At 39.1% G+C, this 288358-nt stretch overlaps 4 protein-coding genes, 2 non-coding genes and 4 pseudogenes across 13 annotated transcripts; 6 read left to right on the forward strand and 4 right to left on the reverse strand.

The window, feature by feature from the left end:
- Window positions 1-41283: 41283 nt before the first annotated feature.
- LOC118997111 (uncharacterized) lies at window positions 41284-41436 on the reverse strand (annotated as a pseudogene).
- A 2234-nt stretch (window positions 41437-43670) lies between these two features.
- On the reverse strand, window positions 43671-113304 carry NAA16 (N-alpha-acetyltransferase 16, NatA auxiliary subunit). 2 transcript variants are annotated; one of them, XM_037060320.1, is made up of 21 exons: window positions 113251-113304; window positions 108790-108874; window positions 106896-107000; window positions 104866-105023; window positions 102046-102180; window positions 94653-94806; window positions 89645-89764; window positions 88369-88395; window positions 86674-86769; window positions 77375-77481; window positions 69699-69771; window positions 67400-67569; window positions 66906-67058; window positions 63829-63957; window positions 57790-58003; window positions 56722-56915; window positions 53460-53568; window positions 52724-52822; window positions 52227-52370; window positions 45871-45968; window positions 43671-45023 (listed from the first exon to the last, which is right to left on the reverse strand). In XM_037060320.1, exons 1-21 carry the CDS (start codon window positions 113302-113304, stop codon window positions 44826-44828), a joined length of 2622 nt encoding a protein of 873 aa, XP_036916215.1. In that variant the 3' UTR covers window positions 43671-44825. The 2 variants fall into 2 exon arrangements, with proteins under 2 accessions (XP_036916215.1, XP_036916223.1); XM_037060328.1 differs by lacking the exon at window positions 88369-88395 and having other exon boundaries at window positions 44826-45023.
- Window positions 113305-121772: 8468 nt separating this feature from the next.
- LOC118997045 (60S ribosomal protein L9-like) lies at window positions 121773-122361 on the reverse strand (annotated as a pseudogene).
- A 4446-nt stretch (window positions 122362-126807) lies between these two features.
- MTRF1 (mitochondrial translation release factor 1) lies at window positions 126808-189069 on the forward strand. Of its 7 annotated transcripts, none has more exons than XM_037060350.1 (11): window positions 126808-126842; window positions 131576-131998; window positions 134899-134990; window positions 136355-136436; window positions 136613-136720; window positions 154340-154512; window positions 164428-164545; window positions 176477-176613; window positions 179859-179957; window positions 183292-183402; window positions 188763-189069. In XM_037060350.1, the coding sequence occupies exons 2-11, from the start codon at window positions 131584-131586 to the stop codon at window positions 188877-188879; spliced, it is 1452 nt and encodes a 483-aa protein (XP_036916245.1). In that variant the 5' UTR covers window positions 126808-126842; window positions 131576-131583; the 3' UTR covers window positions 188880-189069. The 7 variants fall into 7 exon arrangements, with proteins under 7 accessions (XP_036916245.1, XP_036916281.1, XP_036916238.1 ...); XM_037060343.1 differs by lacking the exon at window positions 126808-126842 and adding an exon at window positions 126946-127080; XM_037060336.1 differs by lacking the exon at window positions 126808-126842 and adding an exon at window positions 126948-127076.
- LOC118997105 (small nucleolar RNA SNORA31) lies at window positions 137152-137281 on the forward strand. The gene has a single exon (XR_005068611.1). It is a non-coding gene; the product is annotated as a small nucleolar RNA SNORA31 (small nucleolar RNA).
- On the reverse strand, window positions 164949-165744 carry LOC118996823 (60S ribosomal protein L27-like; annotated as a pseudogene).
- A 7056-nt stretch (window positions 189070-196125) lies between the features above and the next one.
- Window positions 196126-200037, forward strand: KBTBD7 (kelch repeat and BTB domain containing 7). Its single transcript, XM_037060399.1, has one exon. It carries the CDS (start codon window positions 196490-196492, stop codon window positions 198527-198529), a length of 2040 nt encoding a protein of 679 aa, XP_036916294.1. The 5' UTR covers window positions 196126-196489; the 3' UTR covers window positions 198530-200037.
- A 14955-nt stretch (window positions 200038-214992) lies between these two features.
- Window positions 214993-215594, forward strand: LOC118997057 (rRNA-processing protein FCF1 homolog; annotated as a pseudogene).
- Window positions 215595-256257: 40663 nt separating this feature from the next.
- On the forward strand, window positions 256258-260820 carry LOC118996842 (kelch repeat and BTB domain-containing protein 6). The gene has a single exon (XM_037060413.1). It carries the CDS (start codon window positions 256548-256550, stop codon window positions 258558-258560), a length of 2013 nt encoding a protein of 670 aa, XP_036916308.1. The 5' UTR covers window positions 256258-256547; the 3' UTR covers window positions 258561-260820.
- Window positions 260821-263491: 2671 nt separating this feature from the next.
- Window positions 263492-263598, forward strand: LOC118997089 (U6 spliceosomal RNA). Its single transcript, XR_005068606.1, has one exon. It is a non-coding gene; the product is annotated as a U6 spliceosomal RNA (small nuclear RNA).
- Window positions 263599-288358: the final 24760 nt, after the last annotated feature.

Here is a 288358-nt window from a genome sequence, read left to right on the forward strand (position 1 = left end):
TATTAATATGAACACCTACAGCTTTGTCTCCAGGGGAAAAACTGAGAATCCAGAGGAAAGCAAAGATGTGAGAATTCTGATGATACTCTAAGCCTGAATCCAGCAGTGCTTGAAACCCACATCCCTGGAGTTCTCAGTGAAAAAAACTAAGAACTTGTTTTTTTTTCACTTTTGATTTAAACTTTGTTGGATTAGGTTTTATCACTTAAAACTGGGGAAGTCCCAACTAATACTGTGTGTGTTTGTGTCTCCTCTATGAGATTGTGGGCTTCTAGAAGCGCCTGTGCTCAAGGGCCTAGTTTGCACTGACACTGAACTGGTGGCAGCTGCTCATGTAGCAGGTATTCGTGTAGATGAAATTGCTCAGCTTTTAGAGCAAGTGTATGAAACCCTAGGTCCACAAACTTGTAGAGGGATTCACAAAAGGATGTGTCTATGCAGATTTTTCAGGTGAGAAAGTTCATTACCATCAGAGGCTCAATGGAATATCAAACTCAGCCCAGTTTTGGTGATAGTCATGTTTCCATCATATCTGGAAACATGGAGCCAGACGGAGTTTTACTTAAATTTTTCTTCAAGTCTAGAGAATGTAAAAGCTTGCTATATTCCAGGTAAAATCAATTCATGTTTGCTTGTCTTGTTTTAGTGAGTGAGGATGCTTTCTGGGTTGTTCTTCTAAGCCCACTTGGGAGCACAGCTGGGAAATGTAAGATAATATGAGAGATCCCCCGCCTTGACCACCATCCCCACGTCAGACCACAGCTGACGGAAGCCCTCCTGTGCGCTCTCCCAATCCATGGGATCCATTGAGCACTGGCTAAACCTCTCTCTCTTCCGTTCTTTTAGTTTATTTCCTTTCCTTTTTTTGTTGTTGTTATTGCTGTGATAAATACCTATAACATAAAATTTACCATCTTAACAATTTTAGGTGTACAGTTCAGTGGCATTAAGTATATTTATATGGCTATGCAACATCACTACCACCCTCTCTAGAAATTGAGTTTCCTGTGGCTGCCACAGCATACATTACCACAAAGTTGGTGGCTTACAACAACAGAAACGTATTTGTTCACCATTCTAGAGGCCAGAAGTCCAAAGTCAACAGGGATGTGCTTCTTCCAAAGGCCCTAGGGGGAAATTTCTTCTTGCCTCTTCCAGCTTCTGGTGACTACAGGTGTTCCCCGGCTTGTGGCTACACTCCAATCTCTGCGTATATCTTCACATGGCCTTACTTATCTCTGTGTCTTCTCCTTTTCTTTCTCTTATAAGGCCAATTATCTTAGGATTTAGGGCCCCTCCTCAGGGGTAATTCAGAATGATCTCATCTTGAGATTTTTATTTGTACATTTACAGAAACTTTTTCCAAATAAGATCGTATTCATAGGTACTCCGGGTTAGGACAATTCAAGGTACTCCGGGTTAGGGAATCACAATTCAAGCCACTACAGCTGACACCCCAGAAGCATTGCCAAGATAAGACTTGAGTGTAAATGCTAAATTAAGGAGGTGTCCCCAGGAAACACAAACAGGAGTGTGAGAAGTGATAGGAAAGAGGAGGAAGCCTATATAGAGTGTTTTCATGAGCAAGTTACCACTCTGTGAGACGTGGCTCACCTCTTAGGGAACCCTGGGGTAGAACACACCTCAGGGGGTATTTGTGTTCAGAATTTTATTCATCACTGACTGAAAGCTGTTTTCAGGAGCATTAATTCCCTGGCACTTGTTTTCCTCATACTCATGCAAAAAAGAAAGCTCTCAGGGGAACAGTCATAGGTCATCATAGCAGAACATCGTCTCTGTGTCCTGAAATGCTTAGTTCCTCAGAGACGTGGGCGGAGCATTGACAGCCTCTGCTCTATGGCCACCAGGAAGTTTTCACTTCACTGCTTAAAGAAGGAGCTACTAAGGAGGTGGAGGAGAGAGACAGAGTAGGTTGATGTTACACTCACCTCCTCCCAGGAGCAAATTAAACTTACAACAAAAATATCAAGCAATTGGCCTGAATAACCAACTGAAGGCTAGCTGAAAAACAGTCTCATAACTAACAATTTACAGAACAAGCCACAGGGAGACAAGTAGGAAGAGTGGAGACCAAAAAGGGCTGGCCCTACTCCCACAGGCGGGCAGTGGCTGAGATTCCAAAGGGATATCTCAGCTGCAAAGTTTCCCCCTGAGGACTGTGGGCTCTCAACTTCACACTGCGCTCCTCATCCCAGAGCACTCCAGCCAAGGTGAAGTGCACTCCCATAACATCTGGCTGTGAAAAGCAGCAGGGATTCTGTCTACCAGAGAGACACAGAAGTTGACTAAAGACACAGGCACCCTCTTAAAGGGTCAACACACAAAATCTCATTCACAGCCACTCAGCCTGGGATCTGGCAGAGGAAGGGTAGAGCAGATTAGAGTCATATGAGAAGAGACTGGGATTTGTGATTCTGGAGTGATAGCTGAAGGGACAGCCATCAGGACCCTTGTGTACAGACTAAACATAAAGAGATAGAAAAAGATGTTTTATGCAAATGGAAATGGACAAAAGACCTGGGATAACAATATTAGACAAAATAGACTTCAAAACAAAGGCCATGACAAGAAGCAATGAAGGACATTATATAATGCCTTATGAGGTCAATGCAACAAGAATATATAACCCTTGTAAATATATACATACCTAACATAGGAGCACCTAAGTATATAAAGCAAATTTTTGTAGACATAAAGGGTGAGATAGATAGCAATACAGTTACAGTGGGGAATTTTAACACCCCATTGACATCAATGAATAAAATTTCCAGACAAAAAATCCATGAGAAAACAGTGGCCTTAAATAACACACTAAATCAGATGGATTTAACTGATACCCTAGAAGAAAACATAAACAGTAAAATCCCTGACATTTCTCATAGGTATATTTTTTCTAATATATCCCCTCAAGCAAGGGAAACAAAAGAAAAAATAAACAAATGGAATTACATCAAACTAAGATCTTTTTGCACAGCAAAGAAAACCATCAACAAAATGGAAAGACAACCTAATGAATGGAAGAATATAATTCACCAATGATAAATCCAATAAGGATCAATATTCTCTTTTAGTATAGTGAACATGCATTTTCTATTTGGTAAAGAATTTTCATAAAGTGCTTTATTTGTTTGTTTGTTTATTAGAGAGAGAAAGTAAGGAAGAGAGAGGAAAAAAACATCCTTTTGTTGTTCCACTCATTTATGCATCCATGGGTTGATTCTTGTAAGCATCCTGACCAGGGATCAAACCCACAACCTTGGTGTGGTGAAGACATTTTAATACATTTAGCTTAATGTTGTTTTTCTGTTGTGGAGTATTATTATTGTGTGACAGAAAGTGCTGAGGAGAGGAACAAAAGTGTCGTGGTTGGCAGCATTATTATAGCAGCTTGGAAAACTGAGATCTATAGGAGAAGGACTCCGGTTCATCCTGATAACTTGATGTCTGTCCCAGAGCTTTCTGTTACCATTGCCCTGTAAACAATATTCACTCAATTTTCCCCCTTTCCATTTTACCAAACTACAGGTAAAGAAGACCCTAATTAATATGAAATAAACAAAAATAATTATTGTTTTTAAAAAGAGCTACTAGAGTTGCCCACTGATAAATAAATATCTGATGATATATTACTAAGTAATTTCTGGCATAAAACTGAGAGAAGTTCAAGGAATTGAGTAACAATATGCAAATTAGCTACAGTCTCCTTTGAACACTTGTTTGGACAAAATAACTCACTATATATACTGACTACAGATATAAACAATATATAGCTGATAAAAATGAGGATTCCTTGAACTGAGAGAAGTTCAATTCCTTGAACTGAGAGAAGTTCAGTTCCTTGAACTGAGAGTTCAAGGAATTGAGTAACAATATGCAAATTAGCTACAGTCTCCTTTGAACACTTGTTTGGAAAAAGTAATTCACTATATATATTGACTACAGATATAAACAATACATAGCTGATAAAAATGAGGATATGTCATATTTGTCAATATTTATCACTGAATACATGAACTAAGAGTTTAAAAGGCCAATAAAAATTTACTGTACATGAATGCTTATGAAAATATGTAGCATATTTAACTTATTTTTAACATACTGAGAACTTTATGCTCACTGCAAATTTTTAAATTTTTAATTTCAATTTACATAGGTATTTTTATTCTGGAAAAGTAAGATAGTGTGATCAGCCCTGGCCAGTGTTGCTCAGTTGTTTGGGGCATTGTTCCGTGAACCAAAAGTTCATGTGTTTGATTTCTGGCTGGGGCACATAGAACCAGGCTGCAGGTTCTGTCCTTATTTGGGGCACGCGTGGGAGGCAACCAATCAATGTTTTCACTCTCTGACATCAATGTTTCTCTCTCTCCCTTCCTCTCTCTCGAAAAGCAATGAAAAAAAGGTGTCCTTAGGTAAAGATAAAAATATATATAATGTGATAGATTAAAAAATGGAGAATTTGGAATTTAAACATAAGTTTGAAGAGAAAAAGAATAATCAAAAATATCCAACTGTTAGTAAAGTACTTTTAAAAAATGAATGTTAGGTGGATGAATTTAGATTCCACTAGATAAGGGGAAAAGGAGAGATATTATTTTATTTTAAAATGTAAGAATTTATGTAACCCAGAAAATAGCATTCTTTGCAATTTGAAAAGATTTTAGAAGTCATTCTAAAAATTTTTTAGGAAGCATATTAACTAATTTCTAAATTCAAATCCCTGATTTCCAAGAAAGAGGGTCTGATTGGCTCAATGTGGATCAGATATCTTCCCGCTAGTGGAATCCGTTGTGGCCGGTGAGGTAGGGTCACAAGGCTTGTTAGCCATTCAACAGAGGCTACAAGGGGTTGGGTAGTACATGACCAATAGTTCTCTGAAGCCCTGGCCAGGTAGTTCAATTGGTTAGAACAGTTTCTCAATATGCCAAGGTTGCAGGTTCAATCCCCTATCAGGGCACATACAAGAATCAACCCATGAATGCATAAATAAATGGAACAACAAATTGATGTTTTTCTCTCTCTCTGTCAAAAAAAAACAAACTATAAATTAAAAAAAAATTTTTCACAGAAGAGGATGGTACCTAAGAAAGCTAGACTACTTAATGAATGTTTTTATTTAACATGCAAGGGGGTTTTTCTTAAATATTTATTTATTTTTATAGAGAGCAGGAAGGAGATAGAAAGACTGGGAGAGAAACATTGATCAGTTGGTTGCCTCTTGCACACCCCTAACTGGGGACCTGGCCCACAACCCAGGCATGTGTCCTGACCAGGGATTAAACCCCTGACCTTTCAGTCTGCAGGACAACATCCAACCCACTGAGATGCACCAGTCAGGGCAACAAGTGTTTCTTACATAAAGAACCCTAGTGAACTTATTTTTACATTTAATCCATTCTTTTTTTTAAATATATTTTATTGATTAAAATAAAATATATTCCTATTCCCCCCTTCATTCGCCTCCAGCCTACACACCCCCTCCTTCACCATTCCCCCACTTTAGTTTATGTCCACTTGTCTCAAGTTCTTTAGATTCTATATTTCCCATATTATTCTTGCCCTCCCCCTGTCTATGTTCTACCTACCATCTATGCTACTTATTCTCTGTACCTTCTCCGCCCTTCTCCTCCTCCAACTCCCCTGTTGTTAACCCTCCTTGTGATCTCCATTTCTATGGTTCCACTCCTGATCTAGCTGTCCTCTTAGTTTGCTTTTGTTTTAGGTGTGGTTGTTAATAACTGTGAGTTTGTTGCCCTTTCACTGTTCATATTTTTTCTCTTCTTTTTCTTAGATAAGTCCCTTTAACATTTCATATAATAAGGGCTTGGTGATGATGAACTCCTTGAATTTGATCTTATCTGAGAAGCACTTTATCTGCCCTTCCATTCTAAATGAAAGCTTTGCTAAATAGAGCAATCTTGGATGCAGGTCTTTGGACTTCCTGACTTGGAATACGTCTTTCCCAGTCCCTTCTTGCCTGTAAGGTCTCTTTTGAGAAATCAGCTGACAGTCTGATGGGAACTCCTTTGTAGGTGACTGTCCCCTTATCTCTTGCTGCTTCTAGAATTCTCTCCTTCATTTTCATCTTGGCTAATGTAATTATGATGTGCCTTGGTGTGTTCCTCCCTGGGTCCAACTTCTTTGAGACTCTCTGAGCTTCCTGAGTTTCCTGGAAGTCTATTGCCTTTGCCAGATTGGGGAAGTTCTCCTTCATTATTTCTTCAAACAATTTTCCACTCATGGTTGTTCCTCTTCCCCTTCTGGTACCCCTATAATTCAGATGTTGGAACGTTTAAAGATGTCCTGGAGGTTCCTAACCCTTTCCTCATTTTTTTGAATTCTTGTTTCTTCATTCTTTTCTGTTTGGTCTTTTTTTTTCCCCCTTCTGGTCCACTCCCTTGATTTGAGTCCCAGTTTTCTTTCCATCACTATTGGTTTCCTGTGCATTTCCCTTCATTTTAATTAGTTTAGCCTTCATATGTTCCTCTAATTTGCGACTAAAATCAACCAGTTCTGTGAGCATCCTGATCACCAGTATTTTGAACTGTTCATCTGATAGGTTGGCTATTACTTGGTCACTTAGAGTTATTGGCTCTGGGGCTTTGAGTTCTTCTTGAACTATAATGTTTTGGTCTGTTCGCACCTGTTACACATGAGGGGCAGAGCCCTAGGTGTTCACCAGGGTGGGGCAACCCAGGTCGCTGGGTTGTGATGCTGTATGTGGGGGCGGGGTCAAAGAGGGGCAATGGTGGTCCCCTCTGCTGCTTCCTGCTGCTGAGGCCTGCAAGGTCTGTCTCACTGCTTGCTCCTTCACCTGGTTTATCTACGCGCGAATGTTCAATCACGGTCAGGCTGCCGCCTTGCTCCCTCACTGGGTCTTCCCATTGCCACCCAACACCTGGGATCTGCCAACAGCTGCCTGCACACCTGGTCGGTCTGGCCGAGTTTTCCTGCGTGACCCCACTCAGCCAGCCACTGGCTCCGCCCCTCTTAACAGTCTGGCTGAATAGTTCATTGTTGTTGGACTTTGTACAGTTCAATTTTTGTGTTTTGGCTACATTTTTGTTACTAAAACTTTGTTGTTTCTAAACTTGGTTGTGCGAGGAGGTACAGTGTTTCCACCTATGCCTCCATCTTGGCCAGAATCCCTTAATCCATTCTTTTAAAAAGTTTTGTCTTTTGAGAAAATGGACTGTGGCCACTCAGAAGTATATTGGCACCCACTTTCTCAACAAATCTGAGGCACACTGACTTTCAAAGACAATTAGAGATGCTGGACATGCAGCCAGCCCCCACGTCTTGGTTTGTCTCCATGTGGGATGAGAAGCAGCTCAGGCTCCTTTTTCAGTGAGGGAAACTCTCAGAATGTGAAGTATCACATAAACCTCCCTCAAGACATAAATTTCCTTCCTCTTTCCAGGCAGTGGTCCACTGTGCATTTTAGATTCCTTCTATAGCATCCATCAGCTTCCCTACCTCTTATTTCATAAGCTAACCTATATTTTGTTTTTATATTTCTAATCAGGTTGAGTAATACAGCTACCAGTCTAGGCCAAAATTGGATTGTTTTTCTTGCTACTATGAATAACACAACAGTGAATAAAAAGGAAATATGTACAGACAGTGTGTCTCCAGCAAGGTACATGAGGTACCCTGAGGAACATCAGTCTCCAAGTCTGTGTTTCCCCGCTTCAGACATTTCTGGACACACACTATGAACTTTGTTATATCCAGTTACAACCTGTATTTTAAAAAATACCTGAATGGATATATAATTCATCATTTAAAGTGTACAATTCAATGTTTTTGGTATATTCACAGAGTTGTGCAATGATAATATAATCTCATTTTAGAACATTTTCATTCCCCACAAAAGAAAGTCCATACCTACCAGCAGTCACGTCCTATTTCCCCACTGCCACTCCCCAGCACTTAGGAACCATTCATCTACTTTACGTCTCTATGGATTACCTACACTGGATATTTCATATAAATAAAATCATAACATTTGCGACTGGGTTTTCATGTATGTAATGTTTTCAACATTCATCCATGTTGCAGCATGAATTAGTACTTCATTTCTTTTTATTACTAAATAATATTCCATTATGTGAAATTACCACTGTACTAGTCAAGGCTCTCCAGAGAAGTAAGACCAATAGGTTATGGGTGTGTATGTAGAGAGAGAGGAGAGAGGAAGGGAGAGGAGGGAAGAGGGTGAAGGAGAGGGAGAGATTATTTATTTTTAAGGAATTGGCTCATGTGATTGTAGGCTTGGTAAGTCCAAAATCAGATGGAAGAGGCTGGCAGGCTGAAGTCCCAGGGAAGAGTTTCAGTTTAAGCCCAAATGTCATCCGCTGGCAAAATTCCTTCTTACCTGAGGGAGGTCAGTCTTTTGTCCTATTCAGGCCTTTAGCTGATTGAATGAAGCCTACTCACATTATAAGGGGTAATCTGCTTTTCTCACAGCTCACCAATTTAAATTGCTCCAAAGAAACATCCAGAATAATGTTTGACCACAGCCCAACCATATTGGCACATCAAATTAACCATCATTTTACTTATCCATGCATCAGGGATGGAAATTTGTATTATTCCTGCTTTTTGCTTATTATGAGCTGCTATGAACATTCATGTACAAATGTCTTTGTTAATCTAGGAGTGAAATGACTGGGTTAAATGGCAACTCTACGTTTAACATCTTGAGGAACTGCCAAAACTGCACCATTGTACATTTCCATCAGCAATGTGTCAGGCTCCCAATTTCTCCAAAACTTTGCTAATACTTGTTATTATTTCTATTAGTCATTCTAGTGGGTTGGAAGTGGTATCTCATTTCCACTTCCCTGATGCTATCAAGCCTTTTCCCACATGCTTATTGATTGGCCTTTTGTATATCTTCTTTTTAAAAACAATATTTTATTTATGTATTTCTAGAGAGGGAGGAAAGGAAAGAGAGAGGGAGAGAAACATTGATGTGTGAGAGAAGTATCTTGATCAATTACCTCTTGCCCACCCTGCACCAGGGACCTGGCCTGCAGCCCAAGCATGTGCCTTGACTGGGAATCAAACCAGTGACCTTTTGGTTCACAGGCTGGCACTCAATCCACTAAGTGACACCAGCCAGGGCTGTGTATCTTCTTTGGAGAAATACCTATTTAGATTTTTTGTCTATTTGTTCATTTCTGTTTTAGTAAGTTGTAAGTTGTTCTTCACATATTTGGAATACAGGTCCTATATCCAATGTATAATTTGCAAATATTTTCTCCCACTCTGTTGGTTGTCTTCTCATTTTCTTGATATTATTTCAGCACAAAAGTTTTTACTTGTGATGAAGTCCAATTTATTCATTTTTTGTTATTGCTTATGTTTTGGGTTTTATATTTAAAAAACATTGCCTAGCCAATGTCTAAAAATCTACTTGTAAGTTTTCTTCTAAGGGTTTTATATTATAGCTCATATATTTGTGTATAATTTTGAATTAGTTTTGTATGAAGAAGGAATCTTACCTCATTCTTTTGCACATGGCTGTCGAGTTTATCAAGCACTTGAGCTTATACTGTTACTTACCAAATTTGTCCTTAATTAAACTAACTGTTTTTATATAAGTTACTTTAAGAGAAAAGGTTATAGCACTACCACAGGTGTATAACAAATGTAATTTGGCATAAAAAGAAGAGAATATAAATACTAAGAAAACAAAACAAGACTGAAGTTTTACAGATATACATGAGTGTTGAAGGCCTTTTTTTGTTTAAAATGGGGATGAGAGAGTGTTAGGAAGGTATTAAGGATATACCAGCGCGAAACTGCGATGTCTCAGGTAGAAAGAATAAAAGAAGGATTAAAAAGAAAGCATTTGTCTCACTGAGTAATTTGAGGGGATTTAGGACTTTTCTATGAAAGAGTAGGTAAATAGGGAATTTCCTATGACCCCTCAGTGTGGATCCTACCCCGTAGGAAACATTTCTCTTTATCACTAGCAGCAAGAGTAATGGAAGGAACCTGGCTGGGGAGAGAGCGCACCATGAGTGATCCCAGGCTCACCACGTATTACTTGGCCTCGAGGAACTTTGTTTACTCATCTGTAGGAAATCTCTTCCTAATGAGTGGGATGAGGATTCAATACTACAATATATGGTAGGCATACAGAAATACGAGTGCTCTCTTGGCATTCTTGCCACTTTCAAAAAAAAAAAAAGAGAATCCAATACCCAAGCAGCATTTCCCAAAATGTGGCTGTGGGCCTACCAACATCAGAATTTTCTGGAAGAGGAGCCACACCAACTCAGTGGCTCTATTGCAAACAATCTGGGAACCACTCCCATAGACCTGCCTTGGATATCTATGGCTTCTTTTACTTCTATTTTGACAGACTGACCTTGATGAATTTTCCCAGCTGAGTGTGAATCCATCCCATTCCTGAAGACACAACCTCTGACAACCACTGCCAAGGTGTTCTCAGGGCTCAGGAATTTGGTTTTATGAATGACAGCAGAAAACAGCTAAGAGCACAGAGAATCTAAACATACCACCAAAAGTCCAGCCTTCCCAGAGGTAGTGGTGGTTTCCATGGTCTGTCCCATCTCTTCTCTTGCCAACACCTAGCCCCAGAAACACAGTGCCAATGTCATGTGTGAGCTGCAGAAAGGAGGGGTTAGGCAATCCCAATTGAGAATAATCAGTTCCTGAAAAATCTCAAGTTCATTCAATGTCGTGAAGAGCCCCTCCTGATGCTGTGCCAGGCATGTGGGGTACAGATGTATGAGGGGTACAGGAACCTGCACCTAGAACCTCACTTCCTTGGACAGGGAGATGGGCCACACGCCATGTTAAATATCCACACAGGAGGGCTCCCAAGGCATGACATGTAGTGTGCATTCAGGGGAAGGATAAAGAGTGGCTGGTACACTAATGGGGGGGGGAGCATATGTCCCAAAAGAGGAATGGGGGAGGCTGGAGAGCTGAGGTACTCAATGGGACAGAGGGTGGGGGTAAGAATGGACACAGAATATTATAAACTTGGTGTTCTTTCTTTAAAACTACCAATCAATTCCTTTTTCATTTGCTATATAGTTCCTGTGTTTCTGATTTCAGTTGACAGATGGAATCCCAAATGTAGCCTTGAACCTACGTACTCTTCTAGTTGGTGGTTGTTCATTAAAACAGCTACTGACAGATGAGAGAAGCCATGGATAAGGGTGCATAAGTAGACAAAATGCTAACTAGAGCTAACTGGTTAGATAAATCTAGTCGTAGAAAATATTCAGAAGAAAGGAATTCCCAGTAAAGGAATTTCTAAGAGTGCTTGCTTGGCTTTCTGTAGTGGTTTGCCTGGAAAATGTGTACCTGTAATCATCCCGTTGTGTAGTTTGCATCCATGAAGTTATCTTGACAAGACTGCCTGTGACAACCCCCCCCCCCCAGGGAGCATGTTTTGGTTGTTTCCTGTTTTAATCTCAAAAGCCTTATGTGTGGGGTGACAGTGATATGGTAGTTAAGAGAGGATAGAAGAGCCCAGTGAAAGTTTAAGTGTCTGGAATTCCATTTATGATGTTCCATGAATGGGCAAAGCCAATCAGCAGCCACTGTGGCCAAGTCAGCAGACATGGGCCTAACTTTTCAACTTCTCCCCAATTCATCTCACTCAGTTGAAGCTGAGTGATGGGAGAAGTGGAGGTTTGTTTTTCTAAAAAGTGGAGCTTTTTCCAAGTGGAAGTTTGTTTTTCTATTCTCTCTACTTTTGAATATACTTGAAATTTTTCATAATATTCTTTTATTTCTTAATTGATTATCATGTAGGTAGATGTACCAAATTCCACTTAAAACGTACTCAAGAGATATTTGTTACTTCTAAATATTTCAAGTCTAAATTATTTTTGTTCAACAGAAGACCCTTAAAACTTTATCTTCATCTCCTCCTTCCATCCAAAGAAAAATTTATAAATTGATTACTCTGGTAAACTCTTTCTTCAAAGCAATGAATTGGGAGATTTCATTTTGACTGTAACATCTTGGAGCAGAGAAGCACAGTGTGGGGAGAGGAAGGGTGACACAGGCTGGGAAGGTTGGTGCAGAATGTGGAAGTTGGATTTTCTGAGTTTGCAAGAATAAATTGATGTTTTCAAATAAAAGGTGATATAACAACCTTAACAGTTTGGGGAAGAAAAAAGTTACCCGTATTATACCATTACTAACATTCTTTTATTTAAAGGTCACACAAAATTTATTCAACTAAAAATGTAAACATAATTAAGTAACCATATTATCACTAACATGGGTTAAATTCTGCCATGAATTCTATACAGTTATGTGAAGACTTCACATAACTAAATGCTAACTAGAACTAACTGGTTAGATAAATCTAGTGGTAGAAAATATTCAGAAGAAAGGAATTCCCAGTAAAGGAATGATTTTTAACAATCTCAGAGCAGTGAGATTTTTTTAAATCATTATCTTCACTTAAAGAAAAGCAATATAAAATATTCTATCACATACTTAAATGTCCCAACTCAATTTTCTTTTTATTTATACTAATAAAGTTGTTAAATACATCCTGTTATTCTATTTTTGTGTTTTTCTGTATTTATTCCGTTACTGTTTGCCCCCGTACAGTGCCCTCCCACCACCACTGACTCTGACACCTTCCAGACCCTGTCCACATGAAGGCAGAATTCACACCTTCTGAACGCGATGCTAAATGTGCTCGGATGACTCTGTGCCGCCCTCACAATTGGAATTTGAAAAAGGAGACAGAATTCTGTCATATGAATGTGCCATTACTTTTGAGTAGAAAAAAATCTTTTCTACTGTCAAATATTTTAGATTGTCTTCAGGTTAGGTTTTGTTTCTGTTGTTGTTTGGCTATTATAGAGAAAATGTCTGAAAACTGTTTAGCACAGTGTCTGGCACACAGTGCACACGGTGGTTAATTTTACTGTCAACTTGACTGGGCCGAGGGATGCCTAGATGGCTGGCAAGCCAGTCTTTCTGGGTATGTCTATGAGTGTGTTTCTGGAAGAGATTAGCATTTGAATTGGTGGACTGATTACTCAGCGGTGTGAGCAGGCATCTCCCTTGAGAGCCTGCACAGACAAAAAGGCACTCTTGTTTCTTGAGCTGGGTGATCTGTGTTTCCCTATCCCAGGACATCAGAGCTCCTGCTTGTCAGGCCTTCAGCCTCAGACTGAATTATTCTGCCAGGTTTCCTGGGTCTCCAGCTCACAGATGGCAAACTGTGTGGCCTCTCAGCCTCCATAACCACATGAGCCAATTCTGATTTAAAATAATATATTCTAGATAGATATGTAGATATATAGATACCTCCTATTGATTCTGTTTCTCTAGAGAACCCTGACTAATACAGAGCTCTATAAATTGTTTTCTATTATAAAGAATGTTATACTAAATATCTTTATGAATGTAATTTTTATAAAATAAATTTATTTTAATAACCCATGTTTGCTGTAAATAAAACAATACAGAAAATACAAAAAAGTAAACATTATCCAATGCTAACACATGTATACATGTGTATATGAAGATAGAGATGTGTAATATGCAATATGCCATGTATATATAATAAAATATACATGAGATGTTATATATGCTATTACATAACTGGCTTATCTCATTCAACAATATGCCATGCAAATCTTTCCTCATCATTATTAATGAATCTGTAATGTTTCATTGCACACAGCACGATTACCTTATCAATTTCTTAGTATAGATATTTAGACTTACTCTTCTTTCAATTGTATAGAAACAAACTTATAGAGCTCTCTTTGCTTCTGATAATTTATATAATAAATTCCCAGGAGTGGGACAAGTTTTTAAGTCACAAGACCATTTTACAATTGTAAACAGAAGAGTACAATAGCTGATGGGAGGATGCTTGTCTAGGGAAAAAGAGTAAACCAGACCAAGTTCTGTCCATCTTGGAGAATGGCAAGCCAGAAACACTCCCCAACACCTGCTACACACTCGCGCACACACACACACACACACACACACACACACACACACACGACGTCCTGCCCTCAGGCTGACATACAGTCTGCAGAGCAGCGCTTGCAATGGGTTCCATTACTAATTAGGGTCCTCAAAAGCTAGTCTTCAGGATTTCAGAACTTGTATTGAAAAGGGTGGATTTTGGCAATGATAATGGTAACTCTAAAGATCAGTAAAAAATTAGAATTATAAAAGACTTATTAGCAAAGATCATTTAACTCTCAAAAGATAGTAGAGACTGTAGATAAGAGAGAACAACAGACCAGAAACTGAGAGCTGTGGGATCTTTTGCTATCTCCACAGAGCTCTGAATTTGGTGTGTGTCTCTCTCCCTCTCTTCATTTTATGAGCACCAGGGTGCTGTGAGAAATACAAAGGTGCAGGTTTAGAACCCCCTGGCTTGAATTTTCTAGGCTGGCTCCAATTTGAAATAATCCCATACTGCATAAAAACCTGAAATCTGTACATCCTTACCTTAAAATAAAATTATAAAATATCACCTAAAGTCATTGAATTTTTATCCTTTGATAACCCTTAAAATAAATATCCATAATTTTAATAGATTGTATGGGGTTTGGTCTGGCTCTTTAGTTCAAGAAACACAGTCACTGTGTCAGGAACAGTCCTCACCCAGAGCACTTCTAGGCTGTAGGCAGAGCAAGCTGGAGGCTCTGATTGCAACTTCCACTTCATGTGGAAAGAGCTTGAAGAAGCAGTTGTCTCTTTGAATACGCATGTTTTCACCAGTGACCTTGCAGAGCAATAAAAAAGACAAGACCCAAACGTTTACTGAACTAAAGCCACAGACTTTGTGCTAGGCAGGCTGCAGTCAGATGAGATCTCACAGCCACCAATAAGGCACAGTGGACAAATGACTTGTATAAAGTCACCCAAACTGAAGGGCATCACCAAGCCTGTCTTACTCCAAAACCTGTGTTTTTTTCTCAGTGCATTAGCCTCAAATCATGTGCTGGGAAGAAATCTGGGAAGAACTAGGAAGATGTTCTCAAGAGGAGCCGTGAATCACCTCCCGTGAGTCTCGGCTACTTCCTGCAACACCAGCAGCACAGGCTCCGCGGCTCTTGGTCTCCTGACGGGCCTTCTCCCAGAGCACAGGACCTCAGTGCAAAAGCTAGGTTCCTTTGTTTCTTTAGAGAGCTTTCAAAAAATGCCAAAGGCCAGGCCTCACTCAGATAAATTGAATTGGAAGTCTCTCAGGTGACTTTAATGTGCAGGTAAGGTGGAGAACCACTGTCCCAAAACCAAACACAATAGTTCTCTGCCTGAGCTGTATAAATTTTTAAGAAAAATATTCTCCAGCCTCCATCCCAGGCCAGTCAAATCTGAATCTCTGAGTGTGCAGTCTTTCAGACTACACCACTCTACAGTGTAGCATAGGGTGTTGTTAGAATTCCTCTACTTTGTGTATCTGTCTTCATGGCTTGACTTGTGGGATATATTTAGACATTGACAATTAAGGAAAAAAGAATCTCTGTGAGGGGTCTGCTATAGCTTTCTTAAGCTCCCCACATGATGGCTGTGGGCATCAGGTAGGGAGTCGTGAATGCAATGCTGTTTCCTTCAGGGGAACAGAGAACAGGGGGCTCAAGGTCCCAACAGAGGTCTTGGCCACAAGGCTCCTATTGTCTCAAAAGAAATTCCTCAAGGCACAGTGGAAAGCCACCTTATTCTGTGGAATCCATCAGGAGCCGACATCCTGGTAGGAAGCCCCAGCAAGGTGCTGATGGAGATAAAAGATATGAATAATGGCAAATACTGATAACGGCACTGACTTGTTCAAGAATTGTTCTAAGTGCTTTGCATGTGCACTCATTTAAAACTTGCTGCAGCCCTATGAAGAAGTTACTATTGCCCCATTTTATATATGAGGAAACTGAGAGCTTGGTGAACTTGCCAAAGATCATGCCACTGGTAAGTGGCAGAGTAGGGATTCAAACCCAGGCAGTGACACTCATGCCTGGGCACAAGGAGATTGCAGTCCAATGGTGGTGATGAGACAGGCATCCCAACAGCGCCCCAGCAAGGTGGAGTGTGATAAATGTGGTGTTTAAAGAAGCGCCATAAGAGGGCTTGATCTATGTTTGGGACAGACTAGCTTCATCGGAGGAACTAGGGAAGCATTCTGGAAGGTGGTGGTACCAGAGTGGAGTCATGAAAGGTTAGCACAGGGGCCCTCGAACTCTGCTCCAAAAGATCTGGATGTGACTTCAGTTAGATGTGAGTGGTTTGCCACTAAAATGGAACACTGGCAAACGTATTCCATCAGGGGGAAAATTAAGCAACTAAAGGCGTCTTCCATTGCAAGTGTTTCTGTCACAAATTTTCCTAAATCTTTGATGCCTGCCAATATGTACATGGTCATAAGTGAGAAGAGAAAAAAAAGAATATGTAACAAATGAATATAAATAAAAGTCACATAAATCCTGCCTAATTCTCTGTTTCTTTTGTTGGTTGTCAGTGGTTGCCACTTCCTATTATCTAGATAAGATAGTTATCATTTCTGCTAATAAAATGATCCCCTTTGTAAGTGTAGAATTAAATAGACCAGAATCTTATGCTCTCAAAGTGTTCTTTGACTCCAGGTTCCTCCCCATGATTCAGTGAGAACCTCTGCTAATGGAGGGCAGCATGCTGCTGATTAAACCTCTCCCCCATCAGCAAAAATGGAGATGACATGAGAGCACCTAAGAATCTAAGTTACTCAGTCACCCTGGCAACAGTGACTAATGAACATCTGGTTTAGAAGAGGCTCACACGACTCTCAGGTTCCCTGGTAACCATGGGAGAAGATGTGCAATTGCACTGGACATGTTGCAGCAAAGTTTAAAGGAAGATTTGTGGGCACAAGGAGAGAACCTGAAGTCCTCACGTGCATAAACACAAGCAGCTAGACTCATGTATAGATAGAGTTCCCATTGTATTCTAATATGTGGAACACGCTGGGTTAGTGCATTAAAAGGCTTAGTTTACTTTTGTTCCACACTTAAAACTCCCATTGTCTATACTTCTGAGCTAGGAAGAGGGCTGATTTGGCCATATGGTGCACAGAGCCATGACTGCTTCTACCCCCTTAGTTAGGAGAAGGCTGCTGAAGCATATCTGCTCCTGTATTCCTGTGTTCCCTGGGGATTTGTCCTGTGCCAGGGAAGGTAACTGTGGAGTAAGCAAAATAGGTCTGACACAGTCCTTGAAGCTGAGGGCCTTCCAGTTTGAGAATACAGGCTCGTGGGACTCTGGTCAACTGGATAACCTTCCTCCCTCTACATATAAGAATCAGACCCAGGGTGATTGTGACCTACCTGAGACCAGTGCCCATTTTTCACTCTTAGATCAGGGCCCTCTCACTTACAAAACTATGCCACTTTGACAAACCACTGAGCAATGGACTTAACACTTAACAAAAGCAACATATGGAATTTTTAATCTCTATGGAGGGCAACTATCAGGACATACTGAATCACGACTTTATATATGACACAACTTTCAACACATAGAAACAATTTCATTTCCCTGAAATAATTAAAACATAGAAACAGCGTAGGCCCACGTAATATAGTGGTTCTTTAAATTCTTAAGGAATTAGAAAAGTAAGTAAAATTAACTTGGAAAGCTTGCCCTCCAGTGGAGAAACAATGAACTAACCACATACTTCAGAGTTTCAGAGTTACTGCCCTGAACTACATGTATTGGGTTGGCCAAAAGTCTGTTTCATTTTTCCATAAAATAAAAGGCACATTTTCTTTTTCATATATATATTTTATTGATTATGCCATTACAGTTGTCCCATTCCCCCCCTTCACCCTGCACCCTCCCCCACCACTCCCTCCCTTTTGTTCATGTCCATGTGTCACAAGTTCTTTAGATTCTGTATTTCCCATAGTATTCCTGCCCTCCCCCCTGTCTATTTTCAACCTACCATCTATGCTACTTATTCTCTGTACCTTCTCCCCCTTCTCCTCCTCCCATTCCCCTGCTGCTAACCCTCCATGTGATCTCCATTTCTCTGGTTCCATTCACGATCTAGTTGTCCTCTTAGTTTGCTTTTGTTTTAGGTGTGGTTGTTAATAACTGTGAGTTTGCTGTCCTTTCACTGTTCATATTTTTTATCTTCTTTTTCTTAGATTTGTCCCTTTAACATTTCACATAATAAGGGCTTGGTGAAGATGAACTCCTTGAACTTGACCTTATCTGAGAAGCACTTTATCTGCCCTTCCATTCTAAATGAAAGCTTTGCTGGATAGAGCAATTTTGGATGTAGGTCTTTGGATTTCATGACTTGGAATACTTCTTTCCAGTCCCTTCTTGCCTATAAGGTGTCTTTTGAGAAATCAGCTGACAGTCTGATGGGTACTCCTTTGTAGGTGACTGTCCCCTTATCTCTTGCTGCTTCTAGAATTCTCTCTTTCATTTTAATCTTGGCTAATGTAATTATGATGTGTCTTGGTGTGTTCCTTCTTGGGTCCAACTTCTTTGGCACTCTCTGAGCTTCCTGGATTTCCTGGAAGTCTATTTCCTTTGCCAGACTGGGGAAGTTCTCCTTTATTATTTGCTCAAATAAGTTTTCCACTCGTGTCTGTTCCTCTTCCCCTTCTGGTACCCCTATAATTCAGATGTTGGAATGTTTAAAGATGTCCTGGATGTTCCTAAGCCTCTCCTCATTTTTTTGAATTCTTGTTTCTTCCTTCTTTTCCGTTTGGTTGTTTCTTTCTTCCTTCTGGTCCACTCCCTTGATTTGAGTCCCAGTTTCCTTTTCATCACTATAGGTTTTGTGTACATTTCCCTTCCTTTCAATCAGTTTAGCCTTCATATGTTCCTCTAATTTGTTACTAAAATCAACCAGTTCTGTCAGCATCCTGATCACCAGTGTTTTTGAACTGTGCATCTGAAAGGTTGGCTATCTCTTGGTCACTTAGAATTATGGGCTCTGGGACTTTGAGCTGTCCTTGAGTCATACTGTTTAGTCTGTTTGCACCTGTTATGTATGAGGGGTGGAGCCTTAGGTGTTCACCAGGGCCAGGTGACCCAGTTGCTGGGTTGAGACGCTGTATGTGGGGGCAGGATCAGAGAGGGAAAAAAATGGTGCTTTGCTCTGCTCCACTCTCTCTCAGATTTCTGTCCCCCCTGCGTCTTCCCACAAGCAAATTTGGCCCCTCTGGTGCTGGTTCCAGGGTGTGTGGGCCCGTGTACTCTCCAGGACCCTGTGAGTCTCTCCAACAAATTCTCTGTGAGCCTGGGAGCCTCTCTGGGCCCCTTGACCTCGAGGAATTCTTTCCAGTTGGTGCTTTTAGGCTCTAATTCCTGCTGCTGGGGCCCTAGCCTGAGTGGTCTGTCTCACTGTTCACTCCTTCACTTGGTTTATCTGGGCTCAAATGTGTGCTCACGGTCAGCCAGCCACCTTACGCCCTCACTGGGTCTGTCCGTTGCCACCCCATGCCTGGGATCCACCAACCACCTCCCCCTCCACTCCTGGGTCGGTGGGACCAAAAACTCTTTCCAGCCCGACCCCACTCCACCACTGACTCCATCCCTCTTACCAGTCTGGCTGAGTGGTTCATTGTTGTTGGACTGAAAACAGTTCAGTTTTCACTGTTTTGGCTGTGTTTTTGTTTCTAAAACTTCACGGTCTTTAAATTTAGTTGTGGGAGGGGGCACAGTGTTTCCACCTATGCCTCCACACATTTTTCATTTTCACCAATAACTTTATTAATTTGGATATTTTGAGTACCAGCTATCTTCCATGTGGTATAACATTGATTGTTCTTAATTAATATCTCAATCTGATTGCCATCAACCTCAATTGGTCTACCTGATTGTGCGGCATCATCAAACTAGAAATCCTCACCATGAAACTTCCAAACCACTTTCGACATATTCAATCAATCACTGCACCTTCACCACACACTGTACAAATCCAGTTTTGTTTTGTTTTGGTTTTGGGGTTTGGTTGTTTTGTTTTTTTTTTGCATTTCAGTTGCATTTTTATCTTTCTTGAAATAATAAAGCAAAATATGCTGTAAATATTGCATATCTTCTTCCATCTTCAATATGGCTGCTCAAAATGGCTGCTCAAAAATTCACCAATTTTGATTTATTAGAACTTCCAGCCAAGATGGAGGCACAGGTAAATCCACTTTGCCTCCTCACACAACCAAAAGAAGGACAACAACAAATTTAAAAACAAAAAAGAACCAGAACTTCCAGAAACTTGAACTGTATGGAAGCCTGAAAGCCAAGGAGTTAAAGAAACATATACCCAGACTGATAGAAAGAGTGGAGACAGGCATCTAGGGAGGAGAGGACTGTCAGCAAGGCAGTGGCTGGAGGACTGGCTGAGGCGATGGCTGGCAGAGTGGGTGGTCCCACATTTGTGTGCAGATAAACCAGGAAGAATAATGGAGTGAGACTATGCAACCCAGGGTTCCAGTTTGGGGAAATTAAGCCTCAAAACCTCTGATTGAAAACACCTGTGGGGGTTGAGGGAGCAGGGGAAACTCCCAGCCTCACAGGAGAGTTTATTGGAGAGACCCACAGGATCCTAGAATATACACAATCTCACCCACGCAGGAATCAACACCAGAAGGGCCCAATTTGCTTGTGGGTGGTGGAAGAAGTGACTGAAAGCTAGCTGAGAGCTGAGCAAGTGGCATCATTCCCTTTCTGACCCTTCCCCCACATACAGTGCCACCGCAGAGAGATGTGGTTTGCCCTACTCTGGCTAATACCTAAGGCTTGCTCCCCTTACTACATAACAGGCACACTGAGACAAAAAAAAATATGGTCCAAATGAAAGAACAGATCAAACTCCAGAAAAAAATACAACTAAGCAATGAAGAGATAGCCAACCTATCAGATGCACAGTTCAAAACACTGGTAATCAGGATGCTCACAGAGTTGGTTGAGTATGATCACAAAATAGAGGAAAAAGTGAAGACTATGAAAAGTGAAATAAAAGAAAATGTACAGGGAACCAAAAGTGACAGGAAGGAAACCAGGACTCAAATCGATGGTTTGGAATAGAAGGACGAAATCAACAGTCGGCCAGAACAGAATGAAGAAATAAGAATTCAAAAAAAATGAGGAGAACCTTAGAAACCTCCAGGACATCTTTAAATGTCCCAACATTTGAATCATAGGGGTGCCAGAAGGAGAAGAGGAAGAGCAAGAGACTGAAAACTTATTTGAACAAATAATGAAGGAGAACTCCCCCAATCTGGCAAAGGCAATAGACTTCCAGGAGGTCCAGGAAGCTCAAAGAGTCTCAAAGAAGTTGGACCCAAGGAGGAACACACCAAGATACATCATAATTACATTAGCTAAGATGAAAGATAAGGAGAAAATCTTAAAATATTTTAAGAACACACACAAGAACACACACAGGAATCAGCACCAGAAAGGCACTTAAAAGCAGCAAGAGAAAAGGAGACAGTTACCTACAAAGGAGTTCCCCTTAGACTGTCAGCTGATTTCTCCAAAGAAACCTTGCAGGCAAGAAGGGGTTGGAAAGAAGTACTCCAAGTCATGAAAGGCAAGGACCCACATCCAAGATTACTTTATCCAACAAAGCTATCCTTTAGAATGGAAGGGAAGATAAAGTGCTTCTCAAATAAGGTTAAGTTAAAGGAGTTCATCACCACCAAGTCCTTATTATATGAAACGTTAAAGGGATTTATGTAAGAAAAAGGAGGTCAAAAACATGAACCAGAAGCCCTCTTATTCATATGAGAGCCCTCCTAAGACAGCCACAAAGCAGTGAAGTGGATTGCCCTGCCTTGACAATTACCTAAAACTCCACCCCACACAACTTACAGGTGCATTTTCTACTTAGGCCATGCTACTAAGACAGGGAGTAAAAGCAGCTCTTCCTAATATACAGAAACAAATACAGTGAGGCTGCCAAATTGCAGAGACAAAGAAATATGGCCCAAATAAAAGAACAGAACAAGACCCCAGAAAAAGAACTAAGCAAAATAGAGATAGCCAACCTACAAGATGCAGAGTTCAAAATAGTGGTGATCAGAATTTTCAGAGAACTTAAGTATGGAGACTGCTGGCCAAGATGGAGGTGTAGGAAGACACACTGTGCCTCCTTGCACAACTGAAATAAGGACAACAAAAATTTAGAAACAAAATAACAACCAGAACTGACAGCAAATTGAACTGTATGGAAATTGGATAGCCAAGGAGATGAAATAGACACATTCATCCAGACCGATAGGCAGGGTGGAGTCAGGCAGCTGAGTGGAGAGAGGTCATGGCACAGGAAGTGGTGACACCAAGTGCGCAAGGCAGTGGCAGGCAGACCCCAAGCACAGGTTGACAACTGACGGACTCAGCAAGGTGGCAATTGAGAAGCGGGGCACCACATGCAAAACGGCTGGCTGACTGGGCAGTCCCACATTCGCATGCAGTTAACTGAGGAACAAGACAGACCATGCAACCCAGGTTCCTAGCGACAGGAAATAAAGCTCAAAACACTGATTGAAAATGCCTGTGGGTGTTGAGGCACAGGGAGAGACTCCCAGACTCACAGGAGAGTTTGTTGGAGAGACCCAGAGGGTCCTGGAACACACACAAGCCCACCCATACAAGAATCAGCACCAGAAAGGCACAGTTTGCTTGGGGGGAGTGGTGGAAGGGAGTGAGGTCCAACAGAGCAGAGCAAGTGACATTGTTCCCTCTTGCACCCCGCCCCCACATACAGCGTCACAACTCAGCAACTGGGTTGCCCTGCCCTGGTGAACACCTAAGGCTCTGCCCCTTAACATAACAGGCACGACAAGACCAAAAAATAGCTGAAAAGGAAGAACAGATCAAAGCTCCAGAAATAATACAATTAAGTGACCAAGAGATAGCCAACATATCAGATGCACAGTTCAAAGCACTGGTGATCAGGATGCTCACAGAAATGGTTAAATTTTGTCACAAATTACATCAACAAATGAAGGCTACACTAAGTGATATGAAGGGAAATGCCCAGGGAACCAATAGTGATGGAAAGAAAACTGGGACTCAAATCAATGAAGTGGACCAGAAGGAAGAAAGAAACAACCAAACAGAAAAGAATAAAGAAACAAGAATCAAAAAAAAAAAATGAGGAGAGGCTTAGGTACCTCCAGGACATCTTTAAATGTTCCAACAACCAAATTATAGGGGTACTAGAAGGGGAAGAGGAAGAGCAACAAGTGGGAAACTTATTTGAAGAAATAATGAAGGAGAACTTCCCTAATCTGGCAAAGGCAATAGACTTCCAGGAAGTCCAGGAAGCTCAGAGAGTCCCAAAAAAGGTGGACCCAAAGAGAAATACACCAAGGCACATCATAATTACATTAGCCAAGACTAAAATGAAGGAGAGAATCCTAGAAGCAGCAAGAGATAAGGAGACAGTTACCTACAAAGGAGTACCCATCAGACTGTCAGCTGATTTCTCAAAAGAGACCTTACAGGCAAGAAGGGGCTGGAAAAAAGTAAGTATACCAAGTCATGAAAGACAAGGACCTACATCCAAGATTGCTCTATCCAGCAAAGTTTTCATTTAGATAAAGAGCTTCTCAGATAAGGTGAAGTTCAAGGAGTTCATCATCGCCAAGCCCTTATTTTATGAAATGTTAAAGGGACTGATCTAAGAAAAAGAAGATAAAAACATGTATAGTAAAATGTCAGCAAACACAATTATTAACAACCACACCTAAAACAAAAACAAACTAAGGAAACAACTAGAACAGGAACAGAACCACAGAAGTGAAGTTCACATGGAGGGTTAGCAACATGGGAGTGGGAGGAAAAGAGAGGGGAAAGGTATAGAGGATAAGTAGCATAGATAGTAGGTAGAAAATAGACAGGGGGAGGTCAAGAATAGTATGGGAACTGTAAAAGCTAAAGAACTTAAGACACATGGACATGAACTAAAGTGGGAGGACGTGGGTGGGAGAGGGTATGCAGGGTAGAGGGGAATAAAGGGGGGAATGGGACAACTGTAACAGCATAATCAATAAAATATATTTTAAAAATAGAACTTAAGTATGGCAAAATAAATAAAAAAGGAAATGAAGGTTATACTAAGTGAAATAAAGAAAAATTCACAGGGAGCCAACAGAGAAAGGAAGAAAGCTGGGATTCAAAGCAACGATTTCAAACATAATGAAAAAATAAACATTCAACCAGAACACAAAGAAGAAACAGGAATTTAAAAAAATGAAGATAGGCTTAGGAAACTCTGGACATGTCCAAACATGCCAACATGTGAATCATAGGGATGTCAGAAGGAGAAGAGGAAGAGGAAAACTTATTTGAACAAATAATGAAAAAAATCCCTAATTTGGTGAAGGAAATAGAAATTCAAGTCCCGGAAGCATAGAGACTCCCAAACAAGATGAACACGAAAGGACCACACCAAAACACATCATAATCAAAACACCAAAGGTTAAAGATAAAGAAAGAATCTTAAAAGCAGCAAGAGAAAGGCAGACAGTTACATACAAAGGAGTTCCCATAAGACTATCAGCTGATTTCTCAAAAGAAACTTTGAAGGCAAGGAGGACTGGCAAGAAGTATTCAAGGTGTTGAAAAGCAAGGACCTACAACCTAGATTACTCTATTCAGCAAAGCTATCACTTAAAATGGAAGGGCAGATAAAGTATTTCCCAGACAAGGTAAAGCTAAAGGAGTTTATCATCACCAAGCCCTTATTACAAAAAATGTTAAAGGGACTTATTCCAGAAAAAGAAGAAGATCAAAACCACGAACACTAAAATGCAACAAATTCACTACTATCAACAACTGAGTCTAAGAAAAAATAAAACAAAACCCAGAAGAAACCCTAAGCAAACCATCAGAACAAGAACAAATCATAGAAATGGAGATCATTTGGAGGATGATTAGCTGGGAGGGGAAAATGGAAGAATGGGAGAAAAGGTACAAGGATTAAGAAGCATAATTGGTAGGAACAAAATAGGAGGATGTTAAGAATAATATAGGAAATGGAGAAGCCAAAGAATTTACACGCACAACCCATGGACATGAACTAAGGAGGGGAATTGCTGAAGGGAAGGGGGTACCAGTCTGAGGGGGGCAAAGGAGGAAAAATTATGACTTCTGTAATAGCATAATCAATAAAATATGCTTTAAAAGGGAAGAAATTAATAAAACCAAAAGCACATTTTTTAAACTATCAATAAAATTAATAAAACTGTAGCCAGGCTAGCCAAGAAAGAGAAAGATACAGATTACTAATACCAGAAATGAAAAGGAGGAGCCATCCCTACTGATCCCATGGACATTAAAAGGCAAATAAAGAAATATTATGAGAAACTTTGCCTGCAAATTAGTAACTTAGATAAAATGAAAGTTTCTTGAGAGATGTAAACCATAGAAATATAGATGGCACCTGTGATTACATTTGGAGTCCAGTTTGACAATCAAGGATAATCTTCCCCTCTCAGGATCCTTACTCACATCTACAAAGTCCCTCTGCTGCATACGGTAATACATTCAGAGTTTCCAAATATCAGGGCATGGATATCTTTGGGGGGAATGGCTACTCCTAAAGATATTATTTAGCCTACAACACATACCTGCTGTGAGGCAAGAAGGTGAGGCCAAATAGTGAGTGGGGAATTTTTTAAATAAACATTGAATGAGCCCTGCCCAAGTGACTCAGTTAGTTGGAGCACCCTCCCAATGTGCCAGGGTTGTGGGTTCAATCTCTAGCACGTTGAACCACCACCCTGGCACACTGGTTGTGGGTTCACAACCAGTGTGCCAGGGCACATACAGGAATCAACCAGTGAATGCATGGATGGGTGGAGCAGCAAATCAATGTCTCTCCCTCTCTCTGTCTCTCACTCTCAAATAAATAAATTTTTAAAAGTTGGGAAACAAAGAGTGGACTCACTGAGGTTGGAGACCAGTGATGTATATACTTCAGTGGCTAAAGAACAAGTTGAACTCAACCAATGTTGGGATTTTTTCCCTTGGCATATGGGATGAAAGAACAATGGAACAAGAAAGTTGTTGACAAGAGTTTTTGATCTGATGGAACTTTAAAATCAGGAAAAGGAGATGGGAACAATTGAAGACTGGTGGTAATGCTAATTGGAAGAAAGTTGTGGGAAGTTGTTATGAGATTAAACAGCTACAAAAGGAATGACCAAGTAAGCAAGTTGAAAGAAACATACTGTCAGAGTGGCTTTAGTTCATTATCTCAGAAGTAAAAATTTCTCCTGATGAAAAGAAGTGGATGTGGCCAGGGAGTTGAATAATAGATTATGATGAAGATGAAATTATTGAAGCAAGGACAATCAAGGAACTGAGAACCCAGTATTGATTGGGTGTATGAAATAGATGCTAAACCCAGCTGAATTTCAGCATGGTTGGAGAAAAGAGAAAGTTTGTGAGTCAGAACAGTATATAAATGATAGCAAGAGAGAAGGGTCTGGGGTAGTTCATCCCAGTGGCATTAATCTCAAAGAAGCACATATTTTTAGACAGTGGGGGAAGAGTAATGGGCTAGAAGCAATGGTTGGTAGTGAAGATACTATGAACCTTCTTTCCCTACACATAGTGAGAAAATAAACAGCCTTCAACTGAAAGGGCTGCATAATGAGTGGAGATCTCAGTTAAGTTTTAAGTTAAGGTCAAAAGATAAAGGGAAATGTTGAGGAAAGAGACTGAAGATATATAGAACTGTGATAACAATGGAGTAAAATAGTTTCAGAGAATATGTCGCAAAGAATATAAAAAAGAGGCATAGGGTAGGGTATGGCTAAGGAAGAAAAAAACAAAGAAGGTTAGGATGAGAATATGGGACAGGAGAAGAAGCCAGAGAGGAGTATGCCTGAAGCAGTTACTGAGAGACTGACCATATAGGTCTGCCGAGAGTATGTTTCCAGTAGATCCTTGGTGGATTAGAGGATAGAATATCTTGAGCACTTTCAGAATTCAGCAATCACCAAGGTAGAATACCTTTCAAAGGCAGTCCTAGCATCTCATGATCAGAAAAACTCTAATCAGTCCTAAATCAACTAGAAGGTGGGCCAAAAATATATGGCTGTAGGATCAGAGGCTCCCAAGAGCCAAAGGCAACATACAGTCCAATTGAGGTGCTATGAAGACACTGTACCTAGAGGAAATAAAGAATATTCACTTATCACAATAGTTACCTAAAATGCAAACTCACAAAGTACAGCTAAAATATTAACAGAAATTTGTGTTCTAGAATTAACATCTACACATATGAGGGAAAGAAGATTGGGTCATTAGGCATATTGACCTATGGGATTGACCATTGACCAATAATGGTGATTAAAACCATTTCCTTTAACAAACTGTTAAGAACCAAATCTATTAATGAGCCTACCCTACATCTAAGCAATTTCACAAATAAAACTTTTCACACCTCATTAACTCTCTTCTCAGAGGGCAGGAGTCATTAGGCACTGAAGTTGTTATAATTATTTTTAACATTTCATTATTTATTTTTAGAGAGAGGGGCTGTAGGGGGAGAAAGAGAGGGAGAGAAACATTGATGTGAGAGAGAAACATTCATTGGTTGCCTGTCGCACACCCCCAGCAGGGAACCTGGCCCACCGCTCAGGCATGTGCCCGACCAAGAATCAAATCGGTTTGATTTCTTCAAGTTTGCCAGATGACACCCAACCCACTGAGCCACACCAGTCAGGGCAAAACTGTTATAATTCTTATATTATTGTATTTTGCCATGTATATAATGTGTACTTTTTTGTCCAAAGTTTTGAGAGAAAAATAAGGATGTACGTTATACATGGGTAGTACCTGAAATACCTTGTGTTTTGTAATTATTTGTTACAAAAAGTTTCGTGTACCATAATGTTTTTTTAAAAGCTAAAATTCCTTTATAATACAAAAAGCAAGTATCTGAATATAAATAAATAATTTAATTTAAAAATTTATACAAAATATTATTTTCCTGAAAGTTTGGGCCAAAAACGTGAGTGTGCATTATACATGACCAAATATGGAAAGCTTCACAGTTACTTAAATCTACACCACCCTGTTTTTATTCTACAACATATTAAAGAACTTAAAGAAACACACTGTCACCTAGTCATCTATTAATCATTCTCACCTCGAGACCTTGAGCCTTTAATTCTTTTAGAATGCTCTTTCCCCAAATATTTGACCTGCAAAGTTTTTCAAATGTCATCTCATTAGAAATGCCTTCTTGGCCCATCCTACTTAAAAAAAACTAAACCCTTCCCAATCATTTTATTTGCCACAGGGTTCTATATGCCAACTAGCTAAAGCTAATGGTAACTTTGTCTTGAGTAACTGCTCTCTGCTTGAATTTCAGTCAAGTTGGTGGAGTAGGTAAATACCGTACTTGCCTCCTCCCATGACCACATATTTTCCCATATGGTTTGTTCCCTTATCATTTTACTGCTCTTTTCTTTAGTGCAGAAGCTTTTTATTTTGATGAAGTCCCATTTGTTTATTTTTTCCTTTATGTTCCTTGGTCTAGGGGACATATCGGTGAAAATATTGCTGTGCAGAATAGCTGATATTTTCCTGTCAATGTTCTTTTCTAGGACTTTTATGATGTTGTGACTTATATTTAAGTCTTTTGTCCATCTTGAATTTATTTCTGTGTATGGTGTAAGTTGGTGGTTGAGGCCATTTGTTGAAGAGGCTATTTTTATTCTATTTTATGCTTATGCCACCTTTGCCAAATATTAATTGACCACCAGTATTACAAGAAATTTTAAAGGAGCTTCTTTAAGAAGAAGAAAAAAAGATTAAGTTATAAAAGTAAAATGGCAATAACTACATACCTATCAATAATTACTTTAAATGTAAATAGATTATATACTCTAATTAAAAGGCATAGGTGACTGAATAGATAAGAAAACAACACCCATACATATGCTGCTGACAAGAGATCCACTTCAGATAGAAACACAGACTGAAACTAAAGGGATGTAAAAGATCTTTCATGAAAATGGAAATTTTAAAAAAGCTGGGGTAGCAATACTTATATCAGACAAAATGGACTTTAAAACAAATGCTACAACAAGAGGCAAAGAAAGATCCAGCAATCCCACTCCCAGCTGTTTATCCAAAAAAATGCAAGACAGGCATCCCTATGTTCATTGCAGTATTATTTACAATGGCTAAAATATGCAAGCCATTTAAGTAAGAGCCCATCAATAGATGAATGGATAAAGAAATGGTACATATATACAATGGAGTATTACTCAGCCACAAAAAGCATGAAATTTTGCCATTTGTGACAACACGTATGGACCTAAAGGGTGTTATACTAAGTAAAATAAGCTAGAAAAAGAGAAATACCATATGATTTAACTTATATGTGGAATCTAAAAAGAAAATTAAACAAATAAGACAGAAACAAACTCATAGATACCAAGAACTTTTTGACTGTTGCCAGATGGGAGATGGATTGGAGAGATGGGTTAAAAAGGGGAAGAAATTAAGATGTACAAATTGATTGCCAGTTATAAAAAACAGTCACAGGGATGTAAAGCACAGCAATATAGTCAATAATATTGTAAAAACTACATATGGTGTCAAATGGGTGCTAGATTTATCCATCTGATATGGATAAATCATCTTGTAAGTTATATAAATGTGTAATGACTATATAATATTGTATATCAACTGTAACTGAAAAATAATAAAAATTTAAAATTTTTTCCTGCTTAATTTTTCACCTTTTTTAAGAGGGAGAGAGGTGTTTTAAAATCTCCAAGTATAGTTGTTGATATTTCCATTTCTTTAGTTGACTGTTTTTGCTTGATATAATTTAAAGCTATGTTAAGCGCACATAAGTGGAAATAGATGTTATTTTTTGTACTTTTTTGATATACTTGACATATAACATAAGGTTCAAGTGTATACCAGGATTTGACATATTATATATTGCAAAATATCACCACAATAATGCTAATTAACACCCATCACCACATAATTACAAACTTTTACTGGTAATTTACCATATAATTTTTACTGTTAACATTTGTGTTCTTTAACCAATGTGCAATAATATCTCTGTGATATTTTGTATTAAATTCTATTCTATTTCAACTGCTTCTTCATCTTTTTTTAAAAATATATTTCATTGATTATACCATTACAGTTGTTCTATTCCCCCCTTCATTCCCCTGCACCTGCATACTCCCTCCCCCACTATTCTCCCCCCCTTAGGTTATAACCACGAGTCTGAAGTTCTTTAGATTCTATAATTCCCCCACTATTCTCGCCCTCCCCCCAATTTTCTACCTACTTTCTATGCTATTTTCTGTGCCTTCTCCCCCTTCTCCTCCTCCCACTCCCCCTATTTCTAACCCTCCATGTGTTCTTCATTTCTATGGTTCCACTCCTGATCTAGCTGTCCTCTTGGTTTACTTTTGTTTTAGATGTGGTTGTTAATACCTGTGTGTTTGCTGTCCTTTCACTGTTAATATTTTTCATCATCTTTTTCTTATATAAGTCCCTTTAACATTTCATATAATAAGGGCTTGGTGATGATGAACTCCTTGAACTTGACCTTATCTGAGAAGCACTTTATCTGCCCTTCCATTCTAAATGAAANCCCTTCTGGTACCCCTATAATCTGGATGTTGGAATGTTTAAAGATGTCCTGGAGGTTCCTAAGCCTCTCCTCATTTTTTTGAATTCTCATTTCTTCATTCCTTTCTGGTGGGATGTTTCGTTCTTCCTTCTGGTCCACTCCCTTGATTTGAGTCCCAGTTTCCTTTCCATCGCTATTGGTTTCCTGGACATCTCCCTTCATTTCAATTAGTTTAGCCTTCATATGTTCCTCTAATTTGTGACTATAATCTACCAGTTCTGTGAGCATCCTGATAAATAGTGTCTTGAATTGTGCTTCTGAGAGGCTGGCAATTTCTCGGTCGCTGAGAGTTATGGGCTCTGGGACTTTGAGTTCTTCTTGCCCCATCTTTTGGGCTGTTCGTGCCTGTTCTGTAGCAGGATCGGAGCCCTAAGGTGTTCACTAGAGCAGGGCAACTCAGTGGCTGGGTTGTGACGTTGTATGTGGGGGCGGGGTCTAAAAGAAACAATTGTGTCCCATCTGCCGCCTGCCACTGCGGCCCCCACCGGCGCCGCAGCCACCACAGTCACCACAGTCACCAAGCCCACGTGTTTCGTTCCACTGCACTTGAGTGTGCCACCGCCGTCAGCCCTCCACCACTGGGTTCGCCCCCTGGGGCCTGTGTAGTCCGTCTCACTGTGCGCAAATGTGTGACCGAGTTCAGTCTGCCCCACACCCTGACTGGTTCCGGGCTGCCTGCGCGTCTAGGTCGGGGGATCTGTCCTGCCCGACCCAGCTCCGCTGCTGGCTCCGCCCCTCTTAACATCCCCGTTGAACAGTTCGTAGTTGTCGGACTTCCATATAATTCAATTTTCTGGTCTTTGGGTGTGTCCTTGTTCTCCAAACCTTTGCTGTATTCAAACTTGGCTGTCGGAGAAGGCACAGTGTTTCCACCTATGCCTCCATCTTGGCGGAAGTCTGCTTCTTCATCTTTATTCTCATTCATATTAGCCTGTTGTATCTATTTACATTTTTTTATTTCAAGTTTCCTGTTCTTAAGTGAGCTTCTTGTACAATTTTTAACACAATCCAAAAATCTGAGTTTTTTGTTAACTTAATTCATTTACATTTTTTGGTAATCAGTGTTATATCAGAATTTCTGCCATCTTATTTTCCATTTACCGTAATCTTTTTCCCTCCTTTCTGCTTTGTCTTAGATAGACTGAGTTCATGTTTCATTTGTCTTACATTTTCTTTCTTATGGTAGTTTTTATAATCATAGTAATATTTATTCAATTTAGCTGGGTAGGTTATGATGGGTAGTCATGCCTCAGGCCTATAACTTCAATGAAAAGTTTTAAGCCAGTTCTGTCCATTGTTCTTGTGTAACTAGGTTAGCACACCTTTGAAATACCAGAATACCTGTCAAAGGAAGGTATTAATCCTCAAGAAAGGACTTACTTTTGTTATTCTTTAGGAGCAAGCAGCAATTTTTTAACCAGTGTGCCACAAAAAATTTAAAACATGCAGGAACACTGACTTCTTTCCCCCTAGATTGTCAAATTAAAAAATGACAACAGCCAACACAATAGCCATCTGGTATAAATGAATCAAACTTATACCTAGGGTCAGAGTCAGTGGAAGATTTGAAAATGCTACACTGTTGCCTTTAAGGATGGCAGAAGGGAGACCAGAAGCCAGAGAATTTGGGACCTCTACATGCTGCAAAAGGATACATTTTTGTCTTATGCAAGGACATGATGTGAGGAGTGACATCAGAGGAATGGCAGCATGAGAAATACCCCAGGTCTCTCCTGTTGAAGTTTCAACAATTTCAACAGCTACAACTCAACAAAGTATTCCCTGCTCAACATGCAAATACACCTCAGAGATCTGCACATTAAAACATCTAAGGGTGTCATCTAAGGGTGACATCTAAGGGTGTCATCTAAGACATCTAAGGGTGGGCAAGCAGAGCAAAAGGGGGAGGTGAAAAGGAAGAGGGGAGGAATCTGGTTGTGTCTGACACACCCTTCAGTCAGGAGGAGCAGAGAGACTCAGCAGGCAGGAGTGAGCAGTACAAGCTGCAGCTGATCTTAGAGACCTGGGGAAGAACACACAGCTCGGGAGTCAGGTGGTCAGCATTTCAGAGAAACAAAGCCATGTAGCCTGGCCACCTCCCCTTAGCTACCCCTTAACCTCCCAGGGCATACTTCCCCTTGCCCATGGTGTTGGGTTGCAGAGCACATCATCTGCTAATCTGAGAACTATTATTACTGAATTATATTTCTCCTTGAGCAAAGTGGGTAAGGATATAGAGGGGACTCCAGAGAAGACTGAGGTCACCAATACTAGAGGGAACAAGGGAACAATAAAGAAGCTGGCAGGTTTCCCCAACCCTCCCAGTACCTACACATCACAGCTACACTGATGGCAGCCAGAGACAGTGGGTCAACACTGGGATTTCACAGAGCAAAAACCAAAACGAAACAAACCAAAAAACCCTTGTGATTCAGCATCACCTATTGGAAAAGAATGGAAAGACCTCTTTGTATTAATCAGCTAGAAACGTGCCACTCGCATATTGATGCCTAGACAGAGAAGGAAACCATCAAATACCCGAATAACGAAGGTAGCAAGGCAGATCAAAAAAATTTCTAAATCACCAGACATGGAAATATGGGACATGAATAGCCAAGAATTCAAGATTGCAGTTCTGAAGATACTCTGTGAAATGTGAGAAAATACAGACAGGAAATTTAGCGAGTTCAGAAAACAATGAACAAAACAAGTACTTCACCAAGGAGATTTAAACTTTAAAATAAAACAAATAGAAATTCTGAAGATGAAGAATTTAATAAAAAGAGATCAAGAATGAACTAGCTAGCATAGAAAATAGAGCAAACCAAATGGAGAAATGGATCAGTGATGTTGAAGATAGAGATATAGAAATGATGAAGAGGTAAAAAGAGACCTGAACATTGAAAAAAATAAAAGAGTTCTATGAGAATTATCTGAGTCCATAAGAGCAATATACAAATAATAGGCAAAGAAGAAGAGAGGGAGAAGGAAATAGAGAGTCTGTTCAAATAAATAATTGATGAAAACTTCTCAAACCTAGAAAAAGAACTAGATCATTGAATCCAAGAAGCAAACATAACACCTAGTTCCCTCAATCCAAAGAGGCCTTCTCCAAGGCACACTGTATTAAAACTGTAAAAAACTAATGACAAAAAAACTCTCAAGGCAACTGGGGTAAAAAAAAACACAGTAGCCTATAAAGAAAAGCCCATTAAGTTATCACCAGACTACGCAGCAGAAACTCTACAAGCCAGAAGAGAATGGAACCAAATATTCCAACTACTGAAAGAGAGAAATTACCAGAGAAGAATAATACCCAGCAAAGTAATCCTATAAATATGAACCAGAAATAAAGACTTCTTCAGGCATACAGAAGCTGGGGAACTCATCACCGGAAGACTTCTTTCTATTGCAGAAAATATTCAAGCAGTTTATTCTCCCTGAAACAAAGAACAAACGGCCACAAATCTATGAATAAGATGACCAGCAAACTTACAGTGAAAAACTGAATAATTTGTGACAACAAAAACATAATAGGGAAAGAAGAAAAGATCTAGGGAGGGAGGGAGGATGGAAATCAGATGCATTCAAAAGAAAAAGCACTATTGTACATATGATGCTTCCTTTTTCATAAATTTAATAGCAACCACACACACCAAAAAACAAACCGAGACACAAAGCATAGGAAAAGAGGAAATGGAGGAACAATGTATGGAAAGCCACCAAATGAAAACAACAGACAGAAACACGAAGGAAAAGAATTAACAGAGACACAGATCTATCAGAAAACAAAAGCTAATATGGCTGTATAAAATCCTCATACATCAATAATTACCCTAAATATAAATGGACTGAATTCACCAATAAACAGGCAGAGAGTAGCAGACTGGATCAAAGAATAAAACCTAACCATGTGCTGCCTTCAGGAAACACATCTAAGCTTCAAAGAAAAAGGTAGAATCAAAATGAAGGGGTGGAAAATGATTCTCCCAGAAAATAAAATACACAGAAAAGCATGATATTTTGTCAGATGTAAATAGCCATACTTATATCTGACAAAATAGATTTCAAGATAACAAAGGTAACTGGAGACAAAAATTGACATTTTAGGATGATAAAGGGGAAACTGGATCAAGAAGGTATAACACTTCTTTACATATATATATATATATACACACACGCACACACACAATCAGGAAGCACTGAAACATATAAAGCAACAACAAACCGTAGTAAAAGGAGAAACAGACAAGAACACAATCATAGCTGGGAACCTTAATACTCCATTGACAAATCTAGACAGGTCATCAAAACAGAAATCAAGAAATAGCAGTCGTAAATGAAACTTTGACCAAATGGACATAATTGACATTTACAGAGCCTTTCACCCCAGAACATCAGATTATACATTCTTCTCCAAGTATGCAAGAAACACTCTCAAGAATAGACACAGTTTGAGTCACTAAACTAGCCTCAACAAATTCAAAAAGACTGAAATAATACCAAGCATATTCTCAGACCACAATGCTTTGAAATTAGAAATCAAATGCAAAAAAACAAAGACAAAAAATAAAACACACACAGAGACTTCCAGCTAAGATGGAGGCATCGGTGGAAATACTCCTTGCACAACCAAGTTTAAAGACAACAAAGTTTTAGTAACAAAAATGCAACCAAAACACAGAAAATTGAACTGTGCGGAAGTCCAACAACAACAAACCATTCAGCCAGACCAGTAAGAGGGGCAGAGTCAGTGGCTGGCAGGGAGGGGTCATGCAGAAAAAAGTGGCCAGACTGACCTGGGAGCACAGGCAGCAGTTGGCAAATCCCATGTGTGGGGTGGCAACGGGCAGACCCAATGAGGGCGCAAGGCGGCTGGCTGACCACGGTCACACATTCACACTCAGATAAACTAGGTGAAGGAGTGAGCAGTGAGACAGACCATGCAGGCTAGGGCCCCAGCGACAGAAAGCACCCCATCTACCTAAAAGCACCAATTGGAAAAACTTTCAGGGCCCAGGTGCACAGGCCCACACACCCGGGAGCCAGCACCAGGGGGGCCCAGTTTGCTTGTGGGAAGCCACAGAGGGAACCGAAATCCGAGAGAGAGCAGAACAAATGCCATTGCCCCTCTCTGACCCCGCCCCCACAAACAGGGTCACAACCCAATGACTAGGTCACCCTGCTCTGGTGAACACCTAAGGCTCTGCCCCTCATATGCAACAGGCATGGACAGACCAAAACATTATGGCTCAAGAAGAACAGCTCAAAGCCCCAGAGCCAATACTTCTAAGCAACCGAGAGATAGCCAACCTATCAGATGTATAGTTCAAAATACTGGTGATCAGGATGTTCATAGAACTGGTTGATTTTAGTCACAAATTAGAGGAACAAATGAAGGCTAAACTAAGTGAAATGAAGGGAAATGCACACGAAACCAATAGTGATGGAAAGGAAACTGGGACTCAAATCAAGGGAGTAGACCAGAAGGAAGAAAAAAATGACCAAACAGAAAAGAATGAAGAAACAAGAATTCAAAAAATGAGGAGAGGCTTAGGAACTTCCAGGCCATCTTTAAATGTTCCAACATCCAAATTATAGGGGTACCAGAAGGGGAAGAGGAACAGCAACAAGTGGAAAACTTATTTGAACAAATAATGGAGAACTTCCCCAATCTGGAAAAAAAAACCACAATAGACTTCCAGGAAATCCAGGAAGCATGAAGAGTCCCAAAGAAGGTGGACCCAAGAAGAAACACACCAAGGCACATCATAATTACATTAGCCAATATTAAAAATGAGAAGAGAATCCTAGAAGCAGCAAGAGATAAGGGGACAGTCACCTACAAAGGAGTACCCATCAGACTGTCAGGTGATTTCTCAAAAGAGACCTTGCAGGCAAGAAGGGGCTGGAAAGAAGTATTCCAACTCATGAAATCCAAAGACCTGCATCCAAGAATACTCTATCCAGCAAAGCTTTCATTTAAAATGGAAGGGCAGATAAAGTGCTTCTCAGATAAAGTCAAATTCAAGGAGTTCATCATCACCAAGCTCTTATTATATGAAATGTTAGAGGGACTTATCTAAGAAAAAGAAGATAAAAAATATGAACAGTGAAAGGACAGCAAACACACAGTTATTAACAACCACACCTAAAACAAAAGCAAACTAAGAGGACAGCTAGATCAGGAGTGGAACCATAGAAATGGAGATCACATGGAGGGTTAGCAATGGGAGTGGGAGGAGGAGAAGGGGGGAGAAGGTACAGAAACTAAGTAGCATAGATGGTAGGTAGAAAATAGACAAGGGGAAGGGCAAGAATAGTATGGAAAATATAGAATTTAAAGAACCTGTGACACACGGACATAAACTAAAGGGGCAGAATGGTGGGGGAGTGGGTATGCAGGGTGGAGGGGAATGAAGGAGGGGAAATGGGACAACTATAATGGCATAATCAATAAAATAAATTAAAAAAACAAAATTTGATGAGAGAAAAAAACACACAAATATGTGGAGATCAAACAACACACTACTGAAAAATGACTTGGTCAAGGAAGAAATAAAAGGTGAGGTCAAAAGATATACACAGACAAATGAGAATGACAATATGACATATGAAAACTTCTAGCATGCAGCAAAAGCAGTAATAAGAGGGAAGTTTATATCATTGCAGACCTATCTCAGTAAACAACCTAAGACGACATCTTAAAGAATTAGATAAAAAAGAACGAAAGCAACCCAAAGTTAGCAGATGAAAGGAAATAATAAAAATTAGAGTAGAATTGAACAAAATAGAGAAAAAGACTATATAAAAAGATTACTACAACAAAAAACTAGTTATTTGGGAAGAAAATTAATAAAATTGACAAACCTCTGGCTATACTAAGGGAAAAAAAGACTAGTGTAAAGAAAATCAGGAATGAAAGAGAAGTTACCACAGATATCACAGATACAAAGGATCACACTAGAATATTATGAATGCCTATATGCCATTAATTCAATAACCTGGGGAGAATGAATAAGTTCCTAGAAATATATAACCTTCCTAGACGGAATCATGAAGAAGTGGGAAACCCAAATAGATTGATAAACAGTGAGGAAATTGAAAGCATCAAAACCTCCCCAAAAGTAAAAGTCCAGGACCAAATGGCTTCACTGGGGAATTTTACCAAACATTCAAAGAAAATTTGATACCTGTCCTTCTCAAACTTTTCCAAAAAATTGAAGAAGAGGCAATACTTTCTAACACATGTTATGAGGCCAACATAACCCTGGTACCAAAACCCAGCTAGGATGACACTAAAAAAGAAAACTATGGACCAATATCTGATGAATACAGATGTAAAATTCCCAAAAAAAATACTAGCAAATCAAATCCAACAATACATTTTTTAAAAAACACGTCAAAACCAGTGGAGCTTATTCCAAGGGTATAAGGATAGTTCAACATACACAAATCGATCAATGTAATATCCCACATTAGTAAAAGAAAGATAAATATCATATGATCTTATCAATAGATGCAAAAAAGTATTTGTAAGATACGACATCCCTTTTCGATTAAAACACTCAATAAAATAGGAATAGAAGGAAAGTACTTTAACATAATAAAGGCCATATACGACAAATCCTCACTCTGATCACACTCAATGGTGAAAAACTGAAAGCTTTTCCTCTAAAATCAGGAACAAGACAAGGAGGCCCTTTCTTACCACTCTTATTTACCATAGACCTGGAAGTTCTAGCCAGAGAAATCAGGCAAGAGAAAGAAATAAAAAGCACTCGAATTGGGAAGGAAGAAGTAAAAGTGTCACTTTTTGCAGATGACATGATTCTGTATATAGAATACCCTACAGGCTCCACCCAAAAACAATTAGAAAAAATAAATACTGTAAAGTTGCAGGATACAAAATCAGTGTACAAAAATCCACTGTTTTTCTATTGGGTTGGCCCAAAAGTTCTTTTATTTTTTTTCTGTATGATGGCTCTAGTAGTGTGTAGTTGTCTTTAACTTCATTTGAAACAATTTTGCTAGACCGTACTGTGACAGCTGCCATGTCCACATGCATTTAAAAAAAAAAAACTTATCAAAATTGGTGAACTTTTGTGCAGCCACTTTAATATTGAAGATGGAAGAAAATATGCAACATTTTTGGCATACTATGCTTTATTAGTTCAAGAAAGGTAAAGATGCCACTAAACCGCAAAAAAAAAAAGACTTACCATAAACAGAGAAGTTGCAGTGACTGATCAAACATGTCAAAAGTGGTTTGCAAAGTTTCTTGGTACTATTGACACTTTGGCCAAATAATTTTTGCTGTGGGGCTGTCTTATGCATTGGAAGATGTTAAGCAGTACCCTTGACCTCTACCCACTAGAAGCCAATAGCAGGAGATAGCTGACATACTCAAAATATCTAAATTAATAAAGTTATTAATGAAAGTGAATAATGTTTCTTTTATTTTAAGGAGAAAAACTAAATGGACTTTTTGGCCAACCCAATATGTACTAAATTCATTTTTCAATTGCATCCAAGAGAATAAAATACTTAGGAATAAACTTAAGGAACGATGTGAAGGATCTATATAGTGAAAACTTACAAACCATTATTAAAGAGCTTGAAAAAGACAAAATGAAATGTAAAGATATGCCATGTTTTTGGATTGGAAGAATCAACATAGTTAAAATGGCCATTATTACTCAAAACCATATAGAGGTATAATGCAATCCCCATCAAAATCCCAATGTCATTCTTTAAAGAAATTGAACCAAAAAATTGTCAAATGTGTATGGAACCACAAAAGACCCCAAAAAGCCAAAGCAATCCTGAGAAAAAAAAGAATGAAGGCATAGGTATCATACTACCTGACTTCAAATTATACTACAAAGCTATGATATCAAAACAGCATGGTATTGGCAGAAGATCAGACATACAGACCAATGGAACAGAACTGAGAATCCAGAAATAAAAGCACATGTATATGGGCAAATGATTTTTGACAAAGGAGCCAAAAACACACAATGGAGAAAAGAAAGTCTCTTCAATAAATGGTGCTGGGAGAATTGAAAGGCTGTACGCAAAGAAATGAAAACTAGATTAGTTTGTTACCATGTATAAAATCAATTCAAAATGGATCAAAGACCTAAATATAAGATCTGAAACAATAAAGTACATGGAAGGGAACATGGGTACTAAACTTACAGACTTCAGTTGTAGAGGACATTTTTTGAATTTGACCCCAAAGGCAAGGGAAGTAAAGGCAAAAATAAATGACTGGGACTATATCAAACCCAAAAGCCTCTGCACTGCAAAAGAAACTGCTAACAACAAAACAAAAAGGCAAGCAACCAAATGGGAGATGATATGTAAATGACAGCTCTAACAAGGGGTTAATAACAAAAATATATAAAGAACTTATATAACCCAACACCAAACAATCTAATTTTAAAAAATGGGTCATGGGCCTGAACAGACACCTCTCCAAAGAAGACAAGCAGCCAACAGATATATGAAAAGATGTTCAACTCCACTAGCTATCAGGGAAAACAAACCAAAAGTATATCATCTCACACCTGTTAAAATAGCTATTATCAAGAAGACAAATAATAAGAAGTGTTGGAAAAGTTGTGGAGAAAAAGGAACCCTCATTCACTGCTGGTGAGAATGTAAACTGATATAGCTACTATGAAAAGCAGTATGGCAGTTTCTTAAAAAACTAAAAATAGAGTTACATATGACCCAGCAATCCCCCTTTTGGGTATATACCAGAAAAACTCAGAAACATTTATTTGCAGATTTACACACTCCTACCTGGAGACAACCCAAGTGTCCTTCAATAGAAATTGGATAAAGATGATATGGTACATATATACTCTGGAATACTACTTAGCCATAAGAAAAGATGAAATACTGCTATTTGCAACAGCATGAATGGACCTTGAGAATATTATGCTACCCTGGCAGGTATGGCCCAATTGGATGGAGCATCATCTCATGCAGAAAGAAATGTTGCAAGTTATATTCCCAGTCAGGGCATGTACGTAGGTTGCAAGTTCAGACCCTGATTGGGGTATGTACAGGAGGCAACTCATTGGTTTCTCTCACACATCAGTGTCTCTCTTTCTCTCTAAAGTGAAAGAATGTATTATCCTCAGGTAAGGATTAAAAAAAGGGAGATTATGCTAAATCAGTCATAAAAAGCTAAGAATCATATAACTTTACTCATATGTGAGATATAAAACTGAAACTCATAGGCACAGAAAACAGTATGGAGGTTACCAGAGGGAAAGGGGTGGGGGAATATCCTTAATATCCTTAAAGAATAAAAGGTAAAGGGGGCCAAATATATGGTGAGGAAAGACTATTTGACTTTAAGGGGTGGGCACACAATGTGATATACAGACTATGGATTGCAGAAATGTACACTTGAAACCTCTATGTCCCTATTAAGCAATGTCACACCAATAAATTGTTTTAAAAATTAAACTTTTTTGTCAGATTGGCAAAAAATTCATTTTTTGGTGTGCCACAGAATTTTAGTACTTTATGTGCTTCATGAGATGGAAAAAGTTGGAAGTTGCTGTCCCAAAGCATATTCTTTCTTAACACAGGAGTCCCCCACTACCACCCATTATGCATTCCAGTCCCTCCCTTCGATTTGGAGAAATCGGAGGGGTCAGCACATTCACAGAACAATGGGTAAGTCTCGCCCTGGGAAAACCGCCTTTGTGATCATGGTACCTCCCCTGCCAGGTAAGTATCTTAAGTATCGTCCTGAAGACCCTTGTAAGGCCAATCTTCTGAGGTTTGTATACTTAAAAATATTTTTTAATGTTGTCACCTTCTAATGCTAATTTGGCTAAGAATTTTCATCTTTTTTCTTTGATACTTACATTCAATAATGCTTTTGAGAAATCTGATGACCAATTCATTCCTTTGAGAAAAGTCTTTTTACCGGTAATGTTTTAAACTATTCTTATTCTTTGAAATTTTAAAATTTCACTATAACCAACACTACTCTCTATATTCATACTGTGCTTGGGTTTCCTATACAGTAATTAACATCCATGATATTTTCTCTCTCCCCCACTAGAACAGAATAAGGTCTTGGTTTTGTTCACTATTGTATACGTCATACCTCAAAGTCTGAAACAAAATAGGGATCAATAAATACAGATTGAATTATGGTTTTCTATTCTGTAGGCTTTGCCCATTAAATTCATTCTCAAGAAAAATCACAAAAACCTGAAGCCAAATTCTTCAATTTTCACACTATACCTTGATCTTGGTGTTTTGTTTCCTATCTGATAAATTTGGCAGGACAAAGACATTTTTGCTCTTGAGACTTCTTTTAAGTACTTAATTTCTTAAAAAATATTTCATTGATTATGCTCTTACAGTTGTCTCTATTTTTCTCTTTGTACCCCTTTACCCAGCACCCTCCACTCCCTCAGACAGTCCCCACATGATATTGGGTCATGGGTGTAAGTTCTTTGGCTACTCCATTTCCTATACTGTACATTACATCCCACAGCTGTTCTGGAACTACCTACAAGTACTTAACACCCTCACCTCTTCACCAATTCCCCCACACCCACCTCCCATCTGGCAACCATCAAAATGCTCTCCATATCCATGATCCTGTCTCTGTTCTTTTTAAGTACTTGATTTTAAGATATCTCCTTTCGGTTGTTTACTCTTTAGCTTTACAAAACTAAAAGGGCCCTCCTCCCTTATCTAAAAAGAGATCCCTGACCATATCCCAGGTTTATTCTAGATGTAGGGAGAATAAACACCTCTACACACCGACACTACTGGATTTCACTAACCCATGCCACCAACTATTCTGCCTTCTTCCTTACCTTGAACCAAACTCCTCACATCTCAATTGTATCTGCCTATAACTCTCAGAAACTTAATGATCCCAATGGAATACTTTTTAAAACACTATACCTGATTCCATATCCTGGTGATTGCAAATAACACTGCAATGAACAAAGGGGTGCTTATGTTCTTTTAAATCATGTTTCGGGTTTCTTAGGATAAATTCTCACAAGTGCCTTATTTCTGTAGCGGCTGCACTAATCTGCACTGCCACCAACAGTGCAAAAGTGTTCTCCTTCCTCATAGATGAGTGTATAAAACAACTATGGGATGTTTACACAATGGAATTCTACTCAGCCATAAAAAAGAAGAAAGGTCTACCCTTTGCAACAGCATGGATGGAACTGGAGAACATTACGCTGAGTGAAAAATGCCTGTCAGAGAAAGACAAATACCATATGATTTCACTCATATGTGAAATCTAATGAACAAACTGAACTAATACGCAACACAGAGACAGACTAATAAAGAGCAGGCTGACAGCTCTGGGGGTGGGGCAGGGTAAGGGAGTAGAGGGACCAAACAAGGAAAATGATTCATGAACATGGACAACAATGTGGTGATTGTGGGGGTGGGGGCAGGTAAGGGAATATAAGGGAGACAAATGGTCATGGAAAAAATATAAGAAAAAATAAAAGACTACAGTTGAAAACACAATTTCACATTAACTATGAACTATCTTTTATGCAAATGGCATCTTGCTGAAAGCAATATGACAAATTACATACATAGTGACAAAGATTGTCTACTCCTAAAATTATTAAAACAGTAAAACGATAATAAGCTGCTGTAGCACCAGAATACACTGGTAGGTGATTTTTTAAATAAACTGGTAAGAATTAAGATGATTATCCAGTTTTGCCCTGGCTGGTGTAGCTCAGTGGATTGAGCACGGGCCTATAAACCAAAGGATCGCAGTTTGATTCCCAGTCAGGGCACATGCCTGGGTTGCAGGCCAGTTCCCAGCAGGAGACACATGAGAAGCAACCATACATTGATATTTCCCTCCCTCTCTCCTTCCCTTTCCCTCTAAAGATAAAAAAAATCTTTAAAAAAAACATTTTGCACAATATTTGGATAGTGTGCAGCAATAACAGAAACACAAATAAAGTGTGTACAAAATAATTTATTATAGCATTATATGGGTTGACATTGTTTTACAGTGAGTGTTTTTCTCAACAATTATGAATCTAAAATACTTTAGAGTGAAAGAAAATCATTTCAATTAGAACTGTTTTTCTAAATAAAATCTTCCTTTTTGAATTTATATTTGCCTTAAAGCCTTATTACACATATTTACACAGTTCTGAAAGAAGCATATCAAATGATATCATTACTGCTTTCTATACAAGATAGAAAACACTAAAATTGCCCAACAACATTATGTTTTAATAATTAAACTAGTAAGAGTTTAAATTGCCATTCTGTTGATATTAAATCATATTTAATAGTCAATGTATGGCTTTTAAGAGTAAGAATGCTTCATTATAATTTGTATTCTGCCTAGTTACACTCCCTTGATATACCACTCAAATATAAACTATTTATTAACACACAAGGCAATTTAGCCAAGAAAGCATAATTCTTGTGCCTATGGGTCTTTAAAACTAATCTAGGGGAAAAAAAGGCTAATCTGGAGATACAAATTTACCAGTGAATTTCAGTGATTAAAAAGCAAACCAATACCCACATTCTAAAATCAACAGAAATTATCATTTTCATGGATATTAAAAAGAAAATGAGAAATCAGGAAAAATTAAGGTAGACAAAAACAGCAAACTAAATTTTAAAATAAACTTCAATATCTGCCAAAAGGAGTTCCATATTGTTTTTTACATATATTTAACACTTTAAAACTGATGTACTTTAATTAAAAAGAAAGTAAATAAACAATAATAAAACAAACCAATAAGGCATTGAAACATGGATTCTAAAACCAGAGTAATAAAAAAATATTTTAAAAAACCAACCCTGGAGTCTTTATATAATTTACCAAAACAAGAAATTGTCCCATTTATGATATAGAAGTGACAGCACCCATCACAATGCTGATAATTCTGAAGTTTAAGAAACCTGTACAAGTATAAACAGGAAATTTTAACCGATGTTTATATATACCGGCAGAGTCAGATAAAGAATAAAATAAGCTTACAGAATGCTCTGTTGAAAAATTCTATCCATTTATTTCATTTCATATCTATATACATTCTGGAGAAGAAACTCTGAAGTCAGCTTTGAATCTACAAAAGTCAATTTCCTATGGATTTCAAATTTCATTTGCCAAGACATCATAGTTAGCTGTGTTGTTTAGGGCCACGCGGTGACTGCTGACTTCATTCACAGCAGGCAGGAAAGCAGATGCGAAAGGAATCAGGTTATGACAGGCCATCCTGTATTCTTCATATTGGGAATTACAGCTCCCAAAGCTGCCATCAAGCAGTGCCTCAGAAACCTTTATTAAAGTCTGTTGAAACAAAGAGACACAAAAATTATTTTTTTAAAGTTTGGTTAATAATCACTTTAACTAAGATGCAATCTGTTAACTAACTAAGAGAAGGCCAACAAGCCCTAGTCCAAAAAAAGTTCTTCCTATTTATAGTAAGTAATTACCTCAAATAAGGAACATTTTAAAAATCAGTTCTGCAAAGCCTTAAAAAAGCAGTAAAATTTTGATACTTGTAAAGGTGACTCCCTGAAACTGTGACCACTAGAATCAAAGTGTCCTTTATTAATAAACTAGCTCCTATATACTAAGTGCTTTCATGTGCTAGGCAGGTAGTAATCACTTCAGTTTATTATTTCCGTTAACCCTTATACCAACTCCTTGACAAGGAAGCTAACGACATGGGTACTTGTCTAAAGCGACACAGCCCATAATTAGTAGAACTGAGATTCAAATCAAAGTACAACTCAGAAAGTCCACTCAAGAATTGTTATAAACACGTTTTGTTAGGTCATTCAATATTCATGTTTGTAGAAATCAGTCTTTTGAAGAATCTTTTTTAAAATTTTTAATTTTTACCTTAATTGTTGTTCAAGTACAGTTTTCTGCCTTTTACTCCTATCTCAGCCCACACCCACCCAGCCCTCCCCTCCTCCCATTTCCACCACCCCCTTGTTTTCATCCATGTGTCCTTATACTTGTTCCTGCACACCCTCCCCCTTCCCCTCTGAACTTCCCTCCCTCTCCCTCTGGTCACTGTCAGCCTGTTCTCAATTTCAGTGTCTTTAGTTATATTTTGCTTGCTTGTTTGTTTTGTTGATTAGAGTCCTGTTAAAGGTGAGATCATAAGGTATTTGAAAAATCCTACCTTTACACTTTTATCTTTTATAGTTTCATCCAGTCTAGTGGCAATGGCAATTGCTTTCTCTTGCCTTGACTTGTCCAGAAAATACATCATTTTAGCACCTGAAATAGCATGACATGTCAAAATAAGTGAACTATGGCTACATTTGATCTGATCTACACTAACCAGTGACTTACAATATGATTTCAAGTGGTTAATCAGCAGTGGCCTGGAGTTGGCTCCCACCTGCTCTCAGGAGGCAATTGTCATATCTCTTCCCACTCCCTCTTCAGTGACATCCCACAGATAGCTTGGGGGCACAATGTAAGTATTTATATTATATCAAAACACTACAAACCAGGCTTTTCCTGTTACAAAGAGATGGTTGTTAAACATTTAATAGGAGACCAGATTTAATACTCTCCCCTCCAGGAAATGATATAACTCAAAATATAAACACATGTCACCCTGTGGCATTAATTTTTTAAATGATACCCTAAAATAAAACATCTAAGAAACAAATAATTACCAAAGTGTGGTAGAGGGAAAAAGCAAAATGTTTGCATATTCACAAAAAAATTTTTTTAAACTTAAAAAAAAAATAAAATCCAGTTTATATTTCTCTAATAAATTACATGGTCCATATTCTGTGCTCATTTTACTGTTGGGCTTTATTAATTTATACTAATTGTTAATTTATAAAAAAACATATATTATTAGCTTTTTATCAGTTGCATACAGTTGTCCCTCGCTATATTACAGTTCACTTATCGCAGCTTCACTGTATCACAGGTTTTTAAATATATATATATATCTAATTCTCTATCACGGAGTTTTCACTATATGGTGGGATTTTGCAGTATATAGGTATTTATATAATATTTATGATTTTAATTATTTTTGCCTAAAAAATTTAAAACAATATAAAAAATGTTAACTCAAACATATTAAAATATTAAATAGAAATAAAATACAGTGTGTATTTCATCAGATGAATACCATACTGTAAACAATGGAAATGCAGTATGCCACTACCACTTGCGCAAGTTTGCCAAAGTGAGATTGTACACGGCACACTACTGGCTGATGCAATGAAAGCTGACCAACCACAGCACTGTGTTCTGTATCTTGGGCGCTGATTAGCTCAGTGACCACAGCATTGGTCTGTTTGCTCTCCCGCATAGTGCCCATACCTTCAGCATCTCTCCTGGTCCACTTCACATTGACATCTGATCGCTGTGCATAGTATTGCTCTGCAGTGTTGTGTTTTTGTGGAATTTTTGTAAAAGTTCGAATTTATTTCAAGCCCTACGATGCCACCCACATGTTCTGCGCCTTCTAAGGCTTCTGGCAGTGAACCCAAGCGCCAGAGGAATATGCTTACCATCAGAGAAAAGGTGGAACTTCTCGACATGTTTAAAGGAAAGCAAAAGCTACGCGGCTGTAGGCCGCCATTATGGGATCAACAAATCTACTGTTTGCTACATAAAGAAAGACAAGAAGAATATTAGGCCTATGGCAACAATGACTTTTAACAAGACTGCAAAGAGGGTGGTCACTTCCTGCAGTAAGGCCACTGTGAGGATGGAGTCTGCACTGGCCCTGTGGATAAATGACTTCAGGAAGAAGATCTCGCTGGATACCAACACCATCCAGACGAAGGCCAAGAAACTTTATGATAGTTTTTCAGAAAGCATGGACATTCATGATGGTGACTAGGATGAAGATGAGGGCAACGATGCAGAAGTAGGACCTTCCAGTGCTTCTCCCACCAGACCAACCCCATTCAGTGTCAGCAAGGGCTGGTCTGACAAATTTCAGAGACACTTTGGACTCAAAGGCGTTTCTCTGCATGGAGAAGCTGCCTCTGTGGATTAAAAAAGCAGTGCCGGCAACTCCCAATAACTATGTTCTTCACTCGAATGAAGAGATCAGTTACGCCTATGCCTTTAGCAGAAATAGAATTTAAGGCCCAGGGTGAAGATACTGCACCGCCTGATGAAGTACCTGATGCAGTGGTGCCTTCAGAAGAGCTGTAATGCTCTTCTTGGCTGTGCAGTACATTCATCTCATTGCCATCACTTTCATCGCCATCAGTACTGCACAGCTACATAATTTGTGATCTTCATCATGCAAGTTGTAGTATACTTCACTGGTGAGTACCCACATAGAATATTATGTTGTTAAAATTACCTAGGTTTAAGAGTGTAGAAAGTGTTTAAGAGCATATGAAGTGTTTATAAGAGTGTGGGAAAGGTTAATAAGAGAGTGGAAAAGGTTTATAGGAGGGTGGGGTTTATAAAGCCTTAAAATAGATATAATAGAATAAATATAATGCCACTTCTTTTCAGATTTTCACCTATCTTGAGGGTCTCTGGAACGTAACCCCCATGATAGGTGAGGGACTGCTGTATCTGTATTTTTTTCCAATTAGTCTTTTGACTTTACGCTGATTATATTTTTAAAATTAATTTTTAAAGTATATTTTATTAAGCTATTAGTTTTCCCAATTTTCCCTCCTATCCCCCTTCCACCCCCCAGCCCTCCAGCATCCCCTCCCAGTTTATGTCCACGGGTTGTACAAATAAAGTCTTTGAGTTGTTTCCTATATCGTTTTTTACCTTTCCCCGTCTATTTAATGCCTACCAATTATGCTTCTTCTTCCCTGTACCTTTCCCCACCCATTCCTCCCTTCCTCCTTCCCACTAAAAACCCTCCATGTGATATCTATTTCTCTGATTCTATTCCTGATCTGTTTGCTTAGTTTTTACTTTTGTTGTTTTTCTTTCTTTTTTGGTTCATTTGTTGATAGTTGTGAGTTTGTTGTCATTATACTGTTCATATTTTTGATCTTCCTTTTCTTAGATAAGTCCCTTTAACATTTCATATAATAATGTCTTGGTAATGATGAACTCCTTGAACTTGACCTTACCTGGGAAAAGCACTTTATCTGCCCTTCTGTTCTAAATGATGGCTTTGCTGCATAGAGTAATCTTGGATGTAGGTCCTTGCCTTTCATGACTCACATACTTCTTTTCAGCCCCTCTTTCCTGTATGGTTTCTTTTGAGAAACCAGCTGATTGCCTTATGGACATTCCTTTGTAGGTAACTCTTTCCTTTCCTCTTGCTGCTTAGATTCTCTCCTCTTTAAGCTTGGGTAACTTAATGATGATGCGCCTTGATGTGTTCCTCTTTGGGTCCAACTTCTTTGGGACTCTCTGAGCTTCCCGGACTTCCTGGAAGTCTATTTCCTTTGCCAGATTGGGGAAGTTCTTCATTATTTGTTGAAGTAAGTTTTCAATTTCTTGCTGTTGGTCTCCTTCTGGTACCCCTATAATTCGGATATTGGAACATTTCAAGCTGTCAAAGAGATTCAAAAGTGTCTATTTATTTTTTTGAAATCTTGTTTCTTCATTCTGTTCCAGTTGGGTGTTTGTTTCTTCCTTTTGTTCCAAATCATTGCTTTGAATCCTGGTTTCCTTCCTGTCACTGTTGGTTCCCTGAATAGTTTGCTTCATTTCATTTTGGGTATCTTTCATTTGTTCTTTCATTTTTTGCTCAAGCTCAATCAGTTTGTGAGTCTTTTGACTACCAGGACTTTATGTTCTGCATTATATCTCTCCATTGATTAGCTGTCTTTCTGAAGTTTTGCTCTATTCTTTCATTTTGGGCCTACTTCTTTGTTCAGGGCCCCTGTTAAGTTGTAAGCGATAAGGGGGCGGGGCCTCATGTATTCATCAGGACAGGGCAACCCTCCTTGCTGTGCTGCAGAGCTGCTAGTGGGAGGGGGGCCAGAGAGGGAACAATTGCAGCTTGCCTGCTAGGCTCTAGCCCACTTTTCACTGAGCTCTCATGTGAGACTGGGAGTTTCTCCTGCCTCGGCAACTGCCATAGTCCACAGCCTGCTCTAAGTCTCAGTTTACTCTTAAGTGGGCCCCACCCAAACAAGTCCACCACCTCACTGTGATTTCTGTCCACCACTTTTCCTGTCTAGTTGCTCTGTTTGACTGTTTCTTTAATTCTGTGGTTGTTGAAGTTCTATGCAGTTTGATTTTCTGGCACTTCTGGTTGTTTATTGATTTTTTTGTTTCTGTTTTTTGGGGGGTTTTTTGGTTATTAATTTTAAATTGGTTGTTATCCTCCTTTTGGTTGTGCAAGGAAGCAAAGGGTTTTTATATACACCTCCATCTCTGACTTCATGGTGATTGTATTTTTATGTGGCAAAAATGATCTTTTCTTTAGAATTTCAAACATATATAATGTTTGAAAAAGCATTTCCCATCCTTCTAACAAGGAAACGTCGTCCTCCACTATTCTATGTTCTTAAAGAGAAATTATTACCTGCCTTTACCACCAAGAAGTATAATTTCTCACATGAATTAACTCTTTTCCATAAATACCAAAACCAAAAAGTTTCCCTTTACAATAAAAAAGCCCAGGTTAAAGTATTTAAATACAATATATGTCTTAAAGTGGGAGCAGTTAATTATATACTTTTATGTCTCCAATTCCTTTCTATAATCTTTTGTTCAGTTTGCACTTATGCCATGTTGTCATTTTCTTAAGATTTTATTTATTTATTTTTAGAGCAAAAGGAAGGGAGGGAGAAACAGAGAGAGAGAAACATCAATTGGCTCCCTCTCATATGCCCCCATTCAGGGGCCCAGCCTGCAACCCAGGCATGGCCCTGACCAGGAATCGAACCAGCAACATTCTGGTTTGCCAGACAATGTCCAGCCCAGCTAGGGCATCATCTTGTCATTTTATAAATTTGTATAAATGGCCTAAATTCCTTCCTGTAACACGGCAGGATATAAATAAATTCTCAAAATACAAAATATATAAAGTAATAAAAGTACAAGAAAAATAAATCACTCATAACCATAACACCTAAAGGCAAAAACTAAAGCTTTGGTGTAACTTCTTTTTAGCCTTTATCCTATGTATATTTTTACATAGTTGATATTATTTTTTACGTTAATTCTGCATACATATTAAAAAGTATTTGCCCTCTTCAAAATAAACATTACTTTATAAAATTACCTGGTATTTCATCCTACAAATCTACTACTTCTTATTATTGGACATACATTAAATTTGTTTCCATTCTTTTCCCCACACTTACACACATTTCAGTTAACATTGTTGCACTTAAATTTTTTTTGGTTTGGAATAATTCTTTAAAAATATTCACAAAGACACTACAAAATGACTACAGCAAGACACAGGTAATATGAAATCCTTGCTAAGAATGACAAATTGCTTTCTTAAATGGTCAGGCCCATTTACACTGTAGCAGCAAAATACAAGAGTGGTTGTTAACTACAACTTGACTACATTTTTATTTTTTTAAAATATATTTTGTTGATTATGCCATCACAGTTGTCCCATTCCCTCCCTCACTCCCCTCCCCCCTGCACACCCCTCCCCCTTTCGTTCATGTCCATGTGTCACAACTTCTTTAGATTCCGTATGTCCCATAGTATTCCTGCCCTCCCCCCCTATTTTCTACCTACCGTCTATGCTACTTATTCTCTGTGCCTTCTCCCTGCTTCTTCTCCTCCCACTCCCCTATTGCTAACCCTCCATGTGATCTCCATTTCTATGTTTCCGCTCCCAATCTAGGTGCCCTCTTAGTTTGCTTTTGTTTTAGGTGTGGTTGTTAATAACCGTGAGTTTGCTGTCCTTTCACTGTTCATATTTTTTATTTTCTTTTTCTTAGATAAGTCCCTTTAACATTTCATATAGTAAGGGCTTGGTGATGATGAACTCCTTGAATTTGATTTATTTATCTTTAGAGGGGAAGGGAATGAGAGAAGGAGAGAAATATCAATGTATGGTTGCCTCTCGTGAGTCCCCTGCTGGGAACTGGCCTGCAACCCAGGCATGTGCCCTGACTGGGAATCGAACCGCGATTGTGTGGGTCCAGGCGGGTGCTCAATCCACTGAGCTACACCAGCCAGGGCTTGACTAAACTTTTTAATCTTTTTAAAATAAACAAATAAAAACTTTCCCAATTTGAAAGATCAAAAATGGCATTGTGCCCTGGCTGGTGTGGCTCAATGGACTGAGGGCCAGCCTGTGAACCAAACGGTTGCCAGCTTGATTCCCAGTCAGAGCACATGCCTGGGTTGCAGGCCAAGCTCCCAGTCAGGAATGCATGAGAGGGCAACCACATTTGGGTATTTCTCTCCCTCTCTTTTTCCCTCCCTTCACCTCTCTCTAAAAATCAATACATCTTTTTTAAAAATGGTATTGTGTTTAGTTACTCTTCTTTGATAATTAGTGAGGTTAAACATTTTTTCAAACTGTTTTAAAAAAAAAAATCACAATCTAACTTTTTCCCATAAACATTTTAACCCTGGGAGCTATATACCAACCTGAAAGTAGGTGCTGAAGAGAGGCAGCATTACGTTTGAGAAAATCCTCATTAAAACTTTCCAAATCCTTATTCAAAAATATTTTCTGCATTTCTTGAGACAGAACTTTACTCACAATGTATGGAAGATTACTATGATTAGACACTATAAAAACAAAATATTTGGAATTTTAAAAAATTCAGGTCTGTTCTTTGAAACAAAGTCACTCAAAATACATTTATTTAAGTTCTATATATTTTACATAGTAAAAAATTATTGCTTCTTTCAAGTATAAGTACATTCTAGCTTAAAAATGTACTAGTTTCAAAAAAAAAGTGTACTAGTTTCCAGCATATCTTTGCTAGCATGTTTAATTTATAGTCATGCCTTCATTTAAATACTGCATACAAACATTTTTTTGCTTTACATTTTTCAAATATTTTTTAATGTGCAGCTTAATGGAAAAAAGCTAAGTTGTTACATTTGCTTTTATAAAATATTACCTTACTTATACTTACCAGATTTAGAAAATTTAATTAAACATTCATGCAACCATGGGTTATTACTGTTGATAGCAAAAGCCCGTTTGACAGATTGCAGCATTAACAGAAACTTTCCTGTGTGTCAGAAAAAAAATAATAAAACAAGATCAATATTTATGTATGACATTTTATTCACTTTATTTTAGCCTCACTTAAAATCCAGTAACAAAGTGTTACCTTTCCTAAAACATTTGTAAGCAAAATTCAAAAATAATTTTGGTTATCAAAGGTAATTTTTATTTTCTTAAGAACACCTTGAACAACCACGAAGAACTGCTTCAGATACATGATTTGTGTGATTGTTCAAATTATTCTTAAAACAGATTTGATCATAATATTCTAATTTATTACCCAGTATAGTTTTATGTAGCAAAAGAAAAAAAGGATTAAGAGCCTTTGAGGAATGCTGAGACGGAACGCTAAACCAAAATAGGTTTAACTAGCCCTGGCTGATGTGGCTCAGTGGACTGACGCCAGCCTGCAAACCAAAGGGTCACAGGCTTGATTCCCAGTCAGGGCACAGACCTGAGATGCAGGCCAGGTCCCCAGTAGGGGTCACTCAAGAGGCAACCACACACTGATGTTTCTCTCCTCTTTCCCTCTCTCTAAAAATAAATAAAATCTTAAAAGGAAATAAAAAGGTCTAACTAATAAAATTATACTGAATATGGTCACCAAAATAATTAATTAAAAACTGAATTCAAATCATTACCTTTTCTAAAATATATTTCAAATGCTAATAGATGAGTGTCAATATCATCAGCAACAAGGTTCTTAAGAGGTATAAGGAACTTGATAGCTTCTTCCAGTGGATTTTCTATCTATTTTGAAACAGAAAGGAAAATTATTACATTTAAAAAACAGCTACACAAGTCAAATTCCTCCCCAAATTTTATACTAATACACATCTGAAGTAATTTAAACAGTGTGGAGAAGGAAAAAAACTTTCCTCTACCCTCAAGGTATTTCAGTTGGTCTAATAATCAAGAAAACATGAGACAGATTAACAATAGAAAATGACCAAATTTAATTACATACACAGACACATATGGGAAGGAATCACATACATAAGATAGTGAGAGACCCCACATACATAAGAGGTTCAGAAAGGACGAAAGAGGTACACATTTATACATGACACTCTAAGTTAAGGATCACCTTGGGGCTTCAGAAAAGAGAAGGTAAGAAGATCAGATGTTCAATAATTAGTAGTTTGTCCTGCCCTATAGAAAGGTCAAAAAAGGTTATTTCTGATAATGTCCTATTGTGGGAAAGGCCCCTAATTCAAATTCTTTTAGGTAGTTAAGGAAGGAGTAAAGAGTTTCTCTTAAGCCCACAAGGTCCTGGTTGCATCTAGGCACATCTTGGAGTGACTTGTTCTGAACTACAACAATTTTTTTAATAGAACCAACTGAAGGAGATAGTACACAAAGTACTGACAGTGCCTTATACTACAAACATCTAAAGTGTGGAGACAAATATAATTTTATCAAGTAACTAAGAAAAATAACAACACATTTAAAATACTTATACTAGATTCATGGTGAGTAAACCAGAGAAAAGTATTTCCTTACATCTGGTCCCTAAATAACTAAATTCTGGAGATGAGGTGCTAATTCTTTGTAGCTAAAACATACCTACTAAGATACATAAAATGCTTCCATATCTAACAGACAACTGTACTGCTGCTGTACAAATAACCAAAAGTTTAATGTCTTAATGAAACGAAGTACAAAGCAAGCATCCCCCAAAATATTCCTCACAGCGCATGGTTGGATGATGGGGGAAGGAGATGATACAGCAGTTAAGATAGTTTCCATAACAAAGGCTAGTTGATAGCTGTGCTGCCACTCCAGGTAAAAGGTCTACATGACTTTGAGCCAGTATAGTAACTGCTGACTTGGTGTTGGGGAGTACAAGCCCAGCAGGGAAGCTCATACGGGCCTGCTCAAGAGGCAGGAGCTAGAGGCTCTTGTGTCTTGGAATACTCTTGCTCTGACTAAAGATGGCAGCCAAAAGAGAGTAAAAGATACAGGGGAACTGGCAAAAGTAGCACATTGTAGAAGAAGCTGGATATGAGTCATGTAGAAAGCCTGGGTCAGGATTTAAAAACAAGGGTGGACCGACAGAGGAAGATAGCAGTCATGCAGTTTGAAAGGGTGTAGAAGAGCCACCCCATGGGCCATGGGGTCAGTAAGGAGTAGCAGCCCTGAGGGCTAACAGAGGAGGCAGCCATGAGGCAGGACCCATAAAGTAGGGGGATTGGCCATGAGGTCTGGTGTGTAAGGAGGTGCCATGTGGTCTGGAGTAAGGAGATGCTACACAGTTTAGGGTTAAGAGCTGGAGTAAAAAACCCACTGGGGTTTTATTATCTGGGAGACCCACCGGGAAACCTGCCTGGAGAACACAGAGGCAGAGTGAATGGAGCTGTGTGGAGACCTGACTGGAATGCTGAACTGTGACTAGGAATGCTGGGCCACAGATTTCTGCTTTACTGAAAGACAGTACCTCTGACTGGTGTATTCTGGCGTGGGTGGGCAAAGAGGGGCAGGATTATGTATTCTGGGGTGTTTTAAAGGCAGTGGGACTTAACAGCAGAAATCCACCATTATTCTGAATCTGTATAACCGGTAAGTAAACAATCCCTTTCCTTTTTCACCGGAACTCTTGCATTGGGAGTCACACTTCCTGGGGGTGGGTGAACCCCATAGCTGTTCCAGAACAGCATAGGTGGGGTTCTGTAACATGAAGAGAACACAAATTTATTATCTTGCAGTTCTGAAGGTAAAAAGTTCAACAATGGTCTCGCTGAACTTAAAATCATCAAGTGTCAGCGAGACTGCATTCCCTTCTGGAGGCTGTAAGGGAGACTATGTTTCAGTGTCTTTTTCAGCGTCTTTTTCAGCTTCTCAAGGCTGCCTGATTTCTTTGGCTTATAGCTGCCTCCTTCCCTCACCTCCCTTCATCTTCAAAGGCCATCAACCAGGGGTGGAGTCCTCACACCACTACTACCCACTTTCCTCTTCTACTTTCAAGGCCTCTTGTGATTACATTAGACCCACCTGGACAATCCAGGCTACTCTCCCTGTCTTTAGGCAAGCTAATTATTGGGTTGGCCAAAAAGTCCACTTAGTTTTTTTCCGTAAAGACACATTTTTCATTTTCACTAATAACTTTATTAATTTGGATATTTTGAATATGTCAGTATGTCAGCTATCTCCTCCAATTTGATACTGGCTTCTAGTGAGTACTAGGGGTGCTGCTGAACATCTTCCAGTGCATTAAGGCAGCCCCACCACAAAGAATTATCTGGCAAAAATGTCAACAGTACCAAGAAACTTCACAAACCTCACTTAACTTGTTTAGTCAGTCACAGCACCTTCTCCATACACTGCACAAATCTTTTATTGTATGTTTCGGTTGCATCTTTACCTTTCTTGAAGTAATAAAGCATAATATACCAAAAATGTTGCATATTTTCTTCCATCCTCAATATTAAAATGGCTGCACAAAATTTCACCAATCTTAATTTTTTTAAATGCGCACTGATATGACAGCTGTCACTATTCAACATAAGAAAATTATTTCAAATGAAGTTAAAGACAACTAAGCGCTACTGGAGCCATCATCATACAGAAAAATTAAATGACCTTTCTGGCCAACCCAACACCACCTTGAATTCTATTTACCACCTTCATTCCCCCTTGTTATGTAATGTAACATAGTCACTGGTTCCAGGGTGTAGAACACAGACACCTTTAGAGGCTCATGATTCTGCCTACCACAACTACAATTCTATGTATATTATGCATTAGCAAAAGTTACGTGCTATCATTCAAAAATAATTGATGACTATCATAACCTTAAAAAATCATAAATGGCTTATTATTTATAAATTTAAATAAAACATTTATGGCTAGCACAAAACTAAATAACTTAAATTTTACCAAATTAACATAGTAAATTTATCTCACCCTTTCTAATTGTTCTGGTATAAGTTCTTCTTTGAGACCACTGGCTTCTTCTTCATCATCATCTCTTTTTTTCTTTTGATTTTTTTGTTGACGTTCCCTTTCTGTGTGCTTTCTCTCTTCTTCTAATTTTGCCTTTTTCTGAGCTCTTCTCTGCTTGCTAAGCATTTTCTTCAATTCTTTGGCTGACAGGTTTTCTACAAATATCCAAATGCATAAGCATTCTGAGTAAATGTTTCCATTCTTCCTCATATTCTCGTGCAATACATAGGATTAGTATAGCTCTTTGGGGGAAAGGGGGGAAAGGCAACTATTTAAAAAGTTTTAGAAAGTATATTCCTAATGATTAGCACTAAACATGGCACACAAAAGACAACCGGCAAATGCTGCATTGACTAAAATTAACCAATTCTAGCCCAGTTCTATCTCCTATACAATACATGACTTTGGGCAAATCATCTCAGTATCAAGTTTCAAACTGTATAAAGTGGGGCTGATAATACCAACTATTCTCTCAAGAGTATATCGATGATACAAGATCCACTTATGCTCTCTAAACATTGCATAAATATTACAAATGAAAAATAAGAAATTTTTCTCTGTGGATTATTTTCTCTATAGGAATATTTTCTTAAATATTCCTAGATATTAACATTTTAGTGAATAAAAGCTGTATTATTCTCATTAGCATTATTATTATTTTCAATAAAGTAGGTACTACAGATTATAAGAAAAATTATTGTTCCCTACAAGGCTTAATACTATTTTCAGTTACAATTTTTTAAAAAAAGAACCTAGTCCACAGACATTTCTATTTTTCCTGAATTGGTATTAGTGAAGAAAAAATTTAAAAAGATCGCAAGTCATTCCATCAGTACGATTTAGAAGCATCAGCTACAGAACACCACCTCGCCAGCCTTTTCTAATTCTACCCTGCATTTTTTTTCACATAAAGGTATAGTGTCTTTGCATCCATTTGACAACATACTTTTCTATGTATTGTTTATGTTAATGACATTCTAAAATTTAGTATTCTTTTCAAATTTTTAAAAATAGTTCCTTGTCAGTTACCTGAATTTATTTCTTGTTGTTTGCCCTCACTGGTTAAGGGATTATCATACAATTTCAAGTATATTTCAATCGCTGATCTAGCAGCCTTGAAATAGAAGGCATGTCTTCTGAGCATATCTTCTAATCTTAGAAGGTCAACATAGGCACGAAGGGTCATCTTTCTCATGCAGTATGTATGGAAGTCAAATTGATCATCGGTTATCTCCAAAAAATGCTTAAAAAACAAAACCACAAAATTATCTCTTATATTTTGTCAGTAATATCTTCTGAAAACCATAAAAGGCCCCCCAAAATATTTTTAACAGTCATAATTCCACTTAGTTGCCTCCTCTCCAGTGTTTAACACTGTGAAGGACATCAAGTTGTTCTTTGCATATAACAAGTTTCTCTTTTTACAACTGATGATCATTCAATATAAATCATGTTTTGTGATGAAACTCAATTTCTATGTAATAAGTCAGATTTTTAAGCCTGGAAATTAGTACATTTTGATATCTTAATTTTAATTAAACATTTCTCTTCAGTGTTCCCCCAAAATGAGCATGGCAGAGTTAAACAGAACTCCGACTGAAGACTAAAATATATACTACTAAAGGTTCACACAAAATGTTTCTAAATCAAGACTGCTCTGCTCAACTGTGAGCCAGCTCTTCAAGGGCAAGCCTTGTAACAATGTCTAACCCCACTGACTGGCAGAGGGCCTAACATAGCAGACAGTCAATAAGCACAATATTTGCCAATTTAAGAGATGAGATACTTATCAGACATATGATCTCAATTATCTTGAGCCTCCATTATTTTACTTAAGTTAGAAATAAAGAAATCTGTACTGTCAATTTCATAAGGTTATTAAAGATCATATAAGAACATATTTCAAAGTTCATTTTAAACTATAAACTGCTACACAAACACTGAGCATTATGGTTTTCTCTCACTTATTAAGCTAACATTAATCTACCTACATTCCATTTTAGCAAAGGTTCTTAGTCTGGAGTCTAGGTATAAACAGCATTTTGAGGCTTTTATCCAATTCTCAAAGGGTCCATGGTACCCCAAAAGTTTAAGAACTAATCTCTTACACAGAAAGGAGAAGATTAACTCCCTACAAAACAATTTATACTTTTATTTTCTTCTCTACATGCATCTCTACCAGTTCTTTATTTTCTCCCACTTTACCTTCTCCAAATACATATATTTAGAAAAATAAACTCAATATAGCAATACAGAACAAGCTCTTCTATCACTTCGTTTTCCTCTGTCCTGGGACCTAGTAACTCACTATGCAGAGGACACATTAGTAAGTGTCCATATCATTCGATAATTGTTGTTGTCTTGGTAATGAGAAATACACCATACACAAAATTACATTAAGTACCTGAGACTTTAAAAAAAAAAAGAATTTTAAGGTAAAAGTACAGTGTAGAGGGAAGGAAGTAGAAAAAAATGAACATATTAGTTTGTATTTACTACTTCAAGAATGAATCATGCTTTAATAATTATATTTGAAAATTACATTCTTCCCATTATAAGACAAATCAATTCATAAATAGTAACAAACTCATTTTTTAAAAGAGGATTACATATTCATAAAGTTGTTCATGGTCCTCCTCATGCCAATCGAGTTATATCTAGCACCATAAGAATATCTTAAAATTCAATACAGCTGACTAAGAAAAACAACAGTGTCAAAAATCATGGAGATGAAAACTTTTGAGATTACAGGACCTTTCTGAGGTTGAGAAACATTTATGTATAAAAAGGCAGACATAGTTTTAAGAAATATTTCTAGCAGCATTAGTAAATAGATTTTAAGTCAAATCTTAGAGGGAGCCTTTGGAACCACAAACATTTAAGCCTCCTCTTTATCAGTAGTAGCCCACAGGCTGCCTCTCTCCAGTAAGTGTCTTCCATAAATAGGGTAACAACTTATCCCACTTTGCCCAAGGCTTTCAGTTTTTCCATCAAAAGCCTTTTCTCAGGAACCTGCTGAGCCCTACAACCTCAGATGTCGATCACTCTACAATAAGATAATGATGGTGGACCAGATATGACTAAATTAGAAAACTTAAGGTATGACAATATAATTTTGCTTTTGGAAGAAATGATGTTTACAGAGTCCTACTTTAAAACAACTAATCCTGGCTGATTTTCTTTTTTAACTTTTTATTTGGAATAATTATAAATATGGAGAAAGTTGAAAGGTAATATAAAGATGTTCTGTACACACTTCCCTTAGCTTCCCCAAAACATAGCCTACATAACTGTAACATGACACTGGTACAACCTGTGTGTACAGTTCTATGTGATTTTATCTTGTGTGTATTTGAGGAACTAATACCACACAATCAAGATACAGACTGTCACATTACCATAAATATCTCCCTTGTACCACCCTGGGGTGATTTTTAGGTCTCCAAATTTATAAAACATAAAAATGTTAGATAATATAAACATATAAAGTTAGTTTCCCTGAACTTTGGCCAAACAGGAACATGGTAAGACCACTTAGCTTGCTGTAGACTATAGGTACTCAAATTTTAACAGACTGTTCATGCCTTAACTCAGTGTTCCCCTCATCACAAACATGAGTTTTCTTTTTCTTAGGGGTAGGAGAGTCGAAATGCAGGAATTGCTCAAATTGTCAAAATTAGGCTTCAATCAAAGTAAGAGAAGTCAGCAAAGAATTAAAAAATGCTATTCACAGCTTAGAGTGCAGTTTTTGCCCTAGCTGGTGTGGCTCAGTTGGCTGGAGCGTCATCCCATAACTGAAGGGCTGTGACTTTGATTCCAGGTGAGGGCACACTATCTAGGTTACAGGTTCAACCCTCGGTCCACATAGTCCAGGCGCATACAATCCCCAGTCCGAGCATATACAGGGGACAACCAGTTGATGGTTTTCTCACATCCATGTTTCTCCCTCTCCTTTCCTTTCTCTTTAAAGCAGTGAAAAAACGTCCTTTGGTGAGGATTAAAAAAAAAAAAGAATGTGGAACTCCCTATTAGGCCCTCTCTTCTGATCCAGATTCACCTACCCATTCCTTCTCAGAGTTCCTGGAGCAGACTAATAAGAAGTATGACGAAAACCTCTGGACTTAAAAAAATCAATAACTAGACCAAAGAGGGTAATTAACAACCCTATGTCCTCCATAGAGAATCTGCCATTATAAAGCATGTGCCAATTGGATAAAAATTAAGATGCACTAGAAGATAGAGTTATGAACTTCCTATGGTTTTCAGCTATCAGAAATCCTACATCAAAAAGTTTTAGGGAATATGTATTGTTGTTCTGTTTCAGATACAAATTAGCACACTAAAATAAAAAGAAACCAATCATCTGAAAAGGGGGAAAAGAAAATTAGGTTCTTGAAAGATAAAATAGTTTTAAAAATTTATTCTGAACACAAGTTTATAGCCAAAATTTTTTTAAAGACAGTTGTTTTGCTTTGCTTTGAATAAAACTCAGTTTCTAAACATTAGATTGGAATATATGTACATCTCCTGTACATACAATCCTATGGTGGAGGGCAAGACAAAGACAGAAGAGTACTATACTAGGCCATTCCAGAATTCTAACATTTCAAATCCAGTCACTAAGAGCTGACAGCAATATGTATACTAGCTGAAACTGCTTTCAGTGAAAGAATTCTGGAAGGAGTTCTTGATGGCACAAGACTTGGCCTTTATCTGAATTTATCTCTCTATTCACTGACCACCTATTTAGAAAGAAAACTGGAAAGTTTTTTAAAGTGCTCATTTCTTTACTAAAGTATCTTAAACTTAGGTACAAAGTAACTCATGCAGATACCTATCATAATAAACCTTTAAATTCAGTACTTATTCCTAAGTCCTTACAATTATTAAAAATTTTCTTTTAGATTACATTTTACTGGAAGTTAATTTTAGAAGCATTAATCAGTCAGAAAATATTTAATCATCCTATTTGAACTAAGCACTCACATTTCAACATATAACCATTAGACAAGTCTTACTTTTGGTATGAATTTACTAAATTTTTTTACTAATTTATAGGTAATATGCTCTTGCATTATGTTTCTAGTTTTTCCTATTCTCAAGCACCAACAGCAAACCCTATAAAGATAGTAAAGAATCTAACAATAACTATGTAAAATAACCAGAGGGTGGCATGTACTAGTCAAATCATGTTTTCTGAACTAAAAGTACAGTTGACTCTTGAACAACACAGGTTTTTATAATTTTTTAAGATTTTATTTATTTATTTTTAGAGACTGGAAGAGAAGGAGAAAAAGAGGGAGAGAAACACAGATGTGAGAAAGAAATACCCACTGATTGCCTCTTGCATGCACCCCTGACTAGGAACAGAACCTGCAACCCAGGCATGCTCCCAGACCCAGAATTGGACTGGCAACCTTTTGCTTTGTGGTATAACACCCAAGAGCCATAAAGATTAGGGTGGTTTTTACAATTTTCAAAAATCTGCGTATAAAAGTGGACCTGTGCAGTTCAAACCTGCGTTGTTCAAAGGTCAATTCTGTTTTTCTATTTTGATCACTGATTGGAAATCCACAAATGCAAAGGACAGATTATAGTTACGCAGGGATTTTAGACTACACAGTAGTTAGAGCCTCAATGCCCTCATTGTTCAGAGGTCAACTGTATTTTATCTAACATTACAGAATTTTACTTCATGTTACTGAGCCAAAATCACTAAAAATTTAAGGGAAAGAATAATCTAAATAAAATTTAGTAACTGAATAGCTATTAATCATGGTCTAACAACTGTCAAAAATGTTAAAAAATCAGTAATACAGTTATTAACATTAGGAGGAATGGAATTGAAGCTGGAGACATTCACAATTACAATGATCCTAAGGATACACAGAAAATCTGGTAATTTCCAGTTATGATCCTGCCGGAATTACTGATCCATAAGTAAACAGTCTGTCAATTCACAAAGAATGTCCTGGTTAATAAAAATGTATCTGTCCTAATAACAAATAGAATGTTTTAAGTGACAGTCATCAAGTTAATGATCTCTGGTTTTATCACAGAAGAGCCTGACTTATACTACAATGCCTGAATACTTCACTTATTATCCAAGGGCTTTTTATATTTTCAAGATGAGAATTTTTCCCGGAGATAGCCATGAAGCCCAAGCTAAGAATAAAATCAAAACAAAACAAAACAAAGCAAAAACTACGTTATTTGTAAAAGGGCTCATATGTAATCCTAGTTCCAGTTCCCATCAAAAGCCTCCCACTAAGGTTTAGCCTTTCTTTTGGGTAATCTTAGAAGTTTCACATGGGAAAAAGGCCAAAGTGACTGCCAGAGAGCAGACATCAGGCTCACCTGACTATGATGCCTGTGGTTTTATACTGCGTCAGCATGGGAACAGTGGTGCCGATTGACCCCAACTGAGGGCTGCTGAGGACTGCCTCAGGGGTGCATTTGTGGCTCTTTTCCTCCTGTTGTCCATTGGAAGGAGAGTGCTTCAGAGATGACAAAGAACAGGAAAACAAAAATTCACACAAAGGAAAAGAAAAGGCCCCTCACTAAGGCAAATCACACACATCATCCTAAAAGCAAGTGATAAAATAAGGCTGCAAACCAGACCCAGACTGCTGTCCAAACTACTGAAGTGAGAACAAATATCCTGGGAAGACAAACTGGAGAGAGGCTGACTACTGAGCAGATCCTGATATAAAGGGGAAAGAGGTGGCCATCTGCTTGTGTATCCTTCTTGGCTAGTGATGAAAATCAAATAATGGCCCAAACAGGGAACAGATATTTTGAATATATGTTACTAACAGCAATGATGGCTTACTAAATTCATCTCTTACTTGTTCCTTCAGACAAAGACATGAAGACATGTTGAAATTACAACCATCTGAGGATCGAACAAAAGCAACCATTTATTCACAACCTTTGAATGTGTGAAAGAATTTTTCACAATGAAGTTTCCAAAGTAAATAAAAGAGGTAGATGTTACCATGTAGAAAAATATCTGCTTTTTTCATCTACTTACCAGAGAAAAATAAAGTCAAAATTCTATCAACTTACTCTTTCTACTTCATGGCACTTTTTTAAGGCATCCCCGTATCTCCCCAGACGCTGATAAGCAGAAATGCACTCTGTCTGAAACCACATGCACTGCATTTCATTTAAATTTTCCATGGCAGATGTTCCTTCCTGAAATAGAAGCATTCATTAATATAAGAAGCAAATAATAAAAGGGATCCTAAAAAATCTCATTTTCTTTTTTACAACTATAGCTACAAATATTTTGACAACAGTAATTAACAAATATACCAAATACTACCAAAAAGCTCCTATTGATTTAAAATTGTATGTCTTATTTATGCAGCTTTGTTGGGGTATTCAACATTCTATATTAAAAAATCCAGATTACTAAAGCTAGTTTTTAAGCAACAAAGCTTCTATTTAAACCACAGGTAGCAAAGCCAAGGCCCAAGGGCCAAATCCAGCTTGTTTTACCTTGCCTGGCACCTTGTTTCTACCCAGAGGCAGTGCCAAGTTCCTTGCCCCTAGTTAAGGAAGAGTTACATTTATATGGTCCTAAAATTATATTTGGCCCTTTGAAGGCAGCTGTGAGGCTGATGTGAGCCCCAGTGAGAATGAGTTTGACACCTCTGATTTAAACTATTTTAGATAGCAACCCTATGAAGTACTGCCTATCTTCTGCTTATTAAGTAAAAGCTAGTTAACCTTTCTTTGCTGACACAGGGCTATGTACGTCCATTACTGTCAACTCCATCAGTACTAGGGCCCAAGCCTGCTTTTCAGTTTCCCAGTCCCCTCGCTGCACATTAGGCTTAGGCTATCAGTTGTCACTTTTTTGTGCCAATGTGTCTGCTTCTAACAGCATTTCCTATTCTGTGCCAACCCTTCCCCTTGAAGCTGATAGAACCAAATAACTGAATTTGTTTAATTCAGGCTCAGTGTGAATCCTGAGAACAATGTAAGTCATAAAGCACCTAGTTTCAGAGCAGGGGCACTGGAGTGTCGCCACCACATTTTTGAGGATATTTCAAATACATTTTATATGACCCCAGGAAAGATGGCAATGGTCTATTTAGATATGTAATTTTAATCTTCAGTTCTTTGTCACACCCATTTTGTGTTATCAGTTCAATTTTCAGAATTCTCATTAAAAGGATAAAAACTGGTTAGGTGAAAGTATGAGTGTATTTCATTGTTCTTTATGGTTACATATATTTTACATTTGTTGATGACTACCTATGTTTATAAGAAAACTACATTATATTTCATTTCAAAACCATTACAAACTAGAACTATACAACTTGCATCAACAACCTCATACAAGAATTTCAAACTGTGAAAAATCTTCAAGAAGGAATCTTCAAACTGTGAAATATGAGCACTTCATTCAATGAACAAGCAGATACAAACTGGTTCCTCAGGGTCAGTAGCAGTTTTCCTGCTCTGGTTCACTATGCTTATCTATCACATGTCACAGACATATCTGGCCAAGGAACCACTCTGGATAAACTGAATACAAGCTCTCCATAGAGCATGGCAACTTGTCAAGAATGGATGACTGAGGGCAATTATGATGAGCAAACTAGATTGTGGTGATTACTCTCAAACAGCCCAACTTTCCCCTTCTTTCATTTCCCTGTGCTTTTTCAGAGAGTTGTCTCTGGTGTAGGGTATGTATGTGTGTGATTGGACTTATTACCTAATTTTAAAAGTTTGTGTATTCATTTGTAATTGTACTTTATTTCTAATCTCCATAGTGGCTTTCCAGGTGGTAGATACTTTTCTCTACAAACATCACTGTTTTTATATCTATACTTGTACTTTCTTCTAACCTTCAAAATCATGACTCAGTGGGAAGGGCACTAAAAAGTCTGAGCCCCAGCAATATTCACGATGTGACCAATGATGATTCGAGTAACCTCTTCAGAAGCCCAATCATACTGCTGTAAAATTTTTGACAAACACATAAAAAAGTGCCACATGAACATAAGCTGTATTACTATCTTCCTAGTTTTTTTTTCCTCCTAATACTCATCATTCTTGCTAACATTTCAACTGCCCCTTTGCATCACTGTTGATCCAATGGCTTCTGAGCTTTAGCAACAGTAGTCACTGCAGTTTCTGTTCCTGCAACACAATCCTCAAACCTAGGTTTTAGAGTCAGAGACACCTAGTCTAGAATCCTGGCTCCAAATAAATGACTAAGTGGGTGATCTCCAGATGCCACAGCATTTGACCTCTCTAAACATTTCCTTAACTGTAATATGAGAGTAACGATACCATAAGATTGTTAAGATTAAGTGACATCATATACATATATAAGACATATATAAATATGTAAAATATATTATTTGTCAATACCTAGTAATGTTCAGACTCAAACTTCTTAAATTTAATGTGTACAAAATGATATAATTTCCCTGATTACTGCTGAGAACATCTTTTTAGGCCATTCTATTTACCACTTATGTGAACTATTCATATCCTTTGCCCATACTTGTTTTGTCTTATTTTTATTGAGTTTTGTATATTTATGTTTCTATGACATGATCCTTACAAGTAGTTAAATTTTCTGTTCCATAGCCTACTTATATTTTTAATCATACACATGTAAAATATTATTTTTATAAAACAGGAAGTCTATGTTGAAAGGATATAAAAGGACTGTAAAGGACAGAAAGGAAAGGAACAACATTTAGTCCAACCATTTCAGTGAATTTGAATTCTCAACTGGCACAGAGACCAGTAGTCCATGAACCTTAATGTTACATAGAAAGAACTTTATGAACAGTTCTGAAGTAACAACGTAAAAGAGAAATTAAACAGCAGTCACAAATTCCTAGCAAGAGATAAGAACTGTAAACTGAATATTCCACACATTCACTTAAGTATGGCATATTGCTTACTTTTGTACATAGGCATTTGCTCCAGCTGTTGCTTTTTAACCAACGCCCCGCCCCCCACCCCACATGTACACACACTGAAACCTCAGTAAGAATCCATGCTTAGGATATGGACTAAATGGGATTAAAAAAATAACAAAAATGAATTCTTAAAAACTTCAGTGGCAAACTTCACAAATCATCACAGAATGGAAGTTTAATGCTATTTCCTACCCTTGTGAATTTGGAGCACATTTCCTCTGCTTCTTTTACCATATTTGCTCGAAGCATGTATTTTGCACATTTGGAATTGATGAACCTATCAGCTGTGTCTAAAGACTGTGCTTCATCCATCCACTTTGCAGCTTCTTTGAGATTACCTATATGCTTTAAGAGATGAAAGTGTTTAAAAAGAAATTATAGTTTATGGTTAAGATAATATGGAAGCACTACAAATAGCAACAGTTTATAGAGACAAATTAGAAATTTGGTACCAGTTCTATACAGTTTATCCAGAAATCTTTAAATGAAAATTCACTTTTACTAAGAGTTGAATCAAATGATTAACACTGAGTTCAAAACTATGCAATCTGTAACTCTTTAAGATTTTTAGAATATTAGAAATAGATTACCGAAGTACCATAAAAGTTATTTCCACACAGAAATAATTCCAAGGGTTCTTAAATAGCTAAACTCTTTAATTATTAAAAAAACATCTAGGATTTTACCTTGTAAATTTTTGCTTTCATATAGAATAATTCTATTAGAGTTGGAGTACTAGCAATAGCAGCATTAATATAATCCAAAGCCAAAGAATACTGTCCAAGTTTATCAAAGTGCTGTGCCAGGAAATACCGAACCCAGAGCAGTGTTGTTGGGGGTTCTTTCTCCCCATTCTCTGCAATCAAACAAATACAAAATTATTATAAGGAAGAAGGCAAAGTAAAGGATATCACATACACTCTCTCCCCAAAGCATAACAAAATTAATCATTATAATAATAAACAGTAAAAACCCAGCAAAAATGACGAATTTCAACAGAAAGAGGTATAACTGCATGCCATCAAGTTCAAAAAGTGGCAGCCAAACAGAGAAAGAAGATGCTACTTTCTAAGGCCTCTAACCCGCCACCTCACTCCAAAGAAACAGTGCTGAGGATAGAAGATAATCTATGAATCCTCAGGCCGGGGGCATAAGGCAGTAGACCCAGAAAACATCTTGGAAAAAAGATGCCCCTCACTACCACCACTAGATTTCCACAAGGGCAAGAACTGCCAAAGCTTTGTCTAGGCCTGATGAAGAAAGAAAGATGAAGGATATGAATAAGATACATTCCTGATAAGGTAGAAGGAAGTAACCCTACGTGTCAAAAGCAGTCACATACTGTCAGCTAAGCTCCACGCTGTTCCCCATCCTGTACCCTCAAGCTACAAAGAGGAGAGAAATAGCAAGCTCTCCAGTTAGATTTCAGAAGGGAAAACATACAGGTACAAAATGAGTTAGAAAGAGTGAAAATAGAGAATTTACCCACACTATATAAGAAAAGCACAGACTAGGTGTTTTTTTTCTCCTAGACTAGGTGACCAAATAAAATGGCAACATGCAGACAAGTAAAGGCAAAGAGTTTATCTTGCTCCTCTTCCATGAAATATAGTTCAGGGAAACCAAATTGTTGACAAAGGCAAATTTTTTACTAATAAATGCATGAAATGACTGTATTTGACGAAATGATGTCTAACTAACAAATACAGATTAAATGATGACTTGAATGAAATAAGAAACTAGAGTGATGATTTGCATTGACTGCTAAAATCATTAGGTGAGAGGCCACTGAGGAATCCTTTAATGGGCAGATGGCGAACTACAGCTGAACCCTGACCAACCTAAACAACATAAAAAGAGAGCCAAATAGGATGTCTCCTGCCTCCAGTTGTGATACAGTGCGAAGTACCGTACATCATGTATCAAGTATTCACATGAAACCTGAATCTAATCAAGCCTGTAAATCTTACGGAGTTTAGAAGAAATGTATTAAATGATACCATGAGAAAGCAAATCAGCCAAATGCAGAATATGGGACATTCCACAAGACAAATAATCTTTCAACAAATAACATTTTTTAAAGGGAAGGGGAGGACACACCTCAAGAGTAAAAGAATACCAGGGACGTAAAAATCAAGTTGGATCCAAATTCAAATAAACAAATTATACAAAGACAATTTGTTAAGATAATCAGGGAAATCTGCATGTACACTGGGTGTTAGATATTATGGTATGAGAATTAATTTTGTATAAGATAGCACTGTGGTTACATCATCTGCTTAAGTGTTTTAAATAGTGATGTATACTAAGGTACTGACAGGTAAAAGAGTATGTCTACTTTTAAAACACTCCAGAGAAACTAGACAGAAGGTATTTCAAATAAGTCTAGGAAAATGGTGTAACAGAATCTGGTTGATGGAGACACAGTGTTCATTATTCTACTTACTTCTATGTCTGTTCTCTTACATGGAATTTGTTTCAAACTAACAAAGACAAAGGAGCAATGACAGGTAAAAAACACATTAAAAAAACAGACTAAAGTCAGCATCTGCATGAATGAAAGCAACCTACAGTGTTTTCTACACTTGCCTTGATTTACATATGCCCCTACAAAAAGAGAAACAAACAAATTTTACAGGATTTAAAGTTAAAAAAAAAAGTAGAAAGAAAAGTAGGGATTCAGTAAAAATACATTTCAATATAAACCAACTGTGTCATCTTTGGCAAGCAACCCAATCTCTCTAGTCAATTTACTTGTGTTAAAATAGGGTTAACTCCCACCTCACAATATTATGGATAATTTAAATTAAATAAAATTGAAATGCACTCTTCGCATTTCAAAAATTAATCTTCACAAATTCAAAAACTATTCAGTAAATACCTATCATGTAGTATTTACATAATAAACATTAAGATAGTCTTACTATAAGTGATTAAAAATGGACAGAAATGAGTAAATTCCAACAGAAACTAATTTAAACTTACCATAAAGACTAAAAAAGTCACATGTTTTAAGAGAGGCTTCATAATTAGTAACAAGTTCCTGGATTATAGAAATCTGTTAAAAAAACATAACATAGATTTAAAATTTAAAAACATTTTATTAAAGGTATTTATATTTATTGTGGATTAAATTAGACTTGGAAATAATATACATCTTATTTCAAAATTATAAATTAACTTAACTATCAGGGTGTCCACTCTTCCTGCCTATAAGTTAATTATATTGTTAAATAAACTTGATTTCCTTTTTCAACTTTTTCCTTTTTGTAATGTAAACATTACAAAAATCTAAAAATAAGCAAATATAAAATTAACAAAGACATTTGTTTTTGAAACTGTCTATGAAACATGAAAAAGTTTTGAATAGTGTAAGTAAAATTTTAAATGATTCTAGTTGGCTTGTTATTGTCAGCAGCCCTGCAAAAAGGCAGAAAGTGAGAATGTGTATTATACAATAAGTTTCCCTACCAAATTCACTTATCTACCTACTAAATAATAAGGTCTGACACATTACTTACTATTTTTTGAAAATGAAATTTAAACACCTTTATTTTCAGGAACATAATTGTTTCTTTTCTTCCCTAGGCCTGTTTAAAAACTAAAATTCACTACAGTTCCATTGCCATTGAAGAGCAGACCATTTATCACAAAGTCCTGAACAGATTTTTATATGCATGTATCATAGTCATATATATGTATATGTGAATGTATTTGTATGTATAGCACATATACTATATATGACTACAAAAGAAACCTCTTCACACTCTCCATAAGTGGTGATGTGAATAATTAGTTTAATTCTGAATGCAAATTAGAGCCCCACCCACAAAGTCACATAGTACACAGTATTCAGGAAGCCACTGACCATCCCACTGGCACCAGTCAATAAACAAAACAAACAAAACACTGCTCAGCCCTACACAGTGTCTTTCTGAGATAATGTTGCATGATATGGCATAATTCTCCAGGATACAGAGGCAACAGGGAAATGGGTAGCACCATACATTAATAGTGGAGAGAACATGTTAAGTAACAAATAAAGAAAACAACATGAAAAGAATTTACACACAATATGACTTGATTAAAACATATATGTATAGATACATTCTCAACAAAAATATAACCAAATGGATTAGGGCAGTAGAATATGGATATTCTTTTGAAACACAGTAATAATGCTGTGCTGTTTTAATACTAAGACTTTTTAAATCAAGACTATTTTAAAACAATGATTCTTAAAATCTGAATAGACCCATAATTAGTAAGGAAATTGATTCAATAATAAAAAATCTATGAACAAAGAAAAGCCCGAGAACCAATGACTTCACTAGTGAATTCTACCAAACATTTAAAAACACCAAACTTTTCCAAAAAAGAAAAGAAGATACAGAAGGGAACACTTTTAAACTTATTCTATGAAGCAAGCATTACTGTGACACCAAAGCCAGATAAAGACATCACAAGAAAAACACTGAACAATATTCCTCATGAATATGGGTGCAAAAATTCTCAACAAAATATTAGCAAATCTAATTCAGCAGCATATTAAAAGGATTAGGTACATGACCATGTGGGATTTATTCCTGGAATGTAAGCATAGTTTAAAATGTGAAAAATTAAGCAATGTAACATGCCACATTAATAAAAGGACAGGGAAAAAAATACAAGATCATCTCAACCGATGCAGAAAAAGCATGACAAAATTCATCACCCTTTCATTACAAAAACACTCAACAAACTAGAAATACAACTACCTCAACATAATGAATGCCATATATGAAAAACCCACAGTGAACATCATACTCAATGGTGAAAGACTGAAAACATTTCCCCTAAGAACAGGAAAAGAATGTCGCCTTTCATCACTTCTATTCGACACAGCATGGTAAGTTCTAGCCAAAGAAGTTAGGCAGAAAAAGAAGTAACTGTAAAATGCATTCAAATTAGAAAGAAGTAAAAACATCTGCTAGCAGATGATATGATCTTATTTATAGAAAATCCTAATGATTCCATTAAAAAGTAAAACCTGTTAGAATTAACAATTTCAGCAAAGTTATCTGCCAATTTTCTGGCATTTCTGGGTATTTTTGTTTTGAGGTTAGCTATGATCTTTCTTACAGTTGTGCAAGGTAGCAGGGCATGTTTACTAATGCCTCCATCTTGACCGGAAGTCTGGCATTCCTATAAACAGTATTTTTTCTTATATATCCTCTGGCAGAGGAAACAAAAGAAAAAAATAGTAAGTTGGACTATATCAAATTTAAAAGGCTTTGAACAGCAAAGGGAACCATAAACAAAACAAAAATATAACCTACTGAAAGAGAAAAGATATTTACCAATGATACATCTGATAAGGGGTTAATACCAAAAATTTGTAATACAACCAATCCAAAAATAATTAAACCAATACAGCCAATTAAAAAATAAGCAGGGAACCTGAACAGACATTTCTCCAAAAAGGACATGCAGATAGCCAACAGACACCTGAAAAGATTCTCAACATCACTAATCATCAGAGAAATGTGAATTAAAACCACAATGAGGTATGACCTCATTGTGTCAGAACGGCTATTATCAATAAATCCACAAACAAGTGTTGTCGAGGATATGAAGAAAAGGGAACTTGCCTTCACTGCTGGTGGGAATACAGACTGGTGCAGCTACTGTGGAAAGCAGTAGAGAGGGTCCTCAAAAATTTTAAATTACTGCTACTTTATGACCCAGTAATTCTACTTCTCAGGACTTATCCAAAGAAACCCAAAACACTACATCAAAAGAATATATGCACCCCTAGGTTCATCGAAGCATTATTTACAGTAGCTGAGCTGTGGAAACAACCAAAGTGCTCATCAATAGATGAGTGATAAAAAGACAGTGGTACATATATAGAGTGGAGTATTATTCGACCATAATAGAGAATGAAGTCTTACTATTTGCAAAAGCATGGATGGACCTAGAGGGTAGTATGCTAAGTAAACTAAGTTAGAGAAAAACAACTATCATATTATTTCACTTACATGTGAGCTCTAATGAAGATATAAACAAAGAAACGGATTCATGGTTGACTGAGTTGGGGTTAACGGAACTGGGTGAAAAAGTTGAAGGGACTGAGAAGTACAAACTAGTGGATATGAGACAGTCATAGGGACACAAAGTCCAGCAAAGGAAATATAGTCAATAACATTGTGGTAACTGCCCAGTGTCTGTTGGATAATGGAAATATCAGGGGGAACACTTTGTAAATATATGCTTGTCTAACCACTGTGCTCTACCCCTGAAAGCAATACAAAATAATATTGAATGTAAACTATAATTGAAAAAATATTTTAAAAATAAAAAATAAAAATAAACATTAAAAACTTAAAAAAATCTACAAGCAACAAGAGTTGGCAAGCGTGCAGAGAAAAGAGAACCTCATCTGTTGGTAGGAATGAAGATTTGTATAGGTACGATGAAAGACAGTATGGAGGGTCCTCAAAAAATTAAAACTGGAACTCCCTTATAATCCAAAACTTCCACTTCTGGGTATTTATCCAAAAAAACTCAAAACACTAATCCTGAAGAATATGTGCACCACTATGTTCATTATAGTGTTATTTACAAGAGCAAAGCTTTGGAAACAATCCAAGTGCCCATCAATAAATAGATAATGGAATCTATACAATAGAATATGACTCAAGCATAAAAAAAAGAAATCTTACCATTTGAGAGAGCACGGATGGACCTAGAGAGTGTTATGCTGACTGAAATAAGTCAGACAGAAAAAGACAAATACCATATGATTTCACTTACATGTAGAGTCAAAAAAAGAAAACAAACAAAAATATAGTAACAGATTCATAGATACACAGAACAGATGGTTACAAGAGGGGAGAATGTAAGGGGGTGAGAAAGGTGAAGGGAAGAAGTACAAACTGATAGTCACAAAATAGTTCCAAGGATATAAAGTACAGCATAAGGAATATGGTCAATAGTATTGCTAAAAACCATGTAGGAGCCAAGTGGGTAACTGAATATTGGCAGTGGTGGTGATGGTGAAGGGAGGACAATGGGGTAGCTTTGTTAGGTATATGACTATCAAACCATTATGCTTATACGTGAAACTAATACAAAATAATATTAAATATAACCTGTAATTTAAAAAAATAAAAATATTAAAAAATAAATTAAGATCTAAATAAATGGAAAGACATCAAATGTTCACAGGCTAAAATACTTAATGTTGTTAAGATGGGAATACTTCTCAAAGTGATCTATGGATTCATGCAATCCCTATAAAATCCCAGCTGGCTTCTTTTATAAATTGAAAAACTGTTCCTAAAATTTAAGCGAAAATTTAAAAATCTTAAATAGCCAAAAAGAATTTTTAAAAAACCAAACTAGGCACATTCATACTTCTTAATTTCAAAACTTACCCTAGAGTTACAGTAATCAAGATGAATGTACAGATGATGTGTGGCAGAAATGTATACCAGAAAACCACATATTTTTATTAATAAATGTCACTCCAATAAATTCAATTAAAAAGAGAAAAATAGAAAAGATGAGTGTTACTAGCATAAGGATAAGCATACAAATCAGTAGAACAGAACTGAGAGACCAGAAATGAACCCTTAAATTTTTGGTCCATTTACTTCAACAAGGCTGCCAAGATCTTTTAATGGAGAAAGAATATGATCTCTTCAACAAACAGTGCTGGAAAAAATGAATAGTCACACGTAAAGGAAGCTCGACTCCTACTTCATACCATACACAATGATGCATTCAAAGTGCATCAATGACCTCAATGTAAAAACTATAAGTTAAAACTGTGAGAAGTAACTATTAGAAGTAACTTCATGAAATTGGATTTGGAAATGATTTCTTAGAAACAACACAAAAGCATAAGCAACAATGGGGCAAAAGGTAAGTTAGACTTCATAAAAATTTAAATTTTGCAAGATGGCGGCATACGTAAACATGGCTTGCTCCCTCACACAACCACATCAAAATTACAACTACATTATAGAACAATTATCACTAAGAACTGTCAGTAATTGAGTTCAGTGGGAATCTGACAACTACTGAATGAAAGAAATCACATCCATCCAAACTGGCAGGAAGGGAAGAGACGTGGAACAGACTGGTCCTATATCAACATGTGGACCACAAGTAAATTCAGAGGATAAAAATCTTAAAAGAAATTTACATGAAGAATGATTTTTTAAATATATATATATGTTTTAATTTTTATTTATTTTAAGAAGGGAAGGAAAGGAGAAAGAGAGACAAAGAAACATCAATGTATGAGAGAAACACCCATGGGTTGCCTTTCACATGTCCCCAGCTGGGAACCTGGCCCACAACCCTTACATGTGCCCTGACTGGGAATCGAACAGGTGACCTTTCAGTTCGCACACTGGTACTCAATTGACTCAGCCACACCAGCCAGGGTAAAGTATGCTCTTAATAGTCTTAAATTGTATATTCATGATTTAAAATGCTGGAGACATTTTTTAAAATACTTTACAATCATACTATATCCTGAACTAACTTCAAAAGATTATTTTATTTTCATGCTACCTGATGTGGCTTACTCTTTAGACTCAGAAGGTTATAAAGACCATAATTGTTTATCAAACTTAATGTCTTTGAAATCCTTCCTCAAGCGTTAAAATTCTGCCCTTAGCTTAAAACAGGACTCGTTGCTGATTACAAATATGCACATTTTGAAATGCATTTATAAGTAATCACAAATATATGTGGCCATAATTATTTGAGAAGTATTCTCCATACTTGTGAATTTTTTCTCACTGTACTAAGTCCTGGTAACTATAACTCAATTTTCAGAGCTTAATTCTTTTTTTAAAAATTTTATTTATTTACCTTTAGAGAGGAAGGGAAGGGGAGAAGGAGAGAAATATCAATGTATGGTTGCCTCTCGTGAGTCCCCTTCTGGGAACTGGCCTGCAACCCAGGCATGTGCCCTGTCTGGGAATCGAACCGCGATCATGTGGTCCGCAGGCCCGCATTCAATCCACTGAGCTACAACAGCCGGGGCTTTTTTTTTTTTTTAAATTCAATTCTTAAAAGCACTTGGTAAAATGTTTGTTGTGTGCTTTAAAATTAAAGTATTGTCAGCCCTGGCCAAGTAGCTCAGTTGGTTAGGGAGGGCATGGACCCGATACGCAAATATTGCATGTTCAATTCCCAATCAAAGCAAATACAGGAATCAACCAATGAATGAATAAATAAGTGGAACAACAAATCAATGTTTGTTTCTCTTTCTCTCCCTTGCACCCTCTAAAAGACTCAATAAATTAAAAAATAAAAAAGAGCTCTGTCGCCTTTAAAAAAAAAAGGTCAATGGTTCCTATATAAATACATTATCAGTGCCTCCTTTAAAAATGCAAATCCCATACTTTATAAAATACCAACAAATACTTAACACCTTTATGATGGTAATTTTGGATCAATACTGGAGGGATCTGAAAAAAATAAAAAGCATATAGCCCTTGTGATAACTGAGAAAGCCAGTGAAAGTCTAAGGGAAACATATTCTTTAATGACCATTGTATTCAGTAGTTGCTGCAAGAGTATGTTTGTTATAAAAGCAGTATTCTAATTCACATACATAAGTTCTTTATTATTTCTAACTTTCCATCTCACCTTTCTTCCCTGCCACCTTTGCCAAAGCAAAAAAAGTTTGGCAAAAGTAATTTTAAATAACCCACAGAAATTTTTGGTAGTGACTACTACATGTTTTCCTAAGAATCAATCTCTATTTATTAAAATCAACAGTACCATTACAGTTAAATAAAGCATACTATGGATATTAAAGAAATGTAATTTCTTAAAAGTAAATGACAATTTCTACTAATGAGTACTAGGTACAAACAATTCTCACTTTTAGTTCATGAAGCCTGCTGCCATGAGGAAGAAAGTGCCAATCAGTTATAACTACTATTGACCTTGTTTTCAATAGTTTATTATTCACAAATATTATGGGTTGAAGCTAAATAAAATGAGACAGGGTTAACTAAAAGCATCATGAAATATTTTTCTCATGCACCAGTAATTTTCAAAAACTCTTACCTACAGAAAACAGAATTTTAGAACTTAACTTGTAATTTTCTAATCATCTTTCTAATTTAAGACCAAGTGCCTCTTTTCTCATTGAAAAAAGCAGAAAAGTATTATCCTCTTTATTCCAGAACTACCTAAGCTGTATTTATTAAAATGTAGCCTTATGAGTTAAAACCAATAGTAACCAAATGTCATTTTACTGTTGCACTAACTCAATTATTCATGCTCTCTAATTTTAAAAGCATGCATAACAAATTAGAAAGTCCACAATCATACTATAAAACAATAAATGATTAATCACAATATAGTTAAATATAGAACTCTGGTGACAATATGTCAAATTCACATAAAAGTATAGCCATTAAAAATAACAATGATCTTTAATCTTTACAGTTCTTTTATAAAGCCTTTACTCTGTAAATTTCACATTGACATTCCTTTTGATAGAACTTATACCACATGCACATAATTTCAAGTGAATAACATTATTACAACAGAAAATTATTAAGTCATAGCATATTATTTACTTGGAAATCTTTCTAAACTATTTAGTAAAAAGACTATAGCAAAACTGAATGAAGACCAAATTTTACCTTTTCTGTATTGTAATATAAAGATTTCAAAGTAGTAAACAAGGGTGGGCAGCCTTTACTGAAGTTAACCCTCAGGAACTTATCCATTAGTTCTCTAAATTTTTCACCTAGAAACAAAAGTGTACTTTGTTATACTTTGATTAATGCAAATAGTTCTCAAAATCATTTTATAAATAAAAATCAATTCAGCAACAATTTTTAAACCCAATCAGTCAGCATGATTTCCTGCTTGTTACTACCAAAAAGCCCAATACCAAATATCTCAGACAGCAGCTATAGTTTTCCCTAGATCTAGGTTCCAAACAACTTCAAGGAACACTTCCAGAGATAAATAAAACTGTACAGCCTTGAGTAAAAGCAAAAAGCAACTCTATCCATTCTAAATATAGTCCCCATAGCAAATATCTTTCCTAATCTCAATGACCAGCACAGACTCAGTTCTACTATCAGCAATCAACTCATAAAGCCCTCTGAAGTCTATAAACTGGTTCTACTATAATGTGTACTGTATTCAAGCAGCAGCAAAAATACATTTAAAAAAACTAAAGCAGTATTTACAAATGTTTTCCAAAGTAACTAGTGATTACTTCAATATTCATTCATTCCACAAACATCTAAAAAGCACCTACTTCCCTAGTTGGTGTGGCTCAGAGGACTGACTGCCCATCTGCAAACCAAAGGTCGCCAGTTCAATTCTCAGGGTCAAGGCACACGCCTGGGTTGCAGACCAGGTACCCAGTTAGGGGTGTGTGAGAGGCAACCAATCAATGTGTCTCTCACATATCGATGTTTTCCCTCTTTCTCCCTCCCTTCCACTCCCTGTATAAATAAATAAATGAATGAATAAAATCTTTTTATTTTTTTAAAGCACCACCTATGTGGCAGGCACTGTTCCCAGTATTGGGGACATAGCAGTGATTAAAATTTAAAAATCATGAAATCAGTATTTCAGGGGTAAGAAAGGCAGTAAGTAAAAAAATAACAACATAGGCATTAGATTGAGCCCCTGGGCATTCTAACACTAGAATTAAAATACCCTATTTGCAACACTGGGTAAATAATTCTATAATTGTTAAAACCTTACCAAAAAGTTTTGAAAATGGAAATTCCTTTTTGATAGTGGAAAAAATTTTTTTTAATTTAATATTAAATACAAAGGCTCTAACTCAGATATATGAACTTTTTGACAGTAATATATATATATAAAGACATGGATTTGTCTTCTCATTTTTTAAAAAAGATACATATATGTCAGAAATGGTTTTAACCTAAAGATTAAGGAAATGCACTCTTAAGGTTTCTTTATGAATCACAACATTTTATTAAAAAATACTCAAAGTGATTATTTCTATTTGTTTTGACTAATCATACTGAACAAAATATACATATATTCAATATGAGATGTCATAAAATTTAAGAGAAATTTAAACTTTGAGTGGAAAGTTTATCAAATATAAAAAATATATTTGTTAACTCAATTTACTATATAGACTTTTCAGATTCTCACCAATCTTTTATTAGAGCATATACAAAGAATAGGTCTTCTGAAAATCACAAATTACCAAGACAATCCAAAATTTCTCTTTGGTAGCTCTGGCTAGATCTCAGTTGATTAGAGCATCATCCCGATATTCCAAGGCTGTGGGTTTAATCCCCAGTTGGGGCACATAAAGTAATCAACCAACATAAATAAGTAGAACAGGAAATTGATGTTTCTCTCCCCCCTCCCTAAAATCAATCAATAAAAATAATTTAAAACAAATCTGTTTGGGTTAATATATATCATTACTTCCTTTAAAATCCAAAAGTAACTTCACAGATCCAATCTTTCCAGCACTTCCTCTGCTATAAAGCAAATTAATACTGTGGTAGACAGTAAAAAATGATGTTGCTTACAGAAATGCATAAATCTCCAATTATTTTGTATGGCCTTGTGCAAATAACTGTCCACCAAAAACCTCACTTTCTCCAGTGTGAAAGGTAAGGATTACAACCCCCCTAGTCTCAAGATATTGTATCGCTCACACAAGCTCAGTACACAGAGATAGGCAGTGTGTGTGGCACACAGTAATCACTCGACACATGTTGTCTATCACTATATGCCTTGATATCTGACAGCTATTCTATTTCTGTGGTTAAGAATCTCTTCCATATTTGCTATCATCCACTCTAAAAACAAGCATTTTATCTTCATGTCAGAGGCTACTCTAAACTCTACTTCTTAGTCAAATTTCTCAGTCTATGAAGATCACACTGGCAAATTTGATTTAAAATACTATAATATACTCAACTCCCAATTATCCACAACACTAAAAGCCTCTTTTCCCATTAAACTGTTATTTACCTATGCAGCTATGAGGAAAAAAGGTGAAGAAGCTCTTCTGTGCTCAAATACAACTAAACTCCAGATAGTGAGTTAAGTGGGGGGAGGGGAGAAACAGAGCAATCTATGTACTACTATTGTACAAAAGGGAAGGGAAAAATGTACAAATAATTGTCATACATACTTTTGTTTATATGAGCACAATGTACTTCTTTCTGGAACTGCACACCATCCACTGGTAACAATGGCTATCTCTAGGGAAGTAAACTTAGTGGCCAGGGGACAGAGGCAGAAAAAAAACCTTTCACTTAAAAAAATCCTTTTGTACCCTTTTATTTAAACTGCATGAATGTATTATCTAAATAAGAAGCCAACACAACTACGAAACTGTAGGAGACCTTTCTGCATTGGCGTGGGCCCAGCCGCCAATCGGAGATGCACAGGACCCACGCCCACAGATAGGTTCTCCTGTGGGGAATCAGGCCTGCAATGTGCCTGGGCCACTCTGAGTCTTGCTTTTTGCTAAAAACTCCCTCACCCGGATTTGTGGCAAACATTTACTGCATATTAACTTCCTAAAATCCATGCTAAACCTTCCAAGGACAAGTGTAACCAGGTTCAACCACTTTTGCCCTTTTCATTTGCAAATATCCCTCTTCTGTGATGTGATTAACGGCATTGGCTCCTTTGTTTTCTGTAAAAGGTAACCACCTAAAGTGAACTTGAACCTGTGCATAGTAAATGAGAACCACCTCGTAATGTGCCCAGAGACCCACTAAAGGCTGGTCAGGGCAAGGGCCAAGGCTTCTGCTCCCCTTGAGAGAAAAGCCATGCTGTCCCTTTTTCTCCACCGAACTCGGTAGTCCATGTGAATGTCTCATTTCATCCATGACGGGAACACTGGGGGCCGGTGTCAGCATCACTCAACTACTCAACCACGCACTGTGTCCAAAAATTACTATCTACCCATCTTACAATTTTTTACCATAGGTATAAGAAAAACCCTTTCAAAAACCAAATAATCTCCTCACTTTCTAATTATTTTAAAATAACTTTTTAGTAACTCCATAGTCTTTCCTTGGGAGGGGAAAAATGCCCACCAATCATTATATGCCTCCTTAGCATTACAGTTTACAAACCAGTTATGTGACTACATAGACACTATACTAATTCTAAGATGTGTAGCATAGATTCACATAAAAATTGATGTCCCCAAAATGACTATTAAAATAATTTAACATAAACATTAATATGAGACTGTATCTGATTCACTGAAAATTTACTGTATATTATGGAGCATGTTCTCACCTTAAAACAAAAATGATAATTATGTAACTAGATGGAGGTGTTAGCTAACATTACACTGGTAATATTGCAACATATAAAAATACCAAATCCATGATCCTTAAAACTTCCCCAATGTTATATATAAATTACATCTCAAAATAAATAAATGAAACAAAAATCAACAGAGCAAATTTTGACTAGCATTCTGTGTTTAATACTCTCCACTATCACCTTCCCTCTCTCTTCACTTTGGCCAGTGAAGAATAATAGAACATGATGACTAATTATTTTTTAAAGATTTCATTTATTTTTAGAGAGGGGAAGGGAAGGAGAAAGAGAGGGAGAGAAACATCAATGCGTGGTTGCCTCTGGCAAGCCCCCTATTGGGAACCTGGCCTGCAACCCAGGCATGTGCCCTGACTGGGAATCAAACCAGTGACCCTTTGTTTCACAGGCTGACACTCAATCCACTGAAACACCTCAGCCAGGATTAATTGTTTAAAAAAGTGGCTATTATCTCCGCATTCTTTTCTCGGCACCTAAAATTTTAGGTTATTAGAGGATTGCCTCAGGAATTCTCCTATATTCACTATACTGTACGTATTACAACTTTATAGTTAAAAACTGGAAAGCCTTTTTCAAAAGTTACATCTTATGTTCTTGAATCTTATCATGCTTTTAAGAAAAGCTCTTAGTTTGTTTTTGATAATGGTGAGATGCCTTTCTTATTACACATATATTTTTTTTAGGGAGGCTAAAAACCTTTATGAAGTATTTATTCAGCTTTTCCACAGGTATAGTTAAGTATTTGAACAATTGTATATACGTTCACTAGAACTTTGTAAATACATGTATGTTATAACCTCACAGTGATCACCTTTGAAGCCATGACATCAGATCCCTCTACTGAGACCTATCTTGTAAAATAAGATTCCAGAGGATACAGGATGATTCCACCTTAACCTATGCACTTCGCAATCAATAGTCGGTTCCAGGCTATCTTTCAATAAAAACATATTTCCTTTCATGTACTGAGAGCTTTTAGCGAACATCACTGACTGAAAATAAATCTAGACAGTATAAACTTGAAGCCCCATATTCTATAAAGGAATAACAGAACTCATTTTGTAATCTTAACATTATAGGTTTTCTTTCATTTCCTAAGAAGCACAGAAATGCATCTGAAAGTTCCAAACTAAGAGAATATTCCCAACTCCCATTGTAAAATATAAAACACCCCCTAAAACTCATTTAAAAGAAGGAAAAAAAAGGCCACACGAAACAGCCAATTATCGCAGGGATGAAATGTCCGAAAGAGGCAAATACATTAAGAAAGTAGATTAGTGCATTGCCTGGTTGTGAGGGAGCATGGTGGGGAGGTTTGAAGGTTAGGGATTGGGGTGGGTGGGTAGGTTTGACTGTTATTAGGTACAAGTTTCTTTCAGGTATGAATAAAACATTTTTACATTATATTTTATTGATTGTGATATTACAGTTGTCCCAATTTTTTGCCCTTTCTCTCTCTCCACCCAGTACTGCCCACTCCCTCAGGCAATCTCCACACCATTGCTTATGGCCATGGGTCATGTGAATAAGTTTTTGGCTACTCCATTTCCCATATTGTACTTTACATTCTTGTGGCTACTCTATAACTACATATTTGTATTTCTTAATCCCCTCACCTCTTCACCCATTCTTCCCCTCACCCCTTCCATCTGGCACCTATCAAAATGCTCTCCAGATCCATGATTCTGTCTCTGTTCTTGTTTGCTTAGTATGTTTTTTAAGATTCAACTGTTGATAGATATGTATTTATTGCCATTTTATTGTTCCTAGTTGTGATTTTCACTTTTTTAAATAAGTCTCTTATTTAACATTTCATATAATAATGGTTTGGAAATGATGAACTCCTTTCGTTTTTTCTTGTCTGGGAAACTCTTTATCTGCCCTTTGATTCTAAATGGTATCTTTGTTGAGTACAGCAATCTTGGCTATAGGACCCTGCGGTTCATGACTTTGAATATTTCTTGACAATCCCTTCTAGCCTGAAAATTTCTTTTCAGAAATCAACTGACAGTCTTATGGGACCTCACCTATGGATAACTAACTGCTTTTCTCTTGCTGCTTTTAAGATTCTCTTTTTATCTTTAACCTTTGGATTATGATGTGTTTTAGAGTGGGCCTCTCTGCATCCATTTTGTTTGGGACTGTCTGTGTTTCCAAAAATTGCAAGTCTATTTCCTTCACCACATTGGGAACTTTTTCTTTCATTATTTTTTCAAACAGATTTCCAATTTATTTCCCTTTCTCTTCTCCTTCTCAAACCCCTACGATGCAGATGTTGGATCTCTTTAAGTTGTCCCAGAGGCTGTTCATACTGTCCTCATTTTTTGGATCCCTTTTTCTTCTTGTTCTGATTGGTTGATTTTTCTTCCTTATGTTCCAAATCATTGATGTGACCTCGGCTTTTTCCCCTCTACTGTTGTCTTCCTGTAAATTGTTCTTTATTTCAATAGTATATCTTCCATTTCTGACTGGACCTTTTTTATGCTGTTGGGGTCCTAAGTTCCTTGAGAATCCTTCTGACCAATGTTTTGAACTCCGCATCTGATAGGTTGCTTATCTCCAATTTGTTTAGCTCTTTTTCTGGAGTTTTGACCTATTATTTCATTTGGATGTTTCTTTGTCTATTTGGGAAGTATCCCTGTGTTTGTTTGTACATATTAGGTAAAGGTGCTTTGACTCCATGACTTTGAAGTGTGGCCTAATGTAGTAGGTGTCTTGTAGGGTCCAGTGGCACAGGATGCCCTACCACCCAAGCTGGGTACTACAGGTTTGCCCTTCATGTGGGCTGAGTACACACTTCTCTTGCAGTTGAGCCTTGGTTGCCATAGGCAGATCAATGGGAGGGATTTACCCAGACCAATCAGACCACTGACCATCAACCTTCACCCTCTTTGCAGGGTCAGCAGTGCAGGAGCAGAGTGGTGGCGTTCTGACAGGGTCTTTAGGTGTTCACTGGGTGATCAGGCTTGAGGTTCCCCAGGGGGTTCAGGCCAAGGCCAGCACCCACCTTTATTTTACCTGGAGCCACACTGCCTGGGCTATAAAGCAATCTCAGATGGCTGCTACTAATGCTGGGCCTGAGGCCACTGAGCAAGAGGTACAAGGGCTGAGGGCTTACTGAGGCTAGCTGTTGTTTAAGAAGATTTAGGAAGTTATGAAGCATGAGCCAAGACCAGCCACTCATATGGAAAAGTCACAGTTAATAATTTGGGTGGGCCCACAACTTGGGCGGGACTGAGTCTCAGGGAATCTCCAGAGCTAGGCAAAATGTGTTAATCAGGTTGATAAAGTCTGAGATATGGCACCTGTCTGCTGGCTCTGTGGATCTGTGTGAGGAGGGTTCAGAAAAGGGACCATGGCCTCTGTCCACATTTCTGTCTGGGAGAAAGCTATGCCCCTGCTCCCATCTTGATGCCAGACACGTCAGCTCCTCCCTGTATGCCACTGGGGCCTTTCAAGCTATCCCAATGCTGGAGCTCAGAGGAAGGGTGTCTGAGTAAGTCCATGTGGTGGCTCTTTAATGGGAACTGCTTGTGACTCCAGAAGTTTCTTCCACCAACTTAGTCCCCACTGGTTTCTGCAGTCAGAAGTTGTAGGGACTTATCCACCCGACACTGGAACCCTGTGCTGGGGGCCTGGTGTGGAGCTGGGACTCCTTGCTCTCTGAATAGCTTTCCTGAGTTTTTATCTACCACACATGGATGTGAGACCAGCATATTCCATGTCTCCTCACCTCCAACCAGTCTGGATGGATGTGTTTTCTTTAATTCCATAGTTGTCAGACTTCCACCCAGCTTGATTTCTGTTGGTTCTGAGTGATTTTTTTTTTACATTTTCATTGTAATTTTGATGTGGTTGTGTGAGGTGGCAAGCCATGTTTACTTATGCCACCATCTTGACTGGAAGTCCTGGAAATTTTTCTTCAACTAGACAGTGACCATGGTGGCACAGCTTCATGAATATACTAAATCACTGAGTAACACACTTTCAGAAGTGCATTTTATTTTATGGAAATTATATTTCTATTGTTGTAATGTTTTTAAAAAAGGAGATACAGAAATGAGAGCCCAAGCATCTTCCATGAAACACTTTTATTAGGAAAATGCTCCTCTCTGCACAGTGCATCCCATCTTGGAAATTCACAATGCATATAGGGTAGGGCAAAATATAGGTTTACAAGTGGAAAATAATACAATAGTTAATAAATAACAAGAACAAACTTTTTTCCTGTACTCACAACTGTAAACCTACTTTTGCCCCAACCTTTACATGAAAGTTTCTAAGAAGTCCTTAAGAAACCTGATTCTGCATTTAATCCAGTTTCCCAAATGTACTTAACTAAAGAACATCTCAATATACCAGTACCCTCCCCACCAAGCCTATTAATATACATTTGGACCTAATGTTCCCTAGAAAACATTAGGAATATCTGCTCAGTATTTCAGAAATACAAAACAAAACAAAAAAGATCAGAAGACTATTATTTATCATCTGTGGAACCAATATGTACCAGTGGAAATGTTTTTAATAAATCTGTATTAAAAATCTGTATTTACTGTCTAAACCAATACATTTCTAAGAAGCACTTCATATATTTTGTAAGCCAGTTAATAACTAAAGTGCTTTCAATTTCCATGAATCTTTTGATAAAAAGAAATTACAGACCAATTATTTAAACAAATATATCTTCTGTAAAGGAGAAATCATTAGAAAATATACTCTTTCACGACCCCATACCTAGAATAGAGATTTTTTTTAAAGTTTTATTAGCTTTTTAGGGTCTGACTTGTATCAAAAGACATATCAGAAGTCCCAATAAATAATTCAATATCATAACACTTCCAACTAAAAATAAAAATGATTTTTTAAAAGGTAAAATTTTGTATGAAATCATCAACAGAGATATCAACTATGTGAAGAGCTCTCTTCTCCTATACAATACAAAAGTGAAGGAGTTTAGCTTCATGAAACAACTTGTATCAAGATCATTAACATACTATTGTTCAATAAAAGCAAATCATAGAATACAAACAACAGTACTCCAATTTACAAAAAGTTCAAAAGCAAGGGGTTTTTTAGTTTTTGTTTCTAGGAATATAATATATATGGAGCTCTATAAAAAGAATGTCATGATAAAAAGCAAATTTCAGGAAAATGGTTAACTCTAGGGAGAAAGGACCTTCCATTGGAATGGTGGTGATATTCTTATATTGAATACTGTGGCACAAAGAACTCGCAGCTCTTTGAATTTATACTATAAAAAGATCCAAAACTTCACATTTTCTACCACTCAAATCATAATACCACATGTGAAAATTGTCATCAACCTCAGCAAATTTACCTTCTAAATATTGCATTTAGTTTTGAAAGTCACATAAGAAAATTCTTTATATAATTTGATAAAAATATTTTATTCTTATATAATTTTATACATAAAACCAGCATAGCTATACACTGAACTCATTAATATATGCATAATATATTCATAACTAACCATTCCCATCCCCAAGAATAGTATAAATGTAAAGTAAACCCTATACAAAAACAAGTTTTTAAAATGTAAATGGTGTTGAGTAATTCTGACAAATAATTATTAGTATTACAAAAGATATCCTAATATTACCTGGGACAAGATTCAGAGGTAATCTTCTAGGCGAAATCGCTCTGGGGTGCTGCTTACTAATTTCCTCATAAACCTGAAGCCTCTCCTCTGACGTGCCTGTTGTCAGTAAATATGGGTGAGATTCAAAGCATCAGAACCTGTCTATGATGGAACACTAATACACTTTAAAAATTATGTTATAGAACCTGCATTAACAATATTAAAGCTTCTCTCAATTTTTATAAGAATAACATTAAAAATTCTGTGGTGGTAAAATAATATAATCAGTATATTACCATTTTAAACCCAATCTGGAGAAATTTGAAATTTCTTTTATTACAACAGATTCTATATCCAATTCAATTCATATATACAAGATGCAAGATTCAAGATACCTCACACTGTATCTTATATTCCTTACTGCAGAACTCATGAAAAAGAAAATGTTTCTTTACAAGAGCGATTTTCAACTGATATGCTGTGAGAATTTATAAAACATGCGATACCTGACTATGTAGTCAGGAGCACTGACATCTTTTCCCTTAGATGAGCAAATTAAAACATGACAACAGCTGTCCAGTGTGAATGAATCAAAATTATACCTCCTTTTTTCTGTCAGATTGGAAAAAAATATATTTTTTGGTGTGCAGAATTTTAGTCATTAGTTTATGTGTGTCATATAACAAAAAATATATTTTTTCATTTATAAAGCAGTGAAAGTACCTGCTTTATAATCTATCTTACATAAACCCTCTAGCCCAATGAAGACTACACATATCCCCACAGAAGTCTATAACCCATTGATTAGGCTTAGAGAAGCAATACTTTTAAGATCTTGAATGCAAATGTTTCATATGTAGGATGATAAATTAAAATCTAAGGTAGCTTTGACACTTAATATCTTCAATGAAACTCTGTTATAGAGAACCCCATTACTACAGACCACGTTTAAAGTATCAATCATTCCTCCCAATTACAATGATACAGAGTATACTTCTAACACAAAGTTTTATCTCCCCTTCCCAAGACCAACCTAATTTCATAGAACTAAACAGACGCTCTACATACAAACTATATAATACTCTGCAACAGCAATTTCCAGATTATAATCTTGACCTGGTTTGCTATTCTAAAACAACATCCTACATAATTTACGAAGATACTACATGCATTATTTTACATAAACAATAAGCCAACTTACAGCAGAATTTTCAGAAAAAGCAAAAACCTTGTTTTTAAACTACAAGGTTTAAAGAGGATTTTAATTTAGAGCATAGAAATACAATTATTTTAAGAATAACCTTTGGTGTTAGCAATCAAAGTATCTCCATAATAAACTATGTAGTGTTCAGTATCATGATTATAAACACTGCACTTGTCTCATTTTAAGACTCTTTCCTTCCCCCAATAATATGTTTTGGAGCTCCAATGTGGTTGGATTTTTAGAACTTGGATATGTGAAAAATAATTTTCACAATTGCAGACTGCATGAAATATTAAGGACCCTTCCACTAAAATTCAGATGAAGGTTTTTTTTAAAAAGCAATCCTCATAGTCAAGCCTAATGTTAAAAAATGACAAGCTGTAATATTAACATTATTTTTTTCACTACATCAGATATAACAAGTCTTATAAATGTATTTAAATTAACATTAAGCAAAACCAAACCATTTCAATGCCCTATTTCAAGTCACAAGTTGGAGCTCCAGAACTTACCATTGGGGAGAAAAGGTCCTAAGGAACCTAAAAAGATAAAGTAATGTAATTAGTTTTACAAACAATACATTTTAGATTAAGTATGGATCCTGACATAGGATTATAATATATTCATTTCACTAAAGCATGTAAATAATCTACACTATTAACCACATGTACAGTAACTAGTGGTTTAAAGAAAAATCATAGTTTTCTTACATTCCCAACTTTCAGACATTATGATTTTAGTCCTTTTAAAAAAAATTTGATGTAACCAAAAATTAAATTTTTATCACTTCCTTAAAAAATTTAAGAAAAGTACTCTAAAAATTGTAATATTAAATCCTAAATACAAACAGAAAACTTGAATTAATTTATAACAGTGACTGGATACAACAAACTCTTCTTATGGTTCATACTACCATAAATGAATATGGGTAGCTACCTATTTAGCACACTTTTTAAATTTAAAAAGTTCTGCTGTTTGAACACCCCTGAGCCATATATTTATCCATAAGTAATATGATTTTAGAAATAATAACTCCTAACAACATCTAATTATGAAAATATTAGGAAAAATACTGCTACTACATATTTCTGAAAAGGGTCAGGGTTATAAAATTTTAAAAGATGTAAAATATTTTCCACTACACAAATTAACTTAATTTGACATTAAGAGAATAACTTTCATGCCAGTGCTGTATATCATATACTCTCAGTAAAACTTCTTTGGCCCAATTCTTATATTAAGAGGTTGAGCCCTAGCTGGTGTGGCTCAGTGGACTGAGTGCCGGCCTGTATACCAAAAGGTCGCTAGTTCCATTCCCAGTCAGGGCACATGCCTGAGTTGCGGGCCAGGTGACCAGTGGGGGGCGTGCAAGAGACAACCAATCAATGTTTCTCTCACACACTGGTGTTTCTCTCCCTCTTTCTCCTTTTCTTCCCCAATAAAATCTTAAAAAAAAAAAAAAGGTTGAGGATAACAAACCTTCTCTAATTCTTTAAAAATATTAATTATGGCATTTCCCAGAAAGAGCATACTCATTTTCTTTCCCAACTCTTAAGTCTAAATAGGTAATATTATAATCAGTCAAGGAACCTAAAATTATCTGTACATATGTATCACCTAAGTATAAATATTTTAATTAATTTTCACTTTGGTGTTTAATCAGTAATTTTCCTACACTAAAAACTGAATCTTAGGGCCAAAAATATGTGTTCTCAAATATTATTACAACTTAAATTTTATTATACTTCAAACACTAAATGTAGGTAGAGGAGAAAAATCATTACATACTAAGCTGTAGAGCTTTTTCCAAGCCTTCATAGTAACACCAATTTTCTGCATTCCGATCAATCAAGTTTTTGAATACTTCACTGGCTTCTTTTAATCTTCCCAATTTCAACAGCATTTCCCCTAAAATTAAATTTAAAGGCACACTCATTTAACTTAAGCATTAAATATCTTTCTGATCCCAGAGAATGCACTAAACATTAGGACAACAGATGCTTATGAAAGACAAACCTGGATGTGCCTTCCTCTGGGGCATACTGCAGTTTATATACTTAAACACAGATCAATTTACAGCTTGCCTTCAGAAATAGACTTTCATTTACACATTCTGCTATACTACAATTCATTTTTGGTTCCCTCCAACATTCCAAATATACATACAGAATATTAATTTATTAGAAAACTCCCTAGCCTGGTGTGGCTCCATAGACTGAGCACTGGCCTAAAGACCAAAAGGTCACTGGTTCAATTCCTAGTCAGTGCACATGCCTGAGTTACAGGCCAGGTCCCTGGTTGGGGGAGTGTGGGAGGTAACCACACATTGATGTTTCTCTCCCTCTCTTTCTCCCTCCCTTCCCCTCTCTAAAAATAAATAAATAAAATCTTTAAAAAAAAAAGAACTAAATCAGTCAGTGGCTACGCATTAACAAGTAAGATTTCGGTCAAGATGGCTGCATAGGCAGACATGGCTCACCTCTTTGCACAACCACATCAAAATTACAATGAAAATACTGAACAAACCATCACTCAAAACCATCAGAAATCTAGATGAATGGAAGTCTGACAAGTATAGAACTAAAGAAACCGCATCCACCCAGACTTGTATAGGAGGGGAAGAGATGTGTAACAGGTTGGTCCCTCATCCATGTGCAGTGGATGAAAATTCAGAAGGTATATCACAGGAGCAAGGAGTACCAGCCCCAAATCAGGCCCGCAGCCCCGGGTTCTAGTGCCAGAAAGATAAGTGCCCACAACTTCTGGTGACAAAAACCAGCTGGATTGAGTCGGTAGAAGAAACATCTACAGCCCCAAACAGTTCCTCTTAAAAAAGCCACATGAAGACTCCCTCAGACTCAGTCCCTCTGGGCTCCCACACTGGGGTAGCAGCTTGGAAAGCACCAGTGGCATACTAGGAGAAACCAAAGTGTCCAGCATCAAAGTGAAAGCAGAGTACTTTGTCCCTTTTCTAAACCTTCCCTGCACAGACCCAGCAAGATAGTGCCGTACCTGAGACCCCCATCGACCTGGCCAGCACTCAGCCCTGTTTGACCTGCCTTGGAGATCCCCACAGACTCTGCCTCACCCAACTTATGGGCCCACCCAAACTGCTTTTCCTTACGAATGGCTGGTCTTGGCTAAAGCTTCACAACTTCCTAAATTCTCACAATCAAGCAACAGCTAGCTTCAGTGAGCCACAGGCCTGACATTAGCAACATCCAGCCTAGATTCACACCTTGGCTTTACATGGGAATTTTCAAGCCCAGCAAAATTAATTAGCAGCCATCTCAGATTGCTTTATAGCTCAGGCAGGATTGCCCCAGGCAAAACATAGGCGAAAGCTGACCTTTGCGGAAACCACAGGGCCAGTGCACCGAGTAGACAGCTACAGACCATGTAAGAGCACCACCACCCTGACCCTAAATAGCTGATCCTCCACAGAGGGCGGAGACTGGTGGTCAGTGGTCATAGCCAGACCTTGCAGGTGACTGGTCTGGGTAAATCCCTCTCATTGATCTGCCAACAGCAATCAAGAGGAGGGTGTACTCAGACCACACGAAGGGCAAGCCTCAAGTACCCAGCTTGGGTGATAGGGGAAGCTGTGCCACTGGACCCTACAGGACACCTAGCACATTAGGCCACATTACCAAGACATGGAGTCAAAGCAGCTCTACCTAACACACAGAAACAAACACAGGGAGGCTGCCAAAACGGTAAGACAAAGAAACATGGCCCAAATGAAAGAACAGATCAAAACTCCAGAAAAAAAGCTAAATGAAGTGGAAATAAGCAATCTTATCAGATGCAGAGTTCAAAAAACTTGTTATAAGGGTGCTCAAGGAACTTAGTGAGGACCTCAACAGCATAAAAAAGATATAGTCAGAAACAGAGAATACACTAAATGAAATAAAGAATGATTTACAAGAAAACAATAGAGTGGATAAAGCCAAGAATCAAATCAATGACTTTTTTGTATGTTTTTGGAACATACAAAAAAACAACAAGAAGGAAAAAATCCATAAAAATGAGGACAGTATAAGCAGCCTGTGGGACAACTTTAAGTGGTCCAACACTCACATCATAGTGGTGTCAGAAGGAGAAGGGAAAGAGCAAAAAATTAGAAATCTGTTTGGAAAAATAATGAAAGAAAACTCATAATTTGATGAAGAAAATAGACATGCAAGTCCAGGAAGCACAGAGAGTCCCAAACTAGATGGACACAAAGAGGCCCACTCTAAGACACAACATAAGTAAAATGCTGAAGATTAAAGACAGAGAACCTTAGAAGCAGCAAGACAAAAGCAGTTAGTTACCTACAGAGCAGTTCCCATAAGATTGTCAGCTGATTTCTCAAAAGAAACTTTGCAGGCTAGAAGAAAATGGCAGTACATATTCAAAGTCATAAAGAACAGAGACCTACAACCAAGATTGCTCTACCCAGGAAAGCTATCATTTAGAACCAAAGGGCAGATAAAGTGCTTCCCAGACAAGAAAAAACTAAAGTTCATCATTACCAAACCATTATTATTTTAAATGTTAAAGGGACTTATTTAACAAAAAGATCAAAACTATGAATATTATAATGCCAAAAATACATATTTATCAACAACTGAATCTAAAAAACAAATTAAACAAATATGAAGAACAGAGACAGAATCATGGAATCAGAGAGCCTTTTAATGCTTGACAGATGGGCGGGGGTTGTGGGTAATGAATGAAGAAGTGAGGGGATTAAGAAGTATAAATATGTAGTTACAGAATAGCCATGGGGACACACAAAGTACAGTATAGCAAATGGAATAGCCCAAGAACTTATATGCACAATCCATGGATATGAACAATGGTGGCAGGACTGCCTGAAAGAGTGAGGAGTGGTGGGTGGAGGGCAGAAAAGGGAGAAAAAATCAAGACAACCCTAATAGCATAATCAATAAAATTAAAGAAAACAAGTAAGAGTAAAGTATAGTAGTTAAAAAGGGCTCATGAAAAAACATGAAGAAAACTTAAATGCATATTACTATGTGTAAGAAGTCAATCTCAAAAGGCTGCATGTTGACATTCTGAAAAAGGCACAACGATGGAGACAGTAAAAAGATCAGTGGCTGCCAGGGGCTGGGGGCAGGGCAAAATAAATAGGCAGAGCACACAGGATTTTTAGAGCAGTGAAAGCTAATACTCAGTATGATACTCTAATGGTAGATGCATGTCATTATATATCTGTCAAAACTGAGAAGATGTACAACATCAAGAGCTAACAGCAATGTAAACTATAGGCTTCAGGTGGTAAAGATGTGTTCAGTGACTGCAGTAAATGTACCACTCTGGTGGGAGATGCTGATAGTGGAGGACATGATGGATAAGTAGGAACATACAGTATATGAGAAATTTCTGAACCTTCAATTCGATTTTGCTGTAAAATTAAATCTACTATAAAAAAGTCTATTAAAAATTTTTTTTAACTAAGGGCTCTGCCCTGGCTGGTGTAGCTCAGTGGATTGAGCGTGGGCTACGAACCAAAGGGTCGTGGTTTGGTTCCCAGTCAGGGCACATGCCTAGGTTGCGGGCCTGGTCCCCAGTGGGGGCCATATGAGAGGCAACCACACACTGATGTTTCTCTCCCTCTTTTTCTCTTTCCCTTCCCCCCTCTCTAAAAAAAAAATTTTTTTTAAAGTGCTCTGAACTCAGAAAGATGGGCAAGTCCTTAATATCTCTGAGCCTTAGTTTCCTCAGCTATTAAATGGAGATAGTTAATAGTACCCACAACAGAAGTGCTAAACTTTAAATTAAATAAAACAATTCAAGAAGTTACCATACTCTGAAGCACAGGAAGATAATAGCTAAACAAATGTTAGCTATTATTTTTAAAAAGCTTTAGAAGTCCTACAACTATACTAAATTTAGTTCTAAACTAATTATTTCAGCTGGACATTCTATAATAGAGTATTGCCTATGGAACAGGTAATTGATGAACAAAGCTTTAAGAAAAAAATGTGCTTGACCCTTTGTTGATGAACATTATTTAACAAAATATTATAACCCTGCTTTCATAATTAGCCCATAATGAATCTTGCTTTCTTCATGATCCCAGTCATTTACTAGTCTCACGGAGATACACGAGTATATATAGATGGAGGATGGACAGACAGGCAAGCAGAAAGACAGACAGATAGATAAACAGAAAGACTGACAGACAGACAGACAAATAGAAAGACTGACTAGCTCTAAAAGCAGTAAAACATTTTGCTTAAGAAAATTAAATCTGGCCCTGGCTGGTGTGGCACAGTGGACTGAGTGCTGGCCTGCAAAGCAAGGGGTCGCTGGTTCAATTCCTAGTCAGGACACACACCTGGGTTCTGGGCCAGGTCCCCAGTAGAGGACATGTGAGAGGCAACCAAAGACTAATGTTTCTCTCCCTCTCTTTCTCCCTCCCTTCCTCTCTAAAAATAAATAAATAAAACCTTTTTTTTTTTAAAGAAGAAAAAAAAAAGGTAACGGAGTCTAGAGTCAAAATTCCTGGCGTCAAACCAGCACTATCCAGCTTACTTAGCTGTGTGACTACGGACAAATCACTTAACCTTTCTGTTCCTCAGTCCCCCAACTCTAAAGTGAATAAAAGAACACCATCATAAGGCTGTTATGAAAATTAAATTAATTAATAATGGCTTAATGATTAATGATTTAGAGCGGTGCCTGATACACAGTAAGTCTTATTTAATTGTTAGGACAAAATAAAGTACATGATTTTTGTTTTCTTCAACTGAGGCCATGAAAAAGAAAAAGCAGGCCAACTAACCTTTAATTTCTTCCACCAAAAGTTTATCACATATTTGTTTCTCATATGTTTCTATATGTTCCAAAGATTCCTGAAACAGATCTGCTTCTCGCATCACTTGATTCTGGTATAATATCAATTCACTGTACTCATAGTCTATTTTGTTGAGAGGAACCTAAAAAAAGAAAAGACCTAATTATCTTCTTTATATAATGACATAAAGCAGCTTCAGACCTTTAATTTCACTGCTTTCACAGGAAAGTAATTCACACAAACTTAAAAAAGCAATGCATGCATAAACAATTACAAATAGAACAGTGACTAACAGCAAAGATTAATACACTTTTTTAAATTTCATTTATTTAGTTTTAGAGAAAGGGGAAGGGAGGAAGAAAGAGATGGAGAGAAACAACATTGAGTGGATGCCTCTCACACACCCCCAACTGGGAACCTCACCCACAACCAAGACATGTGCCCTGACTGGGAATTGAACTAGTGACCTGTGGTTTCACAGGTCAGTGCTCAATCCACTAAGCCACACCTGCCAGGGCTAATACATTCTTTAAAATGAATGAAGGGGTAGGACTTTGGTATATAGCAAAGCAAATAGGTCCTATACCCCTAAAAAGTATAAAAATGATTAAAATAAAAAAAAATAATAAAATAAAAATGATTAAAATCCTATGGAATCTATATTTAAAAAACCTATTAGAACTCATTGAGGAATTAGGCAAGGTGATAGAAAACAAACCAATATGTAATACAAAACCAATACTGTTTCTATACACTAGCAAAAAACAACCCAAAATTAAAATAATTTCTTTCACAATAGCATTAAAAAGAATAAAATATTTAGGAATAAATTTAAGAAACAAGATCTATATACTGAAAACTACAAAATATGCTGAAATTATAGACCTAAATAAAAATGGTGAGATAGTGCATCTATGTTTTTGGATCAGAATACTCAATAATATTTTGGTAGCAATTCTCGCCAACTTGTTCTATAAATTCAATGCAATTCCCACCAAACTCTCAGCAAGCCTTTTTTTTTAAAGAAATTTATAAGCTAATCCTAAAATTCAGATGGAAATAAAAGAACCCTACATGGCCAAAAGAATTTGAAAAAGAACAACAACATAGGAGGATGTGTTTCAAATTTCCAAGTTAACCACAGTTACAGTAATCAATACAATGTGGCACTGGCATAAAGATATACATATGGAACAGAATACAAGGTCCAAAATTAAGCTTTTATATTCTGGTCAATTGATTTTCTAAAAACATGCCAAGCCACTTCAATGGGGAAAGGATAGTCTTCTCAACAAATAATGGTGGGACAATTAAATATCCATATGCAAAAAATGACCTTAGACACACAATTCATACCATATACAAAAATTAATTCACAGTGGATCACATACCTAAACATGAACACTGAAACTATGAAAAAAATCTTAGAAGACAGAATAAATTCTTTGTGACCTTATGCATAAAAAAAAATTAGTAAACCGCACTTCATCAAAATTATAAAAGTTTTCTTCTTCAGAAGACACCACTAACATGAGAACACAAGTTACAGACTGGGAGAAAATATACGTAAATAATATATCTAATAAGAAACTTATATTAAGAATATAAGGAACTCTTACAACTCTGTTGTAAGACTAATAACCCAATTAAAAATGGCACAAGATTTGAATAGACATTTCATCAAAGAAGAAATATAAATGGCTAATAACAACATAAATGGTCAATATCATTATTTGTCAGGAAAATGCAGAGAAAACATCATTAAAATAGATAGTATTAGGCACACACTAAGATGGCTATCATCAAAAAATTAGACAATAAATAGCTCTAGCTGGTGTGGCTCAGTGAACTGAGTGCAGCCTATGAACTGAAAGGTCATCAGTTCAATTACCAGTCAGGGCACATGCCTGGGTTGCAAGCCATGTCCCCATCTGGGGGCATATGAGAGGCAACTGATTGATGTATCTCTTGAACATTGATGTTTCTCTCCCTCTTTCTCCCTTCCTTTCCTTCTCTCTAAAAATAAATAAATAATGTTTTTTTTAAAATCAGATAATAACTGGTGTTAGGGATGGGTAGAACTGGGACTCTCACACATTGCTGGAGCCACTTAGGAAAACTAAGCAGCTTATTAAAAGGTAAATACAATAAATAAATAAATAAATAAAAAGGTAAATACATAGTCACCAAAAAAAAAACAAGAAATTTCATTCTTAGATATATACCAGAGAGAAATTAAAACCTAAATACACATAAAAATTTGTGTACGAATGCTCATAGCAGCATCATTCGTTAACAAACTAAAAATGATCCTTATGTCCACCAATTAAATAGATAAGCAAAGTGTGGTATACCCATAATGAAACAGTATTCAGCATTAAAAATGAATGAACTACTAATATATTCTCTAATATGGATGGATCTCAAAAAGATGCTAGAAAATAACAGAATCTAGAGACAAAACACTACCTTATGACTGCCTTTATATTACTGCATATGCATTATTTTATTTATTTATCTTTAGAGGGGAAGGGTAGGAGAGAGGGAGAGAAATATCAATGTATGGTTGCCTCTCATGTGTCCCCTGATGGGAACTGGCCTGCAACCCAGGCATGTGCCCTGACTGGGAATCGAACCATGATCCTTTGATTCACAGGCCTGCGCTCAATCCACTGAGCTACACCAGCCACAGCTGCATATGCATTATTTATACATATGGAGAACTATGTTATTCTGTAAGTCTTCTCTGAACTAGGCTCTGGGAGAGAGATAGAACAAAGGACCAACTATACAAACTCTTTTTATGAATTAATGATAAATGAAAAGAGAAAGTCTATGTCTCTAGCAGGTAAAATTACTTTCACTATCATTTCAAAAAAAATGCCTTGCTTTCAGAGTAAATGCCAAAGAAGAGATTTTCATCAAGAAAATATAAAGAGGATGATATTAGCAAAAATACCTCCGAAAACTCACCTCTCCATAAAAGCAACAAAAAGCTGGCAATAAAAAGCTGGCAATAAAAAGCTGGCAAAAAAACCCTTCTCAGAATCACCTTTTCCAGAACTCTGGAAATTAACCAAAGGCCTACAGCAACCTGGGGAGCACTTATTGAAGAAAAATGGCTGGATCTTGGTAAGACCAGTGAGCTCTCTAGTGTTTTAACTTGTCCTAGTTCTATCCCATGCTTTCCAGCTATTGATGTACAGTAGCCTTGAAAAATATGGCCCTGACTGGTGTGGCTCAGTGGATTGAGTGCCAGCCTGTGAACCAAAGGGCTGCTGGTTCAATTCCCAGTCAAGGCACTAAAAAAAATTTTTTTTTAAACTTTGTGTTCCCAAAGCAGCCAACAGAGAGAACAGAATAAAGCTGGAACTCTTTCAAAGCCTCCTTCACAACAAACTAATTAATGGACCCATCAGGTGGGGCCCTGCAAGACCCCACATTCAAGGCAAACTCAGAGGATGCCCACAGTAAAAAGCTTTAGGGGCAGAAGAGGGCCAAGAAGGCCAAGACTCTTGTCAAAAACAATTATACACAAGTGTTTACCTTTACAGTGCCTGAAGTGATGAGTAGCAGTCTGTGCAAACAACAGACTAACCAAAAATCTTACAGGAGAAGCTAGGAAATATGATGTCTATAGAGGCTCTGAAAAGCCACACACACACGCACAGAGGTATGTACATGCTCAGGAAAGACTTCATGAAACTCTAAGTTCTCACCTCTTGCTGACCTCAACACGACAAACAAGAAGCAAAATCTGATTGAGTGCTGAAGGCATATCCCAACATACCCACAGAGAAAATTAACAAAGTTACAAGCTGGTTCTTTGAAAAACTAACACAAATGACAAACAGATAATAACCAAGAAAAAGAAAAAAACTACTAAAATAAAAAATAAAAAAGAGGGACATTACCACAGACCCTACAGAAATAAAAAAGGATTATAAAGAACCATTATGAAAAGTTATAAGCCAACAAATTAGGTAATTTACACAAAATAAACTAATTCCTAGAAAAAAACACAAGCTACTGAAACTGACTCAAGAAGAAATTTAAAAAATTGAATAGACCAATAACAAGTAGAGAATAAATTAGTTAATCAATGAACTTCCAATAAAAAAAAGCCCAGGACCAAATACCATCACAGGTAAATGCTACCAAATGTTTACAGAAGAATTAATACCGTGCTTCGCAAACTTCCCCAAAACAGGAGGGAACACTCCCAACTCATTCCATGAAGCCAGACACAGACAGCAAACAAAAACAAAATGACATGGATCAACATGGACCAATGGGTTGGGCATTGTCCTGCAAACCAAAAGGCCACCAGTTTGATTCCCGGCCAGAGCACATGCAGGGGTTGCAGGCCAGGTTCCCAGCTGGAGGCATGTAAAAGTCAACTGATTGATGTATTTCCCACACATAGATATTTTTCTCCCAGTCATTCTCCCCCCATTCCTCTCTTTCTAATAATAAATAAAATCTTTAAAAAAGAAACTATAGGCAATAGCTATTATTCTAACCCTTAACCTCACTAATAATCAAGGAAACACAAAAGAAAAATAGGATATACTTCTTCATATACAAATTAGAAAAACTAAAAAAGCTGACAAGTGACAGCAAAGACATTGAAGAAATAATTGTAAAATCTTGCTGGCAGGCATATAAGTTAGTGTCAGCTACTTCAGAGTGATGACAATACTAAGGATGAAAACATATAGCCACAGCTCTGTAATTCCAGTTTTAGGTATATACTGAAGAGAAACTCACAAATATAACAGACAAGAATATTCATTACAGCACTGTTTTTTAATATAGAGCCAAGCAGAATGGATAAACTGACATTTATATAACAAAAACCAAGCTGCAATTAAAAATGGATAAACCAGCTAACCCTACATGTACCATCAACATAGACATATCTCAAGAAAAGCTGAATGGAAAACTGTATTTTCATAAACATTCTTAAGTACACAAAACAGTAACTTTCACGAACTTATGAACATAACGTAAATGCAATGTAATGATTTATACCAATTCCAAAATAGTGACTACCTCTAGGGAGGTATATAGGAGGACCTCAGCTATTTCTGTAAACTTATTCCTTTAAAAATAATAAAATTTGGAACAATATGACAAAAATGTTTACACCTATTTAATTTATCATATATGTTTTGTACTTTTCTATTTTATATATATATTAAAATGTACTTTTTACTGTTCATATCAAATATAAAGCAACATATATTAGAGAAACAATTCCCAGTCACAAAACTACATATTTTTCTGCAGTCTTTTATCACTTAAATATTGCTGAAATTATAGTGTACAAAAAATTTTATATACATTTTGAGTTAAGAATTGTTTTCCCCCCAACCACAGTTTACATTTAATGCCATTTCACACCAGTTTCAAACGTACAGCAAAATGGCCAGAAAGCCATGCAGTCTGGAGTGTCCCCCCATCTTACCCCCGCCACTGCCCCAAGCCTCCTCCTGATCCCATACCCAGTTATCTCTCCATTACTGACCTTATTCTCCATGCGGCAATCTATGTCTCTGTGGCTGTTCTGCAACTACCAATACTAGTGCTTAATTCCTTTACCTGTTTCACCCAGCCCCCAATACCGCTCCCACCTTCCTACAGCTGTCAGTCTGTTCTCTGTTATATATGAATCTATTTTGTTTACTTTGTTCATTAGAGTCCACATATAAGTGAAATCATATAGTATTTGTCTTTCTCTGACTGGCTTATTTCACTGAGCCTAATACCCTCAAGGTCCATCCACGTTGTGGCATAACATAAGATTTCCTTATTTTTTACAGCTGAGTAGTATTCTGTTGTGTAAATGTACCACTACTTTTTTATCTACACATTTACTGATGGACACTTGAGTTGCCTCCAAATCCTGGCTATTGTAAATAACATTGCAATGAACATAAGGGTGCATATATTCTTTTGAATTAGTATTTTGAGTTTCTTGAGATACATTCCCAGAAACAGAACCTCTGGGTCATGAGGTAATTCCATTTTTAATTTCCTGAGGAACCTACACACTATTTTCCATAGTGGTTGTACCAAAAAATTGTATTGTTTTAACTTGTCAAATTTTTTTCAAGTTTTTTCCACAGGTCTCAGATTTAATTCACATTTGGGGGTGGAAGTGCAACAGTGCAGCTCAAGAGAGATTTGTAATAGGATCTAGAACTCGGGATGTCCAGTAAATATAAAAATATAGGATATCCTCACCCCGACAAGTCTGAACTGGGGGATGAGACACATGGAGAAGGGCCATTGAGTTATTTTGCATATCAACAGCTGGCCAGCTTCATAGCTGATATGTAAAAATGGTATCTATAACAGCTGGGTAGCTTCACAGATCTGTTAAGTAGCTGTGGCCAGGCTCTGAGCCAGGGGGATAGGAGTGACTCTGACCCATAAAGTAACTGGTAGGCAGTTCCCCCTGGGTTACAGCACTTGTGTGAGAGCCTGGACATGGTTCACTCCATGCCAGGGGGCCATGCCTGCCTGGACTAACTATGGCAGCCCAGAAAGGCTGGAAAAAATACAGGAGTGTTGGCAGGTGTAGCCAATTGTGGGAGGAGTGAGAAATGGGGTTGCAGAGGAAGATTCACACAAGGATTTAAACCCAGGCACAGCAGCCATATGGGTGGGAACCCTGAAGTTTTGTGGGGGCTGATCATACAATTTGGGGGGCAGCGTGGGGGCTACCTTTACCACACAGCTTAGGAAGCAGCAAAGCAAGATGTAGCAGACATGCAGAGCTCTCTCTTAGCTGTCCAGAAGAACGCAGGAGAGACAATGTGGTTAGGAAAGGGGTGAAAGGATTCTTACTGGTGGGCCATGAGAAGGTGCCGCGTGGGTTTGCATTAACAACTGAAAAAAGAAGGGACACAGCTCATGGTCCTGGGAACCTCGGAAGGCCTGCCAGCCGAGCACAGATTACTGGGAAGAACTGTCAGCTAGCCAAGCCATGGACATCTATTTTTTTCTTCTTGAGATAGGCTACCCCCAACTGGCCTGACTGGGCAATAGGTGGGGAGGAAGGACTCCGTGTGTTTGTGGGTGTTCTAAGGGACTTTGGGATTTTAACTAATACATTAAGTCCTTACTAGAAACCTGTATAACTTTTAAATAAATAGTTCCTTTTCTTTTCACCAAACTCTGGCATTGAGAGCCATAATTCCTGAGGACAGCAGGTAAGACGAACCTAGTACACAGGAAACCTGGGGGGAGGGGGATCCATTCAGTAACAATATCTTGTCCCCCGTCACACGTCCATTCTGTGTAACAGGGGCAATACTGAAATCAGCTATTTTATGTGTGAAGGTAGGAAAAAATGCTAAAATTAATTCCTTACTTGCTGAGTTTGTCTGAATTCTTCCAGTAGTTTTAGTGCCATATCATAATCTTTCAGCAAATGGTACGCAATAGCATATCCAATCCAGGAAGCACGCTGTGTTGGGCGCAACTGAAGAAGCTGATACCTTGTTTCCTTAAAAAAATAATAATAATAAATTAAATAATTGTCTTTTTTACATTTTTAACTTTCTTTAAAATATTTATTAAAGCAATATCTTTAAGTCCTTTCTAATAAATCCAATTAACAAATATAAGTTCCACAATAAAATATTCCTTTTGAGTTTCTTATCTAAATTACTTAAGTTGTAAAATACCCCATAATGCTCATTGTAAGGCTGTCACAGAAAAAGCTGTCCTCAGTGCCCATGTTTTTGGGCTGACTTATAAAATTACCTTCACATAATAGAATTTCTTTTGGTAATTACACATCTTAGAAGACAGACGAAGATAGTTTTTTATTGAACTAAATTTTGCTGTTTATAAAATTATTATGTGAAACTACTTGGACTGTTACAGTAGGCCCCAGAGACAGGATGGACACAGTCAGGGGGAACTGTCAGACATCTGACAGGACTCCGCAAGCAGAACCACCACTGCTGCCACTTTAAGACAGGTCGGTATCCATGACATTACGAACACCAGAAGTTCCAGAATGCTGCCTAGAATAATCAAGATATCTTCACTAGCAGAAAATCCAACCTGCCTACACAGGCCTCACTTCTTTGCTGCTCCTATCCACCTCCAAGTTTTAAGTACATACAACTGCTTAGAGGAACAGGATCTCATGAAGAACACCAACAGCAATGGAGTTTTGAAAATGTAGTGTTTAGCTTCCATGACTGTTGTTGGAATGGGCACCATCCATAGTATATGCCAAAGGAGAAACATGATCAGATTTTTTTTTTAAAAGATATCTTTGACAAAACAACTGGGTATCACTCCTCTACCTTCATGTATGTCTAGTTCCTTTTAGGCATATTAATTTCATATGCCTAAAAGCTCTAAGGAATGAGAGCTAGTATCACTCCCATTCCTTATTTTGACTGTTGCTCCTGTCACTCCAATCCTTTCTTAGAGTCTGAATCAGTTTTCCTCACTCTGCCAAATCCTACCATCATCCTAAACAAAAGAAACATTACCAATTACCCATCCAACAACCTATCTTCTTAGATCCAAGATTTCCTCATCTTTAATGAGGAAGAAACCTCATTAGTGGGAGAAACCCACTCCCACAACCACATCCTAGACCAGCAATTTTCAACTAGTGTGCCACAAGAATTGTTAAAACATGCAATACCTGACTATTTAGTCAGGTGTACCAATCTCTTTTCCCTTATACTGTCAAATAAAAAAATGACAACAGCCAAAACAAAAATAGCTATCCAGTATGAATGAATAAAACTTATACCTATTTTTTATCAGATCAGAAAAAAATACATTTTTGGTGTGCCACAGAATGTTAGTGATTAGTTTCTGTGTGCCATGAGATGAAAAATGCTGAAAATCGTTGCCTTAGGTTGTCAAGTAAAAAAGTGACAACAACCAACACAACAACAGCTGAACACTCTGTCTTGAACCATAAATATATAGGTAATAAGATAGAGTTGCATAATCAAGTTGCATCTGACTGGCAATTCTTCGTACCAGAAATTGTTATATATAAGTATAGGCACCTGCCTCTTTAAAAAGTCACTTGGGAGCAAAAAGGATAGATGGTTGATTATCTTTTTTTTTTGGTGCATCAATCAAAATTATACCTATCTTTTTGACAGATCATCAAAAAGTATATGAGTGAGCCACAGAATTTTAGTAATTTATTTACATGTGCCATGAAATGAAAAGGTAGAAAATCACTATCCTAGGCCTTATTTGCCCAGAAATCATGAATTCAACTATCTCACTCTGGCCATAGTGCCTATGCTGTCAACATTCTCACTTAGTGACATTCCTACCTTTGTTCTGAAGAGGACACCACCGGTAACTCTAGTTCCTTGGGCCCTTCACTTCTAACTGCTGGTTCTTTTATCTTCATTTATTTCACCCTCCTTGTTAGGAACCACTCTCTTGCCAGTATTCTTAATTTCTTTGCCTCATACATAAATATAATTAATTTTAACTCTCGCCATACCCAAGTTGCTAAATACTGCTAAAGAAAAACTCCACAACATTGAAGAATGTTTATTATTATTAAGCTCAGCAAAACTCTTGAAACTTCTATAAAAATCTAGGCATAGGGTATAAAGACTTATATGGCAGTAGATGGCAAAAGTAAAAAGTAAATGAAAGAAGATTTATTTAAGGAGAATTGTTAAGAGTTGAGTTGATTGGTGGCCTCCTTCATATAAGAAAGTAAAAGAATTCCATTTTGAACATAATGAATTTAGGATACACAGAGATGCCCTGCAGAGTTCAAGATGCCAGTTTGAAGAGATCTGGACTATAGATAGACTGATGTATGGCAATCCTCACATTATTTTGTATTACTAACCCATAATAAAAAAAAGCTAATTAATCTTTACTTTTAGATTTCAAATATAAAAGTTGTTTACCAAATTTGGTCACATTTAGTCAAACCCACAAAGAATCTGGTACAGTATCTGCACACAGGAGATAGCCTAATGTTGTAAACAGCATTAAATGAATAAAGTTATCCTTTTCTGATGATCAAGTATATGCAGTTCTACAACTGTAACTGGGAAAAGGGCCCAAGTGACTTTCTCCTTCCACAGACTATCATGAACAATCAAATCTTCATGATCACACGCTTTTAAATTATATCTATTGTAAAAATGTGGACACTTAAGACTAGAGTACTTACTCGGTAACCTTCGAGGTCTCTCATTTGGATCTGCAACAGAGAGAGATCCCTCAAAATTTGCAGATTATCTTTATCTAATTTGAGGGCATTTCGGTAACACTTAATAGCTTCATCATATTTCTTATCAGAACGCTGCAAGAGTCCATATACATGCCAACCTATTAAGTTAAGGAAATACAAACATTCACAGGTACTAGAAAATACTATGCTGCATATCTATCTAATATAAAGCTTTAATAGAATACTATTTTGTCTGAAATTTACCTCAGGATGATCTAGGATCAGAGGGAGGGGGACAGTAAGCAAGTGGTAAAAGATAAAATGAGATCAGCCTTGATCGACAACTATTAAAATTATTGACGCTGGGTGCTGGGTACATGAGGGTTCATTATTCTATTCTATTCGTGTATATGTTTGAAATTTTCCATATTCTTAAAGTAACCTTAGAAATTTCTTGGTAAAATTCTTCACATTCCCTACCTTCTACCCCTCACTCTTTTACCTAAGTACTTCAATGTTCACTTCCTACGTATTGAAACAAAATATATACAAAAATTGTAATTTTTTAAAAGATTGTATTCATTTATTTAGAAAAAAAGGCAAGGGAGAGAGAAACACTGATGTGTGAAAGATACATGGATCAGTTGTCTCTTGCAAGCCCTCAACTGGGGGCTTGGGCTACAACCCAGGTATGTGCCCTGACTGGGAGCCTGACAGGAAACCTTTTGCTTCTCAGGCCAGCACTAAATTCACTGAACCGCACCAGCCAAGGTGCAATTATCTTTTAAAACAAGCTTATATTCAGTCAATTCTAAAACACTAGTCATTAGTTAATTCACTAGTAATATTAAAAACCAACAAGATTTAGCTTGTATTTACTGTAATGAAATTCGTAGCATTTCTTGGAGCCAAAAAACCTGTCATACTTACATGCACTCTCTCTTTACTCAGGAGTAAGCAGAGTAAGCATTGGGATAAAGAAGTAAGTATTTAATATTTTGAGAGAACTCTAAGCTAACTATGTAAGAACACTACTAAGACTAGTGATATTCAATACTGTCCTGCAAATAAATAAATTAAGTGTAAAAAATTAAGAAACAGGACAATACATGAAAAACTTACGAATAAACATACAGATGAGCAAAACAGAAATGGAAATCATTTTAAAAAGCATTTTTCCTTTTTTACAAGCTGGGATACTAGACATAGGAAATACAATTATGACTATTGGTAAAAATAGCTGGGCAACGTCCCTGGGCAACTGAAACAAGCTGCAGAACCAATATAATATCATACTCAACACTAAATAAAATGTTTTAAAACAAATTTCTTCTTAAATTTTAAACAGAAGTTTAAAAAATATAAATTTTACTATACAAGTTTACTATACAGATAAGTTATTTAAAATAATGGGAAAGTATCACTTGGTTTATGGAAGTGTAGGAAAAACAATGGGTTTCAAATCACATATAATTACCAAAGTTACTCTTCTCACCCTGGCCGAGTGGCACAGTTGGTTGCAGTGACGTCTTGTACACCAAAAAGGTTGCTGGTTCATTCCCTGGTCAGGGCACATACCTTGGTTGCAGCTTTAATGCTCAATGGGGGAGTGTATGGGAGGCAACCAATTGAGAGAGTGAGAACTCTCTCCCTCTCTCCCATTGATATTTCTCTCTCACTCTCTCCTCCCCTTTATCCCCCCACCAATCAATGAAAACATATCTTCAAGTGAAGATTACTTTTCTCTCACACTAAGCACAACTGAAGTAAATACCATACATACTGTATAAAGATTCTCTTTAAAATATTCCAATAAATAGAAGATGAGGCATAGGGCACAGATTAAACCAATACTACAAAATGTTAATAATTACTGAAACTGAGTAATTAATACACAGAGTTCATTAAATTCTCATCTATATAGGCTTTAATGATTTCATAATAAAGTTTTTAAAATTTGAATTAGAAAAAACTAGTACATGAAAAATACACATGTGAAATTAAACTACTCAACCACTGCAAAAGGATACAGACATGACTCTTGACATCGTTACGAAGTCCTTTACGAACAAATTCATATGCTTCTTCTTTTTTTCCTAAACAGTTCAATGTTAAGCCTTTCATAGCCAAAGTCTCTGAAAAATATTTTTAACTTCTATTTACACATGAATATTTTAAATTATCTTAGCACTCTAACCTTTGAGATCTGCCATGCGTATAACATTAACCTTTTTAATCCCATAGTTAAAGCTTCTTTCCAAAAACTACATTTTAATATTTGCTTAAAGTTTAACCCAAGTCCTCTCCTGAAATCCCTCAGTGTGAGACTAAATTGCGACAGTGCTTTCTGCTCTATAGAAGACTCTTTTAGAGGAGGCTGAGGTTATTCTGCTGAGAAAAGGTAACAGAGCAGGCACCTGAACCCCGCTGAGTTAAATCTACTCCATCAGTCCACGCCTTTCACCTGAGATCATCTCTAATCAAGATTCCAATCTGATTTACACCCCAAAAAACAATCTACCTTAACAAAGAGACATACACAATTTAAAAATAACTACTCAACATTGGAACAGACTGCATTTCTGCCAAGTGTATCCCGACTAATTCTAATTAGGCTAATTAACATTCTTTTGCATTTCAAGGATACAACACTCGGACTACAGGAATGACAACCCCCCAAAATGTTTAAGGTAGTTAATGAAAGATGGTTTAGAATGAAATAACTGCGAATGATCCACAAGAAATAATCCACAAGGGAATTAGTCATGAACAATTGTTTTCAAATTGATCTCTCTGGTTTCCAGAACATGTAATACAGCAATCCAAACCCCTATAACCAAACATTTCTTTTATCTGTTGATACATGAAGAACTTCCCCACATGATTCCATTTAGATAGTGGTACCCAAGTGAAAAAGCTTGAAAACAAGCTTTAAATTTCTAAAATTTATGAAATGAACAGGTCTTTCCATTTCCTTTAAAGAATGTTGTTACAAAGCTGAGCCAGGTCAGCCCATTTTCCCAGTAAGATAGTCTCAAGAATTACCCAAGTCTAAGCCCTGGCTGGCGTAGCTCAGTGGATTGAGTGCGGGCCTGCGAACCAGACAATCGTGGTTCGATTCCCAGTCAGGGCACATGCCTGGGTTGCAGGCTGGTTCCTTGCAGGCTAACTACCAGCAGGGGATGCACAAAAGGCAACCATACATTGATGTTTCTCTCCCTCTCTCCTTCCCCTCTAAAGATAAATAAATAAATAAAATCTTTAAAAAAAAAAAAAAAGAATTACCCAAGTCTAATACTCAGAGATCCCAGTTACCTATGCTTTGCTATAGGATTATAATCTGCATATCTAACCTGATCCATCCTTTTAATAGTGGTCACCAGTGAAAAAGAATGAGACAAGCAAATAGACTTACTGATACCAAACTAAAAAAAACTTCTCAAGATAAACAATCTAATAATAAATCAATAGTGTCATATTTATATATAAGGTCAGCACATATAAAAAAGATGTCTACCAAAGGAAAAAATACATTTGACTGTATCTTTATACTACTTCTGTATTGCAAATATTGCCCTAGTTTTATACATAGGAAATCAAAGAATAAACTTCTAGTCAAAGTTAATAGATGAAATCAGGTCTATGAAAATACTAGTACATATTCCAACTGATCTTCAATTGACCAACTAAACACTTCCCATCTAATAGTAAAGACTATACATATATAAACATAATAGAAGTAAAGTAACCTAGAATAAGACTGATATGAGACATAACTAAGAATGTTAAATATTTATATACTCTAGTAGAGAGCTACAAGGACATGGAATCTGGGAAGTACTCTTCTTTCACTGTTACAAATCCTATCTGTCTGATATTAGAATTAGACCTCCTCAAAGCAGTATCTCACAGGTAAGACAATACCTCCATGTTCAGCAAATTTTGGATTTGAAAGAATCATCTTGCAAAACTTGAGGCCATTTTTGTATTGCTTCTGTTCATAACATTTCTGTAAAGAAATATGAACAAAAATTATTTTATAAAATTAATACACAAGGAGCAACTTTTCATTGCCATCATTTCACTTCAAGATCCAAAATGAGGTCTAGAGCCCTGGCTGGTGTAGCTCAGTGGACTGAGCGCTGGCCTGCGAACCACACGATCGAAGTTCGATTCCCAGTCAGGGCACATTCCTGGGTTGTAGGCTAGTTCCCAGCAGGGGACTCATGAGAGGCAACCAACCATACATTGATACTTCTCTCCTTCTCTCCTTCCCTTCCCCTCTAAAGATAAATAAATAAAATCTTAAAAAAAAATGAGGTCTAGAAACACGTGATGGAAAAGTTTTATGTCAATTCATATCACTTATAACAAGAAACATATTTGTTTTCTAATCTTTGCCAAATTAATCTAGTGTGTAAGTATTTTCCTTTTACAGAAAAGGAAAAAAACACTTAAGAAACAGGGAATTTAATTGTCAATCAACACTGCTACAGCTTTTTAAAATTCAAAGTCCAAAGGCAAAAACATATATGATAATAACAAAGAAAAATACTAGAAACTGCATTAAAAGCCTTTGCTACTTCAAAAATGGAATCAAGAAATACACAAAATACTGCCCTTTATTGAGCAACCCATTACGTGTCTCTACAGAACAGTTGTTATATCTCATATTAATCCCTTATAGTATGTTATTACTGCCATTGTACAGATGTGGAAGATGTTCATAAAATGTGTGAGTGACTCAGCTTAGCTGCAAACTCTGGTGTTACTCCAAAGATCATGGTCTTTCCATCACTTGTCTAAGACAACTCTAAGCAACCTCTTTTTTCCTAAATTCCACCAGCCAGGCTAAGCAATCAGTGACTGTCCTCCACAACCAGTGATTATGAGAACATTTCATCTTCTTTCACTTGCATTCTCACTTATGTTGTTCCGGTTGGTTTTCTCCCAGTTTTAAAGCAGTCACTATTAATGGACCAGATAACAAAAATAACCATGGTAACACCTTCTAATAAGCCTGTTGATCTGGTATTCCCTGTTACCAACACATCTACCTTCTACCTTCTACAAAATGGGTGGTCTGTTTCTTCATTCCATCTCATGGAAAAGACAGTTTGAAGGGCCACAGGAAGTGGTTTGCCTCTTTGAAGCATTTTCCAACAGTATGAATCTCATGAATCTGATCCTCCATGCAGGTGATGCCATATTTACCAAGAGATCTAGCAATTAACTGTGTTATCTTTCAGGGCAATTTGGTTTTTCTTGATTTGTTGTTATGGTTATTCTTTCTACTACTTATATGCCCAGCTTATTCCCACCTTAGGGCCTCTGCATTTGTGTTCCTTTTACCTGAAATATTCTCCCTCAGATTTTCCTGGGGCTAGTTCCTTATGACCTCAGTGTCACAGATCACTTACCTGACCACTCTATCTAATACTGACAGCCTCCTACCTGCCCCCAACAAACATATTCTCTATCATATTACTTTATTTTCTACACAGCACTATCAACTCCTGAAATTTCTATTTAGGTGATTACTTATTTAGTGTTTTATTATTACCATATTGTAAGCTCCTTGAGAACAGGGATCTTGACTATTTTAAACATTTCTGCATCCTCAAGTTCTAGATAAATAAGCACTGCTCAATAAAACAGCCTACTAAGTACAAAGAAAAACAGTACTAGCAAAGGAGGAAGAAGTACTTAATCTTTACAGCAGGAGTGGAATGTGGAGAAGAGAATTAGAAAAGTGTTAATAGAAAAAAATGTTTATATTAAGACTTCTTGATTGCCTCTGGGGAAGGAAACTTAGTGATTAGGACAAAAGAATAGAACAGAAACCTGAATTTTGAACCATGCAAATACATTACTATTCCAAAGACATTTTAAAGTAAAAACTAAAACATATCTGAGTCTGACTATAGGAATTCACTTGACAAATGACAAAAAAGAAGCAGAAGGAACTACTGGGGAAGATGAAAGAAATGAGTTTTTCCTCCCTGATTTACCAAGTGGCCTTCAAAGTAATAATCATCATACTACCAGTAACAGTAAAAATAACAGTTAACATTTACTGGAACCATTTACCATGTGCCAGGCACTGTTCTGATTTAATCTTCATTTAAATCCCAGGAAAGCCTATGAGATGCATATTATCTCCATTTTAGATGGAGCAGCTGAGGCACACTTATTGAGTTTCCATGGCTAGTGTCAAAGCCACAATTCAAACCGAGGTAGTCTATCTCCAGTACTCAAGTTAAAGAAAAGTCTTAAGTTCAGTAAGGAATACATACTTAGCACAAAAGACAGATTCTAGTTTTCAACTTTGTTACTAACCAGAGAACCTTAGCCACTTAGTCATTTACCATTCCTGAATTTGATTTTCTCAACTGCAAAAAAGAATATGAAGTAGAGTTCGAATATTCAACAAAATATAATCCCAATAGCCAGTGTGGGTATTAAGATAGGAAGGCATAAGCCACGCAGATCCTGTAATAAGCTAGCTAAATTTTGTATGAGTGTATTTATATACACTGATAATTAATAAAAATGTACTGATGTTGACAAAACACTTTGGTCCACCAACCAAACTTAACAATAATTTTATTATAGAGACTTCAATTTGCCATGGAATTTGTTGTAGCAAAATTTACCCACATTTATTGCATTTGTGACATGATGAAAGCATTCACTCTTGCAGTACCCTCCTAAAGTCATAACCTTGTAATAAACATTACATACCCAGATAATAAAATGTTTAGCATTTCCCAATTTATTTGAGGATAAAGTTAACTCAGCCTCAGCTTTAACTATTCTGTAACTAGAACATAATAAATCATGAAATTGTTGTTATTCTACTAATAACATGATTTGAACTACACATATAGAGAAAATGTTCTGTCATCTTTTAGGTATGTCAAATGTCCTGAAATCTAACAAATTATAGATGATTTTTTATTAACATATTTCAGATTTCCTAAAAATAAAAAATAAATCCACCTGAAAAGGGAACTTCTCCAATTCCATACTGTGAAAAACATGAATGTGTGAAGAAAAAAATTAATTAAAAAAAAGTATCCTACAACACCAAGCAAACAATCTGCCACAATGCATTAATTACAATTTTTTGCTTTTACGCTTGCCTCATTATTTGCTCAACACTAAGCACCAATTAAAATTAAGACAAAGTTTTTATCCCGTCTATCACGTAATGTATCTTTTTTTAACATTCTGAGTACTAAGTGTGAAGTTTCTATTGACTAGAAACAGAACAGCTCCTATGAATTTTTATTTGTCGTTGATAATACTTATAATAATGTTCTAAACTCGGTGATTTTAGTAAAGGTAAGCAACGGCTAAGTTACATAACACAAGCTCTCAATAATAAATTCACCCTTAAAATCTAAACGCTTATGTTCAGATAAATGGACAAACTAGGAAAAAACAGGTAATTTCGATATTAGTTTAAAAGCCTCGGTCCCCAGTGTTTTATAATATATTGAGAAAAACAAAGTCATGCTGCCTCTCCTCTCGTGAAGAACGGGAACCCCTGGAAAACCTTGAAGGCACTTGAGACACCAGCCCTCAACCTACAGAAAACACACTTCTAGGAGGGCCAGCTGTCATCACTACGGGCCACTATTCAGGTTACTCTCACAAAGTAAACGGGCCACTCAAGTGCAACACCAGCCAGTTCGAAAAGCAGTTAACCCCTTTCTCAAGGCACGGACTGTGTGAGTTAAAAGCAATCAGAATCATGTTCGCCTTCATAATTTAGAAATGCAGTTCAAGTCACCTTTTCACTTCCCAAAGAAAATAGGTACATCAAAAACAGGCTACGTCTCCCCCAACAAAAACCTTGGCCTCCCAACGCTCCCTAATTTTGCCCTGGCCACCGAGCCCTGTTCCACCACAGGATCGCTCCAGCTTTTTAGGGGTATCGGGGTCGTGCTGTTCAACAGATTAAACACAGAGCAGGGAATGTACACCACGCCGAAGAGAGCCTGGCAAAAGAAACCAACTGCGGAGGACAGAAGGAGGTTGCCGGTCTGGCCGCAAGGCTCCGCAAAGGGCACGAGTACCACTACCAGGCCGACGCGCCCTTGCCGGGAGTGACAGCGGAGGGCGACGTGAAGTTTCTGGAAGGAGCGCGGCGGCACCTAGGCGAGCAGCCGCCGAGAGAGAAGGCCCTGGTGGTCGGGGCCGGCAGAGGCGGTCAGATCTCGCGGGCTCCAACGCAAACAAAGAACAGAACTGGGGGTCCCCCACCCCCCCAGCCCGCGCAGCCGCCGCCACTTGACCAGTCGTGCACCGAGCTCCAGGCTCCCAGGGAGAGAAAGAGCAGGCTGCCGGGGAGCGAAAGCGAGGCCTCCCGCCACTTACCAAGATGCGTTTGAAGAGGTTGCTCTCCTTCGGCGGCAGCTGCACATTCGGCATTTCGGCGAGGACTGGGAGGTTGGGTGACTAGGCGCTCCGTTCCGCGGGGGTGGGCACCGGGAGGAACTGCTGCCGAAAGTCGGGTGCGTGCGATGGGTCAGTTCATTGGCCTGGAGTTTGGGGTGGGCAGATTCAGCTGGACAGACTTGGCTGGACTTCTGCGCAGCGCTGGGAATGGAAAAAGGGACGCAGTCTGAGCAAGACACCCTCGGCTCCTGCCCTGGTTTGGGGCAAGCAGCGGCTGTTCGGGCGCGCGGCAAGATGGCAGTCACGGCCCGCCCCCGCTGGAGCAGGGCGATGTGCGCTTGCGCGAGGCGCCCGGCAGCCGGGGCTTTCGGGAGCTGGTGAGGTAGAGGTGACAGTGTTGGGAAAAAGGAGTTGTCAGATGGTCGCTCTTGTCTTCAGGACCTTGACCCCAAGAGGGGTTCATGCACCTGGCCTCTCATAAATCGACTCTATTGTGCGTTCATTATTAGTGTCGTGGCCCAAGACAGTGTTAGTTACATCGGAGTTAGACTGGATCTCTCTCCAGTCGAATTTAAAACAGTGCTCCAACTCAAAGTAAATGCTTGATGTAGGATGAAGTTGTGGAGACCAATGATGTTATTCACCACATATGTGAGGTCGTTGGGCAGACTTTGACATGAGCTGATATAAAAGGACGTTTGAAATGCCTCAGTAAAAGAGTATTCCCAGCAGTTTAGAACACCTAACAGTCAGTGAGAATTGTGGTGGTTTTATGGGCCACTGATTCCCCAAGTCTACCTGCCCTGTCTCACCAGATGGTTCCTCTTTACACAAGACATATAATAAGGAAGATTTAAACCCAGGATGTTCCAACTCTGGGACACTTTCTATTATACATAGAAGGTAGAATATCCCAAAACAAAAACAAAGCAGGAAAAGGTAAAATAGTGACATAACATATGTGAGTCCAGAAAGATATGAATATGCGTAGTTGACAATAATAGTCATACTGTTACAGGACACAGGGCCAAAGGGGGGCATACGATATGCAATTACTGAGAGGACCCCCAGCCACTAAGTTCGCATTGTCTGCCGCCAGAGGAAAGATATCTCTCAATGCCAGAGATTTGTGAAAAGGAAAGGAAATGTTTATTTACAGCTATATAGACTAAAGTAGTGACCTAATGTCTCCATTAAAATATTAAAGTTGTTTAGGATACAGACGCACACAGTCCTCCCTGCTCCCTCTGCCCTAAACTGGAGTACTGAATCTCAGGAAAAGAAGTAGATTCAGGCCCCAACACCATCAGCTGTGTCATCAGCCAGGATCAACCTGCGTGGTTTTCCTTGGCAAAGCTGCAAGAGGATCTCCACTCTGCCGAGACTGCATGGTTCTCCCCTTAATGGCTGCCCCTTCTTGGTTTAAATCCTGGGGCCAATCCTCCTCTGCAGCCCCATTTCTGACCCCCCCCCAATTGGCTACACTTGCCAGTACTCCCATATTCTTCCAGTTTTACTGGGCTGCCACAGTGGATCTGGGCAGGTATGGCCCCATGGCATGGAGCCAATCATCTCCAGGCTCTCATGCAGGCACTGTAACCAGGGGGAGTTGCCTCCCAGTTACATCTTGGGTGGGAGTCACTTTCATCCCCCTAGCTCAAAGCATAGCCACAGCTATTTAACATATCTATGCAACCAGTTAAAGGTTATAGATATGTTCAATGACCATGCCAGAGGTTAGCTGCAAAGCTGTTGCTATGCAAAACAGCCCTACATATTCCTGCTCCATGTGTCCCTTCCCCTAACTCATACCTGTTGGGGCAGAGGGGGGAGAAAGGGTGAGGACATCCTATATATCTTTCTAATATTTCCTGGACACCTTGAGTTCTGGTCCCCATTTCAAATCCCTATTTGGGGCGCTCCCTCTTGGCTGCACCCTGTTACAATACATACAATGCAGGTTTAATTTTAAGGAATATGTAGCTCTGACCAGTTAGGTTTTGGTATTGTCCCACAAAGCAAAACGTTGCTGATTGGATTCTGGCCAGGATACATTGTCTGGATTGCAGGTTGCATTCCTGGTTGGGAGTGTGTGAGAGGCAACAGATTGATGTGAACAGATTGATGGCAACATTCATGTGAATGTTTCTCTCCCTCTCTTTACCTCTCCCTCCCCCTCTCTGTAAAAATGTTTTATAAAGGAATATGTAAATATTGGGTACAGAAACTTATTTTTACATGTTCTGGATATTGTACATGGTTGTGAGACTACAGCATAATTGATGGATAGTTGCATTAAATGGTCTGTAATTAGAGCCAGGTTGCAGCTTATTTAATTTTTTTTCTCCTCTAGCCTTATTTGAGATGGTAGAGGTAAGAGTTCTAGGAACCCATCTCTATCAATGTACTAGCTGTCATTCTTGTGAGAGGCTGGGTTTGGCTATAGTGAAGTTTTTTTGAAGACTCTTTTAGTACATTTGCCCATTTCATGATGGCTGATTTACAAGTGCACCTACCCACACTGCACTTGAGTGTTAAGCAGTTTTTGACCAAAAATAGGCATCACCTTCATGTTCCACCCTCCCTATTCACCTAATCTCTGCCTGAGAGATCATTTTGTTTGTTTGTGTATGTGTGTGTTTCCCCTATGAAAGAAGTCCTCAAAGGGAAATAGTCTGCCAATGTGGAAGGAGTGAAACAAAAAAATGGTAGAATCACTAAAAGGCATCAAGATTGACAAGTTCAAAAACTGTTTTGAGCATTGGAAAAAATGTCTTCATAAGTGTATTGAATCCAGTGGAGCATACTTTGAAGGTGACTAAAGTTTAAACATGTAAGAATAAATACACAATTTTTAATAAATAAATTCTGGGTTTGGGGGAACACCCCTCATATATATACACACACATACACACAGTATAGATTACATTGTATACCTCAGTTTAGACCACTTTGGATGTAAGTTGGAAAACACTTCATAAAGAAAAAAATGTTTTAAACTTTAATGCTCATAATGGTTATTTGAAAACTACTTATGAAGGACATTTGAAGGAGAAAAACATAGGAAATAAGATTATTGAAATAAAGGTTTGAAAATGTACAATTTAAAACCAAGTAAATGATTTGGGACTTCCAGCCAAGATGGAGGCTTAGGTAGACATACTGTGCCTCCTTACACAACCAAAAGGACATCAATTTAAAGCCAAAAAAAACCCCAGAACTGACAGAAAATCGAACTGTATGGAAGTCTGACAGCCAAGGAGTTAAAGAGGAAACATTCATCCAAACCGGTAGGAGGGGTGGAGATGGGCAGCTGGGCGGAGAGGACTCGCAGCAAGGTGGTGGCTGGGGCATGGGAATGGGCAAGGAGGTGGCTGCCAGCGAGGTGGCAGATTGTGGAGTGGGGCAGGCAAGGCTGCAACTGGCCGGCAAGGCAGGAGCTGGTGGACCTGGCAAGGCAGAGACTGGTGGAGCAGGTGGTCCCACATTCGTGCGCAGATAAACTGGGAAGAACAACTGAGAAGCTAAACATACCGCACAACCCAGGGTTCCAGTGGGGAAATAAAGCCTCAAACCTCTCATTGAAAACCCCTGTAGGGGTTGAGGTGGCAGGTGGAGACACTCCCAGCCTCACAAGAGGGTTCATTGGAGAGACCCACAGTATCCTAGAACATTCACAAATCCACACACCCGGGAATCAGTACCAGAAGGCCCCCTTTTGATTGTGGGTAGTGGGGTAACGGACCAGCAGAGAGCAGAGCAAGTGCCATTGTTGCCTCTCAGACCCCTTCCAGACATACAGCAAGCATCACAAGACAATGACGTAGGTTACTCTGCCCTGGGGAACACCTAAGGCTCTGCCCCTTACTATGTAACCAGTGTGTCCAGACAAAAAAAAAAAAGGCCCAAGTGAAAGAACCGATCAAAGCTCCAGAAAAAAACACAACTAAGTGATGAAGAGATAGCCAACTAATCAGATGCACAGTTCAAAACACTGGTAATCAGGATACTCACAGAACTGGTTGAATTTGGTCACAAATTAGATGAAGAAATGAAGGCTATGCTAAGTGAAATAAAGGAAAATGTATAGGGAACCAATAGTGATGGGAAGGAAACAGAGACTCAAATCAATGGAGTGGATTGAAAGGAAGAAAGAAACATCCAACCAGAAAACTATGAAGAAACAAGAATTCGAAAAAATGAGGAGAGGCTTAGGAACCTCCAAGATATCTTTAAATGTTCCAACATCCAAATTATAGGGGTATCAGAAGGAGATGAGGAAGAGCAACAAATTGAAAACTAATCTGAACAAATAATAAAGGAGAACTTCCCCGATCTGGCAAAGGAAATAGACTTCTAGGAAGTCCAGGAAGCTCAGACAGTCCCAAAGAAGTTGGGCCCAAGGAGGAACACACCAAGGCACATCATAATTACATTACCCAAGATTGAAAAATAAGAAGAGAATCTTAAAAGCAGCAAGAGAAGAGTTACCTACAAAGGAGTTCCCATAAGACTATCAACTGATTTCTTAAAAGAGACCTTACAGGCAAGAAGGGGCTAGAAAGAAGTATTCCAAGTCATGAAAGGCAAGGACCTACATCCAAGACTGCTCTACCCAGCAAAGAATGGAAGGGCAGATAAAGTGGTTCTCAGATAAGGTCAAGTTCAAGGAGTTCATCATCACCAAACCATTATTATATGAAATGTTAAAGGGACTTATCTAAGAAAAAGAAGATAAAAAATACGAACATTGAAAGGACAGCAAACTCACAGTTATTAACAACCACACCTAAAACAAAACAAAAGCAAACTAAGCAAACAACTAGAACAGGAACAGAAACACAGAAATGGAGATCACATGGAGGGTTAGTAACAGGGGAGTGGGAGGAGGAGAAAAGGGCAAAAGGTACAGAGAATAAGTAGCATAAATGGTAGGTAGAAAATAGACAAAGGGAGGGTAAGAATGGTATGGGAAATGTAGAAGTCAACTTACATGTATGACCCATGAACATGAACTAAAGGGGGGGGGATGTGGGTTGGAAGGGGTATGCAGAGTGGAAGGGAGTGAAGGGGGAAAAATGGGACAACTGTAATAGCATAATCAATAAAATATATTAAAAACAAATAAGCCCTGGCTGGTGTATCTCAGTGGACTGAGCGCGGGCCTGTGAACCACACGATCGCGGTTCGATTCCCAGTCAGGGCACATGCCTGGGTTGCAGGCCAGTTCCTGGTTCCCAGCAGGGGGCGCACGAGAGGCAACCATACATTGATATTTCTCTCTCTCTCTCTCTCCTTCCCTTCCCCTCTAAGATAAATAAATAAAATCTTAAATAAATAAATAAAATTTAAATAAATACATAAATAAATAAAATGTAACTTAAAAAAATAAAAAATAAAAACAAATAAAAACAAAGTAAATGATTTTTAAAAAATACTTAGGGTGATAATGGAAAAGAAACTTAGGGTGATGGAAGAGATGAAATTGCCAAGAAGTTGTGAGAGACAATACTAAATGATCTTGTTAACAAACCAGACTTTAAACAAGGCTAATACTAGTTTACAGTGAGTTACCAAGATTATTCTTTGAACTCTTTTTTTTTAAAGTAAAGAAGGTAGTAGGTTGACCTTTTAAGCCCTCTTAAACATCTTGACAGAAAATTGTTTCAATAATGCCAGCAGGTGGCGCATTTCATATCTTTTTTTTCAAGCTAAGAAAAATTTTTAGAACGAGTATAAAAATGCTGCCTTTTTATCCTTTGTATTCTGCTTGTCTCAGGAAAAATAAAAATAATATCAAGAAAATAATCTTTGTTTTGCTACTTCCTTTCCACCTTAGTGTTACCTTGAATTTTGTATTACATTACTAAATAATTCCCAATTTCATTTTTTCTATAGTAAAATAAACCTGATTAAAATCCCAAGGTATTGCTAATCTTCACATTGTGGGATTCTAACCAAATAAAAATCTAGTAACCTGCTGCTATGACACTCAATACTCAAGAGGCAGGTGTTGATATAAGAGAAAGTGGTTTATTTGTAGATGCTGGCCATCTGGAAGATGTGGGACTCATGTCACAAAGCCCAGCTCCACTTCTCAGTGGAGGCAGAGGTTTTTATGGAGGGAGAGGGCAAAAGGACAAAAAGATTAAGGGAGGGAGGGTGTGTTGCAAAGTTTTCTACATGCAGGCAAACATAGTCCATTCCAATAAGGCAAGTGATTGTCCAGTGTGCACCATCCTGGTTTAGTCATCCTGGCTCCACAGTGGAAGGTCAGCAAATCTCCCAGAGCTGGAATGCCTGAAGATCTTTTGAACTAGTTCCTAGGATTCTTATACAAATATGTTGTTCATCTATAAGTTACATACTAGTCAGAGTCAGCACTTACAGAAACAATGTCAAAAGAATTGTTGGTTGAGTTACAATTTCCCACTGTTAAAATTTTTCATCATTGCAGGATGCCTCAAGATGTGGTTGAGAGCCTAAACTCCATGGAACCAGAAAGCCAAGTGCATCTTCACAATGTGCTATGAGCTATATCTCCAGAGTGCTATGGCCTGTGTGCAGGACTTTATGTTGCTTTCAGCGCCTCTGAAAATTTCCCAAAGGTTTCACCTTAGCCTAATCTTTACACCCACTCTTATCTGATTCCTCCCCAAAATTGCCTGGAGCTGAGGAAGTCCTAATGCTCAGCTTCTCTCAGGGAAAGCCCTGTGGACCAAAAAAAAAAAAGTGTGACTGAGACATAAACTCTCAGGGTGATATGATCGTAAAGTCCTAACTGGGCAGGTAGTAGTCACACCACAGGCGTATAACTTCTTTAGTAAGAGGGTTTGGGGTTTTTTTGTTTGTTTGGGGGGGTTTTGCCTGTATTAAGTCCTATCCATTGTTTCTGTGCACCTAGGTAAACACACCTTTGAAATATCTCTTCAAGACAACATGTAATTTTGTTAACTAACCAGTAATCTAGTCTCCATCTTCATGCACTTCCCTCCTTAATGTCAAATGCATAAAAGAAACTGCAAAACTGTATTCTTGGGAGCATTTTAGATCTCACTCCCCAGCATATGGCATCAGTTTGGCTCAAATAAACTTTATAAAAATTCTTTACAGCAGCTATTTTTTTTTTAATTTTGAGAGGACATTTATTAAAGTTGGGGACAGTGAAACAAGGAAGGGCTTAGGATAGAAGAAATAACAGGAGAGCCTAGGCAGAGTTGTTTTGGCTCTCCGTAGATGTTATAGGGGAAAAAAAGTGGTCATAGGCAGGGCCGCTTTGGCTCACTGGTAAATCCAAGAAAAGTGGGCCTTAGAGACAGGTTCCAGGGCTTAGCCTGAGATGAGCTACTGCTGCCCATTGCTCTCTGGTTCCAAGTCTTTTGGGGACCCTTAAAGTTTAGGAAATGCTCGCCTTTGAGGGAAGAAAGTCATTGGCGTGCTCCCTGGAGGGAAAGCATGCTATACAACAGCAATTTTCAAATGGTGTGCCATAAAAAATTTTAAAATAAGCAGCACCTGACTTATTAATCAGGGACACTGACCTCTTTCCCCTTAGATTGTCAAATAAGAAAATGACGACAGCCAACACAATAGCTGTCCAGTGTGAATGGTAATTTTGGGGGGTGTATGTGGAATTTTAGTAATTACGTTACGTGTACCATGACATGACAAAGGTTGAAAATTGCTGCTCCACAGCCCAAGGTGGACACTTTATTGATGTGAAATCCTGCAGAAGGATACAAATCAACCTTCCGTTACTACTGCAGACACGAGTGTCCTTGAAATCTTTAAAGTGATCCGGAGGTCTCCAAGAGTGAAAATCTGTTAAAATCCCTATTCTCTACCTTTTTGGTTTTGGGGCTGAGTTTGCTTTAAATGGATCTGAAAACCAGTCCCACCTATTGTTGTTTTAGATTGCCTTCCTTTGGCGGGGGGAGAGGTCATTTAGTTTTTCAAGAGGATACCAAATTGTCAGTGCCCATCACAAATTCATTCAACAACAGCAGAAAAAAAGCCATAGTCAACTTTACTGTGAGAAATATTTCAGACATCATAGCTCTTGTTTGTAACTTAATCAACTGCTATTTTTATTAAATCAAAATTTAAATTATTTGTTCAAATTTTTATCCTGTAGTATAAAAGACTCTTTAGAAGGTTTTTTTTTCCAGTTTAAGAGAAAAGTCCCAAATCAATACGTGGCTTTTTTTGCATCCTTAAAATATCACTAGTAGTTCTGGCCAGTGTGGCTCTGTTGATTGGGCGTTGTCCTGCAAATGAAAGATCAAGAGTTCAATTCCTGGTGAGGGCACATGCCTAGGTTGCATGTTAAGTCTCCAGTGGGAGCATGTGTGAAAGGCAACAAATTAATGTCTCTCATGTCAATGTTTCTTTTCCTCCTTTCTCCCTCCCTTCCCTGCCAAAATCAATAAGCATGTCCTTGAGTGAGGATAAAAACTAAAGATATATATGAGGAATCATTTGTCATCTTAAAGTTTCTATAGCTGGACAACTTAGATCTTATTATCAGCCCGATGCACTGTTTCTTTTTTAGAAACAGATAACATCCAAAAATTTTCTGCTCTCCTGTTTTTAACGGCTGTGGCTCATTCAATCAAAGCAGCTCAATTTGATACAAGTTCATTATCATTTCCTTCAAGAATCAACTGATCTTTCTGGGCTTGAGATACTGAACAAGCAATGCCTGGCCTCATCCAAACCCTGCAGATGTATTTTTTCATTCAGGAAATTTCTGATTTCAACAAGAGAACCATTCTCCTGAAGAACAACATTGATGGGGAAGTGAGAGTTCACAGACCTCATCTTGTAACGGAAGGCCAGTGTAACACCATTGATCATGTTCTATGCATGACTGCAGATAGTTTGAATAGCAACCAGTTCCTTTATATTTCCCCACCACTTGTCATCCGAGAGCCTCTTCTTTTTCTTTCCCAGGAGACTCAATTCTACATTGATGTAATTGAAGTCCTGCAGGGTGCCTCTAGATCCCTTCACTGTAACTGTGCATTCCTTCAGAGTGACATCAACATTTCCTGGAATATTGACAGTCTGATTGCTGAGGGTGGTCTTCATCCTTGCAGTAGATCAGGCAAAAAGAGCTAGAAGAAGTTATTTAACTTCATAAAATGATTCAATAAAATAACTTTCATAAGTCTTTTTCAAACATTAAAGAATACATTTTCTTTTATAGCTTTCTTGTTCACAATAATACTCATTACAAAACTTCAGGAAATCCAGAATACTATAAGTGTTAGCAAACAGGGGCCAAGGGGGTACAATATACTATTACCAAAAGGACTTCCTACTAAGTTCACATTGTCTGCCACCAGAAGAAAAACATCTCTCAGTGCCAGAGATTTGTGAAAAGGAAAGGAAATGTTTATTTAAAGCTATACAGACTTAAGGTAGTGACCTAATGCCTTCATTAAAATGTCAAAGTCCTTTAGGATACCCACAGACAAACACACATAAGTGCTTCCTTCTCCCTCTGCCCTACTTTGGGGTCCCGTAACTCAGGAAAAGAAGTAGATTCAGGCTCCTGACACCATCAGCTATGTCATCAGCCAGGATCAAGCCGCGTGGTTCTCCTCTGCAAAACTGTGGGGGTCTCCACCGTGGCCAAAGCCATGTGGTTCTCCCCTCCACCAAAGCTGTCGGGGCTTGCACTCTGGCAAAATTGCGTGGTATTCTTTCAGCAAAGCTGTGGGAGGTCCCCACCCTGGCCAAAGCCCCATGGTTCTCCCTCACTAAGGCTGCAGGGGGTTGCCACTCTGCCAAAGCCAAGTGGGGGTTCTCTGCTAAAGCCACCTGGTGCTTCTCCCTCACATAGCTGTGGAGGTCCCCACTCTGGCCAGAGCTGCGTGGTTCTCCCCTTAACAGCTGCTGTGCCTGGGTTTAAATCCCCATGCCAATCCTCCTCTGCAGCCCCTTTTCCGACTCCTTCCGCAATCGGCTACACTTGCCAGCACTCCTGTGTCCATCCAGCTTTACTGGGCTGCCATAGTGGGTCTGGGCAGGGGTGGCCCCATGGCATGGAACCAATCATCTCCAAGCTCTCACACAGACACTGTCACCTGGGGGACCTGCCCCCAGTTACATCTCGGGTGGAAGTCACTTCCATCCGCCTGGCTCAAAGCATAGCCACAGCTATTTAACATATCTATGCAACCAGTTAAAGGTTATAGATATGTTCAATGACCATGCCAGAGGTTAGCTGCAAAGCTGTTGCTGTTGAAAACAGCTCTCAATGGCCCTGTTCCATGTGTCCCTTCCCCCAACTCACACCTGTAGGGGAAGGGGTGAGGACATCCTATATATCTTTCTAATATTTCCTGGACACCTTGAGTTCTGGTCCCCATTCCAAATCCCTATTTGGGGCCCCACTCTGGGCTGCACACTGTTTCATAAGGAGAAAAATATTACCTATAATTCAACCAGACTTTTAAATATATATGCATTACATATGGCTTTTAAAATGGAATAGTTTGCTGAATTTTTGAACATCCTCTTTCACTTAATATGTGTGGCTATCTTTGCATATTAATAAATATATCACATTAGTTTCTTTCTTAAAACATGGAGGAGGAAGCAATATTTATAGTACCAAACATAAATGTCTTAAGGGTTTTTTTAAAATTGAGGAATAACACAAAGTTCATAAAGTTTCATTATCTCAATAAATTTTTGTGTATGTGTTTCAGTTTGCTTGGGCTGCCATAACAAATTATCATCTATTGGGTAGCTTAAACAATAAAAATTTATTTCTCAGAGTTTGGGACGCTAGAAAATTCAAGATCAAGGTGCTGGCAATGTGTTTCTCTTTTTTAAAAAATATTTTATTTATTTATTTTCAGAGAGGAGAAAGGAAGGAGAAAGAGAGGGAGAGAAACATTGTTGTGTGACAGAAACATCAATCAGTTGCCTCTTGCATGCCCCCGAATTGGGACTTGCCCACAACCTAGGCATGTGCCCTGACATGGGAATTGAACTGGTGCGACCTTTTGGTTCACAGTGGCACTCAATCCACTGAGCTACACCAGCCAGGGCTGGCAAGGTGTGTTTCATTCTGAAGCCTCTTCTCTTGGTCTGTAGTTAGTTGCCATCTTGCTGTGTGTTTACATGACCTCTTTGTGCTTGGCAGGGGTTGGGGAGAGGACAGAGACTGACCAAAAACACCCTTTCGTGTCTTATAAGGGTATTAATCCTATCAGACCAGGGGTCTACCTTTATGGTATCATTTAACTTTAATCACCTCCTTAAAAGCCCTATATCCAGTACAGTCACAGTGAAGTTAGCTTCAATATATTGAATTTGGAGGTGGGGGTGGGGCACAGTTCAGTCCATAGCAGTCTGAAGATTAAGCATTATATATAAGAGTTTGTATATCTACACACATCAAAATAAAGAAACAAATGATTTTGTTGTGTAATTTAAGAGAATGACTTGTATGGTCTTTTGGAATTTGTTTTCAATTGGAACATGAGTGCCATGTGGACAAAGATTTTTTCTTTTCTGCTCATTGCTAAATTCTTATGTCTAGAACAGTAAGGAGCATATAACTGGTGTTCAATATTTACTGAATGAGTATTTTCTTTCTTTTTGTTAAAAAGGTTTTATTTAACCACCCTGGCTGGTGTGCTCAGTGGATTGAGTGCTAGCCTGTGAACCAAAGGGGTTGCAGGTTCAATTCCCAGTCAGGGCACATGCCTGGGCTCAGGAGAGATCCCCAGCAGGGGCCACAAGAGAGGCAACCACAAGTTGATGTTTCCCTCCCTCTCTTTCTCCCTCCCTTCCCCTCTGTAAAAATAAATAAAATCTTTTTAAAATTATAACAAAAGATTTTACTTATTTATTTTTAGAGAGGAAGGGAAGAAGAGGGTCAGAAACACTGATCAGTTGCCTCTCACGCAATTCTCGTGAGCCTCTCCATTGCGCCACGTAGAGGTTGTGCCTCTACACGGCTCAACCCAGGCATGTGCCCTGACTGGGAATCAAACCTGACCCTTTGGTTCACAAGCTGGCACTCAATCCACTGAGCCACACCAGCCAGGGCTCTTTTTTTCTTTTCTTTTCTTTTCTTTTCTTTTCTTTTCTTTTCTTTTCTTTCTTTCTTTCGGGGCTTAGGAGTCACAGATCATTAAGACAAATCAATTGCCTTGATTAAATGTCTGCTCTATCACTTACTTCTAGTTCTTTTTTTTTTATCTTGGAAAAGTTTTTACTAAAGGTCTCTGTACCTTAGTTTTCACTTATGAAAAATGGGTATTCTAAGTTTGTTGTAAGGATAAAATGAATTCACAGGTTTAAATTGTATAGAATAGTATGTAACATGTTGATAGAAGTAAATCGTTTTTTTTTAAATATTTTATTTATTTATCTTTAGAGGAGAAGGGAAGGAAAGAAGGAGAGAAACATCAATGTATGGTTGCCTCTTGTGTGTGCCCTGCTGGGAACTGGCCTGCAAGCCAGGCATGTGCCCTGACTGGGAATTGAACCATGATCTTGTGGTTCATAGGCCCGCGCTCAATCCACTGAGCTACACTAGCCAGGGCAGAAGTAAATAGTTTTAAGTAGGTAATAAAGATATTCACCTTTATGGCCAATTCTCCTTCTTATATGTACAGTCATTACCTAAGAAAATATTCTAGGAAGTTGGTAACATGAGATTCTTTTTGCCTGTGCTTTTTAGGAAGAAATATTGCGGCACACAGGTCAAATGACTTGTAAATGTGGTTGCTAAAGGCTGTCTCCTATTGGAATATTTAAAGTAAGGTAATGTTTGCATTCCCCTGGAATTATTTGGATTTTTAAATTCTTTACTTAATTGGTCATTTACAATCTATGATCCCAAGTTGAGCTCCTAAATTCTGTATGTGCATGCAACATCTATAAAATCACTAATTTGTATGTAACTGTACAGTCTATACTTTGGATCCCATTATGATTTTAAAAAATATAAATTTATACACTCATTTAGTCATTAGGTATTTTCTCAGGCAATGGAAGCTGAAAGTGAAGCTATTAACATGCAGAATCCCCTACACTTTTGAATCCTGAAAAGGGGAATCCTCATAAAAGAAATTAAGGAATCACTTTACTGATTCCATATATAAGGAAATTCTTGTAACTACATTAATATATAGTAAATCTTGATCTCTTCATCAAAACTGTAGATTATATACCCTTCTGGTCCCAAGATTATGGCCAGAGGGATAACAAGGTCACCAAGAATAACTTGGAAGTTGCCAAGGACTTGTTTTAAAGTGTTTTCAAGTCTGACCGAGAACTCTGACATTTAGGAAGAATTAAGAAATAAACTGTAGAAAACTCTTTCATGGGTTTGCATGAGCTGAAAACCAAACCTCTACCTTTGGCCCAGAGGATGGGAGCACGGCGCCTGTCAGGAGAGAAACTACAACTCCCAGGATTCTTGGGCGGACGCTACTGGGAGTTTCAGTACTTTCTGCCCCGGGCCGCTGCCTCCCACTCCCGCCCTTCCCACGCCCCTTCCCGCGCCCCTCTTATCGCAACCCAGGCCCTGGCTCCCGTTCTGTGTGAGTACGCCGCGTAGTCGCTTCTGGGGAACTTTTCTCCCTTTGTTATTATTATTATTATTTTTTTTTGTTCTCGCAGTCCTTCTCTCGTCGAGACCGAGGTGGACCCGGGACTCCGTGCTAACCCGGAAGAAGTGATCCAGGAAGTGAAAGTGATTTCGTGCCTCTCTGGCTGAACTGTAGCGAGTTAGAGAAGGTTCCGCTTCTATAAGGAAAGCTGACTTCTTTTTCATTGTAGGTACTCGTAAATCGTTTCTCTTTTATGATCTTAAAAAGTCTTTTTTCTTTCTCCAGTTTATTTTCCATGTTCCCTCCTTATGGGATTGTTCCCTGTACCGAATCACACAGTATGGCTTAAACGTGCTGCTCTCGCCCAGGGTTACTGTCACTTTTGTTATACCGACGCTGAGAATTGTTCTAAGAGTTATCAGAGTTATCCTGTTAACTGGTGGTTGGTTGAGAAAACTTGCTGTTCTCAGGTATAGTCCTAGAGAGTAAACGTCTTGGTTTTTTCCCCCCTTAACAGTTGAGGTTCATGACCTTCAGAATTACTTATTCTACTACTGTTCGAAAAATGGAAATTTTATCTAGAAGTGTGCTAACAAAACTGTTTACTATACTTTTATTTTGTCCCTTTGCAAATGGACACACCTCTGATGTGCTTGAGACTCGATGTAAAGACACATAGAAACTTCTGCTGGAGAACTGTAACATTTGTAGTTACTAGGCATAGGTCTTCCACAGTCCTTTTCTGCATGTAATTCAGTGTGTTAAAGTTCATTAGTAAGCCCTGCAAACTTTGAGTATTTTAGAGACAATTCTCAATATTTTATTTCCTAGGTGATAATGTAATGGTTTATAAGTTAGTAGATTTATAATGATCAAATGAGCTAATATATGAATGCATCTCCTTGCGTCGGGGCACCAGAGACTCTAAAGGTTGATTTTGATACATTTTGACCTTTATTTCAACTTTGAACCACAGAATTTTAGGGGCAAAATGTTATTCTTAGAACCTTTCTTAATAAAACTGCACTGTACTTTTGTTAGCTCTTGATTATCTCTGTTAGAGGAGAAGACAAATAATTATTGTACACAGCCAGTTTCACCTAACCTGTAATTTTTAAGTGACTTTTTTCTTGATTGTAAAAGATATATACATGCTGTAAGTATAGAAGACTAGGAAAACACTAAAAAGTAGAAAAAATAGAAAGCAAACAAGTGGTATCCATAATTCCACAACTAAGAATCATCTTAACATTTTGATATATTTACTTTTTAGTTTTTTTTAAAAAATATTTTGTACCTTTTTCACATTTATATCATATAATGTGGAAAAACTTTGAAAACAAGTTGATCCTTGACCAGGGGTTAGGGGCAACAACCCTCCTAGTCAAAAAATTTTCATATAACTTTTAATACTCCAAAAACTTAATTAGTCATCCTGATTACACTTGTTAAATTGATTCTAGGACCCCCACAAATACCAACATCCCAGATGCTCAATCATTTATATAAAGTGCTATAGAACAATGCATGTAGTTGGCCATTTGCCTTCACAGATTCCCAACAATTGATTGAAAATACTGTTTTCAGCTGCAGTTGGTTTAATCTATGGATGTGAAATCAGGGGATACAGAGGACTGATTATATATTTATTTGAAAAATTCAAAGTGTAGGTAGACCTGTGTAGTTCATACCTGTATTATTTAAGGTCCAAGTGTAATTATCACCATTGCCTTTTATTACCATACCTTCTACTTTCTTTTTCTTAAATTATATTTTATTGATTATGCTATTACAGTTGTCCTTATTTTTCCGCCTTCGCTCCCCTCCACCCTGTGCTTGCTACTCCCGCACACAATCCCTCTATCATTGTTCATGTCCATTGATGATTCATATAAGTTCTTTGGCTACTTCATTTTCTTTACTGTACTTTATATCCTCATGGGTATTCTGTAACTACCTATTTGTACTTCTTAATCCCCTCACCCATTCTCTTCCACTCGCCTCCCATCTGGTAACCTTCTGGTAACTAACTTCTTTTCTCTTGATTTTAAGAGTTCTCTGTCTTTAACCTTTGGCCTTTTAATAATGATGTGACTTGAAGTGGGCCTCTTTGCATCCATCAAAATTGGGACTCTCTATACTTTCTGGACTTGCATGTCTATTTCTTTCACCAAATCAGAGACGTTTTCTTTCACTATTTTTTCAGATAGATTTCCAATTTCTTGTTCTTTCTTTTTTCTTTGTGGCACCCCCGTGAGGCGAATGCTGTCCCAGAGACTGTTTATACTACCCTCATTTTGGGGGGTTGTTTTTTGCTTCCTTATGTTCCAAATCATTAGTTTGATTCTTGGCTTCATTCTACTGTTGTTTCCCTATAAATTGTTTTTTATTTCAGTTAGTGTATCCTATGTGTCTGACTGGGTCATTTTTATGCTGTTGAGGTCCTTACTAAGTTCCTTGAACATCCTTATAAACATCATTTTGAACTCTGCATGATAGATTGCTTACCTCCATTTCATTTAGCTTTTTCTCTGGAGTTTTGATCTCTTCTTTCATTTGGACCATGTTTTTTTGTCTTACCGTTTTGGCAGCCTCCCTGTGTTTGTTTCTATTTATTAGGTAGAGTTGCTTTGACTTCATGTCTTGACAATGTGGCCTAATGTAGTAGGCTTCAAGCAGTGACCAGTGGCACAGCCTCCCTATCATCCAAGCTGGGTACTCCAGGTGTGCTGTGTGTGTGGGCTGAGTACACCCTCCTCATGTAGTTGAGCCTGATTGCTGTTGCCAGATCAGTGGGAGGGAGTTACCAAGGCCAGTCAGCTGCAAGGTCTGGCTATGACCACTGACTTCCAGCTTCCACACTCTGTGGAGGATCAGCTATACAAGAGTAGGTCAGTGGTGCTGCTTTGTGGTCCCTGGGATTTCCCTGATGGTGCAGGCCAGGGTCAGCCCCCACCTGTGTTTTGCCCCGGGGCACTCAGGCACTCTTGCCTGAGCTTTAAAGCAATCTGAGATGGCTGCTACTGGTGCTAGGCTTGGAAATTCTCCAGTGAAGCCAAGCTGTAACTGTAATCATTCTGCCCTAGGGCTCATTGAAGCCAGCTGTTGTTCCATGGTTTGATAGGATTTAGGAGCCAAGACCAGCCATTGCTACGGAAAAGCAGCTTGGGTGGGCTCGTAAGTTGGGTGGGGTAGAGCCTCTGTAAATCTCCAAGGTGGGTCACACAGTGTTAGCCAGGTTGATGTAGTCTCAAGATATGGCACCAACCTATGGGCTCTGTGGGGGAGGGCTCAGCCAAGGGACAATGCCTTCTGTTCACCCCAGGGCCAGACACTTCAGTCTCTCCCTGTATAGCACTGGTGCCCTTCAAGCTGCCACCCTGGTGCTGGAGCTCAGAGGGAGTAAGTCTGAGTAGGTAAGTACATGTGTGGGTTCCCGAAGAGGAACTGCTTACAGCTCCAGTGGCCTGCTATACCAACTCAGTCCTCAACTGGTTTTTGCATCCAGAAGTTGTGGGGACTTAATCTTCCTGGCACTGGAATCCTGGACTGGTGTGGGTCTGGGACTCCTCACTCCTGAGATATCTTTCCGAAATATTTATCCATGTGGGTGTGGGGCCAGTCCATTCTGCATCTGCACCCCTCCTACCAGTGTGAATGGATGCAGTTTCTTTAATTCTGTAGTTGTCAGGCTTCATTCACCTTGATTTCTGACATTCCTGAGTGATGGTTGTTGTATATTTTAGTTGTAATTTGGATGTGGTTGCATCAAGAGGTGAGTCGTGTCTGCCTATGCTGCCATCTTGACTAGAAGCTCAGACCTTCTACTTTTTTTTTTTTTAATATTGGAAGTTTTCTTCATTTAGGATTTCAGCTAAAGGGAAGTAAGTATCTTTGAAGAGTGATTGTGGAATTGAAAATAAAAAGCCCTGAGCTCTGGCTCTGGTCCATGTGGCTCAGCTGGTTCGGAGGTGTCCTGTGTCCCATAAACTGAAAGGTTATGGGTTTGATTCCTGGTCACAGCACATGCCTAGGATATGGGTTTGGTCCCTAGCTGGGGCCCTTACGAGAGGCAACTGATCAATGTTTCTCTCTCCTTCTCCCCCTGTTGTTCTCACTCTAAAATTAATAAGCATGTCTTTGGGTGAGGATTTTTTTAAAAAGAAAGGAAGGAAAAGAATAACCTTGAGCTCTGAATAGGGAACCTGAGTTCTGGAATCAGCTCTGTCTCCCTGGCTGAGTGAATAATCATGATAAAGTTACTTGGACATTTGGATAAAATTAAAGAATTAAACAAGAAGATAATTATTATTTACATCATACTTTAGAAATCTATGAATGTAGAAACCGCCTAAAGTTTGCATGATTATTTTATACCTTTCAAGTATTTGTTCACACTCTCAATTCTACATTCTGAGTACTTTCTAGAAAATAGCTGATTTAACCCAGTCTGTTGATATATTTATTGGTTGCACTCCTGCTCATTCCTCTTAGTTAATTATGTATGTTGAGTGGATAAAAAGCAGTGCTTTCTTCATCTATTTTAACATATTCCTTTCAGAAGTTGGAAGGGTTATTTTCTTTTTGTGAGTTATGGAATTTGGGGACCATGTTTGGAGCTGGCTGAGACAGTGAACTGAGCAAGATTTCTTAAGGCTCCTTCCAGCTTTATTATATCTGTAGAATTGATTTTTTTCCGGAATATGTTTTTTATTGTATTTCAGATGCTGAGATGAATCATCACATCTGTGTTTGGCTTTTTAGACATCCGTCCCTTTGTGGTCACTGTCAATGCCACATCTACCCCCTTTTTCATCAGTTTACACGGATGCGTCTTGATACATGGCTGTGGGGTTTTAGACAAAACTGGAATCACATTCTCCACCCGTTAAGTAAGAATTGCTCCAGGAGCTACTGTAATCAAGACACCAGGATGCTCTGGAAACATAAAGCACTACAGAAATATATGGAGGACCTGAATAAAGAGTACCAAACACTTGATCAGTGTTTGCAGCAAATCTCTGTGAATCAAGGGGACCAAAGGTCCTTGAATCAAAGACATGCTGAGTTGGCACCACTTGCAACCATTTACCAAGAGATTCGCAAGGCCGAACAAGCAATTGAAGAATTAGAATCAATGTGTAAAAGTAAGTAAAAGATATGTGTGTGTGTTCAAGTACAGGATCGATTTCTAAGTTAAACTTCTATTGAACTTAGTCTTTAAAAAGCCTACAACTAATAAGCTCTGCACTTGGAAAGGACAGTATTCTGTATTCTGGGTGTTTGAAGTATTTTAGTAGTTGTTCTTTAGTAGCTGAGAGACTGAACTCCTTGTGGTTCTTGGCAACAAGTTTTTAGGGTCTGGGAGACTGACTACTGACCTCTTCAGAAGCTTCAATTGCTTGCACAGGCCTTTACTGAGCATTGTCCTACAGTGCTATATACCAGGGACTCAAAAATACAGTTCCTACCCCATTAAAGGGTTTATATGGTGTAGGTATTTCATCACCCTCCAGCCATCTCATCCCAATCCCTCCCTTCCCTACCATCCCTAGGCAGCCACGAATCTACTTTCTGTCTCTGCAGATTTACTTACTTTGGGCATTTTATATAAATGGTTGAATCATAGAGTATGTTGTTTTTTGTGACTGGCTTTTTAAAAATTTATTGACTATAAAGAAAAAGAGAGCAGGGGAGAGAGAGAAAAAAAAAACATTGATTTCTTTCCCCCCTTATTTATGCATTCATTGGTTGCTTCTTGTATGTACCCTGAGCAAGGGGTTGAACTCACATCTTGGCATATCAGGACAGTATTCTAGCCAACTAAGCTACCTGCCCTGGCTGTGCCTAGCTTTTTTTTTTTTTTTTAATATTTATTTATATTCAGAGGGGAAGGGAAGGAGAGAGGGAGAGAAACGTCAATGTACGGTTGCCTCTGGTGTGTCCCCTTCTGGGAACTGGCCTGCAACCCAGGCATGCGCCCTGACTGGGAATCGAACCACGATCCTCTGGTTCGCAGGCCCACGCTCAATCCACTGAGCTATGCCGGCCAGGGCTGTGCCTAGCTTTTTTTCACTTAGGATAACACTGTAAAGGTTCATCTCTGTTGAAGCCTATATCCATACTTCTTTTTTTATGTATTTTTTTTAAAGATTTTATTTATTTAGGGAAACATCAATGTGTGATTGCCTCTCTCATGCCCGCTACTGGGTATCTGGCCAGCAACCCAGGCATGTGCCAAGAATTGAACCGGCAACCCTTTGGTTCACAGGCCAGTGCTCAGTCCAGTGAGCCACAATGGCCAGGATGCACACGTCATTTTTTAATTGCTGAATTATATTTCATAGTATAGGTATATCACATTTCATTTTATTTATTCATCACTTGATGGATATTGAGTTGCTTTCACTTTTTGATCATTATGAACAATGCTGCATTGAACATTTGTGTACAAGTTTTTGTGTGGCCATAGATTGCTGAGTTGTATCATAACTCCATGTTTAGCCTCATGAGGAACTGTCAGACTGTTTTCCAAAGTTGCTGCACCATTTTCATTCTACCCCTGTGTGAGGGTTCTAATTTCTCCACATCCTTGCCAATCCTTGTTATCTTCCCCTTTGATTCTACTGATCCTACTGAGTGTTTAGTGCTATCTCCTCATGACTTTGATTTGATTTTCCCTGTGTCATTAATGATATTGAGCATCTTTTTGTGTGCCCAATTGCCTTATCATCTTTGGATAAATAACTGTTCAGATCCTTTGTCCATTGAGTTATTTTTCTTTTTATTATTGATTTGTAGGAGCTCTTTATATATTAGACATAAGTTTTTTATCAGATATGATTTGCAGAAAATTTTCTCTAACTCTGTGGATTCTTTGAAACATTACACTTTAAAATTTTGATGTCGATTTATCTTTTTATTCTTTTGTTGCTCGTGTTATCAGGGTAATATCTAAGAAACTACTATATAATGGTCACAAAGGTTTGTATCTTGTTTTCTTCAAAGTTTTATTTATTTTTAGCCCTTACATTTAGGTCTCTGATTTACTTGAGTTAATTTTGTTTATGATGTCAAAAGTATTTATTATTAATTTTAGTATTTCTTAACATTGCTATTGGCTTAATATTTTTTCTTTTAGGAAAAATTTTCACAATATGAAGAAGTTGAAAGAAGCATAATGGATTAACCTAGGATTCAACATTTATCCAGATTTTGCTATTGGCTTTTAGTTACTAAACTTTCTTCTGTGCTCTGTCTTGTTTAATTAAGCCTTAGAAATGTTAAGCAGTGTCAAAGCTAGTCCTAATTACACCTGTGAAGTCCTATGTGTTTTCAAAGCCTTATATTTTCCTGTCTTCTATGGGTGGCACTACAAATATCTCACCCACATTTAATGAGGATTATTTTTTACTCTTTTTGCATAATGCCACTCAAGTTTGTAATTAATTTTGGGCAAGTTCCTCGCACATAATAGGAGCTTACTGAATGCTTTCTAAATTGAATTAGAATAACTCCTTTCAGCTTTGATTGTATCTTGTGTAAGATCAGATTGGATTAGATTGTTCCTAAACTCTCTTCTAGGTTCACAGTTCTGCTATTCTATAATAATAGTGATATTGGCTACCTTTACTCTACAAAAATGGAGGCTTTAGCCATGCTAGATTATTCACAGTGTCCTGGATAATAGTTGCCACCTTTAGACAAGAAGTGGCCACCCCAGTTTACTCCAAAACTTATGTTTTGGGGGTTTATATTTAATTAGTCCCTTTTTAAACCTGTTTGATTAATTACTAATTTCTATAATTACTTATAAACATTCAACTCACAAGCCTTTGAGTCAAGATCATGCTTCTTTTCATACTGGTTTTGGGAAATACTTTACATATGCTTGTTTATTGATATTCTCTTAACTATTCTAACTTCCTTTATATAATCCCTTACCTTCACAACTGAAATAAAGCTCAGTAGTCAGATATTAGGTAGCTATTTAAGAGATTCCCTGTATTTAAAAACTTTTACCATTATTACTGTTGCTGGTTTATAGGTCTAAATAAACAAGATGAAAAGCAGTTACAAGAACTTGCATTGGAAGAGAGGCAAACCATTGCTCAAAAAATCGACATGTTATACACTGAGGTATGTTTTAGGAGGTAAACTAATCTTTATACATAGTGTTAATATAAAGGAATGCTTACTGTTCTTGCCAGATTATGCATTGGTGCTCAAAAAGCACTAAACATCATAAATGATTAGTTGCAGTTTAGTGCTGTAATTTGCTGTAGAATGAGATTGAAGAGATTGTGATAGATATCAAAGACTAAAACACTCCCCCACCCCCTAGCAGCAGTATTCTAAAATTGAATTTATTAACTTGTCAGGCAAAGGAACACATGCTCATGAAGAAATTTAGTTCACCAATGGGGAGCACTAGGGGTTTTTAAGTCTTAGAAAGGGGGTATGGTTCCTGGTGATTGTTTTAATTAAGGGTTGAAAATTACATTTTGCATAGAACAGAGTGAACACAAGGGTATAGAGACAGTTAACACAAGTATTTATTGTAGCTTCTTCCAGCTCAATGGATGATTTGTCTGAAATCACAGAACTGTATACTGTGCTCCCCTCTGTCATGTCTTCCTGACTTCAGTCTTCCCCACTCTGGGAATCCAATAGAGGAGGTTTTTCAGGAGCTGAAGGGGATGAGGTAGAGGTACTGGTTATTTTTCTCACTGATTTAACCAGCAAATCAAAGATGTCTGACTCTAATATAATCTGTATTAATCTCTTCCATTTCTGGTAGAGATGGAGTATGTATTTAAAAAATCAACGGTAGGGAGTATCATGACACATACATGCTTTTAGTTTGATTTGAAAGACCTTTTAGTAATAATACAAATAAAATTCTCTTTTCTTTCTAAGAGGAAATTTGGTTACTTTATTAGGATGCCCCTTTTTCTTGTCACAGCTAAGAAACTATTTGAGCCTCATTTGGGGATTCCTCAACATACTCTTTAAACAAAGTAACTATTGAGAAGTCAGGGCATAGCCTGGTATTTTGCTGTCATTTATGGCAGAAGAGAATATGCAATCATGTAAAAAGAAGACTCTCAAAGCTTTACTTCATTCATTAAATGAAAGAAGCTACTGTTCAGAACTAATAATAGGCAAAATCTGAAGAAAATTGAATGGGACACTGGACTTTGATCTAAATTTCTGTGTTTTAGAAAATTAAGATAATCTGATAGCATTATGGAGAACATCCTGACAAGTAACTTCATTGTTAATGTGAATTGATCACTTATTTTAGGTCTACTTAGGTCTACTTATTAAAGCATTTTAGGAGTTGACTTCACTTGTGTGCTATGTGATTTTTGTTAATTACTGAATATTTTTTAAATATTTGGGGGTCTTTTATCTAAGTTCAAGTAATAGGAGTATATATATATAGTATATATACCACGGAACATATAGATACTAATGCTTATAGTTTTTTCATTTTTTAGCTTATCCAGAATCTAGTGCCAAAGGAGAAATATGACAAAAATGATGTTATTTTAGAGGTGACATCTGGAAGAACTACTGGAGGTCAGTAATTTTCTTATTAATAGTCCATGAAATAATCTAGATTTTACTGTGATTAGACATACTCTAACTTTAAACATTTCACTTTTGAAGTAGTTACCAATTTCCTAAGGGGCCTAATTAAGGCTGGTTCTCTTGGAAATAAGTGCTTACTGAATATTTTTTGTATTTTGTTTTAGGTGATATTTGCCAACAATTTACCCGTGAAATATTTGACATGTACCAAAATTATTCAGGCTATAAACACTGGAAATTTGAACTTTTGAATTATACACCTGCTGATTATGGTAAGTGTATTTGAGGATTTGTCCATAGATAATGCTGGAAATTCTTTTTCCTCTAAGTTTGATTTTATTCATGTTGTCCTATATTATGATTTTAATTTTATTGTTTAAAACATTTTTTTTCTTTATTGATTTTGAGAGGAAAAGGGAGAGAGAGGAAAAAAGAGGGAAGAGGAGAGAAGAGAGAAACATCGACTTCTGTTCCACTCATTCATGCACTCATTGGTTGTTTCTTGTATGTGCTCTGACTGGATATGGGACCCTCAACCTTGGCGTAGTGAGAGGACACTCTGACCAACTGAGCTACCCAGCCAAGGCTGTCCCATTTTTTTTAAACATTTGATCTGCATCTGCTAAATACTGTAACGTAGGTTCATCAGTCACAGTGGCTTACTATAGTAGAGTTTTTAACTGGGAGAAAAAAGTGGGAGGGATTGCATCCACTGATGGACCTTGAACAATCTAACATTGTTCTTTTGGTTTGCACTAGAATGCGAAAGAAAAAAATCCCTGCGCTTTCTGCCTGTCTTTGTGGCAGCCCAGATTGAATAGGGGACTACATCTGCAGAAGAAGAAAAAATGAGTGGGAGGGAGGGAGATATCCTCATAGGAAGGAATATCTAAGTGAGAGAAAATTTCCAGGATAGGTATGTACCTTGCCTGGAAAGCATTGCTTTGTTGTTCAAAGATGTAGTAAGGTTTTTATGCAAAAGAACTTTATCTAATCAGAAGATTTATCAGACTAAGTGGCTAATGATTTATCCAATTTTTATGGGAATATAGAAAAAGTTAATTTCTCTTTATTTTCAAAAAGCTTCCATTTAGTTGAGCTGATAAGAACTGAATACAACATAAACAATAACAAACAATGCAAGTCTTTAAACTTGCAAGTATGTTAACTATGTTAAATCATATCTTCTGATAATTATTTTCATTTCTCTGAAAGTAGTTTTCTGCTCGGTTACACAGTGATTGATACACTGTGGTTGACAAGGAATTATGAATAATAAACCACAAAGTATCAAAGTGGAGAAAGAAGATTAATGCAAGTTAAATAGTCTAGGGAAATGAAAACCAGTATACAGCATGTTGTGCTTGGTATAGATTTTATTTTCCTTTTTTAAAAATTATATTTTATTAATTATGCCATTACACTTGTCCCAGTTTTTCTCTCTTTGCTCCCTTCCACCAAGCATCCCCCACTCTCTCAGGCAATCTCCACACCATTGGTCATGTCAGGGGTTCATGCTTAGAAGTTCTTTGACTACTCCATTTCCCATATTGTACTTTACCTCCCCAAGGCTATTCTGTAAGTACCTATATGCACTTCTTAATCCCCTATCTGTTCTCTTATTCCCCCACAATCCCCTCCCATCTGGCAACCATCAAAATGCTCTCATTATCCATGATTCTGTCTCTGTTCTTGTTTGCTTAGTTTGTTATTTTTTTTATTCAGTTGTTCAGAGGTATGTGTTTATTGCCATTTTATTGTTTCTAGTTTTGATCGTCTTCTGTTTCTTAAATAAGTCTTTTTAACATTTCATATAGTAATATTTTCGTAATCATGAGCTCCTTTAGTTTTTCTTGTTTGGGAAGCTCTTTATATGCTCTTCCATTCTAAATGGTATCCTTGCTGGGTGGTGCAGTGTTGGCTGTAGGTCCCTGCTTTATCTTTAACCTTCAGCATTTTAGTTAAAGTGTGTCTTGTAGTGGGCCTCTTTCCATTCATCTTGCTTGGGTGTGTTTGTGTTTACTTGTGGATTTGCATGTCTATTTCCTTCACCAAAGTAGGGAAGTTTTCCTTCACTATTTTTTCAAATAGATTTCCAATTTCTTGCTCTTTCTCTTCTCCTCCTTGCACCCCTATGATGTGAATGTTGGAATGTTTGAAGTTGTCCGAGAGGCTGCTAACACTATCCTTGATTTTTGGATTTTTTCCTTCTTTTTCTGATTGGTTGTTTTTTGCTTCCTTATGTTCTGAATCATTGATTTGATTCTTGGCTCCATCCACTCTACTGTTGTTCCCCTGTAAATTGTCCTTTATTGCAATTAGTGTATCCTTCGTTTCTGACTGAATCTTTTTTATGCTGTTGAACTCCTCACTAAGTTCCTTGAGCACCCTTATAACCAATATTTGGAACCCTGGATCTGATAGATTGCTCGTCTCCATTTCATTTAGCTCTTTTTCTGGAGTTCGTATCTGTTCTTTCATTTGGGCTATATTTGTCTCCTTGTTTTGGCAGCTTCCCTGTGTTTGTTTCTATGTATTAGGTAGAATTGCTTTGACTCTATGTCTTGGTAGTGTGGCCTAACATAGTAGGTGACCTATAGGGTTCAGTGGCACTGCCTCCCATAACACCTAAGCTGTGTGGTCGAATTGTACCCTTTGTGTGGGCTTAGTACACCCTCCTCTTATAGTGGAGTCTTGGTGCTGTTGGCAGGTCAATGGGAGGAATTCGTCTAGGCCAGTCAGCTGTAAGGATTGGCTGTGACCATTGATTATTGTTTGATCCACCAGCCTCGAGAACAAATGTTGGAGACTTTCAGGGATTCAAAGATGTTACTTTATTGGCCAAGTTTAACCTGCGCAGGGGCGGTCCCTCAAAGTGTCCGGAGACACAGTGCCCACTGGGGGCTCGTCCGGGATTCGCGCCTAGCACTTACAGCTAAGTCCTTATATATAGGCCATCAAGCAAGCGTTTTGCACAGAAGCAGATTATTGGCTTACAGAGCCCACACTCGAGAAAAGGGTGGGGTCTGACTCAACTGAAAGGGAAATTTTGAAACTAAACATGGCAATCAATTTACAGGGTGTCTGCTAGGGTTTCAGGCACCTTGGGGCTGAGGCCATTTTTCTTGTTCCCAACATTCCCCCGTTTTCTTTTGGGGGTATGTCAAACCTTTGATTCTTCATGACTCGGGAGGATGGTGTAGGGTTGGGAGAGTACCATTAGCTTAACCACCTCTATTCTCTCCTTGATGAAAGGAAGTACTTTATTTAAGATAATAGGTTCTATTGTAACCACTAATAAGAGCACTAGGAGTGGTCCAGCAATGGCAGATATAAGGGCAGTTAGCCAAGGGGACGTTTTGAACATAGATTCATACCAATTAGAACTTTCTTCTTCTCTATTTCTATCTTTTAATCTTTTGGTGAGTGTTTTGATATTTTCTTTAATTACTCCAGAGTGGTTAGCATAAAAACAACACTATTCTCCTAATGCAGCACATAACCCACCTTGCTGGAGGAGGAGGAGGTCTAGTCCTCTCCTATTCTGTAAGGCTACTTCAGCAAGGGAGTCTACTTGGTGTTCTAGATATATTATTTGATCTTGTAGGAGGGATATGTCCTTTGAGAAAGTTTGGGATAATTGCCTGAGGTTGAGCTCCCCTTGTATGAAAGCCCCCGCCCCTACAGCGGCAGAACCTACAATCCCTATAGTGGCTACAATTGGGATAAGCAGTGGAGCTCATTTGGTGCGCTTAGGGGAGGCAACTAGAAACTCAGGATTTCCTCCATATAAATATACTTGAGCAATAATATAAGCACTAACACAGAGCTCGGGGTGAGTGGGAACAATGCATTTAAAAATGCCTTGGGTACAGACAAACCATAACCCCTCAAAAGCTTTGGTTATGAAGGGGTTCCCTGAGGTTGTTTGCAGGGTCTCTTGGTTAAGACAGTAGTCACTATAGTTTGGATTTTTGTCTAGAGTGGACTTTGCTTGGAGGTAACAGGTTCCTCTCCCATGGAACTCCACAAGGGTGAGGGACCCTTCAGTAACACAGTCCTCCATCTGGTCTTGATCTTGTTCTATGTCATTTGTACGAGTGACTGTCTTGGGAGCTAATTCTCCACCTCTGGAGGTGTTGGCTTCTAATCCTATATAAAAAGGCAGCTGGGGACTTAAACATAGCCAGCAGGACTCTGTAATTTCTGGCTGAGTATTGTTGAAGAATGGGAAAACTTTATCCAATAAATCTAAAGCATAGATTTCTTGGTGATGCAGTCTCTCTAACGGCGGATTAGGAGTGTAGAATGGTAGCTTAGGGCTCTGGTCTTCTAACTCTTCTGACTTTTCAACAGGGGTTACAGGCAACCTGCTCTGACTGGGAGAACTTGTGGTGGGTCGCGGTGGCCCCCTCATGGTGGGCTGTGGTGGCTTTGGTGGGAGACCACCTCCTGCCCCCTTTAGGAGTGACTCAGTTTTCGTAGGAAGCTTCTTTATAGTAAAAAGGGTTCCTGGGTCCTGTCCAGTAACATATCATCTTAAACCCCAAGTTCTCCCTTTAATCCATTCAGGGTCTGCTGGGTTCTTAATAGTAATGACTGTTGGGTTACACTTATTTTTCCCACAGTCTTGAGGTTTCCCCCATTTACTTTCCCTATCTAAGTTAATATGGGGATCTTTTCCTCCTCCTGGGACCCATCCTCCCTTGATGACTAAAGTCTCGCAACCCCAACTTTTGCAGTAAAAATCTCCTTCCCATCCACAGCCACGGGCTCTCTTTCTCTCCGGTTGTGGGCACCTGTAGGCTCCTGTTCTATTTAATTGTTTATTTAAAAATTCTTCTTCATCCACTGGTATGGGTTTGGGGGGAGCCCCTCCTCCAACTATCCCAGTGGATACATAAAGGTTTGAAGTCCCTAACCTGTCTGAAACTGAGGAATCTTTAAGAGGGTCTCCAAAAAACTTAGAAAAATCAGCTTGTAGGGTTATTGGGACCACATCCCAAGTAAAATTTTTAGCAATAGCACTTCCATCTGCTGTTCGAAGTGCTGTTCGAAGTACCCATTCTCCTTCTAACCCCATATTTCGACCAAACAGGGAACAAAGAATTAGTAGTCTAAGTTGGCAGAAAAAGTCAACTTCAAGGGTTCCCCTGGTTTTCTTTTGACTTGCCATCTCCGGGGATCCTCGTCAGGAGGGTTGGCTGGTTTCACATGGGAGAGATGGATCCAGTAGGGTTTCTCTGCCACTTTAATAGCCGTTGGAGTGCTTAAGAGTACCTGGAATGGTCCATTCCATCTCGGTTCCAGGTTACCCTGCCTGTGATTGAGGATCCGCACCCACTGTCCAGGTTCTGGTGGTTCAGGTATTCGGGTGCCACGATCAGCGTCTGATGGAGCTGTCTTCTGAAGGGCTCGCACCTCGCTCCGGATGTGCTGTAGTGCCTGTAAGGACTTGAGGAAGTTGTGGTTAAAAACTTCTATCTCTTCTCTAGTTAACCGAGGCGCAAGAGGTATTGGTTGCCCAAATAAGATTTCATAAGGGGCCCATTTCTTAAGGTAAGGAGTACACCTTGTTCTAAAAAGGGCGAAAGGGAGTAGCTCAACCCAGTTTTCGCCGGTCTCTTCCCTTAATTTCATTATGGTATCTTTTAAAGTCCTGTTCATCCTTCCTACTTGTCCTGAACTTTGGGGCCTATAGATGCAATGCAATTTCCAATTGATATTTAACTTTGTAGCTAATTCTTGAGATATCTTTGAGACAAATGCAGGTCCATTGTCTGATCCTAGGGCTATGGGAATGCCATATCTGGGTATGATTTCCCTCAATAAAACTTTGCAAACGGTGGAGGCAGTCTCTCCTCGTGTGGGGAATGCTTCTACCCATCCCGAGAAGGTGTCTACTAATACTAATAGATACTTATAACCTGATTTCCCAGGAGTCATCTCTGTGAAATCTATTTCCCATAACTCTCCAGGAGCTTTTCCCCGATACCTTACAAGGGGAGGCAATTTCTTATTCTGCGCATTTACCCTAGCACAAATGCTACATCTAGAGACAATGGAGTGAATAATGTCCCTAATGTTGGGCCCTAAATAGTATTTCTTGACAAGCTGTTCCAACTTATTTTGCCCTAGGTGGGTACTAGTATGAATATCCTTTACTATCTCTCTTATTACTCCTTGTGGCAGGTAGAGTCTGGAGTCGGGAAGTTCTATCCACCCCTGCTGATTTTTCTGCCCCTTTAGTTGTATCCCTTCCTGCTCTTCCTCGGGGGAATACTTAGGATCCGGAGGTAGCGTTGGCTGAGGCAGTAGGGGGAGGAGGTTTTCTTGTTGTCCCGTAGCCGCTTCTTTCGCAGCTGAGTCTGCCAGGCAATTACCTTTTATAACAGGGGAATTCCCCTTCTGATGTCCTTTGCAATGAATGATGGCAACTTTGGTGGGTAACCAAATGGCGTCTAGGAGGGCAAGAATTTCACTGCGGTTCTTAATGTCCTTTCCTCCTGCTGTTAGGAGGCCTCTCTCCTTGTATATGGCCCCGTGGTGTGGGCTGTGGCAAATGCATAACGGCTGTCAGTGTAGATGTTGGCCACTTTTCCTTCAGCTATCCATAAGGCCTCGGTCAGCCCTATCAGGTCTGCCCTCTGTGCAGAGGTCCCTGCAGGCAGTGCCCTTCGCCACAGGACCTTATCTCCTGTGGTCACTGCTGCCCCCGCGTACCGCTGTCCATCCTTGATAAAACTGCTCCCATCAGTAAAGAGGGTCAGGTCTGCCTTTTCATATGCCTGATCTCTTAAGTCTGGGCGGGAGCCAGTCACCGTGTCAAGGATTTGCTTGCAATCGTGGACTAAAGTGGAATCCGGTACTGGCAGCAGGGTCGCCGGGTTCAGGGCAGCTGTTTTAAGGAACTGAACAGACAGAGGGTTTAATAGCTGGGCCTGATACTGTGTTAGCCATGCGTTAGTTAGCCACCTCTCTGGGGGCACTCGTAGCACTTGCTCTACGTAATGCTCCCCAATCACCTGTATGTCCTGTCCCAGAGTCAACTTACTGGCCTCCTTGACCAGGGTTGAGGTGGCAGCAAGTGCCCTCAGACATGTTAGCCATCCCGAGGCCACGGGGTCAAGCTTTTTAGACAAATAGGCGACGGGCCTCTTCCACGGCCTGAGCTCCTGGCTCAGCACCCCTAGGGCTACCCCTCCCTTTTCTGCTACGAACACCTGAAAGGGCTTAGCCAGGTCCGGCAGGGCTAAGGCTGGGGCGGTCACTAGGGCCTCCTTAAGTGCTTGGAACGCTTGCCTCTCCTTATCTGTCCATGTGAACTGCTCTTCTTTTCCTCTGGTTAGTTCATGCAGGGGTCTAGCTAGTTCTGCAAAGCCTAGTATCCACAACCGGCAGTATCCTACTGAGCCCAAGAATTCTCGTACTTGCCTTTTGGTGGAGGGCTCAGGAATCTGCAGAACTGCCTAGATCCGTTGGCTGGACAGGGTCCTTTGTCCCCCCTGCAAGTTTTACCCCAAATAACTTACAGTCTGAGTCACAATCTGGGCCTTCTTAGTGGAGACTCGATACCCCATCCGCTCGAGATCCTGTAGCAGATCTATGGTGGCCTCTTCACATTCTCCTTTATCCTTGGCTGCTATGAGAATATCATCTACATACTGGAGCAGTATGATCGACGGGTGGGAGGAGCGAAAATCCTGCAGATCCTTGCTGAGGGCCTCATTGAAAATGGTGGGGGAGTTCTTAAACCCTTATGGTAGCCTAGTCCAAGTGAACTGCCCCACCAGTCCATTTTCTGGGTCGTTGCATTTGAAGGCAAAGATCCCTTGGCTCTAGGGTGCCAGGGGAATACAAAAGAAGGCATCCTTCAAGTCTAGGACTGAATAATAGGTATGGGTCGGGGGCAATGAGCTCAGCAGGGTGTACGGGTTGGGCACCGTGGGATGAATAGTCTCTACCCGTGCATTCACCTCCCGTTAAGTCCTGCACCGGGCGATAGTCCTGAGTCCCTGGTTTCTGGACAGGGAGTAGTGGGGTATTCCATGTGGATTGACACTCTCGGAGTATGCCTGCCTCCAGCAGGCGTTGCAAGTGCCGTGCAATGCCCTGTTTGGCTCGGGCTGGGACTGGGTATTGCCTAATTCTAACTGGGCTGGCGGTGCTCAGCAGCTGCACCAGGTCAGGAGGCTGGTGGATGGCCAACCCTGGTGGATTGGTCTCTGCCCATACTCCAGGTATCTTGGTGAGTAGGGCATCAGGGACCCCTGCTCCTTCCTCCTTACCTCCTTGTATAATGGCAAATAGGTATTTTTCAGACAGTGGGACAGTTATCTCCAAGCTGACCTCTGCTTCCTTGCCCTTGTTCCTCGAAGGGCTCTCCTCACGTCTGAAGGTAATGGTGGCCTGAAGCTTCTGCAACAAATCTCTCCCAAGCAGTGGGTAAGGGCAGTCTGGGATAACTAGGAAAGAGTGGGTGATGGTGCCTCGGCCCAAGTTAGTAATTCTAGCGGTAGTCCATGGATAGGCTTCTGCTTTGCCAGTCGCCCCGACTATTTTGGTGGTTGCCTTCTGAATTTGCCCCTGAGGTTGTTTCAGGACTGAAAAAGTGGCTCCCGTGTCGACCAGGAAGTCTATTGGCTTACCTTCGACTGTTAAGGTGACCATGGGCTCCTGGGAGCCAATGGGAATGGAGCCCTGGCCCCGTCAGTCTAAGGTTTGGAGCAAGACTTCAGGGCCTTGTTTTTGTCCCTGATTGTCTGCCTTCATAGCCTTCAGCTTCGGGCAGTCTCGCTTCCAGTGTCCCTTCTCCTTGCAAAAGGCGCATTGGTCCTTGTCTGTGTCTGTTCGCTGTCCCTGGCCCTTTCGTTGTCCCCCTTTTCCTTTGGGAGGAGGCTTCTGAGCGAGTAACTTGCTCCTATTCTCTCCCTCAAATCCTTCTATTTTCTGAAGCTTTTTTCTGATATCTGACGCTGCCTGAGTCACAAAAGCTATATTCACTAGCCTTCTGTTCTCCTCTGCCTCAGGATCTAGAGGGGTATATATTCTGTAGGCCTCCATGAATCTTTCTAGGAAGACTGCTGGGGATTCCTCCCACTCCTGGATGACTTCACCGACTTTACTAAAATTAGTCGGCTTTCTAGCTGCTGCCTTCAGCCCCCTGAGTAGAACCCAGCGATATTGGAGGAGCGAATCTCTTCCCCCAGTAGTGTTGGGGTTCCAAGCTGGAGGCTGGGATGGGAGGATACCCTCTCTTTCCCTCCTTCCCGCCACGGTGTCCCCTTCCTCCCCAGGACTGCCTTTACAGCCTCCCTAATAATCCTCTCTCTCTCCTCCGAAGTGAAAAGGGTCTGCAGAATCTGCTGGCAATCATCCCAGGTGGGTTGATGGGTTCTAAATATGGTTTCGAGGAGGGAGATTAGCCCTTGGGGTTTCTCGGAGAACGGGGGATTCTGATGTTTCCAATTATATAAATCATTGGTGGAAAAAGGCAGATAAACAAGGCGAAGAGGTGCCCGCAGTGAAGCATCTGATGGGGGCGGCGCCTCTCGGAGGGGCAAGATGGCGGAATTTCCTGCCAAAGACAAAGAGGCGGGCCTTCTTGCCAGAGACAAGATGGCGGAGTTTCCCGCCAAAGATGAGGAGGCAGGCCTTCCTCCCGGGGACAAGATGGTGGAAGTTCCCGCCAAAGACAAGGAGGCGGGCCTTCCTCCCAGGGACAAGATGGTGGAAGTCCCCGCCAAAGGCAATATCCCCTCCCTGTAGAGTGCCCCCCCTCCCCGGGTGTGTGACGGGCTCATGGATTCCCCAGCATCCCAGTGCAAGGAATCAGGTTCCTCTTTGCGTGGATAAGGTGGAGGAGCATTCACAGGGTCGAGATGGTCCTCCGGTAGTTCTGGCAAAACAGGGTAAAGCCTAGGCTGATTCCGGGGCTGTCTCGGGGTAGGACTAGGAGTTCCTCCTCGCCCCTCCTTCCCCTTTTCTTTGTTCCCTCCGGCAGTGAGACAAATCGCTCGTCTGCCCCGCTGATTTCCTTTTAAAAATTTCCTAATATATCCAGGCTGCTCACCTGGATGGGTGGCTCCAGCTGAGTAAGTAATTGGTTAGGATCCTCCTTAGTGTTTGTCCTCCGTAGTTAAAGACCCTGTGGTGAGAGACAGGACGCTGTCTGGGACCACCCAGGTTTGTCAGTAGCAATATCCACCCAGATATCTATGTACAGGTATTGGTCGGGGTGGGGAATTCTGTAAACGGTAGCCTGGACAGCAAATAGGGTTGGGAGGTCAAAAGTGCCCTCTGTGGGCCATCCTACATTGAAGGTGGGCCATTCTAGTTGACTCAAGGTTTGAAGGAATTCAGGGTCTGGTGGCAGGCCACCATATTCTTGGGCTCGCCTCCGAAAATCAGAAAAATTTTTTCAACAGGCAATCAAGCGGAGAACCGGGCACAGATTCTCGTTGACCCATCTGAAAGACCTTAGAGATCTCAGAGGCCAAACCAATACACTAAACAAGACAAACAAAGACCTGACAACCAACAGTTCGGTACGAACACACAAATTATCCGAGTCCCTAGACATACACACTTGCAGACACACCAAGCACACTCTCAGCGCGGCGCAGCGCAAGGAAATGGAAACCTAACGGGACCGGTCCCAATCTAAGTCGTCAATACCAAATTTTAGAGAGCGGCATCCCGCTTCTGACAAACCTGGGTGGTCCCAGACAGCCTCCTGTCTCTCACCACAGGGTCTTTAACTCCGGAGGACAAACACTAAGGAGGATCCTAACCAATTACTTACTCAGCTGGAGCCACCCATCCGGTCTCTGAGGAGGGAAATCTCGGTGGGACCTCCAAATGTTTGATCCACCAACCGCGAGAACAAATGTCGGAGACTTTCAGGGATTCAAAGATGTTACTTTATTGGCCAAGTTTAACCTGCACAGGGGCGATCCCTCAAAGTGTCCGGAGACACGGTGCCCGCTGGGGGCTCGTCCGGGATTCGCGCCTAGCGCTTACAGCTAAGTCCTTATATAGAGGCCATCAAGCAAGCGTTTGCACAGAAGCAGATTATTGGCTTACAGAGCCCACACTCGAGAAAAGGGTGGGGTCTGACTCAACTGAAAGGGAAATTTTGAAACTAAACAGATGGCAATCAACTTACAGGGTGTCTGCTAGGGTTTTAGGCTCCTTGGGGCTAAGGCCATTTTTCTTGTTCCCAACAATTATCAATCTCTGCCTTTCATGTAGGATCAGCTGTGCAGGGGCAGGGTGATTGGTGCTCCAATGTGTCTGTAGCCGTACACTGGATGCTTAGACTCTGGGGTTTTCTGGGGTGGTGCAGACCAACGTCAGCCCCTAGCTGTATGTTCCCCAGAGCCATTCTGCTGAGCTGTAAAGCAATCTGAGTTGGCTGCTACTTGTGCTGTGCTTGGAGATTCCCAGGCAAAGCCAAGCTGTGAATCTAGACTGGCTGCTGCTAGTGCTGAGCTTGGGACCACATAGCAAGAGGTAGAGGGCTTGGAGGCTCACTGAGGCCAGCTGTTGCTTGTTTGAGAGGATTTAGGAAGTTGTGAAGCATGAGCCAAAATCAGCTATTTATATGTAAAAGTTTAGGTTAACAGTTTGGTGGGTCTGTAAGTTGGGTAGGGTTACAGTATTAGCCAGGTTAATGGGGTCTCAGATATGGCACCTGCCTGTTGGCTGTATGGCTCTGTGGGGAGGAGGGTTCAGAAAAGGGGCAATGCCTGCCTTTCTGTCTGGGAGAAAGCTGCCCCCCTGCTCCACCTTGATGCCAGACACTTCAGTTCCTTTTCATGCTGATGGTTCCTTTCAAGCTGCTACCCCATGCTGGAGCTCAGAAGGAGCGAGTCTGAGTAAGTCTATGTGTAGGTTCTTTAAGAGGAACTGCCTGGGGTTCCAGAAGTTTCTTCCACTGACTCAATTCCTGCTGATTTTTGCAGCCAGAAGTTGCGGGCATCAATCTTCCTGGCACTGTAACCCTGGGCTGGGGCAGGGGGCCTGGTGTGGGGCTGGGACCATTTGCTTCTAGATACCCCTCCTGAATTTTTATCCATCACATGTGGATTTGGGACCAGACCTTTCTGCCTCTACCTAGCAGTCTGGACAGATATGGTTTCTTTAATTCCATAGTTGTCAGATTTCCATTCAACTCGATTTCTGGTGGTTCTCAGTAATGGTTGTTCTATAGTTGTAATTTTGATATGGTTGTGTAAGTAGGTGGGCCATGTTTACCTATGCCATCATCTTTGGTATAGTTTAAATACAGCTAGTGAGAGCAGAGCAAATGGATAACCTGAGCTGTAGCATGGTGGTGGGAAAGATCTTGGTGTGTGAGTGGAACAGTGAGAAAGCCAACTACTCCAGACGTATTTGTGAAGGGAAGTAATAGGAAATAGATTTGAACATCCTTGAAAGCTGAATAGGCCTTTATTGTTAGGGAATAGAAAGCTGTTGAAGTCCTGGCTGGCATGGCTCAGTGGATTGAGTGATGGACTGTGAAGCAAAGGGTCTCCAGTTCGATTCCCAGTCAGGGCACATGCCTGGTTGCAGACTGGGTCCCTGGTTGGGGGTACACAAGAGGCAACCACACATTGATGTTTCTCTCCCTTTCTTTCTCCTCTGCCTTCCCCTCTCTCTAAAAATAAAGTAAAATAAAATCTTTAAAAGGAAAAAAAAGAAAGCTGTTGAAGATTTTATTAAAAGAATTTGACTTGATAAATACACATTTTAAGAAGATTTTGGTTCTAGCCAGTGTGGCTTAGTTGGTTGGGTGTTCTCCCACAAACCAAAAGATGGTCAACAGTTCTTTTCTGATCAGGGAACATACCTGGATTGTGGATTTGTCCCTAGTCGGGGCTTACAAAGGGCAGCTGATCGATGTTCCTTTCTCACATCAATGTTTCTCTCCCTCCCTTCTGCTCTAAAATCAATAAGAATGTCCTCAGGTGAGGTATAAGGAAAAAAATGATTATTTTGACACAGTCAAAGAATGGATTGGGAGCCCTGGCTAATGTGGTTCAGCGGATTGTCAACCTGCAAGCCAAAAGGTCACCTGTTCGATTTCTAGTCGGCACACGTCTGTGTTGCAGTCCAGGTCTACAGTTGAGGGTGTGTGACAGGCAACCAGCCACGTGATCTGTCCCTCTCTTCCTCCCTTTCCCTTTCTTTAAAAATAAATAAATAAATCTTTTTAAAAATCTTTTTTAAAAATACTTCTATTAAACCAGATATTGAGGCACTAGTTTCTCAAATACAGTTTTAAACACCACACTATTTTTATGTTACCTCTTTTACTTTTATAATAAAGTTAAAGAATGGATTTTACAGGTTCTATTTGAAGCAGACTGCAGAGGTTATTACTTGGAGTAGGGAGACATGTGAGACACGTTCAAGGGAAGAACAGGAAAAATTTGGTAACTGATCAGATACAAGAAGGGGTGTTGCTTGCCCACTGTGTCCTCTATGCAATGTAGGTTGTTTGATGTGTCCTGTGACAGATAATTATAATAAAATATAATTATTAATTATATTTTACAGATGAAGATCTAGGCTCAGAGAGTAAGTAACTAATCCAGTATCACATAATATGTGATGGCAATCCTGGGATTAAGTTTAAGTCTGTCTGATCCAGAGCCACACCACATCTGGCTAATCTCTTCTGACACACACTAAGGAGATGAGCCACAAGGATTCTAATCTCTCCAGCTAGCAAGAGTGTGATACTCATATGCTACTGAATGGATAGAAGTTGAAAGGCAGAGCCAGCCCTTGTGAGAAGAATAGTGACGAGTGGTTTTTGAATTATTAAGTTTGTGTTTATACTAAGCATTTATTTAGAAACAGTAAATTGTAAAGTTGTATAAGCAGAGCTTTAGTGAGAGAACAGAATTGAAGAGATATTTATAGCTGTTAGCACAGAGATAATATCTGATACTGAAGGAAAAAGAGAGGGAGAGTCCATACAGAGAGAACAAACATCCAGGGCACCAAACCTTGCAGAATGTCCACATTTAGAAACATAAACTAGTTGACAAAAGAAAAGGAGTCAGATAAGCAGAAAAGGGATGAAGATGGCATAATATTATGTAAGTAAGAGAGGAGTTTCAAGGAGAGTGTAATCAGAAACAACAGCATTAATAAAAGACAGAATAGTGGGAATGTCATCAGTGACCTCTGAGATGTATATTTTGAATCCAGCTTTCAAGAATGAAAGGGAGCCCTGTCTGGTGTAGCTCAGTGGATTGAGCGTGGGCCTGCGAACCACACGATCGTGGTTCGATTCCCAGTCAGGGCACATGCCTGGGTTGCAAGCCAGTTCCCAGCAGGGGATTCACAAGAGGCAACCATACATTGATATTTCTCGCTTTCTCTCCTTCCCTTCCCCTCTAAAGATAAATAAATAAAATCTTTAAAAAAAAAAAGAATGAAAGGGAGATGTACGGAACAACAGGGAGATTGAGTTTCAAGTATGTAGAGCAGCCTAAACAATGGGTGAGAAACCTTTCTTTTAGATACACTGACTCACTGACAAAATAATTTTAAAAAGTAAAATGAGAAATTTTCAAAAAAAATTTTAAAATATTTTATTTACTCATACCTTTATAATTAAAGACTAGGAATAAACCTCTACTGAAATTATAAAATAATTTTTAAAAATCAATTTATTGCCCTGGCTGGTATAGCTCAGTGGATTGAGCTCCGGCCTGCAAACCACATGATCGTGGTTCGATTCCCAGTCAGGGCACATGCCTGGGTTGCAAGCCAGTTCCCAGCAGGGGATTCACGAGAGGCAACCATACATTGATACTTCTCTCCTTCTCTTCTTCCCTTCCCCTCTAAAGATAAATAAATAAAATCTTTTAAAAAATCAGTTTATTTATTGTAATTAGAAGAAAATGATGCAGATAGAAAAAGACTAAAATAGAAAGGGGAGAAAAAGCACCTGCCTTTAAAATATGTAAAATTACTTATATGTGTGTGTATATATATAAAGTTATTATTTAATTTAAATAGGAGTTCTCCAGAGATATACATGGAGACATAAACTGTGTGAGAAGAGACACCTACATGCAAAACTTCATCTATGAAGTGACTTAAAGTCCTGTAGGTTTGTCACTTTGGTACACATAGGGACAGTATTCAACCATTACGTAAATATTCCGAACTAAAGGATTACCAGATAGTCTGGGTGCAAGCAGTGGAGGGCGATACTCTTGACGTGCAGTACAGATCTGACGCTGTTACTCTCTATACCTAGTATCTAATGAATTGAAATATTTTAAAGTTAAAGGAATTTTATGGCATGTATTACATTGTCTCCTCCCCTCCAAAAGATTAATGTTTATAGTTATGTTTTGTTATTGACACTTTGTCTTTCAAGGTTGTCAGCAAATTTGTCCTTCTATCTGGAGGGAGACATTATCTCCAAAGCTTTTCACTATACAAACACCCTTGAAAAGATTTTCTGGAACAAAAGGGCAGGCAGTGCCTCATTTGCAAGATTTGCAGAAACAGAAGAGATTGATAGAGAATTGTCTCCCAACACCAGTATGAACTCATGAGGTATTTCCTATCTCTGTCCACTGAAAAGACCTAGAAACAGTGACCAATCCAGTAGCAGTGAAACCAAATGTGTGACCAAACAGTGACCAATCCCTAGCAACCAAATGTGTTCTTGAAATACTATTTCTCTTAGAAAGGAACCAGGGCTTCTTGGAGAAATACCTGATTCCAGTGTGGTTCAAGATGTATTCAAGATATTCATGGAACATCTTGTTATACCATTGCAAGAGCCATGTCTGAAGAACACAAAAGTTAATTTAAAGAGGCTCCCACTGGCCAAAGATGGGAAAAATAGAGTTTCAATAATAAATAATTGATTTAAACATACTGGATGTGTTCAAATCCGTGAGTTCAAAATGATATTTTTAAAAATAATTGGTCAGAGGATTAAAAGGACCTTAATTCAGCCTTGGCTGGTGTGACTCAGTAGTTGATTGCTGGCCTGTGAATCCAAGGGTCACCAGTTCAATTCCCAGTGAGGGCACGTGCCTGGGTTGCAGGCCAGGACCCCAGTAGGTGGCATCGGGGAGGCAACCACATATTGATGTTTTTCTCCCTCTTCTTCTCCCTCCCTTCCTCTCTCTAAAAAATAAATAAATAAAATCTTGAAAAACAATAAAGGACCTTAATTCATTATATTGACCAAAAAAAAAGGTATTGGCGTGTTAATAAAACTGGTAAATGAACAGAATCAAGCATTAATCCTGCCTTTTCAATAAAACTGTCACTGGATAATCAAACAGTAGGCAAGAGGAAATATCTCTTCATAAATATATTTTAATTAAAACAGAAATGATAAAATTAGACTGTCACCATTTTACAACCCCATGATACAGTAAGTATCAAAGGCTATAAGACCATAAAAGGAGAGACAGCCAGACTTACCAAGGAGCTCGAGCTAGTGTCTGATCCAGTCTAATAGCTGCCCAATTGCAGTCAATAGAGAGGGCAGCAGAACAGGTTGAATTTTGCCAAGAGTATGCGATCAACAAAATCAGACTGGGAAATTCTCTAGGTCAACAGTCCAGATTCCTCAACAGATAATTTTTAGGAAACAAAAAAGATGGACAAGGAACCTTTAGATTAAAGTCTTTAAAAGATGACCTGGCTGGTGTAGTTCAGTGGATTGAGCACGGGCCTGTGAACCACACGATCACAGTTGATTCCCAATCAGGGCACATGCCTGGGTTGCAGGCCAGTTCCCAGCAGGGGACTCATGAGAGGCAACCATACATTGATATTTCTTTCCTTCCCTTCCCCTCTAAAGATAAATAATTAAAAATCTTTAAAAAAAAAGACGAAATCAGCCCTGGCCAGTGTGGCTCGGTTGGGTGTTGTCCTGCAATCTGAATGGTCATGGGTTCGATTCCTGGGTGGACACATGCTAGGGTTGCAGTTCATCTGTAGTTGGGGCAACTGAGAGAGCAACTGATCCATGTTTTTCTCCCTTTTCCTCTCTCTAAAATCAAAGAACATGTCTTTGGGCAAGGGTAAAAAAAATTTAAAAGATGTAATCAAATTTTTTTAAATGGACAGGACTAACTAGTACCTAAGGCAGCAAGCACATTTAGGTAATACAGTTATTTTTTTAAAAAGGAATAAATCTCAGAATAATGGTTACGCATGAGAAACGGAGGAAATTGTAACTGGGAAGAGGTATAGGGGAGGGCTTTCAGGGTGACTGACAAAGTTCTTTCTTTTGATCTTGTGGTCATTAAACCATACATTTGATTCATATGGCTTTCTATATCTGTATATTATTGCATAATAAAAATATTTTTTAAAAAATGCATTTGATAAGAAGCTAGCTTAGGCATTAACATCCTTTTGTGATAATCTTCCCACTCAACAGAGCTAAGCCAGAGCTACATTTCAGAAGATCCTCGAAAACTTGGGAGGACCTGTCCAGTTGTTCATCATTATCAAAATGTTATGTAATTAAGCCTGCTTTTATTTATGGCACCATATTAGCCCAAAATGGGATAGGATAGTTCAAGCAGAAAATGTCCTAATATTTTTTTCTTATAGTCTTTTTATAAAAGTAAAACTTATTTATTATAGAAAATTTAGAAACATAAAAAGTAAAATAAAAATCTGCTGTTATTCTGTTCCCTAGGGATAACCATACATAATATTTTGTTATGTTTCCTTTTATGTATTACAACACTTACATTTGGAAAATATGGTTTTGTACTTACTTTATGTTCTCATCTCAGTCTTTATTTCATGTTCAGACCTTAGATTACAACATTTAAGATCTTCATCCTTTTCAAATTAGAATAGCTTTGGATATTTTTTCCTAGGTGGGCTACATCACGCAGCTGCCCGAATTTCTGGTGACAATGTCTATAAGCATTTGAAGTATGAAGGTGGGATTCACCGCGTTCAGCGAATCCCTGAGGTGGGCCTGTCGTCAAGGATGCAGCGTATTCACACAGGAACAATGTCAGTTATTGTCCTCCCTCAACCAGATGAGGTAAAGTCACAGGAGACATTGAAACTTACTTCTTTGTAAATGGATGTTATGCTGAAAAGCGTTAGCTTCTTCGAAATTATGTGATTTTCAGGATTATAGATTGAATTCAATAGTCACTTTTGGATTTTCCAGGTAAATCCTTCTCCAGCTAAAGTTGCCTATCTTATCTGTGACAAAAATGTTTTGTTTTGTTCTAAGTAGAAGTCACTTCTCCTCATAAAACAAACTCCACAAAGCTTTTTAAATGTTGCTACCTAAGTTTTATCTTAAGAAAAAAATGAATTCCACAGATAATATTTTGTTTTTTTTAATTTTTTAATATATTTTATTGATTATACCATTACAGTTGTTCTATTCCCCCCCTTCATTCCCCTCTACCCGCACACTCCCTCCCCCACCATTCTCCCCACCTTAGTTTATAACCACATGTCTCAAGTTCTTTAGATTCTATATTTCCCCCACTATTTTCGCCCTCCCCCCATACATTTTCTGCTTACCATCTATGCTATTTTCTGTGCCTTCTCCCCTTTTCTCCTCCTCCCACCCCACTGTTTCTAACCCTCCATGTGTTCTTCATTTCTGTGGTTCCACTCCCGATCTAGCTGTCTTCTTGGTTTGCTTTTGTTTTAGGTGTGGTTGTTAATAACTGTGTGTTTGCTGTCCTTTCACTGTTCATATTTCTCATCTTCTTTTTCTTATATAAGTCCCTTTAGCATTTCATATAATAAGGGCTTGGTGATGATGAACTCCTTGAACTTGACCTTATCTGAGAAGCACTTTATCTGTCCTTCCATTCTAAATGAAAGTTTTGCTGGATAAAGCAATCTTGGCTGTAGGTCTTTGGATTTCATGATTTGGAATACTTCTTTCCAGTCCCTTCTTGCCTGTAAGGTCTCTTTTGAGAAATCTGCTGACAGTCTGATGGGTACTCCTTTGTAGGTGACTGTCCCCTTATCCCTTGCTGCTTCTGGGATTCTCTCCTTCATTTTAATCTTGGCTAATGTAATTATGATGTGCCTTGGTGTGTTCCTTCTTGGGTCCAACTTCTTTGGGACTCTCTGAGCTTCCTGGATTTCCTGGAAGTCTATGTCCTTTGCCAGACTGGGGAAGTTCTCCTTTATTATTTGTTCAAATAAGTTTTCCACTTGTGGCTGTTTCTTTCCCCCTTCTGGTACCCCTATAATTCAGATGTTGGAATGTTTAAAGATGTCCTGGAGGTTCCTAAGCCTCTCCTCATTTTTTTGAATTCTCATTTCTTCATTCCTTTCTGGTGGGATGTTTTGTTCTTCCTTCAGGTCCATTCCATTGATTTGAGTCCCATTTTCCTTTCCATCGCTATTGGTTTCCTGGACATCTCCCTTCATTTCAATTAGTTTAGCCTTCATATGTTCCTCTAATTTGTGACTGTAATCTACCAGTTCTGTGAGCATCCTGATAAATAGTGTCTTGAATTGTGCTTCTGAGAGGCTGGCAATCTCTTGGTCGCTTAGAGTTATTGGCTCTGGAACTTTGAGTTCTTCTTGCGCCATCTTTTGGGCTGTTTGTGCCTGTTCCGTAGCAGGATCGGAGCCCTAGGTGTTCACTAGAGCAGGGCAACTCAGTCGCTGGGTTGTGACATTGTATGTGGGGCGGGGTCTAAGAGGAACAATTGTGTCCCATCTGCCGCCTGCCACGGTGGCCCCCACCGGCGCCGCAGCCACCACAGTCACCAAGCCCACGCGTTTCGTTCCACTGCACGGGAGTGTGCCACTGCCGTCAGCCCTCCACCACTGGGCTCGCCCCCCGGGGCCCGCACAGTCCGTCCCACTGTGCGCGAATGCGCGACCGCGGTCAGTCTGCCCTGCACCCCGACTGGCTCTGGGCTGCCCGCGCGGGGATCTGTCCTGCCCGACCCAGCTCCGCTGCTGGCCCCGCCCCTCTTACCGTCCCCGCCAAAGGGTTTGCAGCTGTCGGACCTCTGCACAATTCTGTTTTCTGATCTTTGGGTGTGTCCCAGCCCCCCAAACCTTTGTTGCGTTCAAACTTGGCCGTGGGAGAAGGCTCCCACCTATGCCTCCATCTTGGCGGAAGTACACAGATAATATTTTGAAGTCAGTGATATGTCTGTATGGGGGTATATGGCTTGTTGGTTGAATATATTCATATTCCCACATTTTTTCCTAACTTTTAAAGAAAATTTATAGTAAACGTATAGAAAATTGAAAAAAATACCACACTGAAAACTTTTATAACCTTCACCTGGAGTCAGTTGTTCATTTTGCCCCATTTTCTTTATTCCTATGTATGTATGTATACACACTTGTGTATGTATGCATATATCCTTTATACATAGTAGACATTATGAACCTTTAACTCCCCCGAAATCTTTAACTTAAATCTAAGAATAGGATGCGCTCTTACATAAGCTCAATACCATTACCTATGAAAATTACACATATTTCTGTAATATTCTGTAATATTATTGTCTAGAAAAAAACTCCTATGTATTTTGTCCATTCACAGAATACCTGTACTTCAAACATGTGTTTTATTCTTCCCATCAAACAATTCACCAATTCTCTGCAGACACCAAGTGGGTGTTCTAAAATTTAGTTAAGATTTGCTGCTATTTATGTGGAGTTAGCACCAGATCTCACAGGCTAAAACTCAGTCCACAAGACGGCCTCCCTTCTCACTTCAGAGGCCAGTAGCAAGCCCGGGTGTTACCTGTGCTTCTGACCAACTGGTTATATAAATTGGAAGATTCCTACACCCCCTCCTTGGGTTTGATAATTTGCTAGAGTGGCTCATAGAACTCAGTTCACTTAAGAGATTTCTAGTTTATTACAAAGAATACTCATAAGAAATATTCAAATGGAGAAGATGCCTGGGGCAATGGACATGGGAAGTGCTGCAGAGCTTCATACCCTCTCCAGGCATGTTACTCTCCGGCACCACCACAAATTCCCCAACGTGGAAGCTTTCTGAATCCTATAATTTGGGGGTTTTTTATGGGGGCATCAGTATGTAGTCATGATTGATTATATAATTGGGGATTAATTCAATCTCCAGTCCCTCTCTCCACCCTAGAGATGGGGGAGGGAGGTGGTGAAGCTGAAAGTTTTAACCCTCTAATCACATGGTTGGTTCCCCTGGCAATCAGCCCCCATCCTATGTAACCCAGGGCAGCAATTTTCACTTTTTTCATCTCATGACACACATAAACTAATCACTAAAATTTTGTAACGTACCACCTTCTGCCCCCCCCAAAATAGGTATAATTTTGATTTATTCACACTGGACAGCTACTGTTGTGTTGGCTCTTGTCCCTGTTTTACCTGACAGTTTAAGGGAAAAGAGGCCGGTGCCCCTAATTAATCAGGTATTGCATGCTTTAAAATTTTTTGAGGCAGACAAGTTGAAAATAACTGATCTAGGAGCTTTCCAAAAATTACATTAAGATAAACTCAGGTGTGGTCAAAAGGGCTTGTTATGAATAACAAAAGGACAGCCATATCACAGGAAATTCCAAGGATTTTAGGAGCTCTTTTGCCAGGCATTNTTCTGCCCCCCCCAAAATAGGTATAATTTTGATTTATTCACACTGGACAGCTACTGTTGTGTTGGCTCTTGTCCCTGTTTTACCTGACAGTTTAAGGGAAAAGAGGCCGGTGCCCCTAATTAATCAGGTATTGCATGCTTTAAAATTTTTTGAGGCAGACAAGTTGAAAATAACTGATCTAGGAGCTTTCCAAAAATTACATTAACATAAACTCAGGTGTGGTCAAAAGGGCTTGTTATGAATAACAAAAGGACAGCCATATCACAGGAAATTCCAAGGGTTTTAGGAGCTCTTTTGCCAGGCATTGGGCAAAGGCCAAATATATATTTCTTATTTAAAATAGCAATATCACAGTTGTCTAATATCTACTTCATATAGTTTCCCCAAGTCATCTTAAAAGTTTTTATTTTAAACCAGGATCCTGACTTAGGGCCAAGATGGAGGCTTGGGTAGATACACTGTGCCTCCTCCAACAACCAAAAGAAGGACAACAACAAATTTAAAAATAAAAAACAACCAGAACTGCCAGAAAATCAAACTGTATGGAAGTCTGAAAACCAAGAAGTTAAGGAAGAAACATTCATCCAGACTGGCGGGAGGGGCAAATAGGTAGTTGGGGTAGAGAGGACTCGAGGCAAGGCGGTGGTTGGAGCACCCAGGCTGGACGGTCGCTGGCAGACCAGGCAGTTCCACATTTCCATGTGGATAAACCAGGAGGAACAAGTTGGGAGCAAGGCAGACCAAGCAACCCAGGGTTCCAACCCAGGGAAATAAAGCCTCAGAACCTCTGACTGGAAAAACGTATGGGCATTGTAGTGGCGGGAGAAACTCCCAGCCTCACAGAAGAGGTCGTTGGAGGAGCCCAGGGGTCCTAGAAGGTACACACACCAACCCACCCGGAATCAGCACCAGAAGGGCCCAGTTTGCCTGTGGGTAGCAGAGGAAGTAACTGAAAGCTGGCCGAGAGCTGAGCAAACAGCACTGTTCCTTCTCAGATCCCTTCCCCACATATAGCGTCACAAAGCAGCAAAGTGGGTTGCCCCACCCTCGCCAATACCTAAGGCTCCACCCCTTACTGTGTAACAAGCATGCCAAGACCAAAAAATGGCCCAAATGAAAGAACAGATCAAAGCTCCAGAAAAAATACAACTAAGCGATGAAGAGATAGCCAGCCTATCAGATGCACAGTTCAAAGCACTGGTGATCAGGATGCTCACAGAAATGGTTGAGTATGACTGCAAAATATAGGAAAAAGTGAAGGGTATGAAAATTGAAATAAAGGAAAATGTACAGGGAACCAACAATGATGGGAAGGAAACCGGGACTCACATCAATGGTTTGGAGCAGAAGGAAGAAATAAGCATTCAACCAAAACAGAATGAAGAAACAATTCAAAAAAGTGAGGAGAGGTTTAGGAACCTCTTAGACAACCTTAAATGTTACAACATCCAAATCATAGGGGTGCCACAAGGAGAAGGAGGAGCAAGAAATTGAAAACATATTTGAAAAAATAATGAAAAAGGAGTTCCCTAATCTGGCAATGGAAAGTAGACTTCCAGGAAGTCCAGGAAGCTCAGAGAGTCCCAAAGAAGTTGGACCCAAGGGAACATATACTAAGATATATCATAGTTACATTACCCAAGATTAAAGGTAAGGAGAGGACCTTAAAAGCATCAAGAAAAAAGGAGACAGTTGCCTACAAAGGAGTTCCTATAAGACTATCAGCTGATTTCTCCAAAGACAATTTACAGGCAAGAAGGTGCTGGAAAGAAGTATTCAAAGTCATGAAAGGCAAGGACCTACATCCAAGATTACTCTATTAAACAAAGCTTTCATTTAGAATGGAAGGGCAGATAAAGTACTTCCCAGATAATGTCAAGTTAAAGGAGTTTATCATCACCAAGCACTTATTATATGACATGTTAAAGCAACTTATCTAAGAAAAATAAGATAAAAAATAAGGAACAGTAAAATGACAGCAAACTCACAGCTATCAATATCCAAACCTAAAAAAACAAAAACAAACTAAGCAAACAACTAGAACAAGAATCACAGAAATGGAGATCACATGGAGGGTTTTCAGCAAGGAGTGGGAGGGGTGAAAATGGGGAAAAAGGCACAGGGAATGAGAACCATAAATGTTAGGTACAAAATAGACAAGGGGAGGTTAAGAATAGGAAATGAAGAAGCCAAAGAACTTATCTGTGGACAAGTGGACAAAGAACTTATCTGTGGACAAAGAACTTATCTGTGGACAACCCATGGACATGAACCAAGGATGGGGAATGCTAGTGGGAGAGGGTGTGCAGGGCAGAGGGGAATAAAGGGGGGGAATATGGGACAACTGTAATAGCATAATCAATAAAATATATTTTTTAAAAAAGAGGATCCTGTTGAGTTTCATACATTACAATTTTTTTGTTAATTTCTGCAAGTCTGGAAGTCTCCCACCTTTTTTTAAAAAAATGATGTTGACTCTTTGAAGAGTCTAGACCATTTGTGTTTTAGCATGTCCCACATTCTAGATCTTATTGTTTCCTCATTGAACTTTTTAACTTGTTCCTTTATCCCCTGTGTTGTATTGAAAATTATATCTAAGGGTTCCATTCTATTCAGAGTGGAAGAATAGAGCAAGAATACTTTATAGGTTTAATTATATTCATGTTGCATCTTAACAGAACACACATAGTAGCAGACTGTCCTTTTAGTGAGGATTACTTTGAACATTTAGTTAAGACACAATAATATCTCCATTATAAAAGTATATTTTTCCATTTACAATTACTAAATAATCTCTAGGGTACACATACCTCATTCCCGACAACTTTTCTTCCATGATTTTAACATCATCTTTGCCTGAATCATTTATTTTGGAGTTGCAAGTTGGTGTTTTTCTAATTTAATAATTCCTTCTCTATTTATTAACTAGCATTCTTTTCTGTAAAGAATTTTCCCTGGAACTACCTCGTCTCCTTCTTTCTTGCTTTCTTTCTCTTTTATTTTATGTCATTATAAACTCATATATTGAGTTTTTTGGCCTCATTATAGACTTACAGATTTATTTTTTAAATTTAGTGAGTTATAATCATTATTGTTTCTGATGTTCGCATTGTCCCAGGTTTAGCCAGTAGCAGCCTTCAAAAGAGTAACACTTTTGAAATGACCCTATTGGTCTTTGAGTATATCTTTCCTTTCTGGTATAATTACAAATACCAGACCCACTTTATACTCCTCTGCCTCTGATTTGAGGTCAGACTTCATTCATTTTAGTGGGGAATGGACCCGGAAATCAAGATCTGGGTTCTGGATGTGCTTATTCATTATTACTGAAGTGTGCTTACATCTAGACTCTTCAGTGGACAGAGCTAAGAAACATATGATTTTAAATCACAGGTTTATATCATTATCAATTCACTTTAACAGGGAGCTTTGCTTACCTTGAATTTTGTATTTGTATCTCTTTCCTCTTAGAGTAAAAATCTTGTTTTTTAATTAATGTTTACTTTTTCCTTTATTATACAACATGTATAAAATAGTTTTAAAATTATTCAGTAAATTACAAAGTAAAATAATCTACCAAAAAAGCGTAGTCAGAATACTATGTTGAAAGATAATCTGAAATAATGTTTTTCTGTATGGTTATACTATTATTATGGTAAATATTTTAGTTCATTTGTTTCTGTTTATATGTAACTTTAAGATTTAATTTTTCATTTTTAAAATTTACTTAAATTTTATTTATTTACCTCATTTTATTTTTGCTATATATAAGCATTTACATGATTCAGAAATCAAGACCATACAGTTGTCTTGCTTCCATCTTTATTCTTCCCATTCCATTTCCACCTATTTGTTTGTTGTCTTCATAGTCTTAAAAATTAAACTCACTTAGTGAAGTTTTATTTTTCTAAAAGAACAAGGTCTTATTCCCTTAATTGACATTAAAAAATTTTATATACTATTAAGTCACTGTTTCTGTATTCAGAATTTCCCTAAAGTCAGTAGGTAGTTTCTGTAACATTTGGGAGAATGTCACATAGAATATCTACAGACTTGCTACGTAACTACTCCATACATTCTAATCACAAGAAATAAGACATTATTCTTCCTCTTTTTAGTGTTTATTTAGGTACCCAAACTGGTATAAACAAAGGCTATGTATACTGTTTATTCGAACTATAAGACACATTTCCCCCCCAAAGTTTGGGAGGAATAATGGTTGTTAATGCTGCTGTTGAGTTCTGTTTACATTTACATTGGTGAAATATGATGTTATTTGTTTTTAAATATTTTACCACATTTTTTGCTTCAAAATTTTTTCCCCGTTTTTCTCAAAAACCTAGAAAAATACTATAATCTTTTTCTTCACAATATTCTACTCTTTAATAGAGGAAATAAAAGAACAGCCAAGTAAGTTTTATATTAGATCATAACCTGGACCTTCTGTTAATGTACTTTTCAAAGAGAAAAGTCACATTTACTCTCTGTCAAACAAGTGATAAATGTGGAACAGAATGTTAAATCTCCCCTCAAAAATAGCATATTTTTTAACTTATGGATGGGTGAATATATATGAGGTCTGTCCAGAAAAAGTCCAACTGTTGTTAATATGAGAATGGTTTTCATGATATCTATGTAACCTGGCAGCCAGGGAGAGTAGACTGGAATGTGAATGCATTATTAGTGACTTCACTGTACTAGTCGGTGGGGACAATAGACCCTTTTGAGTGAGCACATGTACCTTGTGGCTGTCGCATTCAAAATGACTGAGCAAGTAGAGCAACGAATCTGCATCACATTTTGTGTTAAGCTTGAACATTCCTCTGCAGAAATTATTCAGATGATTCAGAAGGCTGCAGCTATGGGCAACTGGTGATTGGTAGCTTCACCAGAACAATGTGCCTGCTTATGCATCACATCTCATGCAGAGTTTTTTGGAGAAAAATCAAATCACCCACGTGACTCAGCCTCTTACAGCCCAGATTTGGCGCCATGCGACTTCTGGCTTTTCCCAAGACTAAAATCACCTTTGAAAGGGAAAAGATTTCAGACGATCGATGAGATTCAGGAAAATGCAATGGGGCAGCTGATGGAGATTGGGAGAACTGTGTGAGGTCTCAAGGTACTTATTTTGAAGGGGCTTGAGGCATCATGTACTGTTTTTTGTTTCATGTATCTTCAATAAATGTTTTTGTTTTTCATACTACGTGCCTGGAAAGCTTGGACAGACCTTGTATATCTCCAAAATTAAGGTATTGGTAGGGTTGTGCTCCCTACAAAGCTTTAGGGGAGAATCTTCCCTTGCACCTTCTTGCTTCTGGTGTCTCCAGGTGTTCTTTGTCTTGAAGCTGTATAACTCCAGTTTCTGCCTCTGAATTCAGGTTCTGTCTCCAGGTGTCTTTTCTAAGGACACATTATTGGATTTAGGGCCTATCTAAATAATCCAGGACAATCTCATCTTAACTCAATCACATGTGTAAAGGCCCTTTTTTCAAGTAAGGTTCCAGTGTTTAGAATAGGAACATATTACTTGGGTACCTCTATTCAGCCCAACAATTAGTGTGCATGCGCACACACAGATACTCAATTCTCATTCTTCATAGTATGTTCTATAAAGTCGCAGTGAACACTGATTTAGCAAATACTGAACCATTTCTCCTAGGGGAAATATAATAGTCCATTATAGATTATAACCTTAAATCGTAAAAACAACCCATCCTGGTAGTCTATTTATCCTATAAAAGGCAAAGTGAGGTTCAGAGTGACCCACCTGAGTCCACCTCACTAGCAGGTGCCAGAGTTGGGATTCAAACCCTGTTCAGTCCCAGAGTTGGAGCTTCTTGCACCACGTTGCCCTTTTCTCTTCCTGTCTTCATCCTCTGGTCATACTAAAATAAGAAAGTAGAGTCTCGTCACCTTGTTTGTCCTCAGCTGGGAATATACACACATAAGAGCAACTTGAACTTTTTGCTGCATGTGCATGTCTTCTAAAGACTGTGAAAGTGCTATAATAATTGATTTTGGGGAGCAAATAAATTTTAGTGAGTAGGTGAATTTTCAAATATAGAATCAGGAAGTAATGAGGATTAGCTTTATATATAGATACATATATACATACGTATATTTTATATATTTCTGTCTGATGTGGCTTGTAGGATGATGGATGATGAAATATGAAAGATTGCATAATATAGTGACCTCAGACATCTTACATCAGTGTTAAAAAATAGCATCCATTGAAGTAGGGAGTTTATTTCACCTCTTAGTTTAATAGCTGTGATACAAAGCAATACAGTTCATTTGAAAATTTTTAAATAAATTTAATATGAAAGTAATTCATTGAGAGTAGAATTTACTTATATTTTCTGTTCTAGGTAGATGTGAAAGTGGACCCCAAGGATTTGCGAATAGATACATATCGGGCCAAAGGAGCAGGAGGCCAGCATGTTAATACAACTGATAGTGCTGTCAGACTTGTCCATGTCCCCACAGGTAAGCAAGTCCCTTTGCTTTTGTACTTTTTAAAACTTTTTTATAACATAAAATAATTTAGCATTTAGAAAGAAAGAGTCCATGTTAGTGTCTCACACAAACCCTTTAAAGGTGACATTGGGGTCATAAGTTTGAGATCTGCAATGTATTACTTGCCTTCTATTTGGAAAAGACACCTCTCTCACAGGAGGCAGAGAATGAGTGAACCTATTCAGAAAAGCTGCTACAGGAGTAAGCAACCAGAGGCACCCTAGCCTAAAAACAAACTTAAAAATAGTATTGAACATGCCACTGTGATGGATCTTGTATCATTTTGTAGATTGACTGCTAGTTCCATTAGGCTCTGTTGCATGAACACTGTTATTTTACTTTTTTGATTTTTAATAACTGAAACAAAAAAGATCTAAAACCACAGCTTCTAGAAGAACCATTTGTTTTTGCAAGTCTTGTACTTCTTTTTGAACTTGCCCTTGGCCTCCCATCAGGTCTTACTTTTCAGAGAAGAACTCTGAAGATGTCCTTGTCGACAGCAGTTTCGTCCAAAGAGATATCCCCAAGAGGACCTTGTGGGCATGAGTTGATCGTAGTTTTAAACTTTCATGAACGACTTGATCTTTGACCTCTTGGCAATTTTCTTCTTGCCCATGGAGGCTGTTACTTTGTGGGGATAGGTGGTCAATTCCAGCCACCAGAGCATGGCTATAGGGCAGTCTGGCGCATTACACATACATTAATTCTCCCAATGAGCCTATAAGGTAGCAACTATGATTACTCATTTTACAGATGAGAAAATGGAGATTAGATCACCCAGCCCAGGTCACAAGGCTTAGAAGAAGCAAACAGGCCAGATTTAGGCTGGCTCCTCATCACTATATTTAGTTAGTATAACCAGCTACCAACAGGAGATCATTCCAGGTACCTACCCTTGGCTCCAACAGCCATCTGAGTGTAGTGTCTCTCTTTCCTCCCCCTCCCCTTTCTTCACCTCTTTTTCCCTCTCCCCATCTCTCTCACCTCAGTCATCATCAATGTTCTTCATGATGACCGCTTTGTGTCCAGAGTAGCATCTGGCCCGGACCGGTGTCACTTTCTCAGGTTTCATAAACTTGCCCATTTTGACAGCAGCGGAACACATTTAAATACTGGTTATTTCTGTCTACTGTGAGGTAGTTTTGCAGTCCTTAATGTGGTTTTCAATATTTCTATCATTTTTCAATTTTTAAAAAATATATTTTATTATGCTCTTATAGTTGTCCCAATTTTTCCCCTTTCCCCCCTCCACCTGGTATCCCCATTCCCCCCAGCCATCCCACCTTTACTCATGTCCATGAATCATATATAAATTCTTTGGCCACTCTATTACCTATATTGTTCTTAATATCCCCCTGTCTATTTTGTATCTACCAATTTGAGCTTAATTGCTGTACCTTTACCCCCATTTTTGCCCTTTCCCCTCCCAGCTGATAACCATCCAAATGATCTCCATATCCATGATTCTGTTTCTGTTCTGCTTGTTTAGTTTGTCATTTGGATTCAGTTATTGATAGTTGTGAATTTATTGCCATTTTAATGTTCATTGTTTTGATCTTTTTTTTTCCTTATATAATTCCCTTTAGCAATTGATATAATAATGGCTTGGTGATGATGAATTCCTTTAGTTTTATCTTGTCTGGAAAGCAGTGTATATGCCCTTCCATTCTAAATGAAAGCTTTGCTGGATAGAGTAATCTTGGATGTGTAGGTCCTTGTTTTTCATACTTTGAATATTTCTTGCCAGCCCCTTCTTGCCTGCAAAGTTTCCTTTGAGAAACCAGCTGACAGTCTAGTGGAACTCCTTTGTAGATGACTTTCTGCTTTTCTCTTGCTGCTTTTAAGATTTTTTTCTTAATCTTTAACCTTTGGCATTTTAATTATGATGTGTCTTGGTGTGGTTCTCTCTGTGTTCATCTTTTTGGGACTGTCTGTGCTTCCTGGACTTCCTTCACCAAATTAGGGAAGTTTTCTTTTATTTTTTTTTTAAATAAGTTTTCAGTTTCTTGCTCTTCCTCTTCTCCTCTGGCATCCCTATGATTCAGATGTTGGAATGTTTAAAGATGTCATAGAGGTTCCTAAGCCTCTCCTCATTTTTTTAATTCTTTCTTCATCCTGCTGCTGATTGAATGCTTTTTCCTTCCTTGTGTTCCAAATCATAGATTTGATCCTCAGCTTGATACACTCCACTGTTGGTTCCCTGTAGATTTTTCTTTATTTTACTTAATGCAACCTTCATTTCTGCCTGGGTCTTTTTTTATACCATCAAAGTACCCAGTGAGTTCCTGGAGCATCCTGATCACCAGTATTTTGAACTCGGCATCTGATAGGTTGCTTATCTCCATTTCATTTAGTTCTCTTTCTGGAGTTTTGTTCTGTTTTTTTTCATTTGGGCCATATTTCTTTGTCTCCTCAATTTGACAGCTTCCCTATGTTTGTTTCTGTGTATTAGGTAGAGCTGCTTTGAACCTGTGTCTTAGTAGTGTGGCCTATTATAGAAAAGCACACGTATTTAGTTGTATGGAGTGGAGCAACCTGTATTACAGCTGTTGTTTTGCATTGGGGAGGGCTCACTGTGGGGACAATACCTCTGCCTGGCTTCTGGAGTTTTGCCTGGGAGGAAGCTGTCTCCCTGCACTCACACTTCACTTTCTCCCCATATGCCATTGGTACCCTTCCAGCTATTGCCTTGGTGCTGAATCCCAGAGAGGGTGGGTCTGCATGAGTCCTAATTCTGTTGTGTGCCCTTTAAGAGGAATCTCGTGAGAATTCCAAAGTTTCTTCCACTGCCCCAACCCCCACTTGTTTTTACAGCTAGAATTTATGGGAATTTATCTTCCTGGTGCTGGAACCCTGGGCTGGGTGGTCTGGACTAGGGCTGGGATCCCTTGCTCCCAAGGTATCCCTCCCATTTTTTATCTGCCACATGTGGATGTGGGACTGCTTGTTCCTGTCTCCATGCCAGTCCATGTCTCTAAGGCTTTCTGCACCTCTCTGCATCTCAGTGTATCCGCCCCTCCTACCTGTTGGATGAGTGTGGCTTCTTTAAATCTTTGGTTGTCGGACTTCCACACAGCTCGATTTTCTGACTATTCTGGTGATATTTGTTTTGTAGTCTAGTTTTATTTTGTGTTATAGTTGCATACGGAGGCAAAACGTGTTTACCTATGTCTCCATCTTGACTGGAAGTCTCATTTTTCAAATTTTTTAATTTGTTTTAATCTTTTAAATTTCTTTTAAAATTCATTCCTACATTATATGTATATAGTTTTAAAAGTCCAGTGGTGAAGTCCTATAACAAAAGACAGCAGCTCCCTGGACTTCTTCCTCCCCTTCTTTCTTTCCTTGACCCTAAATTTCTGTTACTCAGACACAACCACTTTAAGCTCTTTTAGCTGTTTTTGCTGGTAATCATCTCAGTGTTTCTAAATAATAGTCAGTTTAATTAAGTAATTATAAGATTATATATTGACTAATAGTAGATGAGGATTTTGGCTCTATCATAATAAATATGTTCCCCTTCCTAGTATATTTGTATTTTGGCAAAATTAATCTTTAATGTTTTTATATAAGAAGCAGGTAAATAGTGTTCCCTGCTGAGCCAAGTAATATACTGTGATTTCAATTCCTAAAGTTAATAATTCCCTCGTCGTTTTTTTACCTTGCTTAGTTGTTATTTTCTTTTTTGATCCAAAGTCTTCCTATAACTCCTGAAAGCTTTATAAACTGAAATTAACCCAGTTTTCTTCGGGGCTAATGCTTTTTATACAAAAAAGGATTTTATGTATTTATTTTTAGAGAGAACGGAAGGGAGGGTGAAAAAAGAGGGAGAGAAACATTGATTGCTTGCCTCCCATATGGTTCCCTAATGGGGGACAAAACCCACAACCTAGGCATGTGCTTGACGAGGAATCAAACCTGCAACCCCTCCGCTGTGAGGATGACACCCAGCTGGGCCACACTGGTCAGGGCACAAGGCTAATGCTTTTGATGACACCTCTCACAGACCACTCCATTATCCTGCTCCAGTTTGGACAGGTTGCTCTCCTGGGCCACAGAGGTTATTCTAGTCACCAACAGCCAGGGAATTCCCTTAATTTCTATTTTGTGTTGGAGCCTCCTATTTCTTGGATCCCATCTCATCTTTCTTGGTTTAGAGAAGCTCATATTTAAGTTGCTTCCTGAGAAAACATGCATGAGATGTAAATATTTTGAGACTTTCTACCTCTGAGTACTTTTTTTTTAAGTACCTTTTTTTAAAAAAAGATTTTATTTATTCATCTTTAGAGGGGAAGGGAAGGAGAGGAGAGAAATATCAATGTATGGTTGCCTCTCATGAGTCCCCTGCTGGGAACTGGCCTGCAACCCAGGCATGTGCCCTGACTGGGAATCAAACCACGATCATGTGGTTCGCAGGCCTGCGCTCAATCCACTGAGCTACACCAGCCAGGGCTGAATACTTTTATTCTCACCCTTCATTGATCATGAGCACTTGTTGAAAATCATTTTCACTTGGAACATTTAAGGCTTTTATAATTTATTGTATTTGTTACTTTCAATTTGGAAACTCATGCCCTTTATTTTATTTTTCATTGGATTTATTGGGGTGACATTGGTTGATAAAATTATATAGGTTTCAGATGTACAATTCTCTAAGACATCATCTGTATATTGTATTGTGTATTCACCACCCCAAGACAAGTCTTCTTCCATTACCATCTGTCCCCCCATGCCCTCCTCCACTTCCTCTGCAATCACCACACTGTTGTCGTGTCCATGAGTTGGGTCTTTTTAATGCTTAGTCTCCTCACTTTTTTCACCCAGACACATACCCCCCGCCCTGACAGCTGTCAGTCTATTCTCTATCTAGAGATTCATGCCCTTTAATTCTGGAAATATTCTTCAATCAATTTTATCACCATTTTTTATCCTCAGAATTTTTATTAGTCAGATGTTAGACCTCTTAAATTTATTGTTTTATTTTTCTTTTTTCCTCTTACATCATGTATCACATTATTTTAAACTTTTTTAGACTTTTATTCCCTGAATTGTTTCTTTTTCATAGCACCCTTTTGTTATCTTGTTGATGCATTTTTCTTACTTTAGAATACTTTCTTACTTTTCTTACTTTCTTATTTTTCTTACTTTTCTTACTTTCTTACTTCTTACTTTACACTCTTGCCCAAGTGTACAGGGTCTGGCACAATAACACCCCTTTTTTATTACAAAACCTTTTATTACAAAATCATGAGCATGTAATTCTATAACATAACAATATCACACTCAAGCACACCATATCACATTTTAGGTGAAATGTTCAAATTAAAAGTTTAAATTATTATACCCATATTTTTACCCTACCAACCATACTCAAGTAAGCATCACTTCTGCCAGACTCTGTATTAATTTTAGTTTCCTTGAAGTTTTTTTTCTGCTTCCTGCAGTGTCTCTATTTCCTCTGAATTTATTTTTCTTGTTTGTTTCAGTCTTACTTTCATTTTGGAAATGTCTAGGAATCCTTGGCTGCCTGTACACATTTAACAATGAGGTTCTAAAAGCTTTGAGTGCATGGGTGCCACTTACCCACTAGTAAGTTTTACTGCAGGGCAGTTAAGTGATTAATCAGATTTTTAAAAATTAGGAACCTCCAAATACCAGTGTTTGTAGATCTTTTTTTTTCTTTTTGGATAATTTCTCCTGAGAAGGATCATCCAGGGTATAACAGAATAAGGTCAAGATTTCACTATTCAATAACAAACTTTTACTAATGTTGTTTTCAGTGCCATGCTTCATATTTGCCCTTCTTTGTATCTAATCTCAAGTCTTGAACATTCCTCATTTAATTCTCTAAAGACTACCACTTGCCTCCTACAGATTGAGAGCGGAGACTTGAATTTCTACTTCAAGACTCTTTTTAGTTCCCAAATCCTTAACTCCCAACTTCTGAACTAACTGATGTCTTAATTCCTAAACCTTTCTGACACTCAGAAGGGCAAATAGGCTTGTTTCTGATCATCTCTGTCAACAGGGCACTAAGTTTCACCTTCCTCCTCTCTACTAAGCCATTTATTGTTCTTCCATTTGCTTTTTCTCTATATATATTGTATTTGGTGAGGCAACTGATCAATGTTTTCTTTTTCTCCTTCTCTTCCCCTGTCTCTGAAAATAAATAAATCTTAAAAGAATTAGGACAGAAATATGCAAATTAATGGATATTTGTGTTTTATTTTGTGAGATACTGTTCTATATTATAAGCAGCCTGTAATAATTAGCTTAAGATTAATTAAAATGAGAAAAAGTAGGGTAAAAGGTGATAATAATTCTGATGAAATGAGCCAGAATACTTTAAAACATATTAAAGGATTATAAAACCACCCTGTGAAGCCATAAATTACTTAATTTACAAAAAGTGACTGTTGTTTGTTTTGCCAAACTTAACCTTGGGCTAAATTATTTTTTAGCTACTTAGATCTGGTTTCTGTTCATCTGTAAAACAGGCCTCAAGGCTTAACCCTCAAACCTTTCCTAGGCAAGGCAATTAAGGCCTGTTAACTCTTATGAATCCATATAGTTATGAGCAAGTGACTTACAAGTCATTGTCTTCCTACTTTGAAGTTTGACATGATTTCAGCACCTACTACAAGGAAAACTCAGCCTTTCTGCTGTTTCTTTCATCCCAAGACCCTTAGAGTGGAAAGTATGTTCTTGAAGAATTATAGGTCATTCTTCCATTTTCTTCAAGCACGTGGACTCTGAAGAATCGCATTTTTTCTAATCTCCTGCTTCTATATAACTCCATTTTTATTTAACCTTTGATTATATATAACATGTCATTTAAGAACCCATCAATTAAAAAACAAATGACTTTTATTCCTATGAAGAAATATAAAACAATACAGTTAATTGAACTATGCCAATGATTGTAAGATGCAATTCAGAGAGGTTTAAAAAATTTATATGGTATTTTTCTCACTTATAATTGAAAATCTTTTAAATAATATATGTAGTTACACAGCAGATACCATTTGGTACTATTACTACCTACAATTTTGGAGTCTCCTGTAGAGTACTGAAACAACACTGAGAAAACTTATTTTTTCCAAAAGCCCTTTTGTAGTTTTTTAACAAGCTCAGCACCTTATTTCAACTGGTCCTCTATTATTTAGCACACCTTTTCACCCCCCCAAATCCTCCTTTCTTGAGGGAGTACTTATGATTAAATACTCCCATGTAGGAAGGTACTGATAAGATAGGATAACAAGATTCTCTTAGGAATTACTGAGCTGCTAAGTAAGAGTGTTATACTATATGAGTTCTAGCCTGAGCTGTTGGATAGGAACAGTGCAGGAGTCTAAGCAAAAATCAGTACAGGTCTCCTGACAAGGAGATGAATTTCAAAGAAATCTTATGACTGTCTAGCTATCTCGAAATGGAAATTTTCCTATTCTTTTAGGTGGTAAAAAAAGGATACCAGATTTAAGACAGTGCCAGGCAAATGCCTGGAAGATGGAAGCCAGTTAGTACTCCAGCTCAAACACGTGGCTGCAGTAAAGCTGTCAAGAAATAAGTTTAACCTGGCAGGATGGCTCGGTTAGTTGGAGCGCCGTCCTGTACATCAAAAGGTTGTGGGCTCAATTCTCAGTCAGGGCACATACCTAGGTTGTTGATTCCGATTCCTGGGTGGGTAGGGTATGTACAGGAGGCAACTGATCAATGTTTCTTTCTCCCATCGATGTTTCTTTCTCTTTTTCTCACTCCCTCCCTCCCTTCCTCTTTCTCTGAAATCAGTGGAGATATCCTCTGGTGAGGATGTTAAAAAACAAAGAAATAAATTTGAACTAAAAGGCGGAAAACCTGGGGTCCTTAAAGTGTTAGTTGGTGTAGATTGTAGCTTATTTAGACAGGGTGAAAACATAGTGTCACCGACCCTTGTGGATCAGGGACCCAGAACCAAGGTCCTTCCATCCAGTGTCTCTCATGCCAATAAAACAATACAGAGTTCAATAAAGCATAACAGAAACTTCATTCTTTGATCAGGGAATGGAGGAGGGTGAGCTTGCACTTAGAAAGCACCTTCTCACCCTAGTGAAATAATTGGGTAATTTTAAAGAATCGGGGAAAGACTAAGAAACATATCAAGAACCTAGAGAATCAGATTTCTTCAGGGAGGTACACATTCCATAGGAAAGGGAGCCTAAGTGCAGTTAGCCCTTCCTTCTGCGCACCACCCAGAGTATGCTGGGCAGAGCTTCCCTTCCACCTCCAGGGTGATTTTAATATGTCAGTTAGTCACAGGTCATCTAAAGTTCACTTATCTTTCATCCTGATGGTATTTTCCAGCTTAAACCAATTTCTTCGTTGTGGTTCTTGAGTTTCTTATCTGGTTCCTATCTACAAGCTTAGCTCACTCTAATAAACCTGTGACTTTATAGTCAATATTTGACAGGAGGCAAAAACATACAATGGGCTAAAGAAAGTTTATTCAATAAATGGTGCTGGGAAAATTGGACAGATTCGTGCAAAAAAATGAAATTAGACCACCTTCTTATGATGCACATAAGAATAAATTCAAAATGAATCAAAGACTTAACTGTTAGACTCAAAACCATAAAAATCCTAGAAGAAAACATAGGCAGTAGAATCTCAGACATTGCTGTAGCAGTATTTTTTCTGATATATCTACTCAGGCAAGGGAAACAAAAGGAATTACATCAAACTAAAGTTCTTCACTGCAAAGGAAGCCATCAACAAAGTGAAAAGACAACCCACTGAACAGGAGAACATATTCTCCAATGATACATCTGATAAGGAGTTAATATCCAAAATTTATAAAGAGCTCATAAAACTCAACACCAAAAAAACAGTCTGCCCTTTCTTGATTTCAGCCTGTTTTTTTGTCGGGATTATGTTAGAAACGTAAGAGAAAACAAGAAGACAAGAAAGTCATTAAGAATTTTGGGGTTGACCCGGCTGGTGTAGCTCAGTGGATCAAGTGTGGGCCTGTGAACCACACGATCACGGTTTGATTCCCAGTCAGGGCACATGCCTGGGTTGCAGGCCAGTTCCCAGCATGGGACTCACGAGAGGCAACCATACATTGATATTTCTCTCCTTTCCTTCCCCTCTAAATATAAATAAATAAAATATTTTTTTTAAAAAAGAAAGAATTTTGGGGTTGAGAATTCAGGTGGCACAATCCCTTGGCAGTAGTTTGGAGAATGGAATTTTATAGACATTTTTTAATCTGTAGCAAAATAGTTACTGCACTATCAGTGCAGTGGACCCTCTGATGTACCTGGGAGCAGGATTGCACACAGACCTTCCTACAGGTAGCTGTGAAGTTCAAAACAGCAGCCTAAAGTTTCAAGGTGTCACTATTCCAGGGCTAGATTTGGGCTACTTACTAGGCTCCACAATGGGCTGAACTCGCCCAAATTCAGAAGTTGGCTACCTGAAACATGATGAGATGTGTTGATTAGCTGGATTTAGAACCAAGACAATTGAGAAATATTGACTATAAACTCTTCCTTTGAAAGAGTTTGAGCAGTTTCTTTTCAATGGTTTCTGTATTTAAAGTTATTTTTAAAACATAGCTCCATGTGTATTTGTGATTTAAAGTGGAAAAGCTGCCTACTCAGGTAGGACAGAGAATGGGGTACTACATAGCAAGTGACAGTATTTTGCTCTTTGTTGAGCTACAAAAGTAGTATCTGGGGACTTCCACCAAGATGGAGGCATAGATGGAAACACTGTGCCTTCTCCCACAACCAAGTTTGAATACAACAAAGGTTTAGTAAACAAAGACGCAGCCAAAGAACAGAAAACTGAACTATACGGAAGTCTGACAACAAACCGTTCAACCGGGACCGGTAAGAGGGGCGGAGCCAGCAGCAGAGCAGGGTCGGACAGGAAGGACCCCACCCACCCACCCAGGCGACCCAGGTGCACAGGCAGCTGGGGTAGCATCACAGACCCAGTGAGGGTGCGGGGCAGGCTGAGCGTGGTCACACATTCTCGCGCAGATAAACCAGCGAAGGTGTGAGCAGTGGCACGGACCCCTGCAGGTCCCAGTGGCGAACCGAGAACCGTGCAGGCCCCAGCATCAAACCCAGTGAGGGTGTGGGTCAGGCTGACCATGGTTGCACATTTGTGTGCGCAGATAAACCAGCAAAGGAGTGAGCAGTGAGATGGACCTCGCAGCCCCAGCGGCAGGAGGAGGCAGAGGGGACCACCATTGATTTCCTTTGACCCTGCCCCCACATACCCAGGAACTGAGTTGCCCCACCCTGGTGAACACCTAGGGCTCCAGGCAAAAACAGTCCAAAATATGGCTCAAGAAGAACTCAAAAGCCCCAGAGCCCCTAACTCTAAGCAAAAAAGAGATAGCGAACCTCTCAGATGCACAGTTCAAAATACTAGTGATCAGGATGCTCACAGAACTGGTTGATTATAGTCACAAGTTAGAGGAACATATGAAGGCTAAACTAATTGAAATGAAGGGAAATACACAGGAAACCAATAGTGATGGAAAGGAAACTGGGACTCAAATCAAGGGAATGGACCAGAAGGAAGAACGAAACATCCAACCAGAAAAGAATAAAGAAACAAAAATTCAAAAAAAATGAGGAGAGGCTTAGGAACCTCCAGGACATCTTTAAACATTCCAACATCTGAATTATAGGGGTACCAGAAGGGGAAGAGGAACAGCCACGAGTGAAAAACTTATTTGAACAAATAATAAAGGAGAACTTCCCCAGTCTGGCAAAGGAAATAGACTTCCGAGAAATCCAGGAAGCTCAGAGAGTCCCAAAGAAGTTGGACCCAAGAAGGAACACACCAAGGCACATCATAATTACATTGCCCAAGATTAAAATGAAGGAGAGAGTCCCAGAAGCAGCAGGAGATAAGGGGACAGTCACCTACAAAGGAGTGCCCATCAGACTGTCAGCGGATTTCTCAAAAGAGACCTTACAGGCAAGAAGGGGCTAGAAAGAAGTGTTCCAAGTCATGAAATCCAAAGACCTACATCCAAGATTGCTTTATCCAGCAAAGCTTTCATTTAGAATGGAAGGACAGATAAAATCAAATTCAAGGAGTTCATCATCACCAAGCCCTTATTATATGAAATGTTAAAGGGACTTATCTGAGAAAAAGAAGATGAAAAATATGAACAGTGAAAGGACAGCAAGTCCTCACAGTTATTAACCACCACACCTTAAACAAAGGAAACCAAGAGGACAGCTAGATCAGGAGTGGAACCATAGAAATGAAGAACACATGGAGGGTTAGCAACGGGGGAGTGGGAGGAGGAGAAGGGGTGAGAAGGTACAGAAAATAGTATAGACAGCAGGTAGAAAATAGATAGAAGGGAGGGCAAGAATAGTAGGGGAAATATAGAATCTAATGAACTTGAGACACGTGGTCATAAACCAAACGGGGGAATGGTGGGGAAGGGGATGTGCAGGATGGAGGAGAATGAAGGGGGGGAATGGAACAACAACTGTAATGGTATAGTCAGTAAAATATATATTTTTTAAAAAAGTAGTATCTGGATGAGCTGGGCTGGAGAGGCAGAGTTCTGAGAATGAAAGTATGTGTAACCACCATCAGATGCTACTGCTTTCAGTCTTCTCACGTGAAATATCTCATTTAGATATCAGAATCTAGATGGCTATCTACTGCTCTTACCATGGTAACCCAGGTGTGGTTTCTGAAGTATGCTAAATCCAAAATGTATTTAATCCTTTGTTATCTTTTCCTGATTAACCTTCCCCCCTTTAAAATATTCCTCAAGTCTGTCTTTTTTCTTCCAGTTTTATTGAAGTATAACTGACACCTCACTTCTTCCTTAATTTGGCTTGTGAAGGCTACAGTTTACTTCTGATCTCTATTATTTTTTAGGGCTTGTAGTAGAATGCCAACAAGAACGATCACAAATAAAAAATAAAGAAATAGCTCTGCGTGTGTTGAGAGCTAGACTCTACCAGCAGATTATTGAAAAAGACAAATGTCAACAACAAAGTGCTAGAAAACTGCAGGTAAGATTTGGTATGATCATTTAACCTCTGTACTAAAAGTTGTGTTGTATAGAAAATGTAGTATTTGTTTTTGATTGAAAGGACTTTTAATAGAACATAGGGAAACATGCTTCTTTGTAAATGAGCAATATTTTAGGTGCATTTGGACTGAGAGATTATGACTAAAATTGGACACACAAGCTTGTGAGTGAGTAGATGCCATATGCATAAAAATTATTCCCCAGTTGTTTCTCTCCAGTGTTTATATCATAGCTGTCTTGAGAGGAAATTAGTGTAAAAAATGAAATAATTCTCTGGAAATTAAGAGATTTTTTAAAATCTAAAAAACCTATGTTTCATAACTCTGTGAGATCAAAAATGACATTGCAAAAAACTGGTAACAGTGATTGCTACGATGGAGTCTAGGGCAAGGAGTAGAAGATTTATTTTTCATTATATACCATTTTGTACTTTTTAAACTTTATACTGTATACAAGAACAGTATTATTTATTCAAATATAGAAATAGGTTGTAAGCACAATGAATAGATGTCATTGTTTTAGGTAAACAAAGTGTTCTATGATTTTAAATCCTAAAAAACATAATTTGTATTTAAGACACATTACAGGAGAAAGTCAAACCTAGAAATAACTGTGCTTTGGGGTCATTTGCAGATTGGTATGCAACCGTAAATTTGGAAGATTTTGTGGCTTTATAGGATAATCAGTTCCATAAAACTAAAGATTCTTTTTGCCTGGATGTCCTAATCTTTTTATACGTTTTTCCTTCTGGTTTCCCTTACCCACATTCTAATCTGCAAGTAGTTAAAAGCAACAGGATAAATAATATGTTACTCTTCTATTAGTGGTAATCCCGGATTGTGGCTCAGCATCAGTGTATACATTTACAGATAAGAAAGCTCATTTGTGAACCATTACTTCTTGGCAAATGAGCAGTAATATAAACCTTGTGAAATCTGCCACATTCGATTTAATAAAAAAGACATTGGATTTACTTGCCATTTGCCGTCTTGGCACTAGAGGTTTCACATCTTATTTTTTTAAGATGTTATTTATTTCTAGAGAGAAGGGAAGGGAGGGAGAAACAGAGGGAGGTATCAATGTGAGAGACAAACATCGATCAGTTGCCTCTCATCCTGTGCCACCTGGGTATCAAACCCACAACCCAGGCTCGTGCCCTGACTGAGAATCGAATCAGCGAGCTTTCACTTTGTGGGCCGACATGCAACCAACTGAGCCACACCAGCCAGGTTTCACATATTAATTTTCAAAATAAGTACTTAAGATTGTCATTACAAGAATTGTATGTGTATATTGTCTTTAGTTGTCTGGTTTGAAAGTCCAGAAAAGACCTCCATGCTTCCCAATTAACTTGTCCATCTGTTTGAAATTTCCTAGTAGGTATTTTTAATGCTTAGAAATTTTTCTTCAGTTAATATACACAGTAGCTTTTATATGGAAGGCTTTATGTCAGGTTCTCAATCCTGGCTCCACTTATTACCTAAAGAGCTTTGTAGATGTCTAGGTCCCACCCTCAGAGATTCTGATACAATTGTTGTAGGTGGGGCCCTGGGCATTGATACCATACTTTGGGATAGTAGTTTCCAAACCTGCTGGTTCCAGAATGGATGGCCTAAGGAATGTTTTTAAAATGCACAATCCCCTCCTTGGCTGGTGTGGCTCATTTGATTGGAATGTTGTTCCATACACTGAACGGTTGTGGGTTTGATTCCTTGTCAGGGCACATGCCTGGGTTTCGAGTTCAATCTTTGGTCGGGGAGCCTGTGAAAGGAAACCAGTTGATGTTTCTCTCTTACATTGGTGTTTCTGTCTCTCTCTCCTCTACCTCCTTTTTCTGAAAAAGGCAATGAAAAAAGTGTACTCAGGTGAAGATTTTTTAAAATTTTTACATAAATAAAATACACAATTCCTGATTCAATATACCTGAGCTTGGGCTATGGAATCTTTAATTTTATAAGACTCTCCTGATGATCAGCCATATTAAGGAGTTTAGTTTCATATTATTTACTTTAGAAAATAAGCTATAGAAATGTCTCTTTTTATCTCAAAAGGTAAAAGGAAGTGAGAGGGTGTTGTGTGTATCATATGTTGAGGTAAGAATAAGAATATAAATAATCATAGCATAAGGTAGGCTTCGGTGTGCCATGAAGACTCCAAGGTGTAGAGTTTCAAAGGAGGCAAATAACATATTTCAATTTTTTGTACCATGAGTGGCAAAGATGGTGGGAAAGTGTTAGGGAAGGGCACCCCTCGAGATGATTTAGCAATGTTCACAAACACACGTAATAATATGGTATAATAAATAGCCTTAAAGAGGTACACATCATTTTCAGAAATCACATTGGGAAAGTTGGCCACATTATGAAGTGCCTTGAAGTCTGAGGTGAGTTGTGTCTGCTTAGTAGATAAAGAACCAAAGAAGAGAATTGATCAGAAAACTGTGCTTGAGGAAGACTACGCAGGGCAACATAATGTAAGCAGAGAAATGGAAGATTAACCAGATTTTGTAGGAAGTAAAGAGCCCTGACTGGTGTGGCTCAGTGGATTGAGCACCAGCCTGTGAACCCAAGGGCGGCCGGTGGTTTGATTCCCAGTCAGGGTATGTGCCTGGGTTGGGTTGTGGACCAGGTCCCCAGTAGGGGGCGCTCAAAAGACAACCACACATTGGTATTTCTTTCTCTCTGTCCCTCTCTTCTCCTCCCTATAAATAAATAAATAAATAAATAAATAAATAAATAAATAAATAAATAAAATCTTTTAAAAAATACTTTAAAAAAAAGCTGTAATAAGAGATTCTTGAAACCTATGGAAATGGGCAGGTAGAGAATGGGATTAGTTTAAGGAGCTTTTCAGTGTCTTTATCAAAGCCTGGCAGATAGTAAGGTCTCATGAAATGTTTGCTAAATTGCAGGATGTCAGTTTTCTACTTGGATCAAAGAGAATATTGTGGTGTCATTTATAGAAACTAAGGAAGAACTGATTGGAGTAGAAAGATAATTGGTTTTATATAATTGGAGTTTGAAGTACCAAAGAGACGTAAATTCTTATTCCATAACTAAGCTTTAAAACTTAAGTTCTGTCCATTCTTGCTCTTTGCTACTTTGTATATATAACTTTAGAAAATATTTAAACTGTTAAAATACAAAAGTAATTTATAAGTACTTTTTTCATTGTAAAAAGTTAATTATAAAGTTCAAATATGAATTGCTTTTTATTATGGCACAGGTGGGAACAAGAGCCCAGTCAGAGAGAATTCGGACATACAATTTCACCCAGGATAGAGTCACTGACCACAGGATAGCATATGAAGTTCGTGATATTAAGGTAATATCACTGAGTATGCTTTATGTAATTTAACTTTCAACTTTTGAAGAAAGTATAGTCAAATTCTAGAGTAATGTCTAAAACCTCATCAAATAATGACTCAGCAAGTCATTAAGCCAGTTAGTACCATAAAATTTGCAAACATTTTTATTACTTTGCTGGTAAGAAACATGGTCTTTATGTCAGTTTGGAACAGCTGTCTTGTAAATTCTAATTTCTTGGTTGTGCAGTGACTGTATATTAACATATTTTAAATATACCCATATGTCACTTAACAGGCATGTATTCTGACAAATGCATCAGTATGCAATTTCATCATTGTGAAAACATCATAGGGAGCACTTACACAACCCTAGATGGTATAGCCTGCTACACACCTAGTTATATGGTGTAGCTTATTGCTCCTGGGCTATAAGCCTGTTCAGCATGTTACTGTACAAAACAACAGGAGATTAAATCAGACACAGAGGAAAGTGCTGCAATCAAGAGACAGGGTAAAGGCCAGATGTATGACACTGCTGCCGGAGTAACAGGGCCTGCTGTTTTACAACAAACATCTTTTTAATGAGTGGAAAAAGTTATGCATTCTAAGACAGTAAAAAATATGGTATAGTAAATTCATAAACCAGTAAAACAGTTTATTATTGTTACCAAGCTTTATGTACTGCACAAAATTGTATGTGTTATTGTTATAAGATGAGCAGTGCAGGAAGTTTGTCAGTTTGTTTAAAGCAGCATCACCTCAAATGTAATTCTTTTGTTTTCCTTTTTTATTGAATTTATTGGGGTCACTGGTTAACAAAATTATACAGCTTTCAGCTGCATAATTCTACAGCACGTCATCTGTACACTGTATTGTGTGTTCACCACGCCAAGTCAAGTTTCATCATCATTCATCCCCACAATACTCTCCTCTACCTCCCCTACTCCCCTCTCGCTCTGGCAGCCACCAACATTGTTGACTGTGTCCATGAGGTTTTTTTTTTGGCTCAGTCCCTGCACCTCCCCTAGCACCCCACCCCACACAGCTGTCAGCCTACTCATCTCTGAGTCTGTCTTTGTTTCTTATTAGTTTATTTTGTTCCCTCATGAGTGAAATCATATGGTACTAGCTTATTAAACATGAGTAATTCATTGTGCTCTGACCTTGCAAGGACTACAATGTTACAGTGTCAATGATGAGGAATTTTCAGCTACTTTATCACCTTATAGGACCACTGTTGAATATGAGATTCTCTGTTGACTAAAAGGATGCCATGCAGCACTTGACTGTATACATATATACATGTGTGCCAGTTTTCTACTGCTGCATAACAAACTAATATAAGTCACAGACCTAGTGGCTTATAGTAATCCCTATTTATTATCTTATTGTTAGTGTAGTTCAGAAATCTGGGCATGACACAGCTGAGTTCACTGCTCTACATCTGACAAGGCTGAAATCAAGGTGTTGGCCAGACTGCGTGCCTTTCTAGAGCTTCAAGCCCTCTTGCAAACTCATGTGGTTGTTTGCAGAATTCCATTTCCTTGAGTTGTAGGACAGAGACCCCCATTTTCTTCCTGGCCATCAGCTGGGCAGTGCTGCCCTCAGCTCTTAAAGACCCATGCAGTTGCGTGCAACATGGCCCGGGATTTTTTAAGGGCTCATATGTTTAGGTTAGACCCACCTGGATAATATTCCTTTTTAACTTAAAGTCAACTTAATCACTGGAGTGATATTCTACCATATTCACAATTTCTGCTTGTCCTTAACAGAGGGAGTTATGCAAGGTGTGCGCACTAGGGGGCATCTTATATTTCTGGGTACCACAGTGTGTATTCATTAGATTGAGGTGTTAACAGATGTGCATATGGGGCAAAGACCGTGTCATTTTGGTTTGAACATTAATCTAACTAAATCCCATCTAGCCAGGACTGACATTATGAACTGACATTCATACATTAATGATGAAGCACAGAAAAATTTCCCTTTTGCTTCCATTGGTCAGGGAAGTGAACTAGTTCCCATATAGGACTATATGGAAAAAACAGGTGACAGAAGATTTTTATCATTTTTCTGGGTGGCATGTGATACCTATGACTTCTTTCACTTGATTCTGTTTCATTTTGTACTCAAAGTCCTAATTTTACAAAGGAAATGTCCACATTTTTAATATTTAGAAATTTCTATATGTCTTACACCATTTCCTCTGTTTTCTCAGCAATTTAAGGCTGTCTTGCATAGGAACATAATTGCCTTGTTGAAAAGAAGAAAATATTTGCCAACTTCCCTTTGCTCAGGAAACACACAGTAAAAACCAAACACATTTGGTCACAATGTTCTAATTATATCATGATCTTTCAGTTATTTTCCTAGTAATGGTGATGATTTTCTGTGAAGCAGTGATATTTTTTTAGAAGGGCAAATAGGTGCTCGGTATAATACTCAGTTATAAAACAAGCAGTTATAAAATATCTGACTTTGGCTTAAAGAGCAATGTGTTACTACTAACCATATAAGCATGTCAGACTCAGAAATGATAAGGAAAATCATATTGGTATGCTCTAATAATCACTACGGAGCTTACTGGAAAAAAAGAAAACATTCCATATTAGTGAAAGGAACAAGTTTGAAGGTGGCATTAAAAATAATTGTAGTGTCTTGACTGGTGAGGCTTGGTTGAGCATTGCCCCCAAAGCAAAAGGTCTCTGGTTCAGTTCCTGATCAAGGCACATGCCGGGGCTGTAGGCCTGGTTCCCGGTTTGGGCGTGTGGGAGAAGAAATGGCTCAATATTTCTCTCCCTTTCTTTCTTCATCCCTTCCCCTCTCTCTAAAAATAAATAGTAAGTAAAATCTTTTTTTAAATGTTGTAGTAAAACATTAAAATCTGCATGCAGGGCAGTAAAAACACTAGTTTAGGAATTGAATAATAGTTAAGTAACTGAATAGTTGTAGAAAAGACAAGAAAGCCCTGGCTAGTGTGGCTTAGTGGATTGAGCACAGGACTAAGAACTGAAAGGCCACCTGTTCAATCCTCAGCCAGAGCACATGCCTGGGTTGCAGGCCAGGTCCCCAGTTGGGGGTGTGAGAGAGGCAAGTGATTGATGTCTCTCTCACACATAGATGTTTCTCTTCCTCTTTTTCTCCTTCCATTCCCTTTCTAAAAAAGTAAATAAAATCTTTAAAACTAAAAAAATTTTTAAATTTCCTTTAGAAAAAGAAAAGGCAAAAAGAAGTTGCCTTAACCCCAGGGCAACTTCTGTAAGAATGGAAAAAGGAAATAAACTGAATGTCTGGGGGGCCCTGCATCTCTCATTATTCTAGACGCTGACCTTCTCCCTACTCCTCCCACAGTTCTTGATGGAACTCCTCTGTTCTTACCTGAGCATGCTCCTGACCCAGGGCAATAACCTGATTTCTTTGGGAGGATTTCCAAACAAGCCCCAACCAATGAGTTCCTTCTTGGTTTTTAAAAATTTTTATTATTTATGTATTTATCTTTAGAGGGGTAGGGAAGGAGAAAAGGAGAGAAATATCAATATATGGTTGCCTCTTGTGGGTTCCCTGCTGGGAACTGGCCTGCAACCCAGGTATGTGCCCTGACTGGGAATCGAACCTCGATCCTTTGGTTTTTGGACCTGTGCTCAATCGGTTGAGTTTCACCAGCCAGGGCCCTTCCTGGGTTTTTTAAACTGAAAACATAGAGGATCATCCTCTCCCTTGATGGCTAAAGTTGAAATACATAAAAGTTTACAAGTTTAGAGGCTACCTTTCCACCCGTGGGGAGAAAGGAATCTGCAGCAAGACAAGAATGGAGCTGATATATTGAAAGGAGCAAAAATGAAAACTAAATGAAACATATCCTGGTAATATGAATCCTCATATTTATTTATTCCCAAGACCCAGCTTCATTGCCAAGATGATAGCAACAGCCCTGTACATTCTTATCCTTGGGGTCTGTAAGGTCACCCTGAATTCTTATGAATTCTCTTGTGGGTATTGTTATTTTTGTTTTAGATAATAAGCACAGACTACCATGTAATATATAGTTTTGTATTTTTATTGTTTTCTCAAAGTCCATGTGCAGATTGCTTAGCATCAGCCTATCTCCTGCCCTTTATTCCATTTACAGTGGAAATTTCCCCTTGCCCTGGGCTTCAAATGTACAGTTGGCCTCTCACAATGCAGAGGTTGGGGGGCTGACTCCTCCCACCCTGTGCAGTTGAAAATCCATGTTGAGGTAGACTCCCCCAAAAAACAGTGACAGCCTACTGTTGACCAGAAGCCTCACCAATAACATATAATACATCAATTAAGTAACATAATTAAGTAGATTAACACATAATATATCACATGTATTGTATACCATGTTCTTATAATAAGGTAAGCTAGAGTGCTATTAAGTGCTATTAAGAAAATTATAAGGTTCGTGTTTCAAATCATTTGAAAGCAGGTTATAGGCCTCAAGACCCTTGTCCCTTAAATATTCCAGCATAAGTATTTTCTCAAATATTTTCTCAGGTTCTTTTCTCAAATTATAGGAAATATCAAAAAAGTTTGCCTATATATTTATTGAAATAAAAATCTGTGTATTAGTGGACTCATGCAGTTTGAACACATGTAGTTCAAGACTCAACTGTACTTGTTTCCAGTTTGAAAAACTGGAAAAAGAATGAGTATGCACTTTCTTCATACTTGTTCTTCCTATCTCTATTGGAGAAATACTATTTACTTTTTAAGATCTAATTCAAATTTTTTTCTGTTCTGAACTCTTTCCTGATGTACCTTTTTTTCAAAATTGATGGCTCCCTTAAAACCCTTTGTTTATTTTTAAATTTCTTGCATTTTCTAGCTCCCCCACTAAATTATGAGCTCTTAAAAAGTAGGATTTATAACTCCTTCATTTTAATTCTTTTTATCTTTTGCACTCAAGTTAATCCTATTGAACTGTGGATATGATTATTAGTAAGAAATAATCAGTTGCATAATTTCCAAATGATGATGTCACCTTGGCAATACTATAATAATATGAGCTTCAGAAACACTAATTTTATAGGGAATTTTCATATTATGGTGAAAATGATATAAATCTTATTTAAAAAATTTCATTTTAGTGCTTTTACTTTCTGTTTTAAGTTTAAGTAAAATTTTAAGTTTTACTATATGCTTGTGTTTTGTGGAATACAAAGATAGTAAGGCATATGTTCTCCCCTATAGTTTAACTTGAGAGATAACTTAAGTGTGTGTGCTTAACTTGAAATTCAACTTTAAGACCTTTTAAGAAAGACTAAATATAAGATTAGTTCATGCCAACATCAAAACTTTAAATGTTTTATAATCCAGATGCCAACATTAGAGTATTCCCATTAAGCCAGTCTCTAAATTTTGAGCATTTCTAAAATATGAGAATTTTCTAATTTACTAATCCCAACAACTTTATTCCACCAAACTTCTATAATGCAGGAAAGGTACTTGAAGTCGTCATTTTAGTCATTTCTCATGAAGGAACTTTATGGAGGACTAAAGGGAAGTCTAACTGAAATAGTTTTCATTCAGCGGAATTATTTGGAGAGTAATGGAAGAGAAAAAATCATCAGAAGTTTTTATTTTGAATTTCTGAAGCACATGTGTAAAGACAAGTTCAGTATGCGCCCTATGTCTAGATGCAATATTTAACATTTTGCTACTGGCCTTCTCTTCCTCTTCCACCTGCTCTTTCCATATATACACCTGTGTTGCTATTGAATCATTTGAAAGCAGGTTATAGGCCTCAAGACCCTTGTCCCTTAAATATTCCAGCATAAGTATTTTTCTGTTATAAAGAACTTTTAGATTTTAATACTGTATTTCTAATTTAAGGGGAAAATGATCATAAACTACTTCTGGATTAAGTAATTTAAATTTGGGGGGTTGGCATAAGAAGTGTGATCTGGAATGTTCTGGGGAAGCTTTAGCTAAGCCAGGTCCCCATTATTTGGTAAGGCAGAGAATGTCAAGGAGTGGTCTGCCCATTCACCTGGAATTGCAGTCTTTTTTCCCTTGTGAAATAATGTGATATTAATGAAAAGGGTTGAATTTTCAGGACAAGAATAAAAGGCCTTACTTTTTTTTTAGGGTACAAGAGGAGAAAAGGATTCAGCAAACATAGCCTTCCTCTTAAAGATGGTTTGAGAGGTTAGAACTGTGTTGTCAGAAGTGAGGAATTTTAAAGAGAGGGAGGTGATACATTTCAGAAGTTGACTCAGATCTCTGTTTTATTGTCTCCTGAGTTATTGGAAAAATCCAAATCCTACAAGATTGATTTTTATACAAATGCTAATTTAAACAATTTAAGATAGATGATAATTCCATTTACTCTTTGGGATTCACTTTACATACTAACAAAAGGCCATACTAACCTGAATTATGTGGTATAGGACAAGTTCACTTGTTCTCTTTATAAGCCTTTTTTAAAACCATCTATAAATTAATTTAAACGTTTTTTCATCTGTTACCTAGGAACTTTATAACATTGTAAAATTTAGTGTAACAAGATTTATAAACTTCTTTGTAAATTCCTATTTAAAGAAAAACATTATTAATTATGGTACATTTAGAGCATAAACTGCTTCTTTTATTTTATTTTTAGTTTTTTTAAAATATATTTCATTGATTATGCCATTACAGTTGTCCCATTCCCCTTCACTCCCCTCTACCCTGCACACCCCTCCCCCACCATTCCCCCCATTTCGTTCATATCCATGTGTCATAAGTTCTTTAGATTCTGTATTTCCCTTAGTATTCCTGCCCTCCCCTCTGTCTATTTTCTACCTACCGTCCATGCTACTTATTCTCTGTACCTTCTCCCCCCATCTCCTCCTCCCACTCCCCTGTTGCTAACCCTCCATGTCATCTCCATTTCTATGGTTCCACTCCTGATCTAGCTGTCTGCTTAGTTTGCTTTTGTTTTAGGTATGGTTGTTAGTAACTGTGAGTTTGCTGTCCTTTCACTGTTCATATTTTTTATCTTCTTTTTCTTAGATAAGTCCCTTAAACATTTCATATAATAAGGGCTTGGTGATGATGAACTCCTTGAATTTGATTTTCTCTGAGAAGCACTTTATCTGTCCTTCCATTCTAAATGAAAGCTTTGCTGGATAGAGCAATCTTTGGATTTCATGACTTGGAATGCTTCTTTCCAGCCCCTTGTTGCCTGTAAGGTCTCTTTTGAGAAATCCGCTGACAGTCTGATGGGCACTCCTTTGTAGGTGACTGTCTCCTTATCTCTTGCTGCTGTCTCCTTTATCTCCTTATTTTTCATTTTAATCTTGGCTAATGTAATTATGATGTGCCTTGGTGTGTTCCTTCTTGGGTCCAACTTCTTTGGGACTCTCTGAGCTTCCTGAATTTCCTAGAAGTCTATTTCCTTTGCCACACTGGGGAAATTCTCCGTTATTATTTGTTCAAATACGTTTTCCACTCGTGGCTGTTCCTCTTCCCCTTCTGGTACCCCTATAATTCGGATGTTGGAACGTTTAAAGATGTCCTGGAGTTTCCTAGGCCTCTCCTCATTTTTTTGAATTCTTGTTTCTTCCTTCTTTTCTGTTTGGTTGTGTCTTTCTTCCTTCTGGTTCACTCTGTTGATCTGAGTCCCAGTTTCCTTCCCATCACTATTGGTTTCCTGTGCATTTCCCTTCATTTCAATCAGTTCAGCCTTCATATGTTCCTCTAATTTGTGCCTAAAATCAACCAATTCTGTGAGCATCCTGATCACCAGTATTTTGAACTGTGCATCTGAAAGCTTGGCCATTTCTTGGTCACTTAGAATTATAGGCTCTGGGACTTTGAGCTGTTCTTGAGTCATAATGTTTGGTCTGTTCACACCTGTTATGTATGAGGGGTGGAGCCTTAGGTGTTCACATGGGCCAGGTGACCCAGTTGCTGGGTTGTGACGCTGTATGTGGGGGCAGAGTCAGAGAGGGAGAAAAATGGCACTTTGCTTTGCTCCGCTCTCTCTCAGATTTCTATCCCCTCTGTGGCTTCCCATAAGCAAATTATGCCCCTCTGGCGCTGGTTCTTGGGTGTGCAGGCCTGTGCATCCTTCACGACCCTGTGGGTCTCTCCAATGAACTCTCTGTGAGCCTGGGACCCTCTCCCGGCCCCTTGACCCCGAGAAAGTCTTTCCAGTTGGTGCTTTCAGGCTCGAATTCCTGTCGCTGGGGCCCTAGCCTGAGCAGTCTTTCTCACTGTTTGCTCCTTCACTTGGTTTATCTGCGCAAGAATATGTGACCGCAGTCAGCCAGCTGCCCTGCGCCTTCACTGGGTCCACCCGTCACCACCCCACACCTGGGATCCACCAACCGCCTCCACCTCTGCTCCTGGGTCAGTTGACCGAACCATCTTTCCAGCCCGACGGAACTCCAATGCTGACTCCGCCCCTCTTCCCGGTCTGGCTGAGTGGTTTGTTGTTGTCGGACTTGCGTACAGTTCAGTTTTCACTGTTTTGGCTGTGTTTTTGTTTCTAAAATTTCACTGTCTTTAAAGACTGTTCTGTCTTTAAATTTAGTTGTGGGAGAGGGGCACAGTGTTTTCACCTATGCCTCCATCTTGGCCAGAAGTCTTAAACTGCTACTTTTCAATAAAAGTAAAAGTTGTGAATGATTTGTGTCAATAACAATGAGCATCTTCCAAGTTAGCAGTTGTATTCATTTTACTGTATATTAGTAGTCCTTTGTTGCTATTAAACAAGTGCTGTAAAGAAATGACATAAATACACATTTAATTCTTTGCTTCATTTCTCCTTTATTTACTAATCAGATTTTCATAATAACTCTTTCTTTTACCAGAAGTTTCTGTGTGGGGAGAAGAACCTGGATCAGCTGATTCAGAGACTGCTTCAATCAGCAGACGAAGAAGCCATTATTGAAGTTTTAGATAAAAACCTTAAATCAACAAGATGCTGATTTATTATTACATAAATGAAATGGACCTATGACAAGAAGCTGACTGAGGCATGGAAATCTTACAGAATCTTCCTAAGGAACAGCTAAAAATACACAATACTCATATGTATTTTTTAATGAATCGAATCATATTTCTTGACCTAAGAGTTTATTTTATGTTTTTGTAAAGCATAATCCATCTCTTCAAGGAGAAAACAAACACCCATAATTGAAAAGAGAAATGAGGTCTTCAGAATTAGGTGATTTTGGACAGGTCACTTGTTCTGTTTATAGACCCTTTTTTAAAAACCATCTATAAATTTAAACACATTTTTCATCTATTACTTCAGGACTTCATGACATGGGAAAGTTTAGTGATGAAAGAACTATGAACTTCTTTGTAAGCCCCTACTTAAAGACAGTGTTGTTAATCCTGTTACAACTAGGGCTTAACTTGCTACTTTTCAATAAAAAAAATAAAGTTGTGAAGAATGTGACTCAGTAACTATAGGGGACCGGCTTGTTTTGGTCTGGCAAATGTGACTCAGCTCTGTATGGAACACCTATAGAAGGGAAGTGGTGGGCAGGAGCCAGACCTACAAACCAAGTTTTCCCATGGGAATCAGGCCTAGAAAATGCATACAGACTGTTATGGCTTGCTCTTGCTTAAACTCCATCACCCTGGTCTAAAACAACAAATATGTATTGTCTATCTTCAAGATCATTTCCAAAGCCTGTGTGAATTTCCCCAAGGACAGAGCTAATCAGCTTGCTGCCTTTTCCTTCTGCATATGTTACTTTCATTTCCTTGATTGTACCTAAAATATAGACAATAATCTATGTAGTAGATAATAAATCCTTCTTTGATGTAAAACCTCAAAGAAGAGAAAAACAATAAAAGCCTGTCTAGGCAAGGGTCAGGGCGCTCTCCTCTTGAGAGTGGCCATGCCGTTCGTTCCCTTTTTCTCCACAGGATTGCTATCACCTGTGCATTTATTCTCATCATCAGTTACAACAGGCGGACTCTGCTGGCCAGAGTCTGCCACAAATAACCATGAGTATCTCTAGGATACAGATCATAAAGCTCCTTGAGAGCTGAATGAATTCTGTGCTGTACAAACTGCAAGCCAAAATCAAAGCAGAGACTCTACTTGGCTTCTGTTTCTTATTGTTCTTTAGCTTCATTTAATGAATATCAACAGATGTAGTATAAATTGAGTAATTTACTGCTATCAGTTTTGTGCACTGATATGTAACAAACAATAGAAATGATCCCTGAAAGTATAGTCTTTGTGCACTGATATATAACACCTAGTCCTTACCTCACAGAGATTGAGTGAGGAAGCCAGACTATAATCATCAACTCTAACTAATACAAAGTGGCATGGTGTACAGTAGTCCATATTGTCCAAAGAGAAGTATATTCCAAGGCCCCCAGTGAATGCCTGAAACCATGGATAGTACCAAATACATACACAGCAGGTCCTCGGATAATGTCATTTTGGTATAATGTTGGTGGAGAAGAAAAAAAAGTTGATTCCTGGCCAAGAACACTGGAGTTTGCACAGGAGTTGGCACCTTCTCCCCATGACTAGGTTTTCTCTGGGTACTCTGATTTCCTCACACATCCCAAAGGTGTGCATGTGAGATGAACTGACATCTAAATTGTCCTGGTCTGAGTGGGTGCGGGGGTGCCCTGTAGTGAAAAGGTTTCCTGCAGGGGTGGATGCCCGCCCACCTTTCACCCTGGTATAGGCTCTGGCCTCCTGTGACCCTGAATTGGAATAAGCAGGCTGGAAAATTGTAATCTCTCTTATTTTTATTAATCTTTCTTAAATTTATATATAGTTCATACTTATTTCAATGTTTAATATTAGAAGTATATTGGGTTTTTATGTAGAAGTTTGATGATATGTTTATGACCAGAAATATGCTGTAGAAACTTAACTCTTGCTTATATCACTTAGCCTATGATAAAATGGTTTTGTCATAAATTGAAGTTTTCAAGAACCTATATTGATGTTAAGCGAGGGCTTACTGTATATACTATTTTTTTCTATACTTACATAGCTATGATAAAGTTTAATTTACAAATTAGGCACAGTAAGACATTAACAACAATAATAGTAAAATAGGATAATTATAACAGTATATTGTAATAAAAGTTATGTGAATGTGGTCTCTCAAAAGATCTTATGGTACCAAACTCACCATTCTTGTGATGATGTGAGATCATACAATGCCTGCATGATGAGATGAGTGAGGTGAATAACAGGCATTGTGGTGTAGCATTAGGCTAGTATAAGGGTTACTTGAACATAAAGCAATACCTGAAAGTCTATCTGGTGGCTAGGCTAGATGGCTAGGCTAAGTGAGGTATAATTTACACTAAATTAAATGCGCACATCTTCAGAGATAGTTCATTGAATTTGGCAATATACTTATAACCATCAGCCCAATTAAGAAGAGAACATTTCCATCATCCCTGAAAGTTTGCTTGTGTTCCTTTCTAATTAATCCAGAAATCCAGCAACTCCCACCCCTCCAACAGTGGCATATCCTTTTCAGATTTTTGTTCAGTGGAGTTTATTTTCATTCTTCTAAAACTTTATATAGATGGTCATGCAGTATGTACTTATATATCTGGCTTCTTTTGCTCAACACAACATTTTTGAAATTCATTTACATTATTGTGTGCATCAAAGTTTGTTTCTTTTTTATTTTTGAGTAGTATTACATGATATGAATATAACAACTAATTTTTATCATTCTGTTGATATACATATGGATTATTTCCTGTCTGGGGCTATTATGATTAAAGCTACTATGAAAATTATACAAATCTTTTTGTGAACATATGTTCTCATTTCCCTTGGGCAAATACTGAGGAGTGAAATTTTTGGCCATTTTACATTCAAAGAAACTACCAAAGAGTTTTTGAAAGAGGATATACCACTTTACATTCCTTTTATTAATATATAAGGGTTCCAGTGGCTCTGTAGCACCACCAACATTTGGCATTGCTGATCTGTTCAGCCACTCTAGCAGTGTGCAGTGTTTTCTTGTGAATTGAATTTACAGTCATCTGGTAATGAATGATAAAGGGTGAGTTTTCATGTTTACTGGCCATTAGCTATACATATTATGAATATTTTTTGCAATTCCATGGCTCGCCTTTTTGTTTTGTTTTCATTGCTTTTTATGGGCATAGCTTGTTATTTTGTTGAAGTTATTTTTATTAAATTGTTTAATTTTTTAGCATTTTTTGTGTCCTAAGAATTTTTTGTCTACTTCAAAGTCACAAAGATAGTCTTGTATGTTTTCTTTTAGAAGATTTATATTTTTCAGTTTTTAGTTTATTTTTAAGAACTATGTCACACTAATTTTTGTTTTGGTATAAGGAGGGGGTTAAGGTTAATATTTTTTTTCAATTGTGATCCAGTTGTTCCAACACCATTTGTTGAAAACACTTTTCTTTCTCCACCAAATTACATTGATACCAATTCTTGGGCTTCTAAAATTTAAACACATGCACTGAACTTCTTGTATATTTGAAGCTGCATTCAAATATACAAGAGGTTATGGAGGATAGAGAAAGGAGAATTACTGTGAATGGGTACACAATATCAGTTTTGCAAGATGAAAAGTTCTGGACATGGATAGTTGTGACGGTTGCAAAACAAAGTAAGTGTACTTAATGTCAAATGATTTTGAAAAAAATTGTTAAAATGGCGATAACTTTTATGTTAGGTATATTTTACCAATATAAAAAAAATTAAATTGCTTTTCCACCTGCTGGTGTTTATTGCAAGTAAAAAAGCAGTAGGTGTTATTAATGACTTAATTCTCTCTGGTGTATTTGTTGGATACACAACAGAGGTATAGAGGAGATTTTGAACCCAGAGACTCACTTAGTTTAAAGTCTCTTACTTGGAGTGTTTCCAGTAGACCCACTTCAACTAACAGGAAAGGGAGAGAAACAATTTTAGAATTATTCTGCTATGTGTTACCCACCAATTCATGTAATACCTAAGATTTCATTCATTAGGTAATGCTAACACATGGAAAACTAGCAGCAGGAGCAGTCTGGTTTTTAAATAAAAATTGCCTAAAAAAATCACTAAGCACTTGATTCTGAAAACTCAACTAGCAGACAATGCTAATTATTTATATATTAACATATATATGTAAATGAGGGGGACCTCTCCCCCAACAGAATTTATTTATAAAAATTTGTGCATTTATTCTTATATGTTTAAACTTCAGTCACCTTCAAAGTACTCTCCATTTGATGCAACACACCTATGAAGACATTCTTCACTGCTCCAGTTTTTGAACTCATCAATTTTGATGTCTTTTAGTGCTTCTGGATTTTTATTTGTTTGTTTCACCTCTTATATAGAGGCAAAACGTTTCTTTTTGAGGACTTCTTTCATCCAAGAAAAACAAAAGGTTGCTTGGGGTGAGATCTCGTGAATGGGGTGGGTAGGGGTAGGGGGTCATGCTGTTTTGGGTGAAAAACTGCTGAACAGTCAGCATGGCAGATGCATCATAAATCAGCCATCATGAAATGGGCAAACAAGTTGAAAGAATTTTAAGAAAAATTCACTGAAGCCAAATGCAACTTCACAACAACACCAGCTGGTACACTGATACAGGTGGGTTCCTAGAGCACTCACCTAGTGGGGGGAAGCCTGTATTACAAGGGACCTCCAGAAGATAATTCTGGATTTTGGGGGGGTCCCCCTCATTTATACACACACATACATGCACAAGCATTAACCCTACTGTATAAATTTAAGAAATGTCAGGGCATATATGAATACCAAGCTCTGAGGATCTTGTACAGTGCAAGGTCTGTTTGTTAAAATATTTTAATTAAAAATTCCCATTAAAACTCTTTAATGGCAGGTCCTGGGTAGAGAGCTCAGTTGGTTAGAGTGTCATCCAGAATTGACCGATGAATGCATCAATAAACAGAACAACAAATCATTACTTCTTGTATTGCCTCTTTCCCCCTTCCTCTCTCTAAACGCCCCCCCCAAAAAAAACAATTCCAAATAAATGGTGTCAGGAAAATTGGACAGATAACATGCAGAAAAATGAAACTAGATCACCTTCTTACACTACACACAAGAATAAATTCAAAATGGGTCAAAGATTTAAAGTTAGACACGAAGCCATAAAAATCCTAGAAGAAAACAAGTCAGCAAAATCTCAGACATTGCTCATTGCATTTTTTAATCAGATATATATCCCCAGGCAAGGGAAAGAAAACAAAAATAAACAAATGGGACTACATCAAACTAAAATGTTTTTGCACAGCAAAGGAAGTCCTCAGCAAAATAAAAAGACAACCCACAGAATGTGAGAACATATTCACCATGACATCTGATAAGAGGTTAATATCCAAAATTTATGAAGTACTTACAAAATTCAACACCAAAAAATAAATAAGTAAACAACCCAATTAAAAATGGGCAAAAGAACTGAATAGACATTTCTCCGAAGAGGACATACAGATGGCTGATAGACATATGAAAAGATGCTCAACATCACTAATCACCGGGGAAAAGAAAAGTAAAACCACAATGAGATACCATCTCACACCTGTCAGAATGACTATCATCAACAAATCAACAAACAATAAGTGCTCGTGAGGATTTGGAAAAAGGGGGACCCTTTTGCACTGTTGGTGAGAATGCAGACTGGTGCAGCCACTTTGGAAAGCAGCATGGAGATCCCTCAAAAAATTAAAAATGGATTTGTCTTTTATCCAAGTGATTCCACTTGTGGAAATATATCTGAAGGAGCCCAAAACACTGATTGGAAAGAACATAAGCACCCCTATGCTCACTGCAGCATTATTTACAGTCACCAAGATATGGAAACACCCCAGTGTCCATCAACAGATGAGTGGATAAAAGACCTATGGGACATTTACACAATGGAATACTAGTTATCCATAAAAAAGAAAATTCTACCCTTTGCAACAGTATGGATGGATCTAGAGAACATGATGCTAACTGAAATAAGCCAGTCAGAGAAAGACAAGTAGCATATGATTTCATTCATATGTGGAATCTAATGAACAAAAACTGAACAAGGAAAATGGGGACCAACTCTTAGTTGGAGAGCAGGATGATAGCTGGCCAGTGGGTGGTGTAGGGGATGGAGGGACTGAGCAAAAGGGAAAAGGGACTTATGGACATGGACAACAGTGTGTCGATTGCTAGGGGGAGGGGAGCATAACGGGACTAAAAGGTAATGTAAAAAAAATGCAATAAAATTTTTTTAAATCTCCAAAACAAAAAGTTCCATTCATAAGGGGAGAAAAAAGTAATTGTGAAGTATTTGGCAACTTCCAGTGCAGTTACAATAGCTTGGAATGCTAAAAACTGGAGTTTGGTAGAACATTGCATAAGTTAGAGTAAAAAATAAAGACATACCAAACACAGAAATTAAAAAACAATTTCAGAATCTTCAACTGATTTGTAGAAAGGGAAAGGAGCAGTATTAGACAAAGTATTAGACAACTTAAAAACACTTCATATTATGAGGCTATAAAAGAAATCGTGTTCCCTAGGAGATGAAGTGTTGATTTAGTGAGATACTGGCCCAATCTATTTATATGCTGGATTTGTATATTTGAGGCTATCTATAAATGCTGTTCTCTAGGACTTCAGTTTTTCTGAGACGTCTTAACCTGTGCATATCGTTCAGTATTGAAACTATTGTTAAACGCCCTTCACAAACTTTCAGAAGAAGCGACATGAAAAACTGAAAAAATTCTTTTACAGAAATTCCTCACGGTTTCAAATAAGGGGTTGTCTCGTTCTTGTAAAGCTAACAATAATTAAATCTTTATATACTAGGCATGGTGTAAGCACTTAATTAATGTTCTAACCAACAAACATTTATTGAAACTTCTTGTCGCTTATGCAATCTATCTCATTCTATACAAACACAATCCTATGAACATTCTCCTTATTTTACAAAGAAAGAAAAGTTCTTAAGGACAAGTGACATAATTAATGACTACAAACGGGGCTTCTAGTCTCGATTTCAAAGCCAAAGCTTTAAACTACCTAATCTACAACTAATGCTTTTCTAATTCTCCTAGACAAAGCAATCCCACCTAAAATGAAAAAACAAACAAACAAACAAAAAACCTCGCGATATTACTCAACTACTACTCCCAACATGCAAAGCGGCTTTTGCCCATCAGCCCCAGCATACCTCGAGGCGCGAAAAGCAACCTGGGAGTCGCAGTTCTGGATTTGAATCAGCGTCGCCAGTGCGGCTGCGGGGCTCTGTGGGTTTCGCCCACCCGGTTCAGCGAGGGCGAGCTGGGCCGAGGCGGAGAAAGGGCGTGGAGCTGGAAGAGGGTGAGTCAGGCGGTCCCTACGCGATAAAGGGAGGCGGCACCGCTGTGTAGGGTTGAGTTAGGTAGGTGCGGCCCCGGCTACTCGGTGTACTCAGGGACGCCGGGGGCGGATTTTTTTTGTTTTGTTTTGTTTTGTTGTGTTGTGTTTTGTTTTGTTTTTGGACTGGAGAGAGCCGGGTGAGGAGAAGCCAGAACCCGGCCCTAGCAGCGGTTCTCGGACTCAGCTCCCGCCGCCATCTCCACCATGCAGTCCCGGGAAGACGTCCCGCGCTCTCGCCGCCTTGCCAGTCCCCGTGGTGGGAGGCGACCCAAAAGGGTTTCCAAACCCTCGGTTTCGGCTTTTTTCACGGGCCCGGAAGAGCTCAAAGACACGGCTCATTCTGCAGCCCTGCTGGCACAGCTCAAGTCTTTCTATGATGCGCGCCTGCTGTGTGATGTGACCATCGAGGTGGTGACGCCTGGTAGTGGGCCTGGCACAGGCCGTCTTTTTTCCTGCAACCGCAATGTGCTGGCCGCCGCATGTCCTTACTTCAAGAGCATGTTCACCGGCGGCATGTACGAGAGCCAGCAGGCGAATGTGACCATGCATGATGTGGATGCCGAGTCCTTTGAAGTGTTGGTCGAATACTGCTACACGGGTCGTGTGTCCCTGAGTGAAGCCAACGTGCAGCGCCTTTATGCCGCCTCTGACATGCTACAGCTCGAGTACGTTCGGGAAGCCTGTGCCTCCTTCCTAGCCCGCCGCCTTGACCTGGCTAACTGCACCGCCATCCTCAAGTTTGCCGATGCCTTCGACCATCATAAGCTGCGATCACAGGCCCAGTCCTTTATAGCCCACAATTTCAAGCAGCTCAGCCGGATGGGTCCGATTCGGGAAGAGACTCTGGCAGATCTGACTCTGGCCCAGCTGCTGGCTGTCCTGCGCCTGGACAGTCTAGACATTGAGAGTGAACGGACAGTGTGTCACGTGGCCATGCAGTGGTTGGAGGCGGCTCCCAAGGACCGGGGTCCCAGCGCTGCAGAAGTCTTCAAGTGTGTCCGCTGGACACACTTCACTGATGAAGATCAGGATTACATGGAAGGGCTGTTGACTAAGCCCATTGTGAAGAAGTACTGTCTTGGCCTTATTGAAGGAGCTCTGCAGATGCGATATGGTGACGTGTTATACAAGTCTGTGGTGCCAAAGCCTGACAGCAGCAGCAGCTGTATTGTATCCGCAGCAGAAAATCCACCCCAGCGGCTGGGTATGTGTGCCAAGGAGATGGTGATCTTCTTTGGACATCCGAAAGATCCCTTTCTCTGCTATGACCCATACTCGGGGGACATTTACACAATGCCTTCACCTTTGGCCAGCTTGGCTCACACTAAGACTATCACCTCCTCTGCTGTCTGTGTCTCTCCAGACCATGACATCTATCTAGCTGCCCAGCCCAGAAAACACCTCTGGGTATATAAACCAGCCCAGAATAGTTGGCAGCAACTTGCAGATCGCTTGCTCTGTCGTGAGGGCATGGATGTGGCCTACCTCAATGGCTACATTTACATCTTGGGTGGACGAGACCCTATCACTGGAATTAAATTGAAGGAAGTGGAATGCTACAGTGTCCAGAGGAACCAGTGGGCACTGGTGGCTCCTGTACCACATTCCTTCTATTCCTTTGAACTAATAGTGGTTCAGAACTACCTTTATGCTGTGAACAGTAAGCGCATGCTCTGCTATGATCCTAGCCACAATATGTGGTTGAACTGTGCTTCTCTTAAACGCAGTGATTTTCAGGAAGCTTGTGTCTTCAATGATGAAATCTATTGCATCTGTGACATCCCAGTCATGAAGGTCTATAATCCAGCCAGGGGAGAATGGCGGAGGATTAGTAATATTCCCTTGTTCTCAGAAATTCACAACTATCAGATTGTCAGTCATGGTCAAAAGTTGCTCCTCATCACTTCTACCACCCCGCAATGGAAAAAAAACAGGGTGACTGTGTATGAATATGATACTAGGGAAGACCAGTGGATTAATATAGGTACTATGTTAGGTCTTTTACAGTTTGACTCTGGCTTTATTTGCCTCTGTGCTCGTGTTTATCCTTCTTGCCTTGAACCTGGTCAGAGTTTCATCACTGAGGAAGATGATGCACGGAGTGAGTCTAGTAATGATTGGGACTTAGATGGATTCAGTGAGCTGGACTCTGAGTCAGGAAGTTCAAGTTCTTTTTCTGATGATGAAGTCTGGGTACAGGTTGCACCTCAGCGAAATGCACAGGATCAGCAGGGTTCTTTGTAAATATTTTGAAACATTAAGATATCTCTACTGCTATGTAATATATCCTTAAAAAATATTCTTTCCTTTTCCCGAAGGAAAGGCTGATGTTGGAAATTAAGAAGCTGATGAAATCAACCTATATAATAATTTACTGTGTTGAAATCGAGTTTAAAATGTGCAAAAAATGAAATATATAATTAATTAGAAGGCATGGTGGTTTTTTCATCATTCAAATATTCATTGTAGCAGAGCATTGTATTGATTAGTTGCATTGTTTATATTTTAATTATATAGTCTGTTAACTTTTTAATTTAGTGCCATAGGAATTTAACTTTAATTTTTAAAATAGAAAATTGGACTAGAAACTGTTAATAGGATTTTGAAGGTTCATATTTTTCTTCAGAATAATGAAAGTAGTAAATTTAACGAGTTTTAAAGTAATCAGCTTTTAGTATTTTAAGTTAATATAATTTGTTAAAATTGGGTTTGGTTTTCTTCCCTTTTGCAAATGAAATGAACCTATAAAGCTTATTAAATAGTGATTTCATTTGGATACAGTGCAAAGTATAAGAGCTCAAAGAAAAAATTTTTTTAAAGGATTTCATGGTTTTAAAAGAAATTTTGCTTCTAATTTTGAAATACAATGTATTTTTGCAAAACGTGACCGTTTTTCTGTTTTCAAAAACATCCATTCTAGTACTGTCACCAGTTATTTAAATACCCTTCTAAACCCTCCCAGCAAAAAAAAAATAGGTCATTTGTAAGTTCATATATAACCTGATACATATTTCATTGAATCAGAGAAACAATCCTTTTTTTCACTGGACATATCATCGGGTAATATGAATTTTATCCATTGGTCATACCCTGTCTTAAAAAGTTTATGTGCTGTCCTGAAATATTTTGGCTGTATGCTTTTGGTGTTTGTCTTAGAGGATTCTTCAGCAGGGAGTGATTTATTCTTTATTGTCTGTGAGGTAATAATTGATTTTGAAAATATGTATAATCTATAAAAAGTATTTCATTGAGATCAGTAGTTTCTGTGTCCATAAACTATAAAATCAAGGGTCAGCAGTGAACTTTAAAACTTTAAGCTGTATATAGAACTGTTTTGTGTAGCATTGAAATATTTTGTCACTTTTGTAAGTTACTATAAATGATTATCAGCTTGAAGGTATTTTTGTATTAAAAGTTGAGAGTTAAAGAACATAAGTGGATGCTGGCAACAGTGAAAGTACATTTCCTCCAAAATATTTCCCTAAGCAGTGGTATGCATGATTATTTTATTAGGGTATTTGTATCTGTTCTGTAGTTCTCTGTGACCAACACTCCAAACTTTGGTTTTTGTTTTTAATTTTTATTTATTTATTTTTGTGTATCACCATAATGTAAGGGAAAGTCCCGAAATAGAAACTAAATTGCACAAGATTGATATTGTTAAACACAAGAACATATAGGTGCTTACTTTTTAAGAGGGTCTGTAAATATATGTGATTTTCATAATGCCTATAATGGTAAATGGTGTACATGTACAGATGTTTATGGTCTATAAAGTTTTTTATGCCCACTTTAGAATTATTTGAATCTTTGTTCAATAGCATGCTAATTCTTTTTCTCTGTTTATTCTCTAGTGACCAAATGCTAACATTTCTTATACCCTGGTAGTCTTGAGGAGTTCCATTGATAACAGAGAATGTTACTTTATCATTGAAAGTAAAAGCACTGCTCTTAACATAGAGAGCAATTTCTCTATAGTGGGTTGGTTTTTGGGGGGTGTTTTTGGCTCACTGTTTTTCACCCCTAACTTCTTGTTGATAGCTTTTTGTTTTGTGAGGTTGAAATAGGGCAATGCTTATCTCAACCAGATTATCCATCTGCAGAATTAAGTTATGCCACTGACTGATAAAAGATAAGTTCTCTAAATTGTCATTCTCAACCTTTAAGATAGCTTATAAGCTAATTAGTAGTAAAATCTTGGTGTACAAAGAGGTTTTCTTGGGAAGGGTTTTTGGTTTGGTCATATGTTTGTGAATTAGGGAACAGATGTTAATCATTATTTTAAAGATAACTGATCTGTACATGGTTAGTTACAAATAAAACTAGCACTAGAACTCAGGCCTTTTGATCTCTTTAATTAAGTGTTTCTGCTAAACGTGAAACCCTCACTTAGGCGTTGAGTAACACAACCAGCAGTGTTGAAATCCCTTCCCCTAGGAAAAATAACCTTTATCTCAGGTTTATAATTAATTGGCACATTTTAAAACGAATGCTCAATATAATGTCATTTTCAGGTCCACTATTTGTAAGATTTAGAATGATCTTAATTATTTTTCGTATCTATGTGCTTCTAGTCTGAAAACCTTAAAAAATTCAATTTATTTCAGTACTTTTAAACTTCAAATGATAAAGTGGTATTGGTGTTTTTCAAAGGGTAAAAGACTAATTTAGCAAATAATTTGTTTAATTTGGGTGTAGGATTAAATTTAAATTACAGTTTGCTTCTCACTGCTCATTAAACTAGTGTTTGCCTGATGTCATTTTTACCAATCTGTACTGAAATGAGGAAAAAATTCAGAACACGGTGAATGAGTTATAAATTGAAATTATTTAATTAAAATTTTTAATGTTCAGAAATTGGAAATATAAAAAGTTTGCAGCCTTATATCAGTCCCTTAAACTTTAAAAGAAAGTTTACTTGTCTTTTTTTAAAAAAAGATTTTATTATTTTATTTTTAGAGAGAGGGAAAGGGAAGGAGAGAGGAACATCAGTGTGTGGTTGCCTCTCTTATGCCCCTACCTGGGGACCTGGCCTGCAACCCCGACGGAATCCAACCAGCAGACCTTTGGTATGCAGACTGGCATTCATTCCACTGAGCCACACAAGCCAGGACAGTTTACCTGTCTTTGAAACCCTTAAATGTGATGCCCAGAATATAATCCTCTATAGTCTGCATTAGATTTATACTCTTGGAATCATTTATGTTGCATACTTCTTGGCAGTTTTCTTTTACTTCTGTCGTCTCATCAGGTAACCTCTGTAGAACTTTTTGTTCTTTTTTAATTTTAATAACCTATTTTATTTAACCCAATTTATCCAAAATATTATCATTTTAACAAGTAACCAATACTGTGTTAAAGCCAGATATTTTACATTCTTTTTTCACACTAAGTCTGAAACTCTGTATTTTACAAGTACTATAACACACCTTATTTTGCATATAACACACCTTATTTTGCACTTTTCAATAGCTGTCTGTGGCTACTGTATTAGAGAGCACAGACCTAGATTTTATGTCTTTACTCTAAAACTGAAATTATTCCTTTCAGTGCAGGGACACTGAGGTCCTGGTCCCTAGAGCTCTCCCATAGCCTTTTTAAAATTTCAGTACCTTTTCGTCATTATAACTTTTAAAGAATATTCATTATAACAAATATGATAAAGCGTTAGGAGGCAAAATTATTTATAGAAAATGTGACTACCAATCTTAAGAGAATTAATTGATAGGTTACTTTTTAGAACCATTGAGATGGTTAAATATATACAAACCAGTCTTTTAACAAAGAAAAAAAGGGTACACAGAAACTGCCAAGTCTTAGAGTACCAGACAGGCAGTAGGTTTTGTGTCCTCTCCTTGACTCTGGGCCATTTGGTCGCCCATTCCCGTCAGCTCCTGTTTCTCATTTCTTTAACCTTGTGGACCAAACATGATCCAAGACACAGTGTAGGGAACAGATAATGTTGCATATCATTCCCTCCATTTTTGACACATTTTCTCAGAAACCATCCTACTTTGGGCAGTTGCCTCTTTTTCATTGAATCAACTTTTTATATTCTCACCTCCAAGGCAATTTTAGCTGTTAACCATATATATTTTTTTAGATTTTAGAGCACAAAAGTTTTTAATAAGCACCACATTAGTACGGAAAACACAGAGCCTGTAGCTTATCCTTTAAAACCAAAATAACCAAGTGAAAAGTCAGTACAGGTTATTTTTTACTTAAAAACAAACCTAAGGTACACTTTGGGAGTTAAACTATGATTTTTCTTTCTAGAGCTGTGACATCCATGTTTTGTGGTCAGTAATGTTCTATCAAACATGCTAAGCCAGCAGTTTTCAGCCTTTTTCATCTTGCGGCATACATTAATTAATAAAATGCTGCAGCACACCAAAAAATACAGTTTTTGCCAATCTGGTCAAAAGGGGGTGTGTGTGTATACATAAACATATATATATTTTTCTAAATCCTCACTTAAGACATGCTTACCGATTTAGAAGAAGGGAGGGAGAGAGAGGGAGTGAAATGTTGTGAGAGAGAAATAATGGATTGGTTGCCTCTTATGCGCTGACTGGGGACTAAATGCACCTGGTTTGCAAGATAATGTTCCAACCAATTGAGCCACATTGGCTAGGGCAAAATTTTGATTCATTCACACCAGACAGCTATTCTATTGGCTGTCTTTTTTTTATTTGACAGTCTAAGGGAAAAGAGGTCAGTGTCCTGGAGTAAATAGTCAGGTATTGCATGTTTTAGAAATTCTGGCATGTCACTGTGCCTCTTGTGACACACAGGTTGAAAACTACTGTGCTAAGTCAAAGCAGATAAATGAGCTGTTTGCTATGTCCTGTTCCTGCTGAACTAGACCAGTAGAACACCATCTTGGTAGAAAGATTTTGACAGGAAGAAGGAACTATAGAGCCCCTATCCCAACAGAAAAATGAACAAACTGGTTTATACATAAAGGGTTTTAAGCAAATCTGCACACTTAACATGCTCCTTTAGGAGAAAAAGATACCTGTAGCTTGCTTGCAGCATAAGCACACATTCACTGGTGCCCAGTAAAATAGCAGTGCTGACAGAAAGCATTTTGCTTTCATAGCATGAACAAAAAACACAGCATATGATACTTTGATGTTGAAGTGGGTGATTCTGGAAGTTCCAATGTTATATCCACTTAGGTTAGTGTGAATATTCATCTATATTTTTTCAAAAATGCTTTAAAAAGAATTCTAGAAACAGTGGGACTACATCATGACCAGCAGAAGAGAGAGATGTAGGGACTGCATCTCAGGACATTGCTCAGTTGTTCCTACAGCCAGGACTAGCTGTGACAGTGGGAGCCCCAGAACTCTCAAGATAGACTGCTGACCTGAGTCCACAGAACTGTGAATTGACTGCTGAATTGTGTTCACCAGGCCCTGACCTCAGGCTCCCCTGCTGCAGCCTCTCCCCTGCCATCCAGGCTTCCATGGTGGACCAGGCTTCTGCTGCAAGTTGGGGCAGTGCTGCAGTATTGTTTACTGACCTCAACTATATCTTAATCAGGAAGATTTTGGAGGTGGGGTAGTGGGACAAACACTTTGTTAATTCTGGGGAAACCAGCAAATACCAACGGTCCAGAGTCGCAATGAATTTAAAGCTTTCTCTGTACAGAGAAGATAACATAGGGCAATATTTTCCTCTCACTTAATACATTAATTAGGATGTAGATGTGGTTGTGCAAAGGGAAGTTGTGCACATTGCTTCTGGTCACATGGCATTGGCCAGATCTGAAGTACGTTGCCACACCTTGCTGCAAGGGTGCTTAGGAGAGGCAGTTTTTATTCTGCTTCAATATCTAGTAAAAATTTAGGGCTTCCTTCTTGTAAAATGCTGAGTAAACATAGTGTGGTTATAAATAGCAATCTCTACTACACCATCTGTCTGGCTAGAATGATCATGTGGCAGCCAAAATAATTGCCAGGACTCCAAAGAACCATATCCCAGCAGCCTAGAAAGCCCAGAAAAAAGGTGTATTTCCTGATACCACTGGCAGGTAATTCTGTAGGGGCCTAGGACTCTGAATAGCCAAGTTTGGTCACTTGTAATCTTCATACATGAAGTTGGGGGATGAAAATGTGAAGGAGGACAGACAGGTAAAATAACCTCAGTTTAGGATTATAGTTCCTACTGTGGCAGACTATGGAGGTTGTAGAGTTCCAAGGATGGGAATGTTGAGGTGATAACATGTATTTTGACCTAATCCTAGGATGTGTGGGAAAGCTTGGGGTGGAAACATCCCAAGCTGGCAGAGTTGGTAAACATCAGATCTTGAAGACTTTGTAACTTTGTGTGTCATACCAAGGAGTTGGTGCTTTTTTTTTTTTTGCATACAGTATGAGTTCATGGAGAATTTTTAAGGAAGTACTTGACATGATTGAATATGTTCTATTGAGAGTCTTCACCTTATAATTGACAGTATAAGGTTATGAGGGCAAGAACAGATAGAGTAATGGCTGTTGTGGTCTAGACAGTGAGATGATGTGGTATTCATTATGGGCAGTTGTGGGTTTGGTGAGGAAGGAACAGACATGAGAGAGGTTGAAGAGACTGAGCTGGACCTGCAGTTGTAAGTTTGGGGGTGATGGAGCTCTGAGGTGTATAAGAAGGACTTTAAGCTATTTCCCAAGTTTCTTGCTTGGATATTATATTAAGGTATAGGTGAAACTATACCAAAAGGGCCTAAAATATAAGAAAGACATTTATTTCTCTCCATTCAGTGTAGCAGTGAGTAGTCAACTGCTGGAAGGGTGGTTCTGCCTAATGAGGTTGTTCATAAACCTAGGTTCCTTCATTATTTGTTTCCTCCAACTGCTAGTGAGTTGTCCTTAGCCTCATGGGCAAGAATCATACGTAATGTCCCCAGAATTATATCTATGTTGCAGCCTGCAGGAAAGGGGAAAGAAAGGAAATGGAGGACAAAAAATTTTAGAGGACCTTTACATTACTTTTGCCATTTTTCCACTGGGGACAACCAAATCTTATCACTACATCTAGAGGCAAGGTTGACTGGGAACTTTGTTATTAGATGGATAGCTATGTGCCCAGCTAAAACTCAGGGGATTCTATTACTAAATCAGTTAATGACCTAATATATTTTAATATAGAAGTGTCCAAGCCCTGGCTGGTGTAGCTCAGTGGATTGAGCGCGGGCCTGCGAACAACACGATCGCGGTTCGATTCCTAGTCAGGGCACATGTCTGGGTTGCATGCCAGTTACCGGTTCCTGATTCCCAGCAGCGGACGCATGAGAGGCAACCATACATTGATATTTCTCTCCCTCTCTCCTTCCCTTCCCCTCTAAAGGTAAATAAATAAAAAAAATAAAAAAAAGAAGTGTCCAGGCTTCCCCTGTTCAAGTGAAGACAATTTGCAACAACACGCAGACCTTTTTGCTATGAGGTAATTTCAGATCTCTCTAATCCTCCTTCCACATTAAATTTACAGCCAAAGTTAAATTCCACATAATGCTGAAAGATGGCTTTTTCACAAAGTGAAATGTATACATACACACATGTGAACATTTATCTCATCCTTGCTGTTAAGTCCTGTCTCAGTACAAGTATTTCTAGAAATGGTGGAAATTAAGCCTCCAGAGTGTCGGTTCTCTCTCTAAATGCCTAAGCTCTTTTCCAGTCATTTCTCCTCCTCTGGGAACCTACTGTCCTAGCCCTCTCACTCATCCCACACCCCAACAGCTCTCACTATTTATTACTAAAAGGGAAAACAGGAGAATGAACTGGGGGTGAGCAGTCTCTGTCACAGTTAACCAAGTGGGTAGTGCTATTACTCAGTATATTTAAGAATATAGGCATCAAATCAGAATTGAAGACACTTGTTGATGCATGTTGTGTTCCACGTCACAACCTGTTTGCCACCCTCTGGTTTCAGCTGCAACTAAGGTGGACATTCCCAGACCATGGTACCAGGCAGCTTTGCTTTGCTGACTCAGGGCTTTCTCAGAAGGATCATTCTCTTAGCGATGCTTCTCCAACTACAACACACGAGTTCAAGGGGAAGTTAATGCCCCTAGGCAGTCCTCTTAAGGAAAAGAGAGTGTGAATTGGTAATACATGCCTCAACATCAAAATTTCTTAAAAGGGACATTTCTGAAATGCGTTCTATGTGAATTCACAGAGAATCCCTCCTGGATTGAACCCTAGTCTTCCACGACAATAACCAACTCATTAATACACTTTCCCTGTGTCACTTTCGGGTTATGGGCAACCATGTCACACCACAGAAATTTGACTTGACAGTGGGTCATTGGTGGTATTTTGAAATACAAAGAAGTTGCAAAATACTAAGGTTCCCTTTCTCCACATCCTCACCAGCACTTGTTGCTTGTTGATTTGTTAATGGTGGCCATTCTGGCAGGCATCAGGTGATATTTCATTGTGATTTTAATTTGCATTTCTCTGATGATTAGTGACACTGAGCATCTTTTCATATATATATTGCCCTTCTGTATGTCCTCTTTGGAGAAGTGTCTGTTTAGTTCCTGTATCATTTTTTAATTGGATTGTTTTCTTCCTGGTGTTGGTTGCTTAAGCTCTTTAAGTATTTTGGAAATTAACCCCTTATCAGATATATCATTAACAATATGTTCTCCCATACAGTGGGTTCCCTTTGCATTTTAAAATTTATTTTTAAGATGTTTATTCATTTATTTTTAGTAAGAGAAAAGGAGGGAGAAAGAAAGACAGAGAAATATCAATGTGTGGTTGCCTCTTGTACACTCCCTACTGGGGACCTGGTCTGCAGTGCAGGCGTGTGCCCTGACTTGGAATTGAACCAGCAACCCTTGGTTTTGCAGGCCAGCACTCAATCCACTGAGCCACACCAGCCAAGGCCCATTTCATTTTTTAATGTTTTCTGGTGTGCAGAAGCTTTTTAATTTGATGTAGTACCATTTGTTTATTTTTTTCTTTGTTTCCCTTGCCCTTGGACATATGTTTGCAAAAATACTGCTATGAGTGATGCCTGAGATTTTACAGCCTATGTTTTCTTCTATGGTTTTGCAACTTAAATTTAAGTCTTTTGTTTATTTTTTGTTAATTCTGGTTTATGGTATAATTTGGTGGTTTAGGTTCATTTTTTTTGCATGTATTTGTCCAATTTTTTCAACACCATTTATTGAAGAGACTATGTTTACTATACTGTATGTTTTTACCTCCCTTGTCAAACATTAATTGACCATAAAACATGTGTTGGTTTCTGGGCTCTCTATGATGTTCCATTAATCTGTATGCCTGTTCTAATGCCAGTATGAGGTAGTTATGATTAATATGGCTTTGTAAAAGAGTTTGATACCAGGCACTGTGACACGTCCAACTTTATTCTTTCTCAAGGTTGCTGAGGCTATTTGGAGTCTTTTTTGGTTCCATATAAGTTTTTAAAATATTTCCTCCAGATATGTGAAATATGCCATTGGTATTTTAATAAGTATTGCATTGAATCTGTAGATTTCTTTGGGTAGTATGGACATTTTAAGAATGTTAGTTCTTCTGGTCCATGAACACAGTATATGCTTCCACTTATTTGTATCTTTCTCAATTTTTTTCTACTGTATCATTTTTTAGTACAGTTCTTTTATTTATTTTTTTTAGATTTTATTTATTATCTTTAGAGGGGAAGGGAAGGAGAGAAGGAGAGAAATATCAAATGTGTGGTTGCCTCTCATGCACCCCTTGCTGGGAACTGACCTGCAACCCAGGCATGTGCCCTGACTGGGAATTGAACCGTGATCGTGTGGTTTGCAGGCCCACACTCAATCCACTGAGCTACACCAGCCAGGGCTAGTACAGTTCTTTTATATCCTTGGTTAAATTTATTCTTCAAAGCAGCAAGAGAAAAGCAGAGTGTTACCTACAAAGGAGTTTCCGTAAGAGTGTTGGCTGATTTCTCAAAAGAAACTTTGCAGGCTAGACGGGACTGGCGAGAAGTATTCAAAGTGAAGAAAAGCAAGGACCTACAACCTAGATTACTCTATCTAACAAAGCTATCATTTAGAATGGAAAGGCAGATAAAGTCAAACTAAGGAGGTTCATCATTACCAAGCCATTATTACATGAAATGTTAAAGGGGAAACTATGTAAGGAAAAGAAAATCAAAACTATGACCATTAAAATGTCAACAAATTCACAACTATCAACAACTGAATCTGAAAACAAACTAAGCAAACAAACAGAACAGAAACAGCATCACAGATATGGAGATCATTTGGAAGGTTATCTACTGGGAGGGGAAAGAAGAATAGGGGCTAAGATTCAGGGAATAAAAAGTATAAATTGATAGGTACCAAATAGGGGCATGTTAAGAACAGTTTAGGAAATGGAGTAGCCAAAGAACTTATATGAATGATCCATGGACATGAACTAAGGGGAGGATTGCTAGAGGGAATGGGGGTACCCTGCAAAGTGGGGCAAAGTGGGGAAATTGGGACAACTGTGATGGCATAATCAATAAAATATGTTTAAAAATAAAAAATAGGTAAGTTGAACTTAGTCAAAATTTTATCCAGGGATTGACCTGGGGAACATTATGCTAGTGAAATAAGCCAGTCAGAGAAAGACAAATACCATATGATTTCACTTATATGTGGAATCTAATGAACAAACTGAACTAACAAGCAAAAGAGAGACAGACTCATAGGTAGAAAGTAGATGACAGCTATTGGGGTGAGGTTAGGGGGTGGAGGGATTGAGCAAAAAGGAAAAAGGACTCACTGGCATGAACAACAGCCTGGTAATTACAAGGGGTGGGCATACTTTAAGGAAGTTAAAAGGTAATAAAAATACAATAAAAATTTTTTAAAAATTAAACTTTTGTGCTTTCTATGATATCATCAATAAAAGGAAAAGAGAAGTTGTGCAAGGGGAAAAACATTGGCAAAGGATGTATCTGATAAAGTACTTTATTTTTCTTGTTGCTATAGCAAATGATATTTTTTACCTAATTTCTGATTCTGATATTTCATTGTTGGTGTATAAAAATGCCTTCCATTTCTGAATATTGGCTTTGAATCTTGCTGTTTTGTAAAATTCACTTATTAGGTCGATTAGTTTTTTGGTGGACTCTATAGGGTTTTCTATGTACACTATCATATCATGTGCAAATAGTGACAGTTTTACTTCCTCCTTTCCAGTTTGGATGCCTTTTATTTCTTTTTCTTGTCTGATCGCTGTGGCTAGGATTTCCAAAACTGTTGAATAGAAGTGGTGAAAGTGGACATCCTTGTCTTGTTCCTGATCTTAGTAAGAAAGCTTTTAGTTTTTACCCATAGAGTATAATGTTGGCTGTAGTTTTCTCATATATAACCTTTATTATGTTGAGGTATGCTCCCTCTGCTCCCACTTTGCTGAGTATTTTTATCACAAATGGGTGCTGTACCTTATCAAATGCTTTTTCTGCATCTACTGTTATGATCATGTGATTTTTGTCTTTCCTTTTGTTTATGTGGTGTGTTACATTAATTGATTTGCAAATATTGTATCATCGTTGCATCCCTAGGATGAATCCCATTTGATCATGGTGTGTGATCTTTTTAATGTGTTTCAGGATGCAGTTTGCCAGTATTTTGTTGAGGATTTTAGCATTTATGTTCACTGGAGATATTGGCCTGTAGTTTTCTTTCTTTTTTTGTGTCTTTATCTGGTTTTGGAATTAGCATAATGCTGGCTTCTTTAAAAAGAGTTTGGGAGTCTTCCCTCTTTGATTTTTTTGGAGTAGTCTGAGTAGGGTAGGGGTTAGCACTTCCTTAAATGTTTTGTAAAATTCTTCTGTGAAACTGTCCCGTCCAGGGCTTTTGTGTGAAGGAGTTTTTTGATTACTGCTTTGATTCCACTAGCTGTTATAGATCTGCTTAGGATTTCTGCTTCTCCATTCAGTTTTTGGAGATTATATTTTTCTAGAAATTTGTCCATTTCACCTAGGTTTTCAAATTTCCTGGCATATAGTTGTCCATAGTAATTTCTTATAATCTTTTGTATTTCTGTAGTATCAATTGTAATCTCTCCCCTTTCATTTCTGATTTTGTGTATTTGGGTTCTCTCTCTTTTTTTTCTTGTGAGTCTGCTTAAAGTCTTTTTGATTTTGTTTATCTTTTCAAAGAACCAGCTCCTAGATTCATTAATCCTTAGAATTGTTCTTTTAGTCGCTACGTTATTTAATTCTGCTCTGATCTTGGTTATTTCCTTCCTTCTACTTGCTCTGGGCTTTGTTGTTGTTCCTCCAGTTCTTGTAGATGTGGGGTTATGTTGTTTGAACTGTTTCCTTTTTTTTCAGGTAAACCTGTATCACTATGAACTTCCCTCTTATGGCTGCTTTTGCATTGTGCATTAATTTGGGACTGTTATGTGTTCATTTTCCTTTGTTTCCAAAAACTTTTTGGTTACTTCCTTGATCTCATTCTTAACTTATTCATTGTTTAATAGCATACTATTCATTCTCCACAAATTTGAGTGTTTTTGAGTCTTTTTCCTTGAGGTTGGTTTTTAGTTTCAGGCCCTTGTGGTCCAAGAAAATGCTCGGTGTTATTTCAATTTTCTTGAATTTGTTGAGGCTCGTTTTATGTCCTATCATGTGGTCTATCTTTGAAAATGTTCCATGTGCATTTGAAAAGAATGTGTATTTAGCAACCACTAAAAACCATACAAAGAAATGAAACTCAAAAATACTACAAATAAATACAGACTGAGCCTCCCAAATGTTGAAGTAACTCACAAGAAGTTGAGAAAGAGGAACAAAAACCAGAGGAAACAAAGAGAAAATAAATAATAGGTGCCATAAATGCTAGCATATCAATAATGACCTTAACTGAAAATGGTCTAAAAACACCAAGCAAAAGAGATAAGTGGAGTGGATTTAAAAAATGTCCCAATTATCTACTTTTCATAAAAAACTCACTTGAAATTCAATGACATAGGTTAAAATAAAATAATGGAAAAAGATATACTATGCAAATATTAATTTTTAAGAACCAGGAAACAATGTAAATATCATAAATAGTAGACTTGAGAGCAAACAAAGTTAGTAAAGTTGAGGTGAGATGACAAAGGATGACATTAAATAATGATAATATCGCCAATGGACTAAGAAGACATAATAATCTTAAATTTGTAGGCACCAAACAACAGCCTTAAAATACATGAAGCAAAAACTGATAGAGCTGGAAGGGAAAATAGGCAGCTCCACAATTGTCACTGGGGAATTCAACATGACCTCTCAGCAACTGATATTATTAACAGACAGAAAATCAACACAGACACAGAGTATTTGAACAATACAACTGAGGTGGTATAGTAAGAATCTAGGGAAATTCCTTGACAAGTAGAATAAGGGAAACTTGGACAAAATAATTAAACAAGGCTAAACAATTTGAGCAATTTACAGCTAGCAAATGAATCACAAGATTTTATCTTCCCTAACCAAGGACACTTAGAAGCAAATGGTTTACACATTCAAGACTGTCCTAGAAAAGACTGGCCTAGATCCTGGTCCCTCTTCAATAATATTCTTTAAAAATAAAGCTAATCAGAAAATAACCCTCTTCCCTCTATACACTTTTTAAAAATATATTTTATTGATTATACATTACAGTTGTTCTATTCCCCCCCTTCATTCCCCTCCACCCGCACATACCCTCCCCCACCATTCTCCCCCCCCCTTAGTTTATAACCACATGTCTCAAGTTCTTTAGATTCTATATTTCCCACACTATTCTTGCCCTCCTCCATATCTATTTTCTACCTACCATTTATGCTATTTTCTGTACCTTCTTCCCCCTTCTCCTCCTCCCACTCCCCTGTTGCTAACCCTCCATGTGTTCTTCATTTCTATGGTTCCACTCTGATCTAGCTGTCCTCTTGGTTTGCTTTTGTTTTAGGTGTGGTTGTTAATAACTGTGAGTTTGCTGTCCTTTCACTGTTAATATTTTTCATCTTCTTTTTCTTATATAAGTCCCGTTAGCATTTCATATAATAAGGGCTTGGTGATGATGAACTCCTTGAACTTGGTCTTATCTGAGAAGTACTTTATCTGTCCTGCCATTCTAAATGAAAGCTTTGCTGGATAAAGCAATCTTGGATGTAGGTCTTTGGATTTCATGACTTGGAATACTTCTTTCCAGCCCCTTCTTGCCTGGAAGGTCTCTTTGGAGAAATCTGCTCACAGTCTGATGGGAACTCCTTTGTAGGTGACTGTCCCCTTATCTCTTGCTGCTTCTAGGATTCTCTCCTTCATTTTAATCTTGGCTAATGTAATTATGATGTGCCTTGGTGTGTTCCTTCTTGGGTCCAACTTCTTAGGAACTCTCTGAGCTTCCTGGATTTCCTGGAAGTCTATTTCCTTTGCCAGACTGGGGAAGTTCTCCTTTATTATTTGTTCAAATACGTTTTCCACTCATGGCTGTTTCTTTCCCCCTTCTGGTACCCCTATAATCTGGATGTTGGAATGTTTAAAGATGTCCTGGAGGTTCCTAAGCCTCTCCTCATTTTTTTGAATTCTCATTTCTTCATTCCTTTCTGGTGGGATGTTTCGTTCTTCCTTCTGGTTCACTCTGTTGATCTGAGTCCCAGTTTCCTTCCCATCACTATTGGTTTCCTGTGCATTTCCCTTCATTTCAATCAGTTTAGCCTTCATATGTTCCTCTAATTTGTGACTATAATCAACCAGTTCTGTGAGCATCCTGATAAACAGTGTCTTGAACTGTGCTTCTGAGAGGCTGGCAATTTCTCGGTCGCTTAGAGTTATGGGCTCTGGGACTTTGAGTTCTTCTTGTGCCATCTTTTGGGCTGTTCGTGCTTGTTACGTAGCAGGATCAGAGCCCTAGGTGTTCACCAGAGCAGGGCAACTCAGTTGATGGGTTGTGACGTTGTATGTGGGGGCGGGGTCAAAGAGGAGCAATGGTGTCCCATCTGCTGCCTACTGCCTCGGTCCCCACAGGTGCCTCAGCTGCCACTGTCACCGAGGCCCGCACGTTTCATCCCACTGCACGGGAGTGTGCCACCACCGTCAGCCCTCCACCACTGGATTCGCTCCCTGGGGCCTGTATGGTCTGTCTCACTGTGTGCTGTGCGCGAATGTGCGACCGCAGTCAGTCTGCCCCACACCCTGACTGGGTCCGGGCTACTTGTGCACCTAGGTCTGGGGATCTTTTTCTGCCCGGCTCTGCTCCGCTGCTGGCTCCGCCCCTCTTACCATCCTGGTTGAATGGTTCGTTGTTGGACTTCCGTATAATTCAATTTTCTGTTCTTTGGCTGTATCTTTGTTCTCCAAACCTTTGTTGTATTCAAACTTGGTTGTGGGAGAAGGCACAGTGTTTCCACCTATGCCTCCATCTTGGCGGAAGTCCTCCACATATTTCAATGAATTAACATATGGAGGGGCATACCTGAAAAGCTAATGAATATTCTGTTAAGACCTTCCCCTGAGACCTCCCCTAAAATTCTGGCTGGCCAAAGAAAGGTAAAAAAGGGGAGGAGGGAGAGGAATAACAGGGGAAAGAAAGGGAAGGGTCAAGTCAGGAAACAGGTATAAAGGACCCATGGACAAAGACAAGGGTCGGGTAGGCAGGACTGAAAGTGGAAGGTGGGGGTGGGTAGCACGGAGGAGAGTAATGGAGGGAAAATGGGGACAACTGTAATCAAACAATTTAAAAAAGATAAGTAAATAAATAGAATTTTTAAAAAAGATAAAAGCCCCAAGGCAAAGAATCCACAGTAGTGCATTTGCTAGAAGATGCCCACCCTTTTTATCTCTGCTATTTTATATTTAACGGTTGTATTTATGTATTTTTACAGAGGGGAAAGGAGGGAGAAAGAGAGGGAGAGAAACATCAATGTGTGGTTGCGTCTCACACGCCCCCTACTGAGGACCTGGCCCACAACCTAGGCATGTACCCTGCCTGACTGAGAATCAGATGAGGGACCCTCAGCCTCACAGGCAGGCACTAAATCCACTGAGCTAGACCAGCCAAGCTTCTGCTATTTTTCTCCTAAACCCTAACAGACCCTGTGAGCCTTGCAACCCAGGGGAGCAGTAGGCAACAGCAGCTTGTCCTGTCTTTACCCCCTGAAACTTTTTAGGGGGTAAAAGGTCCTCAAGGCCCCCTTTTTCTCTGACTTCCCAGTGAGCTCACTTCTTTTACTCTGACTTCTATTTCCTAGAGCAATAAAGCAGCCCAACTTGGGCTCTCTCTTGATGCTTCCTCTATCTTAAGCCCTTCCCTTTTCCCCCCAGTGTCCCCAGCTTTAATAAACATAGTCTTGACATCACCTGTTCTCATATAGTAAAATCTTTCTTGCATGAAGTCAAGAACCCACACACTACCCCCAGGCCCAAGGAAGGCCTGCCCTGGCTGGGCACAGTCCCTGTCCAGCAACACAACCAGTCATAGAGTGACATATCAGTCCAGTAAATATTAACAGAGCACACATATCTTGTCATTTTCCCATGGAATATTCATCAAGATATACCATGTCCTCTGTCATAAAACAAACCTGAAAAAAATGCAAAAGTTGCAACACACATTTATATTTTCTGATCATTTTGGAATCAAGCTACAAAACAAAAACAGAATGACAAGGAAATAGTTAAACACACAGAAAGTAAACAACACAATTGAAAATAATCCATGCATCAGAGAAACAGAGTGCAGCTTGAACATGGGAAAGCAAAAGAAAACAAGGGAGTATGTGACCATGAGGGAATGCTTAGTCTCAGAGATCAGAGACTTAAAGAAAATGATAGGAAAACTTCAAGGAAAGAGAATCCCTCTACACCTTTCCTGCTTACTGTTCTAATATAAACATAGCTGGGCCCACCTTACCACATCCTTGTTCAGACCAACTTTATCAACTTTTCCATTAAGGCTAAACTGGACTTAGTTCAGTCGATGACAGACTGTCTATATGCCAGATGTACCCCGTGTATAAACTGGCTGTGTAATGGTGGAAGTTAAGAAATTGGGGCAGAAGTATCAAGGGGCTGTAATGATCACCACAAACCCGGGATCTGAACAACATGCACAATCAAAGGGAGCCTATGCTGATGACTGCTTAGTATAGAGAGTAACTCAGCACAAGGGTTACATTGTTGCCCCGGTTGACCTGAACCTTAAGCAAAAGTCAGGAAGATACCTGGAGTTCCCATCATACACATTTCTAATCACAGCTGTAACATTGAGTGGATGCCAGATGATTATGGAGCGCCTCAGTTCTAATTCTTAAAAGACAAAGTTCCTCTGTTTTTCTTCAACCAAATTTCTCTGTTACCAGTTTATTAAACATGCTACAGCATGAATTATCATTTCACTCAACCATTTGCTCTGTTAGAAGTTGAGTGTAGTTAAATACACTCACTTTTTAATGTTGTTTTGAAAATGATATTTTACATCATTTAAAAATTTGTTGCATCTTTTTATAAACTCAAAACTTTAAAAAATTCATATTTCTCTTTGATGTATGAATTTTTAAAAAGAACATTTAAAAATAGAATTGACTTTAAAGTGAAAATATTGGATACAACATAGCAAAATAAGTTGGATGCAGCTAACGCATTCTTGAGAATGAAATTTGCAAGACTAAACACTTATATTAGACAGGATACAATAATTGGAGTAAATAACCTAAGCTTCTGCCTTAAAGCACTAGAAAGAATAAACCCACATAAGTAAAAGGAGTAATTAAAAGGAACAAAAGGTCAGAACACTTGAAACTGAAAATAAGAAACAGAGAAAAATCAATGAAATAAAAGACTGGTTCATTTTAAAAATCAAGAAAATTGATAAACTTCTAGCAAGATTGACAAAAATTAAAAGAGAGAAAACACACATTACAATATGAGGAATGAAACCTAACGTGTCGCCATACATCCTGCAGCCATTAAGATAATAATGGAATACTGCAGAAAACACTGCACTCATAAATATGACAACTTAAACATATTGGACTCCTTTTCAGAAACCACAAACTATCAAATAACTAAGATGGAATAGATTATCTCAATAGCTCTATAAACAATAAAGAAATTGAATGACTTTTCCCCAAAGAAACTTCCATTCCAGATGGTTTCACTGGAGAATTCTACCAAACGTGTAAAGCGGGAATAACACCAACTTTACATAATCACTTTCATAAGAGGAGAGAACACTTTCCAATTCATTTTTGAAGCCAGTATCACTCTGATATCAAAACCAGTACAAAAAGAAAACTACAGACCATATCTGTCATGAACAAATATAAAAACACAACAGATAACAAGTGCATACAACAATATATAGTGACCAAGTGGGATTTATTTCAGCTATGCAAGGCTGGTTTAAAATGTGAAAAATTGCCCTGACTGGTGTAGCTCAGTGGATTGAGCATGGGCCTGGAACCAGACAATTATGGTTTGATTCCCAGTCAGAGCACATGCCTGGGTTGCAGGCCAGTTCCCAGCACGGGACGCTTGAGAGGCAACCATACATTGATACTTCTCTCCCTCTCTCCTTCCCTTCCCCTCTAAAGATAAATAAAAATCTAAAAAAATCTGAAGAATTTATGTCATTTGCCAGATTATGAGACTAATAAATAAAAATCATACCAATTGATGCAGGAAAAGCATTTTACAGATTTTAACACCTATTTATGATTTTTAAAAAATTCTTTATTGAATTTACTGGAGTGGCATTGGTTCCCAATAAAACATTATCTGTACACTGCATCATGCATGCATTGCCCCAAGCAAAGTATCTTTTTGTTTCCATCTCCCCCTTTTGCCCACCTCCCTCCACCTACCTCCAAGCCCCTATTACCTCACCATGTTGGTGCCTGTGTCTATGTGATACATATATATACACACACACACACACATGGTTTTATATATATACATACACATATATGGGGGGGTGTTTGCATAATCCCTTCGCCTTCTTTCAGCCAGCCCCCAACTTCCCTCCCCTCTGACAGCTGTCAGTCTGTTCCGTGTATCCATGCTTCTGTTTCTGTTTTGTTTGTCAATTTAGTTTGTTAATTAGATTCTACATATAAGTGAGATCATATGGTATTTGTCTTTATCTGACCAGCTTATGCATTGTGTGAATGTTCCACAGCTTTTATTTTTAAACTTATTTATTTATTTATTCTTTAGAGAGAGGGGAAGGGAGAAAGAAAGAGGGAGAGAAACATCAATGCAATAAATACAGATCAGTTGCTTCTTGCATGTGCTGCTGCTACCTGGGACAGAACCTGCAACCCAGGTATATGCCCTGATTGGGGATCAAACTGGTGACCCTAGCTTTGCGATATGTTGCCCCACCAACTGAACCACACGGGTCAAAACTGTATCACAGCTTTTTTTAAAGCAGCATTTAAAAAATTATTACAGTATTTTTATTGATAAATTAATATAATATATTCTTGATATATGATGCACAATGTACATTTGGTAGCAGTAATATATATATATACAGTAATATATGTATATATATATATACATATATGTATATATGTATATACATATATATATGTATATATATATACACACACACACACACACATTATATATATTAAAATAGGATACGTATCCTACTTTATTTTTCCTTCAAAAAATTTATTGTTGTTCAAGTACAGTTTTCTGCCTTTTCTCCCCACCTCTGCCTCCACCCCAGCTATCCCCACCTCCTTCCTATGATTCCACCCGACCTTGTATCACAGCTTTTTTATCCACTCCTCTACTGATGAGCGCTTGGGCTGTTTCCAGGTCTTGGCTAATGTGAATAACGCAGCAATGAACATTAGGGTGCATATGTTCTTTCTAATTAATGTTTTGGGTTTCTTTGGATATATTCCCAGAAGTGGGACTGCTGGGTCAAAAGCCAGTTCCATTTTTTAATTTTTTAAGGAAATTCCAAACTGTTTTCCACAGTGTCCACGCCATTCTACATTATTGCCTACAGTCTACTAGGGTTCTCTTTTCTCCACAACCTTCTAGCACTGTTGTTTGTTGATTTATTGATGATAGTCATTCTGTCAGGCATGAGGTGATATCTCATTGTGATTTTAATTTGCATCTCTCTGATGATTAGTGGCATTGGGCATTTTTTATGTCCATTAGCCATCCATATGTCCTCTTTGAAGAAGAATCTATTTAGGTCCTTTGTCCATTTTTAAATTGGATTGTTTGTCTTCCTGTGTTGAGTAGTGTAAGTTCTTTATCTATTTTGGAAATTAACCCCTCATCAGACATGTCATGGCAAATATGTTGTCCCACATAGTGTGTTCCCTTTTTATTCTGATGATGGCTTCTTTAACTGTGCTGAAGCTTTTTAGTTTGACATGGTCTCATTTATTTATTTTTTCCTTTGTTTCCCTTGCCATAGGAGATATATCAGCAAAAATATTGCTACAAGAAACGTCTGAGATTTTACTGCTTATGTTTTTTTAAATTTAATTCTTATTCAAGTACAGTTTTCTGTTTTATATTCCCTGCCCTGCCCCCCCAGTACTCCCCATCTCCCTCCCATTTCCACCCCCCACCTTAATTATTGTCCATGTGTCCTTTATACTTACTCATGTGAGTCCCTCCCCTTAGAACCTATGCACCCCGATGTTCATAGCAGCACAATTTACGATAGTCAAGAGTTGGAAGCAACCTAGATGCCCATCGGTAAATGACTGGATCAAAAAGCTATGGTACATTTACACAATGGAATTCTATGCTGCAGAAAGGAAGAAGGAGCTCCTACCTTTTGCAACATCATGGATGGAACTGGAGAGCATTATGTTGAGCGAAATTAGCCAGGCGGTGAAAGACAAATACCATATGATCTCACCTTTAACAGGAATCTAAACAACAAAACAAACAAGCAAGCAAAATATGACCAATGACACTGAAATATGGGACGGGCTGACAGGGTCCAGAGAGGAGAGGGGAGAGAATCATACTGCTTATGTTTTTGCAACTTACATTTAAGTCTTTTATTTATTTTTGTTTTATTTTTGTGTAGGGTGTAAGTTGGTGGCCTATTTTCATTTTTTTTGCATTTATCTATCTAATTTTCCCAATATCACTTATTGAGGAGTCTGTCTTTACCATATTGTGTGCTCTTGCCTCTTTTATCAAGTATTAATTGATCATAAAGGTGTGGGTTTAGAACCCAGAGAATTTCTGGGCTCTCTATTCTGTTCCATTGATCTATATGCCTGTTCTTGTGCCAATACTATGGTGTTTTGATTACTGTGGCCTTGTAGTATAGTTTAGTATCAGGTGTGTGTTATCTCCAACTTTCTTTTTCTTAAAAGTATTGAGGCTATTTGGTGTTTTTTTGTGGTTCCATAAAAATTCTCGAAATATTTGTTTTAGATCTGATATATGCCATTGGGTTTTGTTTTTTTCTTTTAAATCAATGTATGGTTGCCTCTGGTGTGTCCCCCGCTGGGAACTGGCCTGCAACCCAGGCATGTGTCCTGACTGAGAATCAAACCATGATCCTTTGGTTCGCAGGCCTGCACTCAATCCACTGAGCTACACCAGCCAGGGCTTATGCCATTGGTTTTTTAAATAGGAATTGCACTGAACCTGTAGATTGTTTTGGGTATTATGGAAATTTTAATAATGTTAAATTTTCCTATCCAAGATCACAATATATATTTTCACTTATTTGTATCTTTCTCAATTTCTGTCTTCTGTATCTTATAATTTTTTTGAGTATAGATCTCTTATATCCTTGGTATAAATTTATTCCTAGGTACCTTATTTTTTTGTTGCAATAGTGAAAGGGATTGCTTTATTAATTTCTTTTTCTGGTAGTTCATTACTGATGTATAAAAATGCCACCAATTTTTGAATATTAATGTATCTTGTTACTTTGCTGAATTCATTTATTAGATCTAGTAGTTTTTTTGTAGAGTCATTAAGGTTTTCCATTATTCATGTCATCTATGAATAATGACAATTTTACTCTCTCCTTTTCAACTTAAATGCCTTTTATTTCTTCTTCTTGTCTGATTGCTGTGGCTAGTACTTCTAGTATTATGTTGAATAAGAGAGGTGAAAGTAGACATCCCTATCATGTTCCTGATCTTAAGGGAAATGCTTTTTGTTGTTGCTTATTATGATGTGGGCTGTGGGTCTGTCATATACGGCCTTTATTGTGTTGAGGAATGATCCCTTGATTCCCACTTTGCTGACAGTTTTTTATCATAAATGGGTGCTGGATTTTTATCAAATGCTTTTACTGCATCTATTCATATGATCATGTGATGTTTGTGAGGTTTTGTTTATTTATTTTTAGAAAAGGGGAAAGGTAGGGTGAATGAGAGGGAGAAAAACATCAATGTGAGAGAGAAACATCGGTCAGTTGCCTTTTCACACAACCCAACCAGCGAACAGGCTGGCAACCCAGGAATGTGCCCTGGCCAGGAAATGAACCAGTGACCTTTTGTTTTGTGGTACTGTACCTAACCAACTGAGCCACACTGTTCAGGCCAATCATGTGATTTTTATATTTCATTTTGTTTATGTGATGTATCATGTTTATTGACTTGTGAATATTATACCAACCTGCATCCCTGGAATAAATCCCACTCAGTTATGGTATAAGATCTTTTTAATGTATTTCTGGATCTAGTTTGCTTCTATTTAGTTGAGGATTTTAGTATTTATGTTCATTGGGAATATTGGCCTATAATTTTCTTTCTTTGTAGTGTCTTTATCTGGTTTTGAAATTAAGATAATATTGGCCTTGTAAAAATGAGTGTGAAAGTATTCCCTCCTCTTGAATTTTTTGGGATAGTTTTAAGGAGGATTGGTGTTAGTTCTTCTTTGAATGTTTGATAAAAATCACCTTTGAAGCCATCTGGTCCAGAGCTTTTGTTTGCTATTAGCCCTTTCATGGGTGAAATTAACCCTTCAGGCTGGCTGACTATATGGATAAAGCTCAGTCACTGTATATGAGTCTCTGTGCATGTGCTGCCCCCAGAGGCAGAGTTTTTCTCAGCAGGGTGTGGTGCCTGCTGGATTCCCCTTTGGGTGAGCTACTTGTGTGGCTAGTTGGGTCAAGGTCTGGCATGTACTGAAGGCCACCACTGGTTGTGTTGGTTCAGTGTACTTGAGTGGGGCTCAGGTATAGGTTGATATCAGATGTATGTAGCCAGCCTTGGGGTACCTGTGTGGAGGTACCACACTAGTCACTGTTTATGGCTTTTTAATGACTTTTTAAAAAATGCTCTCAGGAAGCAACAAGTGGAAAAGTTATTTGAACAAATAATAAAGGACAACTTACTCAATATGGCAAAGGAAATAGACTTCCAGGAAATCCAGGAAGCTCAGAGAGTCCCAAAGAAATTGGACCCAAGGAGGAACACACCAAGGCACATCATAATTACATTAGCCAAGATTAAAATGAAGGAGAGAATCCTAGAAGCAGCAAGAGATAAGGAGACAGTCACCTACAAAGGAGTGCCCATGAGACTGTTAGCTGATTTCTCAAAGGAGACCTTACAGGCAAGAAGGGGCAGGAAAGAAGTATTCCAAGTCTTAGAAGGCAAGGACCTACATCCAAGATTGCTCTATCCAGCAAAGCTTTCATTTAGAATGAAAGGGCAGATAAAGTGCTTCTCAGATAAGGTCAAGTTCAAAAAGTTCATCATCACCAAGCCCTTATTATATGAAATGTTGGAGAAATTTATCTAAGAAAAAGAAGATAAAAAACATGTATAGTAAAATGACAGCAAACTCACAATTATTAACAACCACACCTAAAACAAAAACAAACTAAGCAAACAGCCAGAACAGAAACAGAACTACAGAAATAGAGATCACCTTGGGGGTTAGCAACAGGGGAGTGGGAGGAGGAAGAGAGAGGGGGGAAAAAGTACAGAGAATAAGTAGCATAGATGGTAGGTAGAAAATAGGGGGAGGGCAAGAACAGTATGGTAATATAGAAGCTAAAGAACTTGTAAGTATGACACATGGACATGAACTAAAGGGGGGAATATGGGAGGGATAGGGTGTGCAGGGTGGAGGGGAGTGAAAGGGGCAAAATGGGACAAAAAAGAAAAGAAGAGAAATAAATAAAAAATGCTCTCAGGAGTGGTGTCTGGGAAATGGCAGAGTGGAACAATTCAGAAATTAGTCCTTCCACTGAAGCATCCAATAAGTTGGCAAAAACTGATAGAATCAACTTATTTTGGAATTTGGAATCTAATTAAAATTTTACAGAAACCATTGCTTAATGAAGAAACAGACTGTTACATTTCAGCAAGAGAACACTGTGTCCTTGCTTACTCACCTATCATACCCATTCCCCACATGAGCGATGGAATCCTGAAATCTTCATGCACTTTGCTGGTGCTGGGGTGCAATATGGATCTTGTCTCAAAACATTGTATTTATGTATTTTGGTCTTTCTGGTGATCAGAATGATCTTAGTTTTTGCCTACAATGGGCTGAAGCAGCTTTCCAGGATACATGTGACAAAAGTACTTAAAGCATATACCATTGGTAGTCACCTGGGTTAAGAGATAGCAAAGGTAGGGAAGCCTTGGAAGACCCGAAGCCTAGGAAGAATGAGGTTATTGGGGAAGATTATTGGATCAATAAGGGCTTTGAAAGGCTACTGCATATACCAGGGAATATAGCATACAACACATATGCTGAGAGCCAGATGCTTGCTCAGAAAATATTTGATATGACCCTTGGTTTTCATATCTGGCTCATTTTTGAGCTCCACAGAAGCAGGAGGTAAAGGCTAAGGCAGAGTTAGGGGCATCCTGGCTTGGTGTTTAAAGATTATCCTAGCTTAGAATCAATCTGCAAATAATAGTTGAGTATTGTTTTTCCTTCTTTGGAATCAAGTGTTTAAGGAAATCTCTGTCAGGACTCAGCTCACTGCTGAAATAACAAACCAGAAACTTTTATGACCACACAAGATGAACATGGTATTTGCAAAGATAATTCAGAAAAGTCACTATACAAGAAGGCAACAGCAAGCCTCAACAATCAACAACAGAAAATCATAGGGAAGGGGGAGATACTTATTTCTAGAGTTACCACATTATGTTTCAATAGCATTTTAAAATGTCCAGTTTTAAACAAAAAATTACAAGGCATACAAAGAAAAAGGGAAATATGGTTATTTGCATGAAAAAAATAAATTAACATAAATCATGCCTGAAGAAACTTAAGACATTGAATGTAATACACAAACAATTTCAGCTAGCAGTCTTAAATTTGATCAAAGAAAACCATGGACAAAGATATAAAGGAAACCAATAAAATAATATATGAAAAAAGTGAGAATATCAATAAAGATATAACAATTATAACATGGAACCAAACAGAAATTTTAGAGCTGAAAAGCAAAATAATTGAGATGAAAAAGTCACTAGAAGGTTTCAACAATAGCTTGATTTGATTATTTCAATAGTACTTTCTTCAAATTGTATCCAAAGATACAAACACATTGAAATTAGAAGGATGAAAAACATCCCAGACAAATGGAGAACAAGGATAGCTATATTAATAACAGAGAACAAGGTAGCTATATATATGGAGAACAAGGGTAGCTATATTTTTTAAAATATATTTTATCAATTATGCCATTACGGTTGTCCTATTCCCCCCCTTCATTCCCCTCCACCCTGCACATACCCTCCCCTACCAGCCCCCCCTTTAGTTTATGACGACGTGTCTCAAGTTCTTTAGATTCTATATTTCCCCCACTATTCTTGCCCTCCCCCGTCTATTTTCTACCTACCGTCTATGCAACTTATTTTCTGTACCTTCTCCTTGCTTCTCCTCCTCCCACTCCCCTGTTGCTAACCCTCCCTGTGATCTCCTTTCTATGGTTCCGCTCCTAATCTAGCTGTCCTCTTAGTTTGCTTTTGTTTTAGGTGTGGTTGTTAATAACTGTGAGTTTGCTGTCCTTTCACTGTTCATATTTTTCATCTTCTTTTTCTTAGATAAGTTCCTTTAACATTTCATAAAATAAGGGTTTGGTGATGATCAACTCCTTGAATTTGATCTTATCTGAGAAACACTTTTTCTGTCCTTCCATTCTAAATGAAAGCTTTGCTGGATAGAGCAGTCTTCGATTTCATGACTTGGAATACTTCTTTCCAGCCCCTTCTTGCCTGTAAGGTCTCTTTTGAGAAATCAGCTGACAGTCTGAAGGGAACTCCTTTGTAGGTGACTGTCCCCTTATCTCTTGCTGCTTCTAGGATTTTCTTTTTCATTTCAATCTTGGCTAATGTAATTATGATGTGCCTTGGTGTGTTCCTTCTTGGGTCCAACTTCTTTGGGACTCTCTGAGTTTCCTGGATTTCCTGGAAGTCTATTTCCTTTGCCAGACTGGGGAAGTTCTCCTTTATTATTTGTTCAAATAAGTTTTCCACTTGTTGCTCTTCCTCTTCCCCTTCTGGCACCCCTATAATTCGGATGTTGGAATCTTTAAAGATGTCCTAGAGGTTCCTAAGCCTCTCATCATTTTTTTGAATTCTTGTTTCTTCTTTTCTGTTTGGTCATTTTTTCTTCCTTCTGGTTCACTCCCTTGATTTGAGTACTAGTTTTCTTTCCATCACTATTGGTTTCCTGTGCATTTCCCTTCATTTCAATTAGTTTAGCCTTCATTTGTTCCTCTAATTTGTGACTAAAATCAACCAATTCTGTGAGCATCCTGATCACCAGCATTTTGAACTGTGCATCTGAAAGGTTATCTGTCTCTTGGTCACTTAGATTTATTGGCCCTGGGGGCTTTGAGCTGTTCTTGAGCCATAATGTTTTGGTCTGTTCACACCTGTTGCGTATGAGAGGCGGAGCCTTAAGTGTTCACCAGGGCTGTGAAACTCAGTTGCTGGGTTGTGATGCTGTATGTGGGGGTGGGGTCAGAGAGGGACAAGGGCGTTTGTTCTGCTCTCTCTCAGATTTCTGTCCACTCTTCTGCTTCCCATAAGCAAATTGGGCCCTCTGGTACTGGTTCCCAGGAGTGTGGGCTTGTGTACCCTCCAGGACCCTGTGGGCCCCTCCAATGAACTCTCTGTGAGCCTGGGAGCTTCTCCCAGCACCTCAACCCTGAAAGTCTTTCCAATTGGTGCTTTCAGGCTCTAATTCTCATCACTGGGGCCCTAGCCTGAGCGGTCTGTCTCACTGATTGCTCCTTTGCTAGATTTATCTGCGCGCAAACGTGTGACCGAGGTCAGCCAGCCGCCCTGCACCCTCACTGGGTCTGCCCGTTGCGACCCCACGCCTGGGATGTGCCAGCCACCACTAGTGCTCTTTCCTGCGTGACCCCACTCCACCACTGACTCAACTGCTCTTACTGGTCTGGCTGAATGGTTCATTGTTGTTGGACTTCGTACAGTTTGATTTTCTGTGTTTTGGCTGCATTTTTGTTACTAAAACTTTCTTGTCTTTAAACTTGGTTGTGTGAGGAGGCACAGTGTTTCCACCTACACCCCCATCTTGGCTGGAAGTCAAGGGTAGCTATATTAATAACAGAGAAAATATACTTTAAGTCAAAAATTGTTACAGGAGAGTTCCAGCCAAGATGGAGGTGTAGGTAGAAACCCTTTGCTTCCTTGCACAACCAAAAGAAGGATAACAACCAATTTAAAATCAATAAACAAGCAGAAGTCCCAGGAAATCAAACTGCATGGAACTCTGACAACCAAGGAATTAGAGAAACAGTTAACCAGAACCACCAGACTGGTAAGAACCTGTGGCAAGGTAGCAAACTGTGTGGTCAGGGCTGGCTACTGCCAGGCGGCAGACTGTGGGGCTGGGGCTGGGTGAATGAGAAACTGAGACTCAGAGCTGACTGTGGACTACAGCAACCACTTCAGTGGGAGAAACTCCCAGTCTCATAAGACCGTTTGTTGGAAAGTGTGCTAGAGATGAATAGGGGCACTGCATTGTTCCCTCTCTGGCCCCTCCCCCTCAGGCAGTGCTGCAGCACAGCAAAAAGGGTTGCCCTGCACGGCTGAATACCTAAGGCCCCACCTCCTTACAACTTAACAGGTACTCTGAGACGACGAAATATAGCCCAAATAAAAAAGAACAGAGCAAAACTTCAGAAAGAGAGCTAAATAATGAGGAGATAGCCAACCTATCTGATGGAGAGTTTAAAGCCCTGGTAATCAAAATGCCCACAGAACTGATTGAGCTTGGTTGACAAATGAAAGAACAAATGAAAGATACCTAAAGTAAAATAAAACAAAATATTCAGGGAACCAACAATGACAGGAAAGAAACCAGGACTCAAAGCAATGATTTGGAACAAAAGGAAAAAATAAACATCCAACTGGATCAGAATAGAGAAACAAGAATCCAAAAAAAATAAAGAGAGGCTGAGGGTTCTCTGAGACAATCTGAAATGTTCCAATATTAGAATTATAGGGGTGCCAGAAGGAGAAGAGCAACAGTAAGAAATTTAAAACTTATTTGAACGAATAATGAAGGAAAACTTCCCCAATTTGGCAAAGGAAATAGACTTTCAGTATGTCCAGGAGGCCAGAGAGTCCTAAAGAAATTGTATCCAAAGAGGAACATACCAAGGCATGTCATCATTAAGTTACTAAAGATTAAAGATAAAGAGAGAATCTTAAAAGGAGTTCCCATAAGACTATCAGCTGATTTCTCAAAAAAGACCTTGCAGGCAAGAAGGGGCTGGAAAGAAGTATTCCAAGTCATGAAAGGGAAGGACCTACATTCTAGATTGCTCTAACCAGAAAATCTTTCATTTAGAATGGAAGGGCAGATACAGTGCTTCTCAGATAAGATCAAATTCAAGGAGTTCATCATCACCAACCCCTTGTTATATGAAGTGTTAAAGGGACTTATCCAAGAAAAAAATAAAAAATATGAACAGTAAAACAACAAAAAAACTCACAACTATCAACATATGAACCTAAAAGAAAAGAAAAACAATGAAAACAAAAACTGAACAAACAACTGGAACAGGAACAGAATCAGAGAAATGGACATCACATGGAGGGATTTCAGTGGGGAGGGGGAAGGGAGGAATATGGGGGAAAATGTAGTGGGAAGAAGAAGCATAATTAGTAGGCATAAAATATTTGGGGAGAGATCAAAAATGGTATAAGAAATAGAGAACTCTAAGAACTTATATGTACAACCCATAGACATGAACTAAGGTGGGAGGAATGCTGGAGGGTTTGGAGGGGCAGGGCAGAGGAAGGATAAAGGGGGAAAATATGTGACAACTGTAATAGCATAATCAATAAAGATACTTAAAATTGTTACAGAAAAATAAGTATATTATATATTAATGAAAGAGTCAATTGACTAAGAAGACAATGCTGAGAACTTCCCAATTCTGGGGAGAGAATTGGACATCTAAGTTCACATAGATGATAGATCAATCTATCTTCTCAGAGTTAAACAACCTTCTCTGAGACATGTTACAATTAAACTGTCAAAAATCAAAGATAAAGACCAAATCCTAAATGAAACTAGAGAAATAAATATTATAACCTGTAGGGGACTGGTTTGTTTAAGTCTGGCAAATGTGACTCAACTCTGTATGGCAAACCTACAGAAGCAAAGTGGTGTGCAGGACCCAGACCTTCAAACCAAGTTTTCCCATGGGAATCAGGCCTAGAAAATGCCGACAGATTGTTATCGCTTGCTCTTGCTAAAACTCCATCACCCTGGTCTAAAACAACAATTGTGTATTGTCTGTCTTCAAGGTAATTTCCAAAGCCTGTATGGGTTCTCCCAAGGACAGAGCTAATCAGCTCATCGCCATTCCCCTCTGCATGTTATTTTCTTGATTGTACCTGAAATGTAGACAATAATATTCTATGTAATAGGTCATAAATTTTTCTCTGATGTAAGACCCCAGGAAAACAATAAAAGCCTGTCTAGGCAAGGGTCCGGGTGCTCTCCTCTTGAAGGAGTGGCCGAGGCACCCACAGGCAGTCTCCCCTTGAGAGAGTAGTCATGCTTTTCCCTTTTTCTCCACAGGATTGTTGTTGCCTGTGCATTTATTCTCATTGTCAGCCACAACAGGCGGACTCTGCTGGCCAGGGTCCGCCACATCTGGTGCCCAGGAACAGGGATGCAAGGGCTATCAGCCACAATAATCTACAAAGAAATCCCATTATTCAATGGGCAGATTCTCAGCAGAAATCATGCAGGCCAGGAAAGACAAGAATAACATTCAAAATATTGAAAGAAAAATTTCAGCCAAGAATACTCAGTCCAGAATAGTCATAAAAGAGAAATACTTTCCCAGACATTAGCTGAGGGAGTTCATCACCACCAGTCCTGCTTTGCAAGAAATGCTTTCTTCAAGCTGAAATGTAGAGATACAAAAAAGTGACATGAAAACACAAAAGCATCCAACACACTGGCAAAGGTAAATACACACTCAGATTTAGAAAACTCTAACTTTTTAATAGGATCATGTGTACCCCTTAAGTATAGTATAAAGATTAAAGGAATGGACTAACAACTATATTTCATTAATGCTACTATAAGTTGTTAATGAGAGCACATTTTAAAAGGAAGTAAATTATAACATCAAAAATATATTGGGGAAAAAGGGTGGACCTTTTTTATTTGATTGAAATAAGTGGCTATCTGCTTAAAATGAACCTATTTATCTACAAGATGTCTTAGGTTAGCCTCATGGTAACCATAAACAAAAACCTAGAATAGATTCACAAGTAATAATAAAAGACGAATCACCATGACACAATAGAAAATCACCAATTTACAAAGGTATGCAAAAACAGAGGGAGAAAAAAACCAATAGAACTACAATACAGCCAGAAAGTAACTAATAAGAATGGCATTAGTACTATACTTTCAGCAATGGACAGATCATCCGGACAGAAAATCGATAAAGGAATGTTGGGTTTGAACCATAGTTAGACCAATGAATCTAACACACATTTATAGAACAGTCCATCCAAGTAGCAGAATACACATCCTTCTTCAGCATACATGGAGCATTTTCTAGGGTTGATCACATAATAGGCCACAAAACAAGATTAGAAAATTTAAGAAGATTAAAATCGCACCAAATATCTTTTCTGAGGACAATGTCATGAAACTAGAAATCAGTAAGCAAAATAAAGCTGGAAATTTTCAAGCAAGTGGAAACTGAACAAATAATAGATGAAAGAAAAAATGAAAAGGGAAATGAAATATCTCCAAACAAGTCAAAATGGAAACACAATACACCGAAGCTAAGTCATGGTGCAGGAAGAGTTCTAACAGGGATGTTTATACGGTTAAATTCATATATTAGGGAAATAGCAAGATCTCAAATACTACCTAACTTCACATCTCAAGGAACTGAAAAAGAGGAACAAACTAAATTATCAGAAGAGAAATAACTTAGCAGAAGGGAAATAACAATGAACAAAGTATAAATAAATGAAATAGAGACAAGAAAAACAAATGAAAAAAATTATGAAACTAAGAGCTACTTTTTCAAAATGATAAAGAAAATTGGAAAACCTTAACTAGACTAATTAAGAAAAATAGAAGATTTAAATAAAATTAGAAATGAAAGAAGAGACATTACAGCTAACACTATTGTATTTATAGGATTGTACATTGTAAAGGTAGCAAAAGTAAGAAAATAACAAAGATTAGAGGAGAAATAAATGAAATAGAGACTAGAAAAACAATTTTAAAACCAACAAAACTAATATCTGCTTTTAAAATAGATAAAATTGACAAACCTTTACTAGACTTAAAAGAAAAAAGAGAGAGTTTAAAAAATCAGAAGTAAAAGAGGAAATGTTACAATTAATTGTACAGAAAAAATAAGCTCATAAGAAACCACTATGAACAACTATACATCAACAAATTAGGTACCAAGAAGTGGACAAGTTTATAGAAACATAAAACCTATGACAAAACCTATGACATAGAACTTGCGACTGAATCATGAAGAAAACCTGAACAACCTAATAAAAAGTAAGAGTAAAAAGTAAGAGTAAATCAGAAACCTTCCAACTAAGAAAATCTCATGCCCAGATGGCTTCCCTAGTAAATTCTTCAAAACATTTAAAGAATAATGCCAGTCCTTCTTAATCTCTTTCAAAAATTAGAGTGGAGAGAACACTTACAGGCTCACTTTGTGAGGCCTTCTTTACTCTTGTATCAAAGCTATGTAAGAACACTACAAGAAAGGAAAATTACAGTCCAATAACTATTCTGAACACATATTTCAAGATCCTCAACAAAATATTAGCATGCTGTATTTAAAGCACATTAAAAGGACAATACATATAAATCAAGTGGGAGGTTTTCCTGGGATGCAAATTTGCCTAAACAAATCAATAAGTGTAATACATCACATTAATAAAATGGATTAAATCATATGATCATCTTAATTGATGCAAAGAAACATTTGACAAAATTCACCATCATTTTATAACAACTTCCAAAAAATATGGTATAGAAGGAATTCTCAACATAATAAAAACTGTAAGTAGACAGCTAACATCATACTAAAAGATGAAAAGCTGGATGCTTTTTCTTTAAGATCGTGAACAAGACAAGAGTACTTAGAATCACACCTTCTTCTTTTTTTTAATCTTTCTGGGTGCTTCATTCAGATGGCCGATAATCTGAAAAGATGGCGGGTTCATGCCCTAACAGACCATCTTGTCCTTTCTTTCCAGGCCACCATTTTTTAAAAATATATACTTTATTTTCTAATTTTTTAAATATAGTTTGTTGATTATGCCATTACAGTTGTCACATTTTTCCCCTTTACTCCCCTCCACCCTGCATACCACCCCCTCCCACTTGCATTTACCCCCCTTTAGTTCATATCCGTGGGTTGTACATATAAGTTCTTTGGCTTCTACATTTCCTATAATATTCTTAACTTCCCCCTGTCTATTTTCTACCTATTATTTATGCTACTTATTCTCTGTAACTTCCCCCCCATCTCCCCCTCCCACTCCCCCACTGATACTCCTCCATGTGATCTCCATTTCTGTGATTCTGTTCCAATTCTAGTTGTTTGCTTTGTTTGTTTGTTTGTTTGTTTGTTTGTTTGTGGGGGTTTGGTTGTTAATAGGTGTGACTTGGTTGTCATTTTACTGTTTATATTTTCACTGTCTTTCTTAGGTAAGTCCCTTTAACATTTCATATAATAAAGGCTTGGTGATGATGAACTCCTTTAACTTGACCTTATCTAGGAAGCACTTTATCTGCCCTTCCATTCTAAATGAAAGCTTCGCTGGATAGAGTAATCTTGGATGTAGGTCCTTGCCTTTCATGACTTTGAATATTTCTTTCCAGCTCCTTCTTGCCTGCAAAGTTTCTTTTCAGAAATCAGCTGACAGTCTTATGAGAACTCCTTTGTAGTTCTCTCCTTTTCTCTTGCTGCTTTTAAGATTCTCTCTTTATCTTTAATCTTGGGTAACTGAATGATGATGTGCCTTGGTGTGTACCTTCTTGGGTCCAACTTCTTTGGTACTCTCTGTGCTTCCTGGACTTCCTGTAAGTCTATTTCCTTTGCCGAATTGGGAAAGTTTTTCTTCATTCTTTGTTCAAATAAGTTTTCAATTTCTTGCTCTTTGTCTTCTCCTTCTGGCACCCCTATGATTCAGATGTTGGAATGTTTAAAGATGTCCTGAAGATTCCTAAGCCTCTCCTCATTTTTTGAATTCTTGTTTCTTCATTCTGTTCTGATCGAATGTTTCTTTCTTCCTTGTACTCCAAACCGTTGCTTTGAGTCCCGGTTTCCTTCCCATCATTGTTGGTTCCCTGTGGCTTTTTCTTTATTTCACATAGTGCAGCTTTCATTGCTGCCTGGGTTTTTTAAATTTAATTTAATTTATATTTTTTAATGCTGTTGAAGTACCCAGTGAGTTCCTGGAGCATTCTGATAACCAGTGTTTTGAATGGTGCATCTGATAGTCTGGCTATCTCCTTGTCACTTAGTTGCTTAGTAATTTTTCTGGAGCTTTGAACTGTTCTTTCATTTGGGCCACTTTTTTTTTTTGGTCTCTATGCACCTGTTAGGTAGTAAGGGGCAGAGCCTTAGGTGTTCACCAGGGTGGAGCAACCCACACCGCTGCCTTTGTGATGCTATTTGTGGGGGAGGAGTCCAAGAGGGAAAAGTGCTGCTTCCTCCAGTCTTTGCTGGTTTTCAGTCACTTCCTTGGCCACCCACAATCAAATCGGGCCTTTCTGATGCTGATTTCTGGTGGATGGGTTTGTGTGTGTTATAGAACGATGTCGGTCTTTCCATTGAACTCTCCTGTGAGGCTGGAAGTTTCTCCTACTGCCTCCTCAACCCCTACCAGTGTTTTCAGTCAGAGGCTTTGAGGCTTTATTTCCCTGTACTGGAACCCTGGGTTGCATGGTCTATCTTGCTCCCTAGTTGTTGCTCTCTATTTGTTCCTCACTGTTTAGCTGCACACAAATGTGGGACTGCCCAGTCTACAAGCCACCACCTCACCCAGTCTACCAGCCACCTGCTTGCCTGACCTGGTCCTCCAGTTGCTGCCTTGCCTCGAGTCCTCTCCACCCGGCTGCTGGTCACCTCCCCTCATACCGGTCTGGAGGAATGTTTCTTTTTTAAAAAAATATATTTTATTGATTATGCTGTACAGTTGTCCCATTTCCCCTCCTTTATTCCCCTCCACCCTGCACACTCCCTCTTACCCACACCCCCCCCTTACTTCATGTCCATGGGTTGTACATATAAGTTCTTTGTCTTCTATACTTCCTATACTATTCTTAACCTCCCACCCCTGTTTACTTTCTACCTACTATTTATGCTATCTATTCTCTGTACCTCTTTCCCCTCTCTCTTCTTCCCATTTCCCTGCTGATAACCCTTCATGTGATCTCCATTTCTGTGATTCTTTTCTGATGTGGATCCTGACCTGTAGGATCCATGTGTGTTGTGGCTGCTAGTGAACAAATATACATGGACAACAGAAGTCCTCTGGAGAAAAGGGGATGGCATAGCCACTCTCTGAGAGATAGAGGGCAAGAGGCAGTGAGAGGGTGATAGAGGGCCCCGGCCCCTGCCTGGACAGGCTTTTATTGCTTTTCTGGGTACATTACGTGAAGGATGGTCCTCATTTACTATGCACAAGTTTGCTGCAGGTGATTACCTTTACTGATAACAAAGGAAAGAATGTTGCTAATTACTTCAAAGAGAAAGATGTTGCCGACCAAGGGGAAAAATGGTTGAACCAGTTACACTCCATACTGGGGAGGTTTAGCACAGACTTTAGAAAATTACAGTAAGCACTTATTGCCTCAATTCAGGGTGAGGGAGTTTTAGCAAAAGCAAGTCTCATAGCAGCCTAGGTACAATGCAGGCCTGATTCCTCATGGGGAAACCTCTCTGAGGACATGGTCCTGCATGCCACTCGCTCTCCACTGGTTTTCCATGCGGAGGCTGAGCTACATTTGCATGCCATGCAAAGCACTTCCCTACACCATTCCTGTTCTAGTTGTTTGCTTAATTTGTTTTTGTTTTTATTTTAGGTGTGACTGTTATTAACTGAGTTTGCTGTCATTTTACTGTTTATACTTTTTATCTTCTTTTTCTTAGATAAGTTCCTTTAACATTTCCTATAGTAAGGGCTTGGTGATGATGAACTCCCTGAACTTGACCTTATCTGAGAAGCACTTTATCTGCCCTTCCATTCTAAATGAAAGCTTTACTGGACAGAGCAATCTTGGATGTAGGCCCTTGCCTTTCATGAGTTGGAATACTTCTTTCTAGCCCCTTCTCGCCTGTAAGGTCTCTTTGAAGAGGTGAGCTGACAGTCTGATGAGAACTCCTTTGTAGGTAACTCCTTTGTCTCCTTTTCTCTTGCTGCTTTTACGATTCTCTATTTTTTTAATATATTTTATTGATTATACCATTACAGTTGTTCTGTTCCCCCCCTTCAAACCCCTCCACCCCCACCCTCCCTCCCCCACCATTCCCCCCCCCCCTTAGTTTATAACCACATGTCTCAAGTTCTTTGGATTCTATATTTCCCCCACTATTCTCACCCTCCCCCCTATCTATTTTCTACCTACCATCTATGCTATTTTCTGTGCCTTCTCCCCCCTTTTCCCCCTCCCACCCCCCTGTTTCTAACCCTCCATGTGTTCTTCATTTCTATGGTTCCACTCCTGATCTAGCTGTCCTCTTGGTTTGCTTTTGTTTTAGGTACGGTTGTTAATAACTGTGTGTTTGCTGTCCTTTCACTGTTAATATTTTTCATCTTCTTTTTCTTATATAAGTCCCTTTAGCATTTCATATAATAAGGGCTTGGTGATGATGAACTCCTTGAACTTGACCTTATCTGAGAAGCACTTTATCTGTCCTTCCATTCTAAATGAAAGTTTTGCTGGATAAAGCAATCTTGGCTGTAGGTCTTTGGATTTCATGACTTGGAATACTTCTTTCCAGCCCCTTCTTGCCTGTAAGGTCTCTTTTGAGAAATCCGCTGACAGTCTGATGGGTACTCCTTTGTAGGTGACTGTCCCCTTATCCCTTGATGCTTCTAGGATTCTCTCCTTCATTTTGGTCTTGGCTAATGTAATTATGATGTGCCTTGGTGTGTTCCTTCTTGGGTCCAACTTCTTTGGCACTCTCTGAGCTTCCTGGATTTCCTGGAAGTCTATTTCCTTTGCCAGACTGGGGAAGTTCTCCTTTATTATTTGTTCAAATACGTTTTCCACTCGTGGCTGTTTCTTTCCCCCTTCTGGTACCCCTATAATTCGGATGTTGGAACGTTTAAAGATGTCCTGGAGGTTCCTAAGCCTCTCCTCATTTTTTTGAATTCTCATTTCTTCATTCCTTTCTGGTGGGATGTTTTGTTCTTCCTTCTGGTCCATTCCATTGATTTGAGTCCCCGTTTCCTTTCCATCACTATTGGTTTCCTGTGCATCTCCCTTCATTTCAATTAGTTTAGCCTTCATATGTTCCTCTAATTTGTGACTTTGTTCCTCTAATTTGTGACTATAATCTACCAGTTCTGTGAGCATCCTGATAAATAGTGTCCTGAATTGTGCTTCTGAGAGGCTGGCACTTTCTCGGTCACTTAGAGTTATTGGCTCTGGGACTTTGAGTTCTTCTTGCACCATCTTTTGGGTTGTTCATGCCTGTTCCATAGCAGGATCAGAGCCCTAAATTGTTCACTAGAGCAGGGCAACTAAGTTGCTGGGTTGTGACGCTGTATGTGGGGGCGGGGTCAATTAGGGACTATGGCGTCCTGTCCGCCGCCTGCCGCCATGGCCCTCACTGGTGCCGCAGTTGCTGCAGTCACCGGGCCCACGAGTTTCGTCCCACTGCACGCGAGTGTGCCACCGCCGTCAGCCCTCGCCCCCTGGGGCCTGCGTTGTCTGTCTCACTGTGAGCAAATATGCGCCCGCGGTCTGCCCCGCACTCAGCCCCACACTCCAACTGTTTTCCATCTGCCTGCGCGCCTGGGTCGGGGGCCCTGTCCTGCCCCAACCTGCTCGCTGCTGGCTCTGCCCCTCTTACCGTCCCCGTTGAACGGTTAGATGTAGTCGGACTTCCGTATAATTCAATTTTCTGTCCTTTGGTTGTGTCTTTGTTTCTCCAAACCTTTGTTGTATTCAAACTTGGTTGTGGGAGAAGGCACAGTGTTTCCACCTATGCCTCCATCTTGGCGGAAGTCCGATTCTCTATTTTTAATCTTGGGTAACTGAATGATGATGAGCCTTGGTATGTTCCTCTTTGGGTCCAACTTCTTTGGGACTCTCTTAGTTTTCTGGACTTCCTGGAAGTCTATTTCCTTTGCCAGATTGGGGAAGTTTTTCTTCATTATTTGTTCAAATAAGTTTTCAATTTCTTGCTCTTCGTCTTCTCCTTCTGGCACCCCTATGATTTGGATGTTGGAACATTTAAAGATGTCCTAGAGGTTCTTAAGCCTTTCCTCATTTTTTGAATTCTTGTTTCTTTATTCTGTTCTAGTTCAATGTTTCTTTCTTCCTTCTGGTCCACACCATTGATTCGAATCATAGTTTCCTTCCCTCCACTGTTGTTTCCCTGTACGTTTTTCTTGATTTCACTTAGCATAGCCTTCATTTTTTCATCTTATTTGTGACCATATTCAACCAATTCTGTGAGCATCTTTATTACCAGTGTTTTGAACTGTGCATCTGATAGGTCAGCTATCTCTTTGTCACTTAGTTGTATTTTTTTCTGGAGCTTTGATCTATTCTTTCATTTTGGCCATTTTTTTTGTCTGGGTGGGCCTTTTATGTAGTAGGGGGCAGAGCCTTAGGTGTTCACTAGGGCAGGCTAACCCACATTGCTGTGTTGTGATGCTGTATGTGGGGGAGTGTTTGAGAGGGAACAAAGGCACTCACTCAGTTCTCTGCTGGTTTTAAGTCACTTCCCCTGCTACCCAGAAGCAAATTGGGCCCTTCTGGTGCTTATTTCTGGGTGGGTGTGCTTGTGTACCTTCTAGAACCCTGTATGTCTCTCCAACAGACCCTCCTGTGAGTCTGGGAGTTTCTCCCACTGCTACCTCAACCCCCACTGATGTTTTCAATTACAAATTTGAGTCTTTATTTCCCTGCCCTAGAACCCTGGGTTGTGCAGTTTGTCTCACTCCCCAGGTGTTCCTCTCTGTTTATCTGCATGCAAATGTGGGACAGTTTGCTCCACCAGCCACTGCCTCACCGAGTCCACCAGTTGCAGCCTTGCCTGCTCCGCTCCACAGTCTGCCACCTTGCTGGGTCAGCCGGCCACTTGCCCTTCCTGGTCCTCCAGCTGCTGCTTTGTCTTGAGTCCTCTCTGCCTGGCTGCCCATCTCTGCCCCTCCTACTGGTTTGGATGGATGTGTCATCTTTAACTCCTTAATTGTTGGAGTTCCATACAGTTTTGCTTTCTGTCAGTTCTGGTTGTTTTTTGTTTTTAAATTTGTTGTTCTTCTTTTGGTTGTGCAAGGAGGCACAGTGTGTCTACTTATGCCTCCATTTTGGCTGGAAGTCCCAATCACACCTTCTATCCAGCACACTATCAAGAGTCATAGCCAGAGGATTAGACAAGAGAAAAAATAAAAATAATTCCAATCTGAAAGAAAGAAGTAAAATTGTCTGTTTACAGATATTATATATAGAAAATCTGCAGTTCTTGTACATAGAAAACCCTGAAGATTCTACAAAAATATTGTTAGAACTAATCAACAAATTCAGTGAAGTTTCAGGAGACAAAAATCAACATACAAAAGTCTGTTGCATTAATATATACTAACTGCAAGTTACCTGAAAAAGCAATTAGAAAATGTCATTTACAGTAGCATTTATTCTAATCTTATCTGACACAAATGAGAATAAGTCTACCAAGACATGATTTGCATGGGGAGGAAATGTAGCCAATCTCTCAAAGGAGTAGGGCCATGAGCCTGTTCCTCAATGGACTTTTATTGGGTTCAATTTGCATAGAAATACAGGTAAAGCTCATCAATCATTGTCAGGCAGTAATGATCAAACAATAAAGAACATTCAAAGAACTATGAGGGCTTATTCTGAGTCAGGGTCAGTTATCTAAAGGGCCATAAAAGTTTGAGAAAAAAACTCATTTTATGCTTGGAGCCAAATCAGAAAATTGAGGGCATTCTTTGCAAAGCAGTTTTCATAGGAGTTAATGCATTCTTTCTTAGGCCTGATCACCCCGGGGAATCACCTGTTCCTGCCCAGGTCTGTACCACCCTCCAGCATTGTTTCAGGCTTAAGTCAGGCAGGGGAAGTAAGGCAGCCAAGAGATTAGGAGAATTCTTGCAGACCAAGTGAGGATTCAGGCTATGTCAAAGCCAAGGGATGAGGGTCCATCACCCCCTTTTTCTATAGCACCTGAAGTCCTTCCCTGAGGGCCCCCTCATAACCATGCCTCTCTTAGGTCATTCCTCCCATCAGGAATCTTACCAGTCATTGGCTAACCTGTCATCTGCTTGGGGCCAAGCAGATTGAAGTAAAGGGGGCAGATGCTGCACCCCAGCCAGGAAGATAAGCTTTTGTCTTTTTAGTGGCTTATGGTCCCAGGGTCTCTTTACTCAGCCTTAGCCAGGGGGGGTTACAGCTTCTGAAACCAGGCAGGGTGGTTCCCAACAAGCATCAAAACAATAAAATACTTGAGTAAATTTCACCAAGTAAGTAAAAGATTTGTACACTTAAAGGTATAAGATGTTTGTTGTTCACAGAAATTTTAAAAGGCACAAATAAATGAAAAGATAGCTTGTGTTTGTGGGTCAGAAGAATTGCTATTATTAAAATATATATACTATTCAGTCCTGGCTGGTATAGCTCCGTGGATTGAGCATGGGCCTGCGAACCAGATGATTGCGGTTCGATTCCCAGTCAGGGCACATGCCTGGGTTGCAGGCCAGTTCCCTGCAGGCCAACTCCCAGCAGGGGACGCACAAAAGGCAACCATACATTGATGTTTCTCTTCCTCTCTCCTTCCCCTCTAAAGATAAATATATATATATATATATATATATATATATATATATATACACACACACACACACACACATACATACACATATACATATATACATATATATACACACTATTCAAAGTATCCATAGATTTAAAACAATTTCTATCAAATTTCCAATGGCATTATTCACAGAAATAGAAGAAACAGTCGTAAAATTTATATGGAACCATACAAAAAACCCAAATAGCTGAGGAAATCTGATGAAACAAGAACAAAATAACAGGCATCACACTTTCTGTTTAGAAACAGTATCACAAAGCTACAGCCATCATAATGGTATGATACTGGCATAAAAACAGACTCACAGACCAGTGGAACATAATAGAGAGCTCAAATGAACCCCTCAATATATACAAAGGCATGAAGAATATACAATGGGTAAAGAATAGTCTTTTAAATAACTGGTGTTAGAAAATGGATAACCACATATAAAAGAGTGAAATTGGACCCATATACAACAGTTAACTTTGAAAGGATAAAGACTTTAATGTAGGATCTGGCACAGTAAAACTCCAAGAAGAAAACAGGGGAAAGTTCCTTGACGTTGGTCTTAGCAATGAATTTTTATTTGATATGATACCCAATGCATGGTCAAGAAAAGCAAAAATAAACAAATGGGTCTGCATCAAACTTTAAGGCTTCTGCACAGCAAAAATAAATAAAATAAAAATTTTAAAAATAAACAAAATAAATAACCTATAGAATTGAAGAAAATATTTTTAAGCCATATATCTGATAAGGGGTTAATATGCAAAAGATAAGGAACTCATACAACTCAATAGCAAAAACAAACAAACAAACAAACTGAAAAATGGGCAAAGGACTTTGGAAATGAACTTCTTTCCAATGACACATAGAAATGACTAAAGTGTTCAGCATCACTAATCACCAGAAAAATATAAATTAATACTACAAGCTATCACCTCATACATATTAGGATGGCTAGTATCAAAAAGACAAGAGATAAATGTTGGCATGAATATAGAGAAAAGGGAACTCTTGAGCACTGCTAGTAGAAATTTAAACTGGTACAGCTCAGTATTTACAATTACAATAGCCAAGATATGGAAGCAGCCTTAGGGCCCACCAGGAGATGAGTGGATAAAAAAGCTTGGTACATTTACACAATGGAATACTGACTGCATGGTCATAAAAAAGAAGGAAAACTTTTTTTGCAGTAGCATGGATGGACCTGGAGAGTATTATGCTAAGTGAAGTAAGCCAGCTAGAGAAAGACAAATACCATATGGTTTCACTTATATGTAGAATCTAATGAATGAAATAAACTAACTCTATTAGTTTAGGGCCATACTATATTTCTGTGAGCATCCTGATTACCAGTGTTTTGAGTTTTGCATCTGATAGGTTGGCTATCTCTTCATTGCTTAGTTCTATTTTGGGAGTTTTGACCTGTTCTTTCATGTGGGCCATATTTCTTTGTCTCAGCACACCTATTACATTGTAAGGGGTGGAGCCTTAGGTATTTGCCAGGGCAGGGCAATCCAAGTAGCTGTGTTGTGGCACTGTATGTGGGGGAAGGGTCCAAGAGGGAACAATGCTGCTTGCTTTGCTCTGGGCAGCTTTCAGTCACTTTCCCTGCTACCCACAAGCAAATTGGGCCATTCTGGTGCTGATTCCCTGGTGGGTGAGCATGTGTAAGTTCTAAGACCCTGTGAATCTTTCCAATGAACTGTACTGTGAAGCTGGGAGTTTATTCTGCTGCTGCAACCCCCACATACTTTTACAACCAGAGGTTCTGGGGTGTTCTTTTCCAGGAACCCTGGGTTGTGCAGTCTGTCTCACTCCTCAGTTGTTCCTCCTGGTTTATCATCATGCAAATGTGGGGCCTTCTGGCCCACCAACAGTTGCCTCAGCACGTGTGTTCTCCATCCTGGATGACTCTCCATCCCTCCTACCAGTCTGGATGAGTGTTTCTTCTTTAACTCCTTGGTTGTCAGACTTCTATACAGTTTGATTTTCTGGCAGTTCTGGTAATTTTTTGTTTTTATATTTGTTTTTGTCCTTCTTTTGGTTGTGCAAGGAGGCCAAGTGTATCTACCTACACCTCTATCTTGGCCAAAAGTCCTTTTTTTCCCATTTGGAACACATCCCTTTGTTTCTTTATTTTGCTTGACTTTCCTATGTTGGTTTGTATGTTAGATAAAGCCATATCTCCTAGTCTTGAAGGAGTGGCTATATATAGAAGACGAACCTTATCTCTTTTTTCTTTGCCTCAGCTCTTGGTTTTCCATCAAACCTTTTATGATTGTCCAAGCAACCTATATTATTTTAATTGCTTCCATTAGAAAAGGGTGTGCCCAAGACTAGTTAGTGTCCTATAGGGGAGGATGTCTTTCAGCACCTGCATTCAGGCTGATTGGAAGCCAGACACACATGTAGCAGCTTTTAAAGAATGCAAATACACACACACACATACACACACACACGCACACACTTCCATGGGGCCATGAGTATAAGTCCAGTTAGTAACAAGAGCCAAATGATCTGGAAGTGTCCCTCAGGCAGCATTTGCAAAAATGGGGGCTCCAGATGAGTGATTAAGCTTTTTTCTTGGAGGTACCCATGAGCTTCAGTAAGACAGAGAGAGAGTGGAAAGATAGCCCCCGGGAACATGTTTTCTGAAAGCACCTCTGTAGCCTTTGGATATGTGCCAAACCTGAAGCCTGCACCTAAGTCTGCAGCTCCAGGAAAAGTAAGTAGGCTCTTTTACAGAAAGGCCAGGACCATGTTTCAGTCTGCTACTTGTGCTGTGCCCTGGGAGTGGTAGTCTGGCAACAACTGTCTCTCCAATTGTTACAGTTCCACCGGACCCAGGCACAAAGGCTTCTCTAGCTTCCAGAGTTAGGTGATAAAGGGGAACTTCCTGAGTGGCACCCTCGAAAACTAGGTCTCCAGACTTGTGTAGAAGTTCCTACTATGAGAGATACTGGCACTCTGGGGCACAGCAGAGAGAGAGAGTACAAAGATGGAACCTGCTGTAAAAAGAAAGAAAAAGGGGGCAAAGTGGAGAAATAAATGGGAAAAACTGGTGATCACTGGCTCTAGCAAGGCAGAAAGTGCAGGAAAAGCCACCTGCCACCTGGAGCATTAATTTGGCACCCAGTGGAAAGAAAAGGGGGAAATGGTGCCTGCTGGCTTTTGCAAGGAGGAGGGAGAGTGGTAAAATGGCACCCAACAGCCTCTGTCCCTGGAATGTTCCCTAGCAGGCCCCTGCCCCTCTAACCAATGTTTTCACATAAAGTGTGTGCACTTTTCAAAGGGCTGGTTCTGCACTACATCCTGGGCAGGCGAGTCTGTCCCAGGAGCCCTCTGCAGGTCCTGTCTCAGTTCATTACAGCCCTGAAAGTCTCTGGGTATAAGCTACATATTTGGGGGACTTGTCTCTCAGGCACTGGTCTTAAAGGCGAGGGTGCCCAATGTGGGTCATGAACCCTTCACTCCTCAGAGTGAAGCTCCAGGTGTTGAGCTCCCTTGCAATGGATCCTGGCACCAGCAGTGGGAATTCTGGCTAGGTTGTGTCTTAGCCTTTCCTACCCATTTTGATAGCTTTTCCTTTGGTTTTCCCAATGTGAAGGGGTTGGTCTACCTCTTTTAAATTTATTTTTTAAAAAGGAAATTGTTCCATATATAGATGTAAGTTTAGTAGGTCCATGGGAGAGAGTGAGTTAAAGATCTTCCTATGCTGCCATCTTAAATCAGAATCTTTAGCAATTATTTTTGGTTCTTTCTAGGCTTTCCATCTCTCTACACATCTCATCAGTTCCCTTTTTTTTAATCCTCACCCAAGGCTATGGGTTTTTTAAATTGATTTTAGAGAGAGTGGGGGGAGAGAGATTGAGATTTCTGTGAGAGAAACTGATAGAGAAAAGCCCCTTTTCCGCTAGCCTAAGAACGCCCCGTAGGAGAGTCTAACTTCTGCATTCTGCTTCTGTAACCTGCTTCTGCCGCGCAGCCAAAGAGAGCCACAGCACCTCAGATATCCCCAAATAAGGAAATAGACATAACTTCTGCATTCCGCTTCTGTAACTCGCTTTGCCACGTAGACAGGAAGGTCCTGCAGGCTATATAAACCCCAAGAACCCTTTGTTCAGGGCTCAGAATTTGGAGATTACTCTCCTCTGGGCCCCTGAACATAATAAAGATCGTGCTCCTGAACCCTCAGTGTCTGGTCACTTCATTTTTCTGTAACATTTGGTTCCCTGACCGGGAAGTGACCTTACATAAATTCGGGCCAATTTTCCACCGGCTGGACAGGGCAGGCTGGGTGGACGGTGGCCCGACTGGGGACCGGGGGAGCACCTGTCCTGAGATTTCTCAGGCCACGACCAGTGGGGGCACTGGACGCCAACCTGCGACTCCAGATGGGAAGTGAGGGTTTCGGACCACGATCTATCGGAAATCGGAAGGCGCCGGATCGGTAAGTGTCCCGGGGACCAGACCCGAGACCAGGGAGAGACTGATCACCTCTCATAGCCAGAAAATTTGATCGGAGTCAGGAATTTAGACTAAGTCCGATCATCAGACCCTCATTCGGGGAGGGACCAGACCTGAGACCAGGAAGGGAGGTTCGAGTCCTCCTAGATCTGCCTGAGGATCGAGACTAGGTAGTCTGATCACCGGACCCTCACTCGGGGAGGGAATGTTTAACTTCTGAGTGTCTGAGAGTGAAAGCAAGAGTGTGTGTGTTTGTGGCTCCACGGGTGAAAAACCTATGGAGCAAGATTGGGTCCCAACCTGCGGTTCCTGTGTCAGGTCATACGGCATAATGGTTGGCAGTTAACCCCGAATTCTGCTGGGGCAACCTTAGCCAAGACCGACTTCGCCCCGTGAGGGGAAAGGCCAGGCGGGCGAGTGAGTGAACCCCACCCTTTGTGTGTCTGTGCCGAGTGGGAGGAAGACCATGGGAGGTGGGCCTTCCACAGTCCTAGATTGTATGCTCAAGAACTTCAGTAAATTTAGAGGGCAGGACCCATCGCTGAATGCAGAACAACTTGAGACTTTTTTGTACCTCAGAATGGCCGACACTTGGGGTCGGCTGGCCCCCCGAGGGAACTTTAAATTTGTCCACCATTAGAGCAGTTCACCTCATAGTTACAGGGAAGCCAGGTCACCCCGACCAATACCCCTATATAGACAGATGGCAAGAATTAACCCAGGACATGCCCAGATGGCTGAGCCAGTGTGCAGGGACTTCGAACCGCCCTAAAGGACCTCAGGCAGAACACGCTCGAGAATGTATTGTGTGCAGCCCGGGGACAGGGACCCCCGACCGTGTTAGTTGCTAGAGCCAGACCCCCCATCCACCAAGATCAGGCACAAGATGATGAATTAGTTATTCACCAGCTGTCTCCCTATCAGGCTCCCACCACAGGAGCCCTTGACTCCGCCACCCTCTGTTTCGTCACAAGAGCAGCAGCCTAGTCCTGAACTGGCACCTGTCCGGTATCCGGCCTTGCCCCAACCGGGCCCATTGCCCGTGGCCAGTAGGCTCAGAAGCCAGCATCAGCCACCTCTCCAGATGCCACTCCGGGAGGTACAGGCGGCTCTTAGAGTCAATGAGGATGGGACCATCCAGCCAGGTCAGGTTACCTACTACTACCAGCCCTTTAGTACAACTGACCTCCTAAATTGGAAACATCATACCCCTCCATTTTCAGAGAAGCCACAGGCCGTGACTGAATTAGTAGATTCAATTTTCCAAACCCACCAGCCTACCTGGTTTGACTGTCGCCAACTCCTCCTCACACTTTTTAACACGGAAGAGAGGAGAAAGATCCTACAGGAGGCCCGGCGCTGCCTAGAGGCACATGCCCCAGCTGGGACCCTCGAACCCTCTGACTATGCTCGCACAGCTGCCCCCAAGCAACAGCCGGCCTGGGACCCAAACACAGAACAAGGACGAGCGGCCCTTGATCAGTATCGCCACTCCTTACTACAGGGGGTAAAAGCGGCGGCTAGAAAACCCACCAATATGGCCAAGGTAGCCACCATAATTCAGAAGGCAGACGAGAGTCCCGGGGACTTCCTAGAGTGCCTAATGGAGGCCTATCGGGTTTACACCCCTTTTAACCCAGAGGTGACCGAGAACCAGTGTATGGTCACCATGGCCTTCGTCTCCCAGTCGGCCTCAGACATTAGGAAAAAGCTTCAGAAATTAGAAGGCTTCGCAGGCATGACTTTGAACCAACTCTTGGCAGTAGCCAACAAAGTATATGAAAACCGAGAAGAAGCTGTGGCAGCTGCCCGCTTAGAAGACCAAAAATTGCAGGCCACCCTCTTAGCCACCACACTGGGAAAACCAGCCTCCACAACATCAAAAGTGGACCGGGCAATAAAAAGGGGCAGTTCAAAGCAGAAAAATATCAGTGTGCTTACTGCAAAGAGCAAGGACATTGGAAGTGGGACTGCCCAGCCTGCAAGCGGCAAGAGGAGTCATCTAACAGTCAGGCAGTCCCACCGGCACCAGCCCCCAATGTATTAGCCCTTGCCGGATTTAGCCAAGACTGAGGAGGACCAGGCTCCATCGCACTCAGTCCCCAGGAGCCCATGGTCAGAGTAAAAGTCGGGGGCCAAGACATTGACTTTATGGTAGACACCAGGACGGAACATTCAGTAGTCACCGTCCCAGTAGGACCTCCAACTGGAAAGGAGGTTCTAGTACAAGGGGCCACCGACCTCTCAGCCAGCCTGCAAAGGTTTTGCCAGTTGTGGAAGGTCGAACTTGGCGGCTACCAGATCACCCATGAGTTCCTATACCTGTCAGACTGCCCAATCCCCCTGTTGGGCAGGGACATTCTAACCAAGCTGGCGGCATGGGTCACTTTCCGACCTGGGGGGGGCCTTCCTAGACCTGTCTGCACCGCGGACTATCGCCCTGGTAATACCTTGAGAAGAAGAATATAGACTCCACCAGAAAGACGAAAGATCAGCCCAGGATCCCCTTTGGGCAGCCTACTCCAGAGTCTGGGCAGAGGACAATCCACCAGGACTAGCAAAAGGGCGGGAGCCCGTGTTAGTAGAGCTCATGCCCAGAGTGACTCCAAGATGCCTCAAACAGTGCCCGATACCTAGAGAGGCCCGGCATGGCATAGCTCCGATAATCAATAGGCATCCTGAAGCGGGGATCCTAGTCCCTTGCCAGTCGCCATGGAACACACCATTGCTCCCTGTAAAGAAACCAGATGGGTCCGGCTATAGGCCAGTACAGGATTTACGGGCAGTCAATCAAGCCATGGTTACGCTGCACTCTGTAGTCCCAAATCCATATACCCTGTTGGGACAGTTGCCATCGACAGCCACTCACTTTACCTGCCTAGACCTGAAAGATGCCTTCTTCTGCATCCCTCTGGCCCCGCAGTTGCAAGCTATATTTGCCTTCGAGTGGGAGGGCCCGGTATCTGGGGAAAAGTCCTAGCTAACTTGGACGAGACAGTCACAGAGCTTCAGAAACTCTCACTTCCCTCAGAGAGGCCCTGGCCAGAGATCTAAAATCATTCACCAAGAAGGAGACTGGACAATTTTGGACTGATTTGCTGCTGCTGGCACTACTTAGAATTAGGAATGCCCCCAAAGTCTTTAGGAGACCTCCTTCCATCCTCAGAATAGATAAAGGGGGGAGATGTAGCAGGAGACCTGTTTAGACAAGCCCAGAGAAGTCAGAGGGACTCGGTCCGTTTGCTGAGCCACTGAGATAAGGAGGGGTAAACAACTAAGTAACTAAGAAGTAAGAACAAAAGAACATTATATGACCCTATCAGCAGCCCTGCTTTCTTGCTTCTGTAAACCTGCTTAGCTGTATGCTGCTGCTGTGTGGACACTACAGCAGTCAGATTCTCTGTGTAACTAGTTCTGATAGGAATGGCTCTGGTTTTGAAGGTCATGAACTGAGGTCCAAGGCTGACCATCTGATTTATAGGGTGTTTGCAAGGTCTAAGCTTCAGAAAGGTGAAAAATGTCCCTGCGAATCTAGGGACTTTTAGCTGCCAGATACTGAGTTTAAGTACAGTCCTTCCTAGTGTGGGAAAGGAACAGGGATTAAAAGAGAATTGTGGATAAATCTGGATAGGTAAAAAGGCTATAGAAGGTTTATGAATATTGCAGAAAGTCTGTGGGAAGTTATAAAAATAAATAGAAATGTGAAAGTTTTGGGAAGAAATTATGTGGTGTTAGTAATAGAAGGTATAAGGCATGGAGATACACCTTGATGGGTATTAGAAGGAGAAAGATTTTCCTTCAAGCTTTGTGTTTTTCTCCCTACCTGATCCCTCCAGAATTTGGCATTCTGAAGAAATGAATGATGCCATAAGGTTTCTTTGCATAAAACCAATAAGACCAGTCATTAATAGTGGTTTTATGAACCAGGACTTTGACTGGAATGTCACGCCTGAAGGAGGCATGTATGGGTTCTGGTTGTTACCAGAGAGCTCAGAGGACTGGGATTGACTTGTGAAGCTAGCAAAAGCCCATGGGAAAAGCCTGGCACTTTGGTTGGTTGTGCGGTTCCAGCCAGCCTTTCCAGGGAAGGAACAAAGGTTGCTTTCCTGAAAGATGGCTAGAAAGGAACCTGTAGGCACAATGGAGGCTCAAGGATTTGAGTGAAATGACTGGTACAGGCGAAGCCAGATGGTGGATGTGTGGCTCTGCTTCTGTGCCCTGAGGGGCTGACTGAGAAGTCAATCTGATAGTTCCTGATGGTTCCCTGTATGAGTTCCAGCAAAGCGAACTTATAGATCATACGTGATCCAGGCTGCTCTTAGTGTGTTTATGCAAACAAACAGTCAAAATCAAAAGTGGGACCCAAAGTAGTCACTGTAATAACAGTAAGGGTGATCTTAAGGAGAAAAATTATAGTTCAAGGAAAATCACTATGCTCAGTATTGGATATCAGAATGGCACAGAATGTCTTAAAACTGTCTTATTTTCATTTAAGAGTTGAAACCAGGTTTGTGATGTCACCAAAGATGTACAATTTACAGGTGCAAAGGACCTGTCAAATTGCCACTGTTAAATGTCATTTCAGGAAGGACCTTGCAATGGAATGTCATCCCAAAAGACAGTCTCACAGGCACAGCAACTGGTTTGGGGATTATTGTGTAAATTAACCTGTGTGTTCTTCTGTTTACATAGGCCGTATGCCTATGACCTGCCTATGCCTATAGATGATTAGTTACAATATAGGCCTCACTTAAGGAGCCCATCTTTGTCATTGCCCCCCCTTGAGTCTCAATGGTTTGATTGAACTAAGTAGTTAGGTTGATACAGTTGGAGTGGTCTGTGGGCTTCCCTTTAGAACTGATTTTCCCTTTTCTGTCTTGATAACTTGGACAGAAAGTGCTCAGAAATCTGAAAGGAGGGAAATCCTAATGTATTCCCCTCAGCCCGAGTGCAATATAGCAGGCCACAAGAGTCTTGGATAAGTGTAGCATGCTTGTACACCTTCCTCCAGATAAGCCATTCTTTACTGAAGTCCCTGCCTTTGTCATTTAATAGTTATAATTTAATTGTGCTTCCAATTTCTTGCCTAATCTGTCACCTCCAGAATATGACCTGACCAGAAGGCCAATGGTCCAGTAATGCCAGCCTTTGGACACCAGGCCTGCAACTTCCTGGTGACAGCCAACTGACCAGGACCCTGTAAGGTCCTTCCCCTTGCAGGAAGGACTCCCTCCGTGCTGCACCCTCCTCCTCCTCTTTCAGGGTACCTCTGACCCAAGGGTAGGTAAGATGACGTCCATGTCCAGCCTGAAGTAGTTATATGAAGATGAGACCTTCATCCATTGTCCTTTATATGATTCCAGAAGGAGAAAGGAATCTCAGAACCCCTCCCTAATAGTAAATCACAGGAGGAGAAAAATGATGAGGAAAGAAACCTCATTAATGCTCTGAATCCAGGAACGGCGGGCGGAGGGGGGGGGGGGACCTGTATATTCCTAGGAGAAGAGTGTTGCTATTTTGTTAATGAAAGTGGCTTAGTTGAAGAAAACTTACAATGCATAAATGAACTTAAAGACAGACTACAGCCCAGGGCCGGGACGGGAGCATCCTCCTGGTGGCAGGACACTCTTCTCTCCTTCCTAGCCTCTGTCCTAGGACCCCTGATCATCCTCATCCTAGTCATTACCATAGGACTCTGGGCCATCAGGACAGTAGTCAGCCGGTTAGAAGGAGCACTACTAGTATGGAAGACCACTAGCCCCATTGTCATGCTCCAGCAACAACAAGAGCAGAGAGTCCCGTTATTGGATGCTGAGACAGACAAAAGCATTGTCTAAGCACCCACGGTGGGGAATGATAGAGAAAAGCCCCTTTTCCGCTAGCCTAAGAACGCCCCGTAGGAGAGTCTAATTTCCGCATTCCGCTTCTGTAACCTGCTTCTGCCCTGCAGCCAAAGAGAGTCACAGCACCTCAAATATCCCCAAATAAGGAAATAGACATAACTTCTGCATTCTGCTTCTGTAACTCGCTTTGCCACGTAGACAGGAAGGTCCTGCAGGCTACATAAACCCCAAGAACCCTTTGTTCAGGGCTCAGAATTTAGAGATTACTCTCCTCTGGGCCCGTGCACGTAACAAAGATCGTGCTCCTGAACCCTCAGTGTCTGGTCACTTCATTTTTCTGTAACAAAACATCAGTTGCCTCCAGTACATGCCCCAACCTAGGACCAAACCTACAACCTAGGTATGTGCCCTGACCAGGAATAGAATCCACAGCCCTTTGCTGTATGAGACGATGCTCCAACCAACTGAGCAACCTGGCTAGGGCTGCTCATCACTTTTTGCATGCTGTCTACTTTATTTTTAGAATCTTTAGTTTATTATTCATTGTTGTTTTCACTTCCTAGCCTGATAATTCCAACATCCCTTCCACATCTGTTTCTGTTGTTTACTCTGTACATTCAAATTGCCTTTTAGTTTTTTCCTTGATAGCTGGGCATGATGTACTCAGTAAAAGGAATTGCTATAAATAATAGGCTTTTAGTAATGTGGTGGTATGATGTGGGAGAGGACAAAATGTTCTATTGTTCTATGGCTATATTATAATCTTTTAGCAAACCTATGCCTCTGAACTGTTAGCTTTGAAAGTATTTTTATTCTTTTCCCTCCACTTAGGTGAAGTAGAATCAGGATAGAGTGGGCTGGAGTTGGGTATTTCTCTTCTCCCACCTGCAAGGCTAGAGCTTAGTGGACTTGAGTATTATTCTTTCTTTACGTCAGTTAGGCTCTGGTTAACTCGTTTCTCCTGAGGGCAGTCCTTGTTAAGAACAGATGCTCTGATGCATTTAAAAATGGCTCCTTTTCCCACTACCTTTAGAAGTATGAGGAAATTTTTCTTTCACATTTACTGTGAAAACTTGTCAAGTTCCTTCAAGTAAATCTTATAATATGAGGCCCCTCCATGACTGGGTCCTCTGGAATTTTTAATTCTAAAGTTATCTACACCGAGCCTCTAGCAATTCGTCCATTGTGTTTCAGGTTTTCCTACTCGGCACTGGTTCCCACAGCATTTCTGCTCCTGGGTCTCTGCTCTGGTAAGGAGTTACTGCCTGTATTGGCCTGTCTCTCCAGGCTTGGGGGCAGCTGTGTCCTCCCATCTCTTATGATCCAGGAAGTGCTGTTGGTTTTCAGTTCTTTCAGCTTTGTACTTGTTGGTAGGAGTGGTGACTCTAAGCTCCGTACATGCAAAACCGGAATTGCCTTGCACTTCTAAATTATGAAACATAAAGGATGTGTTGTACCCCTTTAGTTTTGTAGCAGTTATTGGCAGTTAGGACACAAGGTAAAATCCCTTGCACTTGGATTCAAGATTGGTCTTTTGGTGGTATGTTTTCTAGTCAATTAAATCTCCAGTTTGAAGACCATGTAAGGGCTGTGGTGGGAAAGGGCACCTGACCTGCTGATGACAAATATGAGTGTATTTAATAGGACTTCTGCAATATTTAAGGATAGATGTTGTATTAGATGAAATTAGGGTCACCTAAAGGACCAGAGGAGGTAAGGAATCCTCATTGGCTTGCCAGCATTATTTCATAAGGTGCTAATAATCAGTGTTGACTGGAGGATGAACAGGGCTAAGTGCAAGACTTTGGGTCTGTTGTGTTGCTCAGAGAGTTTGCCTAGTTTGAATTTAAGAGCATTGTTTGCCTGTTTCATTTTTCCAGAGGATCGAGGGTGGTGAAAGTAGTAATATTTTAGGCTATGAAGTGAATTCTTCTACCACAAGAGATGAACAAAGGATCCCCAAGCTTAGCTACAAATGTGGCAGTAGCTTGTTTGCAGAGAAAAGCTTCTAACCATTCTGAAAACAAGGATATGCATATCCTTCCTTTTTGTGCATAAAAAGGGGAAAGGGTGATGAGTAATTGGAAAGTCCAAAAGCAAGAGAAGAGCATAGAGAAGTTTTCAGTTTTTGAAATGCAGACTTTGAAGGGGAGTCCCAATTAGAGGGCTCCCTGCTGTTTCCTTGGTCAAGGCATGTGGGGAGAGGCAATAGTGAAAAAGCTAGGGCTCAGTTTGAGCTATAGCCAACTAATCCTAGAAACCCTCAGGGTTGTGTTTTGTTCTCAGGGAATGGGGAGTTGATGATGAGGTTAATACATTTAGGGGAAAAAATCTTCCCTTCGAGGGAGACAACATGTGTTAGATAATGCTCTTGAGGGGGCTAAATATTTGCATTTTGTTTTTAGAAACTTTGTGTGTGTTGTGGGCAAAAGCTTGGAGCAAATGAGGTAAAAATCAGGTAAGCAGAGAGCAAGGTCATCTACATACTACATAAGGAAAAAGCTGCAGGGCCAGGTTAAATTCCAAAGTTTGCTTTTAGGGTCCTAGAGAAACAATTAAGACCTAAGGTGTGGTGATAATCTCCTAAGGCATGACAATCTACGTGGGATGTTGATTTTTTTCAGGTGATGGCAAAAAGGATATTGTTAGTCAGGGTGAAGGGGTATACTGAAAAAAAATATATAAATTGCTGACTGTGAAGTGAGTGATGCTGACTGGTGAAAAGCCAGAATGGTATTGGGGTTAGGAACTAGAGGAAACTGGTGTTTAACTGTTTTATTCCTTGCAAGCATTGGACTAGTCAGTATCCTCCCTTGCCATTGGGATTCTTTACTGTGGGGAGTCATAGTACCATAGGATGTATTGATAGACCTTGCATAGGTTGAAAGGTTGAAAATTTTGAAGGGCTTCTAGTTTTAAATATATTAGTCTTGGGAATTTCACGGAAAGGTCTGTTTCTACCTCAAGAAGTTCATTCTCCAAGGTTTACCTTATGTCAGAGGAGTGAGCACCCCAGAGAAGTCAGGTATTTTAGCAAGCAAAAATTTTTTGATCGCGGTTCGATCGCAGTTCGATTCCAAGTCAGGGCACATGCCTGGGTTGCAGGCCAGTTCCCGGCAGGGGACCCACGAGAGGCAACCATACATTGATATTTCTCTCCCTCTCTCCTTCCCTTCCCCTCTAAAGATAAATAAATAAAATATTTTTTAAAAAGGTATTTGTATTAGCTTTCTAGAACTGACATGGTACTTTGTTATGTACCACAGAATGGGTGGCTTGAATGAAAGAAATTTGGCATCTCACACTTGTGCAAGCAAGAAGACCAAGTTCAAGAAGGCTGTGAGGGAAGACCCTTGGTTTATAGATGGCCATCTTCTCTCTGTCTCTTCACATTACCTTCCTTCTATGCATGTTCTCATTTCTCCTTTTTATAAGGACACTAGTCATATTGGATTAGAGCCCACCCTAATGCCTCATTTTAACTTGGTTACCTCTGTAAAACCCTATCTACAAATAAGGTCGTGTTCTGAATTATTAGGGATTAGGGCTCTGATATATTGTTCAGGAGGTATTCTGGAGGAATAGCAGTGTTAATTGTGAAACTGCTGCCCTTGTGTCCCCTAGGAAGTTGGTGGGGTGTGCATTAATGATAGTGGTTGTGCCCCTTTGCACCTTAAGAGTTAGTTGTTGATTTCACTTATATGTGGAATTTAAAAAACAAAAAGGCAGAACCAAAACAGACTCAGATATAGTGAACATTTTGATGGTTTCCAGATGGGAGAGAGGTTGGGGGAAGATGGGTGAAAAAGGTAAAGGGGTTTAGAAGTACAAACTGGTATTACAGAATAGTCATAGGATATAAGGTGTAGCATAGGGGATATAGTCAGTAATACTGTAATAACTGTTTATGGTGTTAGATGGGTACTACACTTATCAGGATGACCACTTTGTAAGTTATATAAATTACTAAAGTTGTCTAATTATAAGGCTGTACACCTGAAACTAATATAATATTGTACATCAACTGTAATTTAAAAATTAAAGAGTAGTTGTTCCCCCCAAAATGAGCATTCCTTTGAGGAAAGACATTAAGAGGTGGATTTTTTGTCTTTTACTAACTTTTGCATTTTAAGGTTGGTTAATACCGAGTCTAATGTCCCTTTTTAAAATAACATGTCCCTTTTCTTATGTCCCTTTTCTTTATAACATCATCTCTTACTATGAAAGTTTTTGGAGAGAGCAGATTGTCCTGGCTTATTTCCTTCAAAATAAGTTGTAAAACCTTGAGTTTGCATTGTTTTGATTTGACCTTTTCTGCAACAGAGTCCTTCTGATGTTGAGCTAGTATATGTGTTTCAGAGAGAGACCACCTCTTTAATTTACAATGTGCTTTGAATATTCGAATTCCTGGTCATAGCCTTAATGAAGCTAGTGACTAGTGCAGAAAGGGGTCAGTCATTGCAGTAGTCCTTCCAAGCATTTCCTAAACTATTTCTAGAGGCAGATTCATCTCTATATTCTGCAATCTTTTATCTTTGACCCACCAATGTAAAAATTTTTTAAATTATGATCCTCACCTGAGGCCATTTGTTTTCATTACTTTTAAAGAGAGAGGAAGAGAGAGAGAAAAACATCATTGTGAGAGAGAATCATCGATTGGTTGCCTTCTTGTATCTGCCTGACCAGGGATTGAACTTGCAGTCCAGGTGTGTGCCCTGATCAGGAACTGAACCCATGAACTTTTGATCTATAGGACAATGCTCCAACCAACTGAGCTACAGGAGCCAAGGCTGACCAATTGAGTATTGAAGTAAGACAGTGGGAATGAATTCTAAAAGCCCTTTCCCTTATGATGTTAGCCTGTATGTAAGCCTCAAAATGTTCTGATTTCTTTGAAAGTCATTTTGAAGAGTGGCCCAATTGGTTTTTCAAACAAAGTGGCATCTCTGGGACCCACTAGTAATGGCACAAGTTGTTATAAATAATGGGTCCTAAGAGAATATATTCCAAACTGATTACTAGATTCTTCCCTATTTTTATGGAGGTCCAGAAAAACTGTAACGATCAGATGTAAATCCTTCAGTGAAATCAAGGATTAATGAATACCTGCTCAGGTGCATGCTCAGGTAATTGACCTTTTCTTACAGGCTGGGAAGGGCCAATAATAAGTGTCTTTGTTTTGGGGAGTTGGGAGCAAAGCAATGTCAAGGAGGCAGGGAGAGGTAAAAAGGAAGAACAGACATGGAAGGAAGAGAAAGAGAATCCACAGAAAAGGGAGGAATAGAGGGTAGGAGAAAGGGCTTGGTTGGTCACATGGCGAGTCCTATTAGAGGACACAGTCCTGAGTTTGAGAACTCTTGGTAAAACAGGCATTCTTTAAGAGACTGTACACTTCAAGGTAGACAGAAGATATTTTATTTTTCAGCCTCCTCATACCAAGCAAAATAAGCTGACCATTGGTGAGAAGAAATCTTAGCGCATTAAGACTTTTGAGCACTTTGTAAATAGGCTAGGGAAATTCCAAGTGTCTCAAATAGGCCACTAGAGTTGTAAGATGTCTTCTGTAAAGTTCTGCCACTTTTCATAGGTAATAATCTGAATTTTCACCTTAGTAGTAAAGCATATAATTGGTGAGAATTTTGAAGATCCTTGAGAAGTGGGTTGACAGTTTCCTATAATACTAAGTTTAAATAATAGCTAGCAACAAAACCAAACGAAGAGATGGCTTTAGGCAGTTCTAAACAACACTAAACATAGTCTTCCCATAGGACCCGGCAGTAACTCTCCTGGGTATTTACCAAAATAAGTTGAAAACTTATGTCCACAAAAAAACCCAGCTCATGAATATTTGTAGCATGTTTATTTACAACTCCAAAAACTTAAAGCAAAAATGTCATTCAGTAGGTGAACAGATAAGTAAACTGTGGTATATCCATACAATGGAATATTACTCACTAACAAAAAGAAATGAGCTATCAGGCCATGAAAAAATATGAGAAACCTGAGATGACTATTGCTAAAAGAAGGTATCTTTTTTAAAAACTGAATTTATTAGGGTGACAGTAGTTTGCAAAACTATGCTGGTTCCAAGTGTACAACTTAATGAAACATCATCTACACACTGCATCATGCACCCAACACCCCAGGTAAAGTCTCTCTGTCCCCATTTCCCCTCCCTTTGCCCACCTCCACCTACCTCTCACTCCCCTCCCCCACTCCGTTGGCCATCACCACACTGTCGTCTGTGCCCATGTGCTAAATATATATACATATATGTGTGTGTGTTTTGGCATTTTGTTTGTTTTATTTGAATTTTTATAAGAATTTGAGCCAAACTGATGACATATGCAAGGAGCAAGATCTTAAACGCTCCCCCAACGCAGAATTTTTAGGGCAGCGAGAACTGTTCTAAACAATGGTGGATATATTACGTATATTTCAAAACCCATATAGGACTGTACAAAAAAAGTGAACCCTAATATAAATTATATGCATTAATTAATAAATCTGTATGAATTTATCATTCGTAATAAATGCATACACTAATGCAAGCTATTGACAGTACGAGAAACTGTGAATATACAGGAGCTCCTTGTAACTTTCTGCTGGGTTTTCTGGTAAACCTAGAACTAATCTGAACAATGAAATTCGTTATTTAAAAATATATAAACAAAACTTAAAAGGATCTCTGCAGAAACTTGAAGGGCTTTAAAATGTTTCCTACAGACTCTTGATTTCAAATGAGTGGATACTTCATCTTTTATAAATGCTAGAAGAAAAGCTTAAACATTGAAACTTTACAGGTACTAAGTAATTTTTTAGTTATTCTAATAAATACATATTCGGAGAACCCTATGTATCCTACGACATTCATCTAATCCTATAATAACGCTATGGGAGAGAACTCAATTGATAAATACTAGAACGGGCGCCTAATCCAGATTCCGTACTCAAAATTCTACCGAAATACCGAACCGGGAGGATTACCTATTTCTCACTTCGTCCTCCGAAACAATGAACGGCCGATAAATCTCGCGATACTATTGAAACTACTACTCCCAACAGGCAAAGCGGCTGCTGTTCATCAGCCTATGCCCGCAGGTCTGGAGGGCCCCCGGCATGCCTCGAGGCGCGAAAGGCCACCTGGGCACGGTAGTTCTCCTTGACGCCTAGCGGTATTGCCAGCGCGGCGGAGGCGGCTCCTTTGGGTTCAGCCAGCGTGTTCAGTGAAGGCGAGCGGAGGTGGAGAAAGGTCGTGGAACTGGGGAAGGGTGAGTTGGCACGGTCTACGTGATAAAGGCAGGTGGCACCTTGGCACAGGCTGAATTAAATAAATGGACTGGTGTTGTGGTCTCTCCGGAGACACCGTTATCTTTGTGCCCGCGATAGCAGGAGGCAGAATCCGGTCCTAGCCTAGTACCCATTCTTGCCCTCAACACCTGCCACCATCTCCACCATGCAGTCCCGGGAAGATGCTCCACGCTCCCGCCGCCTTACCAGTCCTCGTGGTGGGAAGCGACCCAAAAGGATTCATAAGCCCACGGTTTCGGCTTTTTTCACGGGCCCGGAAGAGCTGAAAGATACGGCTCATTGTGCAGCCCTGCTGGCACAGCTTAAGTCCTTCTATGATGCTCGGCTGCTATGTGATGTGACCATCGAGGTGGTGACGCCTGGTAGTGGACCTGGCACAGGCCGCCTCTTCCCTTGCAACCGCAATGTGCTGGCTGCCGCATGTCCTTACTTCAAGAGCATGTTCACCGGCGGCATGTACGAGAGCCAGCAGGCGAATGTGACCATGCATGATGTGGATGCCGAGTCCTTTGAGGTGTTGGTCGAATACTGCTACACGGGTCGTGTGTCCCTGAGTGAAGCCAACGTGGAGCGCCTTTATGCCGCCTCTGACATGCTACAGCTCGAGTACGTTCGGGAAGCCTGTGCCTCCTTCCTAGCCCGCCGCCTTGACCTAGCTAACTGCACCGCCATCCTCAAGTTTGCAGATGCCTTCGGCAATCGCAAGTTGCGATCACAGGCCCAGTCCTTTATAGCCCACAATTTCAAGCAGCTCAGCCAGATGGGTCCGATTCGGGAGGAAACTCTGGCAGATCTGACTCTGGCCCAGCTGCTGGCTGTCCTGCGTCTGGATAGTCTAAACATCGAGCAGGAACAGACGGTGTGTCACGTGGCTATGCAATGGTTGGAGGCAGCTCCCAAGGACCGGGGTCCCAGCGCTGCAGAAGTCTTCAAGTGTGTCCGCTGGACACACTTCACTGATGAAGATCAGGATTACCTGAAAGGGCTGCTGACCAACACCACTGTGAACAAGTACTGTCTGGACCTTATCAAAGGGGCCCTGCAGATGCGATACGGTGACATGTTATACAAGTCTGTGGTGCCAAAGCCAGGGTGCAGCAGCAGCAGCCATGTTGTATCCACAGCAGAAAATCCACCTCAGAGACTGGGTGTGTGTGCCAAGAAGATGGTGATCTTCTTTGGGCACCCTAGAGATCCCTTTCTGTGCTGTGACCCATACTCTGGTGATATTTACAAAGTGCCGTCACCTTTGACTTGCCTTGCTCACACTCGGACGGTAACCACCCTAGCAGTCTGTATCTCTCCGGACCATGATATCTATCTAGCTGCCCAGCCAAGGAAAGACCTCTGGGTGTATAAACCAGCCCAGAATAGTTGGCAGCAACTTGCAGATCGCTTGCTCTGTCGTGAGGGCATGGATGTGGCCTACCTCAATGGCTACATTTACATCTTGGGTGGGAGAGACCCTATTACTGGACTTAAATTGAAGGAAGTGGAATGCTACAGTGTCCAGAGGAACCAGTGGGCCCTTGTGGCTCCCCTACCCCATTCCTTTATCTCCTTTGACCTAATGGTAATTCAGAACTATCTTTATGCTCTCAACAGTAAGCGCATGTTCTGCTATGATCCTAGCCACAATATGTGGCTGAAGTGTGTTTCCCTTAAGCGCCATGACTTTCAGGAAGCTTGTGTCTTCAATGATGAGATCTATTGTATCTGTGACATCCCAGTCATGAAGGTGTACAATCCAGTCAGAGGAGAGTGGAGACAGATTAATAATATTCCTTTGGTGTCAGAGACCACCAACTATCGGATCATCAATCATGATCAAAAATTGTTGTTGATCACGTCACGCACACCACAGTGGAAAAAGAATCGGGTGACTGTCTATGAATATGACATTAACGGGGACCAGTGGATTAATATAGGTACCACATTAGGCCTCTTCCAATTTGATTCTAACTTTTTTTGCCTCTCAGCTCGTGTTTATCCTTCCTGCCTTGAGCCTGGTCAGAGTTTCCTCACTGAGGAAGAGGAGATACCAAGTGAATCTAGTACTGAATGGGATTTAGGTGGATTCAGTGAGCTCGATTCAGAGTCAGGAAGTTCAAGTTCTTTATCTGATGATGATTTGTGGGTCCAGGTAGCGCCTCAGTGATATGCACAGGATCAGCAGTTTGTTGTAGCTACGTTGAGACACTTAGGTGTTTTACTGCTTTGGAAAGTATCTTAAAGAAATTCCTTTTCCCTTTACAGGAAAAAAAAAAAGGTTGGTTGATTTCAGGTTTTGTTTAAAAAATACTGTTTGAAATACTAATGTAATTTAATGTTAGAGAATTTAAGCACTCCAAAAAAACCTGTTTAATAATTTACTGTGCTAAAAGTCCAGTATTGATTTGATTGTATAGTATGTTTATGTTTGATTATGCTAATTTTGCCTTACATTTTGTTTAGTGCAATAAGTACAGTAACTGGAATTTAAAATTTTATAATAGAAAACTGAGTGGATAGGAATTACTAGATATGGTTTTGAAAGTATATATTTTCCTTGAGAACAGTAGTAGATTTCCACTACTACTGTTTTTACAAAGTGTGTTCTAACCTAAATGTAGTTTACTAAGTTTTGGTTTAGTTTCCTCCTTTTTTGTGAAGAAAAAAGTGCACAGATGTTTAACGTGACTGAATGCTGACTTGTAATGTGACTGAATGTAATACTTTATAGAATGGCATTCACTGATGGTAAAAACAAAATAAACCAGGATTTTACTCTTGGAAAAGAAATTTCAGTTTTAAATTTGTAATATAAAATGTGTATTTGCAAATAGTGATCAATTTTTTATCTAAAAATAATTCCATTCTAGCAGTGTCACCAATCATCTACAAAGCTTAAAAAACAAACAAAAAAACCCCAGTAACTTGTTTTGTAGGTTCAAGTTTTTTTGTCTATACTCGGTACATACTTCAGAGGAATAATCCCTTTTTTCACTGGACATGATTATGTAAATTTTTATCCATTGTCTTAAAAAGTTATTGTGACTCTTAAAATATTTTGGCTGTATAGTTTTAGTGTTCATCTTAGAAGATCGGTCAGCAAGATGTGATTATTCTTTACTGTTTTGTGAGGTAATACTGGTTTTGAAAATATGTATAAGCTAAGAACAGTATTTTATTGATTAGTAGTTATTGTATCTATCAACTATAAAATCAAGTGCCAGAAAAGAACTTTAAAACTTTAAGTTTTAAGCATAGAACTGTTTTGTGTGGCACTAAAATATTGTCAGTTTTGTAAGTCACTAAATGTTATTATCAGCTTAAAGGTATTTTTGTATTAAAAGTTTACAGTTAAATAACATAAGTGGATGATGGCATTTGGGGCCAGTAGTGAAAGTATATTTCGTCTAAAATATTTCCCTGAGAAGTGGTACACATGGTTATTTTATTAGGGTATTTGTATCTCATCTGTGTTTCTCTGTGAATTAATGTTCCAGTCTTTGTTTCTGTCACTGTATGTAAGAAAAAGTCCAGAAATAGAAACTACATCACATAAAACTGACATTGTTAAATACAAGAAAATATAAATGCTTAATTACCTCTTAAGGTTTACTACCTATGGTTGTTATTATTCATATACATAATACATAACCAGATGCTTATAGTGTTTAAAATTTTCTGTACCCAAATAGAATTATCTTCATTTAGTAACATGCTAATTCCTCTTCTATGTGTATTTGCTGGTAACAGAATGCTGACATTTTTATACACCCTGGCAGAGTGCTGAGGAGTGTGCTCTCACTGTTGGGAAACTGAATTTTTGAATGAAATACTGTAGGATGAAAATGAAGAGAGGACAACACACAAGGTTTTAAAAAAAGTCTTTTCAGCCATTTTTATTGGCCATTTTAAGAGTGAACATTCCTGTTTAACATTTTTAGTGAAATAAGATGCTTTCTTAGCAGTATGTGTTCCTTTAAAAGATCAGACATACTTTTAGTTGGCTAGGGCTAAATTTTGGCTAGGGCTAAATTTTGACAAATGTTCCATTTGCCATCAAGGGTGTTATAAGCACTCTACTTAACACAAAGCTTTTTCTCAGTAGTGTTATTTTTGACCAACTTTTTCTTTACCAGTAACTTCTTTTGATAGCTTTTTGTTTTTTCATGTTGAAATAGGACATTGTTGATTTCAGCCATATTATCCATCTGCAGAACTAAGGTATGCAACCAATTTATAAAAGACAGATTCTCCAATTTGTCATTTTCAGCCTTTCATTTAAAGTCTAAGACAAATGGTAGTAATATCTTTATTGACAAAGATTTCTTGGGAAGAATTTTGGTTTTGTGATATATTTGGGAATTAGGGAATAGATGTTAACTATTATTTTATAGATAAGTGATTTGTATGTGATTAGTTACAAATAAAACTGGTACTAAAACCCTAACTTTCTGACTTTTTAACTCAGTGCTTCTGCTGAATGTATCCAACCCTTGCTTATGCAGTGAATAACGTAACTAGCAGTGTTGAAATCCCTCCTTAACAGAAAAGCACCCTGTCTCTGTTTTCCAATTGATCATTACATCTTTTAGCAAATTCTCAATACAGTGTTGTTTGCAGACTCCTATTATTTATTGGATGTGGAATTACCTTAATCATCTTGTGTATCTGTTTCTGTACTCTGAAAAGCTCAAAGGGCCCAAATTTTTGCAAGTTCTTTTTAGTTTAAATGATGTGGCATTAAAGCTTCCAAAAGGATGAAATAGAAATTAATTTAGCAATTAGCTTATCTATATATGGATTAAATATTGAAGTTAACTTTTTGTTTTTAGTTGAGCTGGAATTTAAAAATTGTTCATACCTAATCTTGTTGAGAATCTTGGAAAAGTTTTTAATCTATTCCCCCCACAAGACAAATATTTATAATTTAGTATTTTCAGTTTATGAAACTTTTGAAGCTCATCAGACACAAAGTGAGTGCACTGTGGCAGTCTCTCTTTCCCATACCTGCTTAAAAACTTCCACTCCCTTTTCATCATTCTAACTAACTTTAAAGGAATATTTATTTTAGTAAATTTGATAAAGCAGAATAGTGTTAAGAGGCAGAATTATTTATAGAAAATGTGAGTATCAGTAGAATCCCAAGAGAATTAATATTATTTTTAGAACCAAAAAGAGGGTTCAATATATATAAACTAATTTAATAGTAATATAAAAACGTAATTTTAAAAATCCTGTTTACAAAAGCTGAGTACCATGAGTACCATGAAAATAGATTTTCAGAGTACCACGGAAGCAATAGGTTTTGTGCAGAATTGGGAGAAGGACCCCCTCCTTGACACTGAGCCAGATATCTCCTGTGTCTGTTTCATCAAACTTCCATTCCTCACATCTTTAAACCTCAAGGACTCAACATTGAGGCACAGGGAGAGAAGGGAACATATGTTTTACATAACATTCTGTCTATATCTCAGACATATTTTCTCCTAAAGCAACTTGTGGGGAGTCATTTATCTTTATTGGAGTCAAACTTGTACATTCTTATTCCTAAAGCTAAAACTGTTGCTTAGAACCAAAACTATTTCTCAATCAGGAATATTTTTTGTGAGGGATACACTAATCATCATTAATTCTGGGAACACTAGTTAAAAAGGACTTCGTGTAAATATCAGGCAGTTTTTCTTCCAAACAGGCATGTTTGTGTGTTAAAGAAAGAGAAGAGCCCTGGCTGCTGTAGCTCAGTGGATTGAGCTCAGGCCTGCGAACCACAGAATCACGGTTCGATTCCCAGTCAGGGCACATGCCTGGGTTGCAGGCCAGTTCCCAGCGGGGGACTCACGAGAGGCAACCACACATTGATATTTCTCTCCTTCTCTCCTTCCCTTCCTCTCTAAAGATAAATAAAATAAAATCTTAAAAAAAAGAGAAGAGCTTGGACTCTAAGTTGTAAACAATATTACCTTAATTTAGATCATCTTAAGAAAAAAAGTAGAATTTTTTGCCCATTGTAACTGAAAAACCCAGCAATGTCATTTACTTCAGGCACAGCCTGAACCAGAATCTCAGTGTCTTCAGGGCCTTCTTTGTTCAGAGAAGATATCACAGATGTCTTCTCTCACTTTATACGTTAGTTAGGATCTAGGTGTGGTTATATATAAACAGTCAGAGACCTGACTGTTTTAATAAGATAGACATTTCTCATATGAAAGTTCAAACTACTATGTTATCCCTGATCTAGAAACCATCTGAGTTCAGGCTTTCCTGCTTTCCTCTTCTGCTCTGCTTAGGAGTGTTGTCCTGGTCCACATGGTACAAGCTGGTTCACCCTTGTGTGCATATTCTAGTCATGAGAAAGCGGGGAAGGAGGTGGGACACGACTCCTGTAAGGGAAGTTGGGCACGTGGCATTGGTCAGATGTTAACCATATGGTCACATCTTTTGCAATGGTGATTTGGAGAGGCAGTTTTTATTCTGGGTTAACATGTGTATAGTTAAAATTCAGGGATTCCTTATTAAATGGGCAACAAAGGCTATTGGGTTAAATAGCAGTCTGCCATACCATGTGTCAGGGCAGATTTTATCACATGGCAGCCGAAGTGGTATCACCATCCGAGGAGTTACTACAGTTGACACAACATGGACTGGCCTCCCACCCAGGAGGGACTTAGAGAGCTTCCTAGGCTCTTGCTGTTGCTCTGTACAGAAGGGGTAAGGGCACTTGACCTTGTTTTGATTACATAAAACTTAATAGACTCTTGCATATTGGTAATCTAGATCATGAACCAAAGTCTAGTCTTAGCATTATATCATGGAATGTTCCAACTTCCTAAAGGGAAAGAAAACTAAAAAATGGCTCTGTATAATCAATTGCACTATTAATTATCTTAACAAGTAAGTGTTGCTTCTGTTACATAAGATATAAGAATTAATAGAGGAATAAAAACTGACAATTTCTTAGAGCAAGCTAGGCTATTTAGCAACATTGTAGCATTTTCTATGCTCAAATCATTTGTGCTATGTGAGTGTAATCTAATCCTCTCCTGCTCTGTTGAAATGCAGACCATTAGCCACAATAGTCTAATCAAACCTTAGTTTCTGGTGCTCGCTTCGGCAGCACACGTACTAAAATTGGAAGGATACAGAGGAGATTAACATGGCCCCTGTGCAAGGATGACATGTAAATTCATGAAATGTTCCATATTTTTTTAAAACTTTATTGATGAATTCTTATAATGATTTCAGATTAATCATGTCCCATTTTGTGTTTGTGAATAATTGCTTCTGTCACATATGTGATATAACTTTTATCATTATAACTTTCATTACAAATATGTATGTTTTAAAAACATACTCAACCCTTGTTTTCATAAAGAATCCTAACCTCTGCTAGCAAATGAGGAGTAAGTAATATTTCAGTTGTAGTTCTGTTTTCTATTCTTACGTTAACAAAGACTATAAGACTCCATTTTCTGTGTCACTTCTACTAAATCTCTTAGAAGCCTAAGGGCAAGAATTTAAATATATGCTGTGACTGGGTTTTTCTCCATATTTTGTACATACACTGCTTGTTTAGTATCACAGTCCCATTGCTTTCTTTCCTGTAGGGCCTTCCTCACATGCTGGAATTATTCAGTTTATTGATTTTTTTACTCTTTATTATGTGTCTCCTGCACTAGAAGGTGCCCTCCATCATGGAAGGACCACATCTTTTTTTTCCCCATAGGTCCTAACATAGAGCCAGAAACAGCATAGGCGCTTGATGAATATTTGTTGAACAAAGAAATAAATGTATTTGGTGCTTGCTTGCATTTACATGAGAAACCATTGCATTTAGAGCTCTCATCTTTCTGTCAATTTTCCAGGTTTGAGGGAGTGCTATTATTAAACTCTTTTGCCTGGTTGTCATAGCAACCCTCTTGCCTCCAGAGCTACAGGTTATTTCTAATGGGCATATCCTGCCAGACTACCAAACACTCAGTATTTTCAATTATGGGATAATGATGCTATTATAAATCACATTTCTCACAGTATATATTTCTCTGTCTTCTATAAAAATGATAAATAATTAGAAAGTAAATGTGTTCAAACCAATGCAAGCTCGGGAAAATAAAGCATTGTGACACATTTCATTTCCTTTCGTATTCTTTCAAGTTCTTCACTGTTTCACAAGCACCTGTGAATTCATTGGGTTGTCTGTCCATGTTTTTAAGAAAGTTTTGAAAGTTAATTGCTATAAAACGAACTCTAAAGAGCTCTGGTAGAGCTTGTGTTTTTCTCCTCCTTGCTCATTTCTTAAATTTCATGTTAAATCAGCAAATGACAGTAGTGTTACAAAAATTGAGATTTGCTCTGAAAAGGTCTAAAATCAGGTACCTCCCTCCCCCATTCCTTCCACTCACATTTTAGTGGTAGGAAGTGAGACAGGCTTTATTAAACTAAATTAATTATCATAGAAAACTCATTATTATCAGTTCAATAAAACAGGGTGTATATGGGCCGTCAACTAGCCATAAATGTAGTTTTTAAAAGACAGAGTCTAATGGTGGATACTCTAAGGGGATTTTACATGTATGTTTTGCTGTATTTTCTCTTCTGCAAGTTTTGGTCACATGTGCTAGGGAGAGTCAGGAACCACCCAGGTCCAACATAGATCCCATAATAAATATTTCATCACACGCTTCCTCTGTGCACTTCTAATTGTATAGCAATTGGTAAACAATCACATGACTTGGCCTAGCCAGGTAGTTCAGTTGGTTAGAACGTCATCTCAATAGTCAATGTTGTGGATTGGATCTTAGGTTAGCACACATGCAAGACTCAAATAATGAATACATAAGTAACTGGAACAACAAATCAGTGTTTTCTCTCCCTTCCCCTCTCTCTTTCAAGTCATTTTTTTTTTTTACTACTGCTGTGTATCAAGACCATTGAGGCCCTAGTGGTCTGATTTAATTTTTATTTATTTTAACTATAGTTTATTGATTATGCTATTACAGTTGCCCCATTTTTTCTCCCTTTTACTGCCCCTTTGCCCTGCAACACCCCACCCTCCAGCCTTCTCCCCTCCCTTAGTTCATGCCCATGGGTTGTACATATAAGTTTTTTGGCTTCTCAATTTCCTATACTATTCTTAACCTCCCCCTGTCTATTTTGTACCTACCAACTATGCTTCTTATTCCCTGTACCTTTTCACCTATTCTCCCTTTCCCCACTGATAACCCTCCATGTGATCTCCATTTCTGTGATTCTGTTCTTGCTCTAGTTGTCTGCTTAGTCTTTGTTTTTGTTTTTTAGGATTAGTAATATTGATAGTTATAAATTTGTTGTCATTTTACTTCATAGTTTTTGATCTTCTATTTCTTAGATTAGTCCCTTTAACATTTCATATAAGGGCTTGGTGATGATGAACTGCGTGAACCTGACCTTATCTGAAAAGTACTTTATCTGCCCTTCCATTCTAAATGATAACTTTGCTGGATAGAGTAATCTTGGATGTAGGTGCTTGCCTTTCATGAGTTGGAATACTTCTTTCCAGCTGCTTCTTGACAGCAACGTTTCTTTTGAGAAATCAGCTGATAGTCTTATGGGAACTCTTTTGTAGTTCTCTCCTTTTCTCTTGCTGCTTCTAAGATTCTCTTCTCTTTAATATTGACTAATGTAATTAAGATGTGCCTTGGTGTGTTCCTCCTTGGGTCCAACTTCTTTGGGACTCTGAGCTTCCTGAACTTCCTGGAAGTCTCTTTTATTTGCCAGATTGGGGAAGTTATCCATTATTTTTTCAAATAAGTTTTCAATATCTTGCTCTTCCTCTTCTCTTTTTGGCATCCCTATGACTCAAATGTTGACACACTTAAAGTTGTCTGAGAGATTCCTAAGCCTCTCCGTGTTTTTTTTTAATCCTTATTTCTTCATTCTGTTCCAGTTGTATGCTTAATTTTTCCTTTTGTTCCAAATTGTTGATTTGAATCCCAGTTTCCTTCCCTTCACTGTTGATCCCTGTACATTTTTCTTTATTTTACTTTGTGTAGCCTTCATTTCCTTCTTCATTTTGCAACTGAGCTCAACCAGTTCTGTGAGCATCCTGATTGCCAGTGTTTTGAACTCTGCATCAGACAGGTTGTCTATTTCCTTGTCGCTTAGTTCTTTTTCTGGAATTTTAATTCATTCCTTCATTTGAGCCATATATCTTTGTCTCAGTGCACCAATTATGTTGTGAGGGGGCTGAGCCTTAGGTATTCACCAGGGTGGAACACCCTCTTTGTGCATTGTATCAGTGTCTATGGGGGAGGGGTCAGAGAGAGAACAATACCACTCACTCACTCTGCTCTAGCCCCACTTTCCAATCAACTCTCCTGTGAGACTGGGAGTTTCTCCTGCCTTCACAACCCCCACAGTGTTTCATAGCTATAGATTTTGAGTCTTTAGTTTCCCAATCAGCCACCCCTACCTTGCCCACGTGATCTGCCACCTTGCCACAGGTACTCTCCACCCCTGCTACCAGTCTGGATGAATGTTTCTTTAACTCTTTGGTAGTCAGAGGTCCATGCAGTTTGATTTTTCTGGCAGTTATAGTTGTTTATTTCTAAATTGGTTGTTATTCTTCTTCTGGTTGTGTGAGAAAGCAAAGCATTTTTACCTATACCTCCATCTAAAGTCAATTAAAACAATTGCATAACTTTATTTTAAAAGAAATTACAGTATATTGCAATTACCTGGGCTTTGACACTATAAAAACAGTAACCACATCAATATAGTCAACCATCTTCAATAAGTAATATATAACTAAGTGAAATAAGTCAATCAGAGACAGATAAATACCATATAATTTCACTTATATGTGAAATCTAAAAAATATAAATGAACAAACAAAACAGAAACAGACTTACAGATATAGAGAACAGACTGATGGTTGCCGTGGGCAAGGGAGGAACAGATGACTGAATAGACAAGTGAAGGGATTAGATGAAGAACATATGTGCATGACCCATGCAAATGGGCAACTGTGGGGGTGGGGGCTGGGTTGAGGTGGGCAAAGGGGGAACAAGTCCGGATTTGCCAATGATACCTTGAACAAGGGTTTGATCCCCAAAACAGGACTTGTTTACTTGGAAAACAGGAAGACAAAAATCCAATTAAAAAATGAGCAGAGGACCTGAACAGATACTTCTCCAAGGAGGACATAGAGAGGGCCCAGAGACATATGAAAAATTTGCTTAATGTCACACTAGCCATTAGAGAGATGCAAATTAAAACCACAATGAGATACCATTTCCCATTGGTCAGAATGGCCACCATTAAAAATCAACAAACAACTGGTGCTGGTGAGGTAAAGAAAAGGGAACCCTAGTGCACTGTTGATAGGAATGCAAACTGGTACAGCCACTGTGGAAAATAGTATGGAATTTCTTCAAAAAACTAAAGATGGAACTGCCTTTCAATTCAGTGATCCCCCTGCTGGGATTTTACCCTAAGAATACTGAATCACCAATTCAAAAGAACCTTTGCATCCCAATGTTCATAGCAGCACAATTTACAATAGCTAAGTGCTGGAAACAGCCTAAGTGCCAATCAGTACATGAGTGGATCAAATGAGTGGATTAATAGAATACTATGCAGCAGAAAGAAAGAAGGAACTCCTACCCTTTGTGGCAGTATGGATGGAACTGGAGAATATTATATTAAGTGAAATAAGCTAGATGGTAAAAGACAAATACCATATGATCTCACCCATAAGTGGAACCTAATAAACAAAACAAACAAATGAACCAAATATATCTAGAGACATTGAAATAAAGAACAAACTGACAGTTCTTTATTATGGGGGTCCATAATGAAGGAAAGAAGGGGAGGGGGCAAGCAAAGTAACACAAATAGAGGTCTCATGGGCATGGACAATGATGGAGGAATAAGCCGTGGGAGTAGAGGGGATAGGGTAGGGGTGAGAATGGGAAAAACGGTTGGACTACTGTAACTGAACAACAATTAGAAAAAAACTAAAAAAAGGAAAGTACATGGAATATTATCCAGTATAGATCATATGTTGGGCCATAAAACAGTGGCTTTTAAAAAATTTGACACCAAAAACAAAGGCAACACAAGCAAAAAATAGAAAGTGGGACTATATGAAACTAAAAAGCTTCTGCACAGCAAAGGAAACAATCAACAAAATGTAAAGGCAGCCTATGGAACTAGAGAAAATATTTCCAAACCATGTATCTGATAAGAGGTTAAAATCTACAATATATAAGGAACTCATACAACTCAATGGCAAGGCAAATAAACCCAATTTAAAAAATGGGCATCTGATGGGAATAGACATTTTTCCAAAGAAGTTATCTACATGACCAGTAGGTGTGGTGGGGGCTCCACCCAAAGGCTGCCCCCACCCCTCAAGCTGCCATGGATGAGAATAAGTCTACTAAGACATGATTTGCTTGGGGAGGAAAGGTGGCCAATCTCTCAAAGGAGAAGGGCCAAGAGCCTTTTCCTCAATGGGCTTTTATTGGGTAGTTTTGCACAGGAATACAGGTAAACCTTATGAATCATTATAAGGAAGTAAGGATCAAACAATAGATAACATTCAAAGAACTCTGAGGGCCTATTTCGAGTCAGGGTCTGGTAGCTAAATGGCCATAAAAATTTGGGGAACAAATTCACTTCTTGCTTGGACCCCTTTTCATTTAGTTGAGAGTATTCTAAACAAAGTAGTTTTTACAGGATTTTACTTTCTTAGGTCTGATCACCCTAGGGAACCCGCCTTTTCCAGCACTGGGTGGCACCCACCACCAGCAATGTTTCAATCTTAAGGCATTGTTTCAGTCTTAAATCAGGCCAGGGTAGTAAGGCAGCCAAGAGATTAGGAAACTTCTTGCAGACAGAATGAGGACTCAAGTTATGTCAAAGCTGAGGGGTGAGGGTCCATCACCCCTTTTGCTATAGCCCTCCCAAGTCCTTCCCTAGGACCTCTCCATGATCATGCCTGTCTTAGGTCATTACCCTCTTGGGGAATCTTACTGGTCACTGGCTAACTGATCAAGCATTGGGGGCTAGTTATGGATGAACTAAAAGGAGCAGAAGCAGCGATCCTGTCAGGGAGATAAATCTTGTCTCCTTGTGGCTTATGGTCTGAAGGTTGCTCACTCAGCCATAGCCATGGGGTGGGGGGTGGGGGGACATTCAGCTTCTGAAACCGGGCAGGGCTGTTCCCAACAAGTAGATATATGGAAAAGTGTTCAACATCACAATCATTAGGAAATACAAATCAAAACCACAATGAGATATCACCTCTCCCCTGTAAGGATGACTAGTGTCTAAAAGACAACAAGTGTTGGAGACAGTTTGGGAAAAAAGGAACCATTCAGCATTATTGATGGGAATGTAAACCAGTGTAGCCATTATTGAAAAGAGCATGGAGTTTCCTTAAGACATTAAAGCTAGAACTACCATAAGATCCAGCAAGTGCACTTGTGGATATATATCCAAAGGAAACATACATCTCCGAGATTTTTTTTTGAGATTAGATAGATATCTTGATTCCTATGTTCATTACAGCATTATTCAAAATAGTCCAGATATGACAACAATCTAAATGTCCATCAATGGAAAAATGAATAAAAACTGTGGTGTATATATAATGGATTACTATTCAGACTTTAAAAAGAAAGAAATCCAGCCTTGACTGTTGGGGACTACTTTGTGTGTTATCAGAAACCATAGCCCTGCACAAGCAAGGCCTTGTCTGTAAGTCTCGACTGGAATGTCAAGAATGCTAGTGGCAAGTATGACCTGATACTTACACCTGAGGGTTCCCATGGGAAATCAGGCCTGAAGAATACATTGTATCCTTTGAAGTCTTGCTTTGCTTTGTATAGCCCTGTTGGTATAAACCAGATATTTAAGTTCAAAGAATAAGGGAGTGAACTCCTAATCTCATGAACTATGCCTTAACAACTCTCTGGCTTCAGCATATCTAACAGACCCTGACCTGAAGCAGATGCCTGTGTTTCCTCAGTTGCTATCTATAGATAATATCTGTTTTTTATAACTATAGCCTTTGGACATTGATTGATGAGGTTTGCATACATACTGTATACCCCTGCACAGACTGATCCCAATAAAAGCCATTTTGGAGAAGAGATCAGGGCATTCTCCACTAGAGGGAATCACCACCCCCTTTTCTGCTGGAACCACAGATTGTGTCCAGGATGACTCATTCTCATCCTCGGGGACCAGGAGAGCTCCTCAGGATGGGGCATCCCACATTTGGCACCCAACATGGGGCCCTCAATTTGGGACCTGCATTGGTGGAGAGGCTTTGAGCCATCAAGCAGAAGGCATATCTAGACAGATGGGATTTGGCACCTTTCATCCCCTGGTAAGGGACAGTGGCACCAGCACTTTTGGTTGTGCTTCCAGTGTGTCTGACATAAGGGCAAGGGGGATTTCTTCCAGGGCTACCTCTTTTGTGGCCGTTTTGCTTCAGTTCATCTACTTTCCTCCCTCTGCCTCTAGGAACACTAGGAAGTTACCCTCAGCTCAATAGCTAACAGTCAGGACTCAAATGAGTGCTCCAGTCCCTTAAATGAGGACTCCAAAGAAAAGAGGCATTTTCTCCCTCCAGCCCGAGTTCATAGGTGTCCCTACATGAGTGGGGGCCTTGCAGATGTGTCTGGGATCAAACCCTAAGAAGTGCAGGGCCTCAACTTTTGGCTCGTCCAGGGAAGTGTGATGGAAGGGTTGGTCACTCAGCACTCTGAGTCCTCCCAGCTGTTCTAGACAACTGGGAGAGAAACTGAGGCATGTAAGAGAGTCAAGGATGACCAAGGGGTGACACCCTTGCGAGCCATCCTCACAAGCAGCACACTTCAACCCACTATATCCCTTTCATTCCCCAGCAATTAGTCAGAAGAAGCTTACAAAACTAGGTAAATGGAGTGAGGGTGAGGAAAGACAAAACCGAAAGTAAAACTATCCCAGCTGCCAATATGGGCTTGGGACTTTCCAAGGAGCAAGAGAGATATTTTTGGCTGCTTCAGCAGCTTCTTAAGGTTTAGGGGTGTCAAGTTAAAGAACAGAATTTAATTATCTTATTACAGACAGTAAAGAGCTACTGTCCGTGGCTCCCAGTTAAAGGCTCTTTAGATTTAGAAGTACAGGAAAATGTGGGGCAAAAACTGACATGGTATCAGGAAAATGTGACCAGAATCTAACGGATATCAGAATTTATTAACCTGGACCCTAATTGGAATGGCTCTTGCCCCTATTCATACTAGAAACTCAAAATCAGGAAAGTTTGGACACAAGAGAGGGACCTATAGGATGGCGGTGGGTGTAGTTACCGAACTGAACAATAAAAACCCAGCACTGCACACGGAGGAGAATGGCAGCTTTTCAAGCACTCCTTCAGCTCCACCATGGGACAAGTCGGGGATCTGCTCCCCCCACCCCCACCCCCGTCCTCCTCTGTTAGATCCATCTTCCACCCTTAGCTAGACTACTACTGCCATGCAACCATGTCTCTGAGAGGCTGTGAAAGCCGGAGACTGGAAAGCTCTGTCTGCTTTCCCTGTTGTCACTAAACAGCGCGGACAGCCAACGAATGAACCTTTGCCTTTTGAAATATACAAAGACTTAAAAAGGGGGGTTAAAGACAAGGGCTTCAGTCACCCTACACTATGGTGCTCATGTCAGCCATCACTGAAGGATATCGGATGGCCCCTTGTGATTGGACCGCCCTAGCTCAGACTGTCTTTATGCCCGCCCAAGTTACTGTGTGGCATTCAGAATATAGTGATTGCTGCTGCCGCCAAGTGGCTGAGAATAACAGCAGCAGAAACCCAGACTGACTGAATGTGCTTCTTGGAACTGATCAATATGAATCTGCTGAAGAGCAGGTGAGAATGGACCCTCAGGCTTTCTCCCAAAGCCCAGGATGCTTTCTGTGCCCTAAAGATGGTTCTGGAAGCTAATGCTCAGGGGCCAGGCTCCTTCATTAATATTTAGCAAGGAGCTATGGAGGCTTATTTAGATTTTGTTCACAGACTACAAGCGGCAATACAAAAACAGGTTGAGAGTCAGGAAGCAGCCAAGACCCTTTTATTATAATTGGCTTATAAAAATGCAAATAATGATTAAAAGGCTGTACTCAATCCTCTCAGACTAACCCACCACTGATGTTAGTAAATTTATCAAGGCTTGCCAAAATGTTGGCATGGGGCAATATCGAGTCACGTTGCTAGTGTTTGTGATAAAGAAGGAAGTTAAATGCTTTAATTGTGGCAGACTGGGACACACCCTGTCAGGAGTGCCAAAATACACAACAGAACAAACCCCAAAACCCGCCCACTAAAGACTGCCCAAGATGTGTCAAAAGGAAATATTGTGCCAGTCAATGTAGATCCAGATATGAAAAAAATGGCAAACTGCTTCCACCTCAAGGAAATGGGCAGAGGGGCCAGAACTCCGGTGTCCCCAACTCCAACAGTTTTCTAAGCAGCAGCAACCAATTGCTTTGGACTCAAGAACGCGCTGTCGCAGATCTCTACACCACCACAAGGGGGAGGGCAGGATTGGACTTGGTCACTATCCAAGAACTCATCTTTTTTTTAGTTATTTATTTATTTTCAATATATTTTATTGATTATGCCATTATAGTTGTTCTATTCCCCCTTCATTCCCCTCCACCCTGCATACCCCTCCCCCACCATTCCCCCCTTTAGTTTATGACCACAAGTCTCAAGTTCTTTAGATTCTACTATTCCCCTACTTTTCTTGCCCTCCCCCCATCCATTTTTCCTACCTACTGTCTATGCTATTTTCTGTACCTTCTCCCCCCTTCTCCTCCTCCCACTTCCCTGTTGCTAACCCTCCATGTGTTGCTCACATTTCTATGGTTCCACTCCTGATCTAGCTGTCTTCTTGGTTTGCTTTTGTTTTAGGTGTGGTTGTTAATAACTGTGAGTTTGCTGTCCTTTCACTGTTAATATTTTTCATCTTCTTTTTCTTAGATAAGTCTCTTTAACATTTCATATAATAAGGGCTTGGTGATGATGAACTCCTTGAATTTGATCTTATTTGAGAAGCACTTTATCTGCACTTCCATTCTAAATGAAAGCTTTGCTGGATAAAGCAATCTTGGATGTAGGTCTTTGGATTTCATGATTTGGAATACTTCTTTCCAGCCCCTTCTTGCCTGGAAGGTCTCTTTGGAGAAATCAGTTGACAGTCCTATGGGCACTCCTTTGTAGGTGACTGTCCCCTTATCTCTTGCTGTTTCTCAGATTCTCTCCTTCATTTTAATCTTGGCTAATGTAATTATGATGTGCCTTGGTGTGTTCCTTCTTGGGTCCAACTTCTTTGGCACTATCTGAGCTTCCTGGATTTCCTGGAAGTCTATTTCCTTTGCCAGACTGGGGAAATTCTCCTTTATTATTTGTTCAGATAAGTTTTCCACTCGTGGCTGTTTCTTTTGCCCTTCTGGTACCCCTATAATCCGGATGTTGGAACGTTTAAAGATGTCCTGGAGGTTCCTAAGCCTCTCCTCATTTTTTTGAATTCTCATTTCTTCATTCCTTTCTGGTTGGATGTTTCGTTCTTCCTTCTGGTCCATTCCATTGATTTGAGTCCCAGTTTCCTTTCCATCACTATTGGTTTCCTGTGCACTTCCCTTCATTTCAATTAGTTTAGCCTTCATATGTTCCTCTAATTTGTGACTATAATCAACCAGTTCTGTGAGCATCCTGATCACTAGTATTCTGAACTGTGCATCTGAGAGGTTTGCTATCTCTTTTTTGCTTAAAGTTATGGGCTCTGGGGCTTTGAGTTCTTCTTGAGCCATATTTTGGTCTGTCACCAGGGTGGGGCAACTCAGTTCCTGGGTTGTGACGCTGTATGTGGGGGCAGAGTCAAAGGAAAGCAATGGCGGTCCCCTCTGTCTCCTCCTGCCACTGGGGCCAAGCCGTCTGTCCCACTGCACGTGAATGTGCAACCGCAATAAGCCTGCCGCCTTACGCCCTCACTGGGTTCACCCACTGGGGCATGTGCGGTACATCTCACTGCTCACCCCACTGCTGGTTTATCTGAGTGTGAAGTGTGACTGCGGTCAGCCTGCCCCACACCCTCACTGGGTCCGTGCTGCTACCCTGAGTGTGAAGTGTGCCTGGATTGGGGGATCTTTCCTGCCTGACCCTGCTCCACTGCTGGCTCCACCCCTCTTACCGGTCCTGGTTGAACAGTTCATTGTTGTTGGATTTCTGTATAGTTCAATTTTTCTGTTCTTTGGCTGTGTCTTTGTTTACTAAACCTTTGTTGTATTCAAACTTGATTGTGGGAGAAGGCACAGTGTTTCCACCTACGCCTCCATCTTGGTGGAATTCATCAGAACTTATCTTAAAAAAACAAAACAAAACAGGGTAACATCCTCATAGCTCCTACAGGGGTATGGGGACCATTGCCTGAGGGCACTGTTGGATTGATTTTAGGAAGGTCTAGCATTACCATGAAAAGGATTTTAGTTCAGCCCAGAGTAATTCATTCTGATTACCAGGGAGAAATCAAAATTATGATGAGCCTTTGATATCATGTCATTCCTGCCCAAACTCACATAGCCCAACTTCTTCTTCCTTATACAGTGCCAAACACTCAAAATATTAAGAAAGGGGAAGGAGGCTTTGGTAGTACTAATAACCAATCTGTCTTTTGGACTGCCTCCATTAAATTAAATAAACCTCTTTTAGAAGTAACACAGACAGAACCTTCCATGGCCTACTAGATATGGGTGCAGGTGTCTCTGTAATTTCCATCCAATATTGGCCTCCAGATTGGCTGCTAACAGAGGCCGACATATCCATAACTGGCATAGGAGGCATAGAATTCTCAGGCATAGAAGTGTCTGGTCCCACAGGTGCTATGGCCCTGACCTATAGGAAGGACAAATTCAGCCCTATGCTCTTCCAGCCCCACTTAATATTTGGCAAAGAGAACTTACTCAGTGGGGAATGAAAATCATCCTCTCACATTTTTGCTAATGGCCACTTCAGGTATTTCTTCTGCCCCTCACATGGTTCTCAGATATGCCTGTGTGGGTCAATCAGTGACCACTAAAAAGGGAGAGGTTAGAAAAAGTCCATGAATTAGTAAAACAACAATTAGAAGCAGGACATATTGAGCCATCTAGCAGCCTGTGGAATACTCTGATTTGTGTAGTTTCTGAAAAATCAGGGAAATAGAGGCTTATGCATGACCTTAGGAAAAGCAATGAGATATTTCAACCAATGGGCACTCTCCAACCTGGAATCCCAAATCCAGCCTGCCTACCTGAGGATTGGCCAGTCCTAGTCATTGACTTAAAAGATTGCTTTTTTATAATTCCTCTGGCTGACAAGGACACAGAGAGATTTGCTTTCTCTGTCCCAGTTCTTAACAACTCTCAACCATGACAGACATTACACTGGAAAGATCTGCCTCAAGGCATGTTAAATAACCCAACTATCTGCCAGCATTTAGTCCTCCAAACCTTAGGGCCTGTCTGGGAAAGTTTCTTTAATTCTATAATATATCATTATATGGATGATATTCTAATTGCTGTCCTGTCTTCTGAGATACTAGCTAAGACCTATGCATACCTAAAACAAGGCATATCTCATGCAGGCTTAGTTATAGCCCCTGAAAAAGTCCAACAATCTGAGTTTCGGAAATACCTGGGGCATATTCTTTTTCCCAGACAATTCACTCTAAAACACTCAAAATCAATCCACCAGAATCCCCAACCCTTAATAACCTCCAGCAACTATTGGATGTTATTGACTGGATTTAACCTAGTCTAGGAATTACCACCCATCAGCTTATTAATTTATTCAATACATTAAAAGGCTAAATTCCCCCAGAACTTTATCGCTCCTGGCTCTGGACCTTGAGAGCTAGAACTAGACCTTGACAATCAACATATCAATAAAAGACATATCACAAGAGTTGACCACCAATTTCCCATCAGGCTATTCTACTTCCCAACTTTAGGTACCCCCACAGGATTAATTGGTCAACTCTTACCTCATTTAGGCATGATAGAATGGTTAGTTTTCTCTCATCAACCTCAACATACTGTTACCACTTATATTACAGTTCTATGCCAGCTTATTATTAAAGGACGTGAGAGAATGCAACAACTTTCCGCCCACGATCCAGCTATCATTCATGTCCTTCTTACCCAAATCCTACAATAGTTGTCCTGTCAGTCTCTAGAATTTCAGTGTGCTGTCACAGATTTTGTTGGCAAAATAGAAATTAGCCTGCCCTCGAACAATTTTTTACAAAACATCCCAATTCTTAATATGGATTTGAAAGAAAATACTAGTAAGAACCCTATCCCCAGAGCAAGGACTTCATTGACAGCTCAGGAAAAACAGGGAAAACAGCCATCACCTGGCAAGAAAATAAGGAATGGAAACACTGTATTTCTTACAGTCATATTTCCACTCAATGAGGCAAGCTCTCAGAAGCCATTATGGCTCTCCAACAGTAGCCTCATGAGCCCTTGAATCTAGTTTGTGACTCTGGTTATACTGTGAATACTCTTCTTCATACAAGCCAGGCTCTCCTTAAGGGGTCCATTGACCCTCCTCCATTCAGCCTGTTTTTAACGTTGCAAACTTTTCTAGATAGAAGGGAACATATTCTCTTTGTTACACATGCGTGTTCCCATACAGGCTTCCCTGGTCCTATGTCTGAAAGCAATGCCTGAACTGATGCTCTACTGAGCATAGTAGATACCTTTCAAAAAGCTGTTGCCTCCCATCAATTTTTTCATCAAAATAGTCATGCACTTCACAAAGAGTTCAAAATCCCACATTCTCAAGCCAAACAAATTATTAAAGAACGTCCAGATTGTCAGGTCTTAGGTAAGGCATTGCCCTCTATTGGAATTAATCCCAGAGGTCTAGAGCCACAAATATTCTGAGAAACTGATGTCAACCGTTACCCCCTTTTTGGTAAGTTTAAACTTATTCATGTCTCTGTTGGTACTTTCACCAGAGCATCACACGCTTACGCCCTTACTGGCGAATCAGCTAAGAACATGCAGGCCCATTGGCTTGAGGCTTTTAGCCATTTAGGCCATCCACAACAAATTAAAATGGATAATGGGCTATGGTATAGATCCTGATCTACTCAAGATTTCCTACAAAGATGGGGAATTCAAAACAAAAAGACATCCCTTATAATCCCACAGGCCAAGCAATGGTTGAACATGCCAATCATACTTTTAAAACTCTTCTTAACAAACAAAAAATGGGGAGCCAGGAAACCTGTCCCAGAAATCTGATAATGCTGGCCATGTATACTTACAATTTTCTTAACTGCAATAATTCTCTTAATACACTGATAAAGTAACATTTCAATCAACAAAAGGTAGATAATAAAGGGCCCCCTCTCTTAGTGTTATACAGCAGTCCTCTGGGAGAAGAGAAATGGGAGGGGCTGGTTGAATTGTTAACATGGGGAAGAGGGTATGCTTGTATTTCAGTCCCTACAGGTCCTTTGTGGCTACTCACCAAAAGAGTAGAATCCTACCATGGGAGAATGACCCCACCAACTCTTGTGAATAACTCAGATGGAGAGAATCCAGTGTCTCAAGGACCTGACCAACCAGCTGCCCCAGATGGCTATGACTGAGTGCTGACGTCAGATCCGGACACATCACCAGAATTGGGGGAAGCAGGCCACAGGGACCACTCCACCACCTGAACCCAAGGGGATAATGTGGGGAGACTTAAAAACCCCTTAATAGCAGGGCAGAAGAGATCATGAGGATATAGGGGTAGAAGACACTCCTGAAAATCAAGTTCTAGCCTATGTGTCAGTAGTGTCTTCTAATTTCATCAAAACCATGTTGATACTTATCCTGTTAGCTTGTTTTGGAGGCTTAGGCCTTGCTGCTGAGACTCAGCATATTTACTGGGGCATATTGTTCTGCTTTATAGCCTTGATCCACCCATTTTAAGCCCCAAACCTGGTAGAGTTCAGAGCCTCCTTTATCTAGCAATGATACCAAATGGACAGGTGGCATCTGGCTCCCACCAGATGGATTATTAGAAGAAAAACAACATTGGTTATCTGTCCCTATGAATACTGTCTATGTGTCAGAACATTTGCCTGCTTGTTTTTCCAGACTATCTGACACTCTGTGTCTACCTATAACTTTTAAATGATACGTATATGTCATTGACAGTAAGGAATCTCAAGCTAATGTCTCCCTACTAGGAGCCATAGGCTTTAAAAGAGAAAAGGATGGGGATAATAATAACCCTCTGGATGTACCCATCTGTAAAATTAAGACCAAAAACTACTGAGCCTGTTACTTGCCATTGTGTAGAGATCAACAGCTCTCAATTATTGATATTCCTAACACCCCATTAACAGACAAAAACTAAGGTGCCAAGTGGAACATGCATGCTAGTCTGGGCTCTACCATTATCCCTGCCAAACCTAATACTATATACAGTGGTATGGGGTGGTACCAAGGGGGAACTGGGGCTTCTATTATAAGAGTCATGTCTTCAAATCACACTAGCCCTTGGCATACTAACACTTGGAAAATGGGACCTCCTTTCATAGAATACCTTCTAGGATGCCTTTCAATATATTGAAAGCCATCAATATATTTTAGAGAATGTTACTAATTCCTGGATTACTGTATGTACTTCTCACCCTTATCTTTTCCTAACTATCCTGGGGATAACTCATCTGACCTAGATAATAATTCTATGATGTAGTCTCTATACTTCCCCTGGCTCTATCTACGCTAGTTATCCTACCCACTCCAATGTTACTCAACTCAATCTCACTATGGTTTTTGTAGTTCTCAGACAGAAATATGACTGCGAGTTAATGTTACCCATGAATGTGAGGATCCAGGAGGCCTAGCCGCCCTCAACCATGCTCTCTCGCAAGTAAGGGTGCAGTGTTTCCCAGGAACTCTCATTGCTTGTATTGTTTCTGCTATCATTATAGCTGCCCCTGCTGCAGCGGCTGCCACTGCTCTGGCTGAGTCCATACAAATTGTTCGTGCTGTTGATGCTCTCCTCACCAATAGAACTCAAGAAATGATCCAACAAACACCTATTGACCGGGAGATCCTTGTCAGGCTCTCAGCGGTAGAGTCTGCAGTAATATGGCTGGGAGAATGGCAGGATGCTCTTGTCACTCGCCAACAACTCACTTGTGATCTAGGCTTCTCTAAGCTGTGTGTTACCCCCATGAAGTGGAAATCCAGTCAGCACTCATGGGAGGAGGGCCAACATCACTTGTGAGGGGCCTTTTCCTCCAATCTCAAGGGACAAATTGATCAACTCCAGCTTGAGCTACATCAACAACTTCAGGACATTAAATGGCTCACTGAACAGGAGATCTTTCAGACCCTGCATGACAAGGGCTTAATCTCAAAACTTGGTTTGAGGGCCTAAATTTACATGTCTGGGTCATGGGGGCTATGGGATACCTCCTGATCAGTGTCGTCTTTTGTGCCTTGAGATGTATTTACAAATTGTTTTCCAAAGATCATATATGTGAAAAGCAAGTAGCAGGCTTCATTGTACTTCCCACCATTTCCACTGTAACAAACAAAAAAGGGGAGATGTTGGGGACCACTTTGTGTGATATCAGAAACTGTAGCTCTGCACAAGCAAGGCCTTGCCTATAAGTCTCGACCTGAACACTGGGAATGCAAGTGGCAGGCATGGCCTGATACTAACACCTGAGGGTTCCTGTGGGAAATGAGGCCTGAAGACTACATTGTATCCCTTGAAGTCTTGCTTTGCTTTATATAGCCCTGTTGGTATAAACTGGATGTTTAAGTTCAAAGCAAAAGGGAGTGAACTTCTCATGAACCATGCCTTAACAACCCTCTGGCTTCAGCATATCTAACAGACCTGACCTGAGGAAGATGCCTGTGTTTCCTCAATTGTTATCTATAGGTAATATCTGTTTTCTATAACTATAGCCTTTGAACATTGATTGATGAGGTTTGCATGTATACTGTATACCCCTGTGCATACCAATCCCAATAAAAGCCATTTTGGAGAAGAGCTCAGGGCATTCTCCACTAGAGGGAATCACCACCACCTTTTCTGCTGGAACAACAGATTGTGTCCAGGATGACTCATTCCCATCCATGGTGGCCGGGAGAGCTCCTAGGGACAGAGAATCCCACACTTGACCAGTGTGGCTCAGTTGGTTGGGCATTGTCTGGCAATGAGAGAAGTCACTGGTTCCATCCCCAGTCATGCCTGGGTTGCAGGTTTGGGCCCTGGTTGGAGACGGCATGTAGGAGAGGCAACCAATCAATATTTGTCTCCATCTCTTTCTCCCCCCCTTCTCTCTCTAAAATTAAATAAATAAAATCTTTAAAAAGAAGAAAATTCTGTCATTTGCAAAGTGCAATAAGCCAGACACACTAAAGAAAGACAAATATTGCATGGTATCACTTATATGTGGCATCTGTAGAATTCCACATACGTGGAGTATGTGGGAAAAAATTAAAAAGCTGTACTCAAAGAATTAGAGAGTAGAATGGTGGTTGCTAGGGGACGAAGAGTGTGGGAAATGAGCAGAGGTTGGTTAGAGGACACAAACTTTCAGTTATAGGATGAGTAAGTTTTGAGGATCTAATGTATAGTGTGGTGACTATAGTTAATCACATTGCATTGTATACTTGAATTTTCTAAGAGAATAGATCTTAAGTGGTCTCAGAAATAAATTTAAATAAGTAACTGAGGTGATGAATGTGTTAATTAATTTCATTGTGGGAATCCTTTCACAATGTTTTGACTATCAAAACATCACACTGTACACTTTACATAAACTACTTTTTGGCTCAGTTGTACCTCAATAAAACTGGGGGGAAAGGAAAATATAAATTTCAAATAGCATAAATAAATATGGTGATCCATGATCAATACATTAGTTGTGTTGTCCAATCTTCATGAGAGACAAGATATAAGATTTCCTGATTTCAAAATATATTACAAAGCTACATTAATCAGGACAATATTATGGATGAAAAAAGGTGTTTGATAAAAATTAACCTCACAGAGGTATCTGATCATAAATTACTAACTGGGTAGGACCCAGGCCTATAACTTCTTTAGTGAAAGGTTTTAAGCCAGCCCTGTCTATTGTCCATCCTTCTGTCCTTCCTTGCTACCTTGCTTCCTTCTTTCCCTTCTTCCTTCCTTCCTTTCTTCCTTCTTTTGTGGTATCCTCTTCCTTAGAGATGTGGCTTTTTATTTCATTTGTGTTTTCCATAACTTGTAGTGCAGAGCTGGAATCACAACAAGTATACATTCTGGTTTATTGATTAACATATTCCAAGGTGATAACTCTGATTTATAAGACCAAAGAAAAGCAATTATGTTATATGCTGGATTAATTGCCATTAGCAGGTTTTACCTTATTTTTTAAAAAACGTGCACTACATTTATTTTATTTATAAGAAAAAGTGGCTTTTGCCACAATTTCCATTTGGCTTTTATTTTCACTTTAAGACAGCCCTGATGTTTGAGATAGTGCCACTTTTTAAATAATGATGAAATCAGAAACTGCTAGCATATAGACATTTTAGTGATGAACCTGAGCTTATTAAGAATCTATTGCATGACTTCATAAAATATTTATCTTTAAATGAACTATCTACACTAAATTTACTTGTGCATCTAAATTAACACACCTTTGATATATCAGCAGTAATACTTCTGAAGGAAATATTAAATCTTAGTAGAGCACATAATCTTGCTAACTATCCTGTAATTCACTCCTTACCTTTGCTCTTCCCAATCTTTCTTACATCCCCTCATTAATTTCAAATGCATAAAAAAGCTACAAAACTCTTATTCTTTAAAAAAATGATACATTGATTTTAGACAGGGAGAGAAACATAGGTTTGTTATGCCACTTATTTATGCATTCATTGCTTGATATTTAAAAAATGTATTTTAGGAGACTTCTGCCAACATGGAGGCATAGGTGGAAACACTGTACCTTCTCCCACCACCAAGTTTAAAGACAACAAAGTTTTAGTAAACAAAAATGCAGCCAAAACACGGAAAATTGAACTATATGGAAGTCCGACAACAACGAACCATTCAGCCAGACCAGTAAGAGGGGCGGAGCCAGCAGTGGAGCAGGGTCGGGCAGGAAAAATCCCCAGACCCAGATGCATAGGCAGCCAGTGGCGGATCCCAGGTGTAGCAACGGGTGGACCCAGTAAGTATGCAAGGTGGCAGGCTGACCACAGTCACAGAGTCGCATGCAGATAAACCAGGGAAGGAGCTAGCAGTGAGACAGACCGTGCAGGCCCCAGAGGCGGGAAGCAGCAGAAGGGACTGCCATTGCCCCTCTCTGACCCTGCCCCCACATACAACATCACAACCCAGCAACTGAGTTGCCCTGCTCTGGTGAACACCTAGGGCTCTGATCCTGCTATGTAACAGGCACGAACAGACCAAAATATGGCTCAAGAACTCAAAGCCCCAGGGCCGATAACTCTAAGTGAACAAGAAATGGCCAACCTCTCAGATGCACAGTTCAAAATACTGGTGATCAGGATGCTCACAGAACTGGTCGATTTTAGTCACAAATTAGAGGAACATATGAAGGCTAAACTAATTGAAATGAAGGGAAATGCACAGAAAACCAATAGTGATGGAAAGGAAACTGGGACTCAAATCAAGGGAGTGGACCAGAAGGAAGAAAAAAATGACCAAACAGAAAAGAATGAAGAAACAAGAATTCAAAAAAATGAGGAGAGGCTTAGGAACCTCTAGGACATCTTTAAACGTTCCAACATCCAAACTATAGGGGTACCAGAAGGGGAAGAGGAACAGCCATGAGTGGAGAACTTATTTGAACAAATAATAAAGGAGAACTTCCACAGTCTGGCAAAGGAGATAGACTTCCAGGAAGTCCAGGAAGCTCAGAGAGTCTCAAAGAAGTTGGACCCAAAGAGGAACACACCAAGGCACATCATAATTGTATTAGCCAAGATTAAAATGAAGGAGAGAATCCTAGAAGCAGCAAGAGATAAGGGGACAGTCACCTACATAGGAGTGCCCATCAGACTGTCAGCTGATTTCTCCAAAGAGACCTTCCAGGCAAGAAGGGGCTGGAAAGAAGGATTCCAAGTCATAAAATCCAATGACCTACAACCAAGATTGCTCTATCCATCAAAGCTTTCATTTAGAATGGAAGTGCAGATAAAGTGCTTCTCAAATAAGGTCAAATTCAAGGAGTTCATCATCACCAAGACCTTATTATATGAAATGTTAAAGGGACTTATATAAAAAAAGAAGATGAAAAATATTAACAGTGAAAGGACAGCAAACTCACAGTTATTAACAACCACACCTAAAACAAAAGCAAATCAAAAGGACAGCTAGATCAGGAGTGGAACCATAGAAACGTGAGCAACACACAGAGGGTTAGCAACAGGGGAGTGGGTGGAGGAGAAGTGGGGAGAAGGTACAGAAAATGAGTAGCATACATGGTAAGTAGAAAATGGATGGGGGGAGGGAAAGAATAGTACAGGAAATATAGAATCTAAAGAACTTGAGACATGTGGTCATAAACTAAAGGCGGGGAATGGTGGGGGAGGGAGTGTGCAGGGTGGAGGGGAATGAAGGGAGGCAATAGAACAACTTTAATGGCATAATCTATAAAATATATTAAAAATTTTATTTTAAAGAGAGAGAAGGAAGAGAGAGAGGGAGATTCATTGTTTCACTATTTGGGCACTCATCAGTTGATTCTTGTTTGTGTCCTGACCAGTGTTTGAACCTGAACCTTGGTGTATTGGTACAATGCTGTTACCAGTGAGCTACCCAGCCAGGGCAAAAACTGTTATTCTTTTGCAGGGGTGTCCAACCCATGGCCCACAGGCCGCATGCAGCCCAGGATGGCTATGAATTCAGCCCAGCACAAAATCATAAAAATACCTAAAACATTATGAGATTGTTTTCTGATTACGTGTCATAGTGTATTTAATGTGTGGCTCAATCATATAACATGTTGTCTTTTGTGTCTGCCTTCTTTCATTTAGCATGATATTTTCTCTCTTTTTAAATTTCCTTTTTATTTTTCATCTGGCTTTTTTTAGCATATTTTCAAGGTTCATTCATACTGTGGAACATATTCGTACTTCATTCCTTTTTGTGACCTAATCATATTCCACTGCATAAATATACCATAGTTTATTTATCCATTCTCATCTGATAGACATTAGGGATTTTTAGACTTTTTGGCTATTATGAATTATGCTGTTATGAACATTCATCTATAAGTTTTTGTGTGAATGTATAATTTCAGTTCTCTTGAGTATATATAGATACATGTTTAACTTTTTGAGAAGTACCACATTGTTTTCCAAAACTGCTGCAATCCTACCAGCAATATACGAGGGTTCCAGATTCTCTATAGTAAAAATTATTTTTTTTCTAAAATTAAAGCCATCCTAGTATATGAAGTGTGTTCTGATCATTGTTTTGGCTTACATTTCCCTAGTATCAAATGGGTAATGATGTTGAACATTTTTTTCATGTGTTTCTTGGCCACTTGTATATCTCATTTAAAGAAATGTCTTCTCACATCCATTGTTGTCTTTTTATTGTTAAGTTGTAAGAATTCTTTATATATTCTGGATACTATTGCCATATCAGATATATAATTTGCAAACATAGCATCCAGCAGAAGTAATTGCCCCTTTTTTACTACAAAATCATGAGCATGTAATTCTGTAACACAGTAATATCACACTCAGGTGCACCATATGGCATTTTAGGTGAAATGTTCAAATTATAACTGTAAATGATTACACCCATATTATTACCCTACCAACCACACTCAAGCAGGTGTTACTTCTGCTGGACCCTATATTTTATTCCATTCTATGTGTCATGGGCTGAATTGTGTCTCCCCAAATTCTTATGTTGAATTCTTAACCAACCCAGTACCTCATTTCATGTCTGTTTCTGAAGATAGGGCCTTTAAAGAAGTAATTAAATGCCCATCAGTAAATGAGTGGATCAAAAAACTATAGTGCATTTACACAATGGAATACTATATAGCAGAAAGAAAGAAGGAGCTCCTACCCTTCACAACAGCATAGATGGAACTGGAAAGTATTATGCTAAGTGAAATAAGCCAGGCAGTGAAAGAGAAATACCATATGATATCACCTTTAAGTAGAACCTAATCAACAAAATAAACAAGCAAGCAAAATACAACCAGAGACATTGAAATAAAGAACAAACTGACAGTAACCAGAGAGGAAGTGGGGAGGGGTATAATAGGGGATAATAAGGGAAGGGCCATCAAGGATCATGTATAAAGGACACATGGACAAAGCCAAAGGGGATAGGTTTGAGGGTGGGAGGCTGGTATGGATGGGACAGGGGGGCATGGTGAGGTGAAAATGGAGGCAACTGTACCTGAACAATAAAAAAAAGGAAAAAAGAGAAATAATTAAGTGAAAATGAGATACCCTAGTGAGGCAGGCTAGTAAACCAGGACAAATGATATAGGGAAACTGAGATAGGTAATTAAATGGATAAGCAGTTTATAGCCATTTAATAAATAGTAAAATCCTAACTACTCTAATCAAGAACACTTAGGAGTAAATGGTTTACACTTCTCCCTAACCTGAGGGTAAATAGCTTAAATCACCCTACTCAAGGAGCTAGATTACAGAAATCCAGTTAGTGCCATTTGTACCAACCACACTCAAGGATGGATGAAGTCAGGGGAATAAGTCTCACTTTGGCACATCAGCATAAAGCTCATGAATACTCTATTGAGATACTGCCCTAAGACCTTTTTTAAACTCTCAGTCTTTAAAACCTTCAAAATGAGAGATTGAGCACTTACCCTGCCTCTTGGGAGCACACCAGGTCCTTTCCCTTCTCCCTTTCTCCCCTACCCCACGCATTTTACCTTAGCCTTTTTCTCCTAAGCTCCAAGAGCCCTTCTTTTGCCTCTGTAACTTGTTTCCTAAGCCCATTTCTTCTATGGCTTACCTTTACTACCTCTGTATCTTTCTAAATAAACTTTCTTTTGTAATCTGAGTTCCTGACCCCGAATTCTTGTTTTGTCACACTCAAGAACTGAGAGGTTCTTAACACATCATCTGTATGTTGTATTGTGTGTTCACCACCCCAAGTCAATTCTCCTTCCATTACCATTTATCCCCCTTATATCCTATACATTTTGTATTATTAAAAAAAGAAAGAAAATAAAAGAAAGAAAAACAAAACAAAACAAAAAGAATGAAGGTCCAACTTTGCTGATAACAATTGGCGAGTTTCCACTGCCAACATTGCCAGTAACACTAGAATGGGCCTAATCTAATGTGATGCCTATGAACAGAGGAAAGACCATTTGAAAATACATTGAGAGGCATTAGAAGAAAACAAACTTGTCAGTATTTTGATCTTGGACCGCTACCCTCCAGGAACTGTGAGAAAAAAAGTTTCTGTTGTTAGGCCATTCTGGCCATGGTAGTTTGTTATGGCAGTCATACAAACTAATATAGATTTTGTTATTGGGAACAAGTTCTATTATTTCAAATACCTAAAAACATAAAGCCAGATAGTGAGTAGAGGCTGCAAGAATTTTGAGACACATGTTAGAAAAAGCTTAGATTGCCTTGAGGAGACTATTGATAGAAATACAAACCTTAAAGATGCTTCTGCTGAGGGCCTCGGTTGGAGATAAAAAATGTGTTATTGGGCACTGCAGAAATATGATCCTTGTAAAATAACAAAGAACTCAGCTGAACTCTGTTCTAGTATTTTGTGGAAGGCAGAATTTGTGAGTGATGAAATTGGATATTTAGCAAGTGTGATTTTTTTAAATCCTCACTGAAGGATATGCATTTTATAGATTTGAAACAGAAAAAGAGAGAGAGAGAAATGTTACATTCGAAGAGCGAGTAACCAAATGTCCAGGCACTTAGAGCATTTAGATGTTATTTATTGGCCAAACTTTTAACCTGCGCAGGGGCGAACTTCCCCAACTGTGACCGGAGTCACCGTAGCTCCTCAGAGCTACAATATGGAAGTCGCGCCTGGCTTACAGACTAAATGGTTTTTATAGAATACTGCAAGCAAGCAATATACAGAAGCAGATGTGGCTGTTAGCGATTGGTGCCATTGAACAATAGCCTCCTTACTCATTGGTGGGACCCTCTTGTTGGAAGGCAGAACATATTTTTCTTTTTTTTTTCCTCCTACTGGCCTTCCACATTCTCCTTATCTAGCTTCATGCCTGACTGGCCTTGTACACTGACTACATTCTGGGGTGGGGGCCTAACTATATCCTGTTGGAATTTCTACTTGCAGCTGGCTCTTATCGTAGCTGGCTCCTACAAGAAACATCCATCGGTCACCTTCCCTAACCTGCAATCCAGGTATGTTCCCTGACCTGGAATCGAACCCACAATCTTTTGGAGTAGGGAATGATGCTAGAATTGACTGAGCCACACAGCCAGGTCAGTGAACATGATTTCTAAGCAATGTGCTTAAGGTGTGGGTTAGTTTCTTCTTATTGCTTACAGTAAAAATGTAAAAGTAGAGAGATAAATTAAAGAAGAAAATTTTTAGGAAAAGAGAACCAGAACTTGAAGATTTGGAAAATTCTCAGCCTAGTCTCATTGCAAAAATATGAAAAACTATGTTCTAGAGAGAATATAAATGTGTAGCTGGAAAATCACTTCATAAAAAGATTATGGATGTGATTCATGAATCTAATCAGACATTTTCAGCTGAAGCCAGAAAAGTAGAGATGAGGTTATGCCACTAGAAACCCTGTCAGTTGGGGTAAAAGAAACAGATTTTCAGAAAACAAAGAGACTATTGGAACCCTGCGACTCTAGAGCAAGTCACAACAGAGCTATCCTCTGGCCATAAACATGCCTCATCCTTCAAG

The sequence above is a fragment of the Sturnira hondurensis genome, unplaced genomic scaffold (assembly GCF_014824575.4).
Source record: "Sturnira hondurensis isolate 20B ecotype Veracruz unplaced genomic scaffold, ASM1482457v3 Scaffold0001074, whole genome shotgun sequence".
Classification (NCBI taxonomy): Eukaryota; Metazoa; Chordata; class Mammalia; order Chiroptera; family Phyllostomidae; genus Sturnira; species Sturnira hondurensis.

Excerpts from the sequence above, each read along its gene's own strand:
- MTRF1 (XM_037060350.1), top strand. The coding sequence starts at position 131,584 with ATGAATCATCACATCTGTGTTTGGCTTTTTAGACATCCGTCCCTTTGT. Across the intron at positions 134,991-136,354 it reads TCGACATGTTATACACTGAG|CTTATCCAGAATCTAGTGCC; the intron begins GTATGTTTTAGG and ends TTCATTTTTTAG. Across the intron at positions 154,513-164,427 it reads TCCTCCCTCAACCAGATGAG|GTAGATGTGAAAGTGGACCC; the intron begins GTAAAGTCACAG and ends TTTCTGTTCTAG.
- LOC118996842 (XM_037060413.1), top strand. The coding sequence starts at position 256,548 with ATGCAGTCCCGGGAAGATGCTCCACGCTCCCGCCGCCTTACCAGTCCT.
- NAA16 (XM_037060320.1), bottom strand. The coding sequence starts at position 113,304 with ATGCCGAATGTGCAGCTGCCGCCGAAGGAGAGCAACCTCTTCAAACGC. Across the intron at positions 88,396-89,644 it reads GGAAAAAGCTCTACAGCTTA|GTTCCTTAGGACCTTTTCTC; the intron begins GTATGTAATGAT and ends TTATCTTTTTAG. Across the intron at positions 58,004-63,828 it reads AGTGCCATGAAGTAGAAAGA|CATTTTTTGGAGATAACCGA; the intron begins GTAAGTTGATAG and ends TTGTTTTTTAAG.
- KBTBD7 (XM_037060399.1), top strand. The coding sequence starts at position 196,490 with ATGCAGTCCCGGGAAGACGTCCCGCGCTCTCGCCGCCTTGCCAGTCCC.